At 37.4% G+C, this 241,407-nt stretch overlaps 9 protein-coding genes across 15 annotated transcripts; 4 read left to right on the top strand and 5 right to left on the bottom strand.

Moving 5' to 3' along the window:
* Positions 1–24: 24 nt before the first annotated feature.
* On the bottom strand, positions 25–14,716 carry LOC114470801 (kelch-like protein 3). The gene is given in 10 exon segments (XM_028459131.1): positions 25–225; positions 1,242–1,358; positions 3,733–3,842; positions 3,963–4,125; positions 7,919–8,040; positions 8,102–8,208; positions 10,013–10,147; positions 12,769–12,791; positions 12,794–12,871; positions 14,675–14,716. Coding segments are annotated over 10 exon segments (1,098 nt in total).
* A 576-nt stretch (positions 14,717–15,292) lies between these two features.
* LOC114470840 (heterogeneous nuclear ribonucleoprotein A0-like) lies at positions 15,293–16,856 on the bottom strand. Its single transcript, XM_028459173.1, has one exon. It carries the CDS (start codon positions 16,785–16,787, stop codon positions 15,882–15,884), a length of 906 nt encoding a protein of 301 aa, XP_028314974.1. The 5' UTR covers positions 16,788–16,856; the 3' UTR covers positions 15,293–15,881.
* Positions 16,857–21,235: 4,379 nt separating this feature from the next.
* Positions 21,236–24,175, bottom strand: LOC114470839 (heterogeneous nuclear ribonucleoprotein A0-like). Its single transcript, XM_028459172.1, has 3 exons — positions 23,030–24,175; positions 21,661–21,760; positions 21,236–21,323 (listed from the first exon to the last, which is right to left on the bottom strand). The coding sequence occupies exon 1, from the start codon at positions 24,089–24,091 to the stop codon at positions 23,183–23,185; it is 909 nt and encodes a 302-aa protein (XP_028314973.1). The 5' UTR covers positions 24,092–24,175; the 3' UTR covers positions 21,236–21,323; positions 21,661–21,760; positions 23,030–23,182.
* Positions 24,176–27,209: 3,034 nt separating this feature from the next.
* Positions 27,210–41,925, bottom strand: maea (macrophage erythroblast attacher, E3 ubiquitin ligase). The gene is made up of 9 exons (XM_028459169.1): positions 41,788–41,925; positions 39,344–39,526; positions 35,186–35,389; positions 34,950–35,072; positions 32,829–32,905; positions 32,597–32,705; positions 30,429–30,562; positions 29,338–29,533; positions 27,210–28,294 (listed from the first exon to the last, which is right to left on the bottom strand). The coding sequence occupies exons 1-9, from the start codon at positions 41,854–41,856 to the stop codon at positions 28,199–28,201; spliced, it is 1,191 nt and encodes a 396-aa protein (XP_028314970.1). The 5' UTR covers positions 41,857–41,925; the 3' UTR covers positions 27,210–28,198.
* A 9,072-nt stretch (positions 41,926–50,997) lies between these two features.
* LOC114470836 (C-terminal-binding protein 1) lies at positions 50,998–75,338 on the top strand. 2 transcript variants are annotated; one of them, XM_028459168.1, is made up of 11 exons: positions 50,998–51,218; positions 60,453–60,607; positions 64,079–64,223; positions 65,443–65,546; positions 66,983–67,085; positions 68,280–68,404; positions 68,972–69,061; positions 70,877–71,007; positions 71,817–71,938; positions 72,042–72,156; positions 73,065–75,338. In XM_028459168.1, the coding sequence occupies exons 1-11, from the start codon at positions 51,179–51,181 to the stop codon at positions 73,258–73,260; spliced, it is 1,326 nt and encodes a 441-aa protein (XP_028314969.1). In that variant the 5' UTR covers positions 50,998–51,178; the 3' UTR covers positions 73,261–75,338. The 2 variants fall into 2 exon arrangements, with proteins under 2 accessions (XP_028314969.1, XP_028314967.1); XM_028459166.1 differs by having other exon boundaries at positions 50,999–51,218; positions 71,811–71,938.
* A 22,295-nt stretch (positions 75,339–97,633) lies between these two features.
* On the top strand, positions 97,634–102,723 carry spon2b (spondin 2b, extracellular matrix protein). 2 transcript variants are annotated; one of them, XM_028459170.1, is made up of 7 exons: positions 97,634–97,756; positions 98,405–98,457; positions 98,575–98,839; positions 99,111–99,334; positions 99,762–99,953; positions 100,079–100,268; positions 101,972–102,150. In XM_028459170.1, the coding sequence occupies exons 3-7, from the start codon at positions 98,605–98,607 to the stop codon at positions 102,148–102,150; spliced, it is 1,020 nt and encodes a 339-aa protein (XP_028314971.1). In that variant the 5' UTR covers positions 97,634–97,756; positions 98,405–98,457; positions 98,575–98,604. The 2 variants fall into 2 exon arrangements, with proteins under 2 accessions (XP_028314971.1, XP_028314972.1); XM_028459171.1 differs by lacking the exon at positions 98,405–98,457 and having other exon boundaries at positions 97,636–97,756; positions 101,972–102,723.
* Positions 102,724–105,318: 2,595 nt separating this feature from the next.
* LOC114470843 (transmembrane emp24 domain-containing protein 11) lies at positions 105,319–109,794 on the top strand. The gene is made up of 5 exons (XM_028459176.1): positions 105,319–105,547; positions 106,959–107,050; positions 108,083–108,208; positions 108,338–108,490; positions 109,645–109,794. The coding sequence occupies exons 1-5, from the start codon at positions 105,418–105,420 to the stop codon at positions 109,792–109,794; spliced, it is 651 nt and encodes a 216-aa protein (XP_028314977.1). The 5' UTR covers positions 105,319–105,417.
* A 4,012-nt stretch (positions 109,795–113,806) lies between these two features.
* Positions 113,807–140,503, top strand: rnf212 (ring finger protein 212). Of its 5 annotated transcripts, XR_003674914.1 has the most exons (16): positions 114,279–114,303; positions 114,512–114,564; positions 114,678–114,794; positions 116,719–116,780; positions 116,869–116,943; positions 117,042–117,098; positions 117,244–117,302; positions 117,380–117,439; positions 118,549–118,613; positions 118,714–118,771; positions 122,273–122,315; positions 122,479–122,533; positions 125,059–125,128; positions 126,331–126,473; positions 127,249–127,426; positions 140,370–140,438. XR_003674914.1 is itself a non-coding variant. In XM_028459175.1 (14 exons), exons 2-13 carry the CDS (start codon positions 114,686–114,688, stop codon positions 126,458–126,460), a joined length of 843 nt encoding a protein of 280 aa, XP_028314976.1. In that variant the 5' UTR covers positions 113,807–113,955; positions 114,678–114,685; the 3' UTR covers positions 126,461–126,473; positions 140,370–140,503. The 5 variants fall into 5 exon arrangements, 2 of the variants coding, with proteins under 2 accessions (XP_028314976.1, XP_028314975.1); XR_003674912.1 differs by lacking the exons at positions 114,279–114,303; positions 114,512–114,564 and adding an exon at positions 113,807–113,955 and having other exon boundaries at positions 140,370–140,435; XR_003674913.1 differs by lacking the exon at positions 114,279–114,303 and having other exon boundaries at positions 114,390–114,564.
* fgfrl1a (fibroblast growth factor receptor like 1a) lies at positions 139,129–240,354 on the bottom strand. Its single transcript, XM_028459165.1, has 8 exons — positions 239,987–240,354; positions 238,376–238,477; positions 200,544–200,816; positions 158,336–158,413; positions 148,040–148,321; positions 143,034–143,206; positions 142,781–142,961; positions 139,129–141,501 (listed from the first exon to the last, which is right to left on the bottom strand). Exons 2-8 carry the CDS (start codon positions 238,434–238,436, stop codon positions 141,062–141,064), a joined length of 1,488 nt encoding a protein of 495 aa, XP_028314966.1. The 5' UTR covers positions 238,437–238,477; positions 239,987–240,354; the 3' UTR covers positions 139,129–141,061.
* Positions 240,355–241,407: the final 1,053 nt, after the last annotated feature.

Genomic DNA, 241,407 nt, shown 5'->3' with positions numbered 1-241,407 from the left:
TTTAGGAAGTGTGTGAATTTTCATTCACACACTTCCTATAAGAATTTGCGTAGCCCTGTTCAAAGATCTACACACCTTTGGGATACTGATTGGCGTCCGTGGACGAGTTCTGTCGGTGTTGATGAGGTGGCGCTGATCAGCCGGTAGAAGGTGATACTTCATTGCTTCGATAAGAAAGTCTTTGCATGTGTTGTTGTTTTTTATCAGAGCTTCTTCCTCCACAATCTGAGGTAGAAATGTTTATATTTCATCAAATCACATCAACAGTATGTCATTCTATCACCAAAAAAACCTTTAAATATAATTTATCATAAACAAACTTATTTTGCCATATTGCTAAATAAGAGGTTCAGAAAACATGTCCTGTTTACATTTTCAAATATATTGTTAACGTGATTCACAGAGTTATTTCGGTTATTTATAAAGCATTGAAAGGAGAGAAAATGACAGTATTTGCAACAATACACAGCAACTGTTTACATTGTTCAACCAATCAAGTCATCAGCTGCCATTACCAGAAATAACAGGTACATTATTAAAGATTTAGTTAATTTGAAATAAGAATAATTGATTTCATCGTTTTAAACACCAACTATAATTTACATTAATTTTTTTTCTATATTCACTCAATAATCTTAATATAGCATTTGTCCATTTTCCCGACCCGCTTGCTCCTTTTCAGGGTAACGGCGGTATCAACAATAAACATCAAGATTAACGCAATATATATATATATAACATGATTATACCACAATAAATCAACACAAAAATCTACTTAATTTGATATTGTTTCACTTTAAACCAATTTAATTTATATTAATTTATAACATACATTTTGCACTGATTTGTCCAATTAATTCAAAACATTTAACTTAAATTATATAAAATGTGAATAAGTCATTTTGGTGAAAAAAACATATGTTTTGATTAGGAGTTACTAAATGCAGCATATTGTAAATGTGTATTGCTTAAGTTGTATGCTTAAAGTGTAGTTTTGGGGACGCAGCGGGGATGCAGGTTTTTTTTTTTTTTTAAATGTAAAAAATAAATAAATTACATTATACTTACAGTTTAACTAAATAATAAAGTTCACTTGTAGTCGATGCAATAAAGATTTCTACAGCGCTGTTTAAACTTGTTGATCTACATCTAGTGATTTGTAGAATTGACCCAGCAGCGATTATTAAACATCATCTTTTATTCGTGTCACTTTTTCTTTAATATTTTTTCCTTTCTATTACCTGTACCAGGTAGTCTCTGGACAGCAGTGGCAATCTGACGTGCTCCATTAGTTTGGGCATGTGCTCCAGACGAGTCGGTTTATCGTGTTTGATCCAAGATATCATCGCCTCAAAAACCTTTAAACAGAAAAGTATGCCAATTTCCTTACAAAAATACAAAAGAAAACTGAAAACAAAGGCTTTAAAAAGCATTTTAATGGAAAAACTCAGTTTAAAAACCAGAATCAAATGAGTTGAAACTTAAAAAGTAAAAAGTTGTGTAGCGTTTCTCAGTAAAATCAATGATGAGATGTCTTTAATTAACTTTAAAAGTCGAATGCAATAAGCTTCAGGTAGCTTAGAAACTGTAATTTCTTTGTGAAACATCATTCCTCTCTCCTCACTGTAACCACGACAATAGGAAGTGAAAAACCTTTGTTATACATCACAACAAGGCGCTAACCTACTCTACCAAAACTCTTTGATTTACATTTGTTCACACATCTGGGTCTAAAGTCTCTGGACGACCCATTTTTGCAGCTCCTTTATAAGAAACACTAAATTGATCACCCCTGATAAACATATCAACACATATTTAAATCAAAAGGTTTGAGCTTTGATTTGTTCTGGCTGAGGACTCACATTGACAACAGTTAACCACAAACGCCCCCTGTGGTTTGCTTTCCTATGTTTGCTGTGTTTAGTTTCAGCGTGGATACATTTTACATGAGTTTTAGCACCATGTCCTCCTTAGGAACCAGACTATTCATTAGTTATTGGCCTATAGATTAGGCCTCCATAGAGCAACAAAATCAAGAAAAAAGAAGCAGAAAATTCAAAGTTAAGTTAATAGTGTTTCTAAATCATTGAGATGACTTTGTTGTAATTTGCGCTATACAAATAAAGTTGATCTGAAATCTAATCATGGATTTTCTAACTATTGTAAATATCTATAAATAAGGTTAAGATTGGAATTTGGAATACTTAAAACCTCTTTATTATCGTCAATTGTCATGTTTTCATTTATTTTGTCATTTATTGAAGCGTTGCTGATATTTAATTCCAGCAAATTCATTTTGTCTTCTTTTCTGAAATATTAATGTTATGGTTATATTCATTCAGACAAACTATTCCCAGGAAATTTACTTTGAAATCATGAAAGAAATCAAAAGATCAAAGTAAATTTCCTGAAAAAATGAAACCATAACATAATTTTGCTGATATTTCTTTTTCAGTAAAACTGTTCAATTGTCTATAACAGAATTTAGAATAAAGATATTCTATTCAAATCCAAGTTCTGAATTATCATTTTTAGAGCGGGCAGAAAGACACAAGAAAGCTAAATTAAAAGAATCGTGTTTTTCCTTTAGTTCCAGCAGGATATGAATAAAATGTCTGTAATACAGAGGCATCACAAAAATAATTTAAAGTGTTGATAACAAATCTTATACAGTATGTATGTGTATTACAGTGGTCTATCAAAGCATGGTAAAAAAAAAAAAGAAAAAAATGTTTAATATCACCTGGATTAGAAACCTGCTTTAGGTTTTGACGTAAAGGAGATGATTCAGGAACAAATAGGAGATGTTTTAAAGGTTGCACACGCTGCTCAAAGTTCCCTGAAAATTCACTAATTACATATATATGTTAGGCCTGGGCGATATATATAGGCTATTTTTTAATTAATTTGAGTTTTTTGTTGCGGACAATTTAAAAAAATTTAAAAAAAAGACTCAAATTTTTTCTTCAAATGGTGCAGCTATTAATGTGAACGTTGTTGGAATGGATTATAATTCATGGTTTCTTTTTGTGTGTAAAACTACAATTATATGTCTTTACAGTCAATAATCCTGTTATCAAAATACAATCATAGTCAGGCCAACTTTTTTCAAAGCCCCACAGGACAAGGACAAAGTTTTAGAACATCTAATTTCCACTAGATCTAAATCTAAAAAACATAACCATGTAAGTAAGCGATGATACAAATCAGATATAAATAACTAGGACACTCAGATTAACACTAAAATGCAAAATCATTAACCAATAACAATATTTATATTTTAAAAATTAAACATGAACTCATGTTCATATACCTAAATAAATCAAATAAACAGAAACCATCGACTCCTAAATGATAGATAATAATAAGAAATAAATCATTAACCTTGTACATAAATTGTATTGCTTTAAATCAACAGTAAAATGTCATTTTCAAATAACTGATAGTTTGATTTCTAAATATAAAACATCTTCTAATTAAAAGAATCTCTGTAAGATTTAAACTTCTGAAAACTGTGCTTAGATTTATAAATTTTACACTTCTTTTACACCTGCTCATCCTGATCAGGGTCACAGGACAACTAGTGCAGCTTACTCAGGGTGTACCAGGCACATTCCCCACAAGACTGGTTCCCAGTGCATCGTTATACACAGAGCTCTTATGTTAAGAATTAAATCAGTGTTATTAGAAGGAACTAAAATATTCAGAATCCCATTGGATGGAACAGCTGACCTTTTCTTCGGTGGAGACGGTGAGTTTGTCACTTGAGATCAGACTGCAGACCTGCTGCAGAGAAAGGCTCAGAAACTCCTCACACTGCACCACGTCAGCAAAGTGCTGCTCTAAGAGACACAAAGAGCAAGAATTACAACAAGATACACAACGTGAATAAATATCTCACCTCCCAGACAAAAAATGCATCAACTTTTTTTTTTCCCAACTGCGACCTACAAACACCTTACCAGCGTAGGCGTGTGCCCGGTCGAGAAGCTGCGTGCACGTATGCAGGTCAGCGAATGCTGTGATACCCAGACAGTTAGAGGGATGAAGCTGTGACTGCAGGAAATCACAACAGACCTGACGGACGTCCATCAGCTGGAGCAGACTGGCTGCTGGAAGCAACACCTGGAACAAGAAAAAAGAGCAGAGATAGGTTGTTTTTTTTGTGTGGGATTGTAAGAGCGATCCACGCAGAAGAGCTTCACAGACTCAAATGAGCTGAAAGCGTTTTGGAAAATAATACGGAGGAGTAGTACCCAGGTACACAAGGAGAGCACACCAAAAAAAAAGAATAATATTTTTTTTATTATTATTATTAATCTTTTTTTTTTAAAAAAAAAAAAAAAAAAAAAAAGCTTAAATAAAATAAATTTTTTAAATTTTTTTTTTTTAAGAAAAAAATCCAAATTGATTGAAAACTTTCAAAAAGAAAGAGTGACATGAATATCCATGAATTTATTATCTTATGATACATTTTTGAGAGCAGAAACGGTAGCTTAAAGGTAAACAATATTGTTTATCGTTTTTCAAGTTACAACAACAGATATACAGTATGTGGTGAATATACAGTATAAGATATGATATACAGCAGTGTTTCTCAAATGGGGGTACATGTACCCCAAGGGCAGGGATGGGCAACTCTATCACAGTGGTGTGATTGTATCTAATCCGAGGGCTACATGATCAATATTCATGTCAGAATAAATTAGAATAATTAACAATCATAGTCTTTGTCTGTGGTTTTGATGTTTTGTCTGTTCTTATTCATTTTGTGCGTTTTTGTGTTCTTGTTGTAACTTTGTGTATTCTTCTGGCATTTTCTGCATTTTTGCTGTTGTTTTCTGTCATTTTGTGTAATTCTGTTCACAGTTTGTATGTCCTTCGAGTGTTCTGTGATGTGTTCTGGTTTTGGGTATTCTTGTGTCTGTCTTTGATGTCATTTGATGTTTTATGAGTCATTTTGTGTGTTTTTGTGTACTTTGTGCATTTGTCTATCATGTTGGGATAAGGGTTATGGCTACCTACCCTAGGGGTACGCGGTGGTACTACAGGGGGTACTTGAGAGGGGAAAAAGTGGATAATAAACAAACGAAAACATAAAAAATGTGGTGTGTTATAATGTTGTGTTTTTTTTTTTTTTGTTAAAAATGATAATGATTTTGAAAATGACCATCATTTCAACATACTGAAAATATGATAGGAAATGGTAAAAATTATAGAAATAAATCAATTCAAGAGGCACTAAATATTGTCTCATTCCACTTATTGACAAAATAGGATTTTTTTAAATGTGTTATCACTCATTCATTCCATTATTATGCTCTATACTTGGTTTTTCATAGTATTCTGGCCAAAAAAGTTTTAGATCCACTGATATACAGGATATATGGTGCAGTTCTACAGCCACTTACAGTTGTGTTTAGATCCAATAAGAGTTTAGTGAATTGTTTGGTTGGAGACACAAAAAGAAAACTGCACATAGGTCACAACGACAAAGCTATAGTTCAATGTTTAAAAAATTGAATGGTAGTAAAAAACCTGCAGGGATGTTGTTGCATTAATTCAGGTGAAACTGTGTGCTTATGGTAGTTCCAGGTCAGGTTTTTTCAAGTACAAATGGATGCATTTTTATTCTAATGATGCTGAATGCTTCAAAAACCCTCAACATTCATCCACTCAGTGCTTTTAGGGCACGATTTGAAGGGATAAAGCATCCCTTTGAAATACCAAATCACTTTTTCCTTAACTAGGTCAATGAAACCATCTCCACACCTCCCTGCACACTCGCTGATCCTCAGGGACTATTATTGTCCCTCCACTTTCCTCTGCAGTGATGCCCTGAAGCCTCAGACCTGCTGACTATCAGCTGTGTCACTAATGTGCCGCCACATGATGGCACAAAGGACAGTAACAGTATGCAGGAATTACAAAGAGAACGAGCTCCATGCGGAGTAAAACAAGTAAAAGTGTATATTAGGAGTTGATAGGAAAGCCAATCAGGGAGGTGCGCTGTGAACAGTGAGAGGATTTCCTGCCTCGCTCCAGGCGCGTTTCCGGCACTAATAATCAGAGGAAGCGTTAGCTGTGCTGCGACAGCCAACAGTAGAGCTGAGAATACAACAACAAGTGAAGAGTCAACTATGAACCACAGATCCTAACCTTTACCAGCCCCTTATCTGCTATTACACGTCAGCTACACGGACATGTTTGATCTGCAGCAAAGCACCAAAATATATAACAAACTCTCCTTAAATACGTAGTCCATCACTTACTGCAACAGATTTTGTCTTCACAATTACAATCTAGCCTTGTTAGAGCCAGATATGTAAAAACGACCTGAAAAAAAATGCTTTTCAATATAACCAGAAATGTAATAACTGGTCAATAATGTAACAAGATGCTGAGCCCAAAACGCAAATACATTTTGCCCACATTGTAACAACTTGTTACATTTTGAAAAGCATTTTTTTTTTTTAACAATTCGGTTACATTTCAGGTCGTTTTATATATCTGGCTCTAACAAGGCTAGTTTGTAATTGTGAAGACAAAATCTGTTGCAGTAAGTGATGGACTACGTATTTAAGGAGAGTTTGTCATATATTTTGTTAAGTGTTACATTTTGGTTTTTATTGAATATTTTTTCTTTTTTTAAATAACAATTTGGGTCGTTGTTACATATCAGACTCTACTAACGAGCCTGCATAGTCCTATGAGAAAAACATGTACAAACAAATATAAATAGCTTTTGGTAGACATTAAACTTCATTTATTCCTTTAATTCTTGCTATTTCTTTATCTGGGCAAGGCAGCAGACAAGCTGTACCTTGAAAAAATAACAAAGCAATGTTAATTGCTAAAACGTTTATAAAAAATAAATAAAAAAGTTGTAAAATACAAGAACCCAGCTACACTGTATGAGTGCTTAAAATGGTCAATATGATGCAGTTACTTTCTCTTAGGAAGTTAACCCCAAATATTGATAAATGAGGGAGACGTAATGAGTAGGAGACTAAATTTCAATCAGTAGCTGATCATTGATTATTAGTCATATTGTCAGACAGAGTAAAAGACAGGTGGAAAGCGAGTGATTATACATTTTTGCTGAAAATTAAATCTGTTCTTTTTTGAGTGACAATATTTGATAATGTGTTGAGATTGCGCCACGAACACGACCTTCACACTGCAGGTCTTAATGCACAACTACATATTAAATGAGACTTCAATCAGTTTGCAGTATGAACGGAATGCGACCCTATAGTGATCCGCATGCGTAGAAGAGGTCCTAAGGTGACACATGACCCTGCAAGCACGTACGGTGTTTACAGAAGTAAATATTGAGGCGTCCAGTGTAGGACTGTGTGTCGTGTGAGAAATTTTCTTTCCAACGGACGTCAGCACTTCATAACTTTAACTTTTATGGCTGTTGTTTTTCCACACGGCTTCTATTTGGACTCAGAATTATGACGTTTTTGCATGGTGATGATGTAGGAGTCGGATAGAAAGCGTCCAGACGGCAATCGCGTTGCAAAAAATTGGATACGTATCAGATTTAGGGTGATCGTGGCTCAGTTGTAGAGTGGGTCGTCCAATAACCAAAGGGTTGGGGGTTCGAATTCTGCTCTATCCAAGTCATTGTCGTTGTGTCCTTGGGTAAGGCACTTTACCCACATTGCCTCATATGAATGTGTATGAATTGTTCATGAATGTTAGTGGTGGTCGCAGGGGCCGTAGGGGTGAAATGTATCACCACTGGTATGACTGATGTGACTAGTTTGAATGAATAAAGGTTTCTGTAACTTCATTAATACGCTTTGACTCTCCTTGAAAAAAGCATTATTATTATTATTATTTGGTAAGATTTATTTGACATTCTTAAGCAAAATGTCAACTCCAAACAAACAATAACTGTTGAACCCACCTGAACGTTGTCTTCTGTAACTTCGATCTCAGCGGTGTAAATGTAGTCGACCAGTTTTCTCAGCGTCTGACCGTCCACCTCTCTGATCTCAACCTGATCAGCTTTGCTCTCACTCATGTCACCTGGAAACAAATAAACTGATACAGATACAGCCGCACTGTGTGCATGTGTGTGTGTGTGTACCTGTAAACATGGCACAGAAGTAAGGGCTACAGGAGGCCAGGACCACCCTGTGAGCTGGCACTTCAACACTTCCCGCGACCAGCTGTATGTCACACAGCAGCTTTTTACTGCAGAAAAAACAAGACATCACACGTCTAAAACAGCCATCATTGTGATCTCAAATATACTGTATGTCAGTGACATGCAGTCAGGGTAGGCAAGGTAGGCAGTGCCTACCCAAGGGTGAGTTGATATTTTGATTATTTGTTTTAATTATAATATAATTATAAATTATCTATTTTTCAATTTCTGATAGCCTACAGTACCTTTAAGTTTGTAAGTGTTAGCATTTTGTGCTTTTCATAGCCCAAATCACTAAACATCGCTATTTCCTTACAGCTGTAAGGCAGGAGGAGGCCACACCCCTTTCCAAAGGCACATTGCTGCTCTGCCTCTGTTCCCATAGCGTGTTTTTATGTGTTTGCGCATGCGCAGTCAGTTCCCCAAGATGAAAACCATTTACTATATCACATGACCGCTGCTGCTACCTTCTCTAGCTAGTGGGCGGGATAACACTACAGTCAGGATGACAGCGCTAGAGACGACAGAGAAACTTTTTTTCGAGGAAAAACGACAGCTTTTAAACGATGGCAGACCAACACCTGAGCTACCAGACCTTCAGCAAAGGAAAGGTCAGAAAATTGTTCATATTTTCTTCAGTGAATGGTACAAAAGAAAGGATTGGCTTTGTGGATGCTCCTCACTGAGGCTGATATGAGTTGTTGTTGTTGTTATTTTCTCTGTGTTTCTGTGTTTCCAACACAAACAATGGATGCACTGCCGTGTCATGAGATATATCTTGTATGGAGAGTATGGAGGATACATTAAATAATTGTTTATGTTTCTTTAATGGTGTTTTACGATGTTGATTTTGTTAGATGGCTAAATGCTTGTTCATGTGGATCTTGTTGGATTTTTTCCTTTATTATGAATTTTATATTTTGATAAGCGCATTGAGATGACTTTGTTGTAAATTGTGCTATACAAATAAAGTTGAATTGAATTGAATTGAATTGAATAAACACTTGCCAGCAGAAACATATGAAATTGTCATTGGTGTTGACATTGGTGGTCTTGATTCGGAACGCCCTGACTACCCCACCCTATAGTGATCACGGCACGTCAGTGCTGTATGTAATACATAACCTCTAAATATTGCAAAAATATATTAGAATCAAACACATTAAGTATGTCTGGAAAACATATCTTCTACCCACGTTAACAGCATAATTGGTCCAATTGATGCTTTTATTTTTCCAGGAATTTTTTTTTTTTTTTTATCATCTTTCTTAGGAGTGTTACATAGTCTACATAGATGTATCAATTTGGGGAAAAAAGTTTGTAAAGTATTTACTAAATTGAGCTAATGACAGAAGAAATCCACACCAACATACCATGCAAATAATTATATAAAAGCAGTGTTGTTTTCTCCTACAGCGTTATTATTATTAGGTGGTGTGGGCACTTTTAAAATGTCCTGATTAATATTTATTTTTGATTTTCTAATATTAAAAATACTAAAATAACTTACCAGGTGTTGTTATGTTATTGATATTTGATTGACCATCGAACAGTTGCCTTATTGATTTAACGATGGAGTTCTTTAACAATGTACAGTATCTTACACATGTGGGCAAACATGATGGGAAATTTATTTTGAAAATACACAAAAGCCCAAACAGGTATGTGATTGTAATTATGCACTGTTGAACTGTTTTTTTTTTTTGTTGAAATACCACATACAATATCAAATTTTTTTTAGATTATCAGAAATAAAGCAGTTCTGCACAAATTTCTAAAGAAAAGTTTAAGACTGAAATATTTTTTTTCAGTTTTTAGTTCATAGATTTACGTCAGCAGACATTACCGCACCTCCTCAGGTCATTCATCAGCTGGAAGGCTCTCCTGGTGTGTGTCCGGCTGCATGTGTACATCCCCTCGTTCACCATGTCCTCCTCTGAGTCTGGATTACAGGTCGGCTGTGGCGAGGCCGGTCTGGCCTCTAAACTAATAAAACATCAGTCACCACAAAGAAAACATTGCTTAATCTTAGGCCATACTTGTTTAAGTTGCTAGAAAGATAAAGATGACATCAACTTAATAACACTTTGTTAAAACCAGAATACCATTGTGAAGTGTAAAACACGTAGAACTTAAAACAAATCTGACATCAGGGGTCTCATTTTATGGCAAATTTCAGCATCGATCATCGATTATCGATATGCTCGCACTCAGTATTGATATAAAAAATTATATATATATTTTATATATTATTTCTGACCAATATATTGATAATCGCAGTATTGTCATATCGTAAGATAATCGTTATCGTGAGCTTCGTATTGCGTATCGTGAGGTACCCAGAGGTTCCCACCGCTAAAACCTCAGATATAAGCACTTTTTATTGATTTTTTTCAGGTTATTCTTATTTATCAGCTATTTACTTTATTTAGTTGTAGAATAATCATACGTTTAAGGTTAAATTGCAAGTAACCCAGAGATCTAACCATCAATCATAATCATAAATGGCTCAGTTTTTTCCTTATACCTACTGTTGCTGACTATTGTTCTCTGTTTGAGTAATATCAGTAAATCAAGTATTTCCCAACATTCCACTCTACAAAATAAGTAATAAAAGTACGTATGAAATGTGCTGATATGTGATGAGATCAATATCGGTATCTGCCATTAATACCCAAGGCTGCAATATTGTATAGTATTGGATCATGGATAAGATGCACTTGAATGATGTTGTCAATAAGATAAAATAAAATAAGATGCAGCATTAAACCTGACATGAGGAAGGAATACGGGGAGAAAATCTGAAGGAATTCAGCAGGTTTTTAAACCATTATTCGAGGTCAGAACACAGTGTGTGTCCTTAGCAGCACTTTAACAGTGCACATAATCAAAGTAGCCAGTGTGTTCATATGTTTATATTAGTAATGGGACTTTAATGCATTAATTGTGATTGATTAATTAATTACAGAAAAAAAAAGCAGTTCATCACTTTTTTTTTTTTTTGCACTCAAAACCACCTCATTGCTAAACATGTAGCAGCAAGCACGGACAATGGCCACAGATATTCTAACTGTTTTGCACTTTTCAGTTTACACTTCTCCGGAATGTTCTGTACTTAGTGCTGTTTTTTTTTTTTTTTTTTTTTAAATACACAAAAACCCATTTGTTTTAAAAAGTTTACAAAAAAATCTGGAAAACCATGCACACAGCTCGCTTAAATTTAAAGTTGTGCTTTGTGAACAAAATGTGCAATTATAATATGATTTATTCATATTGCACATTATGTTAGCACTCAGTGATGAAAATAATAAACGCAATTTATGGTAGTTGTTTAAGCTCATTTATTGTTTTGATTGATTCAGTCAATAAAAACAATAAGATGTGAAAGAAAAAATCGATTCGGCTATATATCGCGATTTTTCACTGTCCGATTATTGTATCAATTAAAAAAATGTCGAAATCAATTTTTTCAATCAAGTTTTTTAACAAAAGTAACATTTAATTGCGCTAACACATACATTTTCACATGGAAACTGATTGCACTTTATTTTCATAAAGCATAATGGACAGTTTTATAGACGTATGCGGTTACTTTTTTTTTTTTAAAGAATTTAACAACTTAACAGAATCAGAATCTGTTGTAGAAGCAAAAGTTGAACTTTTTTGAAAAATGCAATTTGACAGTTTGATAAACATACTACTTGTTTTTGATATTGGTCCTTGAATTACTGTTAGTTACCATTTACTTGTACCTCGCAAGTTTAACAAAACTGAAATAAATTGTATTTCATACTATTATATACTTGAAAAATGTGAAATTTGTAATTATTGACATTGTGATATACAGCGATGTTTATCGTATGGTTTAGTATCGAGATATTTCATATTGTGACATACAAATTGTGAATCGTATCGTCCGATTTATGGCAAGTCATATATCAAAATCCATTTAATTTACAAAAACCTTGCTTCTGGTGTCAAATTGTTAGGAAATTAATTTAGATTAATTTATCACTTTTATTTATTTTTATTTTTTTTATCGAGTCCCACCTCTAGTTTATATATGTAGAATCTTAGTTTCCACTGTGTTGGCTTTATTACATCTTGAATGGGTGATAATGTAGCATTTAATGTCCTGATGAGGGAATAAACCATTTGACATAAATTAATTATTGTTTGATTGATATTTATTTGTGTTTTACTATTTTCCTTAAAACCCGTAAGATGAAGGGGACCGCGTTAGTTTTGGTTTGTTGTTAGCATTCAGGCTAGCTCTTAGCACTCCCTGCTCATCATTCAAACTCCCTGCTGTCACAAACAGAGCTCACAGATATTGTTTACTCATTGTTGGGACGTGTATTATTAATATGACGCTCCAAAATTGAAAATCATATCGATGCTAATGTATGCTAACAGCTGAGCTCATCCAGCTGGGATAGTTATTAGTTAGTTAGCCTGGAATGAGCTAACCTGTCAACGCGACTGACTGAGGAAAAAGTAACACAGACCTCCTTCTGTCCGTGTCAGCTTTACAGACAACCGTGAGACAAGACACTTTAGGAAATATATGATTACAGCTTGGTAAAATGGTCCTGAAAGTGACTCACCACAAAGACACACCGTCCATCCTCACCCGGAGTCAGACACGACACAGCAGCAGCAGACCCGGGGACAGCCGCTTAGATCGTCTATCAGCGAAGATCGACCACTCTGTTGGAAACACTGATATTACTTTCAATCAAAAAGTGTCATACAAATATAAGTAATTCACAGCATAAAAAAACAAACAAAACAATGTGTTTTCAATGTCATAAAGCGCGTGTTAAACTAAAGGCTCGGGGGCCCAATGTGGCCCTTTAGAGCAGGGGTTCTTAAACTGGGGTCCTCAGGCTGTAACTTTAGAATCCGTGAAGAAGAAGGGAAAAAAAACCGTTATTCATGTGATATAAAAATGTATAACTAAATATAGGAATCAAATAGGGCTGGACGATATGGACCAAAACTCATATCTTGATATATTTTTTTTTTTTCTCAAAATGGCGATATATTACGGAGTCCCGAAAGGGACACAGGTAATTTTTTTATTTTTTCATTGCGTGCTCATGTAAAGGTTTCACAAGAGCACATGATACTAATACGTGTTCGCGTAAGAGGCAAGGATGTTTTTAATTTATTTTTTTTTAATTGCGTGCTCATGTAACATTTACACACAATACTAGAATTGCATAAGCAAGCATGTTAAGGTAATTGTTAATCCTAACCCTAAGGCTGAAATTATGCTTTACGATTTTACCTGCACGCTTAAAACTATTACGTGTTCCCTTAGAACTACTTTTATGCGATCACGTATTAGTTTCACACGCTCGCGTAGAACCTTTACGTGAGCACACAATAATAATAAAAAAAATATCCGTGTGACTTTAGGGGCTCAGTAATATATGATATCAATTCCAATATTTTTAACTCAACACAGTCTGACCAGAAAAACATTTCTGGGTTAAATTTGCTGATGAAAATGCTACTTTAACAAAAAGCTGCACAACATGTGCCACTTTTGGCGTTTTTCTCCTATAAGGGACAGCACGTGTGAGTGAGTTCTGTAGTGTGGCTTGTTTAGGGGAAGGTCTGGGTTAGGACGCACTCAACAATCCATCTAACTGCTTTTAATGCTGTTCTGGGAAGTAACAAAAGTAGCGACTCTTAAAACACATTTTAATACAAAATGAGTTATAAAATATTTATCTCAAAAATATGAAAAAATTGTAATGGACACTGTTTGACTGTACTCTATAAATAATATGAAATACTAGTATGATGTGATTTGTACTGTTTGTATAAATCAAAACAAGTCAAAATAAAGAAAAGATATAGGCCTATCTTGATATTGGCGATATTGTCATTTTCTATGATGCCAAAATAGAAAAGTAGATTTATTGCCCAGCCCTAGGATCAATGTACCAATAAAACAGACTTTACATGTACAGTATTGGAATACCGAATATGACACACACAGCTGTATCATGTATGAAGTCTTTCTCAATGGCTATAAAATTGTGCGAACATGTACTTTATTATTTTGTAAATAAATGTGCACATATTTGGTTTATTGGTTTTACACTGAACACATTTTTATGTATACAAGACTAGTACAGTCTATTTAATTTCTACTACAAATATAATAAATATTTAAGTTGAAACATTTAATAGTGCATATAGGAGTAAAAATGGTAGTGAACTGTGTTTGACTCAGTGATCTTATTGCTTAGATATTGTCAGTCTTAAAAACTTAACATACTATTTATACATAGAAGAGCAAAATATGACTTAAGTAAATTTTAAAAAACAAATGTCACCAATATTGAGTCAGATCTCATTCTCTTGCCCCAAAAGCAAAAGACATTCACTTGAAAATGATTAACTATATAACTCAGTGCATGTAAATTTTAGATAAACTTTAATATAACCAGAAATAATTGTTTTTCTGCAGGGTTTTTGTAATTATTTAGACATTACATTGGGAGAGGTAACAAACGGTGTGGTATTATGGCCATGCATTTTATACACAGCTTGTTGAAAACTAAACCATGTTCACCCATAGTGAAACATTAAAATCTATAAAAACTGAGATCAACTCAACCTTAAATTATTAAAAATTACTTTTGTCCATTTTGTTGCTTGACATTGATAGTTATGGTATTAAAGTGTGTAGTGTAGTTTTATAGATGCATTGTACATTGACAAAAACTAGTAAAGAGTAAGTAAAACTTTTGACAATAGTTAAATACCTTAAATTATTTCATACAGACTAATTAAATCTATTTATCTCGTCTAACATTAAATTTTGCAGGGCTTTAGTTTGAATAGTTTTATATTTATGGTGTTTATGCCTAATAACTATATATTTTTTTAAATATATCACTAATGGAAAAGGGTGGATGTTTTGGATCAGAAAGCTTTTGTGCGTGCTGGTGGTAGAAGTGTTTAAATTTAATTTAAGTGTGACAGTGCATACCTACTACCAAAGAACAGCTGGAAAAATGGCGGCAACTAGGAATGAAACACGTGCTAACAGCGACTCCTGTTGGATAACAAATACTCACTCTTTGTTAAATCAAGACCCCAAAATGAGAATTTCAAAACATTTAAAAACTTTAATAAAAGCAGAAAACACATGAGTGAACTGAAGACATGAACTTCGACCAATTTTAATCTAAGAAAACTTGAATGGGACGGGAAGGCGGACAGTTAATTCATGAAAAATTTCCGTGACATTTGTGCAGCAATCTTTGCCACAAAAAAGTAAAAAAAAGAAAAAAGAAGCTGAAACCCAAGCAATTTAACCCCGTGCTGAGGGCAACTCGACTTAAACCCCTGAGTTCATGAAGCATGAAAACAAAAAAAGAGACGTGACTGGTTTCAATAGACTGACATCAATACAAATGGTTCAAAAAACAATACTTTCCCAAATAAAGAAATGCAGTTTCAATCAATTCACAATTTTAAGTAGTAGCATCCATTAAGGAATAGAGGGACAGATGGGATCCAAGTGGAGGGCAGGTGGGATCCATGGGACTAATTCATTCACTCGGATTGGGCTCTTCTGAAAGACCCTTCCCCCATACACCCATACCCCCCACCCGGGCGTGTGTTACATGTGAAAAATTCAAGTTCGTTTCATTCAGAAATTAACCTTTAATACGACACATTTTTGGAAGGGGTGCTAATACCCACCTCCGTACCCCCCACCCCGGCCGTAGCCTCCACCGCCGCCTCCCCTGTTGTAAGGCGCCCCGCTTCTGAAGGAATAAGTCCCTCCCTTCATCGCTCCGTAGCTGGAGGGCTGCTGTCCATATCCGTCTCCGAAGTCCCCTCCATTGCTGTACCCACCCCCCATCTGGCTGTCGTATTCTTCGTAGCCACCACCGTAGCTTCCTCCGTAGCCACCTCCTCCGCCGCCGCCGTTGTAGCCTCCTCCGTAGCCACCACCGTAACCGCTGCCGTAGCCACCTCCGTAACCACCGCCTCTGCCGCCGCCAAAGCTGGGTGCTCCCCTGCCTCGACCTCTGCCGCCTCGGGGGCCTCCACCGGTGGACATCTCCTGCTTGGTCAGAGCCTTCTTTACCTCCACTTTGTTCCCTTCGATGGTGTGGTATTTGGTTAGCACCGCTTTGGTGGCGGAGTCAGTGTCCTCGAAGAAGACAAAGCCGAAGCCTCGCTTCCTCCCGGTCTGCTTGTCGGAGATGATCTCGGCCTTCTCCACCAAGCCGAACTGCGAAAAGTAATCGGTCAGGTGCTCGGCCTCGATGTGATCTTTAACACCACCCACAAAGATTTTCTTCACGTTAGCGAGGATATCGGGGTTGTTGGCATCCTCCCGCGCGATGGCTCTTTTCAGCTCCACGTTGTTGCCTTCGACGACATGTGGTTTGGCCGCCATTGCTGCGTCGGCCTCCTCTGGCGTCGAGTAGGTGATGAAGCCGAAGCAGCGGGACCGGCCGAGTTGCTGGTTCATGACCACCACACAGTCGGTGAGGGCCCCGAACTGCTCGAAGTACGCCCGCAGGCCATCGTCCGTGGTCTCCACATTGAGCCCGCCAACAAAAAGCTTACACAGCTTATTCGTCATGATTGAGTCTGATGAACGGAGCGGTCACCGGCCCTGCTTCTCCTTCTTCAATGAACGACGTCGGGGCGGGTCACTCGCTTTCGTAAGACGTCGAGCTCGCTGATTGGTCCAATCGAACCAAAAGCACCGCCCACACTGCGTCAAAGAGCTAATCAGTGGGCCTGCCTCTGTTGTCACGTCGTAAAATGCATACATTTATTATTCGTTTTCAAAAGCCGCTAATATTCCAACACCGAATCAACAGTACATTTTATTATTGTAAGCACTTTATTTAATTAAAAAATATGTATAATTTGACAATGATTTTCAATAACTTAGGTTAAAATTATTCTAATTATTACCTGCAGTACTTGTACTTGTATATATGTATATATCCATCCTTTATTATTTTTTTTATTTTTATTATTATAGTGTTTCTGTTTTTTTCGTTCTTCGCATCATCCACGAGTTAAATTCCTTGTTTTAAAACTGTTCTTGGTGAATAAACCTTTTCTGATTCCGATAAGAACATTATTAAATACACAATACACATACATTTGCAAATTAAAGCTGTTTATTAAAACCTCCCAAGTGTTTTAAAAGATTTCTGCAATGGTGTGAATCTTTTATTTGTAAACCTTAAACTGACCCAGAGATTTACTATTACTGAATTTTATTTTTTAAGTCGTTTTGAATAATAATGCCCCACATCCTGTCAGCTCTTTCAAAACAGACCTGAAATCTCATATTAATAATATATCTGGTTGCACTTTATAATTTGACAATGATTTTCAAATACTTAGGTTCAAGGAGTATTCAGTTATTCTGATTACCAAATTTTACCATTCATTTGACATTTTTAAGCAAAGTATTTTATTAATTGGTGGATGAACGTTGTTTATTAAAAACCCCTCGTGCTTTCAAAGATTTCTGCAATGGTGTGAATCTTTTATTCTGAAATCCCTCATATTGTAAACCTTAAACTGACCCAGAAATGTACAATTAGTTAATTTTAAGGTATTTTTTGAATTCCAATAATGCTCCACCACACTTTCTGCACACCCTGTCAGCTCTTTTAAATCTGATATTACTAATACTAATTCACCAATGCTGTTTAATCAACTTGCCCTGTGATGGACTGGCGCCCTGTGGGTGTACCCCTGCCCAATGTCACATGAGAGCCGGAGATTGGCACCGGCAGACCCCCGCGACCCTGTTAAACGGGAATAAGCAGGTATGAAGATGGATGTTTAATCAACTGTTTTGAAATGCTTGCTTATGATGCAGCTGGATTTACTGATCATCATTTACTAATCTTTATAATTGTTCAATTTTATAATGGCTGCCTAAAGGTTTCACCTTATTAAATACACAATGTATATACATTTTTATTTGCTTTAAACAAAGTACTTTAAGGGCACTTCAAATTTAACTAATACTATTATTTTGTCCAAGTTTATTTCATTTTTTGTGTTCGTATGATAGACTACAGCTTTCCAGTTCTGACTGTTGTCTGCTGTAAATAGCAATTTTTCAATATAAAAATGTGGGTTTTGAAATTAATTTTGTTAAGAACAAGAAGGAATATGATTAGATACATCATAGATGTGTCTATGTGCAAATGCATAATAAAACAAATAATTACACACATTGTAAATTGATTTAGTTGAAAGTAGTTATTTGAGCAAAGGATTTGTTTTTTTTAATCTGATTTAATGAGTTACACGAGTTTAACGTCATTTATCGTCAGGTGTTGAAGTGAAAAAAAAGTACATGTAATCCAAACATTTTTGTCTGGAAAAATGACTTATAGGTTAAACTGGAGGCAATTTAAGCTTTATTTTATCTTATTAACATTAAAGTATTAGTTGAATCACTCTGACAATCACAGTGTTTTAAAACCGAAGAAAAATGCTATTCTTAAAGACCATGTGCTGGTAAAGAAACAATCACAAATTCAAACATACCTCCTACCCCGGCCAAAATTTCACTTGGGAGATTGTAACTTTTGGATTCAATTCATACACAAGTTATAGCTCCCAATACTTCTATTTTTTCAATGTTAATTTTCCCAAGCGTTTCACAAACTTACTGAAAAAGAGCAACTGGATTCATAAAGGACATCAAACACCATGATTTTTTGGGGAACCGTAAGATTGTTACCAAAATACTTTTATTCACAAATAAAATAATTCCAAGGTAACCTTTACAAATGACAAATCCTTTTATATTTACTTCACATGGTCCATATAAACAAAAGCTTTTGCCTCCTTTGAGTATTCTTTTTTTTTTAATCTATCTTGGTTTCACTTACATTTTATTACTATGGCGATATGGACCAAAATTCATATTTTGATATTTTTTCTCACAATGGCAATAAACGATATAAATCTCTATTTTTTGTAACTCAATAAAGTCTTTCAAGAAAGACAACTCTGGGTTGAATAGGCTGATGAAAAATGTCACATTTATTAACAAAAAACAAAATGGGCCACTTTTGGCTTTTTCTATTCTAAGGGACAGCACGTGTGAGTGAGTTCTGTAGTGTGGCATGTTTAGGGGAAGGTCTAACTTTGGACGCACTCAGCAATCCATCTAAGTGAGCTTTTAATGCTGTTCTGAGAAGTAGAGAAAGCACCCATGAATTTTAATACAAAATAAGCTATAAAATATTTATCTCAGAAACATGGAAAAATTGTAAAGGACACCGTTTGACTGTATAATATTAAATACTTGTATAATGTTAGGATGCACTCCACAATCCATCCAAGTGAGCTATAACACTGTTCTTAAAAGTAACTCCTAAAAGAAGTATTTTAATACAAAATAAGCTGTAAAAAATATATATTGTTATAAATGATATTGTAAATTTATATATACAGCTGAAATAGAAAATGCGATATATCTTGAAACATTGTGCAGGACTATCTTTAATCTATATTTTGGGAGTCATTTTATGAAGTATTTTCCAAACACTATTGTTCTTTTATTGTTACAATAACTAAACATAATTAATTGCCTTACTCAAAGGTGTCTGGACTAGTGGAATTGACAAAATACATTAAAAAGCCTAAAAATAATTTCTATATTGTTCATTAATTTCATATTATCTTAAATCTCAGTTCTAAAAACATAAGCCCTTTAAAGAATGTCATTTCATTCCATTATTGTACTTTAGTTTCACCTTAATCATTGAAAGACTGAAAACAAAATAAATCATTTAACTGGAAAAACTGCTTCAATAAAACCAATCTTTGAAATTAAATTGAAACCTTAAATATAAAGAACTGAACACTAATTTAGAATGTATTTGTTTAGTGTATGTCCTACACAAGAAAACTGCATTTGGAAAAAAAATAGATTAAATGAGAAGGCCTGGGCAATATATCAAGATTCAAGATAAAGCAAGATTAGTATTTTGTTAATATAGAAAGTTAGAATATCACCTATGATGTATTTTTATAACTTATTTTGTATCAACATACTTGTTTTAGGAGTTCTTGCTTTCCTTTCTTCTCAGGACAGCTGTCTAAATGCATCCTAACCCAGAACTCACATGCTGTCCTTTATTGGATAAAAGGCCAAAAGTGGCACATATTGTGCAGCCATTTGCCTTGCGTTAAGTATTTTAAGGGCATTGTTTAGTGTTTGTGATGCTACTATTTCATACTAAATAGGTTCATTTCATTTGATGTATTTGTTATATGGATTGTTATTTAATAAAGATGCCTGTGTGGTATTTTTGCATTAACAAATTTAAGTTAATTTGTCTTTCCAGTAAGAGAGCCCAGAAAAAAAGAGATTATAGAGGAAAAAATATCAATATATGAATTTTGGTCCATATCACCCAGCCCTAGTATGTTCTTACAGCTTGTTCTAGTGCTATGGCTGGCTTTTTTTTTTTTAAATCACAAAAAATAATCCTGAATTGTAATTTAATTTTACATTTATTAACAGTGATCAGGAAAGCACAATTTTCAACTTTTGATTAAATCAACAATTTAAAAAAAAAAGTTTTTTTTTTTTTACAAATGTTTCAAAATAATTTATTTCATGTTAATTGTCTAAGTTGTGTGAAAGTATTGTTTTGTGTCGTTTCCATGTCATAAATATGCTTGTATAAAAAAAAAAAAAAAAAAAAAAAAAGGTTAGTGCACTGAAAAATTTTGTCCCAAAAAAATTAGTTTTGTTTTTAAATTCAAACATTGAACATTTTAACTGTGCCATGCATTATTTTGTTTACCAACCCAAATACTTTTACCTGCAGACTGGAACCTTCAAATTGATCACAAGTCCATTAAGACTTTAATTAGATTTGCACATTCCATTACTAATGGCAACTGAGAATGTTAGCTGGCAAAGCAGATTTTTTTTCCTGCCCATTTAACGTAATACTTTGGACTGAAAACTTATGTTTCCGATATGGAAACATACCTAGACGTAGAAAAAGAAAACAAGGTCACAACCACTTCAGTATATAAAAATATAAATATTTATTGCAAGTAACGCATATCCTGTTGGTCCTTTTCTAGGGTGATGTAATCGCCAAGTATTCTCCTAAATGGGTCAGAACAAGGTGAACATAAATTAATCAACACTTCTAACAAAATAAAACTCTTCTAATGGAGTATTATGTTCATAGTTCTTCCAATGTTTACCAAAGCTTGGTCATACTTAATAAAAAAAGGCAAAAGGCCATTCTATTTACATTTCAAATGTGCAAGGGTCACAAATTTACCATTTTATCTTTAGCCAAAAACTTAAAGCTTATGGTTAACACAAAATAAACTGTACATTAATTATTTTCATGTGAAACGAGTCCCAATTTAAAAACATAAGACTTTGATGAAAATACAAGAACTTGACCACAATCCAGTTTGACAACTGACGTCACCTGAGTGGAAGAGGAACGACCACTCCAGTCACCCCCTGTCGGCAAGAGACACCCCGCCATTAGTGGGGTGATGTCCTCAGGTCCAGGTTACCATAGCAACCTGGAGAAGATGAAGAAAAACATAGTGAGAAAGGATAGGGTTTAAAGTTTTCCTTTGGAGGAGACGCCAATTTAAGTGTCCCGTTAGCGTAACATATAGTGGAACCTATGGGTCATCCTCCACCCACTTACAAAAGTTTGAAGGTGAGGTTAAAAAACATCCACCCGCCCCCTTTTGTTAAGTTTTAAAATTAGCTATGAACATAAATAGTTACCATATATTGTTGACCAACACAGAGTGAAGACAGGTTGATTTACATACCTAGTTGGCTGGAAGTGGATATCCTAAAGAGATATTTCAGACTCCTATCACAACCGACCCCAGGTTATCAACAGGGTCCTGATGTAGCCTACAAACAAACTGCTACGGCTATTTTGGCTGGAATAGCCTACTGGAATACATGTAAGAGAACACCTAAATGTAAGGAATAATCAAAGATAAACAACAGAGCCCTTATGTCCATGTACATATATTTTCCACATGTGTAGAATATACAAGTAAGAGAAAAGTCATTAGCAGTTAACTAGAAAATGAAAATTTGCAAAACAAGGTCACACCCTACAAAGCCTACATGCATTGGCTGTGGGTAGACTACATTGTGTAACCATTTCACCCACCTGAGAGTAAGGGTATAATCTTTGAGGCTGCTGCCATGTAACTAATGATGAAAGTCACTTATAAACCTGTGAATAAACTTGGAAGCCTGGTTAAATAAGTAAAATAACTAAGCTATGTGGTATAACGTTTTATTTAAAATGCACATACATAAGCATATCTTAACAGTAGGTTTTGTTCTCCAAACATTAAGGTATACAATATACATTGATATTGCTACAGAAAATGAGATGAACATATATAGACTGAAAACTACAACTAGGAGCAAGTTGGAACAGTAAAAGGAAACACTGCATCCTGCATCGTAAATTCTCCTGTCTGAAAGTCCAAAAAAAAAACGGTAGGGATACAAATGATTCTTCTATAACTATGAAAACCACAAAACATGCTGATTTTTAAACATTGAAAGTGTGCTCCTGAAAACAAAGGCTAATCGATTAAAATGGTCAATCCTGGATAAAATAAGCAGAACACAATCCCACATCAGAAGTCAAAACATTTTAAACGCAAATAAAAAAAATTATTCAACTACACGCAAAAGGGCGTGGGTAAATAATGAAGGGTTTCACTGTAAATAAGTTGCTTTATTGTGTCCTAGTTGAACGCCAGCAGTTGTGCGTTATATTCAGGTGTTCAGGGAAGTGACCTTCCTACCTGTTTGTTTTATGGAGGTCTTCGTTTTGTTTAGGGCCTGCCGTGGCAGACGCCATTCTACAGACTTTCAGTTTAGGGGTCCAAATCCTGGCTTGGTGGGTCCTGCGTGGCGGGGTTGGTGGTGGTGTAGCAGGATCTACCTCGTGACTGCTTTTAGTAGCCGCCTCCTCCGTACCCGCCTCTGGGGTATCCACCGCCGCCTCCTCCGCCTCTGGAGTAGGGCCCGGCGCTCCGCTGGCCTCCGAAAGGCCCGGACTTCATGGGGCCGTAGCTGGTGGAATGCTGCCCGTAGCCACCGCCGAAGTCGTTGTAGCCGTTTCCACCTCCGTAGCCGCTTCCTTGATCACTGTACCCGCCACCATATTGGCTGCCGCCGTACCCGCCTCCGTATCCGCCACCACCGTAGCCCCCGCCATTTCCGTAGTTGTAGCTTCCGCCGTAATCCCTGTTGCCGAAGCCATTTTGATTTCCTCTCATGCCTCTGCCTCGACCCCCTCTGGGAGCCATTGTGTTTCTGTTAGCAGCCTGCATCTCCTGCTTGGTCAGGGCTTTCTTCACCTCTACCTTGTGTCCGTTAACGGTGTGAAATTTCACCACCACTGCCTTGTCAGCGGCGTCGTGGTCGGTGAAGTAGACAAAGCCAAAGCCTCTCTTTTTGCCCGTCTCCTTCTCGGAGATCACTTCGGCCTTCTCGATCATGCCGTACTGACAAAAGTAGTCGGTGAGGTGTTCCTCCTCGATATCATCTTTCAAGCCACCAACGAAGATTTTCTTCACCTTGGCCAGGGCCTCGGGTTTGTTGGCGTCCTCTCTGGCCACGGCCCGCTTTACCTCGACGGAGTTGCCGTCGACGGTGTGAGGCCTGGCCGCCATTGCAGCGTCGGCCTCCTCTGGGGCGGAGTAGGTGACGAAACCGAAGCATCGGGACCGCTGCAGCTGCTTGTTCACGACCACCACGCAGTCGGTCAGTGAGCCAAACTGCTCGAAGTGCTTTCGCAGCCCATCGTCGTCAGTGTCCACGTTAAGGCCACCGACAAAAAGTTTGCAAAGCTGGTCGTTCATTGTTGAAAAAAAAGATGGCGCTGGTTGACTTTACCTTGACAAAGAGCTGGTCGCAAAATGGAGGATGGACGAAGGGCGCAGCAGAATTTATAGCCAAACCGCTGTGACGCAATATCCCCTGTCACTTCAAACCGAAATCATACTTGGGGACCCTTTGGCGCATGCGTGTAGACTTCGTCACTTCCCTCACCCGCAATCCCTATGACAGAGCTGTTGGGACGTGGTATTTGAATATAAATATGACTGTTTTGTGGTGTTTTTAATTGTTAATAAAAAAAATAAATAAAAAAACATAATACACAACATTGACAATCAAAAACCAAACCGCAAATAAAATGTAAAAAAACGAAATAAATCGGAATTCAACTCAAAATATGAGCAAATGCTGATTTTAAAATATCCAATTCAGGGATTCCCAAACAATGGGTCTTAGCCCAAAATATGTCTCAGAATTATTTACTTTAGAGATACATTTGTATTTAGTAAAAAAAAATAATAATAAAAAAAAAACATTTCCTGACTATAAAATTGTTAAAGGGTCAAACTCATCTAAATTTAGAGGCCACATAAAGCTTGATTTATTGTCAAATGTGTTTGATTAGAAACACTATATAAACAGTCATACCTGACCTATACAACCTTTGATTAAATTAACAGATTGAAATAGATAAAATAAAATTACAATGGCTTTCACAAAATAGTGCTTTTCATTTCCTAATAATCGGTTTCAAAATAAAGAATTATAATATGTGAATATTATCAATTGTTTAAGATGTGTGATGATGAATATGGAATTAGCCCTTATTTTTCTAGTTTCCATGTCATAAATATGCTGTTTATTGATTTGAAATATTTTAGTCCATTGGAGTTGGAAAAGTTTTTTTTTATTTGTATGGCAACTCCATCAAAAATCTAATCTTGTTTTTTTTTAATTCAATCAATTTCATACATTGATTTAATCTGATCAGGGCGATCTTGTCATGTGCGTAACAGCACTTAAAAGAAGTTAAAGACATCAAGCTTTGGTTTATATTTCACAGAGTACCTAAAATACACTTTGACCTTTACAGTAAAACTCATGCCACACATTTTAGACTCACATTTACCTTAACATTTTACATTCTTTAATGGTGTATTCTGGAGGCTTTTTATTAATATATATTTGTTAATGTTTTGTGTTTTCGTTAGTGGTTTGCAAACGTCTCATTTGTTTTTGTATTTTTTCTGTTCTTGTCATTTTGTGTACACATTTTTGTGTCTAATGTATTTTTCTGTAATTTAGTTTTATGTTTGTTTTGTGTTGTTAGAATCATTTTGTGTGTTTTTGTGTGTGAGTAATTTGGAAACATTTTGTCGTTTTGTATATTTTTCAGTCATTATTTTTGTGTATCTTTAGTCGTCTTGTGTGTCTTTCGGAGTAAATTTGTTTGTTTTTTGCTGTTGTGTGTATTTTCTTTTTTTGGAGTCATTTTGTGCGTTTACTTTGAGGGGCCGCACAAAATTAGAGCAATTGGGGCCATATATCTGTATTATAGTATCATTTTAAACAAATTTGGTCCAACAACAGCATTCTGTATGTGTGCCAAAGGTATCTGCATTCTTTCTTCTAATATCCTCTTGAACAAAACATTTACTGACGCAAATTCTGTTAGAGAAGTAAATGAACGAGTGTCCTTTCTATTGCTAAATGCAACACAGCCTCAAACAATAAGACAGTTTCTTCCCACTGAGGAGATTTAGTTTCAGGTGAAAAAACACTTCAGTGTAGTTTAGGCTGGAGTTTCTCTGTTAATTGTTCAACCTGAGATTAGACAAAGAAAGAGTCTGAGGCATTGATTCTTTTTTAACGAGTCCATCGTCTACACTGTTGTAAAAAAAGGTGATGTCTGTTATTTTTTATAAAAATGTGACATTCTTATATGTATTTGCAAAGAATTACATACCGGTAAGAAAAATAAGGTGATAATAGATGTACAAACTATGGTTCTTAACCCAAATGATGTCCCAGTCCATTTTTCTTTCGTGTTTAGTAAACATCATTTTTCAAATTTTAAATCCATAAAGCGTATGTGTCAAACTCTAGGCCCGGGGCCCAATTTTGGCCCTTTAGAACATCCAATTTGGCCCGCAGGAGAAACCTAAAATGACAGCAAAAACATCAACCGTTGTCTAAATTACCAACTAATTCAGTTATAGATAAATCAGTGCCTCCAAATTCACAAAAATGCCACCGTATTTCCCATACTTTTAACACACGTCATTTTTTAATTGCAAATTGTGAAAAATCCTGTAATTTCTCTCAAAAACTCCCATAAATGTCTTTTTAAAATTCCTCAAAAATGAGTTTAACACCCCAGACATAAAGCGTGATTTATTCTTAAGTGTTAGATTGGAAAAATTCTAGAAACAATCATAGCGACCTAAAAAAATTGTTAATGAACATTTTGTTGAACTTCGTGTGTTTTTAAGTCATTGTTTTGTGTTTGTTGTGGTCATTCTGTTTGTTTTTGTCATTTTATGTATATTTCCGTTGTCATTGTGTGATTATAGAGGCTTTTTTTATGTATATTTGTTGCCATTTTGAGTGTTCTGTAAATTTTTCTGTGTATTGTTGTGTCTAATGTATTTTTCTGTAGTTTTCTTGTTACTGTTTTGTGTTAGAATCATTTTGTGTATCTTTGTTGTCATTGTTTTGCCAAACTTTCTTCCTGCTTGTATGTATGTTTATTTTGAAAGAAAAACAGACGCAGCAGAAACAGAAAAGACCAAACTAAAAAGTTCTCTAAAACCTTTTATGAGACATTTTGCTCATGAAACAGCCCCTGCTTCTAATCTACAAAGACAAACACAAGGGGCGCTCTCTGTTTTTAACACACACACACGCACACACACACACAACTCCAAATCATACATGGATACAAAGGAGGCAACTTCAGAATGGAAGAAATTACCGACCACAAAACTGATCCTGGTTTAACTTCAATCATCAGCTTTAACTGCTTCGTTAATCAGTCCAAACAAACAGATGTGCAAGTTGTTAGGTTTATATCAACGTAGACATCCATCTGTTACAGTACATCTGAAAGTCATGAAGTAAAATGAGCTTTCCTCTGACTTCTTGGAAAAAATGCAGAACTGTTAAACAGCTTCGGGAAGATTTTTTTTTTTTTTTAATGAAGGCTGGGGTGTGCATGAAAATACATGAAATGCTGACTCACCTAAACCTTTTTTTCTAGTAGTTCATATGTTGGTAAAAGAGCCATGAGATTAAAACTATGGCTTATGGAACGCTAAAACCAACCAGAGTCTCATTCTATGAACACAATAAAAGTCTCAAAAAAAAATTAAGAAATACCAAACCTCATGTGCAACAAAGGAAGACATTGATATTACATGAAATAAACCGATATGAGTGTCTTCTTTGAACAATGTGCAGCTGTAATGACAAATGTAACTTCAGAACGGGGAACTCCTACTAAACGATTGCCTTGTTTTGAAAAATCAGACATTTGTAAATCTGGTCCAAACATTAAATGTTTCCATGTTAAATTTTTCGTATGATGATTGATCTAATATTTACATTTTGTCGTAACGCTGCCACAGTGGGTCTGGGAGGGCACGATTTGACAAAAAGAAATTAAGCATTTAACAAATTGTCCAAACAAACGAGGACAGAAGACAAAGGGAATCAACAGCATGCATCACACAAGATGTCGTCGTCTACTCCAGAAAAAAAAAAATAAAAATCTCGTGCTAACACGAGTGGCTCACGCTTCCATGGAATATAAAGTAACGAAGAAGCACAGCTTGGAAAACTGGGAGGAAGTCGAAAATAATGTAAACATTTTTTCTAATAATTTGTCATTGGAAAGAATCAAACGTTTACCAGAGAGTTTTGTCACTGCTTTAGTCTTTTCTACTCGCTAATATCTCCAGAGTGGAAAAATATGTTAATAGTCCATGTGTGCTTGAATGGATCAGATCAACTGACGTTTTGCCACATCTAGAACAGTCTGAGAACGAGCCCCGGGATGGGATGGAGGGGTGGGGGGGCACTGGGTCACAGCTCCTAGAGCAGCTCTGAGTGCGTTGTCAGGTCACAGCTGATCACATGATATAGACCTTTTCCGCCTGAGAGAAGTTGAAGACTTCTTTGGTTCTGGGACACACAACTTTGTCGTCTTGGCGAATGGACAGAAGGGACTGGATGACATTAAAAAAAAAAAAACACACACAAAAATGACAACATGACTTTGCTGTAATATGGTTAGTAAAGAGATTTTAGCGGCTAGGGGTGTAACGACTCATTTTGAATTTTCAGTTGGAATCACGATTCGCTGTTGCCGATTCGATTCAAGGACGATATTGGTTAACTTAGAACGATTCGATCCGAAACGTTCAGTGAGTTGAATTCAATTCAGTAACTTTTTAGCCAAAATAATAACTGAACCAGTGATTGTGAAATATATTCCTGAATACTGGACAGTACAGGTGAGCTTTCATAGATTCCTGTTGTTTCTTTTAAGGGAATCATCTATAAGTTTATTATGAACTTGAACAAACAAGTAAGCAATATTTAATGGAAAATTTAATAACATTTTATTTGAACAAAGTCCAACCAACACTTCATTTTAAATAACATGTCTTTTCTGTTCTCATTTTCAATACGTGGGTGCCACGAGTATGACTGATGTGAGTGACTGGTGTGAATAAATAGTTGTTTCTGTATGCGCTTTGAGTCTACTCGAAAAAAGCACTATAAAAATTTAAGCCATTATTATTATTATAATACGTTTTCAATAAAAATACACTTATGGTTTACCTGACTCTTCTGCTTTGTTTTTTATACATCAGAATAATACAATATTAATGTAAAAAATTAAGTGCAACTAAGATCTTTTCATGTTAAATGAGCAGTGGTTGAACCTGATACTTTTCGTTTTAATTAAATGGCAAATCCTGAGGCTTCAGCATAGCTAATGGTAACGGTTTTGTTTGTCTGCTGGTGCGTGATGTCACAGACAGCAGACATTAACATCTTTAATATTAAAAGCGCTTTAAAAAACACATCCATATAAAGTCTGCCGTGCTTATATCCAATGCATTATTTCCTTGTATCGACACGATCGATTGATTACCCTTTAAAACGATTTGATTGATTGTCATTCGGAAGGCCAACGTGCCAAGCACAGATCAATGTGGATGAATCATTACACCCTTATTAGCAGCTTTTCTTGGTTTCTTACATTGTAGCCGTAGACGTATCCATTAGGCAGCATCATGGGAGGGTTGTTTTCATTCATCACCTCCCCTGAGATCTTACACACTAGTCTGGAGTTGGCGCAGTGGGCCATGGGTAGAGGCTGAGCCAGTTTGTTCAGTGACTTGCTGCACACGGGGCAGTCTGGGTTTTTAGACGTACCGTCCTCCTTGTAGCACTGACTGGAAACGGCCTGTTAAGGATCACCATTCAAAGCATACATGCAAAATGACACATTCTTTAACTTATCCAAACTGCTGGATGGATGGAAGTATGCAACAATAACAATGTTTGATGTCACGAGACCTGTCCCCAGTTGTTTTTAAAAAATATCTTCTTCATTCTGGGTTGGATGCTTACGGAAGCAAATTAGGGCCAATTTTGATGGAGAAAATTTATTTTTGGGAAAATCAAGAATGAAGTCGAAATGTCGAGAATCAAGTTAAAATATAATAATGTCGAGATTAAAGTTGAAATTTTAAAAATTAACTTAAAATACAATTTTGTGATAAAAGGTGATGGTCTGATAATGAAGTCAAATCTATAGAAGCTGACGAGGGCCAATTCACCAGATTCACCAAAACAACAAACAGCAGATTGTGGCCGTCTACAAAATGCTGAGTATCGATGAATGCGTTAATCTATACTTCAAAGCTGGGTTTAACAACAAAATGATTCTTTCTTTTTTAGCTCATAAACACGGAAGTTATAATGTCTTTAAGGACTTTGAAGAAATATTGCGAAAAACTGAATCTGTTCATAAGGAAAAAACAGTAAAGTTTGTTTGAGGTGGAGCATTTAGTCCGTCTGTGGCTACAGAGGAGCTACAGAAACATATTAGGGCCAGTTTTAATAGAGAAGTTGTATATGGTGAATTGAACCTGGTCAGCTTCCATAGATTTGACTTCATTAGCAGACCATCAATTTTTATCATGATATTGTATTTTGAGTTTATTTTCAAAATTTCAACTTTAATCTCCACATTTGGACTTTATTCTATTTATTTATTTATTCAAAATTGGCCCTAATCCTTTCCCATAGATGCTAAGCGTGGTAAACAGCATGATCAAAGGATGCGGTGTCTTGATGGCAGACAGACCAGCCTGCAGAGTGATGGTGAACACAGAGTTGTTTCCCAGCTGGTGCAGTCTGTAGTTATCGTAACGGAACTGCTGGATCAGCATCTTCCAGCGGGCTGGATCCAAAAGATCCTGAAGAAAAAAAAACATATTCACACAATAGAACTTATGGTTTGTGTTAGCCTATTTTCATCTTGATCTTCATGGTTAGACCAGCTAGCTCAAAGGTAAAAATGCCCACATTCAAAAGACGACGACACACGTGAATGTTTACTTTATTTAGAACTCATCCCACACGGTTTAAGGTATTCTATTTCCAACACATACTAATTTTTGATGGAGACGTAGTGTAGGCCTAAATCGAAGATCATTTGCTTAAAAAAAGATGTAAAATGCTGCTCAAAAAGTTTGTATTTATCTGCACTGGAAACGCTCTATTATTGACAATGTCAAAAAAGTTTTGTGCATTGCATGGTGGGATGTGGAGTCTTTACAGTGAAGATGAAAACTTATACAATATTGATAACAATAATAATTCATTTTTTTTTTATCTATATAAGTTCTTCTGAGACTCATTTTGTAACAATGCTCATGTAAAAGTTGTAAAAAGTAATATATGAGTTGGTCTCTAGTTAGGGCTGGGACGATATCCCTTTGTCTCGATTCGATTTTACTCCCGATTCGATTTAAATTGCGATTCTGATTTTACAAGTATTGCAATTTTATCACAATTTTTTTCCTTATCCAAACACATAAGTTGAATCCTAAACTTCTAGAAATATGTCACAGTTCCAAAAAACTATGCACATCACATCACATTCAGTTATTCACTGATTTATTATTATTTAGACTGAAATAAATAACAAAATAAAACCTTCATCAGAAAGGAGGTAAACAACATGTACAAAAAGTTCTGTACAAATTTGTTGTTTTGAAGTTAGTCAACTGAAACTTTTAATGTTCATCAAGTGCTTTGCAGTGTTTAGGTTTTTGTGCACGAACAGCTGGTCAACATGCAGGTAGTTAAGCTGCTCCAAAAGAGAAGTCACAATATACTGTAGTGTGAAGATCGGCCTCATTTCTCTGTCCGAGCCACAGTTAAAATATCTGTTTTTCCCCTCATACTAACGACAGAATAATGTTTGTGTGGAAAGCCTGATTTTATTAACTTCTCACATTCAGCACATTAATCGTCATCATCTGTCATCAATGTTAGACTTGTTATTTACTCTGTAGTGTGATCAAACTGTGGCTTTACATTGGACAATGTTAAAATAGTTGACCAGCGTGGACATCCTTCTGAGGTCCGTCAGAGTTTCGTTTAAGAAGCTGCAGCTGATGCGCGCACTTGGGGTGCACACAGCTGATCAGCTCCACGAAGCAGCACACACTATGATGGACAGGGTTGGATCCGCCTCCTCTGACATAATGCACGTAGACACCTTGGCTGGCTTCATTACCTGGATAAATTTATTCAATATTCATCCAGGGTCCGTTGTTCTGCTGCCAGGTGTCTTATCTTGCTCTAGCTTTATGTCTGGATGGTGACGGAAAAAATGAACAGTAATGTTCGTTGTGTTATACAATATGCTACTTGTCCAGAGCAGAGATTCATGCTAAATCCGTTCGCCATAGAATCGCACAGGTGCAGGTTTAATCACAGTTGTTGGTTTGTTTGCTAAAGGGAAATCCCAGCTGCTGCAACTCTCCCTCGAGTTTGCAATCACTTGTTGGTGCATTACCGCCACCCAGTGGTCGCCAAAATATGCAAAAAATGCATAAAAAACCTGATTCTCGGAAGCATAATCAATTATTAAAATCGGCACCCAAAAAATCGTAATAAATCGTAAAATCTCATTTTTTTCCCCCATCCTTGGTTAAGGACGCTGGGCTTGTAATCGGAGGGTTGCCGGTTCAAGCCTCACCTGGGCCATCACTGTGGGATGTTGAGCAAGTCCCTTAACCCCGAACTGCTCCCCAGGTGCCGCAAAAATGGCTGCCCACTGCTTCTCAGGGATGGGTTAAATGCAGAGGACAAATTCCATGTATGTAAGAACATTACATGGCCAATTAAAGGCGAAAGCCCAGATTTAATCTTTTTTTAATCATGATTCATGACATTTACTTCCATGATGTTTTCGACGGCTAGATGTTAGCCAGTGATACCTTATATGGGGAGATGTGTGTATCCGATGGGAAAGCCAGCATTCCCATCACCTGCCGAACTTCATCTAACTGGCCTCCTTCTGCTTGACTGAAGTGCTTCCGTGCATGTCTGATATTCACAGAAAAGGAAGGAAAGTATTTTTAGAAAAGTGAATAGAAATGATGTTAATAGTTTTCAGAATGAGTATGTACAGTATGTAGGGGGGAAATGTATGTGGTGCACGTTAGCTACCGGACTGCATCCATTCGCTTGTTTTGCCTGATGAGCTCGATAAACTCCTGAATTCTCAAACTGAACTCCAGACAACTCTGACAATGAGAGAAGAAGATACCATGTGTACATTGTTGTGTTACGTTAAATAAATACCAGATACAAAGAAGAAGAAAATGCATTATATTATTGTGATAAACTGTAGCACTTTCAGCACATTTGCTGGTTTACTTCTGTTCTGAAATTAAAGTTCAGAGAAGAAATGAAAACCTACAGATTACCACAAAAAAAGTTGAAACTAATTTTTACGAGCAAAATTCTGGAAGTAAACGAGAGAAACAGAAAGATGAACTTATAACAATGTGCAATTTATTTTCTTTGCTACAGTTTTGTTTGTTTTTTTGCCCTATCACGTTGCACATTTTTAAATTTTTTTTATTTATTTCAACCTGTTTGAATAATTAAAATAATTGAAAATGAATGAATGAATTAAACATATATCTTTGGTACTGTTGGTATATTCAAAACTCCTGCTCTTAATTCTAATGTTGCATTTCAATGTGAGCTGTATTTTACATGGCTGCATTTTTCAGACAAGGACGAAATCTTGGAAATTAGCTCTTGCTATAATCTTGCACACTAATATATTAATATTTATTTATGTGTAGTGTCCCTTTTATACAGTAAATTCTTTAATCAGGAAGTTATTTTTGTATCACAGCAGCTGTCTGACTGAGGCAATGAGCTAATGTGATTCAGATTTTACAAAATGCAAAAAAAACAACGCAACACACGGCACTAAGCCTGAGCTGGACTCTGGTTTAATGAGATAATCTTTGGATTAGCACTTAGTTTAACTTGATGCTTGTCATGACAGAGCAAAGCTTTCAGGACCAGTCATAAACTAGTCACAAGCTGTTTTTTTCTAATCTTAAAGAAAACAAGTCGTTTTTCCACCGTACAAGTAGACATATTCATTTACTTATATTTGAACTAATAATAGTGCTCTATTATTTAATTCAATTGTATTTATTGCACTGCAATGTTTTCAGGAAAATACTATTGTGGTTTATTTGTACTTGTTGCTGAGATATTAAAAATAAAAACCAACATCAATCTATGACTGAGTGATTGTAAAGACAACAATAGATCTTAGCATTAAAGTCAAATGAGAACTAGCAAAAACTTCTTCATATTCATATTTATCTTTTTTACCCTTTTATTGCTAATGAGCACATTTGCAATTTATTTTACTAACTGTAACCTTTAAACATGTTCTGCTATGTAAATAGGAGAAGCTCTCTAATCTCATTATACTGTGTATAATGACGATGAAAGCATTGAATTTATGTTGACTTTGCTTTATATTTATAACATAATGAGATGGTAGTATTGATTTAAATGTTTTAGCATTGGGTCTAGTTACACAGCTATAGGTTTATACCTAATATTTAGAATGGGATAAGGCAATATTTTGTTACTCCGACAGTGAAAGGGCGATTTGATTGTAGCATTAAAAGTCATCATAAATATAAAGAAATAAGACATGAAGAAAAAACGCTAAAAAACACTTTCACAACTGTAAAAAAGAGCAAATAATATATAATGAATTAATTCATTTTAATCCATTTATTGTTTTGGTGTTATAGAAAAACTAACTAGTAAAAATACAACAGATTTGATTCTTTCAGTGAAGACATTTCTAATTATATTGATGATCATTTTAATCTTGTTTGAAGTGTAAAAATAAGGTTTGATTACACGAATGTCTGGCAACCCCAGAGACATTTTCTTTTTCTAGAATATTTTTTTGATCCTGTTTATTAAAGTGTGTTAAAAATACAGAGTAGCCACACCAGATATTTTTATACTATATTTTGTTTGAACTAGATTTAAATTTGATAAAAGTTTAAGTGTAGGATACGGTTATTTCATATTTATTGTGTGATGTGTATGTGGAAAATAATAATTCAGAAAATGTTAGTTTTTTAAATAAATAAAGGCAACCCCATTTTAATTCCAGGTGATTCCGACCCCAAGGTTGAAAACAATGGCTTAATGTGTTTGATTGTACTGATCATGGACCGTGTATCTGCGTTGCGGTAGAACTGTAGTTATGAATAAAGTGGATATGATCCATACCTTCATCTTACGCAGGCGAGATTTATTGTCGTGGCACCATGCCAGGCATGTGGCCGTTTCCTGCCTCTCTAGAGACTCCTCCACCTCCTTTGCTGTGAGGAACATCTCAATGTTTACCAGATCCTAGGAACACATGAGAGCAGATGAAGCTCAGAAACACAATGATTTATTTCGCTTTGATTACTCTACATTGAGCCGAGTAAAGAATAGTGAATTATTGTGGTTCTGTAAGTTACCTCTATGCCGCTCTGTCTGGCCAGTTTCACAGCCGTGTTGTAGTAGCCACAGCGCAGCAGATGCTCCACCATCATGCGGTCCATGCGTTTCTTTTTCCACAGGTTGACTGAGGCTGGCTGGTCGCTGCTGTGCTCTTTCAGGTGCTCGATGCGGCGCTTGCACAGCTTGGCGCTCTCGTCTTCTGCTTGAATAGACTCGGCGGCCTGCAGCGACGAAAAAAAAAAAACCTTAATAAAAACGCAAAAAAATACCTGGTTCATCCTAAAGTTCACCCTACATCTTAAACAAATGTATTTTTCTGCTTCTCGTGAAGGGGGTCACATTTTTCTACTCCCGCTCTCCTCCCTATCTGACCTTGCTGCCAGCTGCCAGATTGTCATGTCTGCTGTCTGTGCTATTAGGAGACTCTCTGTATTCATCCAAAACCGAAACTATGGAATTGGTCAACTGGTCACTTCGTGCAATTTATCAAATTTTTTCAATGAAAAGACCAGGCCGAGGTGAGCCTGCGTGCCCTGATGGAACGTTTCCAGCCAGATGATGGATTCCTGGGAGCGTTTGAAGGTCGTGTGGTTGGCTTTACTCTCTGTTGAGGACGTCGAGGATATCTACATGATTGGAATCATGGTAGCAAGGATGCTAATTGGAGCTGGCGGCTATGTGATCTATCGTAAAATCTGTATTACGTCGGCAGCTGTTTTGGGAATACTGCCACTCATCACTGAAGGTTTGATGAGGCAGAGTTTGTCATTTAAATTTTATTTAGTTCCGTTTTTATTGCACAATTTCTATAAAATAGTTTTTTTCAAGACAAAACTGACTAAATATACCCTCCAGAAAACAGAACTATAACCACAATTCTTGCTCTGGCAGCTCATAAAGACAGCGAGGTAATAATTTGATTATTATAAAGTTATCAAGTTACACATCTTACTACTTTAATTACTCATCTTTAAAATTGTATTCGTCATGCACGTGTGCAAATAAATGTTTGATACTTTTCCAAAGCGGTGCACAAGGAAAATGTGAAAGAACTGATATCATAGTAATCAATACACTTTTGAATGATAAAATAGGATTTGTAGAGAGTTACTGCGTTGACATGATCAGGATGTTTTGAGCTGATCACGGATTACTGAAATTAAATAAACCAATCGATCACCAGCCACTAATATGCAATATAACAAATGTTTGAAATTCATATGAAATATTATCTGGAATGTATTCGCTTAAAGTGAGATGCAGGCTATAAATCAAAGTAGAAATCCCTTAACTTGGAACATTTTTAGGTATTTTTGCTGCAGTGAACTGTGCAGCAGCTGAATTAAAATCAAAAGACAAGAGTGTCTCTGTTACTCTCCCCCAGGTGGCTTCTCTGCCCCGTCTTGATCCGGTTCTGCAGAAAAGAACCTTCTCATTGCTCTCCTTCTCCTGCTCTGTGTGAGTCTCCGTCACACTCCAGGCTCATTTCTTATGTGCGCTGCTTTATTCCCACATCCAAGCAATGATCTTTACAACACAGATCAAGTACAGTCGTGATAAAGTGCAGAGGATCATTGGAGATCTCAGTGAAATGTGTGCTGAACAAAATGAGTCGTTCGGGTCCTTGCAGTATTCTCTTCCTACAGGACTCCATTACCATATTCAAAGAGCATTGGTATCTGAATCAGCAGTTGACCCTGATCCTTTTTTATCTGACAATGACATTCCTAAATCATCTGAAACTGAAAACATGTTTCAAGCATAAAAATAGAACTTTTATAAGGTAAAACACAGATAAATGCAGAGACTTTTGCTTGACAGGCGAACCTCTCTTTAACCTCCTGTCGTCCATTAATATTTCTGTCTATTGTTGGTTATGTTGCGGCAGGGAATGAAATTAGAAAAAATATTATAGGGGCAATTTTGGCCCCATAGTCTATAAAATGGGGTCATTTTAAAAATGATTAGGGGCCCATAGTGTTGTCATTACATTGTTTTTTTTTAATATTTAAATAAATGACATACAGCAAAAGACAGCAATGATGTCATTGATGGGATTGGCAAATGAAAACATTACAGCCAATTGCATATTTTGCATAAAAGGCAAAACATCAAACCTTAACCAGGCAGAGCAGATGCAGTGTTTAGACAATGGGCTAAACACGGTTTGGGAAAAAAATTTTGGGAAAAATTCAGGTTTTATTTACTGAAGGTTCAGATGATAAGATGTCATTTGAAATGCTTCAACATAAATATAGCATACATAGGAAGTAATATCTTCAACATAGAAACTTTATTAGGAAAAAACAAAGCAATCTTTTAAAACCACTTAAATCAAAATCACTGAAGAGAGTAAAAAAAAGGAGCAATCTCAGAATTTTATAATTTACTGGTGTCAAACTGTTCAGAGAACTCAACTACTAAACTTGAGGCACAGAGAAAGGACCTAGAAATAAATCTGTCTCTTGAAGAATGGCATTCTGTTAGTATAAAAGCCCCAAAAAAAAACTATTAACTTATGGTTAAGGATATTACAATATAAGTTGTAGATGAGAGTTTACATCACCCCAGTTAAATTGAATAAATACAACCCTGGCATTCCAGATACTTGTACAAAGTGTAATGAAGAAAACGCTACACTGATGTAGTTACAATACTCATACCTCGTCATCTCAAAAGGCTTAACTGAGGAACCTGCTTTTTAATTTTGGGAATTTATCCCAAACATACTAAATATACTAAATGTGAACAGTTGCTTATTGACATGAGTATACTATAAGCTAAACGTCTGATTACACTGAACTGGAAAAGCCGTAGGGCTCCAAGTATTGGACAATGGGCTAAACAGATGTTAATAATAATAATATTAAGAATTTAATTCAAATTCAAGTCTCTGTACACTTTTGTAATTTGTCATTATTTGTAAAGAAACAGAAGCACAAATATGTGTCTGAGAGGTTATATCGCTGTTGTGTGTTGTAAAAGCTAGAAATAATAAATATATTGTTGGGAAAAAAAGAAAAGAAAAACATCAAACCTGAGTAGAGTCTAGTTTGCAACAGCTTTATGGTGATGCTTACAGGAAACAAACGGTTAATAACAGAATAAACTCACTGAAGGCCTATCTGTAGTCCTAATGTTGTGGCTGGTTGGTGAATTGACTCCAGAGTAAAGCTGCATTCCTCTAAAGTAAAGTCACTACACAGAGAGGCCACAGAGTTAACAGCATTAGAAAGAAACTGCAGTCATAAGAGGTGCTTTTGTTAACAGGATGAATGATGGGACTTTAAGCGGTTGGTCTCACTCAAATCACGTGTGAAGCTGCTGGTGAGTTTCTCTAGCTCTCAGTAACAAACTTAGATAATAGTGCTGCGTCGTTTGCTTTAAAATGTCAGGAAAACAGAGCATGTCTGTCATTGTATTTTACTACAAGGTTTGATTTCACTCCGTCACAGGCCTTAATGAGATAATCAAGAAAGGTCGATGAACTGAGCTTTTCACAGCTGTTGCATGATAACCATATCATGCACCAACAACAAAGGCTAAAATGGCTATGTTTTAGTAGGGCTGCACGATTATGGCCAAAATGATTATCACAATTATTTTGATCAATATTGTAATCACAATTATAATCCCAATTATTTATCATGTTCGGGAAAAATCTGTATTTCTTTTGAAATACTTTGAAAAAAAACAATATACGAAATGTTTACATTGCAAAATTATGCTTAAATAAAAATTATACATACCCCCCCCCCCCCCCCCCCCCCCCCCCAAAAAAAGAAATTAACTCAAGAATTTAAAATGTACCACGGGTTAACTGAATAAAATACACTATTACAGAGTGCTTTCACGAAAAGCAACTAAATGGAAACAATTACAAGGTTGAGAAAGTGTCTGATTTCATATGCTGCAGAGCCCACATTTTAAATGTAAATATTCCAGACGATCAGGTTATCTAATCGTGGCAATCAAAATCATGATCAAATTTCAATGAATTGTGCAGCCCTATGTTTTAGCCATCGTAGCAGCAGCTCAAAGGCCTTTAAAGCTTAATTTTTGGGGCAAACCAACACAAATTGGAGATTCTTGAGGATCCTTTCCTTTGAGGAATAGTTTTCAAATGATTAGAATTTCAAAAACCTATTCTGTAAGATTGCAAGTCTCATGTTTACCTTCCTTTTCAGCGCACTGAGCTTCTCCACCACTCCGTCTAACAAAGACACCACGGAGTCGACCACTGGGAAGCTGCTCAGCGTCTTCTCCAGCTCTGCAACCACCATCGTGACGTGACTCGTCTCCCGGTCGATGTTCTTCTGAGCCGCTCGGAAACGTTTGTTCAGAGTTTCATATGGCACCTGTGCAGATGAAGACAAAAGGATCGTTTAGACAAGTTTGGAATAAGGAAGGATGACAACAGCTGTTGTGTGTGTACTGTACATGCAATGCATACAGAAAAGGTGAAGCCAACATGTTGTTTTTGTTATAGAACCTTCCAACCTTAAATGTGACTTTTGCAAAAACAATAAAGATAGTTCAAGAACAAAAATATGATTTTAAGCTTTTATCTAACTTAGACTTTACTTAAAAAAAAAAACTCCTGGGCAGAATGAGTTATACGATCAATTTAGCAAGGAAAATCATAGTTTTATCTTACTTTACATTTGGTTCAACTGGCATAGTGTGACCTTTAAAGAAAACCCGGAAAAATAATTCCACATATTAGAGGAAACCTATGGAAACAGCGTGTGCACCGATTTTGTAAAATAAAATAACAGAAGTTGTTGCTGCTGCTGGCTCTGATGGAAACCAGTTGTTCAAAAATAAATCTGCTTGCAAATCATCAGCATCTGAATCTGTTGACAGAAGCAATCTTAACTTGATGATTAAATTTGACCTCTCAAACAGACAATGTGGTCTAAGTTGTTGACACAATGAAAAGTACCCAAATGATTTTGATTAATTAATACATTTAAATCATAATCGCTGGTTTCTGACTGTGGACAGATTACTGAGCGTTCCCACGAGATCAATATTTCTCAACATACATTTTGCTGAACATTAGAATAAAGAGTGGTTTCTTTGATGAATATGCATCTACTGATGGCTTTGATGTGTCCGTATAAAACTCATAAGGACAGTTGGCAGTCGAAATATGTCAGATCAAAGTAAATTTCTTGGAAAAAGTTGTCAGAATAAAGGAAACCATAACATATTATTTCAATGGGTTCCATACATTTTAACCTTAACCAGATATAGTGTTCTATAATTGAATAAAATAAAATAAAATAAAATAAAAATTAGAGGAGCCTGAAAAATAACAATAAATCAAATAAAATGAAAAAAGTAAAGAGTAAATTAACCACTACTGTAATTTCACTTAAAAATAAGAATATTCTGCAGTTGAACAGAATAAATTACAAAATAATAATTGTAAAACCCTGAAAAATAACACCAATAAACCCAATTAAAAGAATATACATTATATTGGAGATTTTAGATGCAAGCCAATAAAATCAGATACTATTTTTTACTGATATGGAATCTATAATAATATGGGAATGCAACAAACACCATTAAAAATAGATTTTTGCTATGCACAGTGAAGAGTCTACATGATGGAAATGAAATGCAAAGCTCATGCTTTTCGTGCATAGAGATGAACGAGCACCTGCACCATTTGGGACATTTACATCACCGCCCTCTCCTCTGTAAAGGCTTTGCTCAGTTTATTCTCCATTATTCCCTCACTCCATCAATCCACTCTTTAAAATGGTGCCCATCATCATCTAACAGAAGCATTGAAAGGATCCATAACATAGACACTGCAGCAGCAGCAGCAGGTAAAGGACGTGGTTTTGATCAATGCATGGATAGGATACTCACGACTGAGCTTCTGAAGACGACGCCCCTCCACACACACACTCACTGATAATGTGGCTCTTTTCAGCGGTGTCGCAGTAATATAATAAAGACCTTCCTGCGGTTCATGATCTCACCACCGACCACTGAGAAGAATCCCATCCATCTACCGACCCACAAAGCACTGGTTCAACCGTTCACTAGCCACAAACCGACCCGGACCGTTACAGCCTAGCAGCGGTTTACAGGCCGATCACGTCTGCATGACATTTCATGGACGTCCATGTTGTTTCATGTCAGCATATTATTGTGCCGCAACGAATCACACGCCAGCTTCCTTTAATAAAGAGCCACATTAGCTCATCTTTAACGTTTCTCAGCTTCACACACACACAAGCTAACAAACCTCACTGAAATATTTCGTATTTTTTTTACAGTTTATCATCTAATGTTAGCTCGAGAAGCTGTCAGTAAGATGATTAACCAACACAGGATGAACTATACAACGCGTTAAACACCCTACTTCAAATCCACAAATTAACCAGAAATCCTCTTTATTTCTGTTAAGAAATATTAGGAGTTTATGATAGTTCGTTATAAGGCCAAGCTAGATTTGCTAACGTTAGCCTCCCTATCAGGTCTACTGTCACCGCTTCAAAATGAACAACAAATTCACATTTTTCACCACCAACCTCACTTTTCAGGGACACTGCATCCACAAGGCTCTCTATAAAGCCCGATTCCAGCGTGAGTTTACCTTTAATGTGGGATATTCCTGAACTTTGAGAGCCATGGAGAGCTGAGATGCTGTCTCCTGCACCGCCATCTTGGTTTTGTGCTTTTCTTGTGGTTGTTTGTGTATTTTTTTTCTCTCTCATCGACTTAGAATGAGCTTCAGTGAACAGTACCGCCGCCTGGTGGCGTGGTGTCCACACTGCATAAAACAGTGAGTCACAGCGCTGATTTGTTCTGTACAGTACTTTTAAATAAATGTACAGAGGTGATAAAAAAACAAGTCTTCAGTACTCAAGTAAAAATATAGATACTGGAATAATAAAGTAACAGTATTGAAGTTACTCCCTTACTTGAGTAAAAGTTAAAAAAAAAAAAAAAAAAAAAAATGCTACTAAATGTACTTAAGTAAAAAAGTGAAACAAATGTCCCTTCAATTAAAACAGGGTTTTTAAACCAGCAAATTCTATAACTTTTTTTTTTTTTTAAGAACCTGTAGAATACTGGTACATGGAAACCAGTTAAATCTGTTACCTTTGAACATGTGGATAATTTAGCACTTCATTACAGATTGCATTGTAAATTAAATGTTTAAAAAAAAAAAAAAAGAAAATAAATAAACCCAGAGCAGCTTTGAGTTTAACATTTTTAAAAACTTTAAAATGTTAACCATAAAACTAAAGGACCTGCCGAACAGAAAAAAAGCTCAAACTACCAACATTTTTTCGCTTTTTACGTCATAGCGTCATCTTCAAAGGTCTTAAAAGTAAATAGTTAATTTTTTTCAAAGGAGTAGAAAGTACAGATATTTGTTTAAAAAAGTAAGGGGGGGGGGGGGGGGGGGGAGTGAAAGTCACAAAAAAGTCAATACTCAAGTTGAGTACAGATATCAGAAAAACCTACTTAAGTACAGTAACTAAGTATATGTACTTAGTTACTTGTCACCTCTGCAAATGTACATGTAAATATAAGAATAGTTTAGCAACGTTTCATGTTGAGTTGTGCAAAAAAAAAAAAAATCACGGCTTGCATCCATTGAATCAAAACTCATGCGACCAAACTCAAGTGATGGAAAACTGAAATCCAGTGCTGTAATTAAATGAAATAAATAAAAAAAAGTGTTTGTACACTCACTCGTTCAAAACATTGCTCAACAGTCTTATAATGTAAATCACAAAAGAATATTCATTCAAATAAATATATATTTTTAAAATATAAAATAAAATCATTACACGGCTAAATATTATTTAACACGTAGTAAAATCTGAGCTTTGCATTTAATTGGCCTGGCGGACTCCGCTTCACGGGTGTCCACCCGAGTATGTTTCAGCCTTTAGGTGAAGCCCGCTAATGGAGTTAAATCCAGGATTTACTTATCCAGCGTCGTAGTACAGGCCCAAAAAGTATTACACAGAACTGAAACTTAATACAAAAAAGGGAATGAGATACATTAAAACCGTCGGTTTGAATTTTAAATATGTAATTGTTAACAAGAGGGGATTCTTTCATTTGTCCGATTTAATTGATGTCTTTAACTTTCAACCGTTCATGAATATTAGATGAATCGAAACTACATTTTTTGTCTTTTGAAAGGGAACTCCCTCCCCCACAGCTGCAGAAACTCCCCGTCATTGGCCACAGGCCAGCACGAGGCTCCGCTGATTGGCTGGAAATGACTGTAATCGCTGACAACTGGATCATTGTCTGATGCATGCCGCACACACACACACACACACACACGCACACGCACGCACACAGAGGAAGGTGGTGCTGGAGCCTTTGTGAAACTATCTTCTATCTTCTACCCTGCACTCAGCACTTCCTGTGAGTGATTTACACATTTACACGTGTGCGTGTGCGTGCGTTTGCGTGTGTTAATTCTGAAAAGATAAAATAAAATAGATTTAGCCTGTTTTTGTTTGTTAGTTTGTTGCAATTTTAGTTTAGTTTGTCTTTAAAAAAAAAAAAAAAAAAAAACGTGTTGGAATTCAGAAATGAAGCTTTTCAGCTATTTTCCAGTATTTTCCAACAAGTTAATTTTAATTCTCACGGATGAAATTTGTGAATATACAAGCTCCTCAGCGTGGTTGGAATTTGGAAACAAACTGAGAATCTAGCAGTTGTGAACATGTGGAAACAGGTATAGGTGCATGTGTGCACATGTTTGTGGTTGTATAATATATTAGAGCGTTTTGTCTAACAATAGCAGTATGCAAATGAGAATGGATTATTTTAAGTCAAGCTCAGATCAATGGTGGGTGGGGACGTGGATCCTGCGAAATGTACTTGATTTTGATTTACTAATGGGCTAGTATAGCTTTGAGTTTTTACTAGTAACATATTTTAAGACTACTATAGTAATTGCTTTTGCTTAACTAGTAAGTTTTTGATTGTTCAAAAAACCTTTACAAGTAGAACTAAAGTTGTGCTACTAATACTACTACTACACTCAAAATTTCAAAAGTAGTACTTAGTATACTAGTGTTACTAGTGCAGCCAAAAGATTCACTAGGTATCTATCTGATGTTAGTATTTATTTTTGTTCTTCTCTACTGTGTTTCTGCAAATGTAAATGTCCCCTAAAGGTCTATTCTATTCTATTCTATTCTATTCTATTCTAATAGTGCTAATGCAAACTAAGTCAAAGGGTTTATAACCAAATATTACAACCTGATTGGTTGTAATATTTTCGAAAGCCAATGGCAAGCCAGAGTTTGCTTATTCCAGCTCCCTTATAAGGCTTATTAGTAGTATACAGTACTAGTGGCACTTTTATCTTCACTAATAAAGTGTACTCGCACACTAGTAAACCAAATTTAAGTACATGTACTTACAGTAAGAGCTTTAGTGATTTCAAATTCAATGCCTTTTTCCATGACTGTGTAGTTTAAATATTGTATTCACCAGAACGACAATCAATGCAAAACATCACAATATTTGTTTTGATTAGAGCCGAAATGTAGATTTATATGGATTGTATTTAACGGGTGATTTTCTAATCATGAACTTGTTCGCGTTTGACAGTGTTGCAGATTTTGGTTTGTTATTAATTCCCCAAATTCTGCACTTTACTCGAGCATATTTGTCCGTGTCGTTTTTCACAAATTAAAGCTGCAGTATGTAAGTTTTTTTAAAGCTTCATTTTGTCAAAAATCCATACTAAATACGGGACACTGCTCTTGTGGCGACCCACAGTTCTCCCGTCTTCATCCCCTCATGTTACAGTATACAGGTATGTGTCTTTTCATGTTTTCTTGGACGGGATCTAACTGAAAGTGAATTGCCCCTTGAGGATAAATAAAATTTCTGAATGTGAATCTGAATCTAACCTTTGAGCATATTGTAATTCAAATTGTTCTGAGAGGATTCTGGACCTCTGCTCCTTCTCAGTGTCGAGCACTTTTCTAGTCCTGCTTTCCGCTAACCTCTCATCCAGTCTTCTAACCTCCATTGCTTTCTAAAAGCAGTAATCGGATGTTACCTTCATCTCTGTGCACCTTCTTTTCCACACATGAGTTTCTAACACGCCTGTGGTGTGTGTCACAGCCTGGACTAGATTGCTTTTTTCCCCTGCCCTGTCAGCATCCATAAATCCAATTCCCTGTGTTTATATGTGCCTACATCTGTTCTCCGTGTAGCAGAGTATTTGTATGTGTCTGTATAATTTACCATTGTGGGAATGTTTGGCAGTACCTGCTTGTCTGAGTGTACGTTGGGTGAGTGTGATGCATCTTTGTAATTATATTGTGTGAGTGCGTGTTTGTGTCGTTGCGGTAGCTCCAGGTTGAGTCGGCTGTCACTGGCGATGAACGCCGCTGGTGTGGAGCCTCCGCGTAGGGAATCTGCTGAGAAGGAGCTCAACTATTAGACACGCTGCAGTGAATAAAGCGAGAAAAGAAGAGGGAGTGGGAGGGTGGAGATATGTGTTAAGAAAAGATGGAGAAACAAGGAGCAGGAAAAGATGCAGGATTGATGAATGGAGTTAAAGGTTTGGTGATGCAGTGTGAGCGGGATTGGGAGGGAAACTACAAATCAAAGTGGTCAGATGGAGAGCTAAGAAGAGAGGAGGCATGAAAAGATAGATGGAGTGTTAGAGAAATCAAAGAAGAAAACCGGAACGACAGAATGCAGCTGTTTGATATCTCACTACACTATATTTTGGGCTCTCCTCATCTGGAAATCTGTCTTTTTTGTTTCACATTTCCTTCATCAGTATCATCCAACAGTTAACTCTGATCACTTCTTTGAGGTTGTTTTGTGGTTCAAAGATTACATCTTTGATTTGTGCTCTGGTTCTTTCTCTCTCGAAACCCGCGAACATTTCTTAAATCTTACAATTTTTCTAGTGCAGTTCAACAACATGTAGGAAAACATGTTAATTTCAATTTCTAATGTGACAGTAGGTGAAAATGTGGATCTGTGGCTTCTCTTTTGTGCTCTGAAAGAGAAAGACCCTGGATATTGAAAATGCATGGATTTGTTTCTTATTTGTGAAAAAACTAAATCATTTGTTCTTTTATGTTCTCTACTATGAGCTTCCTCGCTCTCTTCATTCCTTGGATTTTACAGATTCTTTTAAAATGCACCTAAAAACCAAATTTTTAAAGAAAGGGTTCTAGTCTTACCGACTCAGTTAGAGCTGCCGATATTGATTGCATTTTCTTGTATTTAAATGTGTCTTTGTGAAGCACTTTGTGACTATATGTCTGAGAAAAACACAATATACCATAAATAAAATGTAATTCCTGACTATCTATTGGTCAGATACTGTTTTGTAAATGTTTCATTTTGACAACCAAAAATGTGGTGGTAAGCAACTCGTGAGTCACTTTCTAGGTGCTAGTTGGTCTTTGTGTCGTGTCATTTGTAGGGCCTCCGATTTTCCATTTCAAAAGATTTCCCAATTCCGTTTCAGGGTTTAGCCATGTTGGCGTCACTTTACACTTTTCGGTTTTGTTTTTGTTTTATCATCTTTCCCATTTCTGTATGACTTGGCTACGAAACTTTCTGAAATCGTACCAAACATACGAAATAAGGTAGTAGAGTCAACTGATGTCAGATGATTTAAGAAAACAGTTACGCTGAAATTAAGTCGTGAGATCTTAACATGTCTGTTAGTCATACTACTAAACACTCAGACGCACATTTTAATAGAATTAAATGTTTTGCACTAAATCGGCGCAGCCGTGTGATAGGAGGTGTAATGCTTCTGCTGTGATGTGTCACCAGGTAAAATGACCACCAGTTAAACTAAAACACCAACATCTTAACGTGTTTTTACCAGTGTGTTTTCAGATTTCAATGCAGACAATAATAATCTGTACCGCTTGTTCATCACAACACAATAAAATCACACTTCAGATGAAGCTCTGCATTCATTTTTAGCCACAGGACAACACAATCACTAGTCTAACTGTAATATGTGGGATGATATTTTGAACGGGATTGTAGGAAGAGTTTGACCTATTGGTCCACACTTTCTAGACAACACTCGTTTTCTGGTAAATAAGAAAAGAAATGGCGTGTAAATGCATGATATTGTCCCAAAACATCCACGTGAAAAAGTTCTGTGTCATTTTGGGGCCGAATTTCAAATAAAGTGCAAAAAACCCCAGGTCTGATGGTTTTTTCCATTTCAGAATGTGAATTTCGTTATTTTCCGTTTCCATTTTCCGCATTTATGAAAAATCGGAGGCTCTACATTTGCTCAGATTTTCAAAGTGGGATTTCTTGGTGCTGTGGAACTTTGACATTGAGAGTGCAACTTCCCTTTTGTATTTTCCAAAAAGAGGACGAAGTGCTCTTACAAAGTGCATTGCTGATGTGAGGGTGAAAGCGGCAGAACACACCAGGAGGATTTCTTCCACCAACAAGCCTAAACACATTTTAACGTAGCAATAAGCCATTGTTGCTCTTGAGTTTAAAATAAATTAGTCTATTACTCCTTACATTGTTGACCACAGGGTGCCATATTGAAATTGATTTAAGGTGCAATAAAAATAAACTCTTTAAACTGTATTTCATGCAAGCATGCAGCTTTACATCTGGCATTGTTGTAGTTTATGATTGAACATCCAGCAATGACACATTAATGAGCTACAATATCATTATAATCTGACAGTTTAATGAGATCAGACACAAGTTTGGCACAATTTGTTTAGTTTACTATCACAGCTTAAAGTTGAATTTCACAACAAATGATCAGAGTAGGAACTGTCAACTCCTGCTTCAAGACATCTGAAACAGAGAAGAGAGGGGACGAGGAGAAGGCACAGACTGCAGAAAAACATGATACAAGAATACAGTGGAATGCGAATAAATATTGGGTGAACATTAGTGTAAATGGTGTGTAAGCAGTGTGCGCAATGTGATGGGTATACAACAATGTCCAGAATACAACCCGGCACAACTGTGTCTGAATGGACATCAGCCATTGCAGCCCATAGAGCTATGTGTAGATGGTGGATTGTGTTTGAATATAATGTTGGTGTTCTACTATATAAGCTTAATTTTTATAATAACGTTAGGTTAACGTTATTATACGGTATACGCTTTAGCAAATAAGTAGGTTTTGAGTTTACTTTTAAAGGTGGAGAGCGTAGCAGCCTCCCGTACTAAGACTGGAAGCTGATGACAGCGTTTTTAAAGGCCTGTGGCAGATAACCTGTTCCTAGAGATGTGTTTATCCAGTTCACCATATTAGTGCTAATTAGTGGAAAAACATATTTAAATCAAATAAAACAAATTATGTATTGGATTGCTAATCTCAGAGAATTTAGATTATTTTCTTTTTTGCTAATATCGGATCAATATCGGATTGGGACACCATTAATTAATTACTTCATAATTAAGTGTGTCTCTAACTGTACCTAAATGTATTTTTGTTTTACAATATAAAACCTACTGTAAAATCCAAACTTAAGTTGTGACTCCACAACTTTGAAAAGTTATTGCATCTTGTACATGTTACATTTTACTTTTAATAAAAACAAAAAAACGTCAATTCATGATGAAATAATGTAAGCCTACAAATAATTACACAACTGTTCATTAAAACTGTAAATATATATATATAAAAAATTAAAAAAACTTCCTCACCCTCCGCGGGCAGTCTCTTTTTTCCTCCAAGCTCGGGTCCTCTACCAGAGGCTTGGGAGCTTGAGGGTTCTGCGCAGTATCTTTTCTGGACCGAGATGTCTGATGTATTTCCTGGGATCTGCTGAGCCACTCCTCCAGTCTGGGGGTCACTGCCCCGAGTGCCCCAATGACCACGGGCACCACTGATGCCTTCACCCTCCAGGTTTTCTCCAACTCTTCTCTGAGCCCCTGGTATTTCTCTAGTTTCTCGTGTTCCTTTTTTCTGATGTTGAAGTCGCTTGGTATTGCTATGTCGACCACAATGGCTTTCCTCTGCTCTTTGTCCACCACCACAATGTCTGGTTGGTTCGCCATTACCATTCTGTCCGTCTGTATCTGGAAGTCCCACAGGATCTTGGCTCGGTCATTCTCTACCACCTTTGGAGGTGTTTCCCACTTTGACCTTGGGGTTTCCAGCCCATACTCTGCACAGATGTTCCTGTACACTATACCAGCCACTTGGTTGTGGCGCTGCATGTAAGCTTTTCCTGCCAGCATCTTACACCCTGCAGGTATGATATATATATAGTGATGCAAAACTTCTTCCAGCAAAAGGATTTTTGACCTTTTTTTAAATGCATATTTGTATATACCACCATGTGTCAAACTCAAGGCCCGGGGGTCACATCCGGCCCTTTGGATAATACAATTCGGCCTGCAGGAGAGCGCAAAAATGACAGAAAAAACATAAATCATTGTATAAATAAAACTCTGGTGCATATATAGCATGATGGAAGTCATTTTTAATGTTAAATTGTTATAAAAAGAAATATTTCCTCTAATGTTCCTGAAATCATTACATAACATTTTTCTTAATTAAATAGAAATTGGTCACAAAATGTAGGAAATTTAAAATGAAGATCTTGTTAACGATGAAATAGTAATGAATTAAAACAGCAACACTAAGCCTTTTTTCCCCCTTTTTTTAAACCAAGGACCTTTCTATTGCTAATCAAATTTTTGTAATTTTTTTGAATTAATTTAAATGACTCAAGTGATAATGGTTTAATAACAACAATTTACATGAGAATGTATTCCTATTCACATGTAATATTACTCTTATTAATAATAGTAAAATGTTTTTTTCAGCTTGCTTTAAAGAGGTGTTTTAGTATGTCTGATCATCACTTATTGCTTGGATATTGTCGTTTTCTTACGTATTTTGTATTTTATGTATATGTAGAAGTGCAATCTAGGGCACAATAATGTTAAAATTATGTGTTTTCTCGCATAAAATATGTGGCCCTCTTGAGATCAAACTGCTCCCTATTTGGCCCCTGGAATAAAATGTTTTTGACACCTCCTGGTAATGTATATACAGCTCTAAACTTACACAAGTGATTATTTCTGCTTATATAAAAACAAGTTTTTCCTCTCTCCATTGCGTAACACCTTTCTTCTGTTTTCCCTGCGCGCTGTGTTTCACTCAAAGCTTTAACTTTGAGCAATGCTCAAACTAATGACGTTAACGATGAATCAGTAATGAATTAAAACAGCAACCCTAAGCTTTTTTTTTAAACGAAGGACCTGTATAATGCTGATTAAAAATTTGCAGTTTTTGTGTTGAATTGCGTGATAAGGAGTAAATAACAACAAATGCTTTCATTTCATTATTTCATTCATGAATAGCATCTCATGACAACTTTTAAATAATTTCTCTGATCATCACTTATTGCTTGGCTATGGTCGGTTTCTTACACATTTTGTATTTTATGTATCAAACTAAATGGAGTTGGACACACCTGGTAATGATTATACAGTTTTAAATGTACACAAGTGACTCCTTATAATATACAAACAAGTTTTTCCTCTCTCAATTGCGTAACACCTTTCTTCTGTTTTTCCTGCTTGCTGTCTTTCAGGAAACAAAAGATGAATTTTTGACCAAAGTAGGCACCTCCCCTTTCCCTCTCTCTCACGCTCTCAACACACACTCAATGTTACCCTGCCAACCTTCTCTTTCACTCCATAAAAACCACCATTCTTGAATTCTTTCTGTGTGACTATAGTGAGAGAATTTGTAAATTTGAAAGTGAGAGAAGGAAAGGGTAGGAGGGAGTAGGGAGAGAATGAGGCAGGTAGGGAAGGAGGGAGGGAGGGGTGGAATACACACATAAAGAGAGAGAGAAGAGGGGGAGCACATGTGTATGCTTGTCACTAAGGGGCTGGGTGAAGGACTAAGGGAAGCGAGGTAGCTGGCCACAGCCGCCATATGCTGAGTGGATTTCTGTTCATGTGAAGACTGTAGGTCTGTGTTGTGGACGCTGTGGACACACACCATGGGAAGCTCACATCTGCTCAACAAAGGCATGCCTCTAGGTAAACAAGTCAGCTTTCATGTGGGATCTGGGTGCCTATTTATGTCTGTGTGTGTGTGCACACCAATATTTGTTAACTCAGTGTGCAATATTCTGCCTTCCCTCCCTCCCCTCCCCCCCTTTTCCCTCTCTTCCTCTTTTTTTCCCTGTCTCCTTCTTTTCATAATTCTGTCTCACTCTATTATATTTTTCATCACTCAGCCTTTCGTCACACATTTGCCTTTTTGCTGAAGTGTGCGTGCTTATGTGTAAGTGTGTGTGTGTGAAGAGGAAAATCTCTGCTGGTGAATGCTACTTGAACACCTCCATTTGTAGAAACAGAAATAGATCTCCCTCTCCTTCGAGAGGCCAGCAAGGACAACATGACGCATTTTTCCCTTTCATTGTGCTTCTTTTTATGGATTGTTCTCACTTAGCAGCACATTGCACTAAAACACACACACACGCACGCGCGCGCGTGCCACACATGAAAACTCACCTGACACATATTCAAAATGTGTTCACGCGAGGCTGGTGATGGATGCACCACATGACATGACATGAGCCAGATAAGAGTCTGGAAGAAGGTATAGAAGAGTGAGAAGGTGGAAGGAGGGCTTGAAGAGGAATAAATGAATCACCTAAAAATGGAATTACAATCCTATGAATGTGATACTGTGAGGGTTTTTTTCCCCTTCCAATTCACCGGTGATTATAATACGTGATGTCATCAACAGGCTGCAAGCTATACAGTACATCTCTTGGTGGGATCAATGATTCAAGTTGGAGCTCCAGAGATGAGCATATCTGTGTGAAAAGCTGCAAAAGGTCACTGGAGTGAGAAATTGGGAATTGATGCAAGTGCACAAATCTCATGTCAGTTAGTGTGACGATGATGTAGCATCAGGTTTGTTATGGCGTACACGCACAGAGGAGATGCTGATGGGTCCGTATGGTGTTCCCGGTGATTGATGGACACTGACTGATGTGTAAAAAGGCACAACTCATTTGATTAGAATGGTGCAAATCAGTGACATTCATCACACAATGTTGAAATGCAGCGACTGCTTTAAAGTACTCATTTGATGAAACCATCTGAAGGACCAGCTACCGGTACAGCGTATAGTTTGAGGCAAACCATGTGATCGTGGTTAACAGCTCCAGGCAGTTTCCCATCGGGACAGTTTCGTGCCAACGCTTTAATTTGTCAAAGGATGAATGGAAGGAAGTGGCACATGTAGTGACATGTTCGGTTCAAGAAACCCAGAATCACTTGTTAGTGATGTTACACTGCAAGTCACTCAAATGTTTAACTTGGAATGCTCATACTAATGATAAATTACTACGTTCACACTGCAAGTTGAAACCTAATTTTTTTCCTCATACAAATGATATTTACTTATGTTTTAGTGGTAAACTTCCGGTTAACAAAAACCTTAAAAACTAATAAAAGTTAAGAAGAAATGCTTTTATTTTGAAAAGGGGACGTATGCCTTTTAGCTTGAAGCCGGTCCCAGGACGATTTTATGTTCCACTCGCAATGCATCATGGGCGGTTGAGTATGACTAGTGTGCCCACTGTGCAAATTTCAAAAAATGTCTTTATTGTATACATCCAGGTATTTTTCTAATATTCAATATTTCCATATGTAATGAAGCAAGTCCATTACTTGTTTAAAAAAGACGCATTGCATATTATCTTTGTGAAACAGATGTTTATTGATTGTCTTTTCCCATGGTTGTGGACCTGCAACAGAGAGTAAAGTATGAGTGAAACTAAATATAAAATGTATAATTGTCTGACAAATGAACTTACTTTGTATCTCTGGTCTGGTCCCAGGTGTTCCGGCTAAAAGATTCCCCAGAAAGCCGGAGCACCTTAAGAAGGTTCCAGGAGGGACCATTGTGTGAGGAGCAGGATGGGTGTTTGATTTAAATGTTATGCTAAATTAGATGTTTGTTTTAATATAGATATTGTTAACTTAATAAAACATATATATTTGGTAGAGGTAATGAAATGTTTTTACATTGTTAGATTTGTAATGTATAGTGCGGAAGAATAAAATAGTTGTTTTTAAGAACTTTCCTGTGCTGCAGAATAGGCTGGGACTTAATCATCTGTCGGCCTATAAAAGCTGCTCAGCTGCATTGTTGGGGAAGAGTGCTGCATGATGTGAGCTATGTTTGGAGCGCTGCACATGTTTTAACCTTGTTTTTGCCTATTTCTTTGTAAATACTTTTCTACTTGGAAGTCATTAATAAATACACTTTGGTCTGCACCTGGAAACGTGGCCTTAGCTCTACTCTGTTCCTCCAACCGCTTAAATGAAACGGCCTACCTATGACACCATACTATCCAATGTGAACTCACTCCACTAATTTTCACGTCAAACACAGCATGAGTACCGGTAGTATGTTAGTATGCAATTTCAAACAGAGCTCCAGTCACCCAATTTCCAGTGAAAAAATAGTGTGTAAATTCGTAATATTGTCCCTTTTGTGTCACATTGATTTTTCCATTTCAGAACGTGAATTCTGTTTTTTTATTCGTTTTCTGTGATCACAGAAAATCGTAGGCCAGTTTCATCTTTCCTTCAAACAATGTTACACTTGGCAAAATGCAGTAAGTAGGATAATTGTTGACTTCCTGGCAACAGCCAAACCTCAACCTCAGCTCAACCTTAGGATGGCAGGGCAGAGGAGGGTAAATAGTCATTTTAAACATGTCTCCTCTACTCTGGAGTCAAAGAGCAGTATTCTGTAAATAACTGCATCAAGTGCTTTGCATTGCACTTTACTACAAGGCTCTGAAACTGTTGTTCAACCATGCTAATACATTTTATGAAGCTCCCTGACTGTGCACTGTTATTGAGCTAATCTGAAGCGTCACGCTAAACTTGGACGTCTGCAGATCTCGACCGAGAACCTACTAATTTTTACGCTTTCACCGAGTAATATCTGAAAGAAAAGTTTTTCAGAAAACAGATTAGCATTGCAGTATTTATTTAGAGCACTGTTTCATGTGGTTAACAAGGTATTAATATTAAGTCTTGAAGGACATGTAATGTTTCCGTGTACTGCACAGCAGATTTTCACATTCCGTCCAAACCAGATTTCACCAAACACACACTGAGCTAAAAACAGCCTCCTGATGAAATGTAACAACAATCTGTTGGTGATAACAAAGCTGCTGTAAAGTGTTTCCACATCACCTTGTCTGCTTTTCTCCTGGCGTCGTTTATAATAGAAACAAAAAAAGCTGACAAACCTGAACTGGTTTGCTGACGCTGTGCCTGCAGACATGGAGACCTTGTATAAACAGGAATCCTGCATGATGTTCCTTTCTCTTACGCACTCATATGCATCATTGAATTTTAGACATGGACATGTGAGCTGTGCGTGCAGTAGTGTTTTCTATAAATGTGAGACAGTGTAAGGGTTTTTTCTCAACCTTCTTCCCAGACCTTTTAATTGAATAGCTCCGAGGAACGATGACAAGACCAAGACTATTTCAGTGTATTTTATTCTAAGTTAGTCATGGGTAAAATTTAGCAGTAACCCCTGTTAAGACAGAGCAACACAATGTAACAAAGGAATGTCGCTCTTCATGTGAAGCAATCATGATACATTCAATGTCTCACCTTCAAACACAATAGATAATAAGAAATCAAGACAAAAAGCTCTCAATCCCCAAAGAGGATGTGTGTTAGAAGAAGACAAAAAACAGAAAGGATAAAATACTGTATGGAATCAGATTAGCTGGAATCTTTCTTTCCCTACTTTAGGGTTAAAAAATGAGAAGGAAAAAGCCTGAGGAAGCAAGACTGAAATGAGAGATGGAGATGTCAAAATAAGCCAAGAGTATAGATGAAGGTGAGATCAACAGTAAGGAGGTGAAAATAAATGGATATATAGGGGCTTTCAAAGCCATTACATGTCACGGCAGGATTTGGTTTCTGGTCAGGAAGTCTGATGTGGCATTGACAGATTCTCTCCAAACACAGAGAAAAATGCAAATACTACAGCTGAAACGTGTCTGCTGGGGTTCAATTTCAGTTCAGGCAAAAAGAGTTCATAAAGAAGGGGGAAAAGAGGAGGAAATAGCTCAATAACCAATGGTGGGGTGACCATACATCCGGTTTTACCCGAACAATTCCTCTTTTCACATCTTGTCTGGAATGTCCGGCCAGATTTTAAAAACTCATGAAAATATCCGGGTTTCCCAAGGACCCTCAACGCATCTCTCGAACATGTTCATTTTAACATAACTCTGCTATTATTTGCTCTATCTGAGAAATTCACCAGTTTCTGAAAGCTAAGAAGTTGCTATTTGAAGTCAGTATCATATAATTTTGGTGATTTTTTTGCACACGTGACAGAATAAATAAAGATGCCGTTTTGTTTTGACGAGACACGCAGCAGAGAGAAGAGAAAGACTAAAGTCCAAGATGGATTGAAAGAGAATACTGATGGATTTCATGAAAATGTTCTACTAGGAAAACCCTCCAGGATGGTAAAACCTCCATGGAGATTCAGAGAGGGCTTTAAAAAAGAAGGAGGCACTGGGAGAAATCTACAATGTAGGAAGTTAAGGGTAAAATAAGTTGTTCTGCTTTTCTGTAGCTACTCTTAACGTGTGCACCATACATCATTTTTTATGCTTTTTAAACATTATGGACAATAAGAAGTTATTTATCTACTATTGTATTTTGCCATCACAAAGTGGATTCAATAAACCCTGAGTACTTTGAGTATGCCAAGTTTGGCCCAACTGTCCTCTTTTTTTGGAGATGGAAATATGGTAACCCTAATCTACTGTATGTGTCTTACAAAAACAGTTAGAAAATGATGAATCAAAGTTTGTAGTAAAGAAAGGCAAGACAATGGAAAAAAGGAGCAAAGTGAAAGCTGTTGCCCCGCTGGCTGTCAAGTCAAGAGGCCTGTTTGGACTGTGAAAGCTTGTAGCAGCCATTCAACCCGGGAGCAATTCTGGCATGGTGGGAGGGGGTTGAAAGAGTGAGAGAGAATGTGGGGTATTATTTAATGTGATGTTGGAGAGAGGGTTTCAGAGAGAGAGGGACAAGTAAGGATAAATATTAAATTCTTGTCAAAGCAAATAATTGAATCAGCTGGAGAAAAAAAAGAAAGTAATGGCACTGAATAAAGTGATAGTTTGGATTTGAGGATTTACTGTAACTCATCATGGATCACTCAGAATCTAAGAATTGAGTTTGAGTCAGTGCTAGTCATCCCAAGGACACGTCTGCTGCTAGAATGAAAGCTATTTCTTCTCTAAGATTTACCAAAACACTGATATGAAGAAAAAATGTTTGGCATTTCAAACATTTGTGTCAAAACAGTTAGTTGTCGTGAGTGCAGGGTGTTTCTCTGTCATGATGGATTTCAAATAGTCTGCTATGCAACATAGATTTTAGTATTGATGTAAAAGTGCAATGGCCATGAGGCAAATCCTATAACTGACAGCTGTTTTTTTTTTTATTTATGTTTTTACTAGCCTATAAACTTCACTGTGTGCGGGATTTGAATTCCACCTCTTAGCGCGTCATTAGACTCCTCATTTGATCTGGTTTCAAACTGCAATCTGACCAGGCAGATAAGATGTTTCATCAAGGAAGTATTCCTTAGTCCTTGATTTGTTTAAAAAAAAATCAGGTTTATTTACACAGTAATGCTTTAGAACATCTTCCATGGAGTGTTTTTTTTTTCTTTTTTCAGCTTGTTATTGAAGCTGTTTTCTGTCACGTCCATCTTTAGATCAGCAAACGTTTTCCTCAAAGTAAAATTCCAACCTCTGGCTTTCACTTCTTTTTTTTGCACCCACTACGAGATAAAATTTCTTCATCATTCACTCTTTTCATTCAAAATGTAAAAGACGGAGCTTCATAAACTTAACAGGTTTAAGCAGGAAGTGTCTGAATATTAATACAGAGCCAATTAACCCATGTTCATTTCCTGGTCACTAAAGAATCTCTTAAAGGGTAACTAATGTGCTGAAATGACAGCCAGCACCTTGAACGTACGATTTACGATTGGCTTTTTTCTGACCTTACAATGATCATAAAAAAATGAATGAATCAGCAGCAGCAGTGGATCTGCCCACACAGTGACTGATTACAGTGTGTATAACTCAACATGTGTTAAAGCAGCAGTAGATAGATCATATTTTTCTCCTTACATTGAAATTATAAATACATGAGGACAGTAGAAGTTTCTCTGCTCTAAAAAGCATAATTAATAATGGAAAAATGTAATTTTAAGAGTTCCTATTTATTTAAAGCAGAACAAAGAGGTGTTTCTGAATAGAAAATATTTGTAATGTATCCCTATTCCTGCTCCTTACTGAAATATGACTCTGAAAATCATTAAAATGGCAACAGTCACAGAAAAAAACTGCTGAGAGTAAAAATGATAAGCAAATTAAAGGAATATATTAATTTTGTTCTATTTGTTGAGGAAAACTTACTGGATCATTTCTTTTAGAGCAAAGCCTCAAATAGAATCCAAGGAGACCTTCTAACATCCATTTACCGTATTAATGCCATTGGTAAGCTATAGCTGAAGTAGTCAGACCCTAAACCAGAATAGCACCACAGATTGACCCACATCTCTCTAAATGCTCGGTCACGTGTGTCAAACTCAAGGCCTGCGGGGCAAACACGGCCCTTTAGAGCATCAACATCGGCCCGCAGGAGAAAGTAAATAATCACAGAGAAAACTGACCAAATAATTCAGATATAGATATCTCAGTTTCTTCAAATTCAATGAAACTTCACAGTTTCTGCAGGGGCTCGCAGTTTTTACCACACGACTGCACTCAATGTTAATCGCAATCTAATCGTTGAAAGAAAGATCCAGTTTTTAATTACATTTATTTCAAAGAATTCCCAAAAATTAACCTAATTTATGCAAAAATTGGTCAGAAAATTAAATGATTTTGAAGAAAGAGAGCCAGCACATATACAGTATCTGTCATTTATTGCTTGGATATTACTGTATTAATCAGTTAAACATGAAAAATTTAATTTTGGATTAAAAATGTCAATATTGCTCTTTTTTCCTGCCTAAAATCCGCATTCCACTTGAGATCAAACTAATCCATATTTGTCCCTGAGTTTGACATCCCTGTACTCGGTGATGAAATGTATCCCAAATCTATTGCTACTACACGCAGAATTGTAATGTTTCTGTCACCAAACAGTGGAGGATAAGTGATGTAAAACCACAAAGAGGGTTCCTCTTGTTACAAAGATTTGTTTTTTTTTCTTCAATACATACAGTACTGTACAAATTCTTATTTACCTTTTACAGAAATGTGTTTTAAAGCTTGAATACCTATTAGAAGAAAAATGACTTAAAACTGATTGAGATGAGACATGATGGTAAAATGTTAATGTGGATTACTCCTGTTGGTCTCCCTAAAGACATGCAGTAGATTAAAGAAAAAATCACTGTTTTTCTTTGGTTTTTTAAAGTTCCTTTGATAGATGATTTGCCAAAGTATTTGTTGTTTAGATTCTTGAGATGTGCTTATTGTGACTGGTCTACAGATTCAAGCGTTTAGTTCAACGAACTCAGTGACCAGCTCTCATTTGCAGGCGTTCAACTGTGCTCCCAGCTGGATGAATGTTTTGAGTGAAATGACAGAGGTGGTTGTTTATTTGAGATTGCAGCCTGCACTGAAATGAGTGACGTGGACCATCTGTGAGACGTTTTCTGGCTCTGGATAAGCAACACTTCACATGTCAGAAAATCACAATAATATTAACATTTCTCTTGAATTTGTATTGCAGATTTTTTTTTTATATATATGTATATATATATATATATCACTCAAGGTCAGAAAATTCAAGTCATGAATTGAACACAAGAACTGATCGATCAATTTACAAAGAGGGAGGCAGGATAATTGCAAAGAAAGTGACTCATTTACACAATCTCACAAATTAAAAAAGGCTCATCAAACACAGCTGTGTCTGCTTTACAAAGCCTTTAATTTGAGTGAATAGGCACCTGTGTAGAAAAGCAGGTTAACACAAGGCTGAACAAAAGCCTCCTGCTGTGATTGTTATGATTGACATACCTGCTCTTGTCAAATACCGTTTATAGTCCCATCAGACCCTGCGGTGTGCTCAGGGTAATGGCATAATTTGAAGAAAAGACAAGGCGTTTGAAAGAAAAAGGTTGGAAGAGAGTTCGGATTTCTCTTTCTTATGACATCCACTGTGTTCAAAATCGCATACTAACGTATTACTCATACTAAGTCTGATGTCAGAATGAGTATGTAGTGTGTTCACATGAGATACTATGGAAAGATTGAGTATGCGAGAAATACCCAAATTTATACTATATCGGGACATTTTTGAAGTATGCACGGTGGGCACACTAGTCATACTCAACTGCCCCATAATGCATTGCGAGCAGAACGTAAAATCGTCCTGGGACCAGCTTCAAGCTAAAAGGCAAAAATCCTTTTTTCTTAATAAAAGCATCTCTTCTAGTCTTCCATTAGTTTTAACCCTTTTGTAAATAGGGCTCTTGTTTTGAAGTTAACAGGAAGTGTAATCAGTAGCACAATGACAGGTATCCCAAAATGTCAGCATGAATTGTGTTTCTGCAAGTTTTATGGATCAAATGACCACATGTTGATATTCTACTTGGTCACTTTCTTTCTTAAAATGCTTTCAGAACTTTCACAGGTGGCGAATTAACGAGATGTTTACAAGATGTGTGCTTCAGGTTTTCGTTGTTGTAGGTTCGAAATGCATCTTGGGAAACTTGGAAGTATACTTCAGTGGGAACGGTCATCATCCCAATCCTCCTAACTATACTTAGTATTAAGTAGACAGTATATAGTCATTGAGTGTGTAGTGCATAGTGCGTACTGTATGTATGCCCTTTCGAACACAGCCACAGTCTAGTTATTGCCACTTAAAATAATGTAGCAAACAAAAGTTATGACAAAAACTGTCAGCAAAATTAACGCTGTTTTGTTTTCTTTTATAACACTCTCTTTCTTATGACATCCCCACACAGATTTCATAAAAGCTCTCTTTGGTTCAGGCTTTGTGGGGATAAAGGTTAACACTCACTCATACTTAATGCCACAGCAACTTATTAATTACTTACTGATGGTAAAACCTTACACAATGGCCACATTTTGTAGAAATAATGCTAAATATTTAATCTACTCTTTTGCTCGTTTGACCATTTTTTAAAATTCTCTTTTATTGTTGCAGGCATCCGGCCACCCATCATGAACGGACCCATGCACCCACGCCCCCTAGTGGCGCTGTTAGATGGGCGAGACTGCACCGTAGAGATGCCCATCCTCAAAGATGTAGCAACGGTGGCATTCTGTGATGCTCAGTCCACACAGGAGATTCATGAGAAGGTAACGCAAGAAAACCTGTTAAAATTACCATCTAAAAATAAAACAATCAGCCATATTATTACGACCACTGACTAGGAAGAGCTTGGATGATCTTTTGTGCAGGATATCCAGCTTCCCAAGCAATGTTCCAGAATTTTTCAGGAAAATAGTATTTCGCTACGCGGTGACTTTATTCTGAAATTTGCCCAAATCTCAAAGAAAACTTGCATCCATGATAGGTGGGACAAACTCTAGTCAGAGAAAAACTATAACCTCTTAAAAAAACAAAAGAAGATTCAAAGAAAAAAAAGTTCCTTTGAGAAACGAGAGCTAGAACTTTCACTTTGTTGTGTTCTTGTAACCACAACTCAAGGGGTATCAGCTTTTTATTGCTAGCAGCATTTATGGGAACATAACCTTAGTTACATCAAAATATAATACACATGGTGCAGCTGTTAGCTCATTAACCGCCACTTCTGTTATCAAACAGGAAACTATGCAGAGTCTACAGTAAACAGGAAGTAGAAAAGGATGATTTCTGCAATTGTCACTGTTTTTACTAAGTAGAACAACTTGTGTTTCAAACTGTTGAATTAAGTCTAATATCTTTAAAGTCTGATTGATTAATTAAAACAAATACATAAATGCAATTTAAAAAAAGTGTATTGATCCTATCAATAATCATAATTATCATGAATAGTATTAAGTACAGCTTCAACAGTTCCTATAGTCATTAAGTAATGTTACTTAACATTAAACTATCTCTTATATCAATCAGTTATCAAGAATTTCAGGAGGACCCTTTTTAAATCTCAGGCGACCCAGATTGGGCCACCAACCCAATGTTGAGAACACTTAATTTTACTCTTAAAAGTGTCTAAACCCAGTGAAGGTGTTTTATGGTCTTGCACGCTAAGTGCTGGTGGAACAAGAAGAAAATGGTTGGAGGGTTTTGAGGTAAATGATTTTCCCATGATAAAATATAAATCAAAAATCAGAGGGACGTTGGCCCTCTCCCTTCCCTTTTTTTTTTTTTTTACATAAGAATGCATTTGGATTCTTAAAACCATATGATAAATATCATTGGAAAATCACTTATCTGATCATTTTGGATGTGTCTCCGTTTTCCTCTCTCTTGTGTCCGCCTGCTTTTGTGCCCTCCAGCCTCCTCGACCTCCTCCTCCTCAGCCATAAAGGTCAAAGCCAGGGTCAACTGTACGCTCCCTTTGGAAATTTGAAGATCTGTCCCCACTTTCGCAGTTGGATTGGAAGTCTCTGGAATAGATATTATGTTAGAACATCCACAATATGTCATACTGTCACGTGTCTATTTCAATCTATTTCCCCTTTGCTTCCCAGTTATAGTTATGGACAATACTTCCCTTTAATTCTCATCCTTCATCATAAGAAGCAGTGACCGGGCATGACGGCTGAAGGAGGCAGGATCGGAGTCGAAAAGGCGGTGGCATTTTCTGTTCGGAAACACTCAGAAACAGAAAGAGAGGAAAACATTAAGTCTTAAATGAATAATTTAAAGTATCCCTTTTCTTTAGTTGGATTTGATTCGTCTCCTTTGAATATACAGCCAGCGACCTGTATATTGGAAAAAACAACACAATAACAACAACTAAGACGAAGACATAGACAAGTGTACACAACAACGAGTATACACATACAACAACAAAAAGAGTGGCACAGTTCTAACTCATCACGTATATTCCCCCTCAGTCCCCCTCCCTCCTCCCCCCAGGAGATAAAGAGGACAGGGTGGAGGTGAAAGAAGAGGGTGAAAAGAGACAGTTTCTTCTTTGGGTCAAAACAACCAGTTCTCTGGTATCTCCTGATTGTCGTGAGTGTTGGAGGTGTGTGCGTGTATGGTGTTTGTGTGTATGAATGGATGTGTATTGGGTGTGTATGTGTGACTATGTGAGTGTGTATAGGCATGTGAGTGTGTCATGCCTCTGTGTCTGAGGGATAAGATGTGTTTTGGGAAGCTGACCTCGAGAAGAGAGCAGAAAACATGAGACAGCAGAAATGAAAAGTCTCAACTTAAAGCCTTAAAAAGAATAAGGTCTATGAATAAATATGTTAATAAACATAACTAACAATTTTGCCCTGACAGTAATTTGTTCTCAATGCTGACTGATCTGTGATGAGAGACAGTTTTCAGCTTTTTTTTTAACCATTGGCCAATGAATCTCAGATTAAAAAAAGAAAAGCAGAATTCAAAACTCAAAGGGACACCAAAGGAGCTTTTCACTTTTCCGGATTTAATTTCCCACAGTAAGAAGTCTTAAATGTTCATTCTTTTATCAATATAAAGGGAAATGAGTTTGTGAAAGGTGAAAAATGGGATTAAAAGACGACATAAGAAAATGGAAAATTCAAATGTGGGTCAGGTTGCAGCCACCATGCTCTGTAAATGGGTTTGTGTGTCTGGCAGGGTTGCGTAGATGATGTGTGTGTGTGCCAGAAAGTCGCTCAGTAGGCCACAGTGTGGGAGAAACAGATGGTTCTCTCACTGGCTTTCTATTCAGCACCAGTGTCATTATCATTGTGTAATTAAAAGGTCTCCCTTGCTGTAGTTGAACTGCATGTCATTTTCATCTCTTCACATTTATAAAGCGAAGCGCTGATAACGTTAAAGATCAAACGATAAACTAAAAATCAATTAAAGGCCGGTGGCTGATCCACACTGCAGTATCTAAATTACCTGTCTTTGCTAACAGGAAGCTTTGCTGATAAGAGACGTCGCTTTGAATTCCTAGTGTGCAACTGTAAGGGAATATTAACTAAATGTATTCCAAATAAAGGTGTAAGAAACAATTGATTCAGCAATATATTGCAATAGTTCACTGTGCGATTATGGTATTGATCCATAAAATGTCCAAATCAATTTTTTTATTATGTTTTTTCACAAAAAATCTATTTAATTTGGTAAACATATGCATAGCATGTAAACGCCCGGTCACTAGGTGTCAGTGAACCACATCAAATTGCACTTTATTTTCATAAAACATACTGGGCATTTTTATAGATGTATGTGGTTACTTTTTTATTTTAATAATTTAGGAACTTAAAAGAATCAGAATCTGTTGTAGAAGCAAAAGCTGAACTTTTTTTGAAAATTTTTATCTGACAGTTTGATAAACACTACTTGTTTTTGATAATGGTACTTGAATTACAGTTAGTTAACATTTACTTGTTTCCACAAGTTTAAAAAATGACTTGTAAAGGTGAAATTTGTCGCTATGTACTGTATATCGTATTATTTAGTATTGTGATATTTTGTATTGTGACATGCAAATCGTGAATCGTATCGTATCATCAGATTCATGCAATGCACACCCTTAATCCTGAATATAGAAAACATTCTGCAAGGATGTGGTCAATAAATACAGTAAATGAACTATGATTAAGTGCTGAAACAGACTAGGTTAACAGCTCACACTGTGTGTCCACTAACTGTGTGTATGTATGTGTGTGTTTCAGGTCCTGAACGAGGCCGTGGGAGCGCTGATGTATCACACCATCACTCTGATGAGGGAAGACCTAGAAAAGTTTAAAGCGCTTAGAATCATTGTACGCATCGGCAGCGGATATGACAACATTGACATTAAATCTGCTGGAGAACTTGGTACGAACACACACACATGGTCATCCATAGACACGATAAGCATAACTGAACTAATAGTTTGCCACATACAAACATTTAAAAGCTAAAACAAACAAGGGTCATTCCATTTCATTTCAACACATTTTCAGGACATCCCACGCACATCGGTCTAAGAATATATCTGAAATTTTTACCAATTGTTTCGTGATTATTCAATTGGCACACTGTACATGACAATGTGCCTATTGAATATATGTAATTGAATATTACATTACTTTTTGAGATATGGACAATTTAGTGAGTATGTGTCGATTTTCCTGCATCCTTATTTCTCTTCCATTTTCAGCTTCCAATATCTATAGGAAACTGAAATTTGGTATAGTAATACAGCTCCACCTACTCTATCAGAATAATCAAAAAGATCTGCTATATTGCTATATTTGTGACTAATCATTAGTGATGTGAACAGTCTATGTACATAGCTCAAAGATGATCAAATTACAGGGAGCTGAGATGCAATGTTGTTAACTGAAGGCCCAAACCCCAACAAACCTTTTTCCAATTTTCAGGGGCTGGCATATCCACCAGATAGGATGTATAGCAGATGTTTTTGTATATTCTGAGAGAGTAGGTGGAGCTGTATTACTATACCAAATGTCAGTTTCTTATATGATGAAGTTCCTGAGATATTGGAAGCTGAAAATGGAAGAAAAATAAGGTTGCATGAACATCGGTACATACCCCCCCCTCACTAAATTATCCATATCTCAAAAAGTGTTCATCTGATCAAACTAAAAATGTACAGTGTGCCTATTGAATAATCACGGAACAATTGGTAAATATTTCTGATTTTTTTGAGACCGAAGTACGTGGGCCATTTGTGAAATGACATGGAATGACCCACAAAACAAAACACATTTTACCAACCAAACAAAATCAAATTGATCAACCCTTACAGCTAATTTTCTCTTTAATGCACTAAAAGTCTCTTCTAAATCTAATATAAGGACTAGTTACAAGTTATTCAAAACTCCCTCCAGTGTCTGACCTACTAGCAGATAGAAAACATTGTCCAGAGGTTTGAAATGACTGTTAGGGATTTAGGAAAATAAAAAGAAAAAAGCAAAAAACCTAAAGAGGACTTGTGTGTTTGTAATTATCACAGCTCTGTGGAGAAGTTGTGTCCGTTGTTCTTTCCAATGCTTTTCACTAATTCACTGTTTTCTCTCTGTTCCAACAGGCATCGCTGTGTGTAATATGCCAGCTGCTTCTGTGGAGGAGACGGCTGACTCAACCATGTGTCACATCCTCACGTTGTACCGACGGACCACCTGGCTGCACCAGGTGTGTAGGGCAACAGAACCATAGAAAATAAGTGGATTTTAATAACACGCTATTAAATCACTGTGACCTGTTGGACGAATTTCCTTTGCATAGTTACTAACCCTCAAACGTCCGACGTAAGAGTCACGCAATTGGTTGATTTCACACGGTCTCACGTTGCACTCCAAATTTCTCACTCAAAAAAAATAAAAAGTTGAAAATGAAATATTGCAAAGCATTAACCACTGTATCAACAATGTTGGACTTCCGTTGGTCTGTATATGAAGGAGGAAATTAGACTCATTGATTCATTATTTTTTGTAGAAACAAAACATGGCAAACAAAGCTGTGCAGCCTTCTAACATTTTATGACTTTTTACGGATAAATATTAATCATATTTAAGCTGATGCAACTAGTATTTACTAGTAAAACTAAGAAAATAACTTGTGTGCATTTCATAATGAAAATTGGTAAATATATTTGCTTAAATATTTGTTCAGCACTGTCTGGGATTCATAAATATTTACAAGTACCCCCTGCAAGGTGTTAAAGGACCCCTAGGGGTACAGGTACCCCTAGTTGAGAAACACTGCCCTAGAACGCACCAAATAGCTTTTAAAATACCCAAATTTCTTGAGGGAGACAAAATTGTTTATTCTTAATCTCCAAGTGGGAAATGTCCACTGATTTCTTTGTAAATGCCAAAATGCTACTAGATCAGAACTTTATGTTATTACTGCCGCACTCTGGGCTGGTTGCAGGTTCACTGTGAAGGCCAAAAATCAGGACAGTTTTTAAGGAATGTAGGTATTGCCATCTCCAGAATCTTAGCCCTAAACCTATCTACCACATCCAAAATGTTGTGGAGCAGGAGTCCAGACCCCCACTAGTCTCTCACAGTGTGGTATTTGGATGTAAGCTATTAGGCACTATCCATCGCCAGTAGGGATGTCCCATACAACTTTTTCACTTCTGATATGATACCGATATGATACCGATATTGCAGCCTTGCATATCGTCCGATACCGATATTGATCAGATACGATATCAGCACGAATCATACATACTTTTATTACTTATTTTGTAGTTACTCAAACAGAAAGCAATAGTCAGCAACAGTAGGTTACTTTGTTGGTGTGTGAACCACAGTCACATATGGATAGAAGTGTGGGAGCGGAAAATTTTATCGGAGAGCTTAAATCTGTGATTTTAGATGCAGTCCGATAAAATCCGATATTTGTTTTCTTTCTGATATCAGACCGATATCCGATATCAATATCGAATCGGGGCACCACTAATCGCCAGCAAGAACCCTCAAAATCGTTAAGATGCAGGAAATCATAATCGCCTCTACGAAATCAGTTGCTCAGCAAAATTCTAGAGCGTATTTGATCAAGTCAAAGCCTTTTGTTTGTTCACTGGCCATATTGTATTTTACATTTTTTGTTTACGCCAGGCGATGCGTGAGGGCACACGGGTCCAAAGCGTGGAGCAGATTCGAGAGGTGGCGTCGGGAGCGGCGAGGATTAGAGGAGAGACCTTGGGCCTCATCGGTTTGGGTAATGTCACAGATTCACAGCACATAATGGTTTATTCTACTGGTCACAACTTATTAATGTCAATCAGGCCAAGAGTGAAGCAACCTATAAAATGCTCCATTTTGTTATTTCTGTTTGACACTTTGGGAATAGTTTGACTGTCACTCAGCTAACTGAGGTTGATGTGTGTTGGTTATCTACAGAGTAAAAATCTGCCAGAAATGATTAAAAAATGATAAAATACGTTTTCATCTGCAGTCCCTCAGATGTCAACATTAAAGTCACAGGCAGCAGTAGGCTGTTGATGGACTGGCCCTCCTGTAGCTCCAGATGTAGCTCACCATTTTCTTTATGTTGTCCTTTCATGTTTTTGTCTAAATTCCTGAAAGTATCCAGTTTTTAACAAAATACTAGGGGTGGTTAATCAGCCCATGTTCCTGATTTTATTCAAATACTGAAGTATCGATTTTCGATTATTAACGATTATCAATTAGATTTTTGATTATTGACCTTCCAGTAAACAACAGCTGCTGAATTATTTTACTCTCCTCCTCACAGCAACTTCAATATTGTTATATTGTAATTTAAACATACAAATTAGCAGGAATCATATGGATTTTATTACAATTTGAAAACTATATAATAGATTTTTGGAAATGTAGGAATCGATTAATTGATTTTTTTTTCGCCACCCTTACAAAATATTATTTAGGTTGTTATTTCAGTTTTGAAATAACAGCGTATCGAGATATGGGTTACACATTTAAGACTTATGTATAAAATAAAATATTTTGAAATGACTATCAGATTTAGATATATTACATTTATTTTTTACATGTAAAAATATTGTTGACAATTACAAACCACATGCTGTCTTAAATGTGATGAAAATTATCTACATATTAAAAATATCGTCACAGAATTTAATTTTTTTTATATATTATTAATTTATTTATTTTGTCACCAATTTCTTAGAAAAAACATATAATACTGTATAATCTATAGTTTTCATAATATTTACATTTTTATTTTTTTTGTGATGTTTACCTTTAAAAACAAACAAAAAAAACAAACTAACACATCATCAACCAAAAACTCATCTTTGAAACTGATTATTTTCGACATGAGATAGAATTAAGTGATTGAAGTCATAATGTACCTGTGTTGGTTATTGATGAGTGAGTCCATGAATTAATTTTATTGATGTGTTTTCAGGTCGAGTTGGTCAAGCTGTGGCTCTACGAGCAAGGGCCTTTGGCTTCAACGTGATCTTCTATGACCCGTATTTGGCTGATGGTGTAGAAAGATCGTTAGGATTACAAAGGGTCTCAACGCTTCAGGTACGAACAACGCTTGTACACTCATGTTGTGCAAAGAAAATACATCTATTTTTCATTGGCCAGACTGTTGTGATTGTCAGATTCTGTACACCTGAATGTTTGTGTTGAAACATTATTGGGGGAACTAGAATTGGAAAACACAACATCGTAAAAAGGAGTCGATGAGAGGTGAAGACAGTGATTGTTGGAACAGGAACCAGAAGAGAACAAAGACCAAGGAAGTCATGCTGCTGGTTATCACATGACAAGCAAATGGTAAAGAGTTGAGGCAGGGGGGGGGGGGGGGGGGGGGTGCGCTGAACTAAAGAGTCAGATAGAGAAACATCAGGTATCAGGGTTATTGATTACGACATGTATCAGGGTTATTGAATATGTCAATAAATCTAGTCATCTGTGCGAGGTGACGAAAGAAAGAAGTTGACCGATGCCCAGATCATTTGAAGCACCAGCATTAAAAGTTCTACTCTGACATGATGAATGGACTGTCCCTTGTTATTTAAGAAGGTATGAAAAAGGATGAAGGGAAGAGGTTGGGATTTCATGTGCATCATCTCTCTTTGTGTGTAGGATCTTCTCTTCCACTCTGACTGCGTCTCTCTGCACTGCAGCCTGAATGAGCACAACCACCACCTGATCAACGACTTCACCATCAAACAGGTAAAGAGGGACATGCACACACACTCACTGACTTCAGTAATTCATTCCTCTGCTGACAACTACATCCCATAGTCATAAATATTAAAAAGGCTGCCACCTCAGCAGCACTCCACAAATATACATAATAATGGGACTCTGCATGTTATAATGCAGTGGTTCCCAAGCTGTGTGCCGTGAGGCAAGTCCGGGTGTGCGTGAGATTTTGTGACAACCATACATTATTATTTAGGGCCCAATAAAATTCACATTAACAGAATCGCGGACGGAATCACGGAATCGACCAATGACAATGGAATCCACTGTTGAAAGCGGAAATGAACAGAATCGGCATGAAAGGCCATCACCGTGAGGCAAGGAATGTTTTTCTTATGGGGAAATGTTTCCGGGGATTCCTCCCCCCTCCCATCTTGGCTGCATTAAACACTGCCTAAACCACCTGAAACACCATCTAAAGTGCCACAAAAACTACACAGATCATCACTGACTCCTAAATCAGAGCCGACCAGTGCCCGCTTAACTTTGCTGTGTCTGAAAAACTCTATCCGTTTCTAGTTTAGCGCAGCTTCACTTGCTCAGACTGTTTAAACAACGTCTAATCTGTGCTACAGAAGATCTGTGGGAAAAGTTGTTTGTTGTGGTGGACGAGACCATCAGTGCCAGGGATTATAGAGTCTTAAACATCGTAGGTTAATGATAGCTTCTGATACTGTAAAATATCCTGGCCCCGAGTGATGAAATAACTGATGCATCCTTGTGTCCATTTGTTTTTGTTTAATCATTATAGTCTGGAATGATGTCATCAGAATCATTTAATTTAGGTTAATTATAATAATTAAGTTGATCAAAACTTAATAAACCTGATCAGATTCAGTACACCATTGATCCCTGAGGGGAATTTGCAACTGGGTGACATTAATGCTGTTCTCATACATCTTTATATGACATAAATAATTAAAAAGGTGCAGTCAGAATAATCCATGTCATTACAACTTATATCTACCTTTTAAATGTATTGTATGCACTTTATTTTTGACATACATTTTTGTTTAATTATGGGTGTTTTATTTATTAAAACATACAAGTTTTAAAAACTAATATTTTCGGAAATAATTGATTAATATTTCTAAAAAAAAACCCTGAATTTTTAAAAATGAATGTTGAAAACACAGAATTTGGGAAAAAATAAAACAAATGTTAAAGGGCCCTAATTATTGCAATATACAACTACACAAAAATAATAATTTTTTTTAAATTTGCTATTTTGTATGCACTCATTTGATAATGCAGAGGCAAACTCTATACCTTTTTTTAAATATATTTTGTTAATAAATATTTCACGAGTAATATAGTTGTCTTTGTCACATTTTATTTGGCGTTAGTAAATAATTATGCACATTTACAGATATTGTACATGAGTTATAAAGGCTATTTTGCACAATAGGTGTGTCTTCAGATTTTTACTTGTTCTTTGATGAGCCTTGGGCACAAAAAGTTTGGGAACCACTGTTATAATGTACACATATTAAGTAAAATGTAATGGAAAGGATTACGGCTCCTAAATAATTCTGACTTTGCTGGAGGAACGAGAGAAAACAGAGACTCTCCCCTGCTACGTATATGGGTCAATAAAATCCAATGAATGTTATTACTGTAGGATTTCTCATGGAATTCCCTTTGAAGAGAAAAGTTGATTTTCTTTTTTACTTTTGATGAATTCCTAATAGACAGTTGAACGTACGTTGAATTCCTAATCTTTATCTGTTGATTCAGCGCTCAGCTTTGTCTTGCAGTAAAAAGCCTGTCTCTGTGCTAAAGATGCGTCAGGGGGCGTTCCTGGTGAACACAGCGAGGGGGGGTCTGGTGGATGAAAAGGCTTTGGCTCAGGCTCTGAAAGAGGGAAGGATACGTGGCGCTGCGCTGGACGTCCACGAGACCGAGCCGTTCAGGTGATTCTCTCAGATAAATATTGTTTAAAGCAGGGGTTCTCAATCTTGGGGTCAGGACCCTATTTTGGGTTGCAAGACACTGGGAGGGGGTCGCAAGATGCCTTCAAGAAACAAAGAATTTTTTTTTTTTATAATTTGAGCCCATTTTTTGGCAACTACACCAAACTTGCCATATTTTAACCTATTTTCATCACTTTTTCTTGCCATGTTTGCTCCATCTTTGCCATTTCTCACTTAAATTTCAATGCCTTTTCTGCACATTTTTTCCACTTTCAAGACATTTTCTGCACTTATAAACTCTTTCCACCACCTTTGCCATCTAATGTCACATATGCTGCCCCATTATTGTCACTTTTACCTCTTTTCACCATATTTCATTCTTTTTTTGGCCAATTTAACCACATGCAGGATTTGTCATGCCCATTATTTGCCAGTTTAAACTATTAGTTCAAATATTGAAGCTTTTTTACCACTTTTTCTGTCCGTTTTTGGCCACTCTAATTTGCAACTTTTAATCAATTTCTGTGGTTTTTGAAATCCCATTTCACCACCTTTTCCACCATTTTCTGTCACTTTTAATCCATTTTTATTCTGATTAAAACAAGGATTTACACCTTTAGGATGAATACTATGGAGCAAATAATTGGATTCTCTAAAGCTGAGCCTTGAGTTTTACACATGTGGTGTAGAGACTATAAGCCTGAACAAAACCAAAGAAAAAAACAAGTACAGAATGAAGCAGGTCTAGAAGAAAAATGAGTGATTTTCTGTTTGAGCTCAGACTAAGTGTCTGTATGTGTCAGTTTCAGCCAGGGTCCGCTCAAAGATGCTCCCAATCTGATCTGCACGCCACACGCCGCATGGTACAGCGAACAGGCATCGCTGGAGATGAGAGAGGAAGCAGCCAGGGAGATTCGAAGGGCGGTGACAGGTAGTGCACACACACACGCACACACATACACACACGCGTGTGTGCACACATACAAAACTATTACAATAGAGCTTTACTTTTTCTCAATCCCTCCGTTTTCCAGGTCGTATCCCAGACAGTTTGAAGAACTGCGTAAATAAAGAGTTCCTCACCCACAACAACCACTGGACAGGAGTTGACCAAGCTACTGTTCACCCAGAGATCAATGGGGCCTACAGGTAAAAACTAACACCAGACCCATAACATTAGTAATAAAACTGTTCATACTATTCAAACATTAACATCTCACCAGCTACTGTCACAGAGGAACACAGACATACACTAAAATATTGGGCTTTCTATTGGTCTAGCTTCAGTATCACCATTGCCTGTTAATAATTTATTTCAATTCAACTTCATTTACAGTATATAGCACCATTTACAACAATAAGAGCTGGAGATAGGCACTAGCAGACCCCCACGACCCTGGAAAAAGGAACAAGCGGGTCAGAAAATGGCTGGATGGAACAGTCATCTCGTTGCGCTTATCAAAATATACATTTTTTTATAAAAAACATTGTATCAGCTACAGTGGGAAGAAGCCAAACCAAGAACTTCTAATTGAAAAAAGAAAAGACGCAGGTTGAAACCAAGATGAAATGTAACATTTGAAGCATGATAAAACCAAAATTAATCTTTGGTGATTATGCCAAGAAAATGAAATACTAGCTGATTTCTAATCCACTCAAAATGTATTATAGAAACATGAGGTAGGTAGGCAACAAAACAATTCCTTTTAAGATGAAATTATTTAAAAATGAACAATTCAGGATTGTTTATAATTTATTCTGATAAATTTGGTCCACATTTTTTTTGTCACTTACTGTATTAAATAAACCCCCTTCAAATTAAAAGTACAAAATGGTTTTCTGTTTTTTTCCCCTCTGGTCGATGCCAACGTTAGTCATTAAAAACAGGCCGGTGACCCACTTTTGTGTTTCAACCCTGTATGTGAGAACCCCAACACTAGATGATGCTCATGCACAGAGTTTCTTATAGTCAGAAAGTGTTTCAATGTACGATTTGAAATTTAGTGAGGCAGTGACATACTGTGCAGTCATTATTTCCCTTTTGTTCTCTCTTTCAGGTATCCTCTCGGATTGGTGAATATGCCCGCCGGGGGCCTCCCACCGCCCGTCGAAGGCATTGTGCCTAACGCGGTGCCGATCACGCACACTCTCCCACCGGTCGCCACCCACCCCCCTCACGCTCCTTCACCCGGACAGAACACAGTGAAGCCCCCAGAAAGCCCCAGAGAGCAGCATTCAAATGACCAACTGTAGTCGGAGGCGAGCGTCACCGCAGTTCCCGTGTTGGTCAGGAGACTGGTAAAGGGTTGGCATGGCAACCAGTGTCCTGGTGATTGGTCAAGTTATAATACATGTTCATTACACGATCTGGTTGGTTGTGCAATGTTGGTTGACCCCAAAGAACAAAAAAAAAAGACAAAGTGGATGACGAAGATGACCTGTTGGATGCTTCAATAACAACGAAAACAAATTCTACTTTAATTTCCTTTATGTTTATTTGGAATGAAATTATCCTAAATCAAGCCCTGCTGAGGGACGAGTGTCACATCTTTCTCTCCTTTCTGTGTCATTTCCTTAGTTTGGTGTACAAACAAAGTCAGTAGGTTATGAAATGAATGTAACTTGTCTGTGTACAATGAGAACATATGGATATTCATATTTCAGTCTAAAAGAATAACAAAGGTGAACGCCTTAAATGGCCAAATGTTTTCTTTTAACATCTGTCCCCAAATTAGCAAACGACCCCATCCCCTCAAGACAGGCAGCTTTTTGCACACCATCTCAGGAAGTTACATTTCTGCAGTTGGTATACTATTATTATTATTATTATTATTGTTGTTATTGTTTTTTACATTTTATTTTTTTAAATCTTTCTTTATGCCACTTAGTGCTTCTGTTTTTCTACCTGCTTGCCTTGTTGTGTCATGCCACATTAGAGGAAAATCACTTTAAAAGAGCTGAAGTTGATCTAATGTTTGCTTTTGTCAGTTTGGTTGAGGGGGCATGTGACTATTGCTCATGGGACTTGTACAAATGTTAAACCTAAATTGGAACGGGTTGTTGGTGGAAAGCCCGTGAAGGGTGGTTAAATGGTATTCTTTTCTTTTTTCTCCTTGATACTACATTTATTTATACATTTTCGAGTCGATGCACTGAGAGTTTGTGGCAAGAACGGGCAAAAACAAAAAACAAACAAGAAAACAAAAAGATTTCACTTTGCTGCCTTTGTGTGTCTAAAGAGTCAGTTCTTCCTTTGAACACAGTCATTGCACTGATTGTATGTGTTGGTTAAAATTGGTACTTTTCAAGCAAAGCACTGTAGATTTAAATCATACATCCAACAAAACTGAGAAAACCAATGCTTAATGTTTACTGGGTAAATAACGTGGTTTAAGTTAGATCAGATCAGTTTTTAGTTTTGCTCGTTGAGAGGTTGAAGATGGGATTTGATGAAACTAGATGCAAAAAACAAAAAAGCTACAGCATTAAACAACATTTCTTACTTGTATGTGCAATGAAATGACTTTTCTTTGGCTGGTATGGTATCCCTTTAACATTTAAAAATGACGCCTCTCCGAGTATACCGTTTAGCCACCCTGTGTGGCGTCTGTGTCTGTGTATATATGGTGTTCTGCTTGCCTGTGTCAATGTGACTTGGTTGTATCTGTGTCAAAAAAAAAAAAAAAACAGCACTGGGAAAAGGGGGTAATGGCCAAATACTCAATGCAAGAGTGTGATCTGTAACTTGAATTCCTGCAAAATCTGCCAGTAAATGACACTCAAACTGGTCTCATTTCCACGTTGTAAACTCATGGACGATTTTGTTACGTCTGTGTCAGTATATTCCAAATTATTTAATGGTCAGGGCAACTGAGGGTAAATGTTTTCTGGATCCCCTTCTACCAGAAGCTGAGTAGTAAAAACAGTTTACTGTTGCCTAACTGTTCTTCTTCATGGTAAAGAAGTAGGCACAGCAACTAGGGATGGGAATCACTGGTTCAAATCAAATGGTATTGAGCGGGGACGGTTCTGTGGCAAGTAGAGGAAATAAGGAGGAAGAAATGTATTTTCCCAAGGTACGCGGGTTCAAAAAGATTCACTGGTATTTGTAAACATTTTTGCAATTTCCATCCCTGGTTGTGATGCTTGGTCCGCTGTAGCCTACCCTGTTCCCCGTCATGGTAAAGTAGTAGGCGTAGCAATATACAGTATACATATTATATATTCTATGGTAAATATCCTTATTTTTAGTCAAAACTGACAAAGATATGTTTGTGACTGTATGCATTTGTATGAATTATTTTAAAAAGAAATAAACTGTGGAAAGGTGATACCTTAATCAGCTTTTTGGATTCCAGGTTTGACTTCTGACATTTCATTGTCATCAAAAACCTTCAGCACGTTCCTCTTCTGCATTAACCGTCGAGTCGAGCTCTGTCACTGAATACGAGGTTAAAGGACCTCGTCGGTGTTTGGTGTTTTCACTCATTCTGCAGACTGGGAGGTTAACCAGCTTAGGGTTGTCCAAACAAAAGACAATGAAAGGAAGCCTGAATTTTTCATGATCCTGAGAGTGTTTGTATAAGTAATGGACATTTTAAGAAACTTCGATGTTTGATATTATAGAGATGGACAGATAGATAGTGTCAAGTAGATGGACAGACAAACAGATCGATTAGAATACAAAGGTGAATTTTAAGATTATCAAGTTATCCAACAGTGAACTCTTATACGGGATCTAATGTAAAAGGAATATTTTGGGTTTAAACATTGGGCTATGATTATTTACTTTACACCTTCAATCACAATCACTCTTCTTTTGAGACATTTAGAAAGAGGATTTTTCGCCATTGATATAATAGTTTTGTGATCTTTCCTGAACATGAAGCTTCTCAGTTCTTCCACTAGATGTCACTAGCACAACTGCAACAGTATGTTATAATCGAATGAAGGCCAGATGCCACAAATGACATGATGACTATAACGGTAAAAAGTACGTAGTAATATTTAAAAAAAAATGATGACTATTACATGTGTAGTGTTTTAAAACCGGAAGAGTCTTCAGAGGAGCATATTCATATTCAATATGACCTGAAAATAAGTAGCAGTGACAATCCAAGCTTAAAGCCAAATGTCAGCCAGTAAACACAAAAAACTAAAAGAAAAAAAGAGATCAGCCAATAAATTAATTACAATATATTATATTTCAACAATTTGGACTTAATTACTACAGTTATGTAAATAACCTTCCTAATTATAAATGCATCTTCCTGTGCAATGTTGCAGTACACTCAACTTTTTTAAGGTAACCAAACAATGTAACGCCATCTCCCATTTTGATCCTTTTAATTCATTAAAAATAGATGAAAATGAATAAACAAATGAAAAAAAAACATAAATCTTTACAAAATAAAAAAAGCCAATTTCAATATACTCACTGTAATACACATTTGACTCGTTCCACAAGAGATCGTAAGATGCTAGGCTAGTAAAGTCCTACCCCCACTTCTTCACCATGAACAGATACAAAGTCCAATAAAATAAATGGACCACACAAATAAATACTCCAATAGAGCTATTGAAAAAAATAGAACAAAAAAGAACGATGAGGCCCAGACTTAGTTAACAAGAGCAGTTCAGACGCACACCTCCACTAAGCGCCAGGATGTAGCTTGTTAGTTAAAGAAAAAAAAAAAACAGTAGCCTTTTTGCATTTTATGATATCGTGAGAATATTGCAAATGCGATTAATCGTTCAGCCTTACACAGCAGCTGGTAAATCTCCACCAGCCATTGTATGGCTGGCCAAAGTGGAGCCACCAGAATCAGTGTGTGTCCACACTCCCTCACCCTGGACAGGGTGGGGGGGATCAGCGGCAAGAACATTGCTCATTGCACGTTTTCTTCCCCTGCAAATAGGTCCACCTTGGCCCGTCCGTAACGGGCCCACTGCTGCCGCACCACTCCCGGGTGCAGCATCCATTCCCCGTATATGGCGCGCCCCTGGATAACAGGTCGGCACCCACGTTCACGATCCCCGGGACGTGTGTCACTCTCAGCAAGAGGAGACGCCCAACACTTCACAGGATCAGTTTGCATGCCAGTGACAGCAACACACGTATGCCACTGCCGTGGTGTTGTCCGTTCTCACCAGGACATGATGTCCCCTGAGAAACAGAAGGAAGTGGATCAGCGAGAGGAACACCACTGACACTTCCAAGTAATTTATGTCAGAGCGCTGGAGGATCGCATCCCAGCGACCCCTCACAGACCTGCCATCGTATATCCCACCCCAGCCTGTCAGGCTGGCGTCCGTGGAGATCACCTTCCTAGATGTAACGATGCCTATAAGCACCTCCTCCATCAGGAAGGGCGAGGCACGCCAGTGGCGAAGATCTGTGCCGCAATCTGGCGTAACCAAGACCCTCCGTGCGTCATGACGCAAAGCATCAAGCCCATGTGAGGCCACCCACAGTTGGAAATTCCTCATGTGAAGGCAACCAAGGTGGATTACAAGGATGGCCATGTGTGTGTGTGCCCTGGCCTCCATCTCTGATTGTGCCAAAAGCAGCCAATTGTCCAGGTATTTAGCCAGGCGAATGCTCCGCTTCCTCAGCATCCGTGCAGCGCACAAACACCCTCGGGCTCAAAAAGAGGCCAAACGGGAGAACGCAGTATTCGTAATGCACCTCCCGGAAAGAAAACCGTGGGTTCTTTCTGTGAGGGGGATATATTGTAACGTGAAAATACGCATCTTTGAGGTCGACAGACGGGAAACAATCGCCCAGTCGCATCTGACGCAGTAGGGAGGAATGCGTGAGCTTCCTGAAGGTGTATTTCCAGAATGCGACAAATCTCGGACACCCTTTGTTTGGGGACCAGAAAGTATCTGGAGTAGAACCCCTCCCGAGACCAAGTGGGAGGGACCACTGAGACCGCTCCCCTGCGCAGCAGGGAGGAAACCTCCTCCTGTAGTACACGGGCCGACTCTCCGTGGGCCTGAGAATAAATTATGCTTGCCTGGGGAGCAGTTCGGGGTTAAGGGACTTGCTCAACATTCCACAGTGATGGCCTAGGTGAGGTTTGAACCAGGAACCCTCTGATTACAAGCCCAGCGTCCTTAACCACCACTCCCCAACAAGAGAGGAGCCATACACGGAGCGATGGTGCCCTCTCCCGAAGGCAGACCGTAATTGACCGGAGAGCCCAAATGTGGCATGACGGCGCCCCCTTTCGGAGACCGCCCGTGCAACTTGAGGTGGCTCAACCGGACAACGATGTAGCCCCCTCGTGATAGCGGAGTCTACGTCACAAGGGGGTTCGTCCGCAAGTTTCGACTGCCATCTGGGCATGTTCCAGACCCAGGCAGTTGGAGGAGACTATGTGCCTGTCTTTAGTGGAGATTTAACCCCCACGTGGACAGAGGCGAGCCCCAGAGCATCCCTCTCCCTCGGTGAGAGCTTCCATCACCGTGTGACGCAGTCAGGAGAGCAGGTGGCTTAGCTTGCGCTACCACAATACAGCTAGCACAGGTGCTAGCAGGGATGCAGGCCAACATATACTAGACCGTCGAGGACATTGTTGGTTTTCGAGACAGCAGCTTTTCACTGGTGTCCGAAGCTTGAATACTGCAGTATCTGGAGTTGGAACCGGCCAACACACTTTCGTGAGAGCCCAGAAGGACCAACGTGCGCACGGGCCCGTAGGCGCCGAGGGCAGTGGGACCAAGAAGACAGCAAGGTATGCTGAAGTCAACGCACCAGCCTTGCGGCAAGGAGCGTGCAGCGGGCCTAATATCGGAGTGAGAGAGCCGCAGGGAACCAATGTGCACCAAAGCAGCAGCGTTGGAAGGAGCCATCAGTTGGAACTGAGACCCGGAAGTTCACTACCTTTCGGCAGTGAAGAACAGCACCTTCCAAGCAAAGCAAGGTAAGAGCTGAAATTACACACATCTCGACCTGTTGTGGTCCAGAGCAGGCACTAATTCTGCCAGCGTTCATCGACTGGAAAAAAGAATCCGCCTGTGGACAGTTAAACTGGCAAAATATAACAGATAGCGGAGAGGAGAAGAGGTGTTTGAATGGTGTGCGTCTGTCCGTGTCCTCCTTTTATAGTAGGTGGGTGGCTCCCAAGCTGATGAACGTGCTTCACCGGCCAATCAGGATTGGCAGGTTGAAATAATGCTTCTGAGGAATGCAGACAGAGGTTGCATCCCATAGTGATACATCTCAAGAAATATTATGAAATAGAACTCCTTTTTAAGAAAGTGTCTCAGTAACACTAAATCTCTTTTGTGCATAAAGCTATGCAATGAATTAACAGATTCATATGATGATGGACACTGAGGAAACGAATGGAACTTTCCCCTCTTCCTCTTTACATCTCCTCTTCCCCTCTTTGCTCATCTCTCCTTTCCTTTCACATCTCCTCACACTTCACTGTGGTTTCTTTATCTGACATTTTTCCTCTTCTGTTTTATTTCTGAGCTGCAAAAAGGAGAAGTCGAGACTAAAAGTGGGCTATAGTATACGGGCTGTGTGGCTTTACTGACAGAGTGGGTGAGGCCTTTCACTCCAAATGCGTGATTTCCATTAGCATGGGTTCCAGCGGTGGGTGTTGAGAGTTGACCTTCTTCATGCACAGTTTCACTGGCCTTCAATGCTGCCAAGGAAAATGTCTGGTGGTTAATAAACACCAAACACGTGCTTGTAAATGTCATCTGCTGACTGTTAGGTGCTAAGTTAAATGGCTGCTTTGGCAGGTAACCATCATTCCTGTTGGTGGTCGAAGGAAATGGTGCATTTTCAATGCATTTGATGGTTTGTCATATTTATTTTAAATACTGAATAACATTCCTGTAGAATGTTTTTTTTCTCACCATATGAGGGCCTTAAAACGCTTTAATACCAGTGTTTAACAGTATCAGTAAAAGCAGAATGTGATATGTTCTCTAAGGCCTGGAGGGTTTGTTAGACTCACAAAATGTAGTGGTTTAAATGAAAGACAGAAGGAAGAGAAACTATTTGCCAACAGTAGTCCAAGTCACGTTTTTAAACTTTCCCTCCACGTGCTGTCCGGGCATGTTTCCTAAACAAGGCTGTGAAGGGGGTGTCCCACTTTCTTCTTTGCCAAGCTTTCTGACTTTTTCTATGTTTTTCTTCCGTGCCTATATGTGTTGAAAGTGGGAGGAGCTGATGGTTGATGTATACCATGTGCTTTACACAAAAATATATAGGTTGGAAAAGTATGCATGCACATTTAAGGTGCTGAAATATCCAAGTTTCTACATAGTGGGTGCTGGCCGCTAATTAAAAACACAAGTGTATGATAGAGTAATGGGAATTTCTGTTCCATGCAGTTTAACAGTACAGCATTGGACTGTTGGGGTGTGACATCATTTTAAAGACAATAGTTGAGAAGCATTAACATTTTGCATGGCAGAATAAAGCAATAAGTTGTATATAATTATTTCTTCAACTAAATTTAAAATACAGAATAAAATTATAACAGAATCGGCATCTTTTACTCAAAAAGACTTCACGAGGAGTGGTATATTTTTGCATCTCTGAATAATTCTGCACATTTTTAAGACAGGGGTGTCAAACTCAATTTAGAAGTAAGAACTATAGCAGGCTGTAGATTTTAGGCAGGAAAATGAGTAATTTCAACAATATTGTGCTCTAGTTTACACTTCAACATATAAACAGCAGAATCTTCACTTAAATTTTTTTTCATTTTGTGACCACTTTTTATTTAATTTGGGGACATTTTGTGGAATAAATTGAGGGAAATTGCCAGATACTGGAAAAATCAAGATTTTCCAACCATTTGAGCCTTCATGTGATATAAGCATGGAAAAATTGCAAGCAGCTGCATATATTGTGGAGCTCCAGTGAATTTGTATATATGGACGGGCTGAGGTATCTACCGTTGTACCTGTCATTTTTACTTTCTCCTGTGTGCAGAATTGGATGCTCTAAACCATGTATCAAACTCAAATCCTGTCCCGCAGGAGAAAAGAGAAAATGACAAAAACATGAATCATTATGTAAATTACAAACTAATTAAGTTTGAATGAAGTCAATTTTTTTCCAAAATTCTGCAATTTTTTTTGTCTAATTTCTAACAGGATGTGCAAACCTCGGCACATTAATGTTGAAATTGTTCGTTTTCCCGCCTAAAACCTGCAGCCCACTTGAGATGGAACTGGTCCGTATTTGGCCCTTGAACTAAAGTGAGTTTGACACCCCTGCAAAGGGACAAATTTGGAACCTGGTCTTTGAGTTTGACGCGTTTTTCAAGACAAATCATTTAATGTTTTTTACGTGTGAAATCAAAAAGTTGGTCAAACTTGACTAATGACTTGAACATGCATGGTTTCATTAAGAGAATAAAGCCACACAGGCAAGGGAAAACCATGCAACCTCCCCTCATAATTGTCTCCGGATCAACTGACAGAAGGCTGGACCTTCTTACTGTAAAGCCAAAGTGCTGCCCACACCAAGCTGTCACAAGAGACACTCCAGTAAACATACACAACCTCAAAAAATACTTCCCAGTATAGTTTCTTGCGCCAAGTCCTTCCATCAGTCATCATTATTTCAATAAAGAGAAACCTGAGACACCAGCTGGCAGTGACATTAACATGGAATATACTGGAGTAACTGTTCACACCTATGAAAACAAACTTAAGCCTGCAATAAGCTGGAAAAGCAAAAATCTCGTCAACTGAACTCAGCTTTATTTCTTACTAACGTTTGACTGATATCAGAAAAATACATTACAGTAACACATACTTCTTCGACAGTTTAAAGTAACAGTGTGGGTTATAATCACCACTTTAGACTTAAAGAGAAAAACACTCAGGACTTGAGGAGGCTGATACGGTATCAGCCAATCTTGTTGCAATTAAATTCATACTTCTTTAAATATAAATCATGGTCTACGTTCTCTAAATTATTATTCTTTTTTACTAAACTACTCCTAAATACAAAATGTTTACAGTATCTCAGTATCTTTGTGATTTAATTTATATCGACACTTAAAGGCAGGGTAGGTAATTTTTTACAGGTTTACAGCTGCTGCAGATAACAAATTTTCTTCATTCCTTTTTCAGAGCATGTAAGATCTTAATTTCTGTCAGGACATAAAGACAATTTCAACCAAAAACTTAAAAAGTGTATCTGGAGGAAATTACCTACCCTACCTTTAAGTTACAAAATGTATTGTTAAGTATTCAAACATTTCCCTTTTGAGTGGATAAGTCAATTATTTGCCACCAATTTTGTAGTACTGATACTTTTTCCCCTCAGCAGTGTTAAAAACAAGTTTTTAAAAGGTGTCAATAAAGGTTATATCATTACAAATTAAAGGACTATTGTGGTCATTGGGGACAAAAAAGGGAGAAAACACGCGCAAAATCTGTTCAGGATTTAAAAATTAGTCCAGATTCCAAGTTGCTTAAACTTGGGTAACTGTAATCTTGAAAAATGCATTTATTTCATGTTTTAATTGTGGCGAAAAACATCAGAGAACAAAGGTTTTGTCCTTTCACCTTTACCCATTAATATAAACTCCATGGGTTGAAATTACTAGGCAATTCTTGTTGCTGTAAAGCCAAAGTGTTTAACACATCACCAACATTTTGGATGGAAAAATAACTGATCTGCTTGCTTACTCTTCAAATTCCATTATTATTAACTATGTATTAATGTCTATGATTTTTAATGCCCCATGTTCAATCCTCAAATACAGGTTACATAGAATTCTTGATGGCTTTTCAATTCTGGTACATGAGAAAATGGCAGAAAATAAACATCTCATTCATCTAGAAGAGGACCAGAGGAAAAATAAAGTGATCCACCATTAGTGTATGTACTGTATGTGGGCTGGAGGCCCAGGGCAGTGACAGATAGCCTGTCTAACATGGTAATACATTAATACAGAAGTGATGTGACCCATTTTCTAACTTACATGAGTTTCTATGTCAGATTGGATGGAACCGTAACATTCATCAAAAACAATGTAAATGACAAAATTTGTATTTGGGTCAATGACCTATAATCAGAAACATTTTTATTGCCAAGTACAGTTTTTAGACAGTACAAGGAATTTTACTTGGTGGATGGTGCAAAAAAACAAAAACAAACCAGAAACAGTATAATAATATTAATCATAAGAAGTTTATTTATTTATTTAGTTATTGTATAAAAAATAAAAAATAAAATAATCATAAGGATTTTATTGCATATTTCATAAAACTGAGATCATAGGGCAAAGTTTGCATAGAGATTATGATAAAACTAAAAATAGAAATACTTTGAAATATTATAATATAACTAAAATGGGGCAGAAAATAAATTTAAATAGATTTAGAATAATTTAAAAGTTTTTTTCAAAACAGCAGTCATGGTCAGACAGTCGCACCACATTATATTTTGACACTTTGAATAACAGAATAAACTACAGAAGTAATTTATTACGTAAATAAAAAAGAAACAAAATTAAAGTATGGGCATATATACTAAGTTATTAAATATTTGGTGTATTTTTATGCACCTAAAGTTTTTAAATAAAATAAATATTTAGGTGTTGACTCATTCATAGTTATATTGTGAAAAAAAACAAAAACATTTTTACATGACAATATTTATTTGGTTAAGAATGTAAGGTTTTAATAATATAATTATATTTATAAGGTTTTGTACAATAAACACAATGGCTTGCTCTAGTTGGAAAGTAACTGGTATTGATTGACTCAGATTACGTATTCTTTGTTGTCAATTTTTACAAATGGTTGACAACTGAGATACAAACCAAACATCTTTACGTAATCAAAATGACATGGTTTTTGTTTGTGCGCCTCTAATCTTGGCCCTTTAATTTTTGTTTTGGCTTCAACAACATTATGAGACTTCAATCCTCAGGTCACCTGTTAATCATTGTGAGGAGGTAGACTCTGCGTGCACTACACATGGATCTTGATTGTTTTTCCACACTTTGCTCAGACTAAACAGTTCCATCTGCACTGCTTCAATTGCATAACCAAATTTTCAACGAAAACACATAAAATACGCTATAAATCCAGTGCACTAGTTCCGTTAATCCAAAAAGTTGAAGATACATGGTCCATTAGCACCTTTGACACAGTCTAGTGAATTGCTTTTGCTGTTATTCACAGCAATGGGTTGTCAAAGATATGTAGGCCTATGTTTTCTTTGAATCAGATTTTGGATCTGGAGAGAGTTTTACAGTAGTTTTTCTGATATATTTGTGATTGAGTAACAATATGTTTGGGGTTTGCTTAGACACTGACGTACAGAAGCAGGGATGTGCATCCAACAGTGATATTTTACGAGTCCAGACTAGTACTGACTGCAAGTGTTTTGTTTGAGAAGGAGCTTCTGTAGACTACACGGTAGGGCCGGGCGATTTTTGCCCAAAAAAATCTCCGATTTTATGAAAGAAAATTTTTAGTTTCGATGCGACTTTTTTTTTTATGCACCTAAAAATTACAGCAGACATCAGATATATTGTCAAAAGTACAACTTTATTGCTGTGAATGTTCTCAAGAGTTAAAATGCATGAAACAATTGCAAAATAAAAAGTAAACGAGGCTCTGTCATTGAACAACAATTCAACGCGTTAACCCAGGTTTAAGCAAAAGTGCAACAGCAACAGTAGTTTAAATTTTCGGAAGAAATCAGATAACTACATATTTTATAACATATAACATTACAATTAAAAAAATGATGAACTCTTCCCTTAGCATCTCAGCATAGTGCGAATAAAAAATTAAACATGCCTGTGGCACACATACTGTAAAGCCTAATCAAAGAGTAAACAAATGTAAACAAAGAGGGTACTGGCTCACATCGCGCTATGGTAACCCACAAGGATGGAATGCAAAAAATTTTGTAAAAACTGTGGTGGAAAAACTATCAAAAAAAAAAAAAAAAAAATTCAAATTTGAAAATTTTTTATCTACAAATTCGATTAATCGATTAAATCAATTGTTGCCCTGCTTTAACTGCAGGACTTTGTTTCAGATAAATTACCAGCTTGGCGTAGTAATCTTATCAAGCAATCAGCATCTCAAACCAAAGTTTAAAGAGCATTGTTAACCTTTATATACAGACGCTTTCCAAAAAAATTTTATATCATGGAAAAATTGTTTAATTTCCATAATTCCATTAAAAAGTTAAACTTTCTTAGATAATAGATTCAGGGCCCACAATTAAAACAATTTCAAGTATTTATTTGTTTATTTTTACATATTTTGGGCTTCCAGCTCATAAAACCCACGAAAACAGAATTTAAAAAAATTAGAATACTGTGAAGAAATCAACATTTACTTTTCAGTTTTTGCAGAAAAAAAGAGAAGATGGACTGGACTGTTGGCCAGCGATTCAAGGTCCTCTTATCCAATGAAAGTGAAGTGTGCCTTTCATTTGGGGATCAAGGTCTAAGGGTTTGGAGGAAGACGGGTGAGGAACTGTATGTGTGGGAAAAGTTGGGGAGCACATACAGTACAACTGGTTTCCTATGATTTAGTACAGGTTATTTACTGCAACTGGTAACAGGTCCAGGTTTTACCTGGAAATGTCAACGGGCTCAACAAAATAAAATTCAACAATATAATTTGTCTAATAATGTGGCTTTGCTGTCATCACTTTTTGCTAATGCTTTAATGCTCAGCCATTTTTTTCCCCAATATAATGTGTTTACAGCTAGCACACAGAAAAGTTAAGCTAACCCATTTATCTATCATCTTGTCCTAATCGGAGACAAAGGATTTAGGAGACTATTTTAGGTTATTCTGGCTTTATTAGTGGTTTTTGGACCAAGGAGTCCTGCTGCTGTTAGCGTCTGCTATGTCTCGGGAAGCACTTGCTTAACTTATTTGGTCAGTGCAGCCGGGCATGATTAATCGAGAGCACACTGGTAAAAATACTTATGATCTAAAGCAGCGGTTCCCTGCCTGATGTGCCACGGACCACTTTTTCAGCGGTCCAAAGAGTCGAGAGCGGAACAAGGCACACTTCCATACACTTTCTTTATCATACCAGATATTTCCGTCTATTAGTGGGAGGTTGATAGACACAGCAGGGTGTGCGAGGACCAGGGATTGGTCCATGGACCAGTATTGACCCAGGGCCCAGTACTGGAGAACCTCCAAAGTAAAGCAATTTGTTTTGTTTGACTTGGATCAATTATTACCTCCACTAATTAGGCAATTAGGTAATATTTGTTTATCTGTTAGCAGAATTACATCTATCTATCCATCTATTTTCTGACCTGCTTGCTCCTTTTTCCAGGGTCGGGGGGTCTGCTGGTACCAATTTCCAGCTCTCCTTATTAGGGGTTAGGAATGGATACACCCTGGACAGGCTGCCAGTCCATCGCAGGGCTGTAGTACCTGGAGTAAACCCATGCAAGTATGGAAGACACTACCTCACTGTGTGCCCCAGGATTACGCCAAAAACACTTAATGAATTTTAACAAGATTTTAACCAGATAATCTTGCCCATGGAGAGATTCCCTATAATTTAAGAGGAGATCTAGATATACTGATTTTAGATCAGTTTGGAAAGGCGATACATCTATATCTTTCAGTTATAGTTATATTCTCTCATTATTGGTGAAATTTCAAAATATCTTAAGTTAAGTTGAGTTGGTTTCTCAATTAAGGCTCAAACATACTTGGGCAGACAAGAGAAGCGCTAAGAATTGTGAGAAATGTAGGATTTTAATGGAAACTACTATGCCGCGGTGCCCCTGGGTATGTAAGCTCTGAAGAGAGCGGACAGTCCGCGCAGAGTCCGTTGTACACAGAGTCCGCCCGAGTATGTTTAAGCCTTTACCCAACTGAGTTTCATATGGATCGGATCCAGATTGAGCATTTCATCACAATTTTTCCAAAAATGGGAGTGCCCAAACATTTGGACCTACTGTATTATTATCAATTGGGATAGAAATGTGAAAGATCATTGTACCATGATCATGATCGCTGTTTACAAAACCAAATATTGACTATATCTTTGATATGACTGTTAAAAACAAAGCCACCAAATGTCAAGGTTTACAATGCTATGCTTCCCTCAGAGTAAAAACGTGCACGACCCTACACATTTCTACGTTCAGCTCAGCTGAACAAAAACATGTCTCACAAGATGAAAATACCAGACTTCATTTAACTAGCAACAAATTCCACATTGTCTTTTAAAACAGGGAATTACAATGTGTCACTACCACAGCCCTTTATTGCTTAACTGCTGCCCCTACTTCCTCTCCCATTTAAAGGAACCAGTCACTACCTACAGGCACGACAACATAACACAGATGAGAACACAAAAATTTGTCTCACCATAGAGTTCTACGCTCATTAAACCACTTTTTGTCAGCTGTTAATATTTGACCATACTGTGTTTTCAGTCAGAGAGTCATAATTTAAAGTCAAAGTGTAAGGGGTAATACTACACTTGAAGCACAAGGCTACTGTGCTGGAAACTGATCTCTCATTTAATGCTGTTTTGCAAGGTTGTTTTTTGTTGCCAAGAGGGCTTATAAATCATGTTCTTTATACCTCCGGCTGGGGATTCACCGTCTCACCACAGGGTGGGTGGAGAGCATGATGGAAAAAACATGATAGTATATCGCTTTAGTGGGTCACCGAGACACAGTGAGGGAGGAAAAGGGCCAGCAAAAATGAAAAGCTGCAAGATGATAGAGGATGTATACAGGGAATGACGGAAAAACTGGAATAATATTTATTTCATTATCATACTGATATAAGAAGGGCTGTCACAATCACACTTTTCCTTTTGGTTCCAAATATTCGTTTTTGGCTATCTGCTGGTCCCAGTTTTCTTCCTGATACAATATACTTCTTAGTTTACAGACTTGCAAAAGGAATTTAGGTGATTTATAAACATTTTTTAGGCAGAAATAAAAACTACAAATAGAACACAAAAAATGAAAAAACTTAAATGTGGACTATTAAATATCAGATCACTTTCGTCTAAATCCCTCTTAGTGAATGACCGTATAACTGACCATCAATTAGGTTTATTATGTCTCACAGAGACCTGGCTCAAAAATGAAGATTTTGTTGCTCTTAATGAAGCCAGCCCTCCCAGCTATGATAACCACCATATTCCCCGTTAGGGCGGTCGGGGAGGAGGAATGGCAGCAGTCTTTCACTCTAGTTTATCAGATACCCCAAAAACCAAACTTAACCACAATTCATTTGAAAGCCTCTGTCTTGAAATTTGTCACCCAAAAAATAAAATAGAAAAACCCATTATACTGGTTATAGTTTATCGTCCCCCTGGTCCATATTCAGAATTTATCTTATTAGACTTTCTCACTGATCTGGTGCTGAGTACTGATAAAGCTATCGTAGTGGGTGACTTGAACATTCATATTGATGATGAAAACAACAACCTAAATAATATATTTGCCTCACTATTAGATTCACTATTAGCTTTCCACAAAATGTTAACAAACCAACTCAATATTGGCTTCCCTTCATTGGCTTCCTGTAAAATCTAGAACAGAGTTTAAAATCCTCCTCTTAGCATACAAAGCTCTACATGATCTGAACCTCGTTGTATACCCATCACACTGCTCACACACCATTTACACTGATGTCCACCCCGTACTCATTCTCATTCCACTCAGACATAGTTTAGCACCAGGTGTTTCCATGCAGGCAGACCTGCTAATACTGTGTCATGTGTTTCTGCAGTCTGTGCCTTCTCCTCGCCCTTTTCTGTCTTTTATGTTTCAGGTGTCTTGACGCTGGAGCTGGTAGTTCCTGATCAATGGTTCACGGCTCAACTAGTCTGGGACACTCCGATGTCTATCTCTCTATCCTGTTCCGTTCTTCCTCCTGTCCACTAACCACAACCAGTCGAGGCAGATGGCTGCCACCTCTGAACCTGGTTTTGCTGGAAATTTCTTCCTGTAAAAGAAAAACTGTTAGAAGGGAGTTTTTTCATCCCACTGTCGCTTATGCTTGTTCATGTTGATTTGTTGTTGTTTTTTTCCCTTTTTTTATTTTTATTACAAATTTTATATTTTGATAGTGCTTTGATATGACTTGTTGTAATTAGCACTATATAAATAAAGTTGAATTGAATTGAACCCTCGACAAACTGGCCTCCAGTTTGTCGAGGGTTTTCTCACCCTACGCCCAAATATGAGCTGGAGATAGGCACAAGGGGTGGTGAAATTTTTTTTTTTATCAATTAATCACAATTTTATTATGGACGATTATGAATAGTTTAGTGGGAACATGGCCTGGCAATTAGAGTGCGGATCGAGCTGCATTTTTCTATCTGAGGTCAGACCAAGTCCGACGTAGCAGTGATCCAACCCGACTCAAGCCAGACAAACATTAAAGAATTTGTCCTACCACAACAGTTAAGATCTTTTTTTTTCTCCAACTAATGTCACACTTGAGTTTGTTTGTGTGGAAAGCCCGCTTTTATGAAGCAAATGTAGGAACTTCATACATGTCATCAGCGCACACGGAGCAACAAGCGCACGTTTACCAGGGTTCTCGTCTGTAATTTTTCACAGCATAGGGGACGTGGTGCACGAGCAAACTCTTTGAGGGTTAAATTTAGTGAAGTAAAGCTGTTGCTGCTTACTTTTAGGGTTGTGCCATCTAAGAGACCTCATGAGTCGATTTCGATTCAGGGCGCTAAGATTCGATTAATATATATATATGTATATATATATATATATATATATATATATATATATTAAGATTATTACGATATTAACAATTATCACTATTTTTTTATGCATTTTTTTTTCTTTTCCTCACTTTGTGGCTATTTCATATTTTAAAACAATGTGTCGGTATCTATTAATTAAAGTAACCAAACAAATGAGTCACTATTATCTGTATTTATATCAAATCACCAAATCCAACAGTAATCATATTACAAAAGAAATAAATACATATAAAAATAAATACAATATTAGCTTGTTCAACTAATTGCTAACTGCTCATTTAACTAAACTTAAATGAGCAGCATGAATCCCACAACAAACTAAACATTTTGCTGTGAACAATCAAAGCAGCTTTAAAAACATAAAACCTACAATATCAGCTCTCATAACACTTGTGGAATTTGGGTTTTTAAATAAAAGGTGGGTGGACAAAAGAACACAATAAATTATTAATGTCCGGGACAGTATATGCAGCTACTCATCATCATAGCTTTCTTCACTTGCAAATTATTCCGTTTACTGTGCTCTGCTGTGCAGTTACACAACTGTCCATGTTTCCAGATGGGTCAGGTTGGATGGGTGGCCGACATCGCTACTGACCCCTTGCGCCAAGGTCCCCATGTCAGGGTGCACTGAGGACAGTCCGTGCCGGGGGTGAAGGGGCTCCATCCCGCCGAAGAGCGGAGATGCCCCGGTAAGCAGCGAGTTGGGAGCGGAGCCACAATTTTTACGACGGTACCGGTTAAAAAAGAAAAAAAAAAAAACAGAAAATCCCCCCACTTTGCTGAAAACTGAACGTTGGGGGCGCCATTGCTCTGTACAGCAGAAAAATTACAGATGCGTACAAGAAGCCCAATCATATTCTGCACAAAGGCTGATGTCAGGGTAATATTTTAAATCTATTCTAATCACAAAAATGAAGGTTTGCATCAAGTGAAACCATTGGCCCATTGACTAGCCACGTAATGAGCTGTTTTGAAACTATTGTTTTTGTGTGTGTTTGTATGGTTTATACAGACCCTGTGTCTGAAATAAAAATGTTCAACACCTTTTGACGCTGATGTGACTGAGCATCACCATTTTTAAATATCTGTACAATCGGTATCGTCTGGTCCCGTTGGGTTAGGTTCGGGTATCTATCCTCTACTTGAAATATGCTAGCCATCATTAGGTAAACATGTCTTCATTATAACATGATAAGTACCATATGATGACTTTTTCGTATTTATTTGCATGAATGAAAATGTATTGAATTAAATTGAATCAAAATGAATATGGAAAAAATGCAGACATAATTAAACAATTGCTTGTGCGACTCTTCTGAATGGCTTCAAACATACAGGAATCACTTAAAAACAATTTGAGCAGTCCAAACATTGAGAGGTCAATCCCTTTCAATCCCTTTTTGAAATCAAACACCCAACTTATTCCAAGAATATATGTGTCTTATCTTTTATTCTCATGTATCCACGGGCATATTCTATTGTGGGGAAAAGCTGTTTGAGCAATGGCTCTATATGTAAATCTACAAAAAGCAAAAACAAATCAATAAAGTGTGTTGTCTTGGAGAAAAACTCTTACTGCATTGCATTAGATATGAATTATGCATGAATCAGTGATGGTGAGCGAGGTCGTTCACAGAACGGTAGCAATGCTTCCCTAATGAGAATGAGTGCATTTTTAGTTTCTAAGATGGAAAACATCCATATATAATCAGAACAATGTGCTGTTATTTACAATACACTCCTGGCTTGGTGCTTCCCCAAAGCAAAACTCCACAGCAACAAAGCATTTGACAGAACAGCTGAATTAGCAGCTGTTTTTCTCTAGAGAGCTATATGCAGTCACCAAACACTCTAGAAGACAGCCATCCACCCACATTTCTCTTATATTACGTGCTTTGGTCTCACCATCTAGTATTCTGCCTGACTGTGGTGGACTTCAATGATGAATGGCCTACACATTAAGTCACTAACAACTCCAGCAGTCTGCAAAATCAAACTCCATGACTCACAGAAATCAGGTCACACAGAGATTCAGCTGTTGTTAAAACAGCAGGAAAAGAAAAACTACAACAGCATTTATTTGACTTTAGGCACATGTGTCAAACTCAAGGCCCAGAAATGTCCAGCATCCAATTTGGCCCGCAGAAGAAAGTAAAAATGATACAATTATTGTGTAAATTGCCAAATAATCCAGTTGTAGATATCTCAAATTCACAAATTTAATGAAACTGCACAACATTTTTAGGGGCTTGAATTTTTTTGTTGTTTATATCACATGAATGTAGTCATTTTTAATAGCAAATTGTGGAAAGAACTCTCAATTTTTCAACAAATCTAGCCATTTTTCAAAAACAATTCCAAAAAATTCCTCTAAACTACACAAAAGTTGGAAACAAAACCAAGTGAATTGAACTGATATTGAAAACTAGGGCACAATGATGTTAAAATTGTTTTTTTTTTCCCCCCACCTAAAATTTCGGCCCACTTGAGATTAAACTGGTCCATATTTGGCCTCTGACCTAAAATGAGTTTGACATCTCTGACTTAATGGTTTAACGTTAGTAATCTAGAGATAGATTTTAGGGTATAGAATAAATATAGAGATGTACAGGATCGGAAAGCATAGATATACAGAAGATAGACGACAATAGCGTTGGATAGCTATTGATATTTGTTGACAGAAAGAGTAGTCTAAATATAGACAGACTGATAGAGATAGATATAGATTGGGTAGAGTAGGGCTAGAGAAGCTGATAGCTCAGCAACAAAAGAAACATTACTGCACGAGCCAAACAGCAGCGTGTGCTGCATTGATATCTAATATTATTACTGGCTGACCATCTCTCATTTCTACTCTGTTCTTCAGACCTGCAGAATCCATTAGATACACAACCACATGCATGCACGCACACACGCACTTTTTAAGAACGTGCAAATGTATTCACATGAACACCAATGGCTCCCACGCACGAAAGGAAATTACTTTTGGAAATCAGTGGTGATTACGGCCTTAACAAGGCCTTAGGGATCTGCTGAATGGAGGTCAGAACAGTGAGTAGAGTTGGATTGTGTGACCATGTGTTGCTGGAAGCAAGTCAGTGTTTGTGTGAGCAAGAGGACGGGATCAGAAAAAGGTGACCAGAAAGAGACTCATGTGTCTTTGTGCTTGTATGACCCCATCACCCTCTACGCTCCCCCTGGTAACACGAGTCAGTGAGTCAATACAAACCAAACTTTATTACCTTTGCCAAGGAGGATATGTTTTGCTGGCGTTATTTCATATATTTACTTTATCTTTTATATTGACCGCTTTCTAAGAATTTTACAATATTCCTGAAAAAATCCCTGAATAAGCTGCTCCGTCAAATAAGCCACACTCTATTTGCTGACAAGGGTGCCCTTCAAACGACTCAGTCAATTAGAACGTGCTGGTGAGTGGGCTGCGACTCTGGTTTGGCTCAGTGGGAATTCACGTGTATTCTGATGAGTTTCCATCTACAAATGAAGTCACCTCCTCATGTCTGCATATCAGTCTTTTTGTGATCATTTTTACTGCTGCTCCGCAATCTCTCTGTCAGCTTTCCTTAATGTGCACTCTGTCAGCCTCAGAGTGCGGTGGGCCAATTATAAACGTACAAATGTGTTCCGACTTGCTGAAAAATCCAGACAAAGCACTTAGCTGTTTTGGCAGCATTCTCAACTTGAAATGGAATAAATAGTGACCTATATGATGGAAAATACAGTATTTACAGTATGTACAGTATATATTATTTATTTATTTATTTGTCTTTGTATAGTCCAACTCAAAAAAAGAATGGATGAATTTTAGTGACATTTCAAACATTTTCTGAAAATAAGGAACAATTGGCTAGACTTTTGGGATGATTCAGATCAATATCCCAAATCTGGATCAGTTTTAAAAATAAAAAATCCCTATGTTCAGCTCTTTGCACTGGTTCTAGAACACCTCCTGCTGGTGACAGTACACATTACATGCTCTAGTCATAAGCTCTGTTTCACTCTCTGTTTTGGGCATATAACAGCATAGCCATGCTGTTCTGATCATGGATCAGTCATCCTGATCCATGATCAGGATGACTGATCCAAATCATTGTCAATATCTGGCAAAGAGGAGATTTGGCAGTTGGCAGTGATTTGAGCTCTCTGAGTGCTTTTGTTTATTTGTTTGCCTTTTCTCAGTCAACAGTTTGGCACTTTTATTCTTGCAGAAAAAGACTTAGGTGTCTTTGTGCTTGTATGACCTCATCACCAGCTCTTCCTAGTAGCATTTATCAGAGAGTAAATACAAACCAAACTTTATCTTATCAAGTTTTATGTGCCAGAGAGAGCAGTGGAAGATCATTGTGGAAGAATATAAATGTAAAAAAGTAGATGTGAAGAAATTATGTAAACTATAAATTAGCATAGTAAACTGTGGTGTTAGTCTTGGATTGTGTATTGATTGCACAAGGAAGCATTTGATTGATAATTTACGTTGTCAGGAAAGAGATGAGACCCGTGCAGTAGTAGAGCCGACCTGCATTGGTTGTACGTTGCACCCATCGCCCCAACAACTCCCTCTCTCGGACTGTCCTCTTCAAATTCAAGTCAACTCAAGTCAAATATTTTTATTGTCATTATCCTTAAAGAACAAAGACAATTTTTTTGAAAACCGATCAACCATCCATGTTTAAAAATGGGTTACTTTAAAATCAGGGGAACAAAGATTGGCTCTATTTACTGATGACATACTCATATTTTTGATGGATCTCGCTCGGTCGCTTCCTAAATTAATGAAAATGCTGGAGGAATATGGCTCTTTTTCGGCCTATAAAATCAATATTGCCAAAACTCAGGTTCTAAGGCTGAATTATAACCCGGCCACAAGGATTAAAAACACATACAAATGGAATGGGAATCAGATAGCAATAAATGTTTGGGAACTGTTCTGACAGAGGATTCGTCCAGAATTTTTGATGCCAACTATGGGCCTCTAAGATCAGATTTACAAAAGTGGAACAATGTACATTTTTGAGTTGACTCTCTCAGGTGGAATCAATTAGAATGAATATCCTCCCTTGTTTCCCGTACCTCTTTCAATGTCTTCCTATTTGGATAAAATATCAAACAATGCAGTTGATGAGGGAGAAAGGGGGGCTGAGCCGTCCCTGCCTCAGGGATTATTAATATGCTGTTCAAGTTAGACCTTTAATCTGTTTATGTTCGCACATTTTTTTTCGACTGAAGATATACCCATTATAGCCTTTTTAAACCGACAAAAAATTACGAAGGAATATCAATGTAACTGAAGACTTAATGTTTTCATCTCTTCTGAACTCCTGGAATAGAATAATGCAAATATGCGACTTAGAAAAATTGTCTAGAAATTTAAGGTGGTGTGCATATGATTCTGACTTCAGACCAAATTCCCGAGATGGAAGATTTAAGGGTTGGGTGTCAAAAGGAATTACAACCTATTACTCTTTTATCCACAAAGGAGCATATATGAGTTTTGAATCCTTCCAGAACAAATATGATTTGGGTCAAGACAACTTCAACAGATACCTACAGGTTAGGCATTATTTTGATCAAAATACAAAAAGAACATCAGAAAAATGCGACTTTGGGTTCCTACAGACTTTCTTAAAACTAATTAAATCCTTTTCTTCACAGAAATTAACGTCTAAATTATACAAATCCATTCAGCAAGGCAAAAAACTTAAGACGGAGTTCACTAAGAGGAGATGGGAAATGGAAGGTAAAATGCAAATGTCAAATGAAAGTTGGGGGAATATATGTAGATTACAATGGAGTACCACTGGTTCTAACACCTGGCATGAGTTTGGTTGGAAGAATATACTCAGGTTTTTTTTTTTTTTTTTATCACACCTATTCAAAAGAGGCACCAGGGTAGTGAAGACTCATGCTGGAGGCTCTGTGGATCCTTAGGAGCCAATCATTTCCACATTTTCTGGGGCTGCCCATTGTTAAGGCCTTATTGGTCACACATATGTGAGCATATTAATCATATATTTGGCAGTAAAATACATTGCAATTATGAAAACTTGTCTTTGGGCAATGCAGATGTTACCAACTGGAGAAATAAGGACAAGAGGTTTCTTTGGACTCTACTGGCAGCGAGTAAGAAAGCCATAACCAGGAGGTTGGCTAAAACTAGACTCCCGACCATCGAAGAATGTGTAAACATAATTTAAGAAATCTACATCATGGAAAAATTTCCATTTACTTTCAGGATTCAAAGGGGCATGTTTTACAAAACCTGGACAAAATGGACTGAGTATGTCAAACCCATAAGGTCAGACTTTGTATAAATCCTAATATTTTAAGTGAATGGATACCCTTTCTGTACAGGTGCTCTTCCCATAATTGTTCATATTAAAAAAAATAAAAAATAAAAATAACAACAACAAAAAAAAAGGGCTTTATGAATGAATTTTATTCCCGTCCTGTTCAAACTTGGTTTTAAAGTAATTCACTAAAAGGTGCAAATAATTAAGAGCGTGCACATTTAAACAGGTCAATCATAAAGCCAATGGTTACACAGCAAGAGCTATGGAGAGGATTTAAATTACTGTTTTGATTTTGATTTCGGTGGTGTGGTTGTAGGGGGAGACAAAAAAAAAGTAGTCCAAGTAATTCTGGCACCACTTTGCATTTTAAGAGATAATCAATGGTATTACTCCAAACCCACTTAGTAAATTAAGCCAATAACTAAGCATTTCCAATGAACTACGATGGAAAACTACTTGAGCAACATTGATTGACTGCCCATGATAAAACAGAGCACAGTGGACCACTGTTCAGTCATGAGAGTGATGAGTTAGCTTTCCTTTTCAAATGTCACTGACTTATACAGACTAAACTCAAACAGTGAACACTGGAAAAGGGGAGAGGTTGACTGAGGGCAGCAGCACATGTGTGTTTATGTATGTAAGTGTTTTGGCTTGTTTTTGCAGAAAATGTGAGCATGTGGAAGTCATTACAAGAGGGTGGATTCAGCACATTGGACCATTAGGGGTTTTGCATGCGACCAAGAGTCTGTCACCTCCAAATGGCACATCCCCAAAACATGTATGCATACACAGGCATACGTAAAAAAAATATTTGGTAAATACATCCACACAGCTACATGTAAAAGAAAAAATGTCTGCAAAGATGGAAACGCATAGAAGGAAATTTCATTTCTAAACCTGATGATCCTTTTGAGGGTCATTGAAAAAGAAGTAAACCCTACAATTTACAACATGTTACTAAAACTGTGTTATCCTGTCATGTTACAAACACAGACATAACAAGCACAAAACACCATCCATGCTTTCTGACTATTCAATCTTCAATTATAGTTTGAAAAATATGTTTTAACCTTGAATTTATTAGCATGAAAAATATACTCTAAACATGCATACATACAAAATGTTTATGCTAATACATTAAAAAAAGAATAAACAGTGAAAAGCATTTTGAGACTGGACAATACTACTCAAATCTTGATTAAGGCACATCTTAATCTTATTTATACATATTTTCAAGAACAAAGATTTATAGTATCACATTGGGAAATGACATTCTAACCACAGAGCGACCCCTTGAAATGCATCCAGAGCTGGTAAAAACATTACCCCATCATAGGCTTATCAATAAGAGAAGGAGTAAAAAAGAAGGGAAGTGCAGGAGAGAGAGCCAAAGCCAAAACTGGGACAGGAAAGTAACCAATAAGCAAACTGCCAGATTCTGAGAAAGACTGCATGAAAAAAGAGTCAAAGAAATATTGTGGAGCAAGACGGGCATGGAGGGGGGAGGGCAAAGGGGGAGGAAAGAGAGGGGGTAAGGCTCCTAGAAAACATAAATAGGCAGAAGAACAGATGGAGCCTTGCAGTCATTCGTCCTGGCAGCCACATCCACCGCTCTCCTCTCCCCTTCTCCTCCTCTCCAATCATCTGCTTCAACCCTTCATTGCTCTGGAACCCTCAGCCAAAACCAGTGAGTAGTTTCTTTAACAACATATTACTTCACACATACAGGCAAACTACTGAAATAATGCAGCTGAAAAACTGCTTCTCATCATCTGCATGGATTGATCCATGCAATAGGCCATTTGTACAAGGAATTATAACTAATACTAAAGTATTTTTACTACGCTTTATTATAATCATTATCATTACATTAGAACTAATTGTTTTTACACACACACACACACACACACACACACACACACACACACACACACACACACACACAGACACACACCTGTAATAGGCAATAATTCTGACGTAAAATAAATAAATAAAATAATTTAGAAAGAATTGTAGAAAGATTCATTAAAATAATTCAGAAGAACAGCTTAGCAAGTTTTTTTCCATCATTAACGAGTCCCACTCTGATTGGTTGAATCCTAACTAATGGCCGTCTCAAACAATACAGTGGAAAACAATAAAGGACAATGAGGGGGAAAAATTCCTCTGACTTATAAAAAGGCGATGGTCTGGCCAGACATGATATTCTTCCCATGTAAAAGTAAAACCTTAGAGAAATAAAACTAAATCAGGCCACAAATTACATGAATACACTGCAGAGCATTTTTGCCCTGTGACATAGTCAAACTAAGTGTCCATTAATCCTCTTTGGCAGTTCTTAGAGAATTTCACTTGGGGCAGCTGCGGTTGGAACAATAAAGTAGTAAAGTGAGTGTTAAGATGTGTGAATTGGAATGAAATTTAATACTTGCACCTCATGACTTGGCTTGACACAAATGTCAACAGTTACTATTTTCTGCCTCCTTAAAAATCTTTCTCTCATAGGTCATCCACCACAAACAAACCCCCTTCATCATGAAGTCCACACAGACCCTTTGCTCCTTCTCTGAGGCACTCTACCGGCTGATCCTCGTATTGATGACGATAAGTCGTGGTGTTCCTTCCATGCCCGTCCCTACTGATGTCCCCATGTGTACTGCCTCAGACACGGCCCAGTACAGTCTAAAATTCAGTGGTAAATGGAGCCAGGCAGCTTTCCCCAAGCAGTATCCAATCTACCGCCCTCCTGCACAGTGGTCCAGTCTCATTGGTAAGTGCAAAACACAAAGCCAAGAAGAATTCATGAATAATTGAGATGGTACCTGATGTTTATGTAGCATAAAGTGCATAGAACTTAGCTAAACCGTCTGGAAAACAACAACTCCTTTGTGGGAAACAAAATATATGCATTAGTCAATGATTAAAAATACTATTTACGCAACTTAAGAACGATTGCAGAGAACTATAAAGAACAAATGACTATTGCAGCAGACTAGGACCTGCTGCCACAACTACTTCTGATTTCTTCATCGTGCTCTTAGGTGTGACGCACAGCTATGACTTCCACATGTGGCAACGTAATGAGTTTGCCAGCAACGGAGTGAGGGAGTTTGCAGAGAGAGGTGAGGCCTGGACGCTGATGAAGGAAGTGGAGATGGCCGGCGAACGAATCCAGAGCGTTTATGGGCTTCTGTCCGCTCCCGCTGTTGCGGGAGGCACAAGACAGATGGACACCGAGTTTGAGGTCTTTGCCAGGCACTCCTATGTAAGTCCCACTGCTTGCTAATGTTTCGGTGAGTGCAAATGAGCACATGGGAGAGTTTATGGTGACAAGGCAGTAAATATACTGTAATGAGGTGATGACATTGGGGGGGAAAAAATGTACTCAATGTTTTAAATCCCAGTAAATTTAGTAGCTTTGTCAAGCTTCTTGACATGTTTCCTGATTATGGGCCAGTTCGTCACACTGGAAAACAGTTAATATAAGTATTCTTGTATTTATTTTATTATTACAATATATCTGACAGTTTTAGTTTGCATTGCATTGCATTGGTCTTCTCATGTCTAAATAAATCATGTAATAAAACCCACCCATTGCTTATCTGACCATGTTTTATATCTCTAGCTCATGTCTCTTATTTTCTCTCCGTTATCTGAACCCCTTTTCTACATTTTACTTCCTCCATCTGCAGTTGTCGTTCATTGTTCGTCTCATTCCAAGCCCGGACTGGTTTGTGGGCGTGGACAGCATTGACCTGTGCGATGGCGACCACTGGAGGGACAGCGTGACACTGGAGCTTTATCCATATGATGCTGGAACTGACAGTGGTTTTACCTTCTCTTCTCCCAATTTTGAGACCATCCCACAGGACAAAATCTCACAGGTATGTCAGAATCAAAGATAAGCTTCTATTGGTGCAGTGTATTGATATGTTAACTCATAGACTTAAATTAAGTGTAAATCCCCATTCATCAGCTGTTCTTCTTTTTCCATTTCCCCTCTTTATAGATCACCTCCTCCTTTCCCAACCACCCTGCCAATTCCTTCTTCTACCCCCGCCTGAAGCACCTGCCGCCCATTGCTAAAGTCACATTGACCAAAATAAAGAAGACTAATCAGATAATCAGCCTGCCACTGGAGCCCACCCAGTCCAACCAACTACCAACAGGAAATGAGATTGAAGAAGACACGCTCATAAGTAAGCCTGATGACACAAACATCCAGATTTATATTTACTTTTTGAATATTTTAAAGATTTTTTTTTCTAAAATGTTGTTTATCTAATAACAAAACACTTAGTATTGATTATTGTTGAAAACAGTTAACCAAAACTAGTACAACTTGAAAACGTTTGTCTTTTGCACTGATGTACAGCTTGCTTCACTGTTAAAAAACTTTGTTTAATCGATTATTAGAATGAATGATCCATTAATACTATAACAAAATAAACGAGTCACTAACTGAGACAGGAATCGTGTGTGTTTCATTGACTCCTGCTAAAACACATGTTAAATTTACATTTACAAACCACACACAATTATCCTATTAGTTGTCACAAAGAAAAGGGCACCAGAAAACACTGCAAATACTAGTAACATCCAGTGAAAGGGTTTAAACATGATGAACGGAGAAAGTGAATAAGTCACTTTGGAGAAAACTATGTGGAAATTTTGTAACAGTGGATTTAAGCCATTCCCCAAATGAGACACAGATGGATGTGGTTTAACGGGATTTAAATTTAGAGTGAGGACATGGATTTAATTGATGCTGGCTCCCAGACTATTTAAGACCTCTTGTTGTACAGATTTCTAGGTATTATTAGGCCTAACGGTATGGAAGAATACCAGCACATCATGGAAAAAGGAAAAGATGAAGCAATAGTAAATTGTGAGCAGACAGATGAAGTGCGTGTCAGACTTCGAGTGAAGCCAACATTATAGCAATCAAATAGCAAAAAATAGGAAAATAGGGAAAAATAACCTTTTACAAAAACACAACTTACCACAAAAATCCTAAATAGATGGCTTTACAAGGGAAGGAGAGACAGATAGCATGTAATACTGACAAAGCTGACAGTGCAGCAATTCAACTCAGTGCAGAGTGATGGTAAAGACATCATCACGTCAGCATCACGTCAGCATCACACACCAAGGACGTCTCCTTGACGATGCGTCAACAAAAGAAAAGCTGAGTCAAAAAGTAGTTTGATGCCTTATCCCAGTGCTCCAACAAAGACAATCCGTGTGTTTACTGTTTATTCTTCTTTTAATCCTCCCTGAGCCTTCATATTACACAGTAATGCAAAATTATTACAAACCAAACAGTTACATTGACCACAAATATTTTACCATATTCTTAGCAATATTATTTGAGTTTCTCTCTTACATGCATGCCAATGGGTTTTATAATAAATGGTAAGAAAATGTAATGCTAAAAACTGCATTTAAATAACTAACTTCTGCCCCTGCAATCAACAAGAAAAAGCCCAATTCTTAATTTCATTAGCAACTAGCTTTTAGCAGGGGTCTCATTATGTAGATATGCCAAAACATAATGACTGATGGTAAGAATAGTTATAATTTAATGTCTGAAATGAAATGTCAGGGACCCTGTAGCTGGCCACCTTTAATGAGGGTGTTAAAAAAGCTGAAACACCCCCTGATTCAAAGGAACACTACTGATGATACATCCCAAAATTTACATCCTTCCCATATCTGAGACACAGCTCCCATGCTACTCTCAAATAATAAATCTCATGTTACTACCATCTTTTAGCCCGAGGGACAATTCAACGTGATAATGATTCTAGAATCCAGAATCTGCACTTTAAAAGTGAAATATATCAGAAATAAGGTAAAACACCATCAAGCTGATTACATAACGTTCTTCTCCTCTGTGCAGACACTCCTCTGGACTGTGAGGTGTCTCTTTGGTCTCCATGGGGCTTGTGTAAAGGCAAGTGCGGAGAGTCGGGTGTGCAGCATCGCACGCGCTACATCCTGCTGCACCCGGCTAACAACGGAGCTGCCTGTCCGCTCCTGGAGGAGGAGAGGAAGTGCTTCCAGGACAACTGTTTATGACTAGGCCAGGAACATTGGAGGAGAAGAGAGAGGAAGGAGAGGTCACATAAGAAGGAGAGGAAAGGGAGGAGAGGGAGGAAGGGACGAAGACGGACAAATAACCACAAAAGGTCTGCAGTGTATGTAAACGAGGAATAACATGACCCACAGGACTGACTCTTCCCTTGCTATACAGTAGAAATAATATTGTGTAAAATCTCATTCTTCAAACTATCCTGGTTGACCTGACAGCTCTGGGGAGGTGTAGTTTGGCACAATAGTCAGTAGACACCAAATCTGTTTTGGCAGGCTATCAGAATAGTGAATAAATATGGTGATATGGTGGTTTTAAACATTCCCAAAAGTGTTATTGAAAACACATTAATAATGTTATTGAGCTTTATCAAAATCACTTTACATAAGGACATGAAGTTTGGCCACAGGGTTAAGAAAAAAACCAAGAGATGTATATATTTACTGACAGGATTTAACCTGTTTTGTACAGTATTGCAAATATGGAAATTAAGAATTGTAAGTCTTGAAGTTGTCTGAATGCTATCTCAATGTATAAAATAATGATTTTGTAAAAAAAAACACACACAAATGAATAATAAAAATAATACAAAACTGTACGTCTGGTGTACACTTTTTATTTCTATTTAAATGTTTTTTGAGCGACTTTTTTCAATTTCGTCACTTGTTAGTACATGTGATGAAGAACTTTTTTTAATTTCATGTCTTAGATTTATCAGTAACAGAAAAAAGGGGCAAATAAGGATCTGAGTTTGAGGAGAGTCAAATATAGTTGTTATAAAGTTCTAGGTAGGGTAATCTCTAAAACGGAAGTGCCTATTTTGAAAATAAAAATACAGTTTCTACTGCTTTCAAATGAGGTAAAAAATACATCTGGGTCTGATAGATGTGTTGATTTAGTCTTTACTATATGTTCACATTGTCTGTGAAACTACTAAGATGTGGGAGGGGACACCTGAATCCCTGCTTGCTGTAGGATAAAAACTTTAGCAGATCTTAAATGTGGGAGGCGTTAATTTTCTGTGTGGGACGTTTTCTTCCACAGGGAACTCATTTAAGATAAACACATGACAGATATTATATTACACAGATTACCATTCCCACTCAAATTCCAAATACATTGAACTTAGTCAACTCAAAATCACCTCACTACATCTTGATTTTGCTTCAAAAAGGCTCTATTCATGGGCTCATACACTCCTGCCTTTCAGCAAAAGGTTAGCAAGTGCAAGATCTTTATTGGAGCTTTGTGCAACTTCCTGTAGGATTATTTTATTAAGGTATGGATACAATCTAGATGGACTCCAAATCATTGGAGTAACCACTTAAACTCAAATCCTTAAACAGATGCTTTTGCATCAGTGGAAAGAGACTCTAGATTTTATCCCGATTCCATATTAATCACAATTCTTGGGTGCCGATTTGATTCATATTGTGACTCAGATTTTTTGCAATTTAATAGAAACGATTATCACAAATGTATTTTCCTTATTCAAAACAAATGTTGAATCATACACTTCAAGAAATAATGAGTCATAATTCCCAAAAAATTAAGTCACTGACATTTATTCAAACCACACATGAACGAAACGTGGTACAGGTCAATCCGACTGACATTTACTTCAAATGCATATGAAAGTGCACTGGACTATGACAAGTACACATGGTAAAAATAATATTAGCATTTAATGAATATACTGTATATTGATTCTGAGGAGAAATATAAAATTCAGGCATCACAACAGAAAAAAAAAATACAATATATCTTCAATCAATATTTTTCCCTCCCCTAATATTTACATTTTTCACAAATAGCTCTGAAGTTGCTACTGTAAAAAATATATATACTCTTCCTCATACATGTCATTGTCAATACCAACCTGTATGGTTTACACACATTAATACAGGTTTATGCCATTTCCAGGGAGTATGCTAAAGGTGGCCATACCCACAAAGTGTTTGTTCTATCATAAATATTTTATCAAACGTTGACAATGTACGGTAGTTGAACGCAGCATTCATGATCAGATACTTTGTGGTTTATTGGTGTGAGCTGTTGAATGCTATTGTGTAAAGGAGAGTCACTAATAGCAGGGAAACACTGTTAATACAAACGTTCAGTGTTTTACCTGGCATTTTACACACTTTTATGAATCACCTTCATGGCAATACAACTTTCAATTGTTTATTATTAGCATGGCAGAAAGGACAAGTCATCCACTGAGAAAATGAGCAAAATTAAAAAGCTGGTGGATATTTCCTGGCAGAATAGTGCCCTATTGTCCAGGCAGAACACTCCGCTCTCAGTTTGCTGGTCTACTGGAAGTTCCAAACATGTCTAGAAGTAGAACAAGAGGCAGAGCGTTCAGCTACCAGGCTCCTCGCCTTTGGAACCAGCTCCTAGTCTTAGTACGGGAGGCTGCAACTCTTTCCACCTTTAAGGCTAAACTTAAAACCTACTTATCACTATTATTTCGGATAACTTTACGTTCAAACACAATCCACCACCACCAGTGGTGGAGGGTGGAGGATGCGGGTGATTTATCGTATTTATTGCTGCAACGATTTACTCTAAAGCGTTTGGAAACAAGAATGATAATCACTAAATCAGACTTTAGTGATACATCGATATACGTTACAATGCAAGTAAGAAGGCTAATTTTCAAAGTAGCGATAGTATAGGCCAGTATAGTGTGGGCAAACACCACACAGTTATCTCAAGGCATTTTGTGCAAAAATTCAAGACAAAAACAAGCATAAATCAGAAAAGAAATTGAACCCTGGTTCCCTGTGTAATAAAAAAAACTGCAGTGATTTAGGACAAATCCTGTAGAATTCATTACTATCTGAGTTTTGCAGCGACAAGAGCAAACAGGACAATTGTGTGAAACGACTCAAAATAAATAAACTAGCAAGTTAAAAAAAAAAAAAACATAAATCGTCCATGCATCTTGAAAGGGTTGGAAGAGGACGTTCCACTGTTTCACGGTAAAAAGTGCATACTTATGTTCACCTTTGTTTACACGAGGGCCGCTTTGCTATTGGTTCCCACACTAACCAGTCACAAAATGACCAGAAATGCTTCTTCACACCAAATACCACCTGTGAGTTTCCCACACCCATGCAGCCTTCTCCTCATTTGCTTTTCACCTTCAATGTTGGGTGTTAGTGGCTGAAAAACACCTCAGCTTTTAAAGCCACACATTTGATAAGTTTCAGGTGTTTTGAAATCTCGTCACTCGTAGCTACGCTGAAATGGGTTTGGGAGCAGTCGGCTTTCTCCTGTACTGTTACCTCGTGTTGGCAGCAGCCATGTATTTTGATCTTGGAGAGCAGGAGGAAAAATGTATCATTGAGGAGATTCCTGAACACACACTGGTCACTGGTGAGTTGTACACATAGAAACTAGAACTAGACAATTGAGTGTTGTTACTTGAGAGTACAATCTTCTTTTTAAAGTTATTTTCCTCAAATCAGATCATCAACCAAAGGATAATAGAGTCATTTGTGTATATATAACATCCCATTGTGCATTACTAAAGTATTTCCTGTCTTGAGTTCACAGGTAACAATTGGTAAAGAAATTTTCGTGTACAGGTATTTCAATACATTTAAGGTTAATACCATCTTGTGACCAACATCTACCGATAAAACCTTTGATGCAGATCACAGGTGCCCAAATCCAGCATTTTAGAGGAGGGGTGTCAAACTCACGTTAGTTCAGGGGCCAAATCTGGACCAATTGTGCACTAGTTTGCACTTTCACATATAAATGATACATAAAGCAATAAATGACTGATATCAGTCGCTGCAAGAGCTTCACTTAAATTTCCTTGATTTTGTGACCAAATGTTATTTGATTTTGGAGAAATCTGTGAAATAATTTGAGGGAAACTTCAGTATTTTTGGAAAAATGTAGAGTTCTTTTAACAGTTTACAATTAAAAATGACTGCGACCATGCCAATATTGGGGAGTTTCATCGAATTTGTGTATTTGGAGAGACTGAGACATCTACATTTGAATTACTTGGTAATTTACATAATTATGTTTTCTTTGTCATTTTAGTTTTTTCCTATGGGCCGAATTGGATGCTACAAACAGCCATATTTGGCACCCAGGCCTCGAGTTTGACACATGTGTTCGAGAGTAGAGGATCAAACTCGTCCCGCAGGAAAATGTAAAAATAACAGAGAAAACATTAACACTGTGTTAATTACCAACTAATTCAGTTGTAGATATCTCTGTCCTCCCAGATTTACAAATTTAATGAAACTTTCCAATATTATGTAGAGGCTCACATTTTTCCCCATGACCATATAATGACTGCAATTTTAAATGCTTATTGTCAAGAGCTCTCGATTTTTATGAAATCCAGCAGATTTTACACAAAATACCCAAAAATCTTCTGAATTACACAAAAATTGTTCATAAAATCAAATATTTTTGAAGTGAAGATTCTACAGTCACTGATATCCGTCATTTACCACATGAATGTTGTACCGGTAGGTGCCTTACATACTATATTTATCATTTATACATTGAAGCTTAAAGAAGGGCCAAAAATGTTAAAATTGCTCTTTTATTTCCCATCTAAAATCTGTGGCCCACTTGAGATCAAAAAGCTCCGTATTTGGACCCTGAGTGATAATGAGTCTGACATCCCTGATGACGACTCAAACAAAAACAGTATTATTCCCATTTCATCCAATTACTTGCTAAGATTTAACCAAAATGATTAGTGTCGTATTAAACACTGAACAGGTCTGTATGTGTCTGCTCTCATATGTATCATCAGGGCATTTCTTGTTGGAGCCCTGGGATAAGAGAATTCCAACCCACTCTCCTCACTTTGGTGTCACTGCAACTGTCAAAGACCCAAACTATGAGGTAATGTCTCCAAAGTAAAGCTTTTTTTTTTTTCACTTAAACCCTCAATGTTCACTATAGACTTTTAAAAGGGTCTGCTCACTCATTTTGTAAAACCAGGCTGGTCTAATTGTAGCTATTTTTGGTTTTACATCAGTTTTAATCATCTTAACAGATGCTCTCAGTGACTAATTCAAGCTAATTAAAAATTCAGACCAAAACACAATCGTCACACAGTTGCTTTACGAAAGGCAACTATATGTGAAATAAGATCATTGATATACAAATGATATATATACTGTATATAGGCCTGCATGATATGGCTTAAAACCAATACCTGAATATTTTTAGGCTAAATCACGATGTAGAATATATATCTCGACATTTTAATTTCTCCTCTCAATCACTGTACAAATGTTAAAATCAACCCTTTGGTGCATAAAATGACACCAATATGGTGAAGTAGCCCATTATATTAGGGGTGTGCCAACTAAGGAACCTCACGAGTTGATTTGATTACAATTCGGGGTTCTACAATTCAATTATTAAACAATGGACACAAATTCTTATAACCCCAAAAAATGATTAAAGACAAAGAAGCACAATGCTACTAGATTAAAATAAGGAACGTTAATTAGTAACACTGTCGACATAAGGACTGTAAAGCCACTGATAAATAAGAAAAGGCAAACTTGTGCCAACTGTATATCCGGAATACAATGTAAAAAAAAAAACAACATCTAAAAATAAAGTTCAAATAGTTCAAAATCGTAAATCAAATCGCAATTGCAATATTGGCCCGAGCAATCTCAATGAGGTTTTAGTCAAAATCGTGCTGCCCTAGCGTGAACGCACCTTTAGTGCGCATGTGCCGCAAGCATAAACTAGCTGGGGACGAGCATGTACAATGGCCTCACGTCAGAATGATTGACAATTAGGAGGACCAATAGTCTAGATGATCCACCTGGAATCAGAAGCCAAAATAACATCCTCCACAATACCTTTAAAAAACTCCAGAAGATTCAAACCAACAGTCTCTCATTCTCTCTCTAGGTGCTGATGTCCAAACGCTATGGAAAGTTTGGCAAATTTACCTTCACAGCTCACGCTTCTGGTCAGCATTACCTTTGCTTCCAAACCAACTCCACACGGTTCGCTGTCTTCGCTGGTGAAAGACTGGTGAGACCTGTCGACACAATATAGACCGCCTCAAGAAAAAAAAGACTGGATAACAATCACACTAGCACTTTCTATAAAAGCACTACTAAATATAATGTTAAAAACGTGGTCAAACTTTCTCCCACACAGAAGCTACATCTGGATGTTCAGCTGGGAGAGCACTCCGTGGACCCAGACCCCCATGCTGATAGGACTAAAAGCAACATGGAAATTCTGGAGGACAGTCTCAGCCACATGATTGATCAGATGATGTACATCATCCGGCAGCAGGAATACCAGAGGGTAAAATTCACACATTTTATTTGCCATTACCCTTGGTTTTGTTTTAATCCACATCAGAGAGGTGCTACTGGGGGCGACCGTGGCTCAGGTGGTAGAGGGTCGTCTTCTGATCGAGAGGTTGGGGGTTTGATCCCAGTACCTGACTATGTGTCGAAGTGTCCTTGGGCAAGGCACTGAACCCTAAGTTGCTCCCAGTGGTCGACTAGCGCCTTGCATGGCAGTCCTGTCCCACTGGTGTGTGAATGTGAGAGTGATTGGGTGAATGAGCTGTTATGTAAAGCGCCTTGAGACTGCTTCAGTGTGGGGATAAAGCGCTATATAAATCAAGTCCATTTACCATTTTACTTATCACAGCAGTACCTAAAAATGTGATTGTCTGTTCTGAGGGCCACATTTAGAATAATAACCAATCTGAGCATTAATACAGGAAATAATAAAGGGTGTTTTTGTAGTTATTGTGTGTATTTTTGTTGCCATTTTATCAGATTGTTGCATGTTATTTACCGGTAGTTTTTAATTTTTATTTTTTTACATGTTTGTGTTTTTTTGGGAGTATATTTGGGTATTTTTTGTTGTCTTTATTCATTTATGTTGTCATTTTGTGTATTTTTCTATAGTTTTCTGTGTTTATCTGTCATTTTGTGTATTTTCATGGACTCATTTTGTGCCTTAACTTTGGGGGCCGCACAAAATTAGTCTGAGGGCCACATTTGGCACATTTTTGGACAAATTCAAAAGAAACTATTAGTACTATTGCTCAATGAAATGCTATATTTTCTTGTAATTTATTGAAACAGGATTATTTTATGCCGTAGAGACAATTTCATCACACTTCTGACAATAAATTAATAACATAAAAATTGCATGGCATTCTTTTTACCAATAAATTCCATTTCATTGTTTTGAATTTGTAGGTTAAGCCTTAGGAAACCAATGTTAGGGATTTAAGACAGCCCGTTGTTCCACAAATGAAAAAGCATGTAAAACTATGGAGAGGCTACTTAAGAGAGAATCCCCTTTACAAAAATGCAAAGGGGAACCACTGATCTACATCATCAAGTATGTATTATATGATATGCTATCCAGTCTTAGAGGACATCCAAGTAAGCAACCCCAGTGACTTCATGTTTGTCTTTGTTGTTTGTGCCGTGCAGGAGAAGGAGGAGGTGTTTCGTCAGATTGGTGAGGAGACCAACAGCAAGGTGCTGTGGTGGGCTGTAGTGCAGACCTCCATTCTGCTGTCAGTCGGTTTCTGGCAAATGAAACGCCTCAAAGAATTCTTCATACTAAAGAAACTTGTCTAAGGATGAAACTTGCAATGGCTTTTGTCTTATTTCTCATAATAGAATCACACATTATCTGTGTTGTGTGCTTAGATCCTAAAATTACTACATAAATAGAAATGAGCAAAGGCTTTGTCATTTTAAACAAAGCAGCTATTTTAGATTTTTTTGTTTTATTTCCTTCCCCGGGTTCGTTTATTTAACCTGAAAAATTGCTGTTCTCTAATACCAGGTTGGGACACCCCAGCCACAAACATTCTACAATTTTGGGAGTTTTTTTCTGTAGGAATTTCAATAAAACAACTGTTTAAATACCCAGCATACAATTATGTGTTATTTACAATAAAGGCAGTTCACTGTGGGCATTTAAGGACAACAAATACAGAAGAAAACAGTTGTAATAATGCTATAGAGGATGTACACAACAGACAATATAAGAAAAATAATAATAAATCACTTATTTATAGGTGCAGGTGGATACATCAACATTTAAAAGTCTCTTTACCCAATTTTAACCCAAATTGAATCTCTGCACAATCATTTTATTTTCTATTTTACAAAGTAACAGTAGCCTACTTTGTTTACTATTTAAATATCTGATGGATAACCTCTCAGATAAGGGTGAGTTATAACAATGACAAACCCTGGTTCACAGCTAAGCTCAGAGGGCTGAGGGCAGACAAAGAGGTCGCTTTCAGGAGTGGAGACAGAGCCAGGTACAGAGAGTCGAAGTACACGTTTGGAAAGGAGGTGAGAAAAGCCAAACGTTTGTACTCAGAGAAGCTACAACATCAGTTCTCTGCGAATGACTCGGCTTCTGTCTGGAGAGGGCTCAGGCAAATTACAAACTACAAGCCCAGAGCCCCTGCTGCTGCTAACGACCTCTGCCTGGCCAACAGTCTGAATAACTTCTATATTAGATTTGACAGACACTGGGACAGACCTGACTCCAACCCCCCTCACACCTCTGACCAGCCTCACTCCAACACCTTCACCCCCCACATCAAAGCTACAGTCTCACCACAGCTGCTTACAGAGGCTCTCTCCCCTATCCCCCCCCCCCTCCCCCCCTCCCACAGAGACACCTTTCTCCATCAAAGAGAGAGATGTAAATAGACTTTTCAGGAGACATAAGGCTTGTGGACCGGACTCTGTCTCTCCTTCCACCTTAAAGCACTGTGCTGATCAACTGTCTCCAGTGTTCACAGACATTTTTAACACCTCACTGGAGACATGCACCGTACCAGCCTGTTTTAAGGCCTCCACCATCGTTCCTGTCCCTAAAAAGCTGAGGATCACAGGACTTAATGACTACAGACCCATCGCTCTGACATCTGTGGTCATGAAGTCCTTTGAACGCCTCATGCTCTCCCACATCAAGGACATCACTGACCCCCACCTGGACCCCCTGCAGTTTGCTTATAGATCCAACAAGTCTGTAGACGATGCTGTAAACCTGGCTTTCCACTTCATCCTCCAGCACCTGGACTCCCCAGGCTCCTACGCCAGGATCCTGTTTGTGGACTTCAGCTCTGCTTTCAACACTATAATCGCAGCTCTCCTTCAGGACAAGCTTTCCCAGCTGAACGTGCCAGACTCCACCTGCAAGTGGATCACAGACTTCCTGTCTGACAGGAAGCAGCATGTGAAGCTGGGAAAAACCATCTCTGCTCCCCAGAACATCAGCACTGGATCTCCTCAGGGCTGTGTTCTTTCTCCTCTGCTCTTCTCCCTGTACACCAACAGCTGCACCTCCTCTCACCAGTCGGTCAAACTCCTGAACTTTGCAGACGACACGACCATCATCGGTCTCATCTCTGATGGAGACGAATCTGACTACAGGTGGGAGACAGACCGGCTGGTGTCCTGGTGCAGCCAGAACAACCTGGAGCTCAACGCTTTAAAGACAGTGGAGATGACAGCAGACTTCAGGAAGAACCCAGCCCCCCTCAACCCCCTCACCCTGGGAGACTCTACAGTGAGCTCTGTGGAATACTTCTGCTTCCTGGGGACCATCATCACTCAGGACCAGTGGCGGCTGCTGGTCTTTCATGCAGGGGAAGCTCATTTTCTGCCTACTTCAGAAAATGTATCTGTTTATTTAAATGTGAATTCTAGTAGAATTCACATTTTGTTGTCAACAACTATTTGTAGATTATCACACACGCACGCGCGCGTAGCTGCTGCGCGCTGGAGTGTGAGTGTTTGGTCAAAAGTCTCACAACACAAGCAGTAACAGTCTCCACAAACACCAAAAACCGACACTAGGTTTGTCAGAAGTTAATTCGCTATGAGAGGATCAGCAAAGTCTCCGTGTCAACACAGAGCAACGGACTGAAATATTTGAAAAACCCGCCTGTGTGCTTACAACGTCATACTCTCTGATTGGCTCATTTCGCTGTCAATCAAAATTGAATTAGCCTGAGACAGATCATCCAATCATCATCCATTATTCCAGCGTCCGGAACAGACAGATCCAGCCCACTGCTCCATAGACCTCCTGTGAAGCTCGGCGTCCGATAGGCGGGACTAAGTGCGTCATAACTGAGCATTTATCCAATGAGCGTCTAGTTTGACTGCAGTGGATCAACCCCTAAATCGTCTCCCATTGAAGTCAATTGAAGCTGAACTTCACCACTGTTTATTAACACTGTGACGCTGCGGTAATGAATGAAGAACGTCACGCTGTCACTGTCAGTTTCCTGTTATAAGAAGCTGATTCTGAACTAAACATACATGTGTTCTGTCATATATTTGGTCAATGAAATGTACACACAACACTACATATTTGACCACTGATTTTAGGGGAAGCTGAGGTTCCCTTGTAGTCTTAAAGCATCCGCCACTGCTCAGGACCTCAAGTGGGAGCTGAACATCAGCTCCCTTATCAAAAAAGCTCAGCAGAGGATGTACTTCCTGTGGCAGCTGAAGAAGTTCAGTCTGCCAACAAAGATGATGGTGAACTTCTACAGCTCCATCATCCAGTCCATCCTCTACTCCTCCATCACCATCTGGTACGCTGCAGCTACGGCCAAGGACAAGGCCAGACTGCAGCGTATCATCCACTCTGCAGAGAAGGTCATCGGCTGCAATCTGCCCTCCCTCCAGGACCTGTACGCCTCCAGGATTTTGAGGCGTGCAGGAAAGATTGTGGCCGACCCCTCCCACCCCGGTCATAAACTGTTTCAATCTCTCCCTTCTGGAAGAAGGTTTCGGTCCATCAGGACAAGAACCTCCAGACACAAAAACAGCTTATTTCCCTCTGCCACCATCCACATGAACCCCCCCCCCCCCACCCGATCACCACCTCCATGTTGACATTATCTGCTGCACTGTATATATATATATATATATATATATATATATATATATATATATTTATATTTATCCTATTTATCCTTTATTCTCTATCTATCCTTTATATTTATCATCATCATTATTATTATTATTATTATTATTATTATTATTATTATTATTATTATTATTATTGTTGCTGGGTTGTTCTTTGTTGTTTTTTTTTTAATTTATTTTTTTTTATTTTTTTTGTTTGTTTTGTGCACCAACTACCAAGACAAATTCCTTGTACTGTCCTTAAAACTGTACATGGCCATTAAAAACATTTCTGATTCTGAGATAAGCAAGGAATGCATACAGGACATTATTATTATTATTATAAAATCCAGCATGTATAGTTGTTGTCAGTCTGAAATTGTATTAAAAACACAACTCTTACCAGGTAAATATTAAACTTGCCAAATAGAAATTAATAAATAAATAATTATCTAATATTTATTTAAATGAGAGAAACATTCTATTAGATTTATACTGTAATATTTTAGGGTGATACATATTTTTTATATGTTATAAATTGATTTAAAAAAAAAAACAAACAGCTGTCACTATTTGTACAAATATAAGGAACAACTCATTAAGACATGTAAATATATAGGAACAATTAAAATATTTAAATCCACCAACTAAAAGCTTAAACATCAAAAGATATTATGGTAACTTTAGTCTTTGTGTTCAACTTCTGGAGCGAGAGCGCCGCTTAGAGCTAAAGCTAGCTTACTGTAGCTCTTAGCTCTTAGCTGGATGACTTTTCTTTGCAGTTAGCAACGAGAACGACATTTATGTTTGACTGAGAGTTACAATAACTTATCGATGATCCCCAATGAAAAGGTAAGCAGTTGTAGCATTATGAGGTTTTCCTAGTAGCGCTCTTTTACTTTGACAGTTTAATTCCTAATTAGCTTCACCGGTTTCTGATTAACTGGTTTCCTATGCAACTGGTGGCCAAGTTAAAAAATATAAAAAATATAAAAAAAAAAAAAAAAAAAAAGCTCTAACAACGTTGATGTCAAATTGTTTGAATCAGATAATTAGTTTTTGCCAACAAAAAAAAAAAAAAATAAACAAAATCACAGTTAAACAGTTGTCAAATATCGAGAGGAATAAATTGAATATGTAAAATTTACTGCTAGCTTCCGGTTCTTCGGTGAGCGCGAACAAGGGACAGTTAAGCTTTGTGTACGTACTAAATGTCCACTAGAAAAACAAATATATATGTTGGTTAACGTTGAATTTCTTTTATTGGTTGGTAATAGTATTGCAATGACAACTAGTGAATTTTAAAAATCTTGCAACCGTCCCAATGGCCACCAGTTAGCAAGTATACCGGTCTATCTGTTACACATCAATTGGTTAGTTTAAGTGCAATTGTTTCTCCGTTATTTAGTTTCTACAAGGTTGAAAAAACTGAAAAGCACCACGTTATTTTCACCTCTTGAAGTGAGTTCCTTAATTGTTTCCACTTGGCTAACTTTAACTGAACATTCCAGTAGCAATAAATGAGTAAAGCTAGTGTTTATAACATGTAAACTTAATCCTAAATGTTCATGCAGGGTCTCAAATGCCTCGCTGGATCTGCTGCAACTCCTGCTTCCTTCATCCCAATGCTGACCGCAAACTGGCCGTGACCAGCTGTGGTCATGTCATCTGTAGTGTGTGTTACCAGAGAGGTAAATAATAATAATAAAAATAATGCATGGACACTGGTTATCTACAATATGAGATGTGAAATCCTCATATTTATCAGTGTGATCAGACAGAGACATCTGTTGGGCTAAGAGTGCAACTGCAACACAGATACACCCAAACTCCTAAATCATCTCAAAAATTGTTGCTCGGGACTATTGTTTACTTACCTTTACTTTATTATTATTTATTAGTGAACATTTACCTGCATACTGTTTGTGGCTAATTGTGTAGTAAGCCAAATCAAGTTTTTAAGTTTTTGCAGCAGACAACATTGCTGTTTTTACATTGCAGAAATCGCATAAGATGTATATGCTTATAATTAAAGTAGTAGAAGTGGTTGCTTTTATTTCAAATACTTGATATTACTGAATTTTATGACAGCATATTTGGGCGGCAGTGGCTGTCAATACGTAACACGTATCCATAAACTGGCATTCTATTCATGCACAACACCCCTCATTGGCCAGTTTCGATAACGTGATAGGTGCACCACGTGACGTAAACTGGCCAATTAGACGCTACGCACTTCTACCTACATTTGTATTAATATGTCAACTACGTTACGGACTAACTAAGCCTAAACCTAACCCTAACCTAGGTTATGGACTAACTAACCCTAACCCTAACCTACATTACAAACTAACTAACCGTAACCCTAAACTTAACCTACGTTACGGACTAACTAACCCTAACCGTAACCCTGACCCTAATCTATGTTACAGACAAACTAACCCTAACTCTAACCCTAACCTAAGTTACAGACTAACTAACCCTAACCCTAAACGTAACCCTAACCCTAACCCACGTTATGGACTAACTAAGCTTAACCCTAACCTACGTTACAGACTAACTAACCCTAACCCTAAACGTAACCCTAACCCTAAACAACGTTATGGACTAACTAACCCTAACCCTAACCTTAACCTACGTTACGGACTAACTAACCCTAACCCTAAACCTAACCTACGTTATGGACTAACTAACCCTAACTCTAACCCTAAACCTAACCTTAAACTACTTTACGGACTAACTAAGCCTCACCGCACGGAATGGTCACGTGACTTCAGGTAATGTCATCTTCCGTACGGATAGAATGCCGGTATATGGATACGTATTACGTACTAGGAGACACTTCCTACACATTAAAATAAAAATAAAAAATCTGGACACGACGAGATTAAAGTTGTAATATTTCGAGAATAAAGTTGTAATTTTATGAGAATAAAGTCATATCTTTGATAAAATCGTTATTATATGAGAATAAAATTGAAATACAAACAGGATCTTAATGAATGCACAATACCTCGTTTGAAGATTTCTCCATTTAAGGACGAACGATTGGCTGTCGTGTTTGTTGCACTTCAACTGGGAATTTTGAGCCATTACGAGTTTTGTAAGATATGGCTCTATTCTCAAAATATTACGACTTTAATCTAATAAATTGCGATTTTCTTCTCATAAAATTACGACTTTATTCTCAAAATAATCCTATAGTGCCCAGATTATTATTATTTTTTTTCATTTTAATATGGCCCAAATACGCTGTCTCTTGTTTTTCTTTACTCTTTAATTTCTTGCATTCTTCTTGTAACACTACAGAGATAAGCAGCTAAAAAATTTCCCTTCATGACAATAATTATTCAATATTACATCTTGTCAAACCCTTATAAAGTAAGACTGGACAAAGACATTATATTTGCAAATATGAAATGTCTTTACAAACCTCTTTTGTGAGACTCAACTGTTTTTTTGAGCATCTTAGACAAAGTATTTGTAATTTATTAATTTGTTTATTGCCCCCAGATGATTTCCACAATACAGTAACTATAGGATCATCCTTTTATCAGTCTCTGTTACATTTCAAAGAAATCTTTGATTTTCTCACTTTGTTTTTTTCGGTTTAAGGGAAGCCTGGAAAGTGTTTAATATGCAGCGCTAAATGTCAAGTTTCGGCTCTTTCCAACAAAGTAAGCAAGCAATTTTTTGTCTAAGGACTCTGTCTGTTTGGAAATGGTTACATCAACATTGTCCTGTTGTAAAATATCTTTGTTTTAGAGCAGTCCTGACGTGAAGGCCCTCTTCTCCGACATCAATGTCATTGCAACCAAACACTTAGCGGAAATCAGCAAAGTGTGTACATTTTTGTTGCCAGAAATAATTAAGTTATCCCATTGTACATGGTCAGTTATTGTTTTGATATTTCAGGGTTTTCTGTCCTATTTTTGCAGGTCTTAATGTTCCAGACACGACATCAAAGCAGGCTGATGGCTCACTATCAGCAAAAGGTGTGACTATTCTCAGTCTATTTCACTTTTTACAACAACGTTCACTCATCATTACCACTACTTTCCGCCTCCGAAAACGGGCACCATACGTTGCAGTATTTTGCGTTGTATTCTGCAGTTTTACTGGCTTGTTTTAATATTTCAGAATGAGAAGCAAGAGGAAGTTTTAGTCAGGATGAGGCAGGAAATGCAGCAGATGACAAAGTAAGTCCAAACCAATGGTAGACAATGTAAATTACACATACATGGTTTGTTAATTTTTTTTGGTTTTCTATTAAAAGGACGCTAAATGAACAAAGCGCCTACATCGCCAAGCTGGAAAACTCTCTCCAGCAACAGAGGTACTTATTTTCTAAAAAAACAAAAAAAACATCACTAATAATCATCCTGTTGCTCTTTTACCAACCTTAGAGTAACTTTAGGATTCATCCGTATACTGCTTAGCCTTCATTAAAGGTGCTTTTTAGGCTTTAATTAGTAGTGATTACTGCTATAAAAGAGCTAAAAATTAAATGAAATGTCTGAGGAATTTAAATATGAACCTTCTAAATAACAATATAAAAGGTAGTTTTAGAAAATACCCAAAATGCTTAAACACAAAATGTAGGAACATCCCGTAAATGTATTCATTTTCAAATTGTCTAAGAAAAATTGGGTTTGAGGAAAAAAAACAAATAAATAAATCTCACATTGGATTAATTCACAAGAACTTTTGTTTGGTCTCACTAATGCAGTGCTTCCCAACCTTTTAATGGTTGTGACCTTGTTTTAATATTAATTATTATTTAATATTCAATATTAATTTATTATCACACAATTACGAGATATTTTAGGTGACCCAATTAAATTCCTGGAGACTTCACATGGGGTCACGACCCGAAAGTTGAAAAACACTGCACTAATGCAATAATGTGTGCATAATATAGGAGATTACGAATTGTGTAGTAACAAAGTTTCTCTCTTCATATAATTGTAAATTTTTTACTTGAATGTGGATGCATGAACTTTTTCATTGTTATAAAACAATATCATATTGTACACAATAATACAAATCTTAAATCATGATAATATTCACACAATTTTAAAGAAGTAACTTCTTCTGCAGTTACCTTTTATTTATTTATTTTTTACATTATGTGTATGTATTGCTGCTCTTTAGTGAGTTATGTCAGCAATTAATGTAAAAAAAAACAATGATCTATGAACAGCTGGGTGCTGTTCTGGTTCACTCACTAGGTGTCAGGCCAAACACATTTATAAAAGTTCTTGTTACAATCAGTACGGAAAAGGTTTAAAGTAAAATCCAGAACATAATCTTGCAATCTATCTTGTAATTTTAACTTCTTATTAAAATTATGCTTTTAGAAAGATACCAACTGATCACTTACTTTCATATTGTAATCTTTACATGAGAGCGTTTAAAAGATTTAAAAAAGTGATTCCTCTCCAGGGCTAATGTTTCATCTGTGCCACAAATGGGCCAAAGTTCACACACTCCTCATGGACATAAACCAGGTAAACCTCACTTAGCATAATGAATATTGTTTTATTTTTGTCGATTTAGAATTGTCTTCAATGATTCTTTGTTTACCAATCATTTCCTGTTTCTCTTCAGTTCACATCCCGTACAATTCTGCTGTTTCTCTCTCCCGACACTCATCCTCCTCTAATCTGTGAGTAGTTTTTGGAAGTTGTCAATATTCAGTCGCCTCCATCATCATCTCTCACTATATCTGAGGCCTTAGCTACTGTTACAGTGTTAGCAAAAGGAAAGTGTTCCTTTCCTTTTCTACATATTTTAATTTAATGTTTATGAAACATAAAGCTGTTTGAAGTGAGCATCACAGATAAGATAACGAGGATGATTTTGTCACACATTTAGCATATCAAACTTCTGCATTGATTACAACTGTATGTATTTCCTAAAAACTAGTTTTTGTGATTATTTTGTTGACTGAATTTGGGCAAAGTGTGTCTACAAAACATTTTATGTCATGATAAACCTTTCTATTCAGAAACAATAGAACAGTTACAAACTTATTTTTAACAGACAACGTCATAAGTGGATTTGCAAAGACATTTCCATTTAAGAGAAAATTGATACAAAATATCTTCTGAGGTACAGTTGATAAACTGTAAGATAAATAAAATATTAGAGATGCACTGATATAACTTTTTTCCCCAACCAATATCATATCAATACTTGCCGAGTACCGATAGATACCACAAACACAAAAAAAACTATTAAGCAAAATGCAATGAATTGGAAGACAGATTTTATTTTGTTCTTTGCTTGGTACAACACGTGTTTATATATTAGATTAAAATAATTCATAATTGTACTATAAAACTGACATTTGAAAACATTTTCTGTAAAAATAGGTCCCCCTAGCGGCCAATCACAAAAAATACAACAGAAATGACAGGCCATCATTCAAAGGCATTGGATGCAATGGTTATCTTTAACGAGTACGAGTATATTGGTTCAGTATCGGACCGATACCAATATCCCTAAAAAATATAATAATATTTCCACTGCTCTTGTGGAATCGGCTAAGTGAAATAATAATATATGAAGTGTTAAACTTTCTTTCATCGTTAACAAAAAATAATTATATTCAAGTCTAAGCCTTAATATATTCATTACATTTATTTACATTTCAGTAAATGTATTCTTTTAGGGGTCTATTCTCCCGTCTGGACTTAAGCACTTTTTTGCGCGCCTGCAGTTACGCGCTTCACTGTTATGCATATTCTCCGGTCCAGGTTGCTGAGGAGCCACAAACTGCGTATGTGTGAATGAAGGCGGGCTGAAGGAAAGGAGGCGGTGATGTCATTTTTTTGGGCTGTCTAGAAATCACGGAACATGTAGTTTTCCCAACACTTGTAAATGTGATTGAAATTTGTGAAAATGATAAAGTTCATTTTTAATTTGAAACGCCTTCATTGATAAACAATGTAACAGGTTGATTTGATCAGGTTATTGATTAGATTATTGCAGTGTGACTGAGTCACAGTTAAAATCTCTCTCCTTGATTACCATCATCATCATCATCACTGTAAAGCGTGATCGAATTAGATGCTGGAGATATGAGGAAATAACGCGGTCGCAGAGCATCCTGCTTTAATACAAAGGGATGTTTGCAGTGAAACAGAACTATTGGCTTCCATAATACGCAGTTTTAAATATAAATTGTTTAAAGCGACCTGGGTGGAGCCTTATTCAAATATGTGTGGGAACAGTTTTTGGTCCATCCTCATCTGCATATGACAGCTTATTTCACTCTGTAGTGGATCAAACTGACTTTATGTTGGACATAGTATGAAAATAGTTAAATCACTGTGACCAACGTGGACAGAAGTCTGCGTCTGTCAGAGTTTGAATTAATCGCGCAGAAGCAGCTGAGTGATCACAGCTGCTGCTGCACGAGTCCGTGTGGCTTTAAATGTAACTAAGTCCATATTTCTAGTGCAATATAATGTTTCACCTCATCGGGGCGCTGCACTTATTCCAGGGTTAGAAGCGCGTAAGAAGAAAAGGACTTACGCACACCAGAGAATCCGCGTGAAGCCAGATTTGAATGGGAACACCCACATTTCAGGGACGCTCAGCCCACAGTGCGTAACTGGGATGAAGGCGCGCAGCGACTGACTTAAGTACAGGGGGAGAATAGCGTGCAGCCAAAAACAGCATCGCTGTGTGGCTTTTTGGACTTACGCACATGGCAGAATAGAGTCCTTAGTGACTCATTATTATTTATACTGAAATAAATAAAATATAAAACCTCCATCAGAAAGGAGGTAAACATCATGTACAAAAAAACAAATTTGTACATAACTTTTTGAAGTTAGTCAACTGAAACTTTTAATGTTCATCAAGTGCTTTGGAGTGTCTAGGTTTTTGTGTAGGAACAGGAGCTGGTCAACATGGTGGTACTTAAGCTGCTCCAAAAGAGAAGTCACAATGTATTGTAGTGTGAAGATTGGCCTCATTTTTCTGTCTAAGCCACAGTTAAAATATCTCTTTTTCCCCTCATACTAACGACAGAATAACATTTGTTTGTGTGGAAAGCCTGATTTTATTAACTTCTCTCATTCAAAAATTATCAGCGCACATTAGTCATCATTATCAAGATCTGTCATCAATGTTACACCATCCTTCCAAGAAAAGGAGTGGACAGCAAGGATTAAGTATAATTAAATGTAACATATTTTGTCCCGTCTAAAACGTTGGATCAGCATCTTCTGACATAACTTACGTAGACACTTTGACTGTCTTCATTACCTAAATTTGTTTATTCAATATCCCATCAAGGGTCCTTTGTTCTGCTGCCGGGTGTCTTATCTTGCTCTAGCTTTATGTCCGCATGGTGACGGACAAGATGAGCGGTAATGTTCATTGTGTTATACAATACGCTACTTGTCCTAAGTAGAGTTTAATACAGCTTTGGTCATGTCTAAATCCGTTTGCCATGGAATTGATCAAAAGTATGTTCATACTTATGATTTAAATTGTGCAGGTGCAGGTTTAATCACAATTTTTGGTTTGTTTGCTAAAGGGAAGTACCAGCCATAGACATGAATACATAGACTCCTCATTCAGCGGGTTGGTCCATTACTGTAACACGTCAGAGCGGCTGCCATATTGTGAGGGTCGAGTTTGCCCTGTCAACAACAAACAACAAACAAGTCGCAACTCTGGAAGTAGCATACTTAGAAAGTATTGAGAGGAAATGAAAGAAGATATATTGGGACTGTTGTACTCTTGTTTTTGTGCAGAAACATGATGTAGCCCATGACGTCTATAGTCCCAGCGGCTGCAACGCTTCTTCGTGCTGCAAGTCTTCCTCGTGTTTGCACTCATTTGTTTGTGCATTACCGCCACCCAGTGGTCGCCCACGAAAATGTGAAAAATACATTTAAAAAAAAATAAAATAATTGATACTGTGAAGCAGAATTAATTATTAAAATCGGCACCCAAAAAATCGCGCAAAATTGTAAAATTGATTTCCCCCTGCCGCCACCCCCCACCCTTACTAGATTCCAGCTGTTAAAAAGTCAACACAGATGTTATGTTACACACATTACTGTGAAAAAGGCCAAGGCACCACTACAGTGCTCAGCCAACTGAACCAAGGAGCTAATGAAGTGTGCCTTCCCTTCCTGTCTGCCAGTGCTGACAACATGGAGGTGGATGAAAGGAGTCTATTCAGGAAAGTAAGTCCCATTCTTTCACCCCGACTTCCTGTTTGGCATGAATACGTCGTGTTAAGATAATCACAGGATAGAGAATGACCGTAAAATGGATCAGTTGTGAAAGTATTGAGGCACATTTGGATAAAAATTCCTGGTTTATCTTGGTCTGTTATTTGTCTTTCAGCCCACCTCGAACTCCAGACTGTCTTTGATCAATCATCCACAAGATGTACAAGGAGGTGTGTGCTTTGACTTTAAGTAAAACATGTAGTTGACATCATCAACTGATTTTAAACAAGTTTTGCAGCAAATTTGCTTCATAATTTAAAAAAAAAAATGTCAATACACCCAATAATTAGTGTGACTGTTTTCAGGGATGAATCCTTCTTTTAATTCATCTTATTTCACTCAGGATGACTTAACTATTCCTCTACGTCACATGTGTCAAACCTAAGGCCCTGAGGCCAAATCCTGCCCTTAAGACCATCAAATCTGTCTGCTGGATAAAATCGAAGTTACAGAAAACGTGAATCATTATGTAAAAATACTAAGTAATTCAGTTGTAGATATCTCAGCCCTTCCAAATGCATACATTTAATAAATATCCACAATATTTTCCAGGGCGCACAGATTTCCCCCATGCTTTTATCACATGATGACAGTCATTTTTAATTGCAAATTGTTGAAAAAGAAATATTTCTTTCCCAAGATCCTGAAATTTTATTAAAATGATTCCACAAATCTTTCCCCAATTGAATAAAAATTAGACTCAACTCAAGGATGTTTAAAGATTGGATATTGTCTGTACTTTACATATATTTATTGGGCAGAATAATGTTGAAATTGCTCCTTTACCTGCCTATAATTTGTGGCCAACTTGAGATACAATTGGTCCATATTTGGCCCTTGAACTAAAATATGTTTGACACCCCTGCTCTACATGATGTTAAGCAATCTGCACAGAAGCAGCCATGTTGTATCTCCCTGAGCAACTTATTTCAAAATGTTTTCAAATTGGTCAAGACTTAGAGATGCATAGAAGTATTTTTACTTCATTCTTAACTCATTCAGTGCCAGCCATTCTCAGATTTTCTACCCCCCTCAGTGCCAGCCGTTTTTGAGCATTTTGACTGATTTTAAAGACCCACAGAATATTTTCTACTATGACTATCTGAAATCTGACACCAGATTCTAAAAGATTGAAGCCTCTACTTTCATCCAAAAAAAAATTGTTTCTGGCTCGTTTCATTCTTTTGTAATCAGCCGTTGAATAGAGCAATTTTTACACAAATCTTCAGTTTTAGAGCAAAAAGCTATCTGGCTCACAGGCTGGGGGTATTTTGTACCCACCTCCACACCCCCCTCCTCCCCCCTCCCCCCGACATGCAGCAATGACCAGTTTAGCCCGGTTAGTTGATGGTTTTATCTCACGATCACAACATTATCAATAATCCACTCAGGTCCACACATGTTCTGTGTTACTATGTGGTGCTGTGAGCTGCTGGATACGTCACAATATCACTTCATAGCGCCATTATCTCACTTCGTTTCCTGCTTCTTCCTCCTTTGCTGGGTAGCATCAGTGGCTAATCTCTCATCTAAAGGTGCACTGCTGCCATCTTCTGGACACAGTTGGTCACTACAACACCCCACAGCTTAGATTTTGATGAGGGACCTCCGCCAGGGAGTTTTCTAGTAATCCCCGTGAAAAAACGCAAATGACGAGTTTTTCGTCAATGGTGCTTAGCGTTTGGATTTGAAATGACGAGATATCTCGTCAATGCAACTGAGTGAATTAACATGATTTTTTGTGTTTCTTCACCAGACAACGAGAACACCAATTTTGTTCTCGTTTCTTCCTGGTATTCTCCACGATATCACCCTTACTCCACGAAACTTTTAATTTCGGCCAATTGCAGATCTGTCCGTGTAAAGCCCAAAAATTAACATCCGCCATTGATTTGTCACAACTTTCAGTCCATGGAAACATAAGAAAGGTGTCGGGAAGGCACTTTAGGAGAGTTTTGGGGGGCAAATTTGCGACAAGAATTCACAGAAAGAATGAAAAGAATGTTAAAATACTTCTATGCATCCAACTACGGGACTCCACATCCCACAATGCAATGCCAAAACCTTTTAGACAATGACAGTAAACAGAATGTTTACAATGGAAACACAATGCAATGCAATTTCAACCTTTTACCTTTATTTTTCTGGCAAACAATCTCCAATTTATTGATCTATGAGGCTTATGTGATAAATTTATCTGATGAAAGGTTATTGTCTTCAGCAGTTTTAAATATTTAACCTACAGTCTGACTCAGAAGCACAAACATCACTTACAGTATGTATTGCAATTTTCTTAATTATTTTATTCTCTTCAGGGAGCTGACAGTATTTTTATGACTGTAATTGTTTTATTGAGACTCTTTAGAGTCGGGTTGGTGTAATAGGTATTAATTGCAAAGTAATGAAGACATGGCCCTTTTATTATCAAACTAACTGCCGCAAAGGTGTGTTTGCATGCCGGGTGTGTTTTTTCATGTTTGTTAGCAACCACTGTTGCAGGTTTTTGTGAAGTGAAGATGGCAAGGTGCTAATTATTCTGGAAAACTCCTCCACCGATTATCTTGTCTTCCTGGAGGGTGAAACTTGTGGTGTAAAAAGAGACGCATAAGCTGATAATTAACCAGAGTTGGCACGCCAAGTCTTGCAATAATGATTAAATATGCATTTTTTTTTTTTATCTTGTTGCTCTTCTCAGGCTCCATCGCTCTCCGCTCACCAAACCTAAACATGGCAGCCAGAAAGTCGGCTTGCTCTGCCACAGTCAGGTGATAATATTCCTCACAGTAGTACTATCCTGAAATCAGATTAAGGCATATTAACTGTTTGAAAATTGAAAATTTCCACTGTATGTCCTAATTAATACTTTTATTGTCATGTAATTTTCCTTTGAGTTTAAAGGTTTATGGTAATTTTCTTGACAAAATGTGACACGTTGACCTTTGATACTTTGTGTAGAAACAAGGTTCTCTTGATTTATTTTTAATTCATAAAACTAAACTTCTCCTTGAACCGCCACCTTATCGTGGTGAGTGGTTTTGTCTGGGGCAACTTCCTTGGTAGAGCAGTTAGCCCTGGTTGGGTCTCCCATGGCAAATTGCTCCTGGGGTAAGGGTCAGACAGAGAGCAGTCCAGAAACCCCATGAAGAAAAACATAAGCGTCAAGTGTACCCTGCCCTGAGGGCCACTAAGGTCCCTCCCTGGAACCAGTCCCAGGGATGGGGCTTGTAGGCCCAGCCTGAAGCAGAGACATGGGGCCATCTGCCAGTGAGTTAACCATCTGTAGGAGGGAGGCACGGAGTCGGTTGCCGTGTGGATCGGGCAGCAGACCAATCCAATCCCCGGGTACAGAAGCTGGCTTTAGGGACGTGGAACATCACCTGGCCGTAAAGGATCCCGAGCTTGTGTGCAAGGTGGAGAAGTTCCGACTAGATATAGTCCCACCTCGACAAATAGCAAGGGCTATGGAATAAGTGAGATCTGGAGGGGCATGATTGGGAGGAACGACCCCCGATCGGTACCCGAGCAGTGTTTTGTTATTGGACTTCTGTGCTTGTCACAAATTGTCCATAACTGTCCATAATTCTCCCATCTCTGGGGCTGAAGTTGCTGAGGTGGTTAAAAAGATCCTTGGTGGCAGGGGTGTGTTCCAACTAAAGAGGTATCACACTCCTCAGATTCCCTGTTAAGGTCTATTCAGGAGTAACGGAGAGGATTGCAATGCGGTTTTCATCCTGGATTTCGTCCTCGATTATGTTCACAATTTTTATGGACAGAATCTCTAGGTGCAGCCAGGTCGTTAAATGCATTAAATTAATTACAGACCATCCTTTAATACTGATTTGTCATGTTTCACATTGAGATACATTTAAGATATTTGTGTATCTCCCTGATTGGCACGACTATAGTCTGTAAAATCTAGAGTTTCATCAATCGAACTGCTAAATCTAAATTATTTTTTCCTCTTCAGTCGTTTCCAAGGATCAACTTTGGCCTCAGACTTGTCGTACAGCCAAAGCTCTACATGGAAGTCTCCCATCTTCAAACCACCTTCCTCCTTCAGACATTCCTCATCTTTACGGGCCTGCCTTCCTCCCTAACACAAACTGACATGTATGTGTACATACTGACACACTGACAAAAATGTATGTACCTGGGATATGAAGAAGTCCACTGTGACTCTGTGCGTTAAGTTTTACAAGTCTGGAGTAAAAAGTACTTTTATTTTGTATTTCACTTAATCCAGAACAGACATTTTTAGAAAAAAATGAATTTGAGAGATATTACACAGCTGATTAAACTGGTAAAATAACTACCAAAGTCTTGCGTTGACTGATGAAGTAGAGACTTCATATCAAATGTCTTTTGTTTCTTGACTGGCTCACTTTTTCTTTTTTCCTTTTTCCTAAATGGCACGTTACTTTTGTCAGTGGAGAGTCTTAATGCAAAGGTCAGGTTATCTACAGATATTATATTTACAAATCAACAAAGGAACACAACCTCAACCCAGCTTTGCCACATTGCACCAACACAAACCATTTCATTATTATTATTATTATTAACTGAAACTGTGTGGTTTGCCAAATATTCTATCATAGACCCATTTCTATTGGCCTATTTAAAGCCTGACATGTAACAACGACCTGAAATGTTATTAATTTTTTTTTAATAAAACCCGAAATGTATTAACTGGTCAATGTAACAAGATGCGGAGCCCAAAACGTAAAAACTCTTCAAATATTACATTTCGGGTTTGATTACATTTTTTTTTAATAACAATTCAGGTCTCGTTACATTTTGGATCATTGTTGCATATGTGATTCTAAAAGGTCTCATAAACATCAATGTCACAAACACCCTCATCAGTATTTCTTGGCTCTTCTGACAGACTTCCTGTAACTGCAGCTCTGGGTCTCATTCATCTTCCGACTTGTTACAAAGCAGCTGCAAGTGAAGGCAAAGAAAGGTGCAGTCACACAGAAACACAATATCACCTGAAGTCATCACAGCGTGGATAGATCCGTGTGCTGCATCGGGCGGCGAGGTCGCCCGATGTGTTCAGACAGGTCCATGCTTTCTTTCTACATCTACGTGATGTTTTTTTCCTCTCTGTTGTCCTGCGTTGTCAGGGTGGTAAATGGTGTCTATTCAGAAGGGCTCAGGTGTGACAGACTGTGTGTGTGTGTGTGTGTTCCTGGGCCTGCGTGTGTGAGTGAAGTTAGTGTTTTTTGTACCGAGTCAGTAGCCCTGATTCTCCTCTGCTGCGCTCCACTAGGGTTTGAGGTCGTTTCCTGTTTTTTAAGGTTAACTTAGACACAAATTGATCCCTGGGGTCGGACTGAGCTGTCATTGTGTCACACACTGACAGACAGACAGAGACAACTAAATTACACACATACATACCATATACATAGAGAGAAACACACGTTTAATGGACCAAGTGGGGACTGTTGCTCAATTCTGCCAACGGGCCCAGAGTTATCCCACAACATTTTCTTTAAATACAAAATGTTCTTTTAAGGCCTATGTTTCATAATATACAGTATCTCACGCACGCACACACACACACGCGCACACACGCACACACACGGAATCCTCAATATTATAGTAGACTCTGATTGTGTTGTGCGTCTAATTTAAAGCATCACCATAGATACTAAGGCTTTCTTTACCTCTCACTCTCTCTTTTACACACATTGCCACACACACACACACACTTACACACACTTGTGTCCACATGGCTTCCGGCTGTACAAATGAGCTTCTCCACTTCAGAGAGCTAAAGAAAACTATTGTGATGTCAGTGGTAACTATTCAGCAGCATGTTCCAACCCCACCTCCTCCTCTTCCCCTCACTTTTAGCCTCTTCAACTGTGTCTTTGCTCGCACATGTGCGTCTGTGCACATCTGTGTGTGTGTGTGTGTGTGTGTGTGTGTGTGTGTGTGTGTGTGTGTGTGTGTGTGTGTGTGTGTGTGTGTGTGTGTTTCTCTTAATCTGATCCAGATTTCACACTTTGTCACTCAGTGTGGAGCTGTAAGTGTAATCCCTTCTGAGCAAGATACGACATGAACTAAATGATTTCACACTGCAGCTATTTGTCTTTTTGAGGTATTCCTAAAAGTGTTTCTATACGTAAAAATACGGGGAGTAATCTGTGTCACCTGCACTGGACTTCTACAAAATGAAAGGGTCAGTTGTGGCTGGAAAATTGTTAAAAATATAATAAGTCTTTATGGTTGAACTGGGTGATAGATATTTATCATCACACTGGTGGTGACATCAGGTATTAGGGTGCGATTATTATTAAAGATGACATTTAAGAATAAAATAACTGGAAAAAACAAACAGACAATTGGAAACCATTAACTAAACGTCTTCCTTCTGTAAACAAATACAACCAAACCTAATGGCTGTGGTGACATGGATCATGAGCGTTAATGAAAAACATTAAATTGTTTTAAGTTACAAAGTGACTGCTACTTTCAAAATAAATGTAACCAATGCGATTGTGATAAATCCTTTTGTAACTTAGGCAAAGCAAGGCAAGGAAAATTTATTTGTATAGCGCATTTCATACTCAAGGCAACTCAATGTGCTTTACATGACAAAACATTCAATTGTTTAAAATCAATAAGAACATTTAAAATCATCAGTAAAATCAATTAAAATCATCAGTAAAATCAATTAAAATCATCAGTAAAATCAATTAAAATCATTAGTAAAATCATCATGACATCAACAAATGACCAAAAATATCTCTCTCAATCATATGCAGTAGAGAAAAAAAGGGCCTTTAACTTTGATTTAAAAATGTTCACATTGGATGCTGACTTCAGCTCTGCTGGCAGTTTGTTTCACTTCTTTGCAGCATAACAACTAAAAGCAGCATCACCATGTTTACTGTGAGCTCTGGGCTCCACTATCTGACCTGTGTCCATAGATCTGAGAGACCTGCTGGGTTCATACCTGACTAACATGTCACTGATGTATTCTGGACCAAACCCATTCACAGATTTATACACCAGCAGCAGAACTTTAAAGTCTATTCTGAGGCTGACTGGGAGCCAGTGTAAAGACTTTAAAACTGGAGTAATGTGTTCTGACCTCTTTGTTCTGGTTAAGACCCGAGCTGCAGCGTTCTGAACCAGCTGTAGCTGTTTGATGCTCTTTTGGGGGATTCCTGTCAGAAGACCATTACAATAGTCCAGTCTGCTGGAGATAAAAGCATGGACCAGTTTCTCCTGATCTTTCTGAGTCATTAAACCTTTCACTCTGGAGATGTTCTTTAGGTGGTAGAAGCTGTTTTTGTGATAGATTTGATCTGACTGCTGAATGTAAGATCTGAGTCAATCAGAACACCAAGGTTTTTGACTTGGTCTTTAGCTTTTAAAGATCGAGACTCAAGTTAATTGCTGACAGCAGTCCTCTTTTCCTTGTTAAAAACAATCACCTCCATCTTGTCATGGTTTAGTTGAAGGAAGTTTTCACTCATCTAGAAGTTTACTTTTTCTAAACAGTCACACAACACCTCATTGGGACCATAGTCATCTGGGTTCAGTGATAGATATAGTTGTGTGTCATCTGCGTAGCTCTGATAATCAACCTTACAGTTCTGTAAAATTTGTCCTAAAGGAAGCATATAAAGGCTAAACAGAAGAGGTCCAAGAACAACAACTTAGACAATCTGCTCTCACTAAATGGAATTAAATCGTATTAATCTCTAAAAAGAATACTAGCAATATACTCATTCTGAGTATCAGGACATCCGTATGGGGTATCAGACACCCTCATATGAGCCATAAGTTCCCTTTACAATCGGAGTCACAGCTCGGTCCGCATTGCCAGCAGTTAGTCGTTTCCAGTGAGGGTTGGACTCCGCCAGGGCTGCCCTTTGTCACCGGTTCTGTTCATAACTTTTATGAATAGAATTTCTAGGCACAGCCAGGGTGTCGAGGGGGGTCCGGTTTGGTAGCTTCAGGATTTTGTCACTGCTTTTTGCAGATTATGTTGTCCTGTTGGCTCCATCAGGCCAAGTGTGAAGTGGCCGGGATGAGAATGAGCACCTTCAAATCAGAGTTCGTGGTTCTGGAGCAGAAAAAGGTGGGGTGCCTTCTGGATGGGATCCTGCCACAAGTTGAGGAGTTCAAGTACCTCGGGGTCTTGTTCATGAGTGAGGGAAGGACATGCGGATTGGTGCGGTGTCTGCAATGATCCATCGTGTTGAAAAGGGAGCTGAGCCGAAAGGCAAAACTATCAATTTCGCGGTTGATCTACGTTCGTAGCCTCACCTATGGTCAGCTTTTGGTCATGACCATAACCTCGAGGAGACCTCGAGGAAGACTCAGGACACGCTGGAGGGACTATGTCTCTTGGCTGACCGGGGAACGCTTTGGGATCCTCTGGAAAGAGGTGGATGAAGTGGCTGAGGAGAGGGAAGTCTGGGCATCCCTGCTAAGGATGCTGCCCCCGCGACCCGACTACGGATAAGCGGAAGAAGATGGATGGTAATAGTAGTAGTAGTTAGTAGTAGTAGTAGTTATTTTTAGTTTATTAAATCATTACTAGTGATCCAGTTGTTTCCCAGTCAGACGACGACTAAAGTAAAGTCTGTAATAAAAACTTTTGTAAACTGATTATTTGAGTTTAATTTGCTTGGTAATTATGTCTGTGGGTCCGAAAATGTGAATCTTTTCTCCCACGATAAGCCTCTAGGTGGCCCTGCAGCCTGGTTGTTCCTCCTCTGCTGAGTGTGAAGGTCTGTGTCTCCCAGCTGTCACAGATAAGAACCTGCAGCATGTGGAAGGTCACTCACTCTCACACTTTCCAACAAAAGTGGCAGAAAAACAGTTTCCATTGATTCCTCTGGATGTTACACTGACCTACAACCATTTTTCCAAAGGCCACCTGTTAGTTATTTCACTTGATGAAAAAACCAGATGGTTCTCAGATTTAGACCCTACAACTTTAACTTTCAGCCTGTTCTCCACAGCTGGAGGCTTTGTGGTTTATCAACAGGATACAATGAAGGCAAACACACACACACTGAGGCAGAGTCGTAGTATTTCAGCGGAAGGAGGTGAATAGGGGCGGTTTATGAGTCAGAAAGGAACAGGTGAGAATCTAACACACATGCACAGGCATCCTGACAGGCTGCAGCCTTTGTGAAGGAGGCTCCTCCAACTGTCCAATGCACGTCTGAGGGATGTCAGCACCACTGTGGAAAGATTCCTGCACACAAAAACACTGCTTCCATAGCGCACACACAGCCTCCTCCTTCTCAGCACAGAGTTTGTGCCTTTTCTTTAACACACACAGACACAAACTTGGCAGGATATGCAGAACAAGGAAAAGAGGCCGAAAGACAACACCAAGATTAGGAGGCTTTTGTCATGGATCTGTGACGGACTTTAAAGGCCTTGGTTTTCTTCCTCTGAGCCAGATTTCTTTCTTTCTTTTCTCACCCTGTCTGTTCACATCCCTCGCTTTGACAGGGGTGGGGGGAGGTAAACACTTGGTACAGAGCGATGCAGAACGGATGGAAGAAGGATGGAAACCGCCTGTTGCCTTCTTACTGTGGTGTGTTCTTGTTTGCTTAGTGTTAATGGTGGCTTTATGGCTGCATGGAAGGAGATTATGGAGGAAGAGGCAAAGCAGTACCAGCCAGGTGTCTGTAGCTGCGTTTCCATTGCACATGGAAATGCACAAAATCTAAATAACACAATAAAAACTGGTAATGGAAACACCCAAATTTCGAAAAAAAAAACACTCAAATGTTGACATGTATAAATACTGCTTTTATTTTGCGAAAATCTGTAATGGAAACACAGCTAGTGATGCATGGAAGAGGATTAGGGTTAACTTTGATGGAGAAAAATTATTTTGGGCAAAACAAGAATAAAGTCGAAAAGAGGATTTAAGTCAAAATTTTGAGATAAAATCTACGGAAGCTGTTGAGTGCCAATTCACGATACGACAACAAACAGCAGATCATGACCATATACAAAAAGCTGTGTATTGATGAATGCATCAAACTATACTTCAAAGTTAAACAAAGATAATTCATCTTTTAGCTCATAAACATGTCGTAATCTCTTTAAGGACTTATAAGAGATATTGCCAAAAACAATCTGTTCAGTAGGAAAAACCAGTCACGTTTGGAAGAGGTGGAGCATTCAGTCCGTCTGTGGCTATTGAGGAGCTATGGAAACAGATTAGGGCCAGTTTTAATGAAGCCTGTTGTCCTATATGGTGAATTGGCCCTAGTTAATAGCAAAACTTCAACTGTTATCACAATATTGTATTTTGAGCTTATTTTTTAAATTTCAACTTTAAACTCGTCTTCTCGACTTTAATCTCAACATTATATTTCAACTATATTCTGGACATTTCGACTTTATTCTTGATTTGCCCAAAATTATTTTCTCCATCAAAATTGGCCCTAATCCTCTTCCATAGTGATGTGCGTTTTTGTCTTTGTGCATATTTGCACAAACTACGGCACATGCACAGCAGAGTAATTGTGCATTCATTGTTGGTGTGAGGTTGAGAGTAATTTGTAGATGCGTGTGTGAGAAAGCTCTTCATGGTCACTGACTCCATTCACCTGAGAGCTCCTTTCACCACTAAAAAAGAATCTCTGGACAGCTTCTCTTCATCACAAACCACAGCTGCTGTTGACTCAAGTACCCTGGAATCTCCTCCATGGGTTCACACCCTTTTAACCAGCGCGCCGCACGCCACGACTCGCCGCTGACAAGCTAAAGGTCCTCCAAAGACCACAGGGTCCAAAGGTCCCAACCGGCACGCTGGAAATAGACCCACTTTAAGCCGTCGTAAACTACTTTTTAGTGCAACTAAAGCTTCAGCTTTTAAGTTGGACCGCTTATTTAGAAATGGATTGGGCTTCTAATGGTGAAAGAGCACTGAGCACCACAGATGGAAACATATCTACTCACCCATTCACTTCTATGGGCAACTTAAACAGTCAAGTTAACCAAACACGTGGGAGGAAGTCAGAGTTTTAGGAGTAAAATCCACAAATTCACAAATACATAGAAAACATGCAAACTCTATACAGAGGTTTGAGGTCTTCAACTCTGGGAATCAAACCCTCATCCTTTGAGGCAGATTGTACTGCGTGGTTTAAATAATAGTAGTGGAATGACTTTTTGGACATGGCACATGCTGTATTTGTGACATTGCATAACCAATAAAAATACAAAATGAAATTAAAAAAGAGTAATTATTAATGATTAGTTCATCCTATTATAGTGTAGTATGTAGTAGACATTTTGAGGGTCTTGGTCTGGTCTCTGTCTCAAACTGGTTGGACTCGGGGGTGGGGTTTCATTAAGACCAGTCTAGACCAGCAGTGTTCTGCTATTCGTCAATTTCATGAATGTGATAATAAGGAGAAGCACTTGGAACTGTTCCTGATTAATTCATGTTGTAATTCAATTAAAAACATTTAGCCATAGCTCACTGAATGTTCTGCCTGCGTGGAATCTTTTTCCAGTGCCTCGAGTCAGACTCCTACACAAACTGGGACATCAGTCCATCTTATTTCTATACAGAAATCCCTCTGAACACTTACTGTAGGCCTCAATCACATTATTAACAAACATCTTATTTTGAGTTATTAAAAAAGGACTTAACCGTAGCTTTTAAATATGTACAAGTATTCCTTTTTTGCAAGAATATAGTTAAACAATTTTGTCAAGATTTGAGATGCAGACACCTTGTTTTTGTCTGTCAGATGTTTTTAAAAGAAAACTAAAATTAAAGAGAGAATGCTCTTTAACTGTTCAACCTTGTCATGGTTTTCAAAGTAGATTTTTTTGGTCTCGATTTGGTCTCAAATTCCAAATATCTTGGTGTTGTCTTGGTCTCGGTGCATTTTTATCTCAGGCAAGCTTCGTTCTCGGATAGTGTGTTCTTGAGTACATTACTGTCTTATTGGCTAATCATAAGCTCTAACCCTTACGTGTCAAATTCAAGACCCGGGGACCAAATCTGGCCCTTCAGAGCATCCGATTCGGTCCACTGGAGAAAGTGAATCAATCAAAGGACGTTTAAGTATCTGTCACTTATTGCTTAGATATTGTTGATGCCTTCCATACTTTGTTTCATTTATAACTGGAAGTGCAAACTTTGGCACATTAATGTTGAAATTGTTCATTTTCCTGCCTAAAATCTGTGGCGCAGGTGATCGACCTGGTCCGTATTTGGCCCTTGAACGAAAATGAGTTTAACACCCCTGCTTTAACCAAACACAACCTGGTTTAAATTAACCTGGAGAGTTTAGGGGAGTGGTTAAAATGCATCTGTATGTTTATCTCCACTCACAAGAGACTGATCTCACCTCCTCTCAGGGCGATGCAGATGTGAGCTCAGCACATCTGTCAGCAGCTCGGCTCTGTCATCTCCTCCTTTTGTTTGCCCTCCTTCTTCTACACGAGTCAATCAAGCTTACAGGAGATAATCAGACAGACAAAAGAAAAGGATCATCATCTGTTCTAATAGAAAAAACTAAAGGAGATGAACACTTTACTGTACTGTACTGTATGTCCTCATTCTTTGGACTCTTCTGTGGTGATGCTATCACATAGTTTTATGGTTTATCTAAATGTCTGTCACTGTCCCACCTGGTTTACGGAAACAAGAAAGCAGGTGTGTCAAAGTCATTTTAGTTCAGGGGCCAAATATGGACCAGTTTGACATCAAGTGGGCCACAGATTTTAGGAGGGGGTGGGTGGGGGAGAGCAACCTCAACATTACTTTTACCTAGTTTTTAATATCAGTTCAATTCACTTAAAAAAATATTGATTTTGTTACTGACTTTTGTGTAATTTAGAGAGATTTTGTGGAATTCTTTGTGAGAAATTGCCAGATTTGTGGAAAAATTGAGAATTATTTTTACAATTTGAAATTAAAAGCGACTGCATCCATGTGAAATACACAAGCAAAAATGCAAAACCCTAAAATTATTATGGAGTTGGTAAATTTGAGATCTCTACAACTGGAATATTTGGTTATTTATACAATAATTCACGTTTTCTTTGTCATTACTTACTTTCTCCTGCAGGCCGAATTGGATGCTCTAAATGGCCGGATTTGGTCCCTGGGCCTTGAGTTTGACACTTGTGCTATAAAGGAATCCATGTTAAGTGACTTAATATCAACTGTAGGTGTACAGTATATTCCTTTTTTCACAATGGCATTTTACATCTGCATAAAAACAGTAATTTAATTGAATTTTTTAAAATGGGCTGTAGATTTAGATCAGCATAAGTAAGTTAAAAATAAATAAAAAGCTTTCATTCCTTGTGTAATAAAGAAGCTTAAATAGCATTAAAATGATTTTCGTAGCTTTAACCTGTCAATGGAAACTGATCACACAGTATCACAATCAAGATAATTATCTAACCACGAGTTATTCAAATGTATGACATGCTACAGGCATTATTGGGCCTTCACGAAACGTTGTTTTTCCGATGAATGGATCAAAGTGGGAAAATCACTGCATGTGTAAATAGTTGTTGGCTGACTTCATTCAGCTGCAGCGGAACCAAGAGCGACTCCATTGTTTCCAGCACCTGCTGTCATCATGTACGGCTTTTCTTTTCACAATCCTGTCTCACACTAGCACTAGTTTGGTACATTTAGTGCTTCAAGCATAAAGCAAACAAACATCAAAGCTGGTTCATTGTGTCTTTCTTAAATATGAATCTAAACATACTGAACTATTTCGAAATATACTGTAACATAAAATCACTCCAATTCTCTTTTTGACTGCAAATTAAGCTTTAGATTTAGCATTTTAACTAAAAGTATTTCTTTTTTTTCTTTATTATAAGACAAAATCAGTACATTTAGTCAACAAATATGAGATGGTAAGGGAAATATTTAACATTAAACCTTAAACAGTTTCATGTTGAAACTACAAGTAGGATGCATTTCCCTGCTCTAAAAAAAAATGTGCATTATAGTGAAAATTAGATTGATATGTACATGTATATTTCTGGTTTTTTCAAACCCTACCAGAACTTCAATCAAAAAGGTAAAAAAAACCCCAAAAAAACTAGGGAATATCACATGTTTAATTCTTACCTGCCCTTATCACTCTCTCCGACTTTGTTTAATTTTTTACACGCGTTTCTTTCGATATACAGTAATTTTCCTCTCCTCAACATGTTCTTGCAACACGTCCACCTGTCGTTTCTGCAGACAGATATGATGACAGATTAAATGCTGCCTACAGTTCTAAGCTATTGTACTGGAATACCAGTCAGTTTCAGAACTCAGACTGGACAGTGGCTACTCAACGCTACTGGGATGAATCACAGCACGATGGTCTTCTACTGCGCCTTCGTCCCATCATCCAAAAACATGCACAATATTTCGAACTTCTAAACGGCCCATTGGAGTAGGTGGGCCTGTGTACTTGTGTTTGCCCTGTGATGGACTGGCGCCCTGTCCAGGGTGTACTTTCCACCCAGGGCCCGTTGATAGTTGTTGATGAGCACCAGCAGACGATACATTAGGTCCAAATGTATCAGCATCCCGACGTTTTGGGAAAATCGTGATAAAATTTAGATCCAATCTGGTTGAAAGTCGGTGGAGTAATCAAGGAAATGTCATAAAGATTGGTCACTTATGAACAGAAAAATACATTTATAATCTTTGCCAACGATGAGAGAAAACTGATTGAGAATCAGGATGTTGATCCTGATCCTTTCCAAAATGTGACAGAATCTTCCGTGGTGTAAGGTTTATTTTTGATTAAAATGTTGTCAAAATCAGTTGAGTTCTTCAGACGTAATCCTGCTAACAGACAAACGCCAGTGAAAGGTTTTTTGACGTTTAAAATAAGAACTTGTTTTAAAGGAGCGTAGGCAGGATTTGAGAAATAATAAACATTCATTTAAAACATTTTTTAATGCTAATGGGTGATGAAGCGCTCTAAACCAAAGAGAACGAGCTCACACACATTTCTTCCTATTGCCTTGAGAAGATTGTGTGATATGTTTTGTACTGATGTTCTAGGCGTGACTTTCCCGTGCAGTTCTAGGGACAGGAAGTAAAATGACGCTGTGCACATTTGACGCTTGGAGAGGCGTCCCAATAGCCCAGAAATAAAAATAAGAATGAAGATAGAAGACAAGCACAGTGGACTAAACTACTGTTTGGTTCCACAGATGTACGCAGAGGCATACGCACAGGTCTTGCAGTAAAAAGTCACAAGAACGGCGAGTAAATTAATAACCGTGTCACAGTTGGTGTGCGGACCGGGCAGCATTTTCTCATCCGAGTCCGACCCAACAATGAAAAAATTTTTTTTTCAAGAAATGATAAATTAACATTTGTTTTAGTGGTAAGCACTGATTTTATTAACAAATGTTAAAGTCAACATCAGATCAGCGCACGGGTAACAAGCGAAAGTCAAACAAACAAGAGACGCATGACACCCATCAAATCTATTTACATAATCCATGTATCAAAGGTAAGGATGATCCATGTTATTGTGCAGAAAAAGTGATGTTTTAATGGTGTATTCCTTTATAATTGTCCTCCTCTGCTCCATTCTCCATCCACCGTGGATCACAGCTCTCACTGTTAGAGAAAGAACCTGCATCCTTCAGGGCTACAGCAGCTGCAGCAGGAAAGGAAGAACGCTGCACGGAAACTACATCATGTGCCCGAACCAGACCATCAGTTCTAAATATCTGTCCGAACCTGACCTGTCTGGTGCCGTCGGATATCCATCCTCTATCCACAGTATCTAATCAGCTGTGCTCCGGTGATAAACAGTTGATGCGCGCTCCCACGGTGGCTTGGCGGATGGCTGCAGTTACCCTAACAACCATGGTGTCACTATAGAGTCTGATTTATACATCCTGCCCTATGCTTCTATGACACATTGTTCTTCTGTAGTCCAAAAACCTTAATGCATTTAAGTTGCTCAATCTATTCATAGTGCTGGCAGCTTGTCCTCATTTTCCCACCTCTGTAGGACCAGGTTGGTTCTGTAATACACGGAGCGTGTGAAAAACCAAACTGATGTACCTTAGGAACCCAAAACCTGCTCTGGATAAGTTAAGTGTAAAAATGTCATAATTAGACGTGAGTTTCGTTTTCCATTTTTAATGGCATCAATAACACGATTACACAGAGAATAAAACTACATGAAAACAGACTGTACAGGATTGTCCATACAAAGATTATCCATAAAAGTTGGTTTTCATATTTTCGTCAGAACGTATAAATACAATATCTTACAAATGTCAAAGGTGATATTTGCTACATAGCTTACATACTGACTGTAACATGAGATGCATTCATGCAGTACAATGCCCAATTGTATGAAACAAAAGAAAAAAGGAGAAACCTCTATGTGGACAAAATAAATTAGAAAAAGAAACAATTTAACATTTACAATGTGTGTGAGTGTCAGTGTGTTAAAGCTCTAAAGACATCTTTATCATGTCTATGGTTCTACAGTCACTCCATTTACATGAACTAGTGGTAAGTGCAGTCAGTCCGTTGGCAGTTCTTCAGCTTTGATGCATTAAATGTAAAAGTTTAACATCTTTAAGTCAAAAATGTTACAAAAACAAGAAGAAAATGATTTCTAAAGATTAGAAATGATGGACAAACAAAGTGAGGAAGGGAAAAATGTGTGGAGGTAGATTTGTGTCTATTATTATTAAAAACTTTAAAAAAAAAAACATATTTGAGACCCAAAAAATTGCATTTGGACACTTTTTTTAAATTAAATAATAACGACACAAATCTATCTCAGTTGAAATACAATCATTTCAACTCAGAATCAAAAAGAACGAGAGCGTGTTTTTGGGGGCGTAACGCCACAGAAAGTAAAACCTGGATTGTAATGCCACCTTCTAAAAAAAAAAAAAAAGGCTGTTCTGTCTTTGCCTGATTGAAAAAAAAAAAAAAGATCTCTTATTACTACAATTCAAACATTTCTGTGCAAACTCAGACGTAGAAAAACCAGTAAAACCAATGTGTTTCTTTTACACTTCATATTAAATTGTTTCAGGGGTGGCACAAACATTATGTTACAATGTTCGGAGTCATTCCGTTAATGTTTTAAACGGCCTAACTTTCACTATGATGGCTAAAACATGTCCTGAATGGTTCAACAGAGGGACTGAACATCTGAATTAAAGAAGCTACTGTAACGTGAACGTGAAGGCGTAACTATAGATTTTATAGCTTTTTGGGCCAAATCTATAACATTTGAGGTAAAAACAACACATCTGAATGAAAAAAGCACATTGATTCAATGATGAAATAACATGAGATCAGGCACTTTGCTCAACACGTGGTTCCAGTGAACATTTGTCTCATAGACTTTAGAATGGGATAAATCAAACTCAGATTAAAGGGATTTTTCTATTTGTTGACAATAGAAAAACAACCGACGTTTCAGTAAAGTTGAACGATACCAATTCAATTATCTGATTTCTCTTTCAACAATAATTTAAAACATCTGTGCAGGTGCATCATGGGAAATTCATGCAAACAAATTACAAAAACAGTTTCAAAATGTTTTTTTTTTTTTTTTTTTTTTTTTTAAGTCTACCTAGAAGTTTAACAGTTAATATACAACTATGAAACTATCTCATCCAAGCAATTGGATGCACCTTTTTTTAATTTAAAATGGATCAAAAATATTCTATTTTCACTGCTTTAAAGCACGAGGCAAAGAAAACTGTTTGATAATCTGTCAGTGAATGCTGGTTAACAGGTTTAAACAGGTTTAAATCCAGCTTTAGAACTCTAAACATCTGACAAATATAAAATATTCTTCAACTTTAAACTCTACTTTACTCAGATTTGCAGGCCAAGAGGTTTACTTTGAAATTCTTTAGACATAAAAGAAACTTAAATAAATCCCATAGAGCGCTGCAAAGTTTTAAGGTCACTGTGTGAAGTTGAGGACTTTACCTCCCGCGGTCTTTTTAACTCTCTGAATCTTCTTACAGATTCACAAACATCTGAAGCACGTTTATGGATCTGAAACTGAATCTGTCAAATCTGGAAACAATCGGACGACGTTGGCTGAGGACTGACATCCTTCTTGAAGCTCTCGTAAAATCAGAACATTTTGAAGCTGAGGAGAAATAGAAGGTTAGACCAAACAGAGATAGAGATAAAGTGACGAGTTGGGAGGTTTTTTTTTTTAAACTTGTATCTTAAACCAAATTCTAAATATTCGAATCTTTTTTTCTTGGTTCGACTCCATCCTGACAGACACTCTGAATGTAATCTATTACATAACACACATGCAGTACTGTATTGTTAGCGGTTACACAGGGTAAAGCAGCGTGCTAAATGTTATATAATCTTTATATATGTATTTATATGTACCTTTATTTGATGCCTGATAGTGACGTTGATGTGCATTCTGTTGCTATTGAGGAGTTTGTGGTTGTGTCCAACATTAAAGGGAGAAATAAACCTTCTGGTTGACTTTTAAACAGGGAAACAAACACAAAGTGTGACATTATACAAAGCCCTGACCTCCATGTGTCTGTTAGCTGAACACACAAAGCTTTCTTCACATTCTTCACTACTCCCATCATGAGTCCATTGGCACCATTGGTACTGTTGGGTTTAAATGATGTGGGGGTGGGGGGGTAAACGTTCAACACTAAGCAAGTTGCTAGCTGTGCTGCTAACACTGGTAGTGAATGTGCTGGTGTTGGTGCACCTTTCCATCCACGTGTGAATGCGTGTGTGTGTGAATGTCTGTGTAGACTTTGGGGTAAACCTTAGGGGCCAATCCGGACCCTCCCTGAGCCAATAGCAGCTGCTGATGAGCCACGTAGTCCTCGTAGGAGAGACAGTCTTTATCACCATTGGCTGGTTGGGGAGGGGGGGCCGCGTTGGTTCTGTCCCGATTGGCTACAGGGGGACGCTGATTGGCTGGGAGGGTGGGTGAGGATGAGGATGAGGAAGAGGAAGAGGAAGAGGAGCAGCATGTGCGCTTAGATTGGCAGAACCAGAGGAGGGCGGTGCCGAGGATGAAGGCGACACCAGCAGGGATCCCGATGATGACGGGCCAGGGTAGGCTGGAGGAGGTGGAGGAAGGAACGCTCGGATGAAGCTTCCGATCTTTACGATAGAAGGAGAGAAGAAGAAAATGATATCAACGTGTGTTTTTAACAAATCATGGCTGATCTGTTTCATGAGTCTGAGAAAATTACTAACAAATTTAAATTAGCACGATTGACGCATGTGGTTCCATTTCAGCCCAACCATATTAAAGGCTTAACTCAGGTGTCCAACCTTTTTCGGGTCACGACCCCATTTTGATATCACAAATGTCCGGCAACCCCGGAAACAGAATTGTGTTAAAAATACAGAGTAGCCAGCATTAGTGCACACAGTGACAAGTACGTCACCTGAGATATTTTTATACTGCATTTTATTTTAACTAGATTTATATTTGAGAAAGTTTAAGTATAAGATACAGTTATTTGATATTTATTGTGTGTGATGTGTTCATTAGAAAAATAACAATAATTAAAAAATTAAATAGAATTTGAATCTGTTTTTACCAAAGTTTTTTTTTTGTTCTTTTTTTTAACCAATTACTAGACATTTCAGGCGACGCCATATACTGTAAATTCTAGATGACCCCACATTGGGTCTCGACCCCAAGGTTAAAAAATATTGGCTTAACTGATGGAGTTCAAATGCCACACTTGTTTCCAACAGAGCGCTTTGCATTTACACAATTTAAGGATTTCTGAAAAGTACTAAATTAAAAGCTTAATATATATAATTCCTTTAGCTCAGTGGTTTTCAAACAGGGGTACGTGTACCCCTAGGGGTACAGGAGCACATTGCAGGGGGAACTCAGAGAGATTTAACAATTAATTTAAATTAATTTTCCTAGTTCCTTTTAACTAACAGTACTATTCCTGTAAAGGCCATTTTATCACACTTTTGACAATAGGAGACAATAATTACCTACATATTACATAGGATGGCACATTTACTGACCACTGAATTAATCAAAGTTATATTGGTAATTTAAAAAAATTAAAAAATCCACTTTAAATTCCACTCATTGTTTTGAAGTTGTAGATTAAGCCTTAAAGAAACCAATGTTGGAGACACAGTTAGTTGTTTAGGAGAGCCCACTGTTCCACAAGTTTTCCACATTTTTTCACAAATGACAAAAAAATAAAATAAATATACAATAGCTGCTTTTTTAAAATAAACAATGCATTTTCAAAGTAAAGGTAAACCAGGTGATTTATACATTTTCTAAACATTTAAGACCAAGTTTAATATAATCATTTATCATCCGACCTTTGCTTGGCCAGTTTCAGTGTGGTTTACAATCTAAACAAAGGCCCTGATTTATGTGCATGTTGGTTCTGACCTGGCAACACGGTGAGGTAAGCACTCCTGTAGCTGTAGCCCATAGTGTTGGCTGCTAAGCAGATGTACATGCCAGCATCGTCCTCCTTGGCTCTGGTGATCAGAAGCTTGTTGAGGTAGGATCCGTCGGGTCGGGACCAAACCTCTCCCGTCGGCAGCACCACAAAGCGATGATCTCCAACCTTTAGGAGGAGAAAAAAGGTTTTCAAATGTCTGAAGGACTTCCCAGAGTATTTCCTGCAGTGGGTTTGCACCTCTATGGTGGAGTTAAACTTGGTTTCGTCACCAGACTCGACCCTTTTGAGCCACTGGATCACCGGTTTGACGTCGCTGCGGACTTTACACTGAAACGACGTGGTTCCTCCATAGTCCACGGTGGTGTTAACTGGGTGAGTACCAGTAAGGATGGGTTTGGAGTTGGTTCGCTCTAAACACACAAAAGAAAAAACAAACATCAACTTAAAGCGGTGGTTCCCAACCTTTTTGGGTCGTGACCCCATTTTCATATTACAAATTTCTAGCAACCCCAGAGACTTTATTTTATTTTATATTTGTTATGCTGTGTTACAAACACAGAGTAGTAAGTGTTAGTTCCCAAAGTGACATTATACACAAGCTCAGATATCTTTATACTGCATTTTATTTGAACTAGATTTATATTTGAGAAAGAGAAAGTATAGATTACAGTTGTTTGAGACTGTGTGTGGTGTTTTAATTTGAAAAAATAATCATAATTATTTAATCTTTTTGATCTTTCTGCCTTTATTTTTGTGATATTATATATATGTTTTAAATCAATGATTTAAAAATATGTATATTACTAGACATTTCAGGCCACCCTATTTTACTTCCTCGTGACCCCACATGGGGTCAGGAGGACCCAAGGTTGAAAAACCCTGACTGAAGGGGATTCTCTTTGCAGGGATTAGTCTGAAAATATTTTCTTATTTCAATTTTTAACTAAAGAATAATCTTTGTAGTGAAAATTAATTAATTGTTGACTATTTTTCATAAATATTATGGCTTAAAAAAAGTTACAACTTGAAAAAAAAACTGAATAAAAAAATATTTTTAATTTAATTTATCAAATTAAATTTCAAATTGGATACATAGTTACATGTTTTTCTCTTGTGGAATTAGAAGCATCAGAAAAACAAAGAAGGTACTATTAATCCACTCTAAACAGACACTAAACATGTGTTTACTCTGTAATCCTCATTCAATCTAATCACATCTTTAAAGCTGAACTGTCTAATCACACAAGGTGGCACCTGAATTGTCCAATCGGGTTCCAGAGCTGCTATTATTGCTCACTTTACTACTTTAATAAAAAGTCGAAATTGAAGCTGAAACGTATGTAGTTTTATTTGTCGTGCGCTGCCTCTTCAGTCATCGTGTTACCAGCTGTTTCTGCAGAACAATAAATGTCAACTCAAAGTGAAAATGTCACATTGACAAAAGCAAAGCAGCAGTGTGATTTATTTCTCCTGTGTGTGTGTGTGTGTGTGTGTGAATGTGTGCCGGGACCGTATTTCAGGAACAACTACAGCTGTACGACAATGTGAAGCAGATGTGACGAGTAAAACCAGAGTAAAACGAGAGTCAGGAGAGCCAGTTTGAGGCTCTCAACAGAGCTGTAACATTTTGTTACAGTTCACACATGGACACGCAAAATCAACTTCAGCATTAAATCATCTCGTCTTTGGGAAATCTTCTAAAACAGCTGAACGCAGCTCATCACGTAACACTCTGTGCTGAAACTGGAGCTTTTGTCACTGAGATTAGTTGCTGACTCATGATGTTTCATGACAACAACGGTTGGTTATCAATAAAACACTTAAATAGAGCTTAAAAAAAACCACATTCAAACCTCTATTTTTGGTGTAGTACACCCCATGCAAAGCTAAATTATCCATGTTCAATTACAGTTACAGGCATTTTTTCCTATTTCAATGATTTTTCCCCCCCTGAATGTCAACTACAATTACGTTCTCAATTACTAAAGTTCAAATTGAATGAATTACAATTACAGAGCCTGAAATAAATAACACCATAAAACTTAACCTTCCTCTTGTGTTAGCTTTTAGTTAGCACCCTTTATGTTAATTCTAATCTCTTAGTTACCTTGTTAGGTGTCGTTATCCATGCAAATATAGGTATTATTAATATTTAATACAATTTGTTGTTTTTCTTTTTGCTTTTGTTGTATTTTTTTTTTCAAATGTATTTATGTTCTACATTTTGCACTACTATCCTATGTTAGCATTTATTTTGTTCTTCTTACACTGAGTTGCTGAAAAAGTGAATTTTCCCACTGGAGATCAATAAATGTGTATTCTATTCTATTCTATTCTATTCTATTTTTTGTGTCAGATCAACTTGATTTTAATTTAATTACATTTTTTTTAATGGTAAAATGATTCTTAAGAGAACTGACAGGTAGTGGGAAAACTTGAAACATATTTTAATGATTAACTACGTACGTATGTATAAGCCATAGAACTCTAACATGGTTCCACAGTTTTGCGTTTGATTAAATTGTAATTGACAGTGCTGCATAGAATTTCCATGCCAATTACAATTACAAAATCAATTATCTGAACTCAATTATGATTCAATTGCAATTATAATTAGGTCATAATTGTAATAAATGATCAATTACACGATTACAATTATAATTGACCTCAACCTTAACCCCATGTGATTATACATTTCCATGTTTTTATTGATTTTTAAGCTGTTGCATGTTTTCTGTTACACTTATTGATCATGTAAATCACATTAAATTGCCTTGTGTATGAAATACTCTATACAAAAGCCTAAAAGTAAATAAAAGTTAACACAATACAAGTGGCTTTAAAGGCATTGAAAGACTTTTCAATAGAAATGGATTCATTTTCACGGAAACACTGTTTAGTCTACTACACACTCTTTCCCAAGTGTGAGCAAGCCCTTCCAGGGCAGCAGGCTACTGGTTAACAAACCAGTTCAAAAACTAAAACAACAATTATGGTGTTTCAGATCATTAGACACCCTACATAATGATTGGATTGTGAGTTTAAAAAAAGAGCCAAACAAACTGAAACAGGCCTGTGGGTGAAACAATAGTAGCTCCACATGGTGGGGCAGCGTAATGGATGTTATTGTTGGATTTGGAGGCAGAAATACACACTACAGTTCCTGGGTTGTGTAACAGTAGGAATGACCATGTGCAGACTTTTCTTTACCTCCATGGCATTGACTGATTTGTCTCTGTCCAGGCCTCGGCCTTTCTGAGTGAAATATTTGCGGTTCCCCACTCGCCTTTTTTTTTTTTTTTTAAATAATTGTAGATAAAAAAAATAAATGTGGTTTCCTAAAATGTCTAGTAATTGATAAAAAAAAAAAAAAGATCCAAAAATGGTTTGGAACCACTGGCTTAGAGAGTAACTAAACCCTGAGGTTTTGGATGAGGTATAACCCTTGATTGTGGGCGGAGCTCCTGAAGCAGTTAGGACACGCCTAATCTATACTATAAAAGCCACAAACAATCAATCCAACCTAACCACAGATTGCAGAGACCACAGGTGCTTTTTATAGGAGGGGCGGGGCCAACAGTGGTGGTTAGTGAAACATCACAAACCCCTATTCACAGCCAATAGCACAATGTGATTGTAATAGCCAGGTTTCAATCCATAGAGGGCAGTCACGCTTACACTTTATAGGCCAGGCTACCGAACACGCCACTCATTTTGTTCTTCCTCTTGTTGTTGTGTTCACTAGTTCAAATCGCTACTCCTCTATTAACTGTGAATGTGTCACGGGGCGCCCCCGGGGGCCCTCATTCCTGTAATTTCCAAATGTATGGGAACATTATTTTGTGATATGTAATTTCAAAGGTAATTCAACGTAGATTACAATTATGCCTCGAACAATTAGATTAGGGGCCCGATGGGCCCGGGGGCCTACCCCCTTTTTAAAGTGGTTTTCTCTTTTATTTGCGAGTCAAATATTGCGACAGTTGGTGGTATCGAATCATTGTCACAAACCAATATATGAATGGGGCCCATTACTCCGTATGTGCCACGTTAATGCTCGTTGAATCAGGCTGTAATTTGACATGAATATTCTGTGTCAAGAGCCTCTTGGAGACTTTTCTCGGGAACGTGGTACGTTCTATTCGGCGCGAAGACGTTTCGTGGGCCCAGCCGTAGTTTATCTGAACTTGTTACATCAAAATATGCCAAACTAAAATACTTTCACTAAAATGTCAAGAGTTGGAAAAGATTCAATCAACAGCACTACTTCATACCAAATATATTTGTTTTCAGCAAAAAAATAATAATTTTGAAGCTCAGCTGATTTTTAAATACTTTAAAGTCTAAGGCTTGGTTCACACAGCAGGTCTTAATGCTCAATTCGGATACTTTTTAAAAATTTGATTTTTTGTGTGCTCGTTCATATTTACACATTAAATGCGTCTATCAGTTTGGAGTATGAATGTGACCCTGAGGTACGCAGCCACTCACTTTTTAAGCAAGTAAATATGGAGGCATCTCATCTTGGGGTGTGTAATTACATTAAGAACTCACTCTCCTTCCACTGTCTACCGTCCTACTTACATCCTCCACTGGGGATCCCCGCGGCTCGGTCTGGGACGCAGAATTAGGACGCTATCGCATTTAGATGACATACAGGTCGGACAGCATTGCAAAATATCAGATGCGTATATATATCCACATATGAAAGTGGCCTAGGACGGATTTGAAAAAATTGGAATTGACCTGCAGTGTAACCATAGCCATATGAGTTGAAAATGATTGGAGTTACAGGTGGAAATATGATGACAACTGTACATAGACTTTATATTCCAGCAGATCAATGCCCTGGAAGGTTTAAGCTTTAGCTGAGAACATGTAAATGTAAAATCATGTTTTGTATTGTTGGTGTAGCTGTGGGTTCTTTGCAGCTCATTCATGGTTCAACGGCAGCTACAAAATATCTGTTTAATTATTGAGTATATGCGTTTGTTAACATAATAATCAGCCAATGAGATCGCAGCAGCTCTTGTGAACATGATCAGGATGATCTGCTTCTGATTAAAGTGAGCAACAGAAAGGTTCAAGCCTTCTTTAAAATGCAGCTGCTCTTATTGAGGAACTGTTTCCAAACTGAGCCCCAGATTTATTTTTGGCACCAACTTTTCTGTAGTGGTTCCCATCATCCTTTGTTACTTCGAATATGTTTTGTATTTCTTGGAAGCTTCGCCGCTGTTACTTACGTATGACCTCCACTTTGTAGGTGGCGTTGATCTCCCCCGCCCTGTTGGACACCTGGCATGTGTACTTCCCACTGTGCTCTGGCATCAGGTTCCTTAGACTCAGAGTCCATCTCTTCTTCTTTCCCTCACCCTCTTCATCGGGCAGAGGGCGGCTGTCCTTCAGCCACACAATGTCGGGGCGGGGGTTTCCGCTCGCTGTGCACTTCAGACGCACGGAGCTGCCCACAGGACGAGCAATGACCCGCTTCCTCATCTTGGCTGGTTGTGTAAAACGTGGACGAACTGCAATCACAAAAGGATTAGAAATTAGTTGCGTAGGTCAGTGTTTCTCAAATGGGGGTACGTGTACCCCTATAGGTAGGCAATGGCACTACAGGGGGTATTTGAGAGAGAGAGAGGATACAGTAATTAAAAAATGAAAGCATTAAAAATATAGGGTTTTATAAAGGTTATTTGTAATTAAAAATGATAATCATACTAATGATGTTATTCTTTTTTCAATGTGGAGGATAAATGCACTTCTTTAAAGTCTTGAATGAACTAAATAAACAAAACAAATATTACCAACAACTCACAAAATGACAACAAAAACACACAAAATAAGAGAAACATATACTTAATTATAAAAAGAGGAGACAAACAACAACAAAAACACTAAATGAGAGAAAAATACACAAGATCACTACAAAAAAAACACAAAAACATACAAAACAACCAAACGACACTAAAAACACACAGAGAGAATAATTTAAATGATACAAACAACAAAATACACAAAATGACAGAAAACACACAAAATAATGATAGAAATTATCTTGATTAAAACATGAACTGAAAATACAAGGATCAATCTTGGTCCCGGAGATGACCGTAAATAATAAAAACTATAGAAATAAATCTATTCAAGATGCATTAAAAACTGTTTAATTTCATTTATTTAGAATGAGATTCTTTAAAAAGTGTCTTATCACTCATTCATTCCATCATTATGCTCTATAAATGTTTTTTCACAGATTTCTGAGCAAATTGTTGTCGACAGAACAAGAGGGTACTTGAGCTAAAAACGTTTGAGAACCACTGACATACTGTAGGTGTATCTGGAGATGAAACTTTTGATAAAAGGTGGGCTTATGTTTTCTTTGCTGGTGAAAGGATGGAGGAAGAAAGGCGGGAACGCTCAAAGTAATTAGGAGAATGTCAACAGTTTATGGAGCAGGTTTATATTTACAAGCAGTGTCTGATCTTCAGAGCAGCAGAAGGAGAACAGATTGGGGAACATGATGGGATCTGTTCAGGAAGCCTGGTATACGTATTAGAGGGAACCCTGGCTTTGTTAGAGAAACCCGAGGATTCTGGGTTTTAAGCCGACTTCTGCTGAAGCATCAAGATCTGCAAATTCCTCTGATCCATCCTTCATCACATCCAGCTCTGCACTTGTGTTCCTCTGCTGTGTGTGTATATTCTGCTCAGGGTGATCCAGGCCTGTGAGAAACTGTCTGAATATTGCACATATCAGATGCATGTTTGCTTGGCTTTAGGAGCTGTGTGTCCTCACTTTCCCCGTTACTAAATCAGATCTTCTGCAGCCTGTCGTCCTATTTATTGCATGCATGCAAAGCCGGCGGTGTTGTGTTAAAGTACTCGGCATCCTCTGGCCGCGGGAGCGCGCGTGCATTCATCGTTCAGCGAAGTCGGAGTTACGTTTTAAACGTCTTTTAATGCTGTAATCTACGTTGTTGGACTTTTAAATGCTATACATCCTTATTTATTCTCTTTACACTATCCTTGGGGGTGCTGAAAATTTCAAACTGCATTTTTTATTTATTTTGACAGGTCCAAAATGTATCCTGACTTTTTCAGCACCCCCCTGTAACTTAAAAAAGGAGAAAGGAAAGTTGCTCAAATAAGCAGTGTTATTATTTATGATGTTCAACATGATACACATTATCATACAACACTCGATACATGTGCTTTAATATGGGAGAGACGCTTTAACGTAGAGGGACAAACTTTCTGGCAGTTGTAAATCACTAAGTTAGGAAGGATAGTATGAAAAGGACACATAAGGATTAAAAGCATTTAAAAGTCCAACAACGTAAATTATGGCATTAAAAGACTCCCGCGGTGCCAAAAGATGCCGATTTTGTCGGGGGGGGGGGTAGATTGGTACGACAGCAGTGATGATCTTTAACATTTTTCAAACTGAACCTGTATTTCATGCAAAAAATGTTATAATCCACGAGTAATGTCAGTGTGCCCCCAAACACTGCCAATGAGACGTCCCGAAAGTTGTGTTGAAACAATGGCGGAGGATGATTTTGTGGCTTTCGATGAAAATTTTAATGTTTCACAAAACAACCATAAAAAAAAAAAAAAAAAAAAAAAAATTGCCATCAGCCAAATCACTGTCTTCCGTTTCTGGCAAAGAAACAAAAAAATCACAGCAAGAATGAAGTGAAAACACTTCTTATTTATCAGAAATGAAACTTTGAACTTCGCACTAACCTCATGTTGGAAATTGAGCATAATGACATGAAGCATTTTATATAAAGTTGCAGTGAAACCATGAAAAATAAAGGATTCTACTTTCTCTTGCATAATCTGTCAGGAAACTTTCTCCGCTTCAGCACAATCTTTTCATTCTTCAATGGAATTTCCAATCCCACAATGCAATGTGCAAAACATGACCATTAACAAGCTTAAAGTTTGTGATCTTAAGAGGAGCAATTGCAACTTTTGACATTAGTGAGTAAATTCTCGTCCTTTTCATATATTCATCTATGAGGCCTACACCATGTCTTTATCTGTGTTAGAAGAGGTTATTAAAGCAGAGGTGAACATTTAGCCTTGCAATATAACCACTGCACCAGGGACCTCAAAATCCTGAAGGGTTGCAGAGCTGCATGTTTTAGTCTCTGCTAATTACAGCCAGTAACTTTTTATAAAGATGTAGGAATTATTTTATTAAAGATCCTAAACGTGCCATCCAGGAACTGAGTGTGGCTCCTAGTGTCAATGTGCTCCCAGGCCTAAACTACATTTTTAACACACAAATCCATTTTATTTTTGTCACGAGATGCTTCCAAATGTATTGCCGTCTTCTAAATATACCATTTAGTTTTTAAAACTCAGATCTAGACAGAGCTATCTGCTCAGAAGCTAAAAACGACTCAGCTATTTAGTGACGTGAAGATGGAAAATTATTTAGGATCGCACCAAATGCTTTCCAACAAAGCGTAAAATTCACAGTTAACCTCAAGCCCTCAATCAAACCACCGCATTCCTCCACCAGATGCAACCCTTGTGTTCTTCCAGCCTTTAAAAGTTCCCAGTTGGTGAGAGCTGAAAACGTCTTTAAAAACAATTATTAGCTGTGAAATAAAGGGAAAAACCCACAACTATTGGTAAAATTGCAGAGAGACTCAAGCAGAGATGGAGGGAAGGAAATCATTGACAGGAGCACTTGATTTTATGGCCCTCACCTTCCAACCGGAGCAGATTAACATCAATCTTGGTAGTAAATCTGCCTCAAACTACAGCAGTTGCATCTTTATCCTCAGACGTGGTTATTATTTTAGCTCTGAGTAAACAAACAGGGAAGGAGAATTATGTGACAGGTTTTGAAGATTCCTCCACTCTGGTTGAATATGGCTCTCTGCAGACGGCTCAAAACTGGGCAGGATGACAAAACAAACATACCACAAAGGCTTTAAAGGGTGGCCTCCGAGTCCCGCGAGTCAGAGGAAAGCTACTGGACTGCAGCTGAACTGTGACCAGAGTCACGGAGGACGGCACAATGATTAGTGTTAGTACGTACCACAGTCATGACTGCATAAATTCAGCTGTTGAGCTGCCATTAAGAAACTAACAGCAAAAAGATGGGACGAGCAAATGCAAAAGCACTCAAACTGAACTGGATGAAGAACTGGAAGATAACCAAACTGCTGAAAAGTGTGCGGTAAATGAATAGATTTATTCAAGATTCAAAGAATCAAGATTCAAAGTGTTTATTGTCATGTGCACAGTAAAGAAAAAAGAAAAATATGATCTAGACCAGTGATTCTCAACCATTTGAGCCACGACCCCCACTGTAGCTGAAGGTGGTTGAACACACACATTGAAGTACAGTCATGTGGAGACAGGGCTATCTATAAGGGGGAATAAAGGGGAGAGATTTTTGGAGTCCATAAAGTCAGCAAAATAATGGTCCATTGTTCTATGAATGTGATAACCACAATTATTTATTAATCTGAATAATATCCACTATTACCCAGGAAGTGTATTATTATTTGAACCATAGTATAAGGTCATCTTAAAGATGTAAATCCTTGTTTTAATCAGAAATAAAATGGGTTAAAAAAAACAAAAATGGTGGAAAAGGTGGTGAAATTGTATTTTAAAAACTACAAAATTTTATAAAAGTTGTAAAAGTGTCAATATTGGAACAGTTGGTTTAAAATGGCAAATAATGGGCATGACAAATTGTAAATGTGGTTAAATTGGCAAAAATAAGCATGAAATATGGTTAAAAGTGACAATAATAGGTCAACATACTGTATGTGACATTAGATGGGAAAAGTGGTGGAAAGGGTTTATAAGTACCAAAAATATCTTGAAAGTGGGACAAAAATGTGCAAAAGTGGCAGAAATGGGAGTAATTTAGCAAATATGCATTAAAAGAAGGAACAATATGACAAGAAAATGTGATGAAAATAGGTTAAAATAAGCAAAACTGGGCTCAAATTGTTTAGAAAATATTCTTAGTTTCTTAAAAGCATTTGGTGACCCCCTCGAAGTGTCTTGCGACCCCAAGTTTGAGAACCCCTGATCTATGCTGTATCAAATGTGAATAAAAAGCTGGATAGAAAAATGTACTGAAACCCAACCAATAAAACATTAAACGATGACAGACAAATTAAGAACAAAAGCGCAAGAAAAAAAATACATTAAAACAATATACATATATATAAATATATATATATATATAAAAAAGCAAAGGTCAAAGAGAGGGCGCAAGAATAAAAGACAAGAAAGAAAAACAGGGAGGACAGATGAGTGAGAGTGAGGGTAGAAGGTGAGAGCAGAGCAGCAGAAGGCTGAGCTTGTTCTCAGTCTCAGGGGCTTCTTCAGCGCCACACTTCACAGTGTAAAAATACTGCCGACCACGAGACCCAGCGCCTTTGATCAGACACGGAGCCACAGATAGAAGGGGGGACGCGCGTGTGTGTGTGTAACAGCCTTGTGTAACCAAGCTTGGATTTTAGATACAAAGATAGTAAAGCTTAGTATCAAGTGATCTTATTTTGGCTATAACGTAGTGCAGATACTAAAACAGGAAACATTTAGCCCGATGGTTACATTTGATTTGGAATGTAGGCGAGGCTTTGGAAATGTCAGGTTCAAGATATTTAAGGTAAGACAAATTTATTAGTATAGCGCATTTCATACACAAGGCAACTCAATGTGCTTTACATGATCAAAAATTGCAACAGAAAACATTCAACAGCTTAAAATTAATAACATTAAAGTGCGCAACAAAAAAAACAACTTTTAAAATCATCAGAAAAAACAAAACATTTAAAATCATCTCTCTCAATCAACATGCAGTAGAGAAAAAAAACTGCTTTTTTTATTTAAAAATGTTCACATTAGATGCTGACTTCAGCTCTGCTGGCAGTTTGTTCCACTTCTTTGCAGCATAACAACTAAAAGCAGCATCACCATGTTTACTGTGAGCTCTGGGCTCCACTATCTGACTTGTGTCCATAGATCTGAGAGACCTGCTGGGTTCATACCTGACTAACATCTCACTGATGTATTCTGGACCAAACCCATTCACAGATTTATACACCAGCAGCAGAACTTTAAAGTCTATTCTGAGGCTGACTGGGAGCCAGTGTAAATATTTTAAAACTGGAGTAATGTGCTCTGACCTCTTTGTATTGCTTAAGACCCGAGCTGCAGCGTTCTGAACCAGCTGTAGCTGCTTGATGCTCTTTTGGGGGATTCCTGTCAGAAGACCATTACAATAGTCCAGTCTGCTGGAGATAAAAGCATGGACCAGTTTCTCCTGATCTTTCTGAGTCATTAAACCATTCACTCTGGAGATGTTCTTTAGGTGGTAGAAGCTGCTTTTCTGATAGATTTGATCTGACTGCTAAATGTAAGATCTGAGTCAATCAGAACACCAAGGTTTTTGACTTGGTCTTTAGCTTTTAAAAATCGAGACTCAAGATACTTGCTGACAGCAGTCCTCTTTTCCTTGTTACCAAAGACAATCACCTCCATCTTGTCATAATTTAGTTGAAGGACGTTTTCACTCATCCAGAGGTTTACTTTTTTTAAGCAGTCACACAACACCTCAATGGGACCATAGTCATCTGGGTTCGGTGATAGATATAGTTGTGTGTCATCTGCATAGCTCTGATAATCAACCTTACAGTTCTGTAAAATTTGTCCTAAAGGAAGCATATAAAGGCTAAACAGAAAGGGTCCAAGAACAGAGCCCTGAGGAACCCCACAGGACATTGGTAATCTGTCAGATTCAAAATTTCCAATGCTTACAAAAAAACTTCGCTACTCCAAGTAGGACTTAAACCATTGCATTGCTTTTCCATTTAGTCATACTTATACCAGTTTCCTGTCTTCTTGTAATCTAAAACACGCACAATTCCCCACCGCCCAAACTATTTTAAAAACGCTAATTTTAGTTTGTTAAATATTTAAAAATTATACTCATTTGGAGCACAAATGTCTGTCCAAGCATCCTCGGTTTACTGGTGGAAGTGATTCACCCATGTTTGTGAGCATGTGTGTATAAAAAACTCTTTTTCTTTGTATTTTTAAGAATTTTTATTATCCCGATAATTGAAGTTGCTCTAAGCTTTGGGTAAAAATTCAATGTCTAAAGTACAGAACAGGACTGTGGACCAAAAAGTTTAAACAAAGATGCTTACTGGTTGAAATCTGTCTGACTGGATGAAGTGAGTCACCCTGGTTTAATGCTGTTTGCTGATCACCATTTCATTCATAAATTGTCTTTGGTGCATTCTATCTGCACAGTTTAAAAATGGAGGCTCCTGCAACAAAGCTTGACCGTTGGACAAACAATGAGTTCCAGGTGTTCCTCTAATTTTTCTTTGTCGTGGTCCAGCATGACCTGGCCGATGGCAAAATGCCTGGTATACGGTGAACATTTTAGGACATCCTCAGGTCTCCTCTGTCATTTTTCAGACCTCAGGCTTGATCAAGAAATACATAATTAAATGAAACGTTGATACATGTTTACTTTTAGAAATAAATAGAAAATATCAGCTTTCAACTCGTATCCGAAGCAGCACCTATTGATGACATCATGCATATTTCCGGTTTCTTCAAAACACGTCATGTCGTTTTACGGCCTGAGGCTGTTTTTTTTAGGCTGTTTAGTCTGATGACTTTTATTTTGAATTATTTTCAGGCAATAAGTGACAGATGTCAGTCCCTGCAGGATTTTCAGTTTTAAATTATGTGAAATAATTTCAGGAAAATTTAACCATTTGATATTTAAAATGACGTGATAAAAGCATGGGGAAATTGCAATACTCCAAATATTGTGGAGTTTCATTGAATTTGTTACATTATTACAACTGAATTATTTGGTAATTTAGACAATAATGTATAACTTTTAAAATTTTTCCTGCAAGCCAAATTGGATGGTCTAAAGGGCCAGAATTGGCCCCCAGGCCTTGAGTTTGATATGTGGTTTACAGTAATATAAACTGAAGCTTCTTTAAGCATCTAAGGCTTTAGAAGCAAATTTCTCTAATGTCCTGGTTTACGTGTACACATTAACATGTACCATTAAGGACTTCAAAGTGCGGTCGTAGCACAGACACAAGCAGGACGTGGAACACATATAGACCCCTGGCTGATGACTATCCAGCACTAAGAGCTCCAAGAACTGTTGGCGAGTAAGCAGCTAATGAAAGGTCTTTATAAAGAATAATAAAATCAAAATAAAACTAGTGAAGTGGTTAATTAAGTCCAGTCTACTTGTATGTTGTTTCTGGAGGTTGGAGACACTAAATAACCAAACACACTGAAGTGACTCTACACAAGCATTCATCAGCCATTCAAAGAGTCGGATTAAAGAATAACAAGACACAAAGAAAGAAGGTCTCAGGTGACATGGGTTTCCAGAGACTCTTGGCAAAGGAGGGGGTGAAGGAAAGAATGTGTGCACCAAATCACACCTTCACAAATAGACTGCCCTCCTCTCTGTCAGAGCCAATTACCTACACAAACAACCCCCTGACGAGGGGCTGTGCTGGGCCTCCTGTGTGTGGGCACAGCCTCGCCCCAAACACCCCCCTCTGACAGTCTGCCCGGCGTTAGCAAAAACGTGCTACTGTGCTTTTTGAAAATGGAAGTTCTCTGCAATTTGTTCAAATTTGAAATGAGTCAGAGAGGCAAAGACAGAGGACATGTTTTTTTTTTCCTCAGATCATGTGAAGCACTTCATTATTCAATAACAAACGGCTCTGTTGACTAAAAATTGTGTTACAGTTGTCGTCGAATATATTTTCTAAAGTGAAAATAACTAGACTATAACTAACAAAAAAAAAACCCCATGTGAACAAAAACTATATCAAAAACATAAAATAATATTTCATAGACTATAATGTTCACCTGTAATATTCCAATCAGAACGAAGGTGGTTTTTTTTAGAAGGTATCCAATTAAGAGAACTTTTACAATCCTTGTTACAATCCCATATAAGGTTAATAAATTCTAACTGAAGCTTTAAAAAAATGCATAAACTCTTATGCTTTATATTTTAGTCGACTGTAACAGATTTAGTCGACTAAAATCTTAATGTCATTTAGTTGACTAAAACTAGACTATAACTGAAATGGTCCCGATAATTACATTTTTCTAAAACTAAGTTGTGTTTTCCTCAAAATACTAAGACAAAAAATGAATTAAAATTTGGTGTCAAAGATGGCGTAAAGTCTAAAATGGTAAAAAATCCATTACTTTTGACGTAATCCTGCAAACAAACAAACTAATAAACACTGATGACAATATTTCCTCCTTGGTGGACGTAATCAAGGACATCCTTCGTTTATCATTTACTGGATCACTAATACAAAAACATGTCGTGTATTATTTGAAACTAAATCTAAAACTTTGAAATGTGAACTACCAGTGTTCATGTGTGCAATTTCCATTAATTAAAGGTGCAGTCCGTAACTCTTATAAAAGTGACTTTTTGTCATATTTGCTAGAGCTGTCACTATGCAAGGACAGCTTTACATTAAACTAGTAGTTTGTGTGAAAAAACAGGCTCATTGAGTCCCCCCTGCTGCTCTTGGCAGATTGCCAGAATGCACCACAACCGAGCAAAAACAATCAATCGGAGCCAGGATTGTGTTTGATGGACTGTCTTGACAACTGTTGCTCACAGCCCCGCCTCTTTCCGCCATGGTCAAAACACAGCAATGCTCATAGCAAGGTAGTGCCTGGAGCACCGTCTTTTTTACAGTGTAGGGTCTGGAGGAGTAGAAGATGGAATTAGCGACTTTTCTGCTTGAAAGATAATTACTGCTGATTAATTTACATTATTTTTGATTTGTAATTGTTACTCTAGAACTCTGTGGTGCATGTGCAGTTTGTCCGTGTGCGCACTCCGTGTGGGCTGCTGTGAGTGACAGTGTTGTTAGGTTGCTGCAAGATTGGTGTGTGTACATTGAGAAAGAGAAGCGCTGCAGTAATATGCTTTTAACAGAGCATGTTATATTACTGTGATGTTGCTGTTGGGCTAACATTAGCTTGTTAGCTCCTCTGAGGGAGGAACTTTGGAAAGTTTGGAGATAGGGCAAGAGAGCAGTGGGGAGGGAGGGGGAGAGAGGGATCTGAGAGTTACAAACTGCACCTTTAAACCTGTACAAATAAAGTCAGTTCTAAATTATTACTTGACTATGTTTCTGGGTTTGCTCCTGTTACATACTTATGCACAGACTTACTTGTTTACTGAGATGTGTTATAATAAATTTGGAGCTGGTCACCACATTCCACAATGGCGTAAAGTGCAAGGATCAAGTGATCATTTTAAATTTTGAACACTTACCATATTTTAAGGCTGAAACCTTAGAAACACTTTGTTTTGATTGTGTTTCTAAAATACATTTGTCGACACTAATAAAAATACTGCTGCCCCATTGTCGGGAGTCTTAGGCTGTCATTTTGAGGTTATTCTCCAGAGTACATAGATATTAATAAAGTGATGAGATCAGAAGAGACGTGATTAGTTACCAAGTTTCCCTGCGAGCTCAGGGACGTGATCGGAGCCACCGTTGGATGTTCCGTCTGCATTTCTGGAACTGGAGTCATCTGGACGGAAGAGATAATAAAATTAAAGAAAGTGTCATCAGTCCGAATCCAAAATTAAACCCCCACAGCCATGAAGTCATCATTTTGTAATCAATGAATACAAACTATTAAGCAGCCTCTCTATAAACTGCTTTTACCAATGCAGCTGCTTCAGGATTGAGCTCTGATTTGTGAAATTCTAAAACAGGAAGCAGGAAATTACAAAACTACATCTTCTGCAAACCACTGCCGATTAAAGCCATAAAACATAAATCTACTCCTGTTTAGCAACAACCCTTAAACCCTCACACTTGTGACTATAAATATGAATCATAAACATAAACTAAACTGGATTAATGACTTTTTTACTGCATCAATTCAACCATCCGACCGAGGACACACCCCTGTGATTACAAAAAGATACAAAACTCTGTTAGCATCGTCATGCTAGAAACCACTTCAAGATAGAACCAATAGAACCCAGCGGCCCTTCAAAGTAAAAGTGCGGGGGCTGATACATTTCAATATCAAGTCTGTCATTCCTTTGTGCTTTCCTTGGCCTCAACCTGGATTTTCAACCAAAACCTGGTTGTAGTTATGGAAGAACCCACAACATCCTCAGACCACCTGCGGGAAGCATGAGAGGGGGAAGCGTGTAATTGGGTATTTTTACATGCATGTTGATATTTGAAAGATTTAGAAAAGACCACCTGAGAGCCCCGAGTGTTTAACTCAGCGCAAAATGTCTTCAAAGCATCGCTATTTGGATGATGGAATAAATGACACACTTGAAATGCAAATACTAAGCATGACCTGCATCCTTTGGGCTGCTAATAATAGCATATGCTCATAATCCATGTGCTGTATGTGTGTGTGTGAGTTTCATTCCTACATGGGTGTGTCGGTGCACGAGAGTGCGCATGTGTCCTGGTATTATTTAACTAAGTGGTAACTCGAGGTGCTGGTATTCCCGGCAAACTTCACTCCTCTTTCCCCTCTTTCGGCATCCGTCCTTCATCCGTCCCTTCTTACACACGGACGGTGAGTTCTGAGAACAGGCCGCCCCGTTTGAAGGCGGGCGGCACGAGGGGGTGTGACCTGAAGGCCAGGGAAGGGTTTTACAACCTGAGCAGAAACACAGCCTTTCCCCCCTGTAAACTTTATTTGGCATCAGGAGAACAACCCGCTGATATGAACTATATATATATATATATACAGCAGCAGCATACCAATGAGAATGAACATATTCATTGCATGTGGATTAAATGATTAACGGCCAAACTGATTAATGAGCCAGTACTCACAAGTTCTTTCATAATAAAATAATTTGTTTAAACTGTTAATGCACAGAAGCCCCCGAATACATCACACAAAAACACAAAGCATGTGTAAATCTTTTAGTCTGAGTGAATTTATTCAGAGATAGCATGAAACATTTGGTTCGAGGGTTTCAATTACAACCAGACTGATTAATCAGCCGCTAAAATCACAGATGAATCGAGATCTGTCAATAGCCCAGCCGATTAATCGGTCAGTCTCTATTATGTAACCATTGTACTGGTATTAACTTCTGTGTTGTTCTTTCTGCATTATAAGATGCCATTCAATAAATCACTAGTTCTTTGTTTACAGTTATATTTTGCCTTTTTTGATTTATCAATTTTTGCTGTTTGCGATTTATACAAACTTTATTTAAAAAAAGAAGAAATAAAAAATACATTGTATTCAGGAAATAGTTTGCCTTTTTTTTTCTACTTTGCACATGCTGTCGAAAGTCAACACTAAAAGAAGTGCAATCTTTTTAAGACAGCTATGGGTGTTTTGTTATTGCAATTAAATAAATTAATTCATTTTATTGCATAATTGTGACCATCACCAGTCCTCCCTATGGAAGGGTAAGAAACACTTAATTAAAGGGAGAGTTTGCCTTTTCTTATTTACGTCCTTATGTTGTCACTAATTAAAGTTCCTCATTTTAATTTAGTAGTGTTTTGCTTCTTTGTCTTGAATCATATTTGAGGTATTATGTTCATGTAAAGTGTATATTATCCTGCTCTTATTTCATATATCGGATATGGACTGATACATCAGATATCGTTTTTTTAAACCCCTAATATTACAACTGTAACTTCACATTGCACTCTAAACTTAAAATAGTCGACTCTTCCCTACCCCTTCCATTGTCCTACCCTGACTCCCTCTTCCCTGTTGCTTTTCCAAAGGTGTAACACTGCCCTCTCTTTCTGTATTCTCCCTTTAATAAGGTTTTTTCACCTTTCCTTACGGAGGGCTGGCGATGATCTCAATTATGCAATAAAATAAATGTATTTATTTAATTGCAATAATAAAACATGCATAGCCGTCGCAAAAAGATTGCACATGCTGTCGAAGGTCAACACTATATGTAGTGCAGACAAGGTAAACCCCGATAAATATATCAGACCACTACTCCTAAAGAAATTGAAAACATTCTTTGTCCCCAACATACAGTATATGCCCTTTTTCAGCTCTCCTTGCCTTTTTGCACCACACCTTTCAGAGTAAATCGTCCATTTACACCATGATCGTGGATTCTGCACCGTTGACCCACAGTGACAGTTTTACACCTTTTCTTGCCCCTGCTACACTAGTGCAGGGTCACTATTTAATGTTTGGCTGTTTGTTTCAAAGTTGAATGCTCAGATTGTAAAAAAAAAAAAAACATGTTCCCTCCCTGCTTCAGATGTTTCCAATAAACAAAATACTTTCCTCTGATCAAGTTCCACCTTCTAATGTTCTGCCAGATAGCTCTGCTTGGTTCCTACAACTAATAGTTACACACACATGCAAAAGCACGTACATGCACACAGAAAAATGTAGTGAGCTCATTAAAGATAAGAACACAAATTAGCGTACATGCATAGCCAACAACACATGAGTTGAGTTACTTAAACATATTTCAAAAGCCACATGTGTGTTTTTTTTTCTACTTCATTATAAAGCACAGAGCTTATTTCAAGTTTTTTCTATCCACACACACACACACACACACACACACACACACACACACACACACACACACACACACACACACACACACACACACACACACACACACACACTTTACCAGACATGGGCAACTGGGGGCCCAGGGGCCACATGCGGCCCTCACTCTAATTTTTAGGGGCCCCTGAAGTAAACGCACAAAATAACTTCGAAAAACATACAACATTACAGAAATATACACTAGACAACATAAATACACAACATGAAATGACAACAAAACAAAAAGACAACACAAAAATGGAGAAAAATTACAAATAAACAAAACACAGAAAACAAATATATAAAAAAATGTCTCCAAAAACCCAAAATGACAACAAAAATACGCAAATTGACTCATAACCTACAAAATAACAACAAAATGAGGGAAATATGCAAAATGACTTAAAAAAACACAAAGTGACAGAAAAAGCACAAAAAAGACCAATAAAGTGCAAAATGAGAGGAAAATAGACTAAATAACTACACACACAAAAAAAAAAAAAAATAAATTACACCAAAACACATGAACTAACAACATAAACTCATTGTTCTTCCCTATTTTAATGCTCAGATCTGTCTTTATTCTAAATGTTGACATGAATGTTGATTACGTGGCCCTCAGATCAGACAATCACATTTTCGTGGCCCCCGCTATAATAAAGGTTGCTCACTTCTGAACTATAACATTTATTTTCCCCACTCTTTCCCAAATTAGGGAATTGTTCTGCAGGTACTCAAAGTTCATCTGATCACGTCACTGCATAAAAGCCTGTCACCGAGTGTGTCCCCCAGTGCGGGACTCCCCCAGCAGTGAAATAATGTAATAAAAGCTTTTATTGTGAACAAAGCCACAAAAAGCTCAAAGCCACATCTGCTGTGCCACTTTCACTGTTCCCCTGTTCTCTCACACCATTTTCATCATTCTCTGTGTATTTTTATTTGTTTCTTAATCTACAGGAGGTGTATTATTTCACAGTGTGTTACATTTCACACGCTCACTGGCTGAAACCCCAAAGTCGAGTAGGAGAATGTGTGTATTTGTGTAACCTCCTCCTGTATTTGCTTTCAGGTCTGTGGCTGAAATTGGACATAAAAAGAGGAGGAAATATGAGTCTACTGTATCTGTTTGTGTGTGGAGCAGTGTTTTCCTAAAGGGTCATGTCCTCTTAACTTTCAATATATGGAGACACTGAATATGTGGACAGAACCTTGGTGTGTGCATGTGTTACAACCTCAGTGAGTAACCAGGGAGAGTAAACTGGAAACCAGTTGTTGCCACATTTCTGTCCAAAACCAGCAGCTTTACAGTGAACATGTGTATCTGACAAACTCAGTGAACCACTGTTTCTCTTTCAGAACAGATCAAACCTTAACCGCCAATTTTCACTGGATGCGTAACTGCTGTGTATCTGCTGCGTAACAGCAACGGAGCTGATACGTTTCCACTAAAGTCTATGTCTCAATTTCCGTAACTACTCCGTCATGCCGGAGCTCTCCGCAACAGATACGCAGCCCTTCTATTTTTGCATAAATTAAGCAAATATAAGCCTGTGTGGGACAGGAAGTAGTGCACAGACAGAATAATATATTCGGTTTATTTTCAAAATAAAAGGCAGATCATATTTTCATCCATTTTCTGACCCGCTTGCTCCTTCTCAGGGTGGTGGGGGTCTGCTGGTGCATATCTCCAGCATTCTCCAGCAGTGGATCTTATTTCACATATAAATATTGCACTTATCCATGGTTGAATCACAATAATCTCCACAAAAGCAGAAGACCCACAGGGCAGGACAGAGTTGATTTCCTTCTGCTCCTCTCCAAGGACACAATGTAGTGTTTGTTTGGCTTTGTGGTTCTCTTTGTGAATTAGCGACATCTCCTGCGTCCTCACTGCAACAGATACGCATCACAGACGGAGGCGGTGGGGATTGCCAGATTATGCTGTAGTTACGCAGCGGAGACACATCCAGTGGGAATCCAGTGTAGAGACACAGATGAATCATTACCTCCACTAATGAGCTAATATTCACTGGCGTTTACATGTTTATCTGTTAGCAGGATTACGTCAAAAGACAATTTTACACAAAGATAGACCTCAATATACTGATTCTGGATGACCGATATTTCTGAAATTAAATTTAGTTTTGTCGAGTGGGTTCCTTAATTACCTCATCAAGTTTCATCCAGTTCGGATAAGAAATGCACATTTCATCTTGATTTTTACGAAAACGTGGGGTGCCCATACATTTTGACCTACTTCATGGTTATTAATGGGGATTTAATTTTTTTTCAAGCTTTTAAAGTGTGTATGATCATGATGCCATGATCATGATCAATGATCTAGATAACTGACAATATCTGACAAAGAGGAGATTTGGTGCTTGGCAGAGGTTTGTGCTCTTGTTCTTTTCTGAATCAACGTTTCACCTTAAAATTTGAAGATTTGTGGCATCAGACGTAAAAAGTTGAGAATGGAAACAAATTAACAATGTAAAATAATTTGACACATTTAAAGTATTTTAGAATCTTTTTACATAATAAGTTCACAAAGTATTTGCACAAAGTCACAGTATAATAACAGAGAACATGTGAGCAATCATCCCGTTAAGTATTCTTAGCCTTAATTATGCCTGTAATGGTAGTTTGTCTATAATAATGTAATGACTTTGCATGATCACAGAAGACTGTAATCAAACATGGTTTGTCGTTGAATTTTAACACAATCTTCCACTGGAGCTTTATAACATAATGGATAAACTATAAATTACCATAATTTAACACACCCTTTCTAGTAATGGACCGACTTATTAAAAAAAGACGTCAGAGTGTGTGTTTGAGTGTGAAAGTCATAACATAGAAATGATAATACACCTCTGGTTTTCTGACATCTGAACCTCTTCCTCTGCGTCTGCTTCATCCATCAAAAAACTACTACAGGCAGAACCAACACTGTCCGTCCTCCAGGAGGTGGTTGGCCTGTCAATGCACTGACCCCCCACCACAACACAGTCATTATAGCTCTGACCATACTCAGGAAAAGAAGAAACCACATGGTGCGAGGGGCCAATTATATTCTCATTAATTTGATTTTGGTACAGCACAGTCACTGCTGATCAGAATTCATCTGAATAAATCCACGTTAGTAGAAAAATGTCAAGTTGAGTTTCAACGAGGAAAAACTGGACTGTGATGATGTTGTAATGATTTGGCTCGGTTTGTGTTCACTATACTGTTTTTCAATCACTCCAAACTGACTGAGGAATCCTGGCAGTTACAGAGCTGCTGGTTTCTGATGCACTACGACACAGATTGTAAAGTGTTGATATAATTTTCAGAATAAAAAGGAGTAAAGTGAAGAAGCAAAGGTGAAGCACGTCAGTGACCGTCTCACTCTGTGCTTCGGAGCAGTGTTTGCGTTTTCCCAGAGCTTGGAAAGCGAATCATCTAAAATCTGCTTTTTCTATTTCACTTTCCTCGTGCCACTGCACTGCTGTCCGTCAGTTAGCTCTGAGCTGTGAATTAAAACAGCAACCGCACCAAGACCAAATAATTTAAAAGAAGAAGAATTAGCTTCGCCGACACGTTCCAGACTTCTGTTGCGTGTTCACATCGAGCCAAACAAAGCAGACTCAGTCTCTGCTGTGAATGCAGTGCAACTTAAGAAATTGGTTTGTTCAGTAAAGTAAAAGTGAGCCTTTTGGAAGCTTTTATCGTTTCAAAATGTTACCAATCATATGTTAAATCCATCCTCTACATGCTTATTTGTTTTATGGTTGCACATTGCTCAAACATATTTCTGCTTATTCAAAGTGAAAGGCAATGGCACACCTTGTGCACACCCCCAGTCTACCTTATGGCCTTTGTATAGCTGCAAAACTCCCAGGAACAAAACAAACATTAGGCCCCTATTTCCATAATTTGAAGCTTTGCTTTTAGCGCCTGTGCACTCAAATTAGCTTTGCACTTTTGCAGGCGTGTCCCTGAAACCCCAACGTGTAGTGGGTCCTGTAATGCATTAGGAAACACACTTAGTTCTGCAGAGATGAAGGGGTTTTAGGCTCCAATCTCAAGCAGGGCAGTGGTGTATTTTAAAACATCTATACTATAATCCAAGAAAGGTCTGTGTGTGCGGAACAAATATCCACCTGAAACTTTGTCAACGGCTTCCAAATACCCCAAGTTTGTGCATCCGTTATTTTGGAGTAGTTTGGTCATTTCCAAATGTTTATTTTAATTTTATTTCACTTCTGGACGGCACGGCAAGTGAAAGCTATTCAGTAGAGATGTAACGATTAATCGAAAGGCAGTTAAAAATCGATTCATAGGTATCACGATTGACATCGATACTTTGAAAATTGAATCGCAGTACTTTTTTTAAACAGCATGTCACCTGATTACTGCAGCGTCACTAACGCCACACCTGCCACTACACCTAACTACTGAAAATAGATACATTTAGTGAAAGTTAGGCAGAATATGAGAATGACTCCAAATACACAAAACTAAATATTTATACAAAAAATACACAAAAGACAACAGAAATGCAAAAAACTACACTAAAAAAAAGATACAAAATGACTCCAGAATCACACTACTGAAGGCAACAAAAAAACAATAATTATACAAAAAATGCACAAATGACGGAAAACAAAAAACTAAACAATATTTATACAGGAAGTACACAAAACAACAACAGAAATGCACAAAAATATACAAAAAGGCTCCAAAAACACACAAAATGATTCCAAAAAACATATACTACAGAAAAATACACCAAACAACAACAAAAACATGAAAATTACTCAAAATACACTAAACTAAATACTTATACAAAAAATACACTAAAATGACAACAGAAATGCACGAAAATTCACCAAAAAAAACCAAACTAAAATACACAAAATGACTACAGAATCACATTGCAATGGCAACAAAAAACAATAATTTTACAAAAAATGCAAGAGAAAAATACAACAAAAATATGAAAATCGCTCAAAATACACAAAACTAAATATTTATTCAAAAAATACACAAAACTAAATATTTACACAAAAAATACACAAAATGACTCCTGAATCACACTACAATGGCAACAAAAACAATAATTATTCAAAAAATGCACAAAAAGACAGAAAGATACACAAATACACGACACCAAAAAACATATGTTACAAAAAAGTACATCAAACAAAAAAATTAAAAAGTGATGATGAAGTCATGCACATGTCCCATAGAATTAAACCAGCAAAATTGCACCCACATTTTGCACCCGCAAATATACCCCTTATGCTCCCACATGAATACATACTTCCGACGGGCACTGTACTCGTCTATCTATAAATACAAGGGTGGTGTGTGTGTGTGTGTGTGTGTGTGTGTGTGTGTGTGTGTGTGTGTGTGTGTGTGTGTGTGTGTGTGTGTGTGTGTGTGTGTGTGTGTGTGTGTGTGTGGCGAATATCTCCCCGACGAGGTATGAGTTCAACCTGAAACTTTGTCGACGGCTTCCAAATACGCCAAGTGTGTGTATCTGCTATTTTGGAGTAATTTGGTGTAGCAAAACGGTCAAAACATTAATTTTATAATTACGGCTCCCTCGGTATGAGCGCGGTATTGAGCGCGCTACTTCCGGTTCCAGGTTCATGACGTCACTGTGTCGCAGTTTGTTTGGGTTAAAAACAAAAAAAAGGTCAATATTAAAAACGCTTTTTGTACCGCTAAAAGTCATTTAAGTTAATATTCCATGGTTATTTAATATTATTCCCGTGATTACAAACTTCCTTTAAATCTCGGGTCATGGACTTCACTTCCTCCTTCGTCTCATGACTGTGGGCGGTGGCTGTGCTGACATTCGTTAGCCAACGATATCACAAACTATCTGGTTATTCAGACAGAGGAATGTAACGTTTGTCAGTGCATGGGTCCACAACACGGCTCCACTATGATTATTGTTTGTTCTGCCATTCTGTGCATAAAGTAATACACTCAAACAAAGACTGTCTTCATCAGTCAGCAACACTAACCAGGAAAAGCAGGTATTGATAGTGATTTTATCACCATGTTTAATCTGTATGAACCAATCAACGGTTTAAAGTTGCAATAATAAAACTTACATCCTCCCTGAACAAAAACAATGCAGTAATCACATTCATTAATCATTAAGAGCTAAACAAACTATGCTTTTATGTCATAATGCCACCTTTTCTAACAAAGTTAATTATATGTGACATGATTTACTTACACAAAGTTTAATTTTTAACTGTAAAAGTGTTCACGCTCTCAAAAGAGAACTACAAAAAGTGCACAAGGTTCCACTCCATATGTGCACCTATTATAAAAGCACACAAACACATGCACGCACACACACACACACGTCACAGTGATTTACACGTTTGCCCACATAGCTGTAACCTTCTGGAAGCCATTATAACTCACACTGCTACATAGTTCTCCATTAACAGCATGAAAAAGAGAAGCAGAAAGCAGGTATGATGGGGAAGGAGAGTGAACAGTACGGGGTCTTACGGAGGAGTTCAAGAGGCTAAGATGAAAAGATAAAAGCTAAGTCAATGAAGCAGAGCGAGATTTATGAAGTGTCAGCATAAAGCAGACAATCAAACGGTGCAGTTCTCTGCTACTCCACCAGTGACGATACACACTTACATGACAGATTAACTGCTTTAGCGTGTGAAAGAACCACGGAGCGGTTAGTGACCAGCGAGCACGCAGGTGGCGGCTGCTCCAGGCGATGACACCATCTCTCTCACACACACACACACACACACACACACACACACACACACACACACACACACACACACACACACACACACACACACACACACACACACACACACACACACACACACGCACACACAATATGAGCCAATCACAAACATTTATGCAAGCAAAAAACGGCTCCAAACGACTTTAAATGAAGAAAAAGTGATTTCATTCATGTATAACTTCAGGTTTTTACCTGGAGTCTTTATTATTTTCATGCATTTTTAAAAGCAATAATTTAAAATAATAATAAAAGTGTGCACCAGACGTGTAAAAAGTACTGTTATATCCTACTTGAGTAGTAGTACTGTAATTGTACTCAAGCACAAGTACAAGTAAGTCATACATAAAATACTCAAGTACAAGTAATAAGTAGCTCAATTAAACAGTGCTCAAAGTAAAAGTTACTAGTTTATTTTTGGAACTAAACCTTGCCACGGTTCCCTTGTATAAGAAAAACACAGTGAACATCTCATGTATAACATTAAAAAGGAAAAAACAAAATCTTGCACAATTGGAACTAAATTATAAACTATATTTTTAAAATAAAATAACACCAATGAATTTAATTTAAAATAAAAAAAAAATTATCATGCTCCAAAGTACAGCTAAGTTTATGAACTCAAACTGAGAATAGTGCATAACGTTTAATCTGTTGGTCGGCAATTATGTGATGCATTTGATTTTTGTCTGATTATTTAATTTTTTTGTAGTTTCACAATGTCTGTTGATCAGTTCAAAACAAAAAAATTATAATTTATTCAGAAAATGGTTATGTGTAGAAATGTAACAAATTACTTTTTTAAAAACGTACTTAAGTTAAAGTAAAATTACTGATTTAGAAATATACTTAAGTACCCATAAAAGTAACTCACTGACAGTAACATGAGTACTTGTAATGTATTACTGTCACCTCTGTCTGCACATATGGACTATGATTTGAAGTAATGATAATCTTTAAATGTGTAATTTTTTAATAAAATAAAGACGGATAAACATTTTTTTAATAAGGCAGGTCATTGTCTTTAATAAACACATTAAAATCACTTTAAAATGCATTCCCAGAATTATCTATCAGCTTGTCATGAATAGCTTTTAGAAAAGAGCTAAAGACTCATTGCTAAACCAGTTACTTCAGAGACTTAAACACTCTTTTCTCAACCTCATGCTCAGCTGTTCTGAACTGTGTGAGTTCTGCTTACAGCCAAATGTGTTTAACTCTCAAGTCTGACTTAGGATAGAGGACTTTACAGGCTTATCGTGATCCACTGTGCGCTCCACCTTCTCTCACCGCAGGGATAAACATTGAACGTATTCGCTTCGCTCTAATGAAGAATGGTTTTCCTTTACAGATTAAACAAAAGCAGTTTAACGTGAAATCTGTTTTTCTACCCAAATTTTACATTATGGAAGCAATGTTAACATGAGGAACACAGCAGTGAACGTGCAGGAGTCCATGTATGTATGTGTTCAAAATATGTGTGTGTGTGTGTGTGTGTGTGTGTGTGAGCATGCGTGCAGAGCTCTGGATTTCCTGAGCGGCATGTAGTTTGATCCTGTGCCATGAATGGGCTCTACACGCTAATTACAGCCACCTGTGTGTGTGTGTGTATGTGTGTGTGTGTGTGTGTGTGTGTGTGTGTATGCTGCATAGGGGAAAAGTGTGACTGTACTGAATTAAAGGAACCCACTGTGCATTAACACAGAAAACTACTTACGTCATGCTTAAGAATGCAGAGGTGCTGTTTTCCAGCCCACGTTTTGCATAGTGTGAGATTTAATGTGTCCTACGTGTCACGTTGAGGTTTCTTAAACTTATCCCAGTGTCTGAAAACAACACAAAATCACGTCTGGGTTTGGACGCCCAGCTGTCACCGGGCTTCTCACCAGGAATTTTTCACAGGGTAGGGGGATCGCGAGGTGCACGAGTGTTGTAGGAGGAATCTAGGGGCATCCCCCCCCCCCGAAAACTTCTTACGTTTATAACCCTTTGACGGGCAATTTTTGTGAAGTAAAGCTAAATTTTTTTTGGTTTTTTTAATCTTTGTTACTGCCTTACGTGGGGGACAGTCGCTCCAGTGGTATCTGTCATTGTGTTCTTGGGCAGGACACTTCACCCACATTGCCTAGTATCAATCAATCAATCAATCAATCAATCTTTATTTGTATAGCGCCAAATCATAACCAATGGTATCTCAAGGCACTTTACAGTAGAGCAGTCTTAAGGACGGACTCTTCATTTTATGGATACACACATATGCATATATACGTATATACATATACACATACATATGTATCCCACACCCAACATGAATTCATCATGGCGGCAAGGAAAACCTTCTGTTAAGCAGCAGGAACCTTGTGTGGATCCCATTCCTATGATGAATAGTATGAATGTAGTTGGTGGTGGTCGGAGGGGCCAATGGTCAGTCTGCCCCAGGGCAGCTGTGGCTACAATAGTAGCTTACCACCACTAAGTGTGGAGTGAAAAAATAATGCCTGAAGTATGTAAAACACCTTGAGTGTCAATGATAAAGCGCTATATAAAATCCAATGCATTATTATTACTTACTTTAAAGCCAAACGTTATTTGTTGAATTGGGGAAGTGTCATGATGAATGTTGTTAGTTACTCATGCTTGGTATAGGTCCACTAATAAATACTCACAGACACTGTATAGATAATAAATACCATTTTATACATAAGACTGATTTGAAGATGCACTTTTCAAATGTAAATTATATTTTTATTGTGGACCCACAGTAATATTGGCACCGTTATAGATACGACTCCCGCCTCATTTATACAAATTAAAAAGAGAGACCGTATCAAATAAAAAAAGAAAAAAAAAAACACAGAAAAGCCCCCTACGTTGGTTGAAATATCGCGTAAAGGGCGACATCACACCATAGGGAGCTCCTACGTTCAACAGCACTGGCGAGAACCCTGTGTCACACAGAGGACATGCTCTCACTAAAGAATGTGTAAACTTGCTGAACTTAACCATCGTAGTTGATACAGGCAGGTATAATTAAACCCTAATTTAGAATCCAAACATTGTAATTCTTAGTCACAGCTTGAAAGTATTTTTCCCCCATTTCTATCACGCTGTGAACTGATGAAATGTCCTGTGGATTGGTGAATTATTTGTGGCCTGAACGAGATAAAAGCTTCCATAATTCTTGTGTCATGAATTAAAAATAACCAAAGGAAGAATGGAATATGATGGATGGACGCAGTGGTTGATTGGATGCAATGGAACGTGGATACATTTAAATGGGGGATGAAGAGTGAAAAAAAGGCAAAACAAAAATAACAGATTGATGGAAGAAAGGGATAAAATATGGAAGATGAGAAAGGAAGGAAGGAAAAAGGCTACTTTGACTAAATTAATTGAAGAAAAAAAAAATGGAAGAATCATATCCCGATACTTAACAATATGATATACATCGCAATATATATATATCAGGTTTTTTTACCTTGCAAGAACAAGTGAATGGCAACTAACTGTAATTCAAGTACCAATATCAAAAACAAGTGGTATGTTTATCAAACTGTCAAAATAAATTTTTTTAAAAAAGTTTAACTTTTTTTTTTTTTAACAACAGATTCTGATTCTAAGTTCTTAAATTCTTAAAAAAGTAGCCAAATACATCTATAAAGTGCTCAGTAATAATAAGTAAAAATCAACTTCCAAAATAAAAAGCACTGAGGAGTGAGGTAGTTTAACAAGGTCTAATGTGGTTCACTGACACCTAGTGATCGGGTGTTAACATGCGATGCAAATGTTAGCACATTTGAATGATAAAAAAAAAAAAAAAAGAAAAAAAACGATTTTGAATTTTTTTTTTAGATGGACACGATAATCGTGCAGTGAAATATCACGATATATCGCTCAATCAATTATTCTTATACTCTTTAAATATACATATATATCGCAAATAATATATTAAAGAAAAAATAGAGCAGTTCTTCCTTTACTACCATAAAGACAGACAAAGAGTGTTTCCTCCTTTCCTATCTGGAGGACACGCGTCCTCTAGTTTCACTGATGAGCTTCTGTTTATGGGGTTTTGTGTGGTCCTGATTAGTTCTCAGTGTGCTGTCTAACGTCCTACAGTGTATGAAGCAGGAGAACAATTTCTAACCAACCTGCACCTAAAAACTGATAGGTGAAGTAGTTTTTTTCAATCATTACTAACTTAAAGCTGATATCCGGAGTTTCTGAGAAATCTATGTTTATGTATGATTCTTTTGAAATGTGAAAAAATACCTAACTAGTCTTTTACTATGGTCTACTCCTGTCATTCATATACATTAATGTATATAAGTCCCGCCTTCATCCTATAGACCCCTATACATCGAAACGATCGCTGAGTGCACCGAGCCAATAGGCTTTGACTTCCTGTTTTTGAGACTGTCAATCAAAGTGAATGCGGAACTGTGCACGGAAACAAGGCCGCGCGTCACAACAGCAAACAGGTAAATATGATTTTGGCTCTTACCTGACCCATAGACCTGTATCAATGTGGCCCGATGCGCCTTTGTTATGTTCCGCAGAAAAGTAGAGGCGTGGCTTGTGGTAGATTGGGAGAGGAAGTGGGAGGAAGAGAGGCTTTTTAGGGTGGGTCATCAAGATTTTTCTCAGAAACTCCAGATAGCAGCTTGAAGCATACACTGATTCCTAAAATTTCAGTAAGTTTTGTTATAAAACGGCTGCTAGGAGAAAAAAGAGAATTAAAGTTTGTGGCTTCCAGTTTACTAAGCACCAATCCTGCAGTCATCCTACTCCATCTGACGTTATCCAAACAAACATGATGTGATTAAAATGCCATGATTTTATGAGGCGTTAATAAGCCTGGATCCATTTTCCACAGGAACTACTTGTCATTTCAGCTCCAGTGTATTTGCATAGGCTGTGGCTGGGAATGGGCGGTGTGGGTTCACGTTTAGCTCTGGTTTTGATCACGACACAAAGCGTGTTCAGAATATTCAACAAATGTAATACCTTCCCTTTAGCTTCTGTGATACTTAACACAGACTGTTGGAGTGCTGAAAAGAAAACAAGAGCAATAGAATAACATGCAACTGTTTAAATGAGTGGTGGCCCTTTTCGCTATAAGTCCAGGGTTGTTTGAAATCGCACACTAATGTACTATACACTAAAAACTTAATGAGTACATACTGTCTACAGTCTATATAGTATGTATATATGTACAGGTGTATATATATATATATATATATATATATGTATAGGTGCATATATGTGTATGTAAAGATAAGTAACTCATAGATAAATTGGTTATACTGGTTAGAATTCTTCCTGCTCCTTTTTCAAACGTGTAAATGTTTCATTGAAATCTTTTGTGTTTTGGAAATGAACTTGTTTCGTGGCATTCATTTTATTTTGTGTATTGTTTTTGTTTTAAAAATATAAAAAAAAACAATGTTGTATTTTAGTCAAAAGACTACATTTTCTGTCAGAATTAACACTGCCTTATACAGCCTAATTATATTCACTTTCTGCAATGTGTTTAGAACAAAAAGCATCTGCTTTAGCTAATTCATGTGCCTATAATGATGTGTAAATCTTAGCATGTGCTCATTTATGGAGCTGCTTTCCATCGCTGCGTACACTTGGCTGACATCGCAGCAAAGGTCAAGCAATGAACACGGACTTAGATTAGCCAGAAAATGAAGACGGAACAAACGGCACGCGAGAATCTGGCACACACACACAGAAGCAAATGCACACACACACACACACACACGCACACACACAGGAGGTGATTCGGTCAAGGAGAGGATGATTCAGTGGATTTAGTGAATTCTTCTTTGTTCGCTAATCACAGCAAAACACGTGTTGGTTGAAATGTACGACCTGGAGAGACACTGGGTAGTCCTTCTTCAAAGATTCCGACGAGAACACAACACTCAGATGGACAGTCTCATCCTTTTAGCTACGTAATAACAACAGTGATTTCCTATCATAGTGCATGAGTATTCACAACTGTTCACCAGGTGTGCTCAACACAAGCTGTTTGTTGTACCACAAAAACATCTTCCCAAAATGTTCTGTAGATACAAACCATCTGTCACACAAAAGGTTGTGCAATTAATTAAAATTTGATTCCGATTTCGATTATTACACAACAATTTCAAAAATAACAATCGAGGAAAAAGATTATTTAATAAATATATATATTTTATTTGCTAAATAAAACCATCTTCCATAATTTAAGATATCTACAAAGAATAAAGCTTTGCACACACGAGAAAAAAACTATTATTAATAGAGGGTTTTCACAGAGCGTCATCGCCGTGTCATCAAACTGTTGCCATATTGGATGTACTCAGCAGGTAAACAAAGCAGGTCCCGAATGTCGAACGAAAGAAAATGGTGAATTATTGACGTGTTTTTGGCTGTACCAATCAGTTAGACCGTGAAAAACATTCATAGAACGCTAAAAGTTATGACAAATCAGGGAGAACAATGTCAAAAGTTATTAGAGGAAAGGAGGTGCTTGTGGTTAGCGAAGCTAAACCAGGATCTAAGAGGCAAAAATCCAAATTTGTTTAACCCATTTTTTTTCAGGTAAGTGAATTGTTGAGAGCAGCAGCTCTTAACTAATTTTCTTGTGTGATGATGATAATATTCATATCTAGCTACTGCATGTGGCGTTATTGACTTAATATACGATCATTTAATAGCCTGCAACAGTGGCAGCACAGTTCTTAAAAAGTAGAGCTAAATTGTGCTGTATTTCTCATTGTATTCCAGGTAAAAGGTGTCCTTTATCAAAACAACAACCCAGATTGGGTTCGGGTTAAAACCAGGTAGTTGACGACATCAGGATACGTAATAGACGAAAGACCCTCTGGGTCGTCATTGATCCAAGGCGAGGTAGCAACTCGTATGGATCTGCACCACCAATAAACCCTAACTTTTCCAAATATTGTGCCTTTTTCTGTGGACCAAGTCCTTCTCTGTATGCCTTTGCATCTATAACACATTTTGAGGAGCTTTTCTGAGGTTTTGTACATTTATCCATCACGGTGTTTACCTCCGAGTGCCTTCAATATGGCAGTGCATCCGGGTTACTGCCCAGAACATGACATAGGTGAAAACCTCTATACTAACTTTGAATTGGTTAATGCACGTGCATGCAAGCTCCTCTGCCCCGCCCTTCTCAAAGCTAAAGTTAAAGCTAAAGCTAGCCTGCAGGCTAACACGAGGAAAGTTGTTGCAAGCGGTCTTGAAACATGGCAGCAGCAACGCAGCAAAAACAATTGTTTTGTACAAAAAACAATTGAGTTTTTGGTTGACAAATAATTGTTTGAATAATCTGGATTTCAATTTTGACTAAAATAACCGTGATAATTATTTTTTTCTATAATCGAGCAGCCCTAGTTACGAGCACAAGTTACAGTGCGATGTAAACCAGGAAACACCACCGACGGTCATAGTAATAATGCTCCGATATGTGAAGAAGGTTTACCAGCTCTCACAGTAGAATCCAGCCAGATATATTTAGCTATTTGCTCCAACCATAAATCAACCCTGGCTTATAAAAACTATCATCATGTCCCAGAAATAGACGATGCATACCATTGATGAAGGATTACCTTGCCGTCATGTGACAGCTTGCTGTTCGCCCAGAGGGCAAAACGTTACAGTGACTCCTAATGATTTTGGTAGCTTAAACATTCTAACAGTGTGTGTGACTATTGCTATCATAATTTAGTTTTTAAACAAGTCATGCAACATATATTTACTGATGCAAAAAATGTAGATAAATAACCACTTTGTACATGTTTTGCATTATTTAGTGTGTGTTTTATGGTTGTATAAGGATGCTCTACATACCATGAAAATAATGGATTACAAGTCCTCATGTTACTGTAATTAAGTTGCTTTTATGGGTACTTTTTTGAGTGCCCTATATTTCTAAATCAGTAATTTTTCTTGTACTTAAGTACGTTTTAAAGGAAGTAAAGTAATTCGTAATTTTTTAAAACATGTTTACTAAAGACAAAAAAAAATCTTTAGATGTTTTTATCCTATTAAAGAATTAAAGTTAGAAGATGACACTATTAAAGATAATCATTACTTTAAATTAAATTCCATATGTGCAGGTCAGACGTGAAAGTAATGGATTCTAAGTACTCACGTTACTGTAATTGACTTGATTTTATGGGTATATTTCTACATCTGTAATTTTACTTGTACTTAAGAAGTAATTTGTTACATTTCTACACCAAACCATGACTGAGTAAATTATTATTTTTTGTTTTAAAATGATCAACGGACATTGTGACTACAAAAAAATGAAATGACCAGACAACAATCAAATGTATCACATCATAGATTATTTTCTCTACTTGGAGGCTGACCATTTTTTATATTTTGAATTTAATTAATTGGTGTTATTTTTTTTTTAAATTTTACATTTTGACAAACCTTTTCTTTTATACAGGTGCTTTTGTGGAAAATAAATTAAGTTCCAATTGTGCAAGATTTGGTCTCTTCTTTTTTAAGTTTATACATGAGATGTTTAAAGGTTTAAAGTAACTAGTAACTTTTACTTTGAGTACCATTTAACTTAGCTACTTTTTACTTGTACTGGAGTATTTTATGTGTGACTTACTTGTATTTGTGTACAATTTCTGTCAAGTAACAGTACTTCTGCATGAGTAGGTTACATCACTACTCTGACTAATGACTGAATCAACACTTGGTGCCACCTTTGAGTGTTTTGCTCAAATGAGAGAATATTAAAAGGTGAACTCTGGTCGTACCTGTGGGTGTGTATTATTAATGCGTTTCTGTCTCCATCCAGTTACGGCTTGTGTTACTTGAGTAAACTTCAAGGCACTCCTTCACTTAGCAGAATTAGCCATTCTCTCACATCCATCGCCACGCGCCGCCTTTGAAACAGACACCGCGGCTCTCAGGCTAGGCGCTTTGAACTCCCCAATCATTCTCTCGCTGGCCCACCCTACTCCTCCCTGTATCAAATTATACACGGGCTAAATATCTTCCAATTAGTGCTAGTTTGTTCCCCATTTGACGTCTTTCTCCTCTTACAAAGCTGAATCTCAGCAGACTGTAGGTGCCATCACAGCTGCTGCTTAACCACTTAGAACAGAAGTGCCTGAAAAGAGGCGCCACTGGTGGTTTTTTTTCCACAAATCTTGGCAATTTTTTTTAATCACACAGGACTACTCTAATAATTCAGACTTGTCTTTTTTCATTGCTAATGTGCATGTAATCCTTTTATGTTCACAAGTCTTTCTAGTTTCTGCCCCAACGTCTGGACTCCCTCCTCATTTAAATAACATGTTGTACAATTAATTGAGATTTAAAACACAGATGCAGTTGATTTTACACTTAGATAAACACTAAACAGGCATCTGCATTTAAGGAGCAACAATCAAGCAGACCCTCTAGACTAAAAGTCTCAATGTGATTATAAATGCAGCAGGCATAAAAAAATAGCAAAAAAAAAAAAAAAAGAGAACAACATGTAGGTTTTATCGTCATTAAAAACGGTTTGCAAATAAAATGTTTCTTACCTGGATCAGGATCCAGCCACATTATTCGTTTTATACATAATGACACTAACCGTCTCACTCCTGACTTCATCATAACCTGCGTGCCTGTAATTTCCAAATGGAAAGAAGCCAAACACATTTGTCGTTTCAGAGCTTTAACCTCCTGCGCTGTGATCAAACATGTCTATTCAATACTTTTTTTCTTTCTTTCATTTACAACTGACAGCTTCAAAGTGTGAAGTTAAATACATCATGTACTTAACCAAAAGTTAAACAACTCTAACAGTTAGAAACATCAAGGTTATGTACAGTTTCTGTGGAATTTTTTTTAAATATATATATTTTAAACTGAATCTCTTGGACTCAGTTTAAATATATTATTTGACAGAGATGGACAACTTTTATAGCAACTGTGATCATCTGATTCAAGGGCCACATTATCAACATTAATGTAAACATTTAGAACAATGACCAATCTGATCAATAATGCAGGAATGAATAAAGAGTTGTGCTTCCGTGATTGTTTTTCCCTTTCATTTTTGTATATTGTATTGTAGTTTATTTGTGGTTTTTTTTGGCATTTTGTGTAATTGCATTGTTGTTTTGTGTATTTTTCTGTCATGTGTGTTTCTGCAGTCATTTCAGTGTTTGCCTTTTTATGTTTTTCAGTCACTTTAGTGTTTGCCGTCGTTTTTTGTGGTTTTCAATTCAATTTGCGCACATTTACTGTCATTTTGTGTAATATTTTGTCATTTTATGAATTCTTTGAGTCATTTTGTGTATTTTTCTTGTTGTTTTGCATCTTTTTGTGAATTTTGACTGTCATTTTAAGTGTTCTTCTATCATTTGTGTGTTAGAATTCATTGTTTTATGTATTTTTCTTTTAGGTGCGTTTCTGCAGTCATTTTATATCAATTTTACGTTTTGATAAGCGCTACACGATGATTATTGTTGTATTTGGCACTATATAAATAAAGTTCAATTTAAATTGATTTGTGCATATAAAATAGAGATTCCAAATTTGTGATATGAAAATATGTGATTACATAATTTAACTCTAGACCAGATCAATGTGAATTTGTACAGCAAGGCCTTGTGATTTTAATTTAGTAGCATCCAGAGGAACATGGTGCTATAAAATGCAGACTCTGCTCTGCCTGTGGCTGCTTCCTTCTGTGATAAACACTTGACTCTTCTGATCTCTACTGGAATGCACGAGAGGCCTTAAAATCAAGCCGACTTCAAAGCATTAACAGTGAACCTGTTAGTTTGTTGCTTTTTTTTTTTTTTTTCCATATGGGAGAAGTTGTTTGTTTTTACTGCTTGGATGCATGACTGTTTTTGCATTGATCTACATGCGTGCATGAATAAAAGTGTGTCTCATGCCTTTGTGTTGTGTGTGCGCGTGCAGGGGAGATTTCAAGTTGAGTTTGTGTTGAACTTCAAAGATGTTGTCACGCTCTGCTGAGCAGGACTACACGCTGACAGCCTCTCTTTGATGAACAGCTATTTACAACTATGTAAAAACCAAGCTCGCTCTTCACCATGCGCCGCTGGGCCATGTTTCAACATGATTCACCCCAAAAACCGGCTTTTTACCACCGTCATTTGTGTCATCGGGAGTTGTTTGTGAATTAGTAACCATGGTGCTTTGTATCAGCCCCCAGCAGGATCCCCACTTCCTCCTTGGTCCTGTATCATCATCAGTATTTGGGTATTTTGCTCTTTTATTAGTGGATGTTGGACTCTGTAACTGGGTTAGTGACAGTGTGTTTGATCTACATATACCTCAATGATTCTATTTCAGTTTTTTTTTTTTTGTAAAAGTTAAATACAGCTGTCTTCATAGATTTACATGCATTGGTAAAAAATGGGGAAAATATTGGCAACCCTTTGGAAAATATCACTGATAATTATAGTAGTGGATAGTGGACAGATAATCAAATTTAAATGTTTTTGAACTGAAATGTCACATTTTGGCTCGCTAATTGTCTTTAAACTTGTCGGTGGACTCACAGAGCGGCTGTATTTCAATACCACACGGAGTTTGACGGGGCACATAAGTGTGTTTTATGTTTCTGTGTCACGTTGTAACTGTAGGTACGTGTATCCCTCCATTAACACGGACCCCTGCACGGCAGCCTGATGCATGGCTGCGCATCAGCAGTATAATCTGGTTTCAGTTTGTCAGTGCACGTGTCAAAGAGATTCTCTTTACTACATCACGATGATACTTGGTCCACGTTATAACGATCATTACTTGGATGGGATTAAATCAGCTCACAAGACATGATGCACGCCGTAATCAAAGCACACAGAGATACGTTGTGTGCGTCTTGGAGCACAGTTTTATTTTATTTTCCTTTTTTGAAATGATTTAGTCTTTGAAGCATTAATAATAATTTATACAATTGCAATGTTTTAATTTAAGTGAGGAAAGAACAGATTCAGAGCCATAAATGCAATGGGACTAATAATTAGCATAATAAACTATTTCGGTGTTTCAGTTTTCGGCCATTATTTTCATTTCGGTGCATCCCTAGACTTTTGTATGATCTGTTATTGATATAACAAATGTATTTTTAAACATGTAAGAAATCTACATAATTCATTCAGGGCTGCTCTGATTCTGCCCAAAACTCAGAAAAGTTGGTGCGATAATTAAAAAAAATGGAAATTTATGGACTATATACGTAGACTGTATGTAGGAGCAAATTTGGGAAGATCATAAACAAGAATAATGAAATAATGAAAATTTAATGGCAATAAACCCAATTTAAAATATGTTGTAAAAATCTGCAAGAGGGTATGCAGATGCCCGAGCAAGTATTTCCCTGACGATTTGTCCAAAACTGGCAAAATTTGATTCTTTTTCATCTACTAAAGAGTTTGCAGCGGTCGGATGACTGTAGTAGAAATGCTGCTGACCATGACTCCCCAAATGCTCCTGATTACATTTTATAAAAAGCTCTATGTTAATGGTTTACAAATATTGATTCTTGTGTCCTGGTGTATAGAAAAGTTTAACTTTAACTTGTATAGGAGACATTTGAATTGCAGAAATCAAATCTTCCTCACATGCAATAGTTATTCTATTTAAATAAATGACATGCATCCGTCCATGTTTTCATGCACAGCTTTTACTGATAAATCCGGTGCATTTAAAACAGCATATCAGTGCACGCTCTATTACTATTATTGCTGACAGATTTTTCATTTATATTTTTGGTTCTTTTCAAAAATAATCTTTTGTTTATACCAAAACATAATAATAATAATAAAAAAAACTTTCAATGCTGCAATGAATGACTTGTTTTGTTTTGTTTATCTAGCTCATGCAATAGAAAACATTCAGCCAAGATTGAGCAAGAAATCCTAATTTGATTCACATTCTGGTTGATTTAATGCTTCAGTTCTTGCCTAAAGGAATACTGGTACCGCTGAGACAGTTACACACACAAAAAAAAGCATGACACATCATTAAGCTGTAAAACAACATGTCATTATACACACAAAAGAAGAAGGAATGCTAATTATAATGTATTGACTTTCTATTTGAAACAAAGTCACACCAACAGGAATGTCAAATTGCCATGTTTTACACTCAACCTTACAGTAATGTTTCCATGCTGCATAAATGGTAGCAAAGCAGCAAATTTAGGGGGAAGGAAAGGTTTTTACGGGCTGACATGGGCTGAAATTTGTGGCTTGTTCTCATCATTTAATGACATGTCTGACAGCACTAACACATCCTCTGATTCCACCCTTTATGTCTTACTCCTCGTCATTAGAGTACATGTTGTTTTGGGGCCAAGAAGAGTCACGGCGGCTTACAGTGAATGATTGTTGGCAAGGAGCGCACAAAGAGAGCACTAAATTGTCTAAAGATGTTGGCCTTGATTGAAAGCGGAGACAATCTCGCAGCGACTGAGGGCCTCGGAGGACCTCGGAGGAATTCAAAAGGCGTTGAATAGATTGCGGTCAATCCCTGAAGGGTAACAAGGCGATGACCATGAAATAAAGTATGAGACTGATGACAAAAACAGACCAAGTTTAGAAATGTGTGTGTGTAGATATAGATGTATACATAGATAGATGTAATCACGAAGCATGTGTGTATGTTTGTTTTCCCTACAGAGTTCTTAGGCAAACACAGCTATGGCTCTGTGGCGCCGCTGCTATTAGCTTAACGTCTGATAGCATGCTGTAAACCCACATGCAAACAAATCTTCACAGCTGTAACTCTAACTGATTTAATGTAATTATTTTTGGACCAAAGCAGGGGGCACCAACCTCCAGGCTACCACCTGGTACCTGGTCATTAGGCAGTTATTTCCGGAACATCTGAGGTTAGGATTTGGTTTATCTACACAGAGTTAACACTGAAACATGCAGAGTGTGAGCTTTTGGAACTTCCAAGAGTAAAGCAAGGTTGACACTGATTTTCCTATTATGTGGCATGTAACAGTGTCTTGTGAACTTCAGTAGTAAAGTAGCTTCAGTAGTAAAGTAGGGCCTCCGATCTTCCATTCCCCACCCCCCCCCTCAGTGGTGAAAATAGTTTTCTGCTGCTTTGATTCAAACATATTACTGTTAGTTTCATGTCACAGGATAGTTCTACCTCTGGTGTGTTTTCAGTGAAATGGTCCTAAACTTCTGAGCCTTTAGGTTGGTTCTTCTTCTGTTGCGCAATTCTTCTTCACAATGTAAATGGTGAAGTGACACTGCACCCAGCAGTTCATGTATGGTACTGCAGCAAAAACGACGCAGAATCCGGCCGCCGGCCTGATTTTATCATTAATTTACTAGATTAAACAACACATTGACGCACGTTTTTGTAGTCAACATTATCAATTATGTTACTAATCATTTTTTAATTATTGTTTACGTTACACACATTGTGGTTGGTGCAAATCTCGAGACGGTCTATATGTTTAATTCTATTTTTTCTTTTACGGCCCCCGGCAATCATCTCAAACTCCGCCTGTTTACCCCAGAGGTTCCCAACCTTTTTCGGGTCATGTCCCCATTTTCATAAATCACAAATTTCTGGTGACCCCAGAGACTTTTTTTTCTCTCTAAAATTAGGTTTTTGATCATGTTTGTCATACTATGTCACAAATACAGAGTAGTAAAGCTTAGTGCACAAAGTGACAATATGTAGGGCCCTATAAAATCCACGTTGATAGAATCACAGACGGAATCGACCAATGACAACAGAATCCACTGTTGAATGCAGAAATTGACAGAATCGGGATGAAATGTAGTCACCGTGAGGGAATGAATGGTTTTTTTTTTTAAATGGAGAAAAGTTTCTGGGTAGCGCTTATTAGGTGCACCACCCACCCCCTCCCAATATCTCCACTTCAAACACCATCTAAACTGCCAAAATACTACGCAACTCATCACTCACTCCAAAATACGGAGATACCAGTTCCCGCTTAACTTTAATGTGTCTGTGAATGATGTCATCAGGATAATTTAAATTAGATTATTTTAAATTAAGTTGATCAAAACTTAATCAATAAACCTGCTCAGGTTCAGTAAACCATTGATCCCTGAGAGGAAACTGGGTGACATTAATGGTGCTCTCACACATCTTTATGACATTAATCATTAAAAAGGAGCAGTCAGAATAATCCATGTCAGTAGAAGTCATATTTACCTTTTAATTGTAACTTACTCATTATCTTACTCGTTACATTTTTATTTTTGACAGATATTTTTGTCTAATTATGGTTGGCTTTTTTATTAACATTTATTTTGTTTCCTCCCAGGAGTTAAAAACTAATATTTTCTGAAAAAAATTATTAATATTTCCAAAAAACGGAATTTAAAACAAATAATGTGGAAAACATGGAATTTAAAAAAAAAAAAAACAATTTAAAAAAAAATATATGGATTTTTTAGGGCCCTAAATATGTGCCAGCACTGATATTTTTATTATTTTAACTAGATTTGTAATTGAGAAGAGTGTAGAATACAGTTTGCAGTGATAACAATGAGAGGTGGTCATTATGGGGCTGACTGATACTTTATACAACATGCATGCATTCACACACACGAGTGACAAAGACAAAAACACAACGTGCTTGTATTTATGTGAAATATAATGCGAAGGAATGCCGTGAGATTATGAAAGTGCGTGCATGCACTTGCATACACACCTGATGGCACAAAGCAAAGAATGAAAACTCATTTCTTGTCAAACAGTGACATTGTCTGTTTAAAATGAAACATAATGTTCACAACGCCATTTAGTCATTTACTCTAATCACTGTTTGGCTCCTTCACCACTGCCGTAAAACAAAAAACTAAGATTAAGCATTTTATCAAGCTCTGTACAGCTTGGATATGACAGTTTTGAAACAATGTTTAGTCTAAAATCATTGGACAATGAAACACTGTGAGAGCAAAATAAGGGTTTGTCAACTCTTGATAAGAAACAAAACTGACATTGGAAGACATTATTGTATAAACTCAGATACATTTTATAATTCAGGGAACAACTTGTTCCAGGCATTTTGCTTTTTCTTGCCTTATCTCTCTGGATGTGAGTTTTCCCATTGTGTCCACCCTTGAGTTGTCGAGACCACGGTAACTAGATGTTTTTTAATTCAGGAATAATGATTTCACAATTAAGCCTGTTTCGTTGGCAGATGCGTACTATGTCCGTGTGAATGTCCGCATGATTATGCTTCCGTCCATCCACTCTTGTCATTATATACATATCCTCCAAGGCTCTTATTAAATAAATAGTCTGGGCTTGAGTCCGGGTTGCCATCTTGGATTATGTTGTCACCAGCAAGTCATCGCGACAGGACGAGCACGTGTAGTATGATCGGAAAAAATTGAATGCGGATTTAAACATATTTTACAAGATCAAGGAATTACTCCATTCGGAATTCAAATCTGAATAAACCAACCACTTAATTCAGATTTCAGTTTAATTCGGAATGGGCATTTTCATTCAGAACAAGGTGTTTACAAGGTCAGTTTAAAGATGATTTCATCTTTATTCTGAATTAAAGGGGAATTAAAGCTCTGATGTAAACGGGGCCAGTGAGGTGAGATTGGAAACGCCAGATGTATCTGCTGGAATCTGAAGAGTTACAAAAGGAGAGCAAGGTGGATGGAGTGGAAGGACGGAAGGGAGGGAGGATTGTCGGAGCATAATTTGCTCTTCAGGTTGTCATTAGGACATCAAAGCAGTTACAGAAGATACAAGGCTTTTCACTGCTGACACAAATGCATTCTTGGGCAAAAGAGTAACAAACAAGAGTGGGATGGTGGAGAAAAGAAAGGAGGGCAGGGAGGAGGAGGAGGAGAAGGAGGAGGAGGGGGGACGATGTGTGCTGAAGAACCAGTCTTTGGCTTTGATGATGGGACAAGAGCAGAGCAGTGAAAAGAAGACAAAAGTTTCAAAAACATCAAAAGGAAGCTTTTTGTAGCTTCTCCATCCTACTTCTCCTCCTCAAACATGTTTGACGGACTCTGTTCTGCCCTTCGGAGGAGAAGGAGTGTTCTTGGGAGTGGATGAGGGCTGGTTCTGAGTCAGGGCCGACTAACGCGCTCTGACTTGGACAAAGGAGCCTACAGGGCCAGTGACAAAATCCCAGCACTAATGAGAAAAGACTCCTTCAGCTAACAAGCAGCTCTGTCAATAGAGTGGCCCATTATGGATTTACCAGGAGGGAGGGGGAGGCAGGGAGGGCGGGCAGAGTGTGTGCATGCTTGTGTTTTTTTGGTGTTTAAGACCAAAGTGCATCAATTATTCTTGATGTTTATACCATATAAACAAATAGATCAATCTTATTTTACTGCCCTATCAGTTTGTATTTATACGTGTGTGTGTGTGTGTGTGTGTGTGTGTGTGTGTGTGTGTGCGCGTGCTTATAAACCTGTGTGTGTGCGAGAGTGCACGACTCCCTCCCGAGGGCAACAATGGTGAACAGGACTAATCCTGCAGACCATATAATGGCCACTAAGCTGTCTATTCAGCAGTGCAGCGCTCCCCTGCTAACTCCTCTGATCACACACCAATGCTCACACTCACGCTTTCACTTTGCAAAGAATAAAAAGGGATTCATAAAGTTGTAAAAGGGAAGCAGTGACTTTCATCACAAGCATACTGGACTGTTACACCAAAGGGCAGCATAAATCATCAGCTGAACATTTAACAGAGCTCTGAAACAGTGATGATGAGGACCTGAAACCATTGTAGGAGCTTGAAACCTGAGCAGCTCACTGGACGTTTGATTGGGCCTACGTCCATCTGTCGTGCTTCTCACCTCTCCTTTTACTTTCATAAACACACTATTGCCTCTTCTCATCTTTCCTCTCCACTCCTACTTTGTGAAGTTGTTGGAGAGGTTTAACCTCGCCGGCCTGAGATTGTGGGGTCACGGTTGCAGCTTTTGAAAGACTGGGAAGCTTTTCAGTGGAGGATGCTGAAGTACTTCTTGTACAGTTTGATGTTTCCACCAACTGTCACAGCAGTGAGAGTCTCTTTGAGAGAACAATGCTTCACACAATTTTTTATTCTCAGACTCAAATTTCTATTGGATAGTAAAGTATTTAACTGTTCCTTAACTTAATTGCATTAGCTTCATCACTGCACATCAATCTATCTGCCTTCAACCTAAAAAGACAAGACTAATCAATAGGGATGTAACGATTAATCGTAAGGCAGTTTAAAATCGATTCATAGGTATCACGATTTATATCGATCTTCTGAAAATTTATTCGCAGTACTTTTTTTAACCAGCAGGGGTGCTATCCAGAAGTGTAGGCGGCGGGCGGAGTCTGCTAATACTTTCTTTCTGGCTGCCTTCTACTCTTAAATATGTTAATAAATGATTCATTACCCCTTCAGCACCGAAAGAATATCTGCAATATTACATGAATATCTGTAAAAGTCACGTTATTCTATTAGCTCTGTCTGCTAGCATAGCATCTCTTCTTCACTGCTCGATTAGCTGCATGCCAACTGACCACTGGGTTACCAGCGCCCTCTGCTGGTCCAAACAAATATCTGACGTAAATACAGGGCAATGACGGTTTTTTTTTTTAAAGTCCAATTGTTAAGGCACAAAATACATTTTCAGTTGCACTTTTAAAAAGAAAAATAACTATTATGCAGTTTTGCATTGTTTATTATAGAACCAGAATTTAAATTAATAAGCTTCTTCTTCATTTGTATTATCCCTTTATTTATTTAATTCAAGATTTATTTTTAGTTTAATTGCATTATTTTGAATAGTTTATCAAGGGATTCTTTTGACAATGAAAAATAAAAGGAAAATACTACAGTATTTTCTAGTTTTTCTCCCCCTTAAAAAATAAAGGAATATTTTTCAATCATCGTTTATCTACAGTCTCATTTTGTAAAATAAATCGTGAGAGAATCGTATCGTGAACCCAGTATCGTGAATCGAATCGTATCGGGAGTTGAGTGAATCGTTACATCCCTACTAATCAACTTCCTTCATATGTTGGTGTTGATACAAAAAGTCCACAATTCTAAATGTAAATTTACAAATTGAAAAACTTGTAGCGTTGATACCAATTGTGATAAAACTTAATTAAATGTTTTGCGAAACAGTTATGGGACACAAGCTTCAGGCTTGATCACCCTGTAGCTGGCCACCTTTGATGAGGGTGTCTAGTGTTAGAAAGGCCAAAACACCCCCTGATTCAAAGGAACAATACTGATGATGCGTCCCAAATTTACATCCCACGCCACTCTCAAATGGTGAACCTCATGTTACTACCATCTTATGTCACAAAGGACGGTTAAACGTCACGTCCCGTGTTTAATGATTCTGACTTTCTTTCAACACAAATAAATTCAAATGTTCAAAAGTTAGTCTTTTGTATACATGAGAAAAGATAATTTTGTTCCTGTTATTTGTGAATGGTCTTGTTTTATGAAGCACTTTATTTACGACTCAAGTAGTTCCCATTCACAGACCAATGAAACAGGTCTTGGGCTCAGATAAGTTTTTCTTAAGAACAACACTACAGCTGCAATGCAAAGTGCCAACTTATGTTCAGTGTCTTGCCTAAGGCCACATGGACAGCTATAGCATTGAAATCAAACCCCCAAGCATTCCATTAGAAGACGACCCATCTGATATTTAAACATCAGTTCCTGCCACCTTGCAAAATGGATTTCACCCCCCAAAAAGCAACCATCACTAGAACAATGTATGACGTAGACAACAACAACAGAAACTTGTTTTTAGCAATAAAGAGCAGTTTATGCAGCTACCGGTTCAACCTCGGACGCTTGTGGTGACATGACGTTGCGTTAGTGCAGAATGCGTGGCTCTGACTGGACCTCCATTAGTAATTTGAATTTTTGTCGGTGTCACTGCGCACAGTGATGATGGGACATGGCATCTAGAGTTTCTTGCCCTGACTGTGCAGAAGATAAACACCAGACACTATGCTGAAAACTGCACCGAAGAGTTTCTCTACGTGGCAGAGGAATGGGAAATTCAACAAAAGGTCACCACAATTGGAACAGACAGTGCACAGAACATGATGGCTGCAGCAAGACACTTACCTTTTCAACACATGCCTTGTGTTGCTCACATCTTACAGAGAGCCATCACTGTTAGCCTTACTGATAGTGGGTCACTTTAAACACAGCCCTGCTAATACAGAGGAACTACAGCAGGAACAAACAAGACTGGGGCAAGAAAGAGAGCCACTCATACAGGATGTTTCCACAAGGTGGAATTCAACGCTTCAAATGATCATTCGTCTATTGAAGAATCAAGAGGCTGTTGTTGCTGCTTTAGAAAGAAGCACAAGCTGGTCATGTTAAGTTCATCAGAGCTGGTAAAACTCTAAAAGCTGACAATTCTCCTTGAGACATGCAAGTAAATAAAAACTTGACTGTTATTTTGTAGATTAATAATTTATTTCCTGAACTGCCTTCTGCAGATTTGTGACTGAGCTCCTTGGAGGTGAGACAAATGTTCAGTGGTTTTACCTGCTCTCTGTCACTAGTACCACACCTTGGAGGCCTCAGACGAGGACACAGCCTTCATGGTGAAATTCAAGACTGCCTTAACAAAGGACTTGTCCCAACGTGTTGCTATACTCTACCGTGAATGGCTCAAGATGGCTACTGTGCTTGACCCACACTTTAAGGATTTCAAGTGTCTTTCAAGGGGAGAGCGAGAAGAGGTTTGGACTAGCCTTGAGGCTCTGCTGCAGGAACGACAAAAAGATACCGCCACCACACAGGAACCAGCAAGGAAAATGATCCTCCTTTTCTCTTCCTTGTCTTCAGACTCAGATTGAGATGAGGAAGCCATGTGTAAATAATCCACCATCAGCGAAACAGACCATTCACTGCAGTGGTGGTCCAGTCTAGCAGGGACCCACCCACAGCTGTCTGTCCTGGTCCGCAAGTGTATGACTAGACCTGCCACATCCGGCTAGTTTTCTCTGAGCAACTGGCTGAAGGAGAAGAAATAGGCCTGAAGGTCTTGTGAGGTAGACGGGTGTTATTTTTTTTGCACCAGAATGTTTATCTGGTAGTTATTTAGTACTTGGAGTTCCAAAGATATTTAGGTCAACTGACCATTTATATTTAAAATTTTACTTGAATTAAAAAATCACTTTATGTTGAATTGTTTTAGGTTTTTTTTTTTTTTTTTACTATTTCAACTTTATTTGTATAGTGCAAATCACTACATTTAAAGCCAACACTGTTGTAAAAAGTACATAATGTAATTAAAATGGCACTTCTACTTAGATTTGTTTAATTTTGGCTAGGGATATTTTTAATTTCTTTTGTCACAGTTGTGACATTAAAATTTTTGAGTTTACTGTATTTTTGTCAGTGTTCATTAATTGATTCATTCATCCACTAAAATCTATTAGGATTGAGAAGTGTTGCTTTTTAGGGCAAATATTGTTATGCACTTAAAATGTGATTAATTAATTACAAAGCCCCGAGTTAATTAGATAATTTTTTTTTTATCAAATCCCACCCCTACTTTAAGCACATTTTATGTTTTATACATGACTATAGCACAGGTGACTCTTAAGATCTCCTCAATACCAATTGACACTCCCTCTGTTACTCTGTGACTCATGCTGAGGAGGTCAATCTTAATTGCATTAAGTGAACTGAGGGACCGTCACACAGCTCATATCCTCAAATATTCAGCTTTGCTAAATTTCAATCCAGCTGGGAGTAATGGTGCGTGTAAAATCCTGCATTTGTTACTTTATCATTTTCTACTCTAAACTCTAAAAAGTGCCGCTACGTCAAAACAGAGAAGTCGAGTTGCACCTTGTTTTAGCTACAGGGGAACTGCTGTGGAAACCTGGAGTCCTGGAGTGAAAACACATTTTCTTTTCTGAACAGTTGGCAAATAAAGCTGCAAACTTTCCTGGTGAAATGATTTTAAAAGAGATAAAGCAGAGTCAGAGGTTCGTAGAAGACCAAACGAGAGTGAAAACTGCACAGGGTGGTGAGTAACAGGGAATGACAGGACAATAGGGCTGCATGAAAAACAAAAAACAAAAAAAAGAAATTGACATGTACATTCTACCTAAGGACCTCCAGAAGTTGCTCTAAGACAGAAGGAAAGTACGACTTCTGACAGTAAGACAATTTTTACCAACCATGTGTATGAATGCTGATGAAAAAGAGCACCAGTTTGTCTCACACAGGGGTTTGTTTTTCTAAACATACAGAAACCAGGAAAGTAAGACAATCAGGAAAAGTAGGAAAGAAAACGTAAAATTAGGAAAGTAAGAAAATGCCAACAGATCTAAAGGTATATATTGTTCTTGTCGTTATTATCGTGATATACATACAACTTGAGTTATTTAGGATAGCATTATAAATGTGTATTTCTTTAAACAAGAAAGGGATTCACAGAAGGCTGTATTGTAAATTAGGTGGTAGGACTTTCTGTTGCAAAACGAACATTTTGTTTTTCGTTTAGTTAAGATGGAGATTGCCTATGAATTCCAAAGTGTCATTTAAAGTCTCTTTTCCACCATTTTTCTTTTTTTGGTTTTCTTTACTTTTCTTCTTTTTATATATATATGTGTATAACAATACAACAAGTCTGTTTAAACTCTAAATGTATGTTGCCTTCATCAATTTTACATTAGAACCTTGACTGCATGTTTATTTGAACCGTTCAGATCAATGTTATTCTGGAAAAGGCCCATCTTTTATTACTGTGCACTTAAAATGATAATCTCATTACATGTACATTGCCCTGATATGACTAAATGTATAAAATTAACTCAAAAAGTATCACCAAAGGTTCTTCTAGTAGGCCATAAATATATTTTTTCGTAATTGTAGTTTTAAAATGTAAAGCATTTAGTTTAATGGTCATGGAAAATCTGGCCCATGTAAAGTTTTTAAATATGACCAAACTAAAAATAGAACTTAAAAGCTATGACATACAAACCTAGTTCAAGATCATTTGATCAGCAATGTAGGAGTTTAAACTTAATACAAACTAGTAATGCACAGACGTTTATGGGAAGTCTTTACAGAGATAAAAGTCAATTCATTATAACCTGAAGTTTCAGCTAGTAAAGGTGACTCCCTTAATCAAATAGAAATATAAAACTGTAAAGTTTGTGGGCAAAATAAGAAACATATGGGAAAGCGAGATCTGAGAGCAAAAAAAGAACATTTTATAGACAAAAACTGGACTCAAGAGATTAAAACCTTCAGTTAAAAATTCCAAATAAACCTGCCATATAAGTACAAAAGGTGCGCTCCGGTTTTCTTTAGGTGGTGGAATTTCTCCTCACGTCATGTTGAGTCATTTTTTTTGGGAAATCGGAAGAAAAAAAGCTTTTCTGACTGACAGATGGAGATTTGTACGTTGAACTAAAGCTGGCAGAGAGTATTTAAGACCCATTAAGGGTCTATGAGAGCTTGACTTGGCATACGATAAGTAGAGAAAAGCCACAGTTCCTCATTCATACACATACACGGGTAGAAATGGAGCATGAAGGCAAACAGGAGGTGAAAGAATGAGGAGGTGAAAGATGGCACAGAAAAGAGATGTGAAAGTGAAAGAGCATAAACAAAAGCAGACTTGAACAGGCAAGAAGTACAGACAAAAAAACGAAAAAGGGAAAGAGATTTTTGCTAAGATGGAAAATTAAACCCAATAAATGCATTTCCCTCTTTTGGAAAAACCCATTAAGTGTCTATCATTCTGGCTGGAGGGGTATTTGGTTCTATTATCAACAGACCACCTCAGAGTCAGGTACGAGACAAAGTTTATCTCTGAAAACTGAAACACTGCGTTTGACACCTCAACCTGCTGAGACACGGATCTCCAAAACTTCCACTATTATCTTTATCTCCCAGACATTTCGACGTCTTTTAGACTGAGGCCCGCTTTGTTCTTTTCTCCTGCCGTGTCATGGTCCCGTCCATCTTCTTTCCATCTCCTTACTGGAGGTGAAACGAGGCAGAACGAGAGGATGTGGGACAGACAGCCATGAAATGGAGGCCAGGGCCCCTGAGCAGGGTTTGATTGTGACCGTGTGTGTGTGTTTTAACATCTGTTGGAAATACAGAAGTTAAAGGACTATAGTTTTATCTATCTTTGATGAAGAACAAAAAAACAAATTTGCTAATTTTTTGAACAATTCATTATATGATAGCTTTTATAACTCAACCCCATTCATTGTCTTTCATCCGTAACACGCACGCCCATGCATGTTGCACCCTGATTTCCGGAGGAACAGATTTGATCAAAACCACAGAAGATGCCATGTTATTTCAACAGTAGGACCAGAGAGAGATAGACTTGATACAAGGCCATAAACCGACACTGGCAAGGAAAGCAGAAGCATTAAGTCTTTCAACACTATACTTAACCTTATGATGCTGTAAGAAAAATCTATGAATTACTTAAATGTTGAAACTAGTTTGATTGCTTTCTGTTTCCAGGTGCATGTAATCTCATTTCATTGTCTGTCCAAAGAAAACAAGAAAAACTTCTGGGATTCAATCATGTGCTCAGATTTTTGTTCATGAATATATGACGGACTCAAACACATGATGATTTTTGGGCCCAAATGGGAAAAATTACTCAAACTATCAAGGCTTCAGGCCCCCGATCAATAGCTTCTTCAGAACCAATGAGCTTCAGCTTCATGCTTTTTTCTACGATTAGTGAGAAAGTGCTGCATGTAACCTGAGCAGATGGGGTATGTTTGCAAGCAGGAGGGTGAGGTTGTGTGTATAGGACCCCAGGGTTACTTGAGATTCATTTTAGGCTCTGTGCAATCACACTCTCAGGCGTCTTCTCCAAGTGTGTGTGACTCATAGCAATTAAGTTGCAAACCTTGGCCACCTCTACATCCTCTCCAGATGAGGCACCAGATAGCTCAATTAAAAAAAGCCAGAAACACGAGAGCACAAAAACAGAAGAGGAATTAGGATGGAGGAACTGATGGATAGCGGGATGATGTTGGTCTGCAACCTGAGCTGATGTGTTAGCTTCTGACCGGAAGACAGCTGCAGCCTCTCACGTGCAAAGCAGTGAAACAAAGAGCAGATGAACCTGGACTTTTCATTTAGTCTGCAATTGAATTGTCACAGATGTGTGAGGCCTGAATCTTGATAGCTGTTAGATCTGGTTCTCTTCACTCATGTACCGTACTTAAAAGTGAGTCCCGAACATGTTTGTAGTGGGTCAAGGGCACAAGGACATTTAATCTGAACAATAAGCGACAGTACTTTTTAGTTTTCTCAAAGCACAATGTATTTTAGTAGTTATCTTGTTGTTTAATCACAAAATTTGATGAATATGCTTTGAATTTCTCAATGAAATTATGCAGGACATTGGTTTTTGTTGACAGGTGTCATTGAGTGTTTCTGGATAAACTTTAATGCAAAGTACACACAAAATATTCGGGCAGTTTTTGTCCCAGTTTCCCCACTTTCCAACAAAGGACGGCAACCACCATATAATTTAATGTTTTATGAGATTATCATAAAACATTATCCTGCGGTCTAAGGTGTGCTAAGAGTGATTTCTTCCCCGATAATCAGCTCTGGAACATGTCGGGGTAGACAATCGTAAATTCTAAAGTTGTTCAATATGTATGACCAAAGCACCACCTGTGTGAGGAAAACCAAAGACTCCCAAATCATGATCGCGTGATTTGTGATGCGGAACGGAATGTAGCAAATAAAAAAGTAGAGAGAAACACGTAAGGCAACTCGGAACTCAACATTTACGACCTATGAGTTCAACCCAGTCAAATATCTCAAATATGATTGACTGATATATTACCAATTAAGAGCTCCGACTTCAGGTGGTAACTTCCAAGTCACTTTATCAAGTAGGAGATCAGAAAATCCAAAGTTCCTTGGAATGCAGCATTAGTCACGTTGTTAGATCTCGTTTGATCACATGTGATTTCTGTCTAGAAGGAAAATCTGTGGTTGGTAAGAATGGTTCTGTGTGATGTGTGCAGTGTTGAAATTATTGGAGGACACACACAAAACACGATCAAAACTAAAGAAGGGTAAGAAATACTTTGACCCCAAATACCTTAAACAGGTATTTGGGGTCAAATTTCGGATTTCGCCTATTGCGGGTTATTTTTACCCACGATATATACGAGGGACTACTGTATGTGCAAAAAACGTTACTGCAAACCCAAGCGCTTCCCTGGAACCGAAGATGAAGCCAGGCCAGCAGAAAGAGCAGGGTCCAAGGAACCCCAGGCCACCACCCCACGGCCGAGCAACCCCCCAGACGCCCCCAAGATCCCAAGCCGAGGCAGCCACTGCCCCCCATATACACATCCGAGAAAGCCCCAAGGAGCCGAGGAGCCAGCGCATCCCACCACCGACCCCAACCCCAAGGACCCCCCCCAACATACACACCCCGACCCACACCCAACTCCCTGAGGGGAGGGCCCCAAAGCCCCCCGCCCGAGACCAAAGTGGAGGAGCCAAGGGCCAAGCCCAGCAGACGGCCAGGGCCGCACCGGCTGCAAGATCTGAAGATTGGGCTTCAGATCTAGAAGCCCATTCTTCAAGATCTGATGTTGATCTTCATATGTGGGCTCTGTAATGAATAAAAAATATCTTCTGATTGTGAAAATCCTTATGTGTGCACCTCGTTTTATTCTACATTAACCACTACAGTTACCGAGATGAACGACTGTGATATGAAAAATGTATTTTATCTAACTGCACAACATTTTTAATAGAAAGCTATAAGAAATTCAAAGTACCTTTTCCATTGCTTCTGAATAAAAACCTAAATTTGGGTTCCAGAACAAATCATAAAATGTTGATGAGTTTAGCTCTATGGACGGATTCTAGCATCAAAGCACAGCATATCTATGAACAACTCCAGACCTAAAGAATTTTTCAAAGCTCTGCTTAAGTTTCCCCCTTTGTCATGTTTTATCGAGTGACTCAGCTTTTCTTCTTCAACACTCATTTAGTCCATACAACTCACCATGTAGGACCTCAATCATTTATACATACAGTATACGTCAAAGCTTGATATCTGCCTCTCTTTTGCTCTTTGTTCTCTAACTACAACCAGATGTCAGCAACCTTAGTTTAAGCCCCTACATCGTCACATCAGTCACTTATTCATGGACCTACAAAGTGTGCACTACTCCAGACTTTTACCTTTGTCAGCACCAATGAACCATATCTTTATCTGTAGTTCATATCATTGACCCTTGTTGCAACTGCCATGATGAAGTTATTGAAGATATTTTCCCTCTCTCATACTTTATACAGCCCCACATTTCAACAGATGTATGGTCACTTGAGAAAGATTTAAAGAAGGCACTGGTAGAGAGAATAAGGAGCTGTCCCATGTTCATATTATGTGGTTGAAAGATGATATTAAGTATAAAAGTGGTTTCTGGCAGTATCCAATTCTAAAGAACGCCGACATTTTAGAACGAGGAAACATTTTTCTTCACCTCACTGTACTGGTGGTCCTATAAATCTTGCACACACACACACACACACAAACTGCTTACTCATGCAAACAATTGCCAGCCTACACACAATAAAAGAACAAACACTTGAAGGAATCTTCTAATTTCCCCAGCCAACAAAAACCAGCCTTCACATAATGCCTCACTATCAAATTGCAGCCACCAGCAGCAAGAACAGTGGGTGTTTTAACCCAATCAAATGCTACAATATCAAGAGGAGAATGGAAAACTGAACAAATATTGATACAAATTAAAAAGGGTGGTTGGAGAAAGACGAACTAGCTAAATCGAGTGTTAATAAGAAAATTGTGTTAAAAGATACTTTGTAAATGGAGACGGAAGGACAATAAGACCCAGGCATGGGCTCATTACTGTGAAATGGAGTGGTCATTGGATAATTACTGGACCAGGACCACACACGGGAGACTAGGTGTAGAGATGAAAGCTTGTGAGAAGAAAAAAGCGAGCGGGCAAAACCAAACAACAGAAAGAAACCTCACCAGGAGAGCAAAAAGCAAAACTACTGAGAAAATAAACCCTTGGTCTCCAGCAGACGGAGAACAGGCCGTCAATGTATTTGACAACCCGTCGGACATTATTGCAGATGCAGATCGTTCCAGCTATGAAAACACTGCTTTCCATGCTAACTGCCTCTCTAAGGCGATGCTGTGGCATGATTCCTGTCTTAAATTACAGGGAGCTGAGGGGGGGAGGAGACATCTTTAGAGGTTAATCAAGTCAACCACAAAGGGTTTCTGGATGGTGTTTATGTAATGTGCAGTATGGTAAAAATGTTCTTGGTTTTAGCATTCATGAGTGATGATGAGGTCGTATCTGAAGCAAGCCGTTGTTTCATTACATTCAGAAGTTTTAAGACAATTATACTGTTTTTACACCTCACAAGTAAACAAATGAACCTTTTTGATAATTTATATTAAAATCATACAACCAACCTTGCATTAGTCGCACATTGTCTAACTTTATTTAATGACAAAATACTGTACATAATCAGTTTTACTGTGGTTATACATACATATTTTCCTACAGAAACAGCCCAGATTATTCAAAGCATATGTATGGAATATGCTAGATTGCTGTGCTCCTATTTTGCATTTGTTTGCTTCCTCTTTCTTAGGTAAGGAAGATATAAATGTTAAAATGTTCAGCAGTGGCTCAACTCTTCTACTGAACCCCAAGGGTCAGCCTTCTGTCTTTAACATGCACCAATGAGCCTTGGTTGTACCATGCTTTTGTTGCTGGATCACAGATTGTTCCTTCTTAGACCATTATTAATAACATATGACAACTGCAAAGCTGGAGTTTTAAAGAGTTCATTTTTTTTTTTCAAAAACTACTACCTGTTATTTGACTTTGCTCCTTTGCTTTCCTGCAGGTATTTGGCTCTAGCTAGCATCTATAATCCATCTATGATTCCCACTCAGCCTGCAATTTGTGAATTGTTTGTTAAATTTAAATCTTTCTCTGCAACTAATCAACCCCAAGCAGTCACAGCAAGAAGATTATGAGCATAAACACTGATATTGCATGAAATAAAGTATTTACTTACGGATGATTGGACTGTTGATAAAGGGAGTGATATGTTTAAATCGTTAAAATAGGCTGTAGATTAAAACAAAAATAAGATCTTTTCAGGGGAAAAACCCACTTCAACCAACCTTAATATTTCTTCAGAGATGATAAAATATGGAAAAACAATCTGCAACATTTTGTCCAAATTTTAATGCAAACAGATCTTCTACTGAATATAGTTCAAAGCTTTTAGGCCAAACTTGTACAGCATTGAAGGGTTCCTTTAAAGCAGACATAACATGTTTTGTTTAACATTTTATCAATCATTTTGCAAATGAAATAAGCTATTAATTATTATATATTCAGGAGATGAATTATCTCTACTACAGTGTACATTTTACTATGCATTTATTAAAAAATAAATAATAAATAATAAAAGGAGAAAAAGCTTTTTCAACTTACTTCGCCAAGTATACAGTACTTCCGGTTCGTTCAAAATAAAACACCATGTCGTGTTTGATAACTTATTTTGAAGCCTGAGGCCGTTTGATCGGACTGAGGTTTTGCTGAAACATGAGTCCGATTGTTTTTTTTACAATTGACAGAGGTTTTCCTGATACCTCACTCTGAGGATGTCCTAAAATGTTTAAAAACAATAATTTCTAGAGTCTCCAATCGCTTCATAAAAATTAATCAAACACATGACTTGGTTATGTGCATGATCAATTAATATCTCAGATGTGAACCTGTGCATACTTGAAGTAAACGAAAAGAGACAACGAGTGAAGAAAAAGTGGAATGGGGGGGGCACCAGCTGCTTGCCTGTATGACCTCAGCGGCAGCTGCTGTTACCACCTTCCTCCTCCTCCTCCTCCTCCAGCTCCCCCCACTCGCTTGCCCTCTGTATGCCAGCTCGCCTTTTGAAGTGCAGGACAAGACCAACGCAGCATTGAATGCATACCAATAATAATTAGGAGAAGATAGGAATAACCTCTGCTAGTAATATACCAATAATAATAATAAAAACACTAGTAAAAGCTACATCTGCAATATAAATGAACTTGATAAGCAACTTTAAGAAAAACACTGATAAAATGTGTTCATGTGTATGTTAGACACTGTGGTGCAAGCTAAAAAAGAAAAGATAAGAAAAAAGATATAAAGAAAATAATTAAGTTACACAAAGTAATAGAGTATAGCCTGGTTTAGATCTGAATGTGAGCATTTTAGTCTGGCCAGTGTTTGAAGCTGACGGCAGGCTGTGCAGCCCTAATCCCTCTGCTGGCATCTACACTACCAACTGAAACCTGACACACACTCACATTCAGACAGTGTTAAGATGCTCAGGCACACAAAGCAGCAAAGCATAGTAGCTTCAGCTTGTGTGTGCTCATGTGCACTGACACAGAATCCTTTGCTGCAGGTATTTTGTTTACATGGATAAGAAGTGATGGAAAAGGCCCAGCATGGAAACCTAAACACACCTGTGTTTGAGCAGCAGGGCTGATTGACTCTCCACAGGGTCACAGAGTAAGGTCACGAGACAATACCTCAACCTTTACAAGCAAGACAAATGCATGACAACGCAGAGTCCACACCCAGGCATCAACAACAGTGTGGAAGGAAACAACTATTAGGGAACCAAAGGTTGAAAACCTTTAAAACTAATAAACAATAAATGATTATGAGACACAAAGGCAAGCTACAATGCCCTCATGTAAAGGATTTTCATTACTCTTGAGTGGTGAAATAACCCACAGCAGCAATCTTTATTATATATATTAAAACAGAGATCAGATTTTTTCTTACTTTGAAAAAATAAAAAAAAGGATTTTTCAGATTTCAAGAGACTATCACCCAAGAACCAATGCATATATGTGACTAATCATTAATGATTTAAACAGTCTATGTTCATAGCTCAAAGCTCAAATCACATGGAGCTGAGGCATATGCAAAGTTGTTAACTGAAGGCCCAAACATGTTCCAGCCCAAACCCCAAAAAACTGTTTTACAATTTAGTAGAGCTGGCATGTCTACCAGATAGAATATAAAAAAACATCTGCTATACATTCTGAGAGAGTAGGTGGAGCTGTATTATTATACCAAATTTCAGTCTATGTGATTAGTGGTGTGCCAAAACATCGATGCAACAATATATCGCGATATTTCGTCTTGCCGTATGTTATCGATATACTGGCGCCAAATATCAAAATTATTATTTTTAAAATATTTTTGATAATGCAGTAGATACAGAGTACAATGACACATTAGGCGAGGAGTGGATATTTACAAATTTACACTGTGTTTGTGTTTTTGTGTGTGTATTGTATATTGTGACAGTATCGTATCGTGAGATACCTGACGATACCCTGCCCTATACAGCATGTGATGTAGTTCTTGAGATATTGGAAGCTGAAAATGGAAGAAAAATAAGGATGAGCGAAAATCGACACTCCCCTGACTAAATTGGCAATATCTCAAAAAGTATTAATATGATCAAACTCAAAATTTACAGTGTGCCTATTGAATAATCACAGAATTGGGAAAACATTTAATAATTTTTGGATACCGAATGACCCTTTTCTCTTTGTTCTCTCCCTCCACGATCCTGTAGGCTATATTAGGTTTAATGCCGACTACGCCTTGTTTGTAAGTCTGTATGAGTGGAGCTGATCTGATTAGCACACTATGGTCACAGCTTTCAACTCTATGTTGGAAAAATTACATACTTTACGTTCTTGCAAAATAATAAAGTGACAAAGACCTTTTTTCATGTTTGCTAAACATTGTTATTGGTTAGGATTGTTTTTGCTTAAAGGCTAGGTCAACATTATGATAAAAAAAAAAACCCTGATAATTCCTTAACGTTCCTTGCTCCGTAAACCCTGTAATAACCTGGATTAAAATTCTTTCTTCTTATCATTTTTCCATTTTACTCAGGTCAGCATTTACTTTTCAACTTTAGTTCAAAAGAATAATGTTGTAAAAACATTTCTACCCAAATATCAACTTGACTCATACTTTGTAAATAAAGGAAGTAAAGAACTAATGGAATACCATGAAGTCTGTAGAAAAGGTTGTGCTTCGCAGTAATGCCTCTCAATTAGTTGCCAGGTTTGGTGTATAATAAATAGTGTGTTGAACATCCAAACAGATATAAATACAGCACAAACATGTACAGATGGTTTGATGTGTGTTGTTTTTGGCTGTTTTTCTAACTTTGTGTTTATGACCCAAGAAAAAGAAACCATGAAAAATGACATACCTATGACGATCAGTGTGTAGTTAATGTTCACGCTGCCAAAACCATTGGTAGCTTTGCAGATGTAAGTCCCTGCATCATCAGTCTCCACCTCTTTAATACGCAGAGCGTGCTGTAACACCCTGAAGCGGGTCCAGCCACTGTGGATGTTGCGGCCGTCTTTGGTCCACATGATGAGGGGCGGCGGGTCGCTTGTTACGGGACAAGGCAGCTTCATGGTGCGACCCAGGCGGGCGCTCTGACGGTGGGTCACCTGATCAGACACTCTGGGGGGACCTTAAGGGAGTAACAAGAACGTATGAGTTCATAAATGAAAACTGGTTTTATTCAAAGAAACTAGTAAAAAAAATATCTTTATGTAGCACGTCATCCACAAACAGTGACATATAATTAATACTTAATATTGCCTGGTAAACAAATTGTGTCGAGACATCATTATAGCTATTACTCTATTTCGCAGCTATGGAATGTATGTGCAGGCTTTCTTCAGATGCTCTGTTGCAATTCTTCTTCTAAGATGATAAATATCCAAATGTAAAATTCAATTAAATTGATTGCTCTGGTTTACTACTTTGACATGACCGTCTAATTTTCACCATTAGTTGAAATGCATCCAAAAGGGAAAAAGTCCTTTAGAACTGAAAAAAGTGACAGTTTCAAATGAACCTTGCTGACTAAAGAAAGAGGAAAAAAATGACGATTAAATGAATTGGAAAGGTAGAAGGGGCGGAACGGTTAGTAGGAAGTAAAGAGCGATGGAGAAAACAGATCAAGCTGAAGGGACGGAGAGGGGGAAGAGCAGACGAGGAAAGATATAGGGAAAACAGTAGGAAATAAAAACATCTAATGACAGAATGGAATTCAAAGGGAGGGAGACTGTTACTGAGCAATATTCTAATGGATCTGTCCTCTCAAACACGCAGAAAGAAAAACAAACAGAGAGAAGTGTTGGAAAGCACGAGACTCACATATCCATTACTCCCTTCAGATTAAAACGACACATCAAAACAACCAAACACATAATGTGGAAGAAAATGACAATAAAAGACAAAACAATATGATGGATCTCAGTTGTAGCTGAAAGTGACGCACTTTAAAAAGGGAAACAAAAAGCAGTTTCATAAAGACAGTGTTTGTGCTGTTTGAAACGTCATACTAAAGCACTACTCATACTAAGTCTGAGTATGTAGTGCGTTCACTTTAGATAGTATGGAAAGATTAAGTACAGTATGTGAGAAATACCGGTATACACAGTGAGAACACAAGTCATACTCAACCGCCCCATGATGCATTGCAAGCAGAACGTTAAATCGTCCTAGGACCAGCTTCAAGCTAAAAATCAAACATTCCCTTTTCAAAACAAAAGCATCTCTTCTTGTCTTGCATTCGTTTTTAACACTTCTCTAAATAGGGCTCTTGTTTTGAAGTTAACCAGAAGTTTCATCAGTAGCACAATGGAGGGTTTCTGAAAACCTCAGAAATGTCGGTATGAAATGTGTTTCTGCAAGTTTTATTAATCAAATGAGCACATGTTGATATTCTACTTAGTCACTTTCTCGCTTAAAATGTTTTCAGAACTTTCAAAGGTGGAGAATCAACAGATATTTAGCCTCAGTGTGTTTCAGGTTTTTGTCGTTGTAGATTTGAAATGCATCTTGGGAAACTTCAGTGGGAACGCTCATCATCCTAAACCTCCTAACCATACATACAGTATTAGTAGGTTAGTATGTGATTTGAAACTGTGATCCAAACAAAAATATACCCAATATTACATGAGATTAAGGCAGACTTTCAAAGTTTATTTCTGAAGGCTTCATTTATATTTGGTAAATGGCTTTTGATTGTATTTGGATGCAAAACAAAAAAAAATAACGAGTTTAAAGAATCCTGAACTACTGGGACTATTGTTTAGAATCCAGTATTGAGTGATTTCAAACTGGTGGTTTTCAGTCAATGTTGAGTTTGACTTGGACAGGAAATACTCAACATTTCTCTAAATATTAGATGGACATAGAAATTTTTTATTTTTGTTTTAAATTATTGAATTGTCTAGACACTTTGCTAAATCATTAATGCAAATTATTGCAAAAAACATCTGCCTTTACTTTGTTAAAACATTCAATACTGAAGCATTCAGTACAAAAGAGTGAAGTAAGCCTTCATTCATAAAATCCATAGCTTCAACACAGCTAGAGCTTATTTTACTTTGTGTTACTACAACAAATCCCTGCATCTGCAAAATGATCTCACATTCAGAAAGTGTTTAAAGTCAAACGACAGGACTTCTAAAATCCGTCAAAGTGAAGCTGCAGACATGATGAGAAAAACAGGATGTTGACGTATGCCTTCATGCAGCTGTAGATGTAAGAGGCGATGAAGATGGAGTGGAGTTGTGTAAATACAGCTGAAGAGGTGAAGACACAAAAAAATGGGACAACAGTTGCAGTTGTCACGAAGAGGTGGAAACGGTGATGGATGGATGGATGGAGGTGAATGTGTGAAACAGACATTAGTCACACTGAGGTATTCTCAAGCCTCGTTTCCTCCCCCCTGAGCCTCCAACCCCCCCTCATTCCTGAATGCTTGGAATTGTATGGGTTTCTCATCAGGGACACGTTTGAGCTGAACCTCCTCTTTACACATTTCAATTTGACTGTTTGGGCATTCTTGGAAAACATCTTGCTCAATGTAAATCTTATTTATGAATAAATTATACTCTTATATCCTTTTTTTTTTGGGGGGGGGGGGGGGGGGGGGGGGAAGATACATTCTCTTGTCTTAAATTGTTTTAAACCTCTTAAGCCCCAGCCACTTTTTTGGCCAAAAATCACATACCCATGACAAAGAACGTTTTTCTAAGCTTCTACATGACCTACATGGCTAGTTTTTGTTCACATTGAAGTAGGACCCTTAGTGGTTACAGATGATGTGAAATTTTGAAAATATATGATACTGAGTAACAATAAATCATGTTTAAATTACAGAAATCCCATCATTATCAAAGGCTATACAGTAAAAGGAGAAACAACTGAACTAATGTATGGACATCAACTGCAGCAACTTTGGTAATATAATAAACAATAGGCCAAAGATACACATTTTTTGTACAAAAAAGTTCAGGCTGAATCCCACTTTGCCACAACTGTGCCAAAGTTTGTATATAAATGTATATATATAAAAATATGACAATACTCATGCTAATTTTCTCTAGCTGCATTTTGTTTTCTAAGAAGACAAAATGCATAAACTTGACAGACACTCTACATCCTTAACCATCATCTTTGTAGAAGTTAACACCTTGTTTATTTATGTCATTCAAGACACTAAAACTAATTTATTTTTCCTCCACATTGAACAAAAAAGATGAATGAAAATGAGCAGAAAGAAGTAAAACTTATAATATCTGCCCCCTCCATAAAAGAAATCATTACATTAAACAAAGGCAAACTGCAGCTCAGTCATTGTCGCATCTGATTTGAAAGAATACAGTTACACTTCTGTCTCATATTTCTTCAGCATAATACATTTCAATTTTTTTTTTTTTTTAACATAGTAAGTAATCTTGATAATTTCATGTCATCATTTTGATTGTTCCATAGTCTGACCCCCTGAACTGAAATGCACTTTCCGTTTGTCACCGTTTTTAATATGGGTTTTTGAATATCTCTATTCCTCACAAGTTATAATTACTTTCTCTCAATGATCTGTTTTGCAAATTTGTGGGTGAAATTTTTAAACCAGCTTTGTACATGGTTTTGAAAATGTTGTATTATACCAAATTATGAAATTTTAATACTTTTTGCTGTATAAATATTGGGTTTGTATGTTACCTGTATCATTCCCACTAATAATTAATCTTAGTCTAAATGTGTGAGTTGGTTTCAGCGTCTGTTTAGTTGATTTGGAAAACATCCAGAGCAACTTGGGCTCTTCAGGACACACGCGCACACAGACGCGCAACTCTGCTTTAACCTGTATACGCCCTTCCTGCAGAAAGTTTAACGTAAACGTCTGGCAGCTCACGACGAATATAAATAAATCAAATAGAATCGTGTCAGACAGGCATGCTGCCGTCTCTCTCTCTCTGGGAACAGGGCAACCTCTGCATGGAGCCACGGAAAAGGCTTGAAAGCCAAATAAAGAAAAAAAAATCTGTTTTTAGCAGATACTCCCTAAACAACTGCAACATTTCCCTTTGAACTTTAAATACAATAATGAACGCAATTAGAAAAAACAAAAACACAACACTCTTTAAAAATACTTAGATAAAAATCTGTATTTTTTTTTTTTTTAAATGTACAATATGACACAACCAGTATCAACTAAATTCTTGGAAAGGTCAAGCTGCTCAGGAGAAACTTCATTCCTCCTCCTCCTCCACACAGAAAGAAATCATTTACATACTAAAAAATATCACAGGAACTATAAAACATTATCTTTGCAGTAAGCTGCACTTGCACTAATTTACTACCATACAAAAACAAAAAGACGGTCATCAACACCCCCCGCCAGATTGGTTGTCATAACTCACAACCTTTTCCTAAATGTCCTAAATCTAAGAACTGAGATGTATACATAAGAAAATATTATCACATCAGAATATAAAATTACTAACTATCTTAAACAGTTTGTAAGAAAAGCTGTCCCCTTTGAAGATACCTTGAACAGAGTAAAAAAATGGCACAAGGGCAATAACTCCAGAAAAAATATTTGCGCACCTCTGATTTTCGAACTCCATCAAGGTATTGATACCCTGAAGCCACACAGCAAATTTGGTTATCCTATCTTAAACGGTTTCTGAGAAAAGCTGTCACAATCACGATATTTCGCAATTTTTTGGGTGCCGATTTGAAATTGATTGATTTGTTTTATTTTATCGAGATATATATATATATACAGTATTTCTGATATTTAATCAATATTTTTTGTGTACGTGTGTTTTCTACTGCTCCTGTTCCTATATAAAAACCTTGAAAATTGTGCCACTTCCACATCTGTACTCCGGTAGATGGCGTCGTAGAGCCACTTTGCTGTGCGGCGCAGCGCCATTTCTGTAGTAGAGGCAGTCATAATGGCAGAAGTGGACTGACTCAAATCCCAAACAACATGGCTCACAAGATAACGCTGACGTTTGGAAATACTTTGGCTTCCAACTTAAAGGGAGTAAAAAACCAGCTTGACAAGGACGAGCTCACATCATGCTGAGGTGTTAACAGAAGAACAGCCACATCTCTACGTTTATTTTTGATATTAACTGGGTAGAATATCACAATATATCGTGATAATATTGTTTCGTGACCCAAGTATGGTGCTACGTATCGTACTGCAACATCCTTGCCAATACTCACCCCTATGTTGAATGAGTTTTTTTTTTTCTTCAGGGTATTACAGTACATTCGTTTAAGTAATTTCCCCCTGCGATAAATAAAGTATTTCTGATTCTGATACAGACATTTCATATCTGTATTCATTGCTGTACATCTTGGTCGTAAAACAGAATTAACAAGATTCATCCATTTTAAATACAAGACCACAATACTCGTCTTTTTTTTTTTTCAAAGCCGGGACGTATAAAACCAAAATAAAAAATGAAAATAACAAAAAAAAATAGAATAAAATAAAAATTATACAAAGTTATACACTTTTCTAGCTACACATTCTGATCGTTTTAAAGTATTGCCCTCGGATGTTTATTTTTTTACAACTTAAAGAAATTATTTTTTATACATTGTTTACATTTGTTGTTGTTTTTCATCCTATATGAGGACTTGTCCTGCTTCATGTTTTTATTGTTGACTTTTAAACTCTGTTTTTTCTACATGAAACACTTCACACTTAGATATACTGTATCTTTCACATGCAAGTATTGGAAAGTAGTTTATTCAGGTCCATATTTTATTGTATCCTTTAATACTCTTGATTGTTTGAGTCACACTCTCGACAGGTGAAATTATATCAAAAGGCTGATTTCTGCAGTATCAACTTCAACTCTCACAAAGTCTCTATAAAGGTTTCCTCAGCACAGTCAAACGTAGTTTTAGGGTACGAGCATTTAATTCGTTCAGTAACCGAGAGGAGTTTTCGGCCAATTTCTATTGCGCATTGTGTTACATGTTTTGGCTGTGTGATGACAGAGGCTCTGCTTTGTGTTTATAGATCAAGACTATGGTCTTGTAATGGTCTTGGTTCCATGGTCTTTAGAGTTGGATGGGTCTGCAGAGTCCAACGTAGAGTTGCAGTTGGCAGGGAATACGGGACTGGGATGAGCGAGGAGAGCCAAAGGAATGCTTTTGATGGCAGGCTCTAAACAGCAGGACACAGTGATGATGTACTGCACACAAGGTAGATGTGTTTGCCTCAGAGATAAATGAAAAAAAAACTAAAGAAATAAAGGGTTTCATCTTAGAGATTACTCAACAAAAACAGTTCACGGTGCACAAAAGCCTCCAAAATACCAAATTTCACTCGTGCAAAGCCTGTGCCTTTAGGAGCCACAGTAATCATTTATCTTTTGTTTTTTTACAAACTGAAAGAATCATCCTGCCAAAAGCTGTCAGAAACAAACCCACTGGCTTCCTGTTGCTTCGGGGCAACAGACGCTACATGACGAGCGCACTTCAAGTTACACTTAAACACATATACACACTTTCTCAGTTTGACCCATTGACTTCCTCTCCATCCACAGGTCAACTGCTGCTTATTACTCCATCCTGACAGTTAACACCGAGCCTGAGGCTATAGAACAAAACCAAAAGCATTGAATGACACTCTTCCACTTACACACACACACACAAGTAAAAACCTATGAAATCTGCTTGCAAGTGTGCGCGTGCGTGCGAGTGTGTCCTTTCTCACACACAGAAGAAAAACACACAGCAGCCCAGCAAAACTTTGAGGAATCTGCTGAGTGGTTGGTTCAGCAACCCGATCCCCCTCCCTGACTCCCAACGTTGGCTTTCACACACACACACACACACACGCCACGCACGCACATAAAAGCTTCAAAGCTTGCCTCATCCTTTTTTCCAATTATGTTTAACTTTTGAATTTTATGACATAAATATAACCTTTGGCCATGTTCTCTTCTTTGTCCGTGCTTACACTGACACCTTTGCATCCCAGTATCTTTGTGCTCTAATAACTGGTTACATTGTTTGCACTCTTTATCTTCTACCTCCTGCACCTGTCTGTTCTTCCCTGGAGGAAAAAAGTCATCCACAGCCAGGAATAGGAATAAAGATCCAATATAATGAAAACTTACCAAACAAGCTGCTGCCTTGTAAGAAAACAATGGGAGAGCTCATGGGGAAATGATGTCTCTCAGACATTTACAGCATATTCAAAGCTAATTGACGTAGTAGAGGTTGTAGTAACGTATAGTAAAGTTAAAAAAACAAAAACAATGTGCGGTTCCTTTTAAGTGGTGCTAGGCGGTACACTGGTTCATAATGAAAACTGGTGGTAAACTTGTATTTATTTGGTTTTTTTAAGCTATAAACTTTTCATGTACCGCCAATACCAGAGATGCAAGATATATATTGTAACTGAAAACAGTGAACGTTATGAAACTGAAGTTTACGGACAAGTAGACAATGACAGATAAAATCATAATTGCTGACTTTCCACTGGCAAGCGTTTTTTTCCTGTGCCCCTGGGACACTGGCAAAGGACAAATCTACAGGAGTCAACCATGAATGTTTCCCAACACCAGTACTGGAAACCTTTATTAATCACTGTGTTGTTAACAAAATAACTTTACTAGTCAGTAATGACATTTTATCTTAATTGAATCAAAAGTCTTTTAGTTTTGCTTTTTTCTTTAAAGCATACTTGGTCAACTTATGTGGTGTAGGTCTATGTATGCTTTACATCATTGAATATTGTATGTACTATTTTTTATGTTTTTGACCCTAGGAAGAGCTACAGCCATGTGCCACTGCTAATTGGGATGCTAATATACAATAAACTATTTCATTTTTATTTTATAACTATATTCCCACTAAATGATTATTGCAAAGTTCAATTCATACTGTGGGGACAAACCAAACATGAATCAATGTGAAGCAATTAATGCCACCTCCTAAGAGAAAGCATAATTTTTTGGCTCCATGCAAGCTTGTATTAATACTACTGTAATACTAATGTGAACATGAATGTTTTTCTACGATATTCACTCTTCATGATGGTAAACCAGGTCATTCAAAGTCTGCTTCCAACAGCAATTGTTCTCTAAATCGATGGAAAGTGTGGCCAACATCCTATCATCAAGAAGGGGAATAACACTGTACATATAGTACTGTAAAACTGATTTAATTTGGATAAAAACAGAGATATGTCTTTGGTTATTCAGCCCCACACTGATTTCAAGTATGAAGATCAACACAAAGTAAGTGGTGTAAAATTAACAAGTTAGCATAAAAAATCATCAACACACAGCCTGTGAAACTTTCAAATAATTTTCAGTCACATCCCCTCAAAAAAAAAACATACCCAAACTCAGAGGCGTCTTTTCAAACCATTTAGATGTGGTAACGAACGTGGTTGCGATAATATCACTTTGAACTTCTGTTTTCATATTTATGAGCTGTGGTTAAGGGCTGGGCCTTTGATTTCCTTCTGTTACACCAACGTGGCTCAGCCGCTAAAACCGGTTACATATTATTTCTATAGCTGCTTTGGTTTCCTTTCCAGCCCTAAAATATTTGATCTAATTCACCTGAGTCGTGAAATTGTAGAAGTTAATATGGGTGCACCATTGACAGTGAGACGGACTGGATATTGTCCAAAGGTGAACCTCTAGTTGCATTAGGGTCATTCCATAAATGGCCAACGACAGAGTTCTCACCAGCGCTGTTGAGCTTTGTAATTTTGCTCCCCTACGAAGCAATGGCGCCCCCTACGTTCAGTTTTCAGCAGCGTAGTGGGGATTTTCTGTAGTTTTTTCCTTTTTTATCCGGTACATCGTAACAATTGTTGCACACTTGGACACAAAAGGCACTTCCAGGCGTGCATAGGTTGTTTTAACTCTTTTTTTAATCTCCATAACCGAGAAACACATACATCAGCTGCGCCATCAATTTAATACTGGCGATCTGCTCGGATGCCCCTGTCTTTAACTGAGCATGCAGAGGACCCCTGCCGCCACTTAGCTGCCCCTGATGCTGCCTGTGTACTTACCCCGCTTGGTAACCGTAATTACCGTCCAATATAAACAGTGTGATTCAACCAGATGTAGTGTGTAGCGCACATGAAGCTGCTCGTCATGTTTCTAACTCATCATATTACATGCGCGCCCGCACATACGTGAATACCGTCGAATTGAAACGTGTTCGGGCTTAAAGAGGCATCGTCTTTATTCTGGTCATTCAGTTTTGTGCTTTACATGAGGTCATTGTAGCTTGCCTCTGTGTCCTAATAGCTAGTACGACCTACAGTGGCCACATTATAGCTATTATTGACAAACCAGGAGCAATAGAAAATGTAGAACATGTATAGGGAAATATTTGAGCTACAAATTCAATTTAAGTTGAATCGAAATCAATCTTCATTAGCTTGTGTCCGACTCCATGCCACATGCCCTTTGGGCTACGACCAGGACTCAAACCTGTGCCTGCGTCTGTACACTGTAGGAGTTTCTCTCTCTGAGAGAAAACGACAGAGAAAGAGGGAATGGAGGCTTTGGGGAAAATTTGAAGTTCTATAAACCACAGACAACCTGAGAGCTGCAGTTTAAGACCTCCAGCATCCTTTAAAGCTTGTCGAGGGCTTTATGGAAACCACATCATGCAGTGTGCGCGCCTGTGTGTGTTTGGCAAGCTGATTTAACATTTAATCAGTCGGGCTTACTAGGTACAATTTCACTTTTCACTAGTGGGAATTACATTTCGACTTGTTGAAATGTTAATTCTAGCTATCTGAATTGCAATTCCAGTTATCTGAAATTACATTCTTTCTAGTTACAATCCAAACCGACAAATCAGTAATTGTAGATAACCAATTAACATTTGACTAGTGAGAATTGAATTGTAGATAAACAATTATCATTACTAGTAGGAATAGAAATGTAAATATCAACAATTAACATTGCAACTAGTCCAAATTATATTATGGATATGTGGACATGGAATTGTAACATGTCGAAATTGAATTGTAGACATCTGAAATTAATTTTGAATGGAAGTCAATGGGACATTTCGACTCGTTGTAATGAAGTTTCAGATATCTACAATGGCGATTTCCACTAGTGAGAATTTCATTGTTGATATTGACAATTAATAGTGTAAATAGTGAGAAAAGAGTTGTAGATATCAATAATTAGAATTACTAGTCAAAATTACATTATGGATGTGTGGACTTGGCATTACATGTCAAAATTGAATTATAGACCTCTACAGATACAAGTACCGCTACTTATTAAATGTTAAAATGGCTTGCTATGGTGTGTGTGTATGTGTGGTATCAATGTGAACGCTGAATACAGATTCAGAGGAGAAAATAAGGCTAACGTGGTGAGCAGTCCAAGGCAGAGTTATGGGATGACGTGAGGAAGAAACATGAAGGAGAATTAACCAGCGTAACATGTTACATTGGTTTTGATTTACAACTAAAGGGTGGATGGAATGAGGACGTGACACTTTAATGACTGCCTTGGATAACATAAATGCAACAGTCTATCGTTGGCTTTCAAACGGTGTTTCATTCCCATCCTGCCAGACAAAAGAAAAAATGACGTCCTCTTCAGCCCCGTTAACTGCATGCAGTGACAACCTGTTGACAACCTATCGGGTTTTGGCTGCAAGTGAGAGACTCGAGATTAAGTCATGTCTGCTTCTTCCTGAATTGAAGTTAGCATAAAACGTAGCACACCTGTTAGCTGAGCCTTCATACACGTGACCTGTCACGGGCTTAGATTGTCTTCATTTTGTAATATCAATAATTAACATCTATGACAAGGTAGTGACTGGGAGCTTTAACCTTGGTCAAATACTAACCACATTTGGAGCTACTAACTTAAAAAGTCAACAAGCTGTTCACCCCGTTCAGAAGTGTATAGCAAAAGTTTTAAACCTTTAAAAAACAATATACTCCCACAGGAAGCCGAGAGAAATCCCAAATTGTGTTTCAAATTATCTATGAAACTGTTAATTATCAGCAACAGGCGAATCACCCTTCTCATCCCTACTGTTGCTGCCTATTGTTCTCTGTTTGAGTAACATCACTTGATCAAGTCTTTTCTAACAATCCACACTATAAAGTAAGTAATAAAAGTATGTATGATTCGTGCTGATATCTTATCGAATCAATATCGGTATCGGCGATGCAATATTGGTATCAAATCATAAGTGAAAAAGTTGTTGGGACATCCCCAACACTAACAGCTGTCTTTGTACTAGGGATGTATCGATTAATCGTAAGGCAGTTAAAAATCGATTCACATCAATACTGTGAAAATTTTATCGCAGTACTTTTTTTAAACAGCAGAGGGCGCTATATTTTTATCCCTTCTCTTGTCCAGAAGTGTAAGCGGCAGGCGGAATCTGCTACTACTTTCTTTCTGGCCGCCTTCTACTTTTAAACATGTTCATAAATAGGGATGTAACGATTAATCGTAAGGCAGTTAAAAATCATTCATAGTTATCACGGTTGATATCGATTTTCTGAAAATGGAATCGCAGTACTTTTTTTTAACCAGCAGAGGGTATCCACAAGTGTAGGCGGCGGGTGGAGTCTGCTAATACTTTCTTTCTGGCCGCCTTCTACTCTTAAATATGTTAATAAATGATTCATTACCCCTTTAGCACTGAAAGAATATCTGTAATATTACTTGAATATCTGTAAAAGTCATGTTTTTCTATTAGCTCTGTCGGCTAGCATAGCTTCTCTTCTTCACTGCAAGATATCTGCATGCCAACCGACCACTGTATTACCAGCGCCCTCTGCTGGTCCAAACAAATATGACGTAAATCAGTGGGTATCGCGTTTTTTTTTTTTTTTTTTTAAAGTCCAATTGTTAAGGCACAAAATACATTTTCAGTTACACTTTTAAAAGAAAAAGAACTATTATGCAGTTTTGCATTGTTTATTTTAGAACCAGAATTTAAATTAATAGGCTTCATTTTCATTTGTATTATTCATTTATTTATTTCATTCAAGATTTATTTTTAGTTAAATTGCATTGTTTTGAATAGTTTATCAAGAAATTCTTTTGACAATGAAAAATAAAAGGAAAATAATACAGTATTTTCTAAAAAAAAAATTGTCTACAGTCCCATTTTGTAAAATAAATCGTGAGAGAATCGTATCGTGAACCCAGTATCGTGAATCGTATCGGGAGTTGAGTGAATCGTTACATCCCTATTCATAAATGATTCCTTACCCCTCGCAGTGAAAGAATATCTGTAATATTACGTGAATATCTGTAAGAGTCATGTTTTTCTATTAGCTCTGTCTGCTAGCATAGCATCTCTTCTTCACTGCAAGAATATCTGCATGCCAACCGACCACTGGGTTACCAGCGCCCTCTGACATAAAAACAGTGAAATGACTGTTTTGGTTTTTTTTTTTAAAGTCCTATTGTTAAGGCACAAAATACATTTTCAGTTGCACCTTTAAAAAGAAAAGGAACTATTATTCAGTTTTGCATTGTTTACTGTAGAACCAGAATTTAAATTAATAGGCTTCTTCTTCATTTGTATTATTCCTTTATTTCATTCAAGATTTATTTTGAGTTAAATCGCATTGTTTTGAACAGTTTATCAAGGGATTCTTTTGACAATGAAAAATAAAAGGAAAATAGTACAATATTTTCCCAAAAAAAAAACCAAGGAATATTTTTCAGTCATTTGTGTACAGTCCCATTTTGTAAAATAAATCGTGAGAGAATCGTATCGGGAGGTGAGTGAATCGTTACACCCCTACTTTGTACCAATTAAATTCTACCAGTGGTTTTTCAGGTTCAAATGCAGTCATAATCTGAACTGCTCGTTCATCACAACACATTAAAAATTATACACTTCAGATGAAGCTCTGCATTGATTCTCAGTCAACAGAATCACAACTATTTCCGTTACACCGAACACACATTTTTAATGGGATTACAGACTGAATTAGATATATTTCTCCATTTGTAACACATCCGATATTCAATCACCCAATTTCTGGTGAACGATTGCGTGTAAATGTGTGGTATTGTCCCAAAACATGCATGCAAGGCACTTCTGTGACATGTTGGGAGTCAAAGTGAGAAAAAAAAAAAAAAGTACGACTGCTTTTTCCTTTCATAATGTCCCCAATGACAATATTAATTTCATATTTTTGGGCAGTAAGATGTAGAAAACCCATGCATAGTGTAGGACAGCGTTTTTCAACCTTGGGGTAAGGACTCCATGTGGGGTCACCTGGAATTAAACTGGGGTCGCCTGAAACCTCTAGTAATTGGTGAAAAAAATATGACATCAAAATGGGGTCACGACCGGAAAAGGTTGGGAACCACTGTTGTAGGAGAACATGCAAGCTCATAACAGTGAAGAAGTCGTGTATCCACTGCATTGAGTTTGAGGCTGTAGTATATCTGACGAATAAAATAAAATGAATGAGAGTCATCGAGGAGTTTTACATGCATTTACATGTTATTTAAATATTAGCACTCATGTGAACATAAGCAGCCATTCACCCTGACCCACACAATTCACTCCTAAAAAAGTCTTGCAGTCGTGGCAGGTGTTCAGGCTGTAAGTGAGGAATCTGAGGTCAGTTTACTTATTTGGTCACTGACAGGTTATATTGACCAGCTGTGGGCAGAACTAAACCAGGACACATTCACCCCAGCCTTACCAAAAGGAAGAAACATAAAATCACTATAAGCTATAGTGGTTAACGTGTCTTTATTGCTCTATTGTGTGTCTCCAGCCTCAAAGACAAGACGAGACAAAGCTGGTATAAGATAAGAAATGGTCAACACATCAGTGTGGCGTCCTCGACCCTACGTTTATCAGCGCTCTGGAGGCAGACACTGTTACTCATTACCAGCAGTGATAAAAACACACAAATGCAGACACACAAGCGTGCATGTTGGCTCACACAAAAACACAGCACCAGCACCTCCTATGGTCTACCACAGTGATAAGGAGGAGAACAGTTGGTGTGAGTGAGTGACCCATATTGACATAATAGTAAATAAGGAATCAAAGGTACAATGGGAGGGGACAGGGGAATACATAATTACTGTTAAGAGTTCAATGAGCTGTTATATAAAAATAAATAAAGATTCTAGTGTTGAAGACCAAATTTATTAGAGGTGAATTTTGCTTAATGCAGCGTCTTAAAAAAAACTTATTTTTCCAAGTTTTACCAACAGTTATTCAATATCAAACTTAATGACTCAAGTATATTATGTCACCAACAATCACAACAAGTCTGCATCAACAACGTGACATTATCAAATCAACATGGACTTAAGATTTTCTGTAAAGTCAACTAAATGTTGGTGAATCAATGCCACGATAAAGAATAAAAGTCTAAACTTAGGGTGAAAAATTTGTCAATATTAATGTGTGTGTATAATTAAGTGTACGTTTTTGTTTTTCCCCCCATTTCCCATCACCCATTTTATGAGAATGAAGTCATGATCTTAAAAAACTGGTAATGGTATAGCCCTGTTGAAGTGAATGCAACTAAAGCCCTATTTAGTTTTACCTAGTGACCACATGCGTTTTGTAACGCAAAAGGCTCAGGATTTCACAATGTGTGAGACCTGAAGAGAAATATGATCTCACTAAATATTCCACATTCCCATCATAATTTACAACTTTAGTATCAAATTATTACGACTTTACTCTTGAAATATTACGACTTTAATCTTGAAATATTACGACTTTAATCTTGAAATAGTACGACTTTAATCTTGAAATAGTACGACTTTAATCTTGAAATAGTACGACTTTAATCTTGAAATATTACGACTTTAATCTTGAAATATTACGACTTTAATCTTGAAATATTACAACTTTAATCTTGAAATATTACAACTTTAAAATCTTGAAATTATACAACTTTAAAATCTTGAAATTATACGACTTTAAAATCTTGAAATTATACGACTTTAAAATCTTGAAATTATACGACTTTAAAATCTTGAAATTATACGACTTTAAAATCTTGAAATTATACGACTTTAAAATCTTGAAATTATACGACTTTAAAATCTTGAAATAATACGACTTTAAAACCTTGAAATAATACGACTTTAAAACCTTGAAATAATACGACTTTAAAACCTTGAAATAATACGACTTTAAAACCTTGAAATAATACGACTTTAAAACCTTGAAATAATACGACTTTAAACTAAAAATAATACGACTTTAATCTAAAAATAATACGACTTTAATCTGGAAATATTACGACTTTGATCTGGAAATATTACAACTTTAATCTTGAAATATTACAACTTTAATCTTGAAATATTACAACTTTAATCTTGAAATATTACAACTTTAATCTTGAAATATTACAACTTTAATCTTGAAATATTACAACTTTAATCTTGAAATATTACGACTTTAATCTTGAAATATTACGACTAATCTAAAAATATTACAACTTTAATCTTGAAATATTACAACTTTAATCTTGAAATATTACGACTTTAAAATCTTGAAATATTACGACTTTAAAATCTTGAAATTATACGACTTTAAAATCTTGAAATTATACGACTTTAAAATCTTGAAATAATACGACTTTAAAATCTTGAAATAATACGACTTTAAAACTTTGAAATAATACGACTTTAATCTAAAAATAATACGACTTTAATCTAAAAATAATACGACTTTAATCTGGAAATATTACGACTTTAATCTGGAAAATTACGACTTTAATCTGGAAAATTACGACTTTAATCTGGAAAAATTACGACTTTAATCTGGAAAATTACGACTTTAATCTTGAAATATTACGACTTTAATCTAAAAATATTACGACTTTAATCTGGAAATATTACGACTTTAATCTGGAAATATTACGACTTTAATCTGGAAATATTACAACTTTAATCTGGAAATATTACAACTTTAATCTGGAAATATTACAACTTTAATCTGGAAATATTACAACTTTAATCTGGAAATATTATGACTATAAAATCTGGAAATATTACAACTTTAATCTTGAAATATTACAACTTTAATCTTGAAATATGACGACTATAAAATCTTGAAATATTACGACTTCAATCTAAAAATATTATGACTTTAATCTAAAAATATTACAACTTTAATCTTGAAATATTACAACTTTAATCTTGAAATATTACAAATTTAGTCTCGCAGTGCTTAGATTTCTTTTTATTTTAATGTGGCCCTAATGCTCCATCTTTCTCCCTGTATATCCTGCCTCACATTTTGTACACCTCCTCCACCTGTGTGTTTTCTGGTTCAATGGGTGGGGAGTCAAACATTCCAAGCATGCACACAAGAAATATACGCACACACATACACATTTCAAGCATGCACACAAGAAATACACGCACACACATACACATTTCAAGCATGCACACAAATACACGAACAAAAAGATACACGCACGCACATTCATGCCCCCCTCCCACATTCCACACCAATCCTCAGCCGTGACTAAGTCCATTTGTTCAGCTCTGGTCACTATCTTAGCCTACCACTCTTTGTGTGTGTGTGTTTGTGCATGTGTGTGTGTAACTGCATATGTTAAACCCATACTACTACTCTGCTAATCACCTCATGGTGACTGACATCTAAATGTCGCCCAAAGCCCTAAAAGGGAATGAAGAGCAAAGTGATAAAAAGGGAAAAACCCAAATGAAGATACATTGACATTCCCAAACTTTTAACCCCAGTGCAACAAGGGTGGTGGCCTCTACAGATAATGCTTTGAACACATGGATCTACATACGTACCGTAATAAGAGAGAAAAAAACAGGAAAAAAAAAAACAGTGAAGTTCTTTGATTTCAGTGATATTAATCAATTCATGCACTGCTGGTGCCAAAAGAGAGATAATAACATCTGGAATGATACTGACTATAGAAATCTGATATCTGCAACAAGTCAGTCTTCAAGGCTTTTAAAAAAAAAAAATGGTTATCATGCAGAAAAAGTGACTTCAATGTTGGAAATGTTCCGTCCGGCTTATCAAGTCACTCCGCAGTAAATATGAAGTGAAAAGAAGAATATTTTGGATATAAATCATTCACTTTAAAACCTGCTGACAGTGTATAGGAATCTTTGTGGGATCAATCTGAATTTCCAGTTGATGCATGTGGTGAGCGTAGAGCTGAACTGGAGAAGTGCTGATTGATAGCGGACACTTTATCAAACACACACACACACACACACACACACACACACACACACACACACACACACACACACACACACACACACACACACACACACACACACACACACACACACACACACACACACACACACACACACACACACACACACACACACACACACACACACAGAGAGAGTACTGCCTGAAATGAATCAGTCATTGTGTCACTTGTGGCTGTCAGTACTGACTAGTATTTCACTCAGACTTTTTTTTTTAGCATTCGTCTTATATTGAATGGAAACCTGGCATGGCTCCTTTCCTTCATGAGGTCTGTCTGGCATGGAAGCAATCAATGATTTAATGACTGCTAATGTTAAAAATAACACATCAGGGCATGGCCTTACTGGTGCAGGTGGGATAAACCCCTGTTTTACCATTAGGCAGCTGTACCAAGTGATGTCACCAATAATAGAATATGTTTAAATGCAGAATATGCACAAAGATTTTCTAAATAGATATCTTTTTTATCTGTTGCAGGCCACAGGCATTAAAATAAATCAGGTATTGAACAGTTTTGATCATACTGTGTGTCTGTGCTATGAGAATCTCAACACACAACCATTCTGTACATCTAATGATCTTCTTCCAAACCAAAAATGCTGTGACTAAACAAGATCTGACAATGTAATCTAATGCTGCTTGAACCACTGGATTTCCCAACCACTTACCTGTAAAAAGTAACTTGGAACGCTACCTGAAGTCGGAGCTCCAACTAAGTAAGGCCAGGGGAAAAACGCGGTTGAACTCGGAGATCGGAATGTTCAATTCAGAAATGCTGAGTCGCCTTGAACGCAACGTTACGTATTTCTCATACAGCTTGCACTGTGATTGGCTACATGAAGTTCCAGGTTACAAATCACAGGGTCACGAGTCCTGAGTCGTCAGCTTTCTCCCCACATAAGTTTTGGTATGATTTCAACAAGTTAATTATTTACGATTGTTGGCCCGACCCGTTTCAGAGCCGACTGTCAGGACAAATTCCCTCTTAACACACCTCAGACCACAGGATGATCTTACAGGATAATCTTAAAACATGAAATAATCTGGTGTTTGCTGTCCTTGGTCAGGAAGGGGAGAAAACAGCCCAATTGTCTATGTCTGTATCTCACTTTACATGAATTTGTTTTAACCCAAACAATTACAAAAATGTTTTTATTGTATTGTTATTTGTAAGCATTTCCTTTTTCTATTGTTAAGAGAATATGAAGGGTAAAAATTGTGCAAAATACTTCACTGACATGTCATGTGAGGATTTTTAAGAACTTTAGGGCCTCATTAGGATGCACTTGTGTATCTTAAAAGAAAAAATAAACAAAAATATTTCAGTCCCAAAAATGCCATTAGCCAAACCTGTTTAGATATATTCTTTTTCAAAGCAAACAAGACCAAAGTGAAAAAGTTTGTAGCCTACTGTAGAGAGAAAAAAAAACCTTACTTTTGGACAGGAGGTCATTGAAATAAAATGATCTCGAGGTTTTAATGTAAAAATGAATGTTGGCTCAGTACTAAACGACCTGCTATAATATGTATTCATATATTTTTAGATATAAACAAAGTCATTGTGATTCCAATCAATATTAATATGAGTACAAAAATGGTGACGCAGTCAGGAATACACACATATCAAGCTTCTCTCTGCACTAAACATCACCTGAATTCATCATTTGGAATAAAGCTACAGACTTCATCTCTGACATACTATAACACTACACACTGCTCTGGAGTTTGATTTCCAGCCACCTTCCCCATTCGACAATATATTCCACTGCCTTGTCCAAAGCTCTGACAATGGCACAGTTAAATCCCAGAAAACAGTCCTTAAGTGCCTTTGTTAATTATAAGTAAAAGAAAAGGCCTGTTGTGCCCCAGTGTGATAATGGTGCCAGTACAACAGAGGGATTACTTCTGGCTAATAAGTACACTGAGCTGACGAGTGTGATGGAGAGCCTTGTAGTGGAAAATAATTACCACAACTAATTGGTCTGCAGTGCAGGAGATTTATAATGGAATGGTTTATTTTACTGTAACTGTGACCAGTATCAGCCTATAGTATAGCAGGGACGTCCAACCCACTCCGCTTTTAGTTTGGGGGCCTCGTCACTTTGATCTTAAGTGGTCTGGTCTGAAAGAATCCAGGCCTCTTTTAGGGAAAGTTAAATTTAAACATAGTTGTGTCCCAGTATTAACACTTTAAATTTATTTTTTCAGATTCTTTTGAACCATTGAAAACAAATAGGCAGGTGACCGTAGAGTAAACAGACATTTAAAAAAATTGCAAGAAATTCACATAAGATCAATACCAAGTAGGAGTAGTACAGTAATCCAAAACCGACGGGCCACAAAGACATTCCTGTGTTAAGGTTTATTTACAGACTTTAAGTGTGAAACCAAAACTGCATCTACAGCAACTTCACAACTCCAATTGATCAAGTGTTGCTGGAGAATATTGCTCCTGATTCAACTACATCACAGGACAGCACCACAAAATCCTCATAATGCAATAAAGTAATGTAATTTGACTAAAAACTCATGCATATGTGCAGAGAACATGCACAACTTCAGAACAATTGACAGGGAGTTGCTGCGTGCCTATGCAACCTGTCAGAAGACTATACTTTGAAGCAAAATACCACAGATGTCAACTCAGAAATGGATAATTTGCATTTTTTTTAATTTTTTTAATTCAGTTTATTTCCGACATGGTTACATTGAATTTTTTTTTTTTTTTACATTTTTTTTTTTTTTTTTTTTACATGCCGAAAAAGGAGACGAGAGAAGCAGTTTGCTTATCTGGGTCCCGTCCCCTGTTTTACCATCGCAAATTTACATGGGTTTACATGTCTCTCTGGTCAAACATTCTTGAGTTGTTCTGAACAGTCCTTTTTTGTGTATTCTCATCTGTAGTCAGTGTTGTCTTTTTTTTTTTTTTTTTTATTCCTCCTCCTCTCTATCGTTGTTCGTGTTGGTCTTGTTCCCTGCCAGACGTTGTTAGCATTCCTCCAGTTCAAGAATAGTTCCTCTTTTGAAGGTGTTTGGATGGTTTTTCCCTTTTCATCCATAATGTCACCACTCGGGAATGTCTCTTTTGGACACAAAAGTTTGCAGCTTATTTTGTCTCTACATCAAGGTTAATCCAACTGTTGTTAGTTCTATTGGCAGTGTTGTATTTTCCACTGTTAGATTTAACTTGTATAAACACATTATTATATCTTAGTTCATAAGCAAGGTAGTAATTTCATTGTACAGGAAAACGTGTTTCTAACTGCACATATGACAATAACCACTTTGAATTTAAATTTAATGTAATCCTTAATCACCCCACCACCTAGCAATTGAAATGAATAAATGACAGACCTTTTTTACTCTTGGTTTCCACATTTAATTCAGTCTCCGTAAAATAATCACAGTCTGAGTTTTGTTTCCAGTGTTTATATAGATCTGGGTCCATATCCATGATTACCATCAGTAATGTTGTTGTTTAGGTGGATCCTTCGTATTTTCCCAAGTCTTCCATCGTTTTGATGAGGATTGGTTTTCCGTTCTCTTCTCCCAGTGGTGTGATGTAAATCCTGCAGTTCCTTGTCCACGTCTTTAGAATCTTTCCTCCTTTTTTTATTTGGCGTGCCTTCCATGCGATGCTTGCATTTTTTTTTTGTCAGGCTTTCATTAATAAAAACCTTCGTTTCCTTCAGCTTTCTTCCTTGCTTCAGTAGTTCTCCTTTGAATTTCATATTCGTGAAGGTTATTTTTACAGCTCTGTTATCATTTTTCTTTGGCAGGAGATGGCAGGAGTTGATGTTGTCAGGGTTCAGGACAATGTCCTTCGACTCCAGGTAGTCAATGACCTGTTGTTCAATCGATTTTGTTTCTTCGTCACTCGCGTAACTCCTGGGTTTTATCTTTAGGCCTGTGATGATGACATCTTTCTCTCTTTCCTTTTGTTCCAGCTGTTCAACCCTGGCATTCAACAAATTTATCTCTTCAGCATTTCTTTCATTCTTTTCTTTCAGTACCTTTGCTTCGCTTTGTAGGTTTTCCAGTGAGTTTTCCAGTGTCTTTTCCAACGACTTTATCTCGGCAGATAGGTTTCGTAGACCCTCGCGTATCATCTCCTTGACCTCTTCCAAACCCGAATTGGGTTCTGAAGGGCCTCCCTGCGGTTTTTTCACCATTTTCCTTCAGTCTTGGGCCCAATTTTTCAGGCTGTTCAGCTGTAGCCAAGGTCGTGTTATCGGAGCGAATGAAAACACGTCTGCCTCTCTCCAAAGACCAGAGATTTAAAATGAAAGTATGAATTGAGTATAAAGAAATTTGACAAACTATAGCACTCAGAGAGAAAAAACCTCATCCAAGCGCTGAATATCCTCTGCCAGATATTGGCAGTTATCTGAATCATTATTTCACACTTTAAAGGCTTGAAAGAAATCTGCATTAATAACCAAACAGTAGGTACAAATGTATGGGTTCCCTTATCTTTTAGAAAAATCTGGATGAAATGTGAAATCCCGATCTGATCTACATTATTAAGGATTTTTTTTTAAACTGCCAAAGATGAGAGATAGGGTTTTTCAATTTTTTAAACTGATCCAGAAAAAGTAAATTTATACGAATCCCCCTTTTCCCACCAAAAAATCTTTGGCCCACTTAAACTCCGTGTAAAGCAGAAACGTTTCATTAACCACTGAGCCAAATTTGTAAGATGAAAAAAATCACTGAGTACAGTATATAAAATTAGGACTGAAAATCATGGAAAAAAGAAGCACTTCTCTCTGCTCTGAAAAGCTGGGGGCGTGTCAATTAGTAGCGCTGGAACCACGCCCACACACAGGAAAGGTGCCGCCTCCGTGTACTGTGTCTATGGGAGAGAGCAGTGTGAAAGCAGCTCCAGCGTCGATAGTGCTTCTCCCATTAGTTTTCCAAAAGTGTGGATCGGGCCAAACAAGGCATCAGCAGAAAGGTCCGCTCTGCCCGAGTCCAAATATGTGCATCTCTGTCAGAACTGCGCCCGCTAAAGGCGCAACACACAATTGCGGTGCAAAAAAGTGTTCATTTCATGGAAAATGTGGCACCGGCGGATGCGTTTTATTCCTCCGAGTCCAAATATGTGGTTTGTTTTCGGTTAGGGGCTGAATTGTGTTCGCTGGAAGCCTCAGAAGTTTGGTGTGCTTCAGCAGCAGGGTCGGGTTTATGCTAATGATGGCTCCGTTACGTAACGAGACTATGATTTCTGAAGCCTAGCTCCACAAATAAATTATAAATTGTTGAATTGCTTTTTACATGTATACATTTATGACCTATTTAATGTGTTTAGAAGAAAATGGCTGAATTTGCTTTACACTGTCTTCAAGTTCAAACTGGCCCGTATTTGGCCCCTGAACGACACCCCTGGCTTAAGGTCTATCTTTGGTTTACATTTTGTCAGAGTCCATTCTGTACTTTTGATGTAATCCTGCTAACAGACAAACAAACACCGGTAAAAAAAAAAATGCCTCCTTGGTGGTTCTAGTTGCAGAAAACATTCAAGATGATGGACAACAAAATATTGTAGATGATATATTTCGTCAGTTAAACATCACTACTTCAAGAAATATGAAAAGTGTTTCTGTCTTCTCCGATGTCCTGTCTCTCACTATAGAACCCGTTCCTGTCAGAACGAACCCACCCCCACATCTCTGGGAGTCCTCTCACATTCCCCAGCACTATGGATTCCACTGATCGACAGCTGGCACAGAGTGAAAACATGACTTCTGCCGTCTGTGCCTGTTGGTTGTTTCCAAACTGATGAATAGTTGCTTTAGCAGCGTGTTGTTACATTTAAAATAAGACAAACAACTGACCAAATCTTAAGTGTCACAGCTCAAAGTTACAGAAAGACAAGAGTTAATGTTGTCTGCCAACATCCTGTCCATAATCAGCCTCCACTTCCTGGGGTCAAAGGTCTTCTGTATGTCTGAAGGACAGAGAATTTGGATAGATATCCTAAACATGTCAATCACATCAGCCACCCCGGGTCACACTGGGATATTTCACGCACACACACACACACACACACACACACGTGAAATAAAACCTTAAAGAAAACAAAACTTGACGTGTCTTGTTGCCGCGATCACTTCTCAATGCTTCAATAGTGGTGCCATCACAAAAAACAGCTGGACTGTTTGTGTGTCTGCACATTCAGTGCATGTGTATTACTGTGTGTGCACTCGATGGGTTGGTGTGTGGTGGTGGTGGTGGTGGTGGGGGGGGGGGGTTGACAGATTGACAAGGATAGAAACCAGCAGAAACAAAGAAAGTGGCAGGAGGATTTAAAGTGTCCTGCCACTCACATAGTGAGAGGAAACAGATCATGTAATGTAGCGACAGGAGACAGAAGAGACACTACACCCAGAATAGCTGATTCAGATCTGACTGAAAAATAACAAAAAGCAATTCTTCAGAAAGTGTTGAATTTCAGTGAAAGAAGCATTTTTGGTTTGATTTTAAAGCCGTTTCTTAACGTAACGACCAAACATGTAAGGTCATGTGCAACACCTTAAACAAAAGAAAGAGTAAATAATACACAATTCTCTAATGCTGTAGACCCTAGGTTCCCAAAGTGGGGTACCCCCAGGGGTACGCAAATTTCCATAGGTGGTACGTTTAAATAGACCAGCAGTCAGGAGCCTCCATGCATTGCTAGAGGTGTCCTGATCCGATATTGATATCGGATATAGGTCTGATATTAGCCAGAAAACGAATATATCAGATTTTATCGGACTGCATCTAAAATCACCGATATAAGCTCTCCGATAAAATGTTCCGCTCCAGGACTTCTATCTATAGGTGACTGTGGTTCACACTCCAACAAAATAACCTACTGTTGCTGATTATTGTTCTCTGTTTGAGTAACATCACTTGATCAAGCCTTTTCTAACATTCCACACTGCAAAAAAAGTCATCAAAGTATGTATGATTGGTGCTGATCGCATCGGATAAATATCGGTATCGGGTGATACGCAAGGCTGCAATATCTGTGTCATATCAGAAGTGAAAAAGTTGTATCGGGACATCCCTATGCATTGCCACAAATTACAAATCTCAACAAAAAAAGCACAAATCTAACAAGCGATACATTGCTCTGCACTTCAGGGATCTGCTGGAGCCTCTTGTGTTAATTGTTATTTCTTACAGAGGGTATTGACAATTACATTAACTACAAAAAATGATGATAAACCATTTGATAACCTAAAAATAAATGACAGTGTGCAATAACTGCCACCTTCCAACTTCACTTTATATCAACTTTCTTTCCAACCTTAAGCTTTAAATCCCTGGAAAGATATCTAAACTCACAAACACTATTCTGAAAGAAAAGTCTTATTTAACTGCCAACATGCCGCCTTAATATGCAAGCTTGATATGTTGCAAGAAATTAGCAATTAGCATGTGTTGACCGATATGATCACGTGTTGTCAAATACATTAACTAAAAAAAAAATGTGTTTACATAACATTATTCAATATTATTTTAACTGTGTAGTTAAAATGTTTGTCTTCATAGAGAATATATTATTTTTTGGCTCCGGAAGGATTTTAATCCTGGTGAGATAAGACAAAATGGCTCCTTTAAAAGTAAAGGTAGCAGACCACTGCGCTAGCCAAACATGCTTGATGTCCTTTGCTAGCACGTACTTGTGTGAAAGTGGATTTTTAGCTTTGACAAACATGAAAACTAAATATAGAACAAGAAGATGGAGAACAATTTAAGACTCAGACTCTCAAATTCAGCCAAACAGCAGAGTTTTGTGCATCCTCTCATCCTCAACCTTCTCATTAAAGTTGTAGCGAGTTGTATTTCACTGTTTCGGGGTGATGTATATGTTGTATTGTATGTGTTAATCACCAAATGTTTGGTAGATTTCCTTTTTCCAAAACAAAAAAAAAAAAAGAGACTGTTTCTCTCTGAAAACGCCAGTTTGCTACCGGTAATTATTGAAATAAATCTAACAATTCAGAATAAGTCGTTTAATTGTGTGCTTACAGATTATTATTATTATTTTTTAATCATATTATTCCTTAACAAGAATTTCACGGTCGGGCTACATTGTATATGACATTACATTAATATGTTTTTAAAGTGTGCAGGAGTAGGGGTAAATGGGCTTCAGGTTAAAGGACTGAAAAGATGATATTGTGTGATTTTCCATCCTTTAGGTGAGTTTTAAACACTTTACATGAAAAAAAATAAAAACAATCACTGAGGAGTTATTAAACTTGTGTAGTTGTAACACTTGAGGCAACACTTTGGGAGCCTCGTAACAGTTTCCTAAAAGTGTAAGAAAAAAAAGTCAAATCTTGCAACAAATATGAAAAAAAAAGCTTTTTTTAAACTTTTTAAAAGCCTAAAATGTGTTTTTCTGTGTGCTACTAAGATTAACATTAGGAGAGGTAGAACAGCCTTCAGTTTCTAACCTGTGAAACCAACCTCAACAGAAATAAACCACTTATTCAAATCACAGCTAAGAAGCTCATACATAGCAGACAGCTAAGGTCATCTCTATAGCATGTATTTTTTTTCATTTAATGTCTAAAGCGCCTGTATAAATAACCTTCTGCAGAGAAAACTGGAATATACTCAAGCACTCTACAACCTTGATTAGAATCATAACAAAGATAAACTTAAACAACTCAAAATACACCAATGGTTAGCGAGTGTGTTTCTGATAAACGAAGAGGTGAAAAGAGTGTGTGTTGTCCTGTGGGGTTCCTGGTGTGTTGTTACAGTCTCCTCTGGTGCTGGCGTAGCACACACACACACACACACGCTGCCCTTTGACCTGCTGTGCTGAAGCGTTGACCAAACATACCCCAACCAACCCCACTGAGACCACACTACAGCACTGTGGCGCCACAACCCACACAATACTGCTCTATGCAGGACAAAAACAGAAGCTCAGGGGATAATGAAGAGAAGTAGATCTGCAAATGAAAAGTAAACTTCAAAATACAGTATATGCTGCGGTCACAGAACAGGAAGTTTAACAGCAAGAGGTCTTCTGTGACAGCAACGTTTACATTAGTTTTTACAAACAATGTGTGAATGGACAGAAAAAAGCAGCCCGCCATCCCATGTATCTTGTAATTGGCCACGCTTACATGATGTTTTTTTTAATTCGGAATTAGTTATTCAGAATTAAAGTATTCTGCTTCACGATTATTTGCCTTTGTTCAATTCCCCTTTAGGTGTGGGGTCTGGGAAGGGTTCTGTTTCGACAGAAGCCCAACGCACCGTATTCACGTCAACCGGAAAAAACACAAAACAAATCTTTTCAATTTGGCTACAACATAGAAGACCACATAATAAGCACTATTTTCACTTTTATTTTGATTGTAGTTTTGAAGTAGTAACTCCACAATAACATACTGTTTCACTTTGGTCAGGTGAGGAGTAGAAGAGAGATAGATTAGCGGAGAAGGAAGGCAGAAGACCGTACTTTGGCCAATCACAGCCAGCGGGTAGTGCAACGGCTGCTCTTCCTCCACTATACAGGATTTTGAGTGAAAGGAGAACTTTTGCACGACTCGCGCAACATTTGTGAAGCTCTGAGATCTGTCTGCATGTTTATGCTTCCGTCCATCCACTCTTTTCAACACATCCGTATCTTCTCAGGCTCTTATTAAATAAATAGTCTTGGCTCGAGTCCAACGCTTGTTTCGGGTGGCCATTTTGGATTATGCTGTTTACAAGATCGAGGAATTAATAAATTCGGAATTAAAATCAGAACAAACCAGCTACTTACTTCAGATTCATGTTTAATTCGGAATGGCCATTTTCCTTTGGAATTGGGTGTTTACAAGGTGTTTTTTAATCTTTTTTAGAGAGGATTTTAACTGTTATTCTGAATTAAAGCTCTCATGTAAACTTAGCCAATGTGGGCTTAAGCATTTATTCACACATTATAAAATGCAGGTTACTGTGTAGCAGAAATATGCTCGAAAAGCCAAATATGTAATTTTTTCCACTTGTGTTCAATTTCTTTTTTCTTCTTGGTTGCTTTTGTTCTGTGAGTGCAAATATTCAATAAGACATGAACTAAGGCAGATTGAAATTAGATTTTAAGTGTACAGATGAATGATTTCTACTCTCCTTTATTGATTTCCCAATAAGCCGTTTCTATTTATTGGAGCAGCCATTTCCTTCCTGCTGAGGAAGTAGTGGTATCCTTCCTGCAGGACCTTCTCCACAGACAGGCCAATTTCACGGTGACACACCGTCAAACCCCTGCAGAGAACGTCCAGACAGACCCATTAAGACCCCACCATTAGCAAAGTCAAAGCAAACACAGACTTAATCTAAATGAAGGCTAATAGCCTTTAAAATTAATAGGGCCTAATAAAGCTCTCAGCAGTGCCTATATAGAAAGGCTGAATCCCCTGCTCATGGTTTACAAGGCTTTACTTTGACATATTTCAGACCAAAATGTACAATTCTTATAATTTTTGTAGTTTCAGTCAAAAACTCTTTAGCTGATGGAAGTAAATCTTAGCCAAAGCTCTAAAGAAGCAGCCAATCACATTTGGCCATGACATTAACATTTAACATGAGGAACTACAGTCCTCCTCTCTTTCAAAGTAGCAATGCTAACACAAAAAGTAAAGAGGCAGTAAAAAGGACTTTTTCCCCCCACATAACAAACATTTCTCTAAACAATACAAATCTATTCTTATCTTTCTTAACTCCTCATCTGTTGATTCTGGGGTTTTTTTTTTAGCACCTCTACTGCAAACACAGAGACACATCAGCCCATATAACGGTTATCAGCATGTCAAATGGTATTTACGATGATTAGCTGTGACCTGGAGGAACATGGGTAAACGGTGTGTGTGTGTGTGTGTGTGTGTGTGTGTGTGTGTGTGTGTGTGTGTGTGTGTGTGTGTGTGTGTGTGTGTGTGTGTGTGTAAAAAAGGCCCATTTAGAGCATGTGTCTGTGGCATGCAGCTATTTACTCTGTTCATCTAAGTTAGGGTGACCATATGTCCAGATTTACATGGACATGTCCTCTATTCACGTCCTGTCTGTGGGAAACTTTACATTGTCTGGGTTTCTCAGGGACCCTGAACGCATCTCGGGGAACACGTTATATGGAATGATTGTAACTCCACTAACATTTGCTCAATCAGAGAAATTCCCCCAGTTTCTTTGGCTAAGTAGTTGCTCTTTACAGCCACCATCATGTCTTTTTACACACACGTGACAGAATCATTAAAGATACCGCTTTATTTGATGACATCGTCACACGAGGAAAAGAGAAAGAGGACCAAAGTCAAAGAGAGATGGATTTAACTGAAAAGGTTATTTATTGAAGTGTATATCTAATTCCTTACTATTCTGTAAGCCTAGAGGGTTTTGTTATAGTTTTAATTTCTAGGAGGAAATATATTTCTCATATTGTTTCAATCATTGAGAGATTTTAAGAAGGTTTGTGTGTGATTTTTCAAGGACATAATATTAAAATGCATAATAAAGGTGAATGACTTCAGTCACCACTGACTTCAGACTGGTTTTAAGTCTTGGATATAAAAATAAAACAAACTTATTTATTTATTTATGATATTGTATTTTGCCGTTAAATGTAGATTTAATAAAACGTTGAGTACTTTGAGTATGACGAGGTTGGCCCAAATATGGTTACCCTAATAGATTCACTCCACCAACACATTTCCTATGCAACACACTGAAGTTTCATAGCTTTATTTCATGGCCTTCTTAACATGGACATGTAAGAAATAAATAGACACGGCTTAAAATAAAGCTTACTGTCTATTTACTTCTTGCACGCGTACTTTTGCAGAGCAACACGGGAGCTTGCATTAGACAACCATTTCTTTGATGTTCAAAGGCTGAATGACAGCGACACTATTCCAACTAAACTTTGTGTTATTGTGATGGAAGTGAGTTGGAATAAGTTTAATTGGCGACACACTTGTCTGCGACACTTGTTATTTTCATCATAAAAACAATGCTAATCATGTATGTGCTCACTATTCCAGCCTCATTTAACAAACCACACAATGCTCTCCAACATTTCACAGTTAGTGTTAGCATGCTAATTACATTCCTCGGTAATGGCTGTGTGGGAACGAGGCTTGTTAAGTGATCATGAGCCGTGTGTGCGTGTGTGTGCGTGCATGCATGTATATGTTGTCACTTAATGTGCAACATTGGAGTCAATGGTATCATATTGTGTTTGCATGTGTTTTTTGGAGCTGTGCATGTCAATGTTTGTTTTAATTGTGTTAGGAATGAGTCACACAACTGCTGTCGGTCTTCATATATACCTCTACATCTAAAGCAGTTTTTTGGGGGGTAATTTTCAATGAACAAAGACATCATTTTAATATTACTGTATATCTCTCTACAGTTATTACAAAAATGTTTTTTTTTTTCTATTTCTGATCAAGATGTTGGAGGATTTTTATGACACATGAAGCTTCTTAGAAGTGACTGTGCATCAGAAATTGCGCGTTCAGGTTTCTCAATTGCATCCAACGGGACAAAAATATGACACTTAGGGATGTAACGATTCACTCAACTCATGATACGATTCGATTCACGATACTGGGTTCACGATACGATTTGATCACGATTTATTTTACAAAATGGGACTGCAGAAAAATGATGACTGAAAAATATTCCTTTATTTTTTTGGGGGAAAAAACTATACTGTTTTCTTTTTATTTTTCATTGTCAAAAGAATCCCTTGATAAACTATTCAAAACAATGCAATTTAACTACAAATAAATCTTGAATGAAATAAATAAAGGAAGTAAATAAATAAGGAGTAACCCAGTGGTCGGTTGGCATGCAGATATCTTGCAGTGAAGAAGAGATGCTATGCTAGCAGACAGAGCTAATAGAAAAACGTGACTTTTACAGATATTCACGTAATATTACGATATTTTTCGGTGCTGAAGGGGTAAGGAATCATTTATGAACATGTTTAAAAGTAGAAGGCAGTCAGAAAGAAAGTATTAGCAGATTCCGCCCACCGTCTACGCTTCTCGACCCTCTCTGCTGGTTAGAAAAAGGACTGCAATTAAATTTTCACAGTATCGATGTGAATCGCGATACCTATGAATCGATTTTTAACTGCCTTCCGATTAATCCTTACATCCCTAATGACACTCATTACCTTCCAGTAATTGCAGTATTATCCTGCCTGGATAATCTGTCGGATTTGACTACAACCGGCACAACATCTGGCCAATCAAAAAATACTGATACTTCTCATTTTAGAAAATGCCTCATGACATGGTTTTATCGGCATAGGACTGTTCATTTTGTTGCCTAAAACTCTGTCATAGTTTTCGTCGACTACATTTTTTAAGTGACAATAACTAAAATCTGTCAATTTCATTTTTCTTAAATACATGTGAACGAAATCTGAATCAGAATACATTGATATTTTCTTCAACTGAAAAACTATTATAATTGTGTCACATGGGGAAAATTCAATCAGAACTCATGTGATCTTAGGTATTGATCACATCAAATCCGTCTGTGTGCATTTACAAACATTAATATCATCAAATATCAGGTTGATCAATGGAAATTAAATCTTTTTTTTTTTTTTAAACGCGTGAACTCTTATGCTTTATATTTAATGTCGACTATATCTGTAACAGATTAAACACCATTCAGCTTAAAAGTAGACTATAACTGAAATAGTCCTGATAACTACATTTTCACTAAAACAAAGTTGCATTTTAGTCAAAATTTACTGTCAAAATTAACACTGCTAATTTTTTTGGGACCAGAGAAATGTTTCCCTTTCTAAAATATTAAATGCTTAGTTTGTGGTGTGAAGTATGATTTAGATATGTCAACATGAACCAAAATCTCATGCGTAGATTTAAAATACAGTCTGAATATGTGTTTAAAAAAATTAAGTGGAAAAAATGACCAGTGAGTGCATCAATAATGGAATCCTATTCATTCCCTCTGCGTGTCTCACATTTTAGGTATTCTGCTCCTCACCTGTGTCCTGATTACCTCTGGAGAAATACAGTCAACTGTTGGAGTAACTTTTTCCATCTAATCTGAAACATCTGCTTTCCTCAACATGCTTTACTCACTATTTACTGCTGAAGGCAACTGGAGGAGAAGGCGGCCATCCATTTTAAACTCTAAAGGGAGTTGGAAAGTGTAGTTGCAATGAAAAAGGAGGCATTTTGATGCAATAACCCAACTGTTTGGACAGTTTCAATACGTGTATGAAATATTGCTGCAATACTTCATGCCTGTACATTCTAATGATGAATGAGCAGCCTCACAAAAATATTTCTCTTCTTTCAAAAGATGTTTGTACAAGCTAGTACACTGATTTTATATCATGAATATATTCACTTATTTAAGCACAAATCTATGAAAGCTAGTAAAACTATTCATCTCCTACACTTTCTTATCTTATCATTTCTTTGGACTGAGGGAGGGAAAACAGTACCTGGAGAAAAACATACACGCTCGCTGAGAGAGAGGTGTAATCCGATCAAAAAGGGCCAGGACCTGGATTTGAACCCAGATCCTTTAGCTGGGAGCCAGTGGTACCACTAACCTCTGCTTCTCTGAGTGTGTGTCAGTGCTAAAGGTGCTTTAGCAGCAGAATGTACCGGTAACTCTCCAGTGTTGAAGCTGCAGGTAGCCTCATGTACTGGCCCCACCGCCAGTTTTTCTGGCTCCTGGAATCACGCTCGACCCTTTTCCAGCAAACACGAGAGAACGCTAATCTCTCAGCTGCTTAGTCTCATGCTCAACGACACACACACACACACACACACAGAGGCCCAGACAGCAGTTCACACAGTGCAGTTGTGTAAGCCTCCGGACCTGCTGGAATAACGACACCAGGGCAAGAGAGATTGATCACTGAGCTTATCCCAATGTCTTTTTCAACTTTCCCTTTCCCACACTTGTGGTTTTTTTTAGCTTGTTTCATTCGCGATTTTCTTTTCCCAAAAAAAAAATTATTATTTTTTTTTTTTACTAGCATCTGTAACATACGCTAATGTGTGAAAACGTTGCGTACATGTTTTTACTTTGTCAGCTTTCAGAGAAATCTCCAATATAAATTTCACATGATCTCATCTTTATACCGAAAATCACAATATACCGATAATTTTAATTCAATTCAAGTCTGACCAGAAAGACAATTTCTGTGTTAATTTTGCTGATGCAAAATGCCACACAGGCACATTCATTAGGAAACAGCACAATACGTGCCACTTTTGTCTTTTTCTCCTCTCAGGGACAGCATGTGTGAGTGAGCTCTGTAGTGTGGCGTGATTAGTGGTAGATCTGGGTAAAGACTAGGGCTGCACAATTAATCAAATTCTAATCGTGATCATGATTTTGATTGCCACAATTAAATGAACCTGATCGTCTGCAATATTTACATTTAAAATGTGTGCTCTGCTGCATATCAAATCACGCACTTTCTCAACCTTTATTCAGCAGCAGCCTTGAGTCATTTGGTGGATTGATGAGAGCTGTGAGCTGTAAATGTTTCCAATGAGTTCCATTTCGTGAACGCACTCTGTAATAGTGTATTTATTCAGTTAACCCTTCGTACATTTTAAATTCTTGGGTTAATTTCATTTTTTTTGGTATAATTTTTATTTAAAGCTTCATTTAGCAATGTTAACAGTTATCATATTGTTTTTTTTTTTTTTTTTTTAAAAAGTAGTGCCAAAGAAATACAGATTTTTCAATAACATGATGAAATCATAATCGTGATTACAATATTGATCAAAATAATCATGATTATCATTTTGGCCATAATCGTGCAGCCCTAGTAAAGACGCACTCATAAATCCAGCTACTGTAACTGGGCTTTTCATGCTGTTCTGAGAGGTAGTGACAGCACTGACTCCTAAAACAAGTATTTTCATCCAAATTAAACTACAAAAATATGTATATAGATATAGACGATATTGTAATTTTCTATATCGTCAAAATAGAAAACTCAATACATCTTGAATATAGACATATCCTCCGAACCAAATAGAAAGTATAACATTTCGTGCATTTATCATCTGTATGAAATGTATGCCGACAATTTTCCCCAAATCCACATTTCTATTAATTCATTCTCTGCTGTATGCAACAGAACTGCTCATGTTATTGTCTGTAATTCAGTATATTTACATTGTTTCGCAGAGTAACACACCATCATGCAGCAGTGAGCCATTCATGAATAAAACCATTCCGCTGTATCACCTCTGTGGGGTTTTTCCCCCCTCTGTTATTGAAAAAATTGGAAAATTGGACTAAGTGTTTGGATGTGCCATCATTCATTTACAGTAACAGCAAATAAATCTGAATTTTTCCTAATTTTAATACGAGTAGTACTTATTTTCTGAATATTTTCCAGTGAGTGTTCTCTCTTTCTCGTTGTAGGGTCACAGTCCACCAACATGTCCCACATACTAATAAGTATGGTTGAATAGTTTCTAAAAGTAAACAGCTAAAGACACTGGAACAACATGCCTGTTTTACACAGACTATTATTTATCTGTAGATCTCAACAGTGTGGCCCCAAAATCAGAGTTTATGCATTTACCAGACGTTTTGTGACAGTTATAATTAAAACACCTTAAGACTATTATGTGTAGGATGTTGTTGTTGGTGCCCTGCCCAGGTGTAATGGCTGCTCAAAACCCATGAAAATCCAGCTGACAGGTTAGACTGTTTAAAATGAACAGATATGACACAAACTTGGCTCCTCGTGGCTGTAAAATCAGAAACAACTTAAATATTATTCATATATTATTAACCTATACAATGAGAAACATTCTGAGTCTGCGTTCGATTCCGGGAACAAACATAAGAGATTTTTCACGTTTCGCTACAAAAGACTCTTTGTAGCGAAATTGGAGTCCTAACAGAAGATGAAAAATTAAACTCACATGCAAAATAGATTGCATAACGTAACTGAATACTTTTTAAACCTCAAACACCCAATTACAGAGGAATATTTCCAGGACCAGATTGAGGAAAACCCAACATTGATCTCATCACGTTCGACCCCAGACTCCAGAAAAGTCTTCCAGCTGACAGTTAATGTCACTCGTACATCAGTAATATGTAGAAAATAAACTGACTGAGAAATGCAAAACCAGCTGTAACCATAGCAACTGGACTGACAAAGAAAAGTAGATAGTTTCCAACAAAATGCTTTAACCTTAAACATAAGAATATTCTACAGTTGAATGAATTATGTAAAACAATAAATTAGACAACCTTGAAAAATAACCTGAAAAAATAAAAAATATATAAACATAAGCCAATTACGGACCAATATCAATATCAAATCAAGATACCCTTACAAAATACGCATTTGCCCCGCAAATTATAAGTCCAATCCATTACATTAAAGCTGCAGTATGTAGAATATGTGAAACTGGTATGGAAAAAAAACATGCTCCCCCCCTCCCTTTTTCCAACATCGGGAATGTTTGTCATTCCGTCTAATATTAATCTTCCTCTTAGACTCTCGCTTCTCCATGTACAGTAGATCTTCCTATTTTATCTTGCTTTGTTGTGTGAGCCGCTGTGCCTCACGCCACGATGGGGACTATTCCTGCTGGGATGTCCACCATTGCACCTTCATTACCGTTGGGACGTGAACAAGCTTTAACTTCAGTCAAGCAGCCAATAGTGACAGCCAAAATACCTTATGGACCACTTGGTTTGTAAAAAGCTTGAATATAAAGCCAAGAGAATGTGCAGAGGTCCAGTGTCCTCACAGAACACTTTGGCTCACAATATGCTTAAAGGTCAACATGGATTTTTGACAAAATGACACAAAAAAAGAAAAGCATACATACTGCAGCTTTAAGTCATCATTTATACTTAGTTCTTTTTTCAATTTTATTATTCTGTATGTGTATGGATGAACCCAATTTTCCCACAAGGACCGATAAAGTTGTCATCAACCTATGTTTCTCTATAAACTTTAGCCATTACAGTAAAAAGTACATTTATCTTGAACAGACTTGCCTTAATGTTATTTGGATGAAAACTCTTCAAGATAAATTAATTCTAATTTAAAAGTTTGGCCTGATGGTGGCGCTAGAGAACAGTTCAAGGTTTCATGATCAAGGGGTTATTTATGTATTCAACAAGTAAACAGTGCCCGACACAAAAAACATTTTGGAGGCAAATCTCCCTGGGGTCAGATTGACCCTGAGGGTAAAATGTGTTAGTAATATTTGAGTACAATAGGAGGGTTAAAGTCAATTCACCTGGCGCCTGAAATCTTGAACTACGGAGGGTTTTTTTTCGGGTCTCAAGCACTAAATAATAACCTAACAATACGAATGAATGCCTGAGTTTCTACATCAAAACTTTTCCTCTTGTCCTGAATTTTTAAAACATTGACTATTACCTTCCTTAATCCTGTTCTTCTTTTCTCCTCATTCTCTCTCCCCACATGTCCCTCGCTGGCCTTTGGCGTCACTAACAGGAGGAAACGCTGTGGCATTGTGCAGCAAACATCCCTAATAGGCTAATCTAATCTCATCTCTTTGCGGTCTACGAGCTTGTGTTTACTTTCTGCCCCATGTCTGCGTGCCGGCTCTGCTTCGCCTCGCTGAATGCAGCTTTGTTTGGGCTGAAAAACTCATCGTCAGTGTGATCTCAGAAATGGGCGCCAACTACACAACATGCTGGCATCTGTGTACAAGCTTATCAAGTTTATTGTGTGAGACAACACAAACACACAGGGCGGGATCAAAACAAAAAAAAAAAACAGACACTTTTTACTTTATTATATACTATGATCGATTACACAGCGTTGTCTGAAGCAAAGGTGAATGAAAAATAACAGGAAACAAGTGCGTAGTCAGAAGTTCACTGATTACCTAATGTGTTTTTTTAAGTTCAGCTAAGGACAAATGCTCTATAGAGCCATGGTTTATAACCTGAGTGAAAGTAGAACAATGAACGCTAGTTTTCAATAGAATCAATGCAATGAAAAGTATCAGAAAAATAATACCAATCATTTGTGCACAAGGTCTAATCATTATTAGGTAAACTTAAGTTGCAATAGAAATCACGATTTGCATGTCACAATATAATATATTATCCAATATGATATTAATAGGGGTGTCCCGATCCGATATCGATATCGGATATTGGTCCGATATCATCCTGAAAACGAATATCGGATTCAAATTACGAATCAACTTTTTTCGCTTTTGCAATTCATTTTTATTGTATTCTATTAAGTTGTAGAATACTGTAGATATTATGTTGAAAGTTAAAATGTATGTAACCAATTGGTTAATAATAAATAGGTCAGTTTTTCTTATACCTACTGTTGCTGACTATTGTTCTCTGTTTGAGTAACATCACTTGATCAAGCCTTTTTTAACATTCCACACTACAAAATAAGTAATTAAGAAAAAAGTAATAAAAGTATGTATGATTAATGCTGATATCGTAAAGGCCGATATGCAAGGCTGCAATATCGGTATCATATCGGAAATTAAAAAGTTGTATCAGGACATCCCTCGATATTAAAGGTAGGGTAGGTGATTTTCAAAAGCTAGCATGATTTTGAATGTAGCCTCCCCGATGGCTCCGCCCCTCCCCCCTCCCCTCAGTGCTCCATCTCACTCACATGCATGCACACAGCTGCTGCAGAAGAGGAGCTCAGTTCATCGCTTGTATTGTGGAGAAAAAAAACTCTGTTTTAACTCTGTCAGCGGTGACGCGCTTCCAGTGTGAGCTCGTGCATGCGAGGAATCGAGACCAAGCAAGGAGACGTGATTGGTTAAAAAAAAAAAATGGTTTGGTTTTTTTCATTGGTAGAAGTTTTTACAGGTTTACAGCTGCTACAGTTGACGGATTATCTTCGTTCCTTTTTCAGAGCACATAAGATCTTAATTTCTTTCAGGACATAAAGACAATTTCAACCAAAAACTTAAAAAGTGTATCTAGAGTAAATTGCCTACCCTAGCTTTAATTGCGATATAAATAATTACAAATGTAAAAAAAAAGTACACAATGGTATGAAACACAATTTATTTCATTTTTTTAACCTTGCGAGAACGAGTAAATGGTAACTAACTGTAATTCAAGAACCAAAATCAAAAACAAGTGGTAAACTTTTTCTTCTACAATAGATTTTGAGTCCGTTTAGTTCTTAAATTCAGAAAAAAGTAACCACATACATCTATGAAAATGCCCAGTATGTTTTATGAAAAGTGCAATCAACAGCTAAATACATTGAGGAGTTTGGTCTGACATGTGCTATGCATATCTTAGCTCAATGAAATGTGTTTTTCATTAAAAACCATGATTAAAAAAAAAAATCGATTTTGGATCAATACAATAAATGCGCGGCGTAATATTGTGATCTATCTTTTTTCTTACACCCTTATAAGATACTGTGTTAAAATCACAGGCTTTCCTCACCTCTGGCAGCTGTGGACATCAGGAGAACCTCCAGCACCAGACACAACCACAGCAGCTCCATTTTGCTCAACAGCACAAGTTTCAGAACTGAAAGTCTTTAATCTGGAAGAAAATGATAGGGAAACAATTAGAAAAACAAAAAAAATTGTGCAACATTTAATTCACTTTTACAATCTGTAATCTTTTTTAAATTTTAGATCAATGGCCAAATGCAGACCGATTCCACCACAAACGGGCCACAGGTTTTAGGCGGGAAAACGAACAATTTCAACATTAATAATGTCCTAAAGTTTGCACTTTCAGTCATAAATTAGACAAAGTATTGAAGACATCAACAATATCTAAGCAATAAGTGACAAATACTTAAATATCCTTTGATTGATTAATTTTTTTTTTTTTTATTTAATTTGGTGATATTTTGTGGGATCATTTGAGAAAAATTGTAGGATTTTAGAAAAATTTACAGTTCACGCTTTTCTCTGTCATTTTCACTTTCTCCAGCGGTCCCAATCGGATGCACTGAAGGGCCGGATTTGGCCCCCGGACCTTGGGTTTGACATAAATGACCTATAACTTTGTTTCTTGCTTTCTCGAACATGTGTGTAAATGAAAGTTGAAACACATTATGAGGACGTGTTCAAGTTGTGAAAGTAATTTGAGTAATTAGAGTTTCTCCTTTTTGGTGCAACTTTCTCCATCGGATCCAGGGTTGTCAGAATTAATTTAAGGTGTCCAAAATAAATACCTTCATCTATCTGTAGCACTTCAGGAGGTCATGAAGTCTTGCATTATATTTATTCCGACACGTCTGCCTTTACAGCTAATACCTCTGCCACCTAAATTATTACAAGCGATCCTATTTCAGTGCTTCATCTTTGATCAGCGTCTGTCATCCTCGGTGTCTCAGCGAAGGTTAAAACTGATCATCATCAACATGAGATTTAAAATAAAAACTAATATTTTACTCAAAGGTCGTCTAAAACGCTATATTTAGCTATCATTTAATAAAAAAAATATGAATTTACATTTCAGTTTGTTAGACGGGCAGAACATTTTGCAGCTTCAACTACGTGTTTCAAAATCCTAATTACAAAGTAGGCCTGGGCAATATATCGAGATTCAAGACATATCGAGTTTTCTATTTTATTACAATATTGCCTATGACAATATATTTTTTTATTTTCTATTAAAACACTAATTTTAGAAGTATGTATATTGATCGATATTTTGAGAAAAAACATCGAGATATAAGTTTTGGTCCACATCACCCAGTGCTATTATATAGGCTGTTAAACATGCAAATACAACTACACTCTCATTATGTCAACAACATTGATCCAGATAAACAGCATTATATTATGAAAGCTTAATCAAAGTAATAGTCAAATGTAGAAATGTATTCACAAGTGTAAAAGTTAAATAGGATATAGTCTAATTTACAATTTAAATAAACACATTAAAAAGAAGAAAAAAAATATGACTGGAACACACACAAAACACACAATAGGGTCCAAATTATTAGTCAACTCACATTAAAGTGTAATTTAAAGCTTTAACATTAATGTATAGTAAGTATAAAGGTTATATTATTATGTGTAAAGTTGGATTTACCTTCCAGCTCCAAGATTATCCTCAATTCGTTCCCAATGGAGTGGATGAGGACTAAACCCGTTATTCCACAGGAAAAAACAGAGAGCATTCACTGGTTTTTCAGCTTTCAATAGATAAAACTACAAAATGTGTCAAAGAAAAGGAAACTAAATCAAAGCTGAACAGTGAGAAAAGCCAACGGGCAAAGTCTGGTCAAACACGTGAGCGTTTTCCGCAGGTACGAGCCTTTTCTGAATGACAGTCCGCATTAAAAGCGCTCCACAGAGTCATTAAAGTGTGGCAATTCCCAGCACTAACACACAAACGAGTGAAAAAGTCGGAAAGTGTGCGACATGAAAGGCTGAAGAGTCCGCATTGCCTCCAGCTGCGTGTCCACACTCCGTCTAAACTTCAGCCGCAGGCGAGAAAACAAACTGCGTCCGCGGTCAGCCCCATCCTAACTTTCAGCCAATCAGAAGGCAGTCCAATCAGGCAGCGGGCCAATCAGAGAGGAGTAAGGTGCAAGGCACATTTGGTGCGGTTTTAAACCATAATAAAGTGCATTAAAAGGTTTATTAACACAAAATATAATATTATAAGCTGATATTATTCCTCCTGATAGTTAATTTGGATCGTGACAATCTTATTTAGGGGTTGGAACAGCAGATCATTATTACATCACATCTTTCTTTTTAATTTTCCCTCCATCCTCACATCCCAGAATGATTTAAATCACTGTTTCTCAAATGAGGGTACGTGTACCCCTAGGGGTACGTGATGGCACTACAGGAGGTACATGAAAGAGTGGAAAATGAACAAATAAAGTGTCAGTCTTGGTCCCACCCTAAGTGTGAGATCACTGGAAATGATAAAAACTATAAAAATGAATCTATTCGGGAGCCATTAAATTGTTTTTCAACCTTGGGGTTGGAACCCCATGTGGGGTCGCGTGGATTTTTATTGGGGTCACCTGAAATTTCTGAAAAATTAAAAGATTTTTGAATTTTTTTTAAATTATTTTTATTTATGAAGAAAAAAAAAACAATCTTAAACGACTGTATTTCTATACTTTCACTATATGAAATAAATATCTAGTTCAACCTAAATGAAGTAATCAAAAAATAATAATAATTAGAGCTCAAACATGATCAAAAACTAATTTAAAAACAAGTAATATTTGGTGTCACTAGAAATTATTGATATCAAAATGGGGTCGATAAATACTTTTTCTTTCCACTCATTTACAAAATAGAATTATTTAAAATGTATGTTATCATTATGCTGTATAGTTGCTTTTAAATAGTTTTCTAAGCATAATGTTAAAGTCAGACAAAAGGGGGTGCTTGAATTCAGAAATAAGAGAAAGGGGTACTTGAGCCAAAAAAAGTTTGAGAACCACTGATTTAAAGGGCAGCACAAATATTCAGTTTTTTTTAAAAAAT

The sequence above is a fragment of the Gouania willdenowi genome, chromosome 10, assembly GCF_900634775.1.
Source record: "Gouania willdenowi chromosome 10, fGouWil2.1, whole genome shotgun sequence".
Lineage (NCBI taxonomy): Eukaryota > Metazoa > Chordata > Actinopteri > Blenniiformes > Gobiesocidae > Gouania > Gouania willdenowi.
This window is presented reverse-complemented; position numbering and strand designations above follow the sequence as displayed.

Coding starts and splice junctions, on each gene's coding strand:
- LOC114470840 (XM_028459173.1), bottom strand. CDS start 16,787: ATGACGAATAAGCTGTGTAAGCTTTTTGTTGGCGGGCTCAATGTGGAG.
- LOC114470839 (XM_028459172.1), bottom strand. CDS start 24,091: ATGAACGACCAGCTTTGCAAACTTTTTGTCGGTGGCCTTAACGTGGAC.
- maea (XM_028459169.1), bottom strand. CDS start 41,856: ATGGCGGTGCAGGAGACAGCATCTCAGCTCTCCATGGCTCTCAAAGTT. Junction 39,527..41,787: donor AGGAATATCCCACATTAAAG/GTAAACTCACGC, acceptor TCATCTGCACAG/GTGCCATATGAAACTCTGAA. Junction 32,906..34,949: donor CTCGCCTGCGTAAGATGAAG/GTATGGATCATA, acceptor TCTCATTGTCAG/AGTTGTCTGGAGTTCAGTTT.
- LOC114470836 (XM_028459166.1), top strand. CDS start 51,179: ATGGGAAGCTCACATCTGCTCAACAAAGGCATGCCTCTAG. Junction 69,062..70,876: donor ACGACTTCACCATCAAACAG/GTAAAGAGGGAC, acceptor TCTGTGCTAAAG/ATGCGTCAGGGGGCGTTCCT. Junction 72,157..73,064: donor GAGATCAATGGGGCCTACAG/GTAAAAACTAAC, acceptor TCTCTCTTTCAG/GTATCCTCTCGGATTGGTGA.
- spon2b (XM_028459171.1), top strand. CDS start 98,605: ATGAAGTCCACACAGACCCTTTGCTCCTTCTCTGAGGCACTCTACCGG. Junction 98,840..99,110: donor ACAGTGGTCCAGTCTCATTG/GTAAGTGCAAAA, acceptor TCGTGCTCTTAG/GTGTGACGCACAGCTATGAC. Junction 100,269..101,971: donor TGAAGAAGACACGCTCATAA/GTAAGCCTGATG, acceptor TCCTCTGTGCAG/ACACTCCTCTGGACTGTGAG.
- LOC114470843 (XM_028459176.1), top strand. CDS start 105,418: ATGGGTTTGGGAGCAGTCGGCTTTCTCCTGTACTGTTACCTCGTGTTG. Junction 105,548..106,958: donor TGAACACACACTGGTCACTG/GTGAGTTGTACA, acceptor ATGTATCATCAG/GGCATTTCTTGTTGGAGCCC. Junction 108,491..109,644: donor GGCAGCAGGAATACCAGAGG/GTAAAATTCACA, acceptor TGTGCCGTGCAG/GAGAAGGAGGAGGTGTTTCG.
- rnf212 (XM_028459175.1), top strand. CDS start 114,686: ATGCCTCGCTGGATCTGCTGCAACTCCTGCTTCCTTCATCCCAATGCT. Junction 117,440..118,548: donor AACTCTCTCCAGCAACAGAG/GTACTTATTTTC, acceptor ATTCCTCTCCAG/GGCTAATGTTTCATCTGTGC. Junction 118,614..118,713: donor TCCTCATGGACATAAACCAG/GTAAACCTCACT, acceptor GTTTCTCTTCAG/TTCACATCCCGTACAATTCT.
- fgfrl1a (XM_028459165.1), bottom strand. CDS start 238,436: ATGGAGCTGCTGTGGTTGTGTCTGGTGCTGGAGGTTCTCCTGATGTCC. Junction 148,322..158,335: donor TGAGCTCGCAGGGAAACTTG/GTAACTAATCAC, acceptor TTGTGATTGCAG/TTCGTCCACGTTTTACACAA. Junction 142,962..143,033: donor AGTTTAACTCCACCATAGAG/GTGCAAACCCAC, acceptor CTCCTCCTAAAG/GTTGGAGATCATCGCTTTGT.